The 231,144-nt window shown below is 42.2% G+C and overlaps 2 protein-coding genes and 1 non-coding gene across 18 annotated transcripts; 2 read left to right on the plus strand and 1 right to left on the minus strand.

Moving 5' to 3' along the window:
* Nucleotides 1–20,485: 20,485 nt before the first annotated feature.
* Nucleotides 20,486–182,142, plus strand: NUMB (NUMB endocytic adaptor protein). Of its 15 annotated transcripts, none has more exons than XM_070377575.1 (15): nucleotides 20,486–20,591; nucleotides 66,903–67,034; nucleotides 67,620–67,662; nucleotides 97,878–97,962; nucleotides 125,034–125,174; nucleotides 141,993–142,067; nucleotides 146,420–146,452; nucleotides 147,105–147,203; nucleotides 167,355–167,429; nucleotides 169,488–169,628; nucleotides 172,316–172,520; nucleotides 174,446–174,739; nucleotides 176,313–176,462; nucleotides 179,291–179,437; nucleotides 180,219–182,142. In XM_070377575.1, exons 5-15 carry the CDS (start codon nucleotides 125,049–125,051, stop codon nucleotides 180,932–180,934), a joined length of 2,061 nt encoding a protein of 686 aa, XP_070233676.1. In that variant the 5' UTR covers nucleotides 20,486–20,591; nucleotides 66,903–67,034; nucleotides 67,620–67,662; nucleotides 97,878–97,962; nucleotides 125,034–125,048; the 3' UTR covers nucleotides 180,935–182,142. The 15 variants fall into 15 exon arrangements, with proteins under 15 accessions (XP_070233676.1, XP_070233669.1, XP_070233674.1 ...); XM_070377569.1 differs by lacking the exon at nucleotides 97,878–97,962 and adding an exon at nucleotides 64,268–64,310 and having other exon boundaries at nucleotides 20,511–20,591; XM_070377568.1 differs by lacking the exon at nucleotides 97,878–97,962.
* Nucleotides 133,439–133,568, plus strand: LOC138989625 (small nucleolar RNA SNORA19). The gene has a single exon (XR_011465882.1). It is a non-coding gene; the product is annotated as a small nucleolar RNA SNORA19 (small nucleolar RNA).
* On the minus strand, nucleotides 182,135–225,436 carry PAPLN (papilin, proteoglycan like sulfated glycoprotein). 2 transcript variants are annotated; one of them, XM_070377567.1, is made up of 28 exons: nucleotides 217,944–218,033; nucleotides 216,104–216,171; nucleotides 210,080–210,195; nucleotides 209,122–209,182; nucleotides 208,685–208,787; nucleotides 206,643–206,773; nucleotides 205,720–205,843; nucleotides 205,194–205,274; nucleotides 204,927–205,099; nucleotides 204,696–204,819; nucleotides 204,101–204,227; nucleotides 203,670–203,735; nucleotides 202,922–203,129; nucleotides 202,261–202,443; nucleotides 201,791–201,932; nucleotides 194,386–194,466; nucleotides 193,952–194,210; nucleotides 192,824–192,944; nucleotides 192,361–192,499; nucleotides 190,924–191,386; nucleotides 189,813–189,950; nucleotides 189,547–189,671; nucleotides 189,142–189,277; nucleotides 188,464–188,601; nucleotides 187,669–187,796; nucleotides 187,454–187,562; nucleotides 186,530–186,696; nucleotides 182,135–184,109 (listed from the first exon to the last, which is right to left on the minus strand). In XM_070377567.1, exons 2-28 carry the CDS (start codon nucleotides 216,158–216,160, stop codon nucleotides 183,925–183,927), a joined length of 3,885 nt encoding a protein of 1,294 aa, XP_070233668.1. In that variant the 5' UTR covers nucleotides 216,161–216,171; nucleotides 217,944–218,033; the 3' UTR covers nucleotides 182,135–183,924. The 2 variants fall into 2 exon arrangements, with proteins under 2 accessions (XP_070233668.1, XP_070233667.1); XM_070377566.1 differs by lacking the exons at nucleotides 203,670–203,735; nucleotides 217,944–218,033 and adding an exon at nucleotides 225,308–225,436.
* Between the last annotated feature and the right edge of the window lie 5,708 nt (nucleotides 225,437–231,144).

Below are 231,144 nucleotides of genomic sequence, written 5' to 3' on the forward strand. Positions count from 1 at the left end.
CAGAGACAGCAAGAGCCTTAGAGAGGGGAGAAGACCCTCCAGGCTGGGGAAAGGACAGGAGAAAAGCTGGAGGAAGGAACTTGGCAGGGGTCCTTGAAGGCTCCATTTTCAGCTCCTGTTTCCCAAATCGGTTCACTTGTTACTTCACAGTTAAGAGGCTGGATTCCATCTCCTTACCCTTGTACTTTGTGTACTTTGTGTGTGTTAGTTACTCAGTTGTGTCTGATTCTTTGCGACCCCTTGAGGACTACAGCCCACCAGGCTCCTCTGTCCATGGAATTCTCTAGGCAAGAATACTGGAGTGGGTTGCCATGCCCTTCTCCAGGGGATCTTTCTGACCCAGGGATCGAACCTGGGTCTCCTGCGTTGCAGGCAGATTCTTTACTGTCTGAGCCACCAGGGAAACTGAATCTATTCATATTAATAAAATGTTATGACAAAATACTCCAGAGGTCCCACAAATCCTTGCCTGTCCTTCCAGACTGAGGCTGTTGTAAGAGACTCTCTTCCCACCCAGAATGTCTTGGCTGTCTCCTTTCCATTGCTCCCATTTTCATCTTTCCTCTCCTTTCTTCTGCCACATTCACTAACTCCACAGGTTGAATTAGACAAAGGGCTGCTGCGAATCCTACTATAAAAGCTTCTGATTCTACTGACCAAGCTTCTGCTTGGTCCAGCTTGTTCAAGAAACACCATGCTGGCCTTTTCTCAGCCAAGATCTAGAGAAAATTTCCATTTTTCCATCAAGATTTATGTCTTTACTAGTTTACACATTCCATCTGTTAGCATTCCTAGTGAACTACATCAACATAAATTTCCTGACCAGCAAAAAGGGGTTGGTGACTCAGAAAGAAAACACCTGTGTTAGAATTTATTCTCTCCCCTCCCACAGCCTCCCACTGGTTATCACTTAATCCTCCCACTCCACCCCATCATGACAGTATAGAAGAACTATACTGTCAGCAAATAGTTACCAAATGCATGTATTATTGAGGCATCATGGATATTCCAAGAAGTACAAGACAGTTTTTCTGACTCTGAGAAATTTGTTGTCTTGGTTGATAAAATGGGCTCATTTATTGGAGGCAGCATCAGAGCCTCTCAAAAGTCAAGAGTGAGCTGGATACTCCCACTTTTTTGAGACTTCAGCTATATTTTTAAAAATTAAAGTACCAGAATGATATTTTTAAAAATATGGTAGGTTTTAAAAGTATACACTTAAATTATTGTTTTAACACAAAAATTTACAATGACTAACTTTTGAAACAATGTCAAAAATCTAAATTGACATGAATGCTTTGGCAATACTATTCATAATAGCCAAGAAGTGGAAACAACCCAAATGTCCATCAACTGACAGATGGATAAATAAACTTTGATTTATCCATACAATAAAATATTACTTGTCAATAAAATATAAGGAAGTACTAGTGTGATGACAGATGAATGGATAAAGGAGATTGAGATATATATGTGTATGTACATACATATACATACAATGGAATATTACTCAGCCATAAAAAGAATGAAATGCTCCATTTGCAGCAATATGGATGGACCTAGAGATTATCATACTAAGTGAAGTTAGGAAGACGGAGGAAACAAATATCATATGATATCACTTACATGTGGAACCTAAAAAAAATTATACAAATGAACTTATTTATGAAACAGAAATAGACTAACCAGACATGGAAAACAAACTTATGGTGACCAAAGGGGAAAGGAGGTGGGGAGGAATTAGTTAGGAATCTGGCATTAGCAGATACACACTCCTATATATGAAATGATTCCCTGATAACTCAGTTGATAAAGAATCTGCCTGCAATGCAGGAGACTCTGGTTCAATTCCTGGTCAGGAAGATCCTCTGGAGAAGGGATAGGCTGCACACTCCAGTATTCTGGCCTAGACTATTCATGGACTATATAGTCCAAGGGATCACAAAGAGTCAGACACATCTGAGAAACTTGCCCTCACTCACTCACATCTATAAAATAGATAAACAATAAAAACTTATATAGCACAGGGAACTATATTCAATATCATTAATAACCTATAATGAAAAAGAATCTGAAAAAGAATATCTATATAATTGATTCACTTAAGCTGTACACTTGAAACAAACACAATATTATAAATCAATATACTTCAGTTTTTAAAAAATGACGAAGTACTGATAAATACTAAAACCTGGCTGAACATTATGCTAAGTGAAAGAAGCCAGTTAGAAAAGACCATATATTGTATGATTTCATTTATATGAAATTTTCAAAATAGACAAATTTTTGTGTGTGTGTATTCCTTCTTAAACCAGTTGTCTGCTGAAGGGCACTTGGGTTATTTCCATGTCCTGGCTATTGTAAATTGTGCTGCTATGAACATTGGAGTGCATGTATCTTTTTGAATCAGAGTTTTCAACTGTTCCGTTGCATGCCCAGAGGTGGAATTGCCGCATCATGTGGCTGCTTTATTTTGATCTTTTTTAGGAAACTCCATACTGTTTTCTGGAGCAGCTGCACCAATTTACATTCCCACCAGTAGCGCGGGAGGCTTCCCAGGTGGCGCTAGTGGCACTAATGGTAAAGAACCTGCCTGCCCGTGCTGGACGCGTAAGAGACGAAGGTTCAGTCCCTGGGTTGGGAAGATCCCCTGGAGGAGGGCAAGGCAACCCACTCCAGTACTCTTGCCTGGAGAATCCCATGGACAGAGGAGCCTGGTGAGTTACAGTCTGCAGGTTTACACAGAGTCGGACATGACTGAAGCAACTTAGCACGCATGCGTGTACAATAGTGTAGGGAGAGATCCCCTTTCTCCAACTCTCTCCAGCATTTGTTTTTTTACAGACTTTTTGATGATAGCCATGCTGGTCAGTATGTGGTTTTTATTTGTATTTCTCTCCATGGGGTGGCAAAGATTTGGACACGACTGAGAGACTGTCAATAATTATCAGCGTTGAGCATCTTTTCATGTGCCTGTTGGCCATCTGTATTTCTTCTTTGGAGTAGTGTTTCTTTAGGTCTTCTGCCCATTTTTTGACTGGGTTGTGTATGTGTGTGTTTTTCATGTGTTATATAAGCTGTTTGTAGATAAGGGACTAGATCTGATAGACAGAGTGCCTGATGAACTATGGAATGAGGTTCGTGACTTTGTACAGGAGACAGGGATCAAGACCATCCCCATGGAAAAGAAATGTAAAAATAGCAAAATGGCTGTCTGGGGAGGCCTTACAAATAGCTGTGAAAAGAAGAGAAGTGAAAAGCAAAGGAGAAAAGGAAAGATATAAGCATCTGAATGCAGAGTTCCAAAGAATAGCAAGAAGAGATAAGAAAGCCTTCCTCAGCGATCAATGCAAAGAAAGAGGAAAATAACAGAATGGGAAAGACTAGAGATCTCTTCAAGAAAATTAGAGATACCAAGGAAATATTTCATGCAAAGATGGACTTGATAAAGGACAGAAATGGTAGGGACCTAACAGAAGCAATTAAGAAGAGGTGGCAAGAATACACAGAAAAACTGTACAAAAAAGATCCTCACGACCCAGATAATCACAATGGTGTGATCACTCACCTAGAGCCAGACATCCTGGAATGTGAAGTCAAGTGGGCCTTAGAAAGCATCACTACAAACAAAGCTAGTGGAGGTGATGGAATTCAAGTTGAGCTATTTCAAATCCTGAAAGATGATGCTGTGAAAGTGCTACACTCAATATGCCAGCAAATTAGGAAAACAGCAGTGGCCACAGGACCGGAAAAGGTCAATTTTCATTCCAATCACAAAGAAAGGCAATGCCAAAGAATGCTCAAACTTCCTCACAATTGCACTTATCTCACACACTAGTAAAGTAATGCTCAAAATTCTCCAAGCCAGGCTTCAGCAATACGTGAACCATGAACTTCCAGATGTTCAAGCTGGTTTTAGAAAAGGCAGAGGAACCAGAGATAAATTGCCAACATCCGCTGGATCATGGAAAAAGCAAGAGAGTTGCAGAAAAACATCTATTTCTGCTTTATTGACTATGCCAAAGCCTTTGACTGTGTGGATCACAATAAACTGTGGAAAATTCTGAAAGAGATGGGAACACCAGACCACCTTACCTGCCTCTTGAGAAACCTGTATGCAGGTCAAGAAGCAACAGTTAGAACAGGACATGGAACAACAGACTGGTTTCAAATATGAAAAGGAGTACGTCAAGGCTGTATATTGTCACCGTGCTTATTTAACTTATATGCAGAGTACATTATGAGAAACACCGGGCTGGAAGAAGCACAAGCTGGAATCAAGATTGCCAGGAGAAGTATCAATGACCTCAGATATGCAGATGACACCACCCTTATGGCAGAAAGTGAAGAGGAACTACAGAGCCTCTTGATGAAAGTGAAAGAGGAGACTGAAAAAGTTGGCTTAAAGCTCAACATTCAGAAAACTAAGATCATGGCATCCGGTCCCATCACTTCATGGCAGATAGATGGGGAAACAGTGGAAACAGTGGCAGACTTTATTTTTTTGGGCTCCAAAATCACTGCAGATGGTAATTGCAGCCATGAAATTAAAAGACGCTTACTCCTTGGAAGGAAAATTATGACCAACCTAGATAGCATATTCAAAAGCAGAGACATTACTTTGCCAACAAAGGTCCGTCTAGTTAAGGCTATGGTTTTTCCTGTGGTCATGTATGGATGTGAGAGTTGGACTGTGAAGAAAGCTGAGCGCCGAAGAATTGATACTTTCGAACTGTGGTTCAAAAAGAGTCGAACTCTTGAGAGTCCTTTGGACTGCAAGAAGATCCAACCAGTCCATTCTAAAGGAGATCGGTCCTGGGTGTTCATTGGAAGGATTGATGCTAAAGCTGAAACTCCAGTACTTTGGCCACCTCATGCAAAGTGTTGACTCATTGGAAAAGACTCTGATGCTGGGAGGGATTGGGGGCAGGAGGAGAAGGGGACTACAGAGGATGAGATGGCTGGATGGCATCACCGACTCGATGGACATGAGTTTGAGTGAACTCTGGGAGTTGGTGATGGACAGGGAGGCCAGGTGTGCTGCAATTCATGGGGTTACAAAGAGTCGGACACAACTGAGCAACTGAACTGAATTGAACTGAAGCTGTTTGTGCATTTTGGATGTTAACCTCTTGTCAATTGCATCATTTACAAATATTTTTTTACCAATCCATAGGTTGCCTTGTCATTTCGTCGACAGTTTTCTTTGCTATGCAAAAGCTTATAAGTTTGATTAGGAACCATTTGTTTATTTTTGCTTTTGTTTCCTTTGTCTTAGGAGACAGGTCCAAAAAATATTGCTATGATTTAAGTCAGAGAATGTTTTGCTTATGTTCTCTTCTAGAAGTTTTATAGTATCATGTCTTATATTTAGGTATTTTAACCATTTGAGTTTATTTTTGTATATGGTGAGGGAGTGTTCTAATTTCATTCTTTTACATGTAGCTGTCCAGCTTTCCCAGGACCACTTGCTAAAGAGACTATCTTTTCTCCATTGTATATTCTCCTCTCCTTTGTGGTAGATTACAGAATAAGCAGTTTATAGAAACAGAAAGTAGATTACAGATTATATAGGGCTGGGAGAGGTGGGAATTAGGGAGGGAGGGTTGGAGAGGGGAACAGGAATTGACTATTAATGGGTGTTTTTTAGGAGGAACAAATACATTCTAAAACGACATTGGGATGATGATTGTGCAACCTTCTGAATATACCAAAAAACATTGTACCATACATTTTTTTTTTTGACCACACCTCAAGGCCTGTGGGATCTTAGTTCCCTGACCATGGATCAAATCTGTGCCTCCTGCAGGGGAATCGCATAGAGCCTTAACCACTGGACCACATCATACACTTTAAATGGGTAAATTGTAGTGTGTTAATCGTATCTCAATTAAGCTGTTTTTAAAAGTTTAAACCAAAATGGCTTCATGACTGTGAAAGGCCCACCAATGTAGGATGCTGGGCAGTGTGGAGCAGTTTGAAAGTCGACATGCTACTGCTACTGCTAAGTCACTTCAGTCGTGTCCGACTCTGTGCGACCCCATAGACGGCAGCCTACCAGGCTCTGCCATCCCTGGGATTCTCCAGGCAAGAACACTGGAGTGGGTTGCCATTTCCTTCTCCAATGCATGAAAGTGAAAAGTGAAAGTGAAGTCTCTCAGTCGTGTCCGACTCTTCGAGACCCCATGGACTGCAGCCTACCAGGCTCCTCCATCCATGGGATTTTCCAGGCAAGAGTACTGGAGTGGGGTGCCACTGCCTTCTCCGGAAAGTCAACATGCTTAAGTCCAAATATTTGGCTGCTTATCAATTATGTGACCTTAGGTGAATTACTTAATTCTCTGAGGTTTATTTTATTTATTGTAAAATGGTTGACAATATTTCCTACTTCATAGGGTTTTTTTTTAAAGAAATATAAATTTAAAAAAATATTAAAGAGTTATTCTGTTCCAGGCACTGTTCTAGATTCTGGGATAATAGTTGTGACCAGGACAGTCAAGGCATGAAACTTCTTCAGTGTAAAATATTGGCCATTAACTTAAAAATATTAGAAACCCTGAAAGCTAACACTGTGCCAAACACATTTATGAGCTAAATTTTGCCCCTGGTCTGACAGTTTGTGATCCCTGGTATAAGCTTTTCAGATGGTGAGTTTCTAGACTATTGCCCACTTGGCTGAACCTCAGCACCCTCAGCCTGCTCCCATATGCTTCCAACACCAACCAAAGAAAATAATCCTCATAAAGTCCAGGGAAACCATCCTAGCAAGTAATTGAGCCAGCTCTATAAGATGCCGCAGGCTTCCTCAATGAGCCCATTCATTTTCCAGGCTTGGACTGAGCTGGCATTTTCTACAGGGTAGGTTTGGAAGGGACATGTGCTTCCCATGCCTTTCAAAACCATCTGTCCTCTGAGAACCATCTTTGGGAGGCCAGTTCAGGACACCGTCTCAGATGTTTGGATTTAACCCTTTCATTCTTCTTCACCTGCTGATGCCTAACACCTCGACTGTTTTTGGCCAGATATGATAAGTTGTGCAGTGGCTGCACAGGAGGCTGTTTCCTGGAACTCTATAATGGATGATTAAACTGTTTCAGTTCTCTAACATATCCCAGACCTCAGAAAAGAAAGAAAGCATTAAATGTATCTTGTAGCTTTTCAATTAAGAATCAAGCAACCTCACATTATTCATTTATCCATCAACAGAGAAGAAGAGTTTAAAGCTCTTGAGAAGAGGAATTTTATAGAAAGTATTTGGGAAGTCAGGGCCTTCATTGGGGTCATATTACCCCTTCAACACCAAACTGCTTTTTGGAGTGCTTCACCCCCGTAGGGTCATGGAATTCTACAGGACCTCTGAGTTTGAGTCTTTCATGGGCAGAAGCTAAGTGGAGCACACCAGACTTCCAAAAGCCTCTGCCAAGTCAATGTGGTGTAGAGAAAAATGGTAGACTCGTGTTCAAATTCCCTTCTGCTACACTAGTAACTATGTGACTCTGTGACAATTACTTTATCATTCTGAATTTTACTTTCACATTTGTAAAATGGGAAGAATAATAAGATCTCATGGGTCTTTTGCAGTGGTTCTCAACCTAGTTACATATTAACATTGCTTTTTAAAAATGTGACAGCCTGTCCTACAAATCAAGTCAGAATCTCTGAGGGTGAAATCAATAGCAATATATTATAAAAGGTCCACGGATTATTCTAGCATACAGTCAGGATTGAAAAATCGCTGGTGAGGATTAAATGTTACTTGTATGTAAAAAAAAAAAAAAAGTTACTTGTAAAGCAGTTCTTATTCGTGCCTGCTGCTGCTGCTAAGTCGCTTCAGTCGTGTCCGACTCGGTACGACCCCATAGAGAGCAGCCCACCAGGCTCTGCTGTCAAACAAGCAATTGACTATATTTTTGGTATAGGTTCTAAAACTGTACCACCAGGTGTCAGTCTGACCATACAAGTTGGTCCCTAGAAATTATTTCCCTGTTTTCTCAATAACAGCCATGTACCATCCCCATGAGCATTTGTTGAGTACCTGCCTGTCTTATGCCAGCTACAGTGCTAGTGACCATGTGATTTCAAGTCATATGACAAGTAGTCAGGGTAGTTATTGCCTCAATTATGAGGAATCAGAGGGTCAGAAAGATTCCTTGTACAGGATGTACAATAAGCAGCAGAGCTGAGATTCAAGCTTCATTCATTCATTCACTCATTCAAAAACACTGAATCTTACTAGGCACAAGGTACTGTATGTGGCAATTTGGATCCAAAGGTGAACAAAACATAATTGTTATCTTCTGGAGGTTCATTTTATCCTTTACTTGTAAGTACATTTGGAATAAAGGGGGGCATTTTATTTTATAGTTGTTTTTAACCTCAGGTGAGCTATATCTAGAACTGAAATTCTCTATTCCTAAGAGGGTAAAATTGCCCTCATAGAACTTCCTGGAATGGCTGTTCCACTGTACCCAGCCATTATAATAAAATTTTAAAAGTTGAGAGCTTCTTAGTTACTAATGAAGCTAGAGACCACATTTGTTTTACTACTATCTCGTTAGCTTATTTATATCCTCAGCTTCCCTGGTGGCTCAGATGGTAAAGAATCTGCCTGCAATGTGAGAGACCTGGGTTCTATCCCTGGGTTGGAAAGATCCTCTGGAAGAGGGTATGGCAACCCACTCCAGTATTCATGCCTGGAGAATCCCCACAGACAGAGGAGCCTGGTAGGCTACAGTCCATGGGGTCACAGAGTCAAACACAACTGAGCTACTAAACACACATTAGCTTACTTATATCCTCAGCAGCAAACTATTAGCATAGATTATATATCTTAAGTTTTAGTAAATGGATATTTACTGAATGAATGAACGCCTAGTATTCTAAGCACTGTGCATAAAAAACCACAAGGGAAATGTTTAAAGAAGTCTGCATTGTATAGTGGTAAGCAGATTTGACTATTTCCTTCCAAAGTTTGTTCTAAAAGTCTCCAGTTAATTCATCCCTGAGGTGAGAAATTCTCGAAAATCTTGGAAAAGGTTCTAAATGGGCCAGGGACTAGAGGACTACTATATTACTACATTTGATCTGTGGCTCGAGTCTAACGGCTACTCTGAAGCTTGCTCCACGTCACAAAGACACCAGCTGTTATCCATCTCAGAGTTGTCATTCACTAACCAAGCAGTTTGACAATTAGGACCATAATGATTACCAGGTTGGGTCAGAGCTATAGTCCATTTAATAGTCTCTTACCTTGGATGAAAGGTTATTCAAGTAGTGGTTCTTAAACCTGGTTAGGAATCAGAATCATTGGTGGAGCTTTGCAAAAATAAAGTACACCTACTCCAATCCAATAAAGTAGAATATCTGGAACTAGGAGGGGAACCTGGGGCATTGATATAGGACTGTCTGGTTCACGTGTATATGCTTCTGTACTTCTTAAGTTTGCTCTAATTGTTTCTGTATTCTGACTATATTCCTTCCTTGGATATTGAGTTCCATAAGCTTATTGCCTACAGCTTGAAATAGTCTTTTTCTTTTTATCAGTCCTCATCTTAACCGTACTGAAAGTTTGTCAGTTACATTGTAATCCTAGGATTTGGGGATTTGAGAGCAGAGTTCCTGTTGGTCTTACCCATGCTTCTTGTGATACTATAGACTTAGCTTACCCCCTAAAGCATGCCTAGCAGTCACATGCCCATTCCTGAGATTTTTTGGTTTACAAGCAGCTCTAGCTTTATTAAGTAATCCTTCTGCATGAGTAAGACAACCTTTGTCCACTTAGTGCAATAGCAGAAAAATAATATCTCTTTCTGTGATGATTGTGACCTGGGATTGTTGCTTCTTAGGTCATTCAGGGCAAGGAAAGCACTTGTTGAAGGTTTTGGGTTAAAGTCCTGTTATGAGTCTGCCTGTTAGCGTTGGAGACACCAGGAAGGAGAATATGGTTTCATTTAAGAACTCAATAACTAACATAACCCTTTGGAATGGAGGTAGAGGGGCAGGAGTATTCACAGTAAAGTATACAAGGGAATGAATAGAGAAGTAGAATACCAGGGTCACAGACCAGCCAAATAGAATGAAAGAGGGTCTGGTTTGACCACTTCCTTTAAAAAGTGTGTGTGGGGGTGCTAAATGGTAAGTGGAGAACCACAATTGGTGTGTTCATTTTGGAATCTCTATAAATATTCTTTGATAAGTCAAAGTTTCCAAGTAGCCTTATGCACTTGTTAAAAAGAACAGGAGGAGAAAGAAGCTTAGCAAAGTGACAGGGAGGGAGAAGAGTTCCTACAGCATAGCCTATGCATGCCTCCAGGCAAGTTAGGTCTGGCCAGGATCTGTTTGCCCAGAAAACTTACTGGGGCTTGGTTGGAAATGTGTAACACTCCAATGATGAGATTTTTGGTTGGATTCCTTGTGGACCTCAACAATGAACTTTCTCTCAACTGAAGTTCTTAGAAAACAGATCTCCAGGGACTGCTCCACCCAAGATGAAAATACTGTGGCCTCTGATTCCAATACAGGAGCTCAAAGATGAGGTGGCTCCTCTATGAATCAACACTCAAAATAATAATAGCTTTTCTTGCCATTTCTTTTCATCTAGAGATTTCAAAGCGTCTCATAAATATGTGCCCATTCCCTGGTTAACTGATTAAGCCACATCTCTGATAGTCATCTTTCGCGTGGGATCCTTCCATCAGCTGATGGCTGAGCTGGAAATAGAGTGTGGGCCTCCTGATTCAAGGTCTCATGCTCAACACTCACTCCCTGTCTTCACGACCCAGCCTGCAGCTGTTTGTGGTGCTCCCTTGGGGCACAGTTCTTCATAGGGGCTGGAGTGTCGGATCTGCTCGCTTCTTCGCTGTCATCACCACCCGCTGACTGCATTTCTGGTTCCCTGTGTCCTGGCCACTGGGCTGTGCCTTGGTTATTTGGAATGTGAGAATTGTTGAAGAATCTCTAGGGATTCTTCATGTCTTATAATCCTTCATCCCAAGTCACAGCTCCCTGACAATCTCAGGCCCATCAGAGTGCTGTGTCCTGTGGTATTCTTCCCCCTCTGTCTTCATCCTCACTTCCCCTCTGCAGAACAAGAGGAAGCCACAGACCAAGAGCTTTTGAGGTAGGAAGGAATGAGAAGGAAAAGTCTTGTCCTTCCTTTCAGCTTGTTCTTTTTGTTCCCAAGGAGGGGGCCCAGGCCATGAACCTTGACCCACAATGGGAAGATTAGCAGGATGCGTCCATGTGTCCATCACTCACCCTGAGGGAGATGACTTTTTAATTTTTTTTTATCTGGAGCAGGGATAACTCAGTGCAGACCTTTGATGGGGAAATCCATCTCAGAACCTGAAAGGGAAGTAGCAGAGGGCCACTACTGGCCCAGCATTTTCATTTAATTTTCATACCAGAATGGTTTTGCTCAATCAGAGGAAACTGAGTTCTCCCTCTCCCCACTGTTGGCAACTGAAGGAATGACCCTGTCTCTCTGTGGGGGTCCAATGGAGACAGGAAATGAGATTTCAGATTCATAATGCAGGGAAGGCCCTGTACACACTGGTGGAATGTTTTATTTAGTCATACACCACCACTGTGCTTTTACCTACGAATTACTACTAACGACTAGTGAGCATTACATGATAATTAGCACATGCTTTTTCTTTTTTACAACTCCCATAGCACCACCCCAAAATAAATGATGGTGTAGGGAAGGAAGGCAGCTCCTAGAGACAACTCCTGACTCATTCGTTCACTGAACATTTAGTGAACTACTTTGGGTCAGGCCCTGTGCTAGGAACTGTGAGCAGGATGGATGGGTTCCTGATATCACAGTGCTATAGGAGGATGTGCTCCACACAGATTTACTCATGGGATGTGTGTATCCAAAACGCAAGTGCAATATATATAACAGCCCAACCCAGTGGTGCCTGGGAGAGGAGATGTCAGCAGGCCCCGCTGTAGTAATCACTTTGAAAGTGAGATCTGTAGAATGAGTAGGAGCCAGTAAAGGGAACCTAACTCAGGGTGCGTGTATGCTCAGTGTGCGTGCTCAGTCACACCCGACTCTTCATGACCCCATGGACTGCAGCATGCCAGGCTTCCCCATATATCACCATCTCCCGGAGCTTGCTCAAACTGATGTCCGTCAAGTTGGTGATGCCATCCAGCCATCTCATCCTACTTAGAGTAAACCTATACGATTGCTATAATTTCCCCTGTACATAATATTAACCCCACAAAGTAAATCCCAGTTTCCATCAAATACAGTGCCTCTGATTCTGCTTCTGTATAGTGTGATGCTTACCTTGGGAAAGTGTAAAATTCTACGCAAGTGGAAGATGTAATTATTGTTACACTAGAGAGTATTTCAGGGAGGAAGATGGCATGAGGGAAATGGGTGTGAAAATCATGTTCTTCTATTTCCACAGCCCAGGCTGCACTCTCTGGGCCCTGGGGATGATCTGGGTCTGACTCGGGAAATACGGAAATATGCTTGTCTGCCTTCCCTTGAGCAATAACATCCTTTCCTATCAGCTGCTGCTCTAAGAAGACACTGATGTCCTTTTGCAGGAAACTAACAGGAAAAGAAAGAAAGCCTACTACTAAATACACTTCCTGAGGTCAAAATGAAATGGCTGCTGCTCTGGCTGCCTGGAGGAAAAAGCTGAATAAATAAACATACCATCCCTATTGTGTAGGCAGGTTTCCTGGGGGCAAGTCTTCATCTTCTCAGCCCTTCTTTCCCTTCTAAAATTGGCCATCCTGCAAAACAGCAGACAGAGATCTTCTCTGGCTACTGAGAAGTGTTGAAACTTATAATTCTCCTGTTTCTCAAACCCAGAGGAAACACAGAGTTAGAAGAAGAGGAGACAAGTGACAGGAAGAGGAACTTGGTGTTGCTACATACCTCTCCTTTAACCTTGCAGATCTTTCCCTACAACTTCTGCTTTGAGCTCTTCTGTGCACAAATGTGGAAACACCTAGGAACATGCCCAGAGAAGCAGAGGCCAGGGTTGTGGCATATCAGAAAATCAAGGGACCTGTTTAAATACCCCCTGCACAGGTGTCTTGATTTGGAGGCAGAAGTGTAACTGTTATTATCTGTGAGTATTTATTGAGTGCTAATGGTCTAGCACCACAGAAGAAACTGCTTAAGACAGTGACTTTGGATCAGAAAGCAGCTCCGGTTGAAAAGATCCTAAGGCATTTCCTTGTGAGGATAGTTTTTTTCTTCTGCCTGGAACACTGACAAAAGGAAAGAACCTGTACAAATGTAAAGAGAGTGGAGGGAGGAAGGGGGAGAGAATATTTGAGTAGCCTGAAAAGATGAGATGAGGTAAGCTATGCATTTGGACCTTTGTGTTTCCACAATGTTTTTGGTTTAAAGATCATTTATGCTTTAGGAGTTCTCACCCTGCCCCCAACCCCCCCAGCCACCACCACATTTTTCTTATAATATAATCATGTGTGAGCCCTGAGAAATGACTCAAAGCCAAAATAATGGGGTTTCCTTGATAATAGTTCCTCATTTTCTCTGGCTACAGGCCAGTCCTCAATATCCTCCTTCTTTATAAGGAAGCCACTCAACCCAGCCCTGCTAGTCAATCGAACCTCATAGTGATCGTTCGTTCATGTTGTAAACTGGGCTTTCTGCTTCCAGCTTTCTAATTGCAAAATTGCTCTGTCTTCAGCCTCTTGATTCTGACTGCTCCCAGTCCAGGGATGCAGTCTGCCCCTTGGGTGCCCTCATGCCATCCACAGAGCCTGGTAGGATCCCTCTTTCTCTCATCCTGTTAAGGATTGACAGCAGACTGCAGAGTGACCAATGAAAGGGCCAAAAGTCACACAGCCATGTCCTTGCTCATCCTGGGTACACCCCCCCCTCTCTGGAACTTTAATGGAGCCAGGTTCAGACTTCTGAAAATTGGAGGTGCTACCATAATTACCCAATCTTGCTGGCTTTGAGCATGCTTTGCTTAATATAAGGCAGGCAGGAAATTAGACTGGATCATGGCTTTGTTGCTCATATTTTCTGAGCCCCAGATCTGGAATTATGGTCTGGCAAGTATAGGGTACATGTGGATAAATGAGACAAAATATTTGAAAAGAAGACCATTCTGGATATTGCATATCCGTTCAGTAGCTTGGCAAGGGAACCAGATATCACACACTCATATAATGTTAATAAAAATTAACATTAATAATAATTAATGAGAATTTACCATGCATCAGGTCCTTCCTGAACTATGTAGATTATCTCATTTATTGCTCATAAAAGTTTCCTCCGAGAACCTAGAAGGGAGAGAAAACCAATCATTATATACTCAATAATAAAATTAAAAGAATAGTATTGTATACACTGCTGCTGCTTCTAAGTCGCTTCAGTCGTGTCTGACTCTGTGCGACCCCAGAGACGGCAGCCGACCAGGCTCCCCATCCCTGGGATTCTCCAGGCAAGAACACTGGAGTGGGTTGGTACATAATATATGCCAGGCTTTGAACTGAACACATTCTCTGCTTTAACTTTTAAACAAAACCTGTAAGTAGGTATTATTACTATTATCATATGGTAGGCTGCTTCTAGAGAAGGCAATGGCACCCCACTCCAGTACTCTTGCCTGGAAAATCCCACGGGCGGAGGAGCCTGGTAGGCTGCAGTCCACGGGGTCGCTAAGAGTCGGACACGACTGAGCGACTTCACTTTCACTTTTCACTTTCATGCATTGGAGAAGGAAATGGCAACCCATTCCAGCGTTCTTGCCTGGAGAATCCCAGGGATGGGGGAGCCTGGTGGGCTGCTGTCTATGGGGGTCGCACAGAGTCGGACACGACTGAAGCGACTTAGCAGCAGCAGCAGCAGCTGCTTCTAAAGTGACTCCAATAATCCTCCTCCTGGTATTTGCACCCTTGTGCAATCTCCTTTCCTTGAGTGTGGGCTGGACCCAGTGACTTGCTTTTGACTAACAGAATGTGGCAAGAATATTGGGATGTCACTTCTGTGATTAGATTGCAAAAGACTGACTTTTGTCTTTTTGCAGCCTCTCTCCTTGGCCCTCTCTTTTTCCCTCGTGCTGGCTTGCTGTGATGAAGGAAGCTGCTATGTTTTGAAATGTTCTATGGAGAGATTCACAAGTAAGGCACAGAGAGGTCCTGAGCCAATAGCTCATGCGGATCTGAGGCCTTAGGCTAAAGCTTGTGAGCTAAGGAATCCTGCCAACAATGATATAACTGAGCTAGGATGCAGGTTCATCCTAATTGAGCCTTGAGGTGACCGCACCCTTGTGAGACACCCAGAGCCAGAGGACCCAGTTAAGTTATACCAGGAATTCTGACCCACAGAGACAGAGGTAATAAATGTTGTTTTAAGCTACTAAATTTGGGGATAATTTGTTACCCAGCAAGAGATAGCTAATATACATTCCACTTTGTAGGTGAAGAAACTGAAGTTTAGGTAAATGAATCAACTTTCCCAGAGTCACATGGCTAGAAATAGCAGAGCCAGGATCTGAACACATTTAGTTTCAGGGTCTGAGTTCAAGTCTACTTTCTTATGAGATTCCAAGTGATCAGGAAACTGGAGTTCTAAAATGCATTCTACTCTCTGAAATCCTTGGAGTGTAGCCAGGTTTCCAGGAAACTCTTTGTGTGTGTGTGTAAAACTGGGATGGACAAAAGTTTAAATGGTGCTAAGTGCTTTGAGTGGTCCACTCCCTGTTTCAGAAGAATGGCTGGTCCACCCATAGATCTGATGATAGTAACCAGGGGCACCATTCAATAGCACAATGGCAGAGCTAAGAGCTGCAACCTGTCCATTTTACAAGCACTCAAGCCATCTTACCTATGCTATGCAGGGTGGGTAGAGGGGTATACACACTTTTCTTGAGGATGAAAATGCCTGCATTGAGTAATGAGACGGTATGGTGTGCTATTTAAAAATCACATGAGCCCTAGAATTGGAAATCAAATGGTTCCGCCTGAGAGGACACCCTTTTCCACTGACTTTTTAAATTTTTTTGCTTCTTCCCATCCAAGGAACAGTCTTGAATTTTGAAACCATAGTGCTTTGTTTCAGCATGGAAAGCAACTTGGCACGTCCCTTTGTTGGAAGCTCCCCAGTTTGGGATGGCAAAAACATCTTCTTCCAGAAAATTTCCCTTTGTTTACCTTTTTGTTTCATGCCAGTGGTCACCTTTATGAAATCAAAAGATTCGTTCACTGGCTGACTGCAGGAATCTATCCTTCCTTGTTGGCTTTTCCCTGGTGCCAAAGCAGCAGGCTTTGAGCTCAGGGGTATTTCCAGGTGGCAACAGAGCAACGATGCCATAGGGTAGAGTTCTGGCCCCATTCTCCTTTCAGCCAGTGGCAGAGGCTGTACTTTGTTGGTTCAATTGTGCAACCTGGTGTAAAGTCCATATCTGGGGCGGTTGCGGGTAGCACTCGAAGCTGTCTCAGCACTCTGATTGTGGCCTCTTGACTCTCTCATGTTCATTACCCTCTTCTCCAAGGGCTTTCTTTCTCTCTCAGCTCTCATTCTCTCTGTCTCTGTCTCACTTTTTGACTCTTTCCTCCCTTCCCTCCAATCCCTATATCCCTGTCAACCTCCACTTTCAGGGATCCTAAACTCAGGGAACCATCTCTTATCAAATATTATGACTTTGCCCCTAACTACTAGCAGCAAGCAGCTCTGGCCTTTGTCTGCTCATCTGACTGATTTTCTTTTCCACCGACTGTTTGCTTCTCTAATCCATTTGGATTGTGTGCAGAAACCAGGGAGGCAAAAAAAAATCCCCAAACAAACAAAAAACACCAAATGGAGTTTTCATAGTGAGTGTGTCCTCCTGGACTAAAATAGAAATGTAAAGACACTCGGGTTTTGCTCCCTTGAAAGTGGTATGATCAAAGAGAGGAGCAGCAAAGAAAAGAGCAAAATGCATCAGCACACATGAGAGCCCAAGGCAAACCATACCACTCAGATATTGGGCCATCACTCTGAGTCCATCATTTCCCACTTAATCAGGATTTATAAAGGCTATTTTTGCCTTTAATACACCTGCCATGCTGGTTTTGCTCAAGTGGTTCTGCAGAGATACCATCTGCACCACCTCCACAACCAGCCACGCAACACAGAGTTGCAGACTCCCTGACTCCAGTGTCCTTGCTTTTTAAGAGTGGGCCTTGAGAGTGATGGAGAAGCACCTAACACAGGAAAGAAAAGAGAAGTTGGATGGAATAATTGCATTATAAGATTACTTTGTGGACACAAAATCAAAATGTAGGGTACAAGCAATAACTTTTCCAGTTACTGCATGGGCTTCAATAACAGAATAGCCTTCTCCTGCATCAAAGAATGTTCCTTAAAATCTTCTTTCTTTAAGGTTTTCTCTCTTACTGGGTTGTATGTGTTTATATTACATTTTTCCTCTTAACTGATTTTCACAAGGAATGCGAGTGATAGAAGTGTATATGCACGTATGAGCAAAAACATTTATGAATGCCTTTTTTTCAGTTCAGTTGCTCAGTTATGTCCAACTCTCTGCAACCCCATGGACTGCAGCATGCCAGGCTTTCTTGTCCATCACCAACTCTTGGAGCTTACTCAAACTCATGTCCATCAAGTTGGTGATGCTATCCAGCCATCTCATCCTCTGTCACCCTCTTCTCCTCCTGCCTTCAATCTTTCCCAGCATCAGGGTCTTTTCCAATGAGTCAGTTCTTCACATCAGGTGGCCAAAGTATTGGGGTTTCAGCTTCAGCTTCAGTCCTTCCAAAGAAATCCCAGGGCTGATCTCCTTTAGGATTGACTGTTTGGATCTCCTTGCAGTCCAAGGGACTCTCAAGACTCTTCTCCAACACCACAGATCAAAAGCGTCAATTCTTCGGCGCTCAGCTTTCTTTATAATCCAACTCTTACATCCATACATGACTACTAGAAAAACCATAGCCTTGACTAGACGGAACTTTGTTGGCAAAGTAATGTCCCTGCTTTTTAATATGCTGTCTAGGTTGGTCATAGCTTTTCTTTGAAGGAGCAAGGGTCTTTCAGTTTCAAGGTTGAAGTCACCATCTGCAGTTATTTTGGAGCCCAAGAAAATAAAGTCTGTCCCGTTTCCATTGTTTCCCCATCTATTTGCCATGAAGTGATGGGACCGGATGCCATGATCTTAATTTTCTGAATGCTGAGTTTTAAGCCAACTTTTTCTAGTATATGAAGTAGGGGGTGACTTCCCTGGTGGTCCAGTGGTTAAGACCTCATGCTTCCAGTGTAGTGGGTGCAGGTTCCATTCCTGGTGGAGGAATTAAGATCCCACAGGCTGTGTTGTGTGGTGAAAATAAATAAATAGATACAATGAAATAAAAGGAATAGCTGAACTTTGTGGCAATATTCCTAGTTTTGTGATAGTAATTTTGTTGAGTTCCTGAACTTCCATGACAAATCCTCTTGCTGGCCTAATTCTATGTTCTCTATGGCACATAGTCACTATGACTGTGAAAGAGCCATTATTACCCAGAGTATCATAATAATGGCCATGCCCTCCTATGACGTTATTGTTTTCTATCTGCCAGGACATTAATTGCCTTCTAACTTGCTCTAAAATTGGTAGGTAGGGTACCGCCAAGACTAGAGAGAAGAAAGCTGTTGGTAATAATATTCAAAAGCTTCGGACATACTGCTGCTTCCTTCTCACTGGAGCATCTTCACATTTACATGTTACTTCTTTTGTTATGGGATGTTAGTTAAGGCTTGCCTTATGTCTTGAATGCCATCTTATCATGGTCAATGTTTGATCTTTCCTTCAACTGAATGATTCAGACATTTCTGTGGTTATTTTGGCTTTTCCGCTTTCCTTTCACAGGCTTTTTATGAGTCATTGAATTGAAGAGGAGGTTATTTCTAAATTGGAAGGTGAGGATGAGAGAAGGGGGAGGAAAGTTCTGGGAAAAGACTAGGAAAAGATACCTTACTGTTATGTAGAGTTACTTGAGGAATAATTTCCGCTTAGTTTGGTGATAGAGGTATATACTTTATTTAAATGACTAAAAATATATGTTAGAAAATAGACAATTTTTTCTTTGAGGTGGGGGTGGTGATAATGAACCACACAGTTTTACACTTCTTGTAGCTTGCTGAAATAGGACAGAAGGGTAAACAGAAGAGATATGGAACAAAGACTTAGCAGGAATAAGAAAGGGGCAAGGTCTAGTCTTGGTGCCACCTGAAGTCCCCAATCATAAAGGGGTGCTTAAGGGGAAGTACCCTTGAAATTTCCCAATCCATTCCTGAGTGTATGTTTCATGACCCATGAATTTATGTATGCTGGGTGGAGTTGTGAGGAAGGTACATTTATTTAAATCTGATTTAGAAATTGAAAGAGTAATTAGGCCAGCATTTTGCCATTCAGGAGCAGGAACAGTGGGTGGAAATGAAAAATAAAAGCAAAAAGCTGAAATGAAAAAAAAAAGGATATACATTTCTAGGAGCACAAGTTTTTATAGCAACATCAAATTTCTCGAGTGCCTACTGTGATTTGTACCCAAGTGAATAAAAACGCAATCATTTATTCTTGTGCATTGTGCCAATATGAGAAAAGAACTGCAATTCATTCAACGGTCTTAATTTAGACTGCTAGGAAGAGAGGTTTAGAAAAAAAGATAAATTGTTAAGTATCTGACACACATCTAGTAGGGTTATTTAAGAACTACTGAGCATAAAAATCAAGTTGCAGGGAGCCGAATTTTCTTTTCCAGAGCATCACAAGGGTAAACTGTGGCCCATTTAGTCCAAACTTGCTGTTGGCTGTTTGGTCATTTCGCAGAAGCCAGCCATGAGTGAGTCTGGAAGGGGGAGACCTCACAACACGCCACTTCAACTTATTAACTGCAACCAAAGTGGACTGACTTCTGCTAAATAAACGGCTGTGCTTTGCCCTTTCGTGTGGAGACTTCTGGAAAGAACGTCAAGGAAACTGGGCACCATAGGACCTCAAGGGGAAATTTTCATTTATATAGAGCGTTTCTCTCACTGAGTTGTAATCGATTTTTATACACAATTTCTAATGTTGTTGTCTTGTGTAAGTACTACCCTCTGGGTAAGCTGGCATGATAAGCTTTTCCTTATTGGGAGAAAGTTGGAGAAAGGCACGAGTTTACAGTCACCTCTACCACAAAGAGTTAATCCTTCCCGTCGGATTTGAGCGTCAGTCCCTTCCTTGCTTTCTACTGCGCAACCAAACTGTGCCCAAGCTCGAACCAACCGGAGCCGACCATCCTTTGCCAGTTGACTTAACAGACGCTTGCGGTAGCCTATCAGAACTTTGAACTGTCCAACCATCAACCAATTACAACTAAAGCTTGGTAGGTCGCTCCAGGTCCGGGAGGGGGCTAATACCGGGTCAGGAAAAGGGGCGGTAATGAAGTTTTGACGGACGGGTAAACTAAACCAATAAGAGCAGAGAGCTGCCGCCCCACTATCCAATCGCGAGGTAAGATGTGTGAAAAGGGGTGGGACTGTTGTCATGGGGGAGGTGGAGGCGCTAGGTGGCTACTGGCGCCCGAGGTAGAGAGGCAGGGGCGCTAGAGTTGGTCGGCGGCAGCTGCAGGTGAGTTCCGATAATGAACCCTGCGGGCCTGAGGTCTGGGGGCCGTCGCGGGGGGTGGGGGTGGAAACTCCATCTCTGCGCTCCCGAAGCGGAAGCCAGCGGGAAGGGGGCCTCGACTGCGGGTCCAGCCCGGCCCGGGCCGGGGCCAGGGCGGGGGCGGCGACGGCGGCGAGTTCGCCCTGACTGGGCTGGTGGGAGAGCCGCCCGGCTCCTGCGGCGGAGTTCGTAGTGTGGCAAGGTAGGCTGCGGGGCCGGACCCAAGCGAGTCAGGCCAGCAGGTCCCTCGGGACGCCTAGCTGGTCGGGTCTGGGACACTGACCGGCGACCGGTGCGTGTGAGGGGTAGGTTCCTGGGGGAGACGGGAGCGTCTGTGGTCCCGGAGAAGGGAGTGACCGGTTACGACCTGGTCTGAGGGACGAGGTGACGCGGGTATACTCCGGACACCTTTAGGTGTGAGGAAGAAGGTGGGAACCCGGGAAGTCCGGGAGCGGCCCGAGCGGAGAAAGCTGGGGGGGGGGGGGGAGACGGGAGACTGGGAGTGGCCCGGGTCCGAGGGAGAAGGGAGGCCAAGGGCGGCAGGGGTCCCAGTGAGGATGTCGAGGAAGGAGGCAGGGAGGGGGCGGGGGATTCTCCTGAGAAAGGCGGCCATCCACGAGAGCAGCGCTGTGGGAGCTCTGGCGGGGCTTCGGTTGGTCGGACCGCTGGAGACCTTGAACAGCTTGGGGAGGGACGGCAGCGCCCTGCCCCCCACCGCTGGTCTGCGATGGAAGATCCAAGACTGGACTGGGAACTGGGTGTGAGGATCCCCGGGCGAGCAGAGTTTTGGGAAACAAAAAACAAACAAACAAACAAAAAAACACCAACAAAACCTCGAGGGGGTAGCTCCGGTTTGAGAAGTGGTGAGAGGTTTAGCCGAAGAGTGAAGTCCTCTCAGTTGGGGATTAGTCAAGCAAAATGACTCGGGGGGTAGGCGGGAGAAGTAGTTGTTAGTTTCCTTGTAGGAAGGGAGTAGGAGATAGGGCGTCGTAGGAGGTAGCGAGAAAGTTGTTCAGGAAGAGACTAGTAGTCTCGTGGAAACTGACCAGGATAGTAGGTAACGAGGAATAACATGGGGGCCTTTAATAGGTTCTAATAACTTCAGAAATAGAAGAAACTTCAGCTGCATAATAATACTGACGTGCCTGCCATCTAGGGCCAGAGAATGGGTTCTCAAAGCAAGGTTGTGACTTGCATTCCAGTGCTTTAGGAAAGAAATGTTTAGGACGAGAGCAATCATGTTAGAAAATAAGGACATAGACAAGATGGGGAATTTGAATGGGAAACAGGGAGGAATAGCTGAACTTGATCAGGAAGAGGAGAGGCATGAAGAGGGGTAGGCTTACTTTCTCCAAATTAGAAATAAGTTTGAATTCTGGTTCCACCACCTAGCTTCGATAGCTTAACCTCTCTGTGAAGAAGTTTCATCTATATAATAGGGATACGGATACTTCCTTCTTCTTAGGGTTGTTTTTTTTTTTTTTCATGTGAATTAATATCTGTGGAACTTTGAGAATAGTAACTGGCACAGAATAAGTCCTATATACTGGATTTTTAAAAAATGTGTAGAGGATGAAGAAAGGCTTAGAATTCTTTAATGCGTCATTCTGGAACTTGAACTTGAACCAGAATCACCTGGAGGGCTTGCTAAAATACAGACTGCTGATTCCATCCAGAATTTCTGATACTGTAGGTCTAGGGTGGGGCCTGGAGTTTGAATTTCTCTCAGGTGATGCTTATGTTGGTCAGGGGAACATTTTAAGAACCACTTGCTTTATTGAAAGTAGTAATAATGTAGCAAGGGATTCCTTGGTGGCTGAGTGATAAAGAATCCACCTGCCAATTGACGAAACGCACTTTGGATCCCTGGGTCGGGAAGATCTCCTGGAGAAGGAAATGGCAACCCGTTCCGATATTCTTGCCTGGGAAATCCCATGGACAGAGGAGCCTGGCTGGCTACAGCCCTTGGGGTGGGAAAAGAATCAGACACGACTCAGTGAATAAAACAACAAAATAATGTAGCAGCCTTAAAATACCTGTCTACCTGCTAGACAGGTAGAAGAAAATTGCAAAAACAAACAAAAAAAACCCCTAATACTCTATAAGGGGTACCCTGGGTTTTTTTGTTGTTTAGTTGCTAAGCCGAGTCCAACTCTTTTTGACCCATGGACTGCATGCAGCAAGCCATACTCCTCTGTCCTCCCCTGTCTCCCAGAGTTTGCTCAAATTCATGTCCATTGAGTTGATGATGCTTGCTATCTAACCCTCTCATCCTTTGCTCCCCCCTTCTCCTTTTGCTTACCCTATTTTAAGCCTGTTTTTCTAACTGGATGATACTTTATTAGTAACTATAAAATCAATTTAGTGGGTTACCACCAGCATTACAAATAAATGAAATAGAACAGAATTGACTACTATTGCACATGGCAAGGAAAAATATTGTTTTGGAAAATTTTGCTCATACATGTGTGTTAGTCACTCAGTCGTGTCAGAGTCTTTGTGACCCCATGGACAGTAGCCCGCCAGGCTCCCCTGTCCATGAAATTCTCCAAGCAAGAATACTGGAGTGGGTTGCCATTTCCTTCTCCAGGGGATCTTCCCAAACCAGAGATCGAACCTGGGTCTCCTGCATTGTAGGTGGATTCTTTACCATCTGAGCCACCAGGATGACGTACATGTGTGTACTAGGTTACAATGTAAAATGTATTTCTTACATTAAAAAGAGTTTGTAAAACTGTTTTGAGCTATGGAATGCAGTAAAAGTGATGTTTCAGTAGGGACATCCAGGAACTGGGTTTATTATTTGTTTTTCTTTTTGTGGTATTTCTTTCTCAGGTGGTGATACATTCTGTTAAATTTCTTCAGTTGATGATTTGGTTTCTCCTGTGTTTGCCTTATCATACTGTGTTGTGTTTCTTTTTAGAAATTGAGAATATTTGGCATGAGTACTGAACGGTATTTGAGGCAGAGAGTTGAAATTGAATGGTGTTTCTCAGATGTGGTCCACTTTTGTTTCACTCATGCCCTCCTCTTTAGCTTTTCTTACCAGTATACTGTAGAGCACAGTCTGTAAAAAACCCAAGTCTACACAGACATATTGACAGTAACAACTAATACTGAAAGAGACTGGTTTGAGAAAAGTTCATGTGTAGAAAGTAAGTAAAAACCAAATAAGACATATTTCAAAAGGGAAAAGCAAAAGGGTGTTTCCTTTTTAGAGAGTAAAAGAATTAAAAAAATTTTTATGGCCTTTCGTACAAAATATATAAAAGCATTTTTAAGAGAACCAAATATACTTCTGTATTTTAGATTTCTAGGTTTTTGAAGAAAAATGGTGATAATACTGGACAATTAAATGCACCTGGGAGAGAGTTTTACCTACAAAGTAGTTTATTAAGCAGGAGCTTTTGTTCTGATGGTTTTCTCCCTTCAGAATGATCTTGATGTGGCATATATTTTAAGTTTTAACTTGTTTGAGGGACCTAAATGTAATCTACATACTTATTTAAAGCTATATTGAGAATATTTACGTATATTTTTTACTGTTCTTGATTTTTTTATACGACTAGATGATTTATATTTACAGAGTTAATTTATATCTGTTTTAATGGATGCAAGAACAGAGAAAGCAGTATTAAAAACAAAGAGATTCTTACAGCTCTCTTTAAGATCTTTATTCCAGGAGATATATGTAACCCTTTCATTTATGTTTTATGAAATTGTGAATAAATTTTTGGAGTAGCTTCGCATCAGGAATTTTAGATTTTTCTCTCTCTGAAAAATAATTTTTATTTGTATTTCATTTTTCTTATATTTTATTAAAATTTCAATCTTTGAAAAAAATTTCAGTCTTTGGAAAGCCACAAAATCATGGCATATTTGAGTTGAAACACATAGGCGGTCTTTTCATGAAACAAATTTACTAATTTTTGTGACAAAGGTTGCAAGGATGAAAGCTTTTAAATTCCTTGCATTGAGTTAAATGAAGTATCCCTACCACCAGAATGGTTGTTCTTTAATTATTGTACAGTTGATAGGCACTTTTGTATAGATCATTTGGTTCTTTACTAACTGATGGAAGAATGTAAAATCTTTAATAGAGTGTGGGAAAAATATAAAATTCATTCTTCATAATTGTGCACATTAGTTTGATTACTCGCTTTTTGATAAATGGACTTTATTCAGTTGACTTACTGTTTACCCATAATTTAATCATATTTATCTACAAATAGCTCTCATTGCTCAACCCTTTTTACAGTGAGATTTGTTAATCTGTTGTTGAAAAAAATGGGTGGTTTTTAAATCCCAAAGAAACTGCTTTTGACTGTACAATTTAGTGAGGCTCTTTTTCCCGTTTCAAAGAATATTCATGTAAATTATTTTTACAAGTGGAAGTTCAATTAAAACTAGTTAATTAAGTTCATTTTCTATTTCAGTAAAGTTTTATCTTTTATATGTAGATTCTGATCTCTTTTCTCTGCTTTTTGCTCTCCAAATACTCATACAATAGATCCTAATGGAAGTGTGCTACCTGAAGATCTGGAGTTCTGTGTGTCTTGTTTTTGGTTTGCTGGGAGAATTCCTTTTATCAGAAAAGTTCCCTAGCTAAACTTACTACCTTAAACAGAGGTATTTTAATAGCGTACTTGGAAAGCTACATTTTATTTTGGACTTGTCAAAATACATATGTTGTGTTTAATAAATTTTGATTTGTACGGAATGGATCTTAAATTTTGCCAATTTCTGAATTCTGATATATGTTTCCTTGGTGGGGCTGGGGAGAAAGGATATAGTTGTACTCCTTAAATTAAAAAACTTTTTTTTTTTTTTGCTATCATTTCTTTGTCTTGATATAATGGTAAATCTTTTATTTACAAAGAAATATAATTTTTTGAAAATAAAGACCAATTTATTTGCAAAGAAAATTTATCTTCAGTAATTTAACATATTAGAAATCTCATTAAAGGCAAATTGTGTATAAGGCATTTTAGGCTGTTCAACTATGAAATACAAGTACTAATAAATAGGTTGTCTTTATCTTATTGCCATATATTTTTGAGAATATAAAATATGCATTTGGGAAATCTTAGGGCAAAAGGAGGTTTGAGACTAAGGGAGAATGAGGAGAATACTGACGTGTTTGAGGTGGAGTCTGGCGGATCTGCAGGAAGTATGTCTAGAGGAGTGAGCCATTCTTGGCAGTTTTCCTAGCGTGACATATGTAAAGGAGGTTGATCCTATTTGCAACATTCTTGCATGGGCATATTTTTCGTCCTGCTTGTTAGAACTCTTCCTTTGTTGTGTTCCACTCAGGAAAGCATGTCAGAATACAAATGAACACCATGAGAATTGCTAGTCCTAGGATGGGAATCTGGGCTGGACCATGCGGATTTAGAAGGCAGGATACTCGACTCTGCTCTCTAGCTCTTGGGAATAGGTGCCCAACACTTGTTACTAGGCCATGCCTTCCCATTTGTCCTTTTTAATGGAGTCTGGGACTAGGCAGGAAGAAGACTCCAGTCACCTTAAATGGATGAACCAAGGAGTTGGTTAATAATTGACTTCAGTGGCTTCGCTTTCTCTGCCTACCCAGACTCTTTCTCCCTACTTGCTTGTTGCTACCTTACATTCACTAGCAAAGTCTTGAGTTCTCTGATTAGGTAGCAAAATATTAATTATGGTAACCTGTTTGTATTAAAGTTATATAGTTAATTAGAAAAGTGATTATCAGATTTTTCCAGTTTAGTTAGGGAGGAAAAGGAATTTAAAGCTGTAGAACACTTGCTTGGCTCCTGAATAAAGACAAAGTCAGGGAAGTCAGGAACACAGAAAAAAAGCAAAATTCATATCTTTTAAGATTGACTGTCTTTGACTTTAGAAAAGTAAGTGATGCTTCTGACTTTTTTAATCAGGAATTTTAGCTCCCAGTATTATTTAATAAATTTTTTTCAACCTAGAATCTCAGACTCACAGAATAGCCTGATGATCACAGAAGTACATTTGTAACTACCATATAGAGAAATTGAAAGAAGTATCATTTGTGTTCTGAGGAAGAATGATAGGATAGAAAAAAACCCAAGTTCTGTGATTGTTTGACCATGGTTTTGAACCCTGGCTCTGTCATTTACTAATTGACTAATTAGGCAGTAGGCAGTTTATGAAATCTTTCATAGCCTTAGTTTTGTCATCTATAAAATGGAGCTTCTAATATCCTCCTTAACTGTCCTGATAATGAGAATTAAACAAAAAGCATTTTATGTAGTACCTTGCATATAGTGGGCACTCAGTACACGATGATGTTAATAATTAGTAATTATAGCAATCTTAGCCCTTTCTTTACTTTGGCAACAAAGGTCCGTCTAGTCAAGGCTATGGTTTTTCCTGTGGTCATGTATGGATGTGAGAGTTGGACTGTGAAGAAGGCTGAGCGCCGAAGAATTGATGCTTTTGAACTGTGGTGTTGGAGAAGACTCTTGAGAGTCCCTTGGACTGCAAGGAGATCCAACCAGTCCATTCTAAAGGAGATCAGTCCTGGGTGTTCATTGGAAGGAATGATGCTAAAGCTGAAACGCCAATACTTTGGCCACCTCATGTGAAGAGTTGACTCATTGGAAAAGACTCCGATGCTGGGAGGGATTGGGGGCAGGAGGAAAAGGGGGTGACAGAGGATGAGATGGCTGGATGGCATCACCGACTTGATGGACGTGAGTCTGGGTGAACTCTGGGAGTTGGTGATGGACAGGGAGGCCTGGCGTGCTGCGATTCATGGGGTCGCAAAGAGTCGGACACAACTGAGTGACTGAACTGAACTAGCTCTTTCTTAATATCCCAGATACTGTGATTATAAGCAATGTGGTAGTTAGAAAAACAGGAATTGACTTTATAATTTTACATGTATTTTAAGTATTTACAATCTTTGTTTTTGTGGTTGGTATACATGGGGTAAAAGGCTAATATTTACATGGGGTAATGAGGATTATATTTTTTTATGTGGTCACAGGTTGTATCTCCAAGCATATCATCTGATCCTCTTCTGCCTGAGTTTTGCTAACATTGTTGTTCAGCTGCCCGGTCGGTCTAACTCTTTGCAGCCCCATGGACTGCAGGATGCCAGGCCTCCCTGTCGCTCACCATCTCCCAGAGTTTGTCCAAGTTCATGTTCATTGCATCGGTGATACAGTTCAGCCATCTCATCCTCTGATGCCCTCTTCTTCTTCTGCCCTCAGTCTTTCCCAGCATCAGGGATTTTTCCTAATAGTGGGTGCCATTAACCCTGCTACTGGAAAAAAAAGTTGAATGTTATAGATTTAATGACTTAAAATTTGTTCTAAATGCTAGTTAGAAAGGATCAGTTTATCTTCCCTTATAGTTAATACATTACTCTTCATGATTCAAGTTGAAGTAGATTTTATTTCTTAAGTTAAGCCCCGTACCTTCCTTAGTTAAGGATTTGGTCAAACGTGAAAGAAAAATCTTTTTTCACATGTAGAAAGCTGTTAAAAGCTATATTATCTCTTAAATTGTCTCTGATGAAAGCAGCTGTATAATTTCCATAACATTCATGATGTTATGGGCTTTATTTTAATTTCATCAGTGAACATAATTTTGAATAGTTAACTATTTTAAAGAGTAGATTTATTCTTTTTTTTTTTTTTTTTTTTTTTTTTTTTGCGGGGAGGGCTGCCTCTCGTGGCTTGCGGGATCTTAATTCCCTGGCCAGGGATTGAATCTAGGCCATGGCAGTGAAAGCACTGAGTCCTAGCTCCTGGATAGTCAGGAAATTCCCAGATCCATTCTTATTTTTGAAAATTCTTTATTATTCGTCGTATGAAGGGGTGTTTTCCTATGGTAGCAGAGTCTTTCTTATTCTTGCGGTGATTATAGTAGTAAATACTGTATTGGGTATATTGGCAAGAAAATGAATTGTGAATATCTATTCATATGACTGGTGGGGCTTCCCTGGCAGTCCAGTGGTTAAGATTCTAGACTTCCAGTGCTGGGGGTGTGGGTTTGATGCCTGTTTGGGGAACTAACATGCTGCAGATGCTGCACAGCATGGCCAAAAAAAAAATTTTTTTTTTTATGACTGGTCATCATTTCTAAAAATGTTAACATATTTTATCAAAAGCTGTTGATTTCTTAATGCTCCATTCCTTGATATTCCAGCTTAATTTTAGAAACCATACAGCTTGGTATATTATCCTCATATTGGTGAGGATTTTTTAAAAATTTATTTTGTGGTATTAGATTTAATCTTCATAAAGCTGTAAAGTTTTTGAAGTCACGACTTTATCATTTTTGGTATTCTCTGGGATACAAATGTACTGAGTGAATGATGGGGAGACTCTGACCGCCAGTTGAATTTATAACATCAACTAAATTAACTTTGATTGGCCGAGTTCAAATCCAGCTCTACTTCCTTAGGCAAATTAATTTAGTTTTCTCATCTGTGAAATAAATAGCTTTGAGAATTATGAGATAATTTGTGTAAAGCATTTAACAGTACTTAGCTCATAGTAATGGAGAAGGCAATGGCACCCCACTCCAGTACTCTTGCCTGGAAAATCTCATGGGCAGAGGAGCCTGGTAGGCTATAGTCCATGGGGTCACTAAGAGTCGGACATGACTGAGCGACTTCACTTTCCCTTTTCACTTTCATGCATTGGAGAAGGAAATGGCAACCCACTCCAGTGTTCTTGCCTGGAGAATCCCAGGGACGGTGGAGCCTGGTGGGCTGCCGTCTATGGGGTTGCTTGCTGTTAAGTCGCTTCAGTCGTGTCTGACTCTGTGTGACCCCATACTTAGCAAACCTTGGCTACTGTTGTAAGGATGCAGGATTGCAGGTAGGAGGTAAAGTGAACAAAGCAGATAGGAGGCAAAAGATTTTTCTTTTTTTTTTTTTTTTTGCATGGACTATGGAAGAATCATATATTAAATTGAACTATGAAACTTAAACTTCATTAGACATTAAAAGCAATCTTGAATTCTTCTTGACTCTGTTGTCTTATTTTTGGTTCAGTCAACCTGTGGAAAAATTTGAGTATTTTAAATCAGCTGTATTTTTTGCCATTCAGTCATAGTAAATTCTTAATTATCTATACCCAGATTAGCATTGTTATAATTAATCCCTAAATTCTTTTGGATTATGAAGTATAGCTAAGGAACCAATTAGATACATTTTTCATTAGACTTAAGTTTTATTTAAGGTAATATTTAAATACTGTATCTCCTTGGCATTGAATAGCTTCATTGGCAGTTCTTAATCTGTTGCCTGCAACTCTTTGGATTGAGGGGTAGATATTTTCTGTGGTTAGTAAAGCTCTCTCAAATCCATTTGCTCATCAAATATTATCTGTAGACAAAAGTAATAAGTTCTAAATATCTATACGCATTATACTTACATGTACTGCGTACTGTGTACTAAGTCACTTAAGTCGTGTCTGACTCTTTGCAACCCTATGGACCCTCTGTCCTTGGGATTATCCCAGGCAGGAATACTGGAGTGGGTTACCACCTCCTCCAGGGGATCTTCATGATCCAGGGATCGAAGCCAAGTCTCTTATGTATCCTGCATTGGCAGGCAGGTTCTTTACCACTAGCGCCACCTGGGAAGCCTTACACTTACATATATGTTTAACATTTATTACTTTGTACATCTATACGTATGCATATACGTTTATATTTGTAGAATTGTTGTTCTTCAGTAGCTAAGTCAGACTCTTTGTGACCCCATGGACTGCAGCACACCAGGCTTCCCTGTCCTTCACTATCTCCTGGAGTTTGCTTAAAATCATGTCCATTGTGTCAGTGATGCCATCCAACCATCTCATCCTCTGTCACCCCCTTCTCTTGCCCTCAATCTTTTCCAGCATCAGGGTCTTTTTCAATGAGTCGGCCCTTTGCATCAGGTGGCCAAAGGATTAGAACTTCAGCATTAGTCCTTCCAATGAATATTCAGGGTTGATTTCCTTTACAATTGACTGGTTTGATCTCCTTGCAGTCCAAGGGACTCTCAAGAGTCTTCTCCAGCACCACAATTTGAAAACATCAATTCTTCATCACTCAGATTTCTTTATGGTTCAGCTCTCATATCCGTACATGACTACTGGAAAAACCATAGCTTTGACTATATGAAACTTTGTGGGCAAAGTGATGTCTCTCTGTTTAATACACTGACTAGGTCTGTCATAGCTTTTCTTCCAAGGAGCAAGTGTCTTTCAGTTTCATGGCTGCAGTCACTGTTAGCAGTGATTTGGGAGCCCAAGAAAATAAAATGTGTCACTCTTTCCACTTTTTTCCCTTCTATTTGCTATTAAGTGATGGAACTGGATGCCATAATCTTCATATTTTAAATGTTGAGTTTTAAGCCAGCTTTTTCACTCTTCCTTTATCACTCTCATTTAAGAGACTCTTTAGTTCTTCTTCGCTTTTTTAGAGTGGTATCATCTGCATATCTGAGGTTGTTGATATTTCTCCTGCAATCTTGATTCCAGCTTGTGATTGATCCAGCCTGGCATTTTGCGTGATACACTCTGCATATAAGTTAAATTAGCGTGGTGACAATATACAGCCTTGGCAAACTCCTTTTTCAGTTTTGAAGCAGTCTGTTATTCCATGTCCAGTTCTGACCATTGCTTCTTGACCTTAATACAGGTTTTTCAGGAGACAGGTAAAGTGGTCTAGTGTTTCCATCTCTATAAGAATTTTCCACAGTTTGTTGTGATCCGCATAGTCAAAGGCTATAGCGTAGTCAACGAAGCAGAAGTAGCTGTTTTTCTGGAAACCTCTTGCTTAATTTGTGATCCAACGGATCTTGGCAGTTTGATCTCTGGTTCCTCTGCCTTTTCTAAATCCAGCTTGTACATCTGCACATTTTCGGTTCACGTACTTTCGAAGCCTAGCTTGAAGGATTTTGAGCATTACCTTGCTAGCATGTGAAAATGAGTGCAGTTGTACAATAGTTTGAGTATTCTCTGGCATTGGAATCAAAACTGACCTTTTCCAGTCCTGTGGCCACTGCTAAGTTTTCCAAATTTGCTTGACATACATATTGAGTGCAGCACTTTAACAGCGTCATCTTTTAAGATTTTTAAATAGCTTAGCTGGAATTTTGTCACCTCCACTAGCTTTGTTTGTAATAATGCTTCTAAGGCCCGCTTCATTTCACACTCCAGGTTGTTGGCTTTAGGTGAGTGAACACACCATTGTTGTTATCTGGGTCATTAAGACCTTTTTTGTATTTTTTATGCTATTTTATATATTCTTATGTATATTCTTGCCACCCCTTCTTAATCTCTTCTGCTTCTATTAGGTCCTTGACATTCTGTCCTTTACTGTGCCAATCCTTGTGTGAAATATTCCCTTGATATCTCCAGTTTTCTTGAAGAGCTCTCTAGTCTTTCCCATTCTACTGTTTTCCTCTATTTCTTTGCATTGTTCACATAAAGAAGGCTTTCTTATCTCTCCTTGCTATTCTCTGTAACAACTCTGTATCAGTTGGGTGTATCTTTCCCATCTTTCCCTTTCTCCCTTGCCTTTCGCTTCTCTTCTAAGCTATTTGTAATGCCTCCTCAGACAACCACTTAGCCTTCTTTCATTACTTTTTCTTGGTCACTGCCTCCTGTAGGTACAAGCCTCTGTCCGTAGTTCTTTAGGCACTTTGTCTATCAGATCTAATCCCTTGAATCTGTTTGTCACTTCCACTATATAATCATAAGGGATTTGATTTAGGTCATACCCGAATGGTACAGTGGTTTTCCCTACTTTCTTCAATTTAAGTCTGAATTTTGCAATAAGGAGCTCATGGTCCACAGTCAGCTCCAGGTCTTGTTTTTGCTGACTGTATAAAGCTTTTCCATCTTTGGCTGCAGAAAATAAATCAGTCTGATTACAGTATTGACCATCTGCTGATGTCCATGTGTAGAGTCTGCTCTTGTGTTGTTGAAAGAGGGTGTTTGCTATGACCAGTGGGTTCTCTTGGCAAAACTCTATTAGCCTTTGCCCTGCTTCATTTTGGGCTTCCCTGGTAGCTCAGCTGGTAAAAAATCCACCTGCAATGCAGGAAAATCTGGTTCGATTCCTGGGTTGTGGGAAGATCCCCTGGAGAAGGGATAGGCTACCCACTCCAGTATTCTTGGGCTTCCCTGGTGGCTCAGTTGGTAAAGAATCCACCTGCAATGCGGGAGACCCCAGTTCTATCCCTGGGTTGTGGGAAGATCCCCTGGAGGAAGGCATGGCAACCCACTCCAGTATTCTTGGCTGGAAAATCCCCATGGACAGAGGAGCCTGGCGGGCTACAGTCCATGGAGTTGCAAAGAATTGGACATGACTTCAGTAACTAAGCACAGTGCAGCATTTTGTACTCTGAGGCCAAACTTGCCAGTTACTCCAGATATCTCTTGACTTCCTACTTTTGCATTACGATCCCTTTTGATGAAAAGGACTTCATTTTTGGTGTTAGTTCTAGAACGTCTTCTTGTAGGTCTTCATAGAACTGTTCAACTTCAGCTTCTTTAGCATCAGTGGTTGGGGCATAGACTTGGATACTGTGGTGTTGAATGATTTGCCTTGGAAATGAACCAAGATCATTCAGTCATTTTTGAGATTGCACCCAAGTAGTGTGTTTCAGACTGTTTTGTTGACTATAAGGGCTACTGCATTCTATGGGATTCTTGCCCACAGGAGTAGATGTAATGGTCATCTTAATCCAGTTTCCCACTCCCATCCATTTTAGTTCAGAGTCCTAAAATTACATCCAATTTGAAGAATAGTAGTGAAAGTAGTGTAGTGAAAGTGTTAGTTTCTCAGTCGTGTCTGAGAGTCATATGACACCATGGACTGTATCCCATCAGGCTCCTCTGTCTGTGGAATTCTCCAGGCAGGAATACTGGAGTGGGTAGCCAGCCATTCCCTTGTCTAAGGGATCTTCCCAACCCAGAGATTGAACTTGGGTCTCCTGCATTGCAGGCATATTCTTTATGCCTGAGAATAAGGCATACAGCCTTATGGTCTGAGCCACCAGGGAAGCCCAATTTGAAGAATATGTACATTCAAATAAATGTTGAGATGAATTTTTAAAATTTTCACTTTATAAGGCTAGACTGAATTCATAGGTAGCCTTGGTTATTTTGACTCCTCCATTTTCTGGCTGAAAATTCAGGTATTACCATGTAGGGATTGGTTAATATTTTGTCTTTTAAAAAGCTGCATCATACTAAGAGCTCTCAGCCTACTTTTTCTACCCTTTTCTTACCCAAATGTATCATTTCAGAAACTTCTCTTCCCCCAAAATGGCATATACCTTTTACAAAATTCAGGTGTAATTGATATGTAATGAAATTGCATATATTTAAAGTATACAGTTTCATGAGTTTTTATCTATTTACATACTACAATCAAAATAAGGAATATACCAGTTTAAAAGTTTCCTTATGCCCTTTGGGTAAGGTTTACCCTTTGGTAAACCATCTCTCCCTTTCCACACTCAGAATAACAATCTGCTGTCAGTACAGTTTGCATTTTCTAGTATTTTATGCAAAGAGAATTGCATGGTGTATACTCTTTGAGAGGGAGGTCTGGTGTCTTTCACTTTGTCTTGAGGTTTATCTATGTTATTTTGTGTATCAGTAATGTGTTCCTTTTTATTCCTGAGTAGCCCCACTCAGGGACGGGGGAGCCTGGTGGGCTGCCATCTGTGGGGTCACACACAGTCGGACACGACTGAAGTGACGCAGCAGCAGCAGCAGCAGCAGCCCCGCTCCAGTACTCTTGCCTGGAAAATCCCATGGACAGAGGAGCCTGGTGGGCTACAGTCCATAGGGTCTCTAAGAGTTGGACACGACTGAGCGACTTCACTTTCCCTTTTCACTTTCATGCATTGGAGAAGGAAATGGCAGCCCACTCCAGTGTTCTTGTCTGGAGAATCCCAGGGACGGCGGAGCCTGGTGGGGTGCTGTCTGTGGAGTTGCACAGAGTCGGACACGACTGAAGCGACTTAGCAGTAGCAGCAGCAGTGTTCCAATATGTGTCACAATTTTTAAAATGATTCTGTTGATAAGATATGGGATTGTTTCCAGTTTCTGCCTATTCAAATAAAACTATGAACATTCACGTACAGATTTTTGTTTTAGGAACATGTGTTTTCGTTTCTTTTGGGTGTATACCTAATAGTGGAGTTGCTGGGTATATGTTAAGTCAGTTTCCAAAGCTTCTATAATTTACATTCCCACTGACAGTGGGAATGAACATTCTGACTTCTTCACATCCTCACCAGCACTTGTTATTATCTCTGTCTTTTTTGTAGTCAATCTAGTAGATGTGAAGTAATAATTCATGGTGGTTTTGTTTTGCATTTTCCCGATGGCTGTTGATACTGAGAATTTTTTTGTGGGTTTATTGGACATTTGTATATTATCTTTGAAATATTATCTATTTGGATCTCCTGCACATGTTAAAAAATGGAATTGTTTTTTGTTATTGTGTTTTTAGTTATGGAAAACTTTTATACATGTTCTGGATACAAGTCCCATGTTAGATACATGATTTGCAAATATTTTCTCCCAGTATGGCTCATATTTTCACTTTCTTAGTGGTGGCCATTGAAGTGCAAACCTTTTTCATTTTGATATAGCCCTGTCTTTGTGCTTTTGGTAAAATATCTAAGAAACAATTGCCTTATTCAAGGTCATGAATATTTATGCCTGTGTTTGCTTCTAAGTGTTTATATAAATTTTAGCCCTTACATTTAGTTCCATTTTGGGTTAATTTTTGTGTATGGTATGGGGAAGGGGCCCAACTTAATTTTTTTACTTATGGTTATCCAGTTGCCTCAGCACCCTTTGTTAAGACCATTACCTTTTGTTTATTGGCTTGTTAGAAAAGTTTAATAAAATTTTCTGCTTTGTTACTAATTCTTCAGAATAGCAATTTGTTGACCTTTTGGTCTAGTGGGGCAGAGGGAAGCAGCTTAGAGTTGTAAGAATGGGTTATAAATGAACCCCACTGACTTAAAATATATGATTGTCGATTTCATCCTTTCATTACTTTATTCTTGAGTATTAAATGAAATTCATCTGCCATTTTTCTGCTTACTGGGCAATTTTGTGCACAAAGTTCTATAGAAGCTTCAGTGTTGGACCATTTAATGGAAATCGGGGTTAGGTTTCAAACATGTGACATAAAGGAAGAAAAGCTTCTGTTACACCTTTTCCTTCTTTAACTCTCCTATCCTGTTACCTTTTTTATCTTAAGAAGACTCTTTTGGATTATTAACACATAGCCTTTTTCTGAGGGAAGATCAAGTACTAAGGCTTTTTTTTTTTAAGTTGGAGATCGAAGGAAATGTTCTATAATGACGATTGAAAACATTATAAAGAAATAAGTATCTTTATTAGCCTTGGTAAATTAAAAAATTCAGAGTTAGTATCAGAATCAAAGTTTCCATTTCCACGTAATCCTAGTTGAAGGTTGGAAACATCATGGTATTTTTCTTTCATTTAAAAAAATCATGAAAATACAGTTACTTTACAACTTGTGAGATTACTTAGCATTTTGAAAGAAGTTTATTCTTTATTTGTAGAACATTTGACTCTAAATTGGGTTTTTAAGTTTTTCCCTATGTTTTAAGAGGCATTAATTATTCTCTTTTGGAGGTCTTACAAGCAAAGGGAAAAGTATACATCTTTTACAGAGTGTTTAAATATTACGTGTCTCATCTCTATTTGTAGAGTTCTGTTTCTTTAGAATATGAGGCCAGTACTTTGCCAAGTAAGAGCTAATTTCCTGGGAAATCTGGTTGCTGGCTTGACTTCTTGCTGTGCCTTTCCCTTTTGTTGCTTTATAAAAGAGTGGAGCCCAGTCCTGTGGAAAATCACTAAATCATCGAATTATTTTCCCTAGCTCAAATTAAGCATGATTGATATATATTTGCATTGTATTGAATTCTGTAACTTTTTATTGTTAGAGATGTATTAGCATATCTTGAAGGACTTTGACTTCATTTAATGAGTTGGCTGCTCATATCTGAAATAACGCCTATCAGTGTGTTCCTTTAACGAATGTTCTAATCCTTCTGTTGTTTTTTTTTTTCCTCTCCAGTAGACGTAGTTAGTGAGGGGTAACACTGGTGTTCTTACAATAAAATCCAGACAGTTATGAAATATAATAGTAGTTTCTATGATGTTGGCCTCTAATTATGATTTTTTAATGACATTGTTTCTAATTTTTCCTCATTGCATATTTTACTGTGTACATACATTTGTAAGCTGCTTTCATTAACATACATTTTATTAAAATAATTTGAAACAGTTTAGAACAGCTGAAGAATATTCCAATAATGGATGCATTATTATTTATGCACTCAGTCTCCGTAGTGTTCACGTTTAGCTTGCTTGTTGATTTCCAATTATTACAAACAAAACTTCAGTGAATATTGCTAAACCCAAATCTTTGTCCACATTTCTATATTTTTAAGATAAATACATTTGAATGGAATTATTAGGTCAAGTTATACATTTCTTAGAGCTTTCAGGAGAGCAAAACATTGCATTGTTGCTCTCCAGAAAGGTTGCACCGATTTATATTCCCCTTAGCAGTATGAGACTGAGCTATGTATTAATACCTTTGCGAGCAGTGTTATTATTTTAAAATATTTAAAAGTATTTAAAATGTTAATATAAGGAGAAAATAGTAACTGGTTTCTTAAATTTGTATTTATTTGATCTCCAGTAGACTATTTTTAAATGTGATCATTAGCCTTTAAGTATCTCCTTTAAGTGAAGTTATATTATTGTTCTTTGTCTTCTTTATTTTTTTCATTTTCTGAGTGGGCTCCAGTTTTTACATGGAATCTAGGAATAATATTCAAAGCAGGATAATATTCAAAGCTGTGACTTAATTTATATGAATGATCAGTGAAAGTTGTTTAATGCCCTTTCATTTTAGTTTTACTCTGCAACTACTTTCTGATTTTTGCCTGTTTTTGAATTTCATATAAATGGAATAATACCACATGTACTCTTTTTATCTGGCTTCTTTTGTTTAATGTGTTTTTGAGATTCATTTCATTTTGTACACTTTTATTAAAACCGTAACCAATAGAAAATTACAGCAATGGTATACCCTTTTAAATAAAATGTCATTAAAACATTCTCTAAACCACAGTTTGTTAACTATTTAATTTACCTTAAGTCTAGGTTGTATCTAAGACACCGTTTCCATCACAGTAGCCACTTAAAGCCAGTCTTATTTCTATATGTGGGTAATTTCTGGAGGAGCACTCTACTCAGGATGAACATGCACCAAGAATGCAGAAGAAAAAAATTTATATGTGTAGCTACACTTAAGAGTTTCCATAGGAGTATCACTTAGTAAACCCTGGGATTTATTTGCCTTTTAAAAGCAACCAATGAAAAAATTTCTCAAAAAAGTTTATATTGTGGCAAGAAAACTCAAGTGAGTTATTAAAAAAGTGAGGTTATTTTCAGAATAAAAATTATCTTCAACTAGGGATTGTTTAAAATGCAGTTTGAAATGAAACAGAATTTTAAGAAAATAAAAATAAGACATTCTCTATGCTATAGCTCCCTCAGTCGTGTCTCACTCTTTGCAGTCCCATGGACTGTAGCCCGCCTTTGTCCATGGGACTTCCCAGGCAAGAATACTGGAGTGGGTTGCCATTTCCTACTTAAGGGAATCTTCCCAACCCAGGGATCGAACCCTGGTCTCCTGCATTGGCAGGTGGATTCTTTACCACTGAGCCACTACATACTTTACATGCACTAATTTAATCCTCGTATTAATAATTCCTGCTAGAGTAGGTACTGTTATTATCCTTACTTTCCAGTTGAGGAATCTGAAGCACAGAAGTTAAGCAACTTGCCACAAATCATAGAGCAAGTGGGGGACTCATTCTTAGCCTCAGTGCTAAAGAAATTAAATGCAATGAATTTTGCATTCTTTATGGAATGTTTGGTAGTGGTGGTCAAAATTTAAACGGATTTCTAAGTTTGCAAATAGACTCTTTACCAGACTCTCTTTCTTCACTGTCAGTACTCCTGTCATGTATCCCAGGAGGGTGATTTATGGAAGGAAAGTATTATCTGAATAAACAGATGGTGGACAACCCTAGTAACCTGGGATTGAGTGCTTTCCTGGAGAAGATGCCATTTCTCTCTGTACCTTAAATTGAGTCTTGGAATTGGAGCAGCTATTTTTGGACGGTTCTCAGCAGTGTTTGTTTAACTGGTCTTTGTGAAAATCTCTAAATGTAAATGTTTAACATCCTCTGGAAACAAACCAAGTAAGATATGAGGTTGATAGCACTTGTGCTTGAAAAATGTTGGGCCTAATAACAGTACTATTTAAAATACTTAATATTCATAGATATTTATGATATGTTGACACCAGAATCGCAGTTCTTAAAATTGTTTTCTTTCTTTCTGAACCCCTTGCATACTGACCCATGTAACTTTTCTTTGAATTCTTCTTTGTCATTGGTTTGGGTTTAGACAAGGTTAATCTTTGAGTGGAGGGCTATATTTTTAGCCAGTTTCTTTGAAAGGAGGTTTGGAGATGGAAGAAGATGAAAGAAGTATTGGCTTTTTCCTTCACTACATCTTTTGTGGCTTCTTCCACTTCTGACTTGTGTCTGTTGATATCATGGATAACTTGAAGTTGGGTTAGATGGGAAGCATTTTGTGTGTATTAAATGAGAGAATGTAAATTCTTGAATGAATAAATCATTAGATACAAGTTTTAATTCCTGTGTTACCACGCTCTGATTTGGCTGTGTTTTAATTTTTCTAGGTCTTTGTTTTCTTCTTTAATAAAGTGAAGGCATTGAGGAATTCCCTGGTGGTCCAGTGGTTAAGATGCTGCACTTCCAAAACAAGGTTTAGTCCCTGGTTGGGGAACTAGAATTCCACTAGGGTCCCACATACTGCATCCCACCCCACCGCCCCCCCCAAAAAAAGTGAAGACATTGGACTAGATGCTCTGTAAAGTTTTTTTTTTTTTTTTTTTTGGTGCCGAAATATTTAAATTGTTCTAAAAATTACACCTAAGGACTTCCCTGCTGTTCCAGTGGCTAGGACTCTCTGCTTCCAATGCATGCGACCCGGGTTTGATCCCTTATCAGGGAACTAGATCCCACATGCCCCAACCAAGACCTGGTACAGCCAAATAAATACATAGAAAAATTGCCATTTGAAAATAATAAATAGTATGTTATTATGAGAGAGTAATAGGGGAACCAGTTTTGGTCTTGTTGGTAAAGGCCGCACTTAGGGTTGACATTTAAGTTGATATGAAGAGTTCAGAGGAGCCACCATGAGGAGAGTTGGAGGTAGAGCATTTTGTACATGTGGGAAGACTAAAGCAGGAAGGAACTTGAATTTTTGAGAAACTGAAGTGAGGCTGGAACTTAATGAATGTAAGGAAGAATAGTTTGTAAGATGAAGTTAGACATAAAGAAGCCAGATTGCAGAGTGCCTTGTAGGTTGTTGTAGGAGGGTTTTACTTTGTTCTAAATGAAATGGGATGCCATTGAAGGATTTTAAACAGAAGATAATATAAATATGCTTTACACTTTAAGAAGATCCTTATGGCTACCATCTGATGATTGTAGAGGAAGGGAGCAAGAGGGAACAGAGTGATTAGAATGGTGGTGGAAGTATAGATAGAAGTGGATGGATATAAGATAACATTAGAATTTTTAAGATTTACCAATGGGTTACATGTGAAGGAAAAAAAGGAATAAAAGACTCAAGGGTTATTCCAGATTTCTGGTTTGGTATTTGAGATAGAAGAGGACTGGGAAAACAACTTTTTTTTTTTTCTTGAGGATGAGAATCATTGTTATGGACCTGTAAAATTTCGAGAGACACCTAAATGATAACTTTGGGATATTGGAAACTGGAGTTTAAGGAGAGGCGCTAGTGGAAATTGTCATTGTATAGATGAAATTTAGAGCTGTGAGGAAAGGGTGAGATCAACTGTCTGGTTCTCAGCATGAAGGAACTCCAAATATAGCTATCTGGTGAAGAAGAAAAAGTGATTGTTATGTAGGGGGAAACCAGGATTTGTCATGTCATGGAAACCGAGAGAGGAGAGATTTAGTGCTCATTTGAATTACCAGAATGGAAATGATTGGTGATCTTGTGTTTGTTCTCTGTATGTCCCTCCAGATTCACTCTTGCCCTTTTCTTCCCTGCTTGGTGCCTCAGAAGGCTGCCCTCTATTAATGCGTTACTCAGGCTTCCTTGCCTTCTGATTGCAGGTTGCATTCAACCAGGAGATGACTGTGTTCAGTTTGGCGGAATGTTACAAATTTGATTGTGGAAAGAACAGGAAACTTTCATCTGATAGCTTCCATTTTCTTAATAAAAGTGTCAAAAGAGGTGGAAGGAAATGGAGAGAAAGGGAGAAATGTTTAAAAACTGAGGAAAAAGTGTAAAGCAGCAATTCCAGCGAACTTTCAGTGCAAAATTGAAACTGGACAGGACCCTGTGGGGCCCTGTCAGGTGCAGAGGCCTGTCTGTGTCCCCGTTTCTTTTTTGTAGAAAAAAAGCTTTTAGCCTGCTCAACCTTTCCTGTGTTCCAAAGGGCAGATTCAAACAGTTGCTATTTGGGGGATGAAGAAATGCAGAAAGAAGCCACAGTGCAGCAACAGGGCAGGGTCCTGGTTCCTTCTCAGGAGATGTGCATAGCATTTAGATCCATCTTATGTCTGAGTTCTGCAGGAACTAAGGTCCTCCACCCAGTGGAGTGTGGTAACTTGAGTCAAAGCATAAGCACGTGGACCCCAGACTGATTGGAGCCAGAGGCGATGACTGAGATTTGTGGAACACCACCCTGTTATGTCATCACCAACCAATCAGAAGAAGGTCACATACCTTATAGCCTTTCCTTGTAAATTTTACTTATAAAAATTCTTCCCTGAAAACCATCAGGGAGTTCAGGCCTCTTGGGCGTGAGCCACCCCATTCTCCTTGTTCATTCCTTGCAATAAACCTTTCTTCACTCAAACTCTGATATTTTGGTTTGTTTGACTTTTCTGTTTGTCAGGCACACCAACTTGGTTGAGGTTGTTAAGTGTAAATTTATGACAGTAACCATTCGGCCTGGATATATGATTTTCTTCAATATTCCATTGCTCTGCTGCAGTCATAGAGAAAGTTAGCTGGAGTTTTGCTAGGAGAGTGTGAAGGAAAGAGAGATCTGACGAACACTGAATTGAGTTCAGGGAGTGATTATATTGATGGACTGTGAAATCTAAGCTAGATAAAAAAAAAAGAGGGACTTCCCTGAGGTCTGGTGGTTAAGCCTCCATGCTTCCCTTCTAGAGGGCACGGATTTGTTTCATGGTTGAGGGCGCTAAGTTGCTGCATGCTGCACAGTGTGGCCACACAAAAAATGAGAGCATGAAACCAGGAGATTGATAGGGAGAAAGAAGAGGGTTTTATGAACAGGTTCTCTTATTAAGAATTATTTCCGATGGCCAGTTGAACAAGTTGAATTGGGAAGATCAGATTTTTTTGTTGTGTCTTTCTCATTTACATTCCAAATGACCAGAATCTGTGCAGACTTAATCACTTGGAACCTTTTATTCTCTTTTAAAATATTTACTTATTTATTTGGCTGCACCATGTCGTGGTTGTGGCACACAGGATCTTTGATCTCTCTTGTGGCAGGTGGGATCTTTAGTTGTGGCATGCAGGATCTTTAGTTGTGGCATGCATGATCTAGTTCTCTAATCGGGGTTGAATCCAGGCCCCCTGCATTGAGAGCATCAGGTCTTAGTCACTGGACCATCAGGAAAATCCCTGGAACCTTTCGTTGTAAGTAGACAGTTTAAACCTGCATTCTAGCCAGATTGAAGTACGTGCGCGCACACACACGCACACAGAGTTAATGACCTTTAGAGCTTATGAATGTGATTTCAAACATGACGTGTTTTAAAGTTTTTAAAATATCTTTTTTGTCTGTTTGATAAGTACAGATATTTCTCAATATGAATAATACTTATCAAATTAACTTCCTTTGTTTACTTCTACTTTCTATAAATAGGACATAGGAAAATACTTTTCCTCTGGTAAATATCTGGATCTATTTAGAATCTTTCTATGAAATTTGTGACATAAGATCTAAACTTACTTTTCCTTTAAACCTTTAAAAAACATATTCATTATTGGTATTTGTTTAGATGCTACATTGTGACCAACTCTTTTGTGACCCCATGGATTATAGCCTTCCAGGCTCCTCTGTCCATGGAGTTTCCCAGGCAAGAATACTGGAATTGGTTTTCATTTCCTTCTCCAGGGGACCTTCCTGACCCAGGGATTGAACCCACGTCTCCTGCATTAGCAGGCAGATTCATTACCACTAAGCCACCTGGGAAGCCGTTATTGATACAGATTTTTGAAAAATAGTTTGGCAGGTTCTTGTTGTTCAGGCACTAGGTCATGTCTGACTCTTTGCCACCTCACAGACTGCAGCACACCAGGTTTCCCTGTCCTTCACTATCTTCTGAAGTTTGCTCAGACTCATGTCCATTGAGTCAGTGATGCCATCCAACCATCTCATCCTCTGTCATCCCCTTCTCCTCCTGCCTTTAATCTTTCCCAGTATCAGGGTCTTTTCCACTGAGTCAGCTCTTCACATCAAGTGGCCAAAGTATTGGAGCTTCAGCTTCAGTGTCCGTCTTTCCAATGAATATTTCCTTCAGGATTGACTGGTTTGATCTCCTTGCTGTCCAAGGGATTCTTAAGCATCTTCTCCAGCACCACAATTCAAAAACATCAATTCTTCATCACTCAGCTTTCTTTATGATCCAATTCTTATATCCATACATGACTACTGGAGGTTCTTAATATATAGTTAAACATACACTTACCTTAATGATCCAGTAGTTCTACTCCTAGGTATTTATTCAAGTGAAATAAAAGCTTATAGTCATTGAAACCTATATGTGAATACCCCAAACTAGAAACAAACCCAAATGTACCTCACCTGGTGAATTGATAAATTTTGGTACATTCATAAAAATGAAATACTGTTTGGCAGTGCATACATCAACATGAGTGGGTGTCAGATACATTATGATATTATGCTAAGTGAAAGAAGGCAGGCTCAAAAGGCAAGGTACTGTATGATTCCATTTTAATGATATCTTAGAATAAACATAACTAAAGGAACAGAAAACTGACTATTGGTTGCCAAGGTGTGGGGGCACAGTTTGACTGCAAAGGACAGGAGGGAGTTTTTTGTGGTGGTCTCTGTTGTCTGTTAGTCACTGAGTTGTGTCTGACTCTTAGTGATCCGTGGACTGTAGCACACCAGGCTCCTCTGTCCACTGAACTATCCAGGCAAGAATACTGGAGTGGGTTGCCATTTTCTCCTCCAGAGGATCTTCCAGACCCCTAGACCCAGATCTTCCAGACCTGATTTCCAGGTCTGGAATCAGACCCAGATCTCCTGCATTGCAGGTAGATTCTTTACCAATCTGAGCTACCAGGGAAGTCCACATTGTCTATATCTTGTTTGTGGTGGTGGTTACATGCCTAAGTGTTTTTCAAACTCAGAAGTGCACACTCAAAAGTGAATTTTAGTATATATAAATTATACCTCAGTTAAACTTTTAGCATGTAAAATGTCACCATATTAACATATTTTGGAAAATATCTAAAGAAAATGTAGTTTGTTTTTAAGAGTTTGCTTATAAAAGCAAAAATAAACAAATGGGACCTAATTAAACTTAAAAGCTTCTGCACATCAAAGGAAACTATTAGCAAGGTGAAAAGACAGCCTTCAGAATGGGAGAAAATAATAGCAAATGAAGCAACCGACAAACAACTAATCTCAAAAATATACAAGCAACTCCTCCAGCTCAACTCCAGAAAAATAAATTACCCAATCAAAAAATGGGCCAAAGATCTAAATAGACATTTCTCCAAAGAAGACATACAGATGGCTAACAAACACATGAAAAGATGCTCAACATCACTCATTATCAGAGAAATGCAAATCAAAACCACTATGAGATACCATTTCACACCAGTCAGAATGGCTGCGATCCAAAAGTCTACAAATAATAAATGCTGGAGAGGGTGTGGAGAAAAGGGAACCCTCTTACACTGTTGGTGGGAATGCAAACTAGTACAGCCACTATGGAGAACAGTGTGAGATTCCTTAAAAAACTGGAAATAGAACTGCCTTATGATCCAGCAATCCCACTGCTGGGCATACACACTGAGGAAACCAGAAGGGAAAGAGACACGTGTACCCCAATGTTCATCGCAGCACTGTTTATAATAGCCAGGACATGGAAGCAACCTAGATGTCCATCAGCAGATGAATGGATAAGAAAGCAGTGGTACATATACACAATGGAGTATTACTCAGCCATTAAAAAGAATACATTTGAATCAGTTCTAATGAGGTGGATGAAACTGGAGCCTGTTATACAGAGTGAAGTAAGCCAGAAGGACAAACACCAATACAGTATACTAACGCATATATATGGAATTTAGAAAGATGGTAACGATAACCCTGTATACGAGACAGCAAAAGAGACACTGATGTATAGAACAGGCTTATAGACTCTGTGGGAGAGGGAGAGGGTGGCAAGATTTGGGAGAATGGCATTGAAACATGTGAAATGTCATGTATGAAACGAGATGCCAGTCCAGGTTCAATGCACGATGCTGGATGCTTGGGACTGGTGCACTGGGACGACCCAGAGGGATGGTATGGGGAGGGAGGAGGGAGGAGGGTTCAGGATGGATTTTCTTTTAAAAATTAAAAAAAAAAAAAAAAAAGTTTGCTTATGTAACTTTTTGGGAGTAGAGAGTGGTGGACAGGCATCACTGGTATTTGTAAACTTATTTGAAGCTCTAGGAAACATGTACATGCTGAATTTGCATTTAGCAAACATTCTTATGGTAAGTGTAAAAGAATGAATGTTATAATTAGTAAAGCCTAAGAGACTTAGAGTGTCTTTGCTTTACAGATAAAGAACCTGAAGCCTTGTTTAGGTAGCTAAAGTCACACAGCTGCTTAGTGGCAGAGACAGGTCTAGAATTTGAGTGGTGCATTACTAATTTGATGCTTGTTTTACTAAAACACTTTATATTCTGAGTTATTTTTTCTAGAGACTATTTTAAATTCCCTTTCAGAACCTTTCAATTGTGTCATCTTTGAGCTGGAAACCACTCCCTTCCTAGTGGTAGGAAAATCCTGTGTCTGGTTGATAATAGGAAGGCTAAGTTTGAGAGATACTACATCACTTGAAAGTTGGTGTAGACATAGCAAACAAATTTAGTTATAAAGACACTTTGCTTTAACTGTGGGAAACTGGATGCTAGGTTTTGGGGTTTCAGGTACTACTGTTTAGAAATTGACTTTTGTAACTTCATTACATAAAAAATAATCTTTTAAAATTATTATGATTATTGGTTTGTTGGGAAGTAAGAAAAGGTTTTAGAGTGTTGGTTCCTTCTTGTTACCTTAAGTAATGAAGATTTATAAATACTGAGATGTAGGCGGAAGCCCTGGAGATGATCTTAATAGTTATACATTTAGGAAATGGATAATGGAATATCCTTCAGAATGTAACAGCAGGTTTAGTTGTTTTTTGCTCTTGAGACTCAGCTTACTTACATTGTCTGTCCTGTGTTCACCTCCCTCCTTGTATAGTAGTTTCACGTTTGCCACTGAATCTCAGTTCTAGAACCAGGCTTAGAGTTCCTGCCCCTCAGAGATATTGGTGATATTGTGGATATTGCAGACTCAGTCACAGACCTAGCAGGTGATTTCTTTCTTGATTTTGAAGCTGTGTCTGTATCCTGCAACCTTCCTAGGGATAATTTCCTGCCAGCCATAGCCCCAGGCGGAGTTGGCTGTTGTTTTCTTTACACGGGAGCCCTAACCAGCCTTAGCTCTGACCTAGCTCTGCCAAGTCCTCTTTTTGAAATGGAGTGCTTTTAGACCCTGATCCCCAGGGAAGCCAAACTCCCAGCTGCCTTTGCCTGTTTATAGATCAGGAACCCAGTGGGCCCCTGGCTTCAGCCTCACATCATTTTGCATCTGTGTTCCTTATCACTGCCTGAGACATATTATTTTTTGAGCCAGCTATATATTGTTTTTTATATATTTGATACATTCATATGTTAATTGTTATTTGGATGAATTTACTGTACCATTTTGACTAGAAGCCTTTTACTTGTTGTTCAGTGGCTAAGTTGTGTCTATTTGCCACCCCATGGATGGCAGTATATGAGGCTTCTCTGTCCTCCACTATCTCCTGGAGTTTGCTCGTGTTCATGTCCATTGATTAATGATGCCATACAACTGTCTCATCCTCTGCTGCCCCCTTCTGTTGCCTTCAGTCTTTTCCAGCATCAAGGTCTTTTCCAATGAGTTGGCTCTTTGTATCAGGTGACCAAAGTATTGGAGCTGCAGCTTCAGCAATAGTCCTTCCAGTGAATATTCAGAATTGATTTCCTTTAGGGTTGACTGGTTTGATCTCCTTGCAGTCCCAGGGACTCATCACCACAGTTAAGTATTCATTGTTTGGTGCTCAGGCTTCTTTATGATCCAACTCTCATATCTGTACATAACTGCTGGACAAACCATAGCTTTGACTATATGGATTTTTGTTGACACAGTGATGTCTCTGCTTTTCAACACACTGTTTAGATTTGTCATAGTTTTCCTTCCAAGGAGCAAGCGTCTTTTAATTTAATGGCTGCAGTCACCATCTGCAGTGATCTTGGAGCCCAAGAAAATAAAATAAAAATAAAATGATTCCACTGTTTCCCCTTCTATTTGCCATGAAGTGATGGGACCGGATGCCATGGTCTTAGTTTTTTCAATATTGAGTTTCAAGCCAGCTTTTTCACTCTCCCCTTTCACCCTCATCAAGAGGCTCTTTAGTTCCTCTTCACTTTGTGCCATTAGAGTGGTATCGTCTGTATATCTGAAGTTGTTGATATTTCTCCCAGCAATCTTGATTCCAGCTTGTGATTGATCCAACCTGGCATTTTGCATGATGTACTCTACATATAAATTATGTAAGCAGGGAGACAATATGTAGCGTTTTTGTACTCCTTTCCTAGTTTTGAACCAATCCATTGTTCCATGGTTGATTCTAACTGTTGCTTCTCGACCCATGTATAGGTTTCTGTGTTTCTCAGGAGACAGGCAAGGTGGTCTGGTAGTCTGATCTCTTTAAGAATTTTCCATAGTTTGTTGTGATCCACACAATCAAAGGCTTTAGTATAGTCAGTGAAGCAGAAGTAGATGTTTTCTGGAACTCCCTTGGTTTCTCCATGATCCAGTGAATGCTGGCATTTTGATCTCTGATTCCTCTGCCGTCTTTTTTTTTAGACATACATATTTTATTGAAGCATAGTTGACTTAAAATGTTTCAGGTGCACAGCAAGGTGATTCACTTATACAAATACACATATAATATTTTGAAATTATTTTCCACTATAATTATTAGGAGATATTGACTGTAGTTCCCATGATGTACAGTAAACCTTTGTTGCTTGTTGCATATATATTTTTTAATCAGAAATCTAGCATTTTATTCATACTAAGCAACACAAGTAGAATCAAAATGTCATAATTTTTTTAGTTAGGCAAAAATTCATAAGTTTTCTAACATATATATATATATATAAAATACATATTTATACGTTGTATAGTTGCTAAGTCATGTCGACTCTTTGTGACCCATGGACTGTAGTCAACCAGGCTCCTCTGTCTGTGGGGTTTCCCAGGCAAGAATGCTGGAGTGGGTTCCCATTTCCTTCTTCGGGTATCTTTTGTATACATACGTATTTCTGCTTTTTTGCTTCTGTAGTTTTTGTACTACACTTGATAAAGGCTTGAGAAAGAACATTTAAAAAAAAGAGACGGAGAAATTGTGGAACATAAACTAAATGAATTCTGAGCACTGAATATGAAATAGGAAAAGTGAAACAAGCTAGATAAAAGTAAAAGATCATCATATAGCCCAGTTGTTTTTTTAACATGAATGCTCATTAGAAACTTATTTGGAGCTCTGGAGAAAAAAAGCAATACCTGAGCATTTGTATTTTTCAGAAAGTTTCAAGATCACAATTGTGATACGCATCTGAATTTTAAAAAGTGGTTACAGATTTTTCTATTAGATCCTAGTTTTGGTGATACAGAATTCTCTTATGTTTCTGTTGACCAATCATGATATAGTGGTATTAAGTGAGTAATAGTTACATAATCACAATAGTGAGAGTTGGACCATAAAGAAAGCTGAGCATGGAAGAAGTGATGCTTTTAAACTGTGGTGTTGGAGAAGACTCTTGAGAGTCCTTTGGACAGCAAGGAGATCAAACCAGTCAGTCCTAAAGGAAATCAGTCCTGAATATTCATTGGAAGGACTGATGCTGAAGCTGAAACTCCAATACTTTGGCCACCTGATGCAAAGAACTGACTCATCTGAAAAGACCCTGATGCTGGGCAAGATTGAGGGCAGGAGGAGAAGGGGATGACAGAGGATGGGATGGTTGGATGGCATCACTAACTCGATGGACATGAGTTTGAGCAAGCTCTGGGAGTTGGAGATGTACAGGGAAGTGTGGCATTCTGCAGTCCATGGGGTTGCGAAGAGTCGGACATGACTGAGCAACTGAACTGAACTAAATCAAGATCGTGGAAAGATGTTTATCAGTTTTCACAATCAATAGCCAGACAGTGGGGTCAAGCAGAGTGATGTGGTAAGTCGAAGTGCTTACATGCACATCTTTTCATCCACCTAGCCAGTCTGTGTCTTTGGTTGGTGCATTTAATCCATTTACATTTAAGGTAATGATTGATACGTATGATCCTATTACCGTTTTCTTGTTTTGGGTTTATTTTCTGTAGGTCTTTTCTTTCTCTTGTGTTTCCTGCCTAGGGACGTTTCTTTAGCATTTGTTGTAAAGCTGGTTTGGTGGTGCTGAATTCTCTTAACTTTTGTTTGTCTGGAAAGCTTTTGGTTTTTCCATCAAATCTAAAAGAGAGTCTTGCTGGGTAGAGTATTCTTGGTTTTAAGTTCTTCCCCTTCATCACTTTAAATATATCATGCCTTTCCCTTCTGGCTTGTAGAGTTTCTGCTGAGAAATCAACTGATAGCCTGATGGGAGTTCCCTTGTATGTTATTTGTCATTTTTTCCTTGTTGCTTATAATATTTTATCTCTGTCTTTAATATTTGTCAGTTTGATTATTACGTGTCTCAGTGTGTTCCTTCTTGGGTTTATCCTGCCTGGGACTCTCTGTGCTTCCTGGACTTGGTTGACTATTTACTTTCCCATGTTAAGGAAGTTCTCAGCTGTTATCTCTCAAGAATTTTCTCAGGTCCTTTCTCGCTCTCTTCTCCTTCCAGGACCCCTATACTGCAAATGGTGTATTTAATGTTGTCCCAGAGTTCTCTTAGGCTGTCTTTATTTCTTTTCATTCTTTTTTCTGTATTCTGATCTGTGGCAGTGATTTCCACCATTCTGTCTTCCAGGCTATTTATCTATTCTTCTGCCTCAGTTATTCTGCTATTGATTCCTTCTAGTATATTATTCCTCTCTGTCTGTTTGTTCTTTAGTTCTTGTAGGTCTTTGATAAACATTTCTTGCCTCTTCTCAATCTTTACCTCCATTCTTTTCCCAAGATTCTGGATCATCTTCACTATCATTATTCTGAATTCTTTTTCTGGAAGGTTGCCTGTCTCCATTTAGTTTTTTTTCTGAGGTTTTATCACATCCCTTCATTTGGGACATAACTTTCTGCTTTTTCATCACGATTAACTTTCTGAAATAGGATTTTTGCATTAGCCAGTGTGAGACTGTTCTTCTTCTGTCTGCCTTCTGATGGCTGAGGCTAAGAGGCTTGTGTAAGCTTCTTGATGGGAGGGACTGGCTATGGGAAAAACTGGGTCTTGTTTGGTGGGCAGGGCCTTGTTCAGTAAGGCTTTAATCCTGCCTGGGACTCTCTGTGCTTCCTGGACTTGGTTGACTGTCCAACCATCTGCTGTTGGCTGGGATTGCACTCCCTCCCTGGTAGTTGTTTGGCCTGAGGGGACCCAGCCCTGGGGTCTAAGGGCTCTATGTTAGGGTTAATGGTGAACTCCAGGAGGGTTTATGCCAAGGGGGAGCTTCCAGTGCCCCTGCCCCTGTGGTGAGCCCCTGCCAACCCACACCTCCACAGGTGATCCTCCAGAACTAGCAGCTAGTTTTGAATCCATCTCCTGTGGGGTCACTGCTCCTCTCCTTTGGGTCTTGGTGCGTGCTAAATTTTGTTTGTGCCCTCCAAAACTGGAGTCTCTGTTTCTCCCAGTCCTCTGGAAGACCTTTAATCAAATCCCGCAGGCCCTCAAGGCCAGATTCCCTGGGAATTCCTTGTCCGTTTGTCAGATCCCCAGACTGGGAAGCCTAATGTGGGGGTCAGAATCTTCACAGCAGTGTGGGAGCTTCTTTTGTAATACTGTTGTCCAGGCTGTGGGTCACCCACCTGGTGGATATGGGATTTGGTTTTACTGTGAATGTGCCCCTCCTACCATCCCGCTGTGGCTTCTTCTTTCTTTGGATGTGGATTATCTTTTTTTTTGGTGGGTTCCAGTGTCCTCCTGTCGATGGTTGTTCAACAGCGAGGTGCAGTCTTGGTGCTCTCGCATGATGAGATTCCTCTGCCTTTTCTAAACCTAGCTTGTACATCTGGAATTTCTCAGTTCATGTACTGCTGAAGGCTGTCTTGAAGGATTTTGAGCATAACCTTGCTAGCATGTGAAATGAGCACAGTTGTAGGGTAGTTTCAGTATTGTTTGGCATTGCCCTTCTTTGGGACTGGAATGAAAACTGACTTGAGTTTTCCAAATTTGCTGACATACTGAGTGCAGCACTTTAACAGCATCATCTTTTAGGATATTAAATATCAACTGGAATTCCATCACCTCCGCTAGCTTTGTTTGTAATAATCCTTCCTAAGGCCCACTTCAGGTCACACTCCAGGACATCAGCTCTAGGTTAGTGACCACACCATTGTGGCTAAATTCTTAGAATGATACCTAGCATAAAGTCAGTTCTTTATATATGGCAACTATTGTATTTTCAATGAGTCCTAGAATTTCCTGTTGTTTTCTGTGTTTAGGTAGTATGGATAGATAAATAGATGTATGAGCTTGTGTGTGCTAAGTCACTCCAGTTGTGTCCGACTCTCTGTGGCCCTGTGGACTGCAGCCTGCCAAGCTGCTCTATCCATGGGATTCTCCATGCAAGAATACTGGAGTGGGTTGCCGTGCCTTCCTCAAATAGATGTCTACGTGCGCGCGTGTGTGTGTATTTATATACATGTGCACTATATATATATCCACACTATTTCGATAGATGTCTATTTATAGTGTGCATATATGTATTGTGTGTGTGTGTATGTGTATTTGTGTATCTATATAGTTATCCCAAAACACTTGTCAGTCATTATTTGAAATTTTAGCAAATGTGTCTGGGGGTTATGGCATATATGGAGGCTTTGAGGTGGGACATTATGTTGTTGTTGTTGTTTTCATTTTTTCTTTACTATTATTAGTATTACTGTTATTTTTCTTTTTTTTACAAACCCTTGTGTCGAGGTGGGTGGAACATTTAAATTGAATTTCAATCTATGTCCTGGAAACCTTGAATTGGAAAATTTTCAGGAGAAATTGGAATTTTTTTTCAATATTGTAAAGTGCTGAGGTGCTGTATTCTTTGTGGTATTCCAGTAATTGATAATTCTTTTAAGCTCTATTGCATGTACTTTACATTAGCTACTAATAAAAAAAAATCAGTGCAGTTTGTGTGGATATCATAAGAAATTATGGACATTGTAATGGAGTGGATTTTAAGTCAGGAAAATGGAGTGTTGAAAGTATACATGAGGGGCTCCCTGGTGTCTCAGTGGTGAGGAGTCCACTTGCCAATGCAGGAGACAGGGTTTGTGGGAAGGTCTCTCATGCTGCGGAGCAGCTGAGCCCACGTGCCACAACTGGTGAGCCTGTTCTCTAGAGCCCTGGAGCCGCAACTGGTGAGCCTGTGTGCCACAGCTGCTTGAAGCTGTGTGCCCTGGATCCCGCTCTGCAACAAGGGCAGCCACCACAGTGAGAAGTCCTCGCGCTGCACCTACAGAGGAGCCCCCGACTTGCTGCCACTAGAGAAAAGCCTGCACAGCGACGAAGACCCAGCACAGCCCAAAATTCGTTAAATAAGTAAATATTCTTAAAAAGTGTACATGAGTGGGGAAGAAGGGTGGTTTTGAGGTAGAGGTTTTGGCTTCAACAACCACAGTTATGCTGAGGTAAAAATCTTCTTTGGGAAAGAGGCACAAAAAAGAGGGATAAAGTATTAGACAAACTTCCAGTTTGTATTTTAGTTTTCATATGCTTGTATATTGTGACCCCTAAAGACTTCACTCTAGTCTGTTAAAGTTTACCCATTAATTCAGAAGCGTAAATTAAAATTTTTTTCTTTTAAAATAGAAATGTCAACTATTCTTGGATGTTGGCTTTGAATTAGTGGAGGAATGAGTCTGATAGCTTACCATCTATTACTGTTTTTAAGGGAATCCTGAATCAATTATTCTGCTGTTTAGAGAGATTGCGCTTGGTAATAAATGATCTTACTTTATTTCTTTGACTGAAATAATATTATAGACACACTACTTCCTTTTTGCTCTTACCTCAAGCCCTGAGTATGCCTTTGCTTTTATTTTTATCTTATATTGTAAACTGCGGTGTGTGTCTAGGTGTTTGGAACCATGAAAGTGTATTACCAAGTAAGAAGCATGGCATAAGGCCATTTAGAATTTTAAAGTTAATCTACCAGTCATGAATAATAAGAACTAATTCAATATGTCATCCCATCAGGTAGTCATTTTCAGGTGAACTTTAGATGTTGAGAGAGTACTGATCCATCCATCTAATGACTACATTTGTGCTACTTTACTTAAGTTGATAAGATCTTAATGGTTATGCATTTCTCCCCAAACTGAAAGGAGTTTTTAAAAATACTTTGTTAACTCTTTAATTGTCAGAAGATCAGTCCTGGATGTTCATTGGAAGGACTGATGTTGAAGCTGAAACTCCAATACTTTGGCCACCTCATGTGAAGAGTTGACTCATTGGAAAAGACGCTGATGCTGGGAAGGATTGGGGGCAGGAGGAGAAGGGGACGCCAGAGGATGAGACGGCTGGAAGCCATCACCAACTCGATGGACATGAGTTTGGGTGAACTCCGGGAGTTGGTGATGGACAGGGAGGCCTGGCGTGCTGCGGTTCATGGGGTCTCAAAGAGTCAGATACGACTGAGCGACTGAACTGAACTGTGGCGGGATTCTTAATTTAAGTAGAGGTTTCATTAGTATTCTGATCCAGAATCTTTCCGATGTGAGGAAATAATTAGACACTATTTATCATGATAATTGCTAAAATTTTACTTCTTTATTATTTTTCTTCTTTTTTCAATGTGAGATGAGACTTTTAACATTTTAAAATTATTGAGAAATAACTGATATCTGTAGTATAAATACAACTGTTTGTCATCTATCAAAGTAGGTAGAAGCTTTATATTGAGCCTTTGCTGTTGACATTTTTGTTGTACTGACTGACAAATTTCCTTTGATCTGTATTGCCCTTTATTGGGCCTTTGTAAAGCAGATAGAGTGAGGGAAAGATCACAGTATTTGAAATCAGAGGATTTAAAGTCCTGTCTCTGTCAGTTTACTTGCTTTTTGACTTTCACCTGTTGAGATTATTCTTTTCAAATTACTTTTAAAGAAAACAATGATATCTGTCTCATAGTATTGCTGTCAATATTAAAATTAAATAAAATGCTTTGTGACCTATATCATAACTCTTAAGAGTGTTACAGGGTGTTTTCCCGTTGTGACGCTTGTTGTATTTTAGCAAAATAGCAATGCTGTGTGCTTAGTCGCTCAGTCATGTCTGGCTCTTTGCGACCCCATGGACTGTAGCCCGCCAGGCTCCTCCGTCCATGGAATTCTCCAGGCAAGAAGACTGGAGTGGGTTGCCATGCCCTCCTCCAGGGGATCTTCCAACCCAGGGATTGAACGTAGGTTTCCCTCATTACTGTCTGAGCCACCAGGGAAGCCCGAAACAGCAATACTGTCCTTAAAGATTTCCATTGTATGGGTGGCATACCAACTTTCGATTTGATGTATCAGTTTTAGTATTATTTAGGGTGAATATCCTTTGGTTTTTGTCTGCCTTTATATTTTCCCTGATGGTAAATTTCTTCACTGTGCAAGGATTCTTCCTTTGCCAAAGTTAGAAATTGGTTAGACTTTATCTTTACATTCAGCTTCATGATGTCATGAAAAATAAGGCCTGTCTAGAGTCTAAACTGGGACCCAGCCTTTCTCGAAGTCACTGGTTCTCAGTGGGGTCAGTACCTGCCCATGTTGTGCTTGGATCTTTGAGGGTGCACTTTTGGTTGTCACAGTGATTAAGGTGGGGTAGGTACAGCATTGGCATTCAGTGAGCAGTAGTCACGAATGCCATACATCCCACAAGATACGAGGCAGTTGTGCATGGATTTTGAACATTTCCCCAGACCTTCTTATGGGTGAAAAACCTGTTTGTACTCATCTGATTCTAATTTGGTTTTACACTTAAACACAAAGTGTTTTTTTGCCTGGCTTTAATAGATACTGAGTTTTCCAGGAATGTAACTACTGAGTAAACGAAGGGCAAATTGTATTTTGTTTTGTTCAGAAACAAGAGTTGTTAACTGTTTTGGAAAATCTTATTATCAGTGGCATTGCTGCTTATGGTATTTGATTTCCCAACACAGATCATTTGTGCCAATCTTCATTTGTAACTGTCATGTTCATGGTATTTCTATGTGTGGGAGCAAGTGTCTATTTCCTTATTAATATGAATTCTAGGATGGTTATATTGGAACATTAATGTATTAAAATATTTTTTAAATTACTTTTTCTCCTCTTATTTTACATCAGGCATTATATTAATTTTTCAAAACCAAAGACAGGTAAGTTACCTACTTGCGTTACATTTCAGATTTATGCTTTCAAAACGAAAAACTTTTGTTTTAGTGGAGTTTCAGGATGGAACCTGTATTTAATGGAAGCCTATGTGCCCTTCCAGGGTGAGAGAGGAGGTCCATGTTGGTTTCATTATTGATGTCTGTTCTTCTCTTTCCTTTTCTTCCTTCTCCCTTCCTTTTCTGTTTTCCTTTCCCCTTATGATCCAAAATTACTGCAGCCATGAACTTAAAAGATGCTTACTCCTTGGAAGGAAAGTTATGAGCAACCTAGACAGCATATTGAAAAGCAGAGACATTACTTTGCCAACAAAGGTCTGTCTAGTCAAGGCTATGGTTTTTCCGGTAGTCATGTATGGATGTGAGAGTTGGACTGTGAAGAAGGCTGAGCGCCGAAGAATTGATGCTTTTGAACTGTGGTGTTGGAGAAGACTCTTGAGAGTCCCTTGGACTGCAAGGAGATCCAACCAGTCCATTCTGAAGGAGATCAGCCCTGGGATTTCTTTGGAAGGAATGATGCTAAAGCTGAAACGCCAATACTTTGGCCACCTCATGTGAAGAGTTGACTCATTGGAAAAGACTCTGATGCTGGGAGGGATTGGGGGCAGGAGGAAAAGGGGACGCCAGAGGATGAGATGGCTGGATGGCATCACCGACTCGATGGAGATCAGTTTGGGTGAACTCCGGGAGTTGGTGATGGACAGGGAGGCCTGGCGTGCTGCGATTCATGGGGTTGCAAAGAGTCGGACACGACTGAGCGACTGAACTGAACTATGATCTACTTGATATATAGATAAGAATATGGTGCTGTATATGTAAATAATAAAGCATATAATAAAATCAATACCTGTGAACCCACCACCCAACTTAAGAGAAAGAACATTAACATTATCAGTGCTGTTGGTATATTTCATTTAGTTTTATTTAACTCTAAAAATGGAACCATTCTGTATGTATATTCTTGTTTGCTTTGGCTAATCAACATTATGTTTTTAAAGATTCATTCTTATGGATATGTGTAATTGTGGTTAATTTTCTCAGACATGTGTGTGAATTGTATGACTGTTACCACGGTGTATCTCTTCTCAAGACGGACATTTTTTTTTTTTTTCTTCCATTTTGTTGGCATTACAGATCTATTCCTACTTAGGTCTTCAGGTACAAGTATTCTACAGCAGTGAATTTTAAACATTTTTGATGGTGATCAACCCCTGCCCACCTTCACCCACTATTTAGTTCAGTTCAGTCGCTCAGTTGTGTCTGACTCTTTGCGACCCCATGAACCTCAGCACGCCGGGCCTCCCTGTCCATCACTGACTCCTGGAGTTCACTCAAACTCATGTCCATTGAGTCGGTGATGCCATCCAACCATCTCATCCTCTGTCGTCCCCTTCTCCTCTTGCCCTCAATCTTTCCCAGTGTCAAAGTCTTTTCCAGTGAGTCAGCTTTTCGCATGAGGTGGCCAAAGTATTGGAGTTTCAGCTTCAACATCAGTCCTTCCAATGAATACCCAGGGCTGATCTCCTTTAGGATGGACTGGTTGGATCTCCTTGCTGTCCAAGGGACTCTCAAGAGTCTTCTCCAATACCACAGTTCAAAAGCATCAATTCTTTGGCGCTCAGCTTTCTTCACAGTCCAACTCTCACATCCATACATGACCACTGGAAAAACCATAGCCTTGACTAGATGGACCTTTGTTGGCAAAGTAATGTCTCTGCTTTTTAATATCCTGTCTAGGTTGGTCATAACTTTCCTTCCAAGGAGTAAACGTCTTTTAATTTCATGGCTGCAGTCACCATCTGCAGTGATTTTGGAGCCCCCAAGAATAAAGTCTGACACTGTTTCCACTGTTTCCCCATCTATTTGCCGTGAAATGATCCACCCACTATTACACAGACAGAAAAATGAGAATCAGTATTCACCCATATTACATGTGATGCATTCCTGTTTTTCTCTTTTTTTCTCTTTATGTTCTGACTGTGCCCTAGATGACTTCACAGTTTAGGGTCTTTGACTTGGTTTCCTTTGGAGAACGGGTGTGTTGATCTGGCTTTTCTGTACTGATAGAGTGTTTCAGGGATAGCATTTCATGAGGTGAGAGTGCAGCTGGCTAAGCAGGAGGACTGTTCCACACCTGGAAACATCTGGCTCTTGGGCTCTATAAAGTTTCAGCTAGCACTAAATTTGGATTTAGCCCTTAAGTACCTGCTACTCCTTGATGAAATGAATTCCTTAGGTATGCCTTAACTAAATATTTTGAGTTATTCCAGTGTTAGACCATTCTCTGAGGATGCAAGGAGCTGGGTTGCTTTTGGCTTTCTATTCTTGATATTTACTGTGATGTCAGACTTGGCTCCCCCTATTGCTTATCTTAACCATAAACTGTATATTCTTTAAGGCTCAGATCTTAGTAGTTGATTCTTCAGTTTTCTGGTGGCTTGCTAGTGCATATTCAGATACTTCATGTATTTCCTCTTTCTTAAAGTCTTCATTCTGTTTGCAGACTAAATAGCTAGCATTTTTTTTCACTGAAGAGGAAAAGAGTTAATTTACATGGGAATTTATTTGACTTTAATCTTAAGTAATTATAAAGTTAAGCAGAGAACTACATGTTTTAACTCTGATTTAGTGTTTATAGTTATTTAGAATTATTAGAATTGTAACTTACAGAGCTATGCTTTGAATCTCAGAGGGAGAATATTTGCACTTGGTACTGTTCTTGATGACTCTTAACAGGAGTAACCAAGGTACTGTTGTGTGTATATATATAGTTTTAGCTAGCACTAAAACTGTGTGTATATATAGTTTTAAATCTTGTTTTTATGACTGTAGGACTCAAAAATATTAAATAGGCATTGTATTCATTCCAGTCTAGAAGTTGTGTATGGTTTGCATTATTGTTTTTTGTAGCAAAATATATGTAACATAAAATTTACTTTTTCAACCATTTTTAAATATACAGTTCAGTGGCATTCAGTATATTCACATGATTGTGCAACTATCCCCACCATCCGTCTCCAGAACTTGAACTTTCCAAAATGAAGCTGTGTACCTATTCAGGGTTAACTTTCTTTGCTGCTCTCCCCTCAGCCCATAGCAACCTCCATTTTGCTCTCTGTCTCTAGGAATATGACTACTCTGAGTATCTACTGGCCACCTGGATTGTTTCCATTTTTTGGCTGTTGTGATTAACGCTACTATGTACATTGGTGTACAGATATCTGTGTGAGTCCTGCTTTCAGTTCTTTTAGGTATACGCTCAGTAATGGAATTGCTGGATCGCATGGTAATTCTGTGTTTAATTTTTTGGGGGGAATGAATATACATTTTACTGGTTTTCTTTTGCATCTGTATTATAGATATATTTTTAATAAATAATTACAGGTCTGTTTCTATAATTTTCCAGTGGCTGCATAGGGTTCCAGACTATGGCTATGTCTTGGTTTATTTGTCGATGTTTCTATCATTAACAATTCTTGCTATAATAAACACTATTCTGGTTCATTTATTCATCAGATATTTAGTGAACACCTGCATATGCTCGGCATGTGTAATGACTTTTGTACAGACATATTTGCACACATCCATTTACTTAGGATCAAGTTTTTAGAAATGAGACTGTTGGGTCAAAGGATGGGCATATTTTAAAATATGATTATTTTCCTGAAAGTTTTTATAAACTATTTAAAAATATAGTCCCAAATAATGAATAGGAATGTCAGATTCCCCATGCTTTATGAAATACTGGGTATTATTTATCTTTTTAGTATTTGTTAATCTGAGATGATAGTAATTTGCATCTCTTTGGTCACTACTAGTGAAGTAGAACATCTTGTGCTTACAGTTTTGTTTCTTCTTTTGTCAGTTGTGTATTCATGTATTTCTGCTCCTAGCTTTTTCTTATTAACTTGTTAACTTATTAACTTTTTCTTATTAACTTGTATACTGCTGCTACTGCTGCTAAGTCACTTCAGTCGTGTCCAACTTTGTGTGACCCCATAGATGGCAGCCCACCAAGCTCCCCCGTCCCTGGGACTCGCCAGGCAAGAACACTAGAGTGGGTTGCCATTTCCTTCTCCAATGCAGGAAAGTGAAAGTGAAGTTGCTCAGTCGTATCCGACTCATAGCGACCCTATGGACCGCAGCCTACCAGGCTCCTCCGTCCATGGGATTTTCCAGGCAGGAGTACTGGAGTGGGGTGCCATATATATATTGTTTTATATTATAGGTATTTCCCCCAATTTTTTTTTCTTCATAATTTCTTTTGCAGTGTAGCTGCTTTACTTTTTATAGTAAGTTTTATTAGTCCTTTACAATTTCTGTTTGGTTTCTTTTTTCTGGTGGTCGTGGCCCACCCTGATTTAAGTCTGTGTGTGTGTATGGGTGTGTGTGTGTGTATGTTTGTATGTTTGTAAGGGAGTGATTTATAGAAAAACTTTCTTAAAATAGAAATCTTTGCATGAAGTGATCTGTTTTGAATTAAATCTGACATTGAAAGTAGTTTGGGAAAATGAAATGTAAAAGGCAGGTGATGAATCAAAAGTTTAACTTTTTTTTTTTAAATGAAAATCTTCATAAAGATTGATGAAAACATTTCCAAACCAATACTTACTTGCCATAGAAAACAAGTACATATTGAACCTAATTTACTTTTTATTGATCTCTTAAGGATTCAGGGGATATTTACTTGTTAATTTAGATATGTAGGCTATAGTAGATTGGAGAAATGGTACATTAACTTCAGGAGATATTCCACAGATTTTTACTTGTTCTCAAAATTTCTTTCATTATGTGTCATTAGAGGTTGCTGAAGAGGATGCTGCTTCGGTTGGTATTTTTCTTTGTCTTTGTAACTGCTTTTGCCTATATCTCATTCCTTGAAACCTTTGATTACTTTAATCCTGATCTTTTCTGTATCTTTTTGCTATATCTGGTTCCTGATTGTTTTTAATCTTTTCAATACCTTTATTCTTTTGTTTCTATTCTTGATTTCAACACGAGCTTTATAAGGATTGAAAGAACTTAGTCATACCATGTAGTCTTTAATTTTTATATACAGATTCTTTCCAGCATTGTGTACATTTTAAGCTCCAAGTGCACAACTCTTCTGGACATTTGAGTTTGCTGACTACCTGGATGTTAGTGGAGGATGTATATGTAGAGCAAGTATTACAGTTATTTGACCTATAATATAATAATGAAGAGTGAAATATAATAATGGAGAGTGGAAAAGCTGGCTTAAAACTCAGCATTCACAAAACTAAGATCATGCATCTTGTCCCATCACTTCATGGCAAATGGAAGGGGAAAAAGTAGAATCAGTGACAGATTTTTCTCTTCTTGGGCTCCAAAATCACTGTGGATGGTGACTGCAGCCATGAAATAGAAGATACTTGCTTCTCGGAAGAAAAACAGTGCCAAACCTAGACAGCATAGTAAAAAGCAAAGACATCACTTTGCTGACAAAGGTCTGTATAGTCAAAGCTATGGCTTTTCCAGTAGTCATGTATGGATATGAGAGTTGGACCATAAAAAAGCCTGAGTGCTGAAGAATTGATGCTTTCAAATTGGTGCTAAAGAAGACTCTTGAGAGTCCCTTGGACTTCAAGGAGATCAAACCAGTCAGTCCTAAAGGAAATCAACCCTGAATATTCATTGGAAGGACTTAGGCTAAAGCTGAAGCTCTAATACTTTGACCACCTGATGGGAAGAGCCAACTCGTTGGAAAAGACCCTGATGCTGGGAAATATTGAAGGCAAAAGGAGAAAAGGGCAGCAGAGGATGAGATAGTTAGATAGCATCACCAACTCAATGGACATGAATTTGAGCAAGCTCCAGGTTATAGTGGAGGACAGGGATGTCTAGCTTGCTGCAGTCCATGAGGTCACAAAGAGTTGGATACAACTTAGCCACTGAACAACAACAAATAATAATGAAATAAAATCATACTTAAAATGATTTGATGAAAATGTTGAGCCTTATGAACTTAATCATGAATCTGTCTTGTGACCTTGATCAAATCCTTTAAAGTGGTATAGTTTTCATTTTGCAAATTTGGATGGTTTCTTATTTTAGCTTTCTTTGCCTTAGAGTTTTGCTTGCATAGCAAATGCAAGAGCCAAAGAGTTAAGAGTTCGAGGACTTTAGGGAACATCTGCTGTCTAATTTGTTCTCTCTACAAATATTTACCTGGCACTGTCTTGGTTTTGAGGATACAGTGAAGTCCCTGTCTTCATGGAGTTTACAATCTTTTATGAAACGAAGGTTATACAGAACTCTGTGATCTTATTTAAAGAGTCCTCATTTCATTTTAGTGGGTTTTAACATGCTTAAAAGAAAAAGGATTTGGTCCCTTATATGCCAGATAGGAAATGAGAAACTTGTAAAGCAGGAGGAAGAAATCCTAAAAGAGTGAACAAGGACAGTGCCTCTCAAATTTTTCTGTGTGTATGAATCACATGAGGATCTTGTTAAATTGCAGATTCTGAACCAATAGGTCCAACGTCCTGGGATTTTGCATTTCTAACAAACTTCTGGATGCTGCTCCTGGTACCAGTCTATGAACCACAGTTTGAGTAGCAAGGAATTAGTATTTCATTAAGAGAAAAGAAGAATAATCTGTTAACCTTTTTGAGAGGAGGGATTTGGGGCCATGCAGCATAGGCTTGGAGTTGTGAGCAACACATCACTCAGAACTTGACCTTGGTGAAATGGAATTATAAGAGCTATTAATTTCATATATAAAGAGGGGGTATTGAGGAGGTAGTCAACATCTGTTTTTTTTGGATGGCATCTAGAACTAAGGCTGGATGGTCTTAAAGGGTCTGAAACCTTTGAAAAGATATTAGGAGGTGAAAGACATGAGGATCTTCAGGTATGATAAAAATAACTAGTCAGATAATTTATGAGTGAAGTATTGACTAGGAGGACTTAGTTTGTAATTGGGAAGATTTTCTCTCCTCTTTTACTTATTCTAACTGGCATAGTGATTCTAGTTTTTAAAAAAAGGTAAATGCTGGTTCTTGTTTTTTAATATGTATATGTATTTTTTCCTATAGGCACCTTCTGTGTGGAAAGTATGTCAAATTTCTTTGTTACAGGTCTGAATAAAACTTAAGTGTGCTTGAGTTGCCCTTTTCTGATCTGTTCCTCTAGTATCAGCTACTTGGAACATAAATAACCTAGGAGTTCATTTATCTTCATAGAATTAGCAGAAGACTCTTAATCTTGGAGGTGGTGTAAAATGCTCAGTGGATATCAAACATTTACCCATAGGAAAAAATTTGGCAAGCCAGATCTTTGAACCAGCAGCCTTATATTTAGTTCTGTGAATTCACAATGCTAGTGTTTCCAATTATGTTTTTTACATTTTCCCCCATTCTTGTACTGTTTTAGAAGTAATATATATTCATATATCCTCTTTAATAAACACCTAATTTGTTACAGACTGAAGATGTTGGGAAATTACTGCTAACACCCATAATTTATTATGGCTTCTGTCATTGTAATATTGATTTCCTTTGAAAACAGGTATATATGGCAAGGAGACTTAGTTATTGTTTGTTATATAGGCAGAAAGATGTGAAATGTAATCATGGATTCAGGTCAGTTCATTTCAGTCGCTCCGTCATGTCCGACTCTTTGCGACCCCATGAACTGCAGCATACCAGGCCTCCCTGTCCATCACCAACTCCCGGAGTTCACTCAGACTCATGTCCATCGAGTCAGTGATGCCATCCAGCCATCTCATCCTCTGTCGTCCCCTTCTCCTCCTGCCCCCAATCCCTCCCAGCATCAGAGTCGAATGAGTCAACTCTTTGCATGAGGTGGCCAAAGTATTAGAGTTTCAGCTTTAGCATCATTTTTTCCAAAGAAATCCCAGGGCTGATCTCCTTCAGAATGGACTGGTTGGGTCTCCATGCAGTCCAAGGGACTCTCAAGAGTCTTCTCCAACACCACAGTTCAAAAGCATCAATTCTTGGGCGCTCAGCTTCACAGTCCAACTCTCACATCCATACATGACCACAGAAAAACCATAGCCTTGACTAGACGGACCTTTGTTGGCAAAGTAATGTCTCTGCTTTTGAATATGCTATCTAGGTTGCTCATAACTTTCCTTCCAAGGAGTAAGCGTCTTTTCATTTCATGGCTGCAGTCACCATCTGTAGTGATTTGGGAGCCCAGAAAAATAAAGTCTGACACAGTTTCCACTGTTTTCCCATCTATTTCCCATGAAGTGGCTGAGATAAATCTCCATGTTCCTTTAATTGTATTAGTTCATCATGATCAAATGAACTACATGTAAAGTGTTTTTAGTAGTTACGTACCCAGTCAATTTCTGGCATATTTAAAAAGCATTTGCTGCACCTATTGTTATTTTGGTATTTAGTTCTTTTTTAACATAATTGTTAAAACTGAAAGTAAAACATCAAAAGCATTATAGTCTGTTCTAGAATCAGGCTAAGGAAAAAATGAAGTAAAACACATTGTATGCTAAAAATATATTATGCAACTTACATCTGAAATTGTTTTGTTAGAGCATGTATTGAAAATGAATTTCAACTCTCCTTATTCTGTAGGTTTTTTATAATGTGATTATCTGAAAGTGGATGTCCATATAAAGTAAGTTTCCAATGTCTTCCAATTTTTAACTCAATTTAACTTTAGAACCATACTCTGCTGCTGCTGCTGCTGCTGCTGCTAAGTCGCTTCAGTTGTGTCCGACTCTGTGCAACCCCATAGACAGCAGCCCCCCAGACTCCTCTGTCCCTGGGATTCTCCAGGCAAGAACACTGGAGTGGGTTGCCATTTCCTTCTCCAGTGCATGAAAGTGAAAAGTGAAAGTGAAGTTGCTCAGTCATGTCTGACTCTTCATGACCCCATGGTCTGCAGCCTACCAGGCTCCTCCGTCCATGGGATTTTCCAGGCAAGAGTACTGAAGTGGGTTGCCATTGCCTTCTCTGTTAGAACCATATAAGCCTTTCCTATATATTCTGAAAACTCAATGTAGTAATACCTGGAAATGTAATTGAAATATAAAATAAATGAAAAAATAATGTAAATGTAAAGTAAATGAGAAAGAAATTACAGATAAGCTTAACATTGAAATAATTTAAAAGAAAAAAAGGACATGTCTTGTTAATTTACATTACTGCACTGGTGTATGGGGCTTTTGAGGTCAGGGACTGTGTTATATGTATTTGTGTTTAGCACACATACTAAAGGACTCTTTGTTTAGTGTTTTTTTTTTGTTTTGTTTTGTTTGTGTTTTTAAGAGTCATTAGAGCAAATGTTCCTAGTTCTGCTAAAAATCTGTTTTGTTTTTTCTTTATTTAGTTGAAGAAAAATATGAAAGAGTTGTCTGGGGTCATGCAGCCTATTTTTTTTTTTTAATATCAATCCTGCTTAGTAGTTTTGTGATGTTGAAAGTAACTTCTCTATACCTTAGTTTTTCTAGTTATAAAATTATAATATTAATAGTCCATTTCATAAGCATTGTTATCAGGATTAAGTGAGATAATTCATGGAAAATGTTTTGAAGAGTTTTTGGTAAATAAGTACTTTCAAGAATATTTTTTAAAAAAAGAATATTAATTGCTGCTAGTCTTTTTATTCAGGAACACCACTCTTGGGATTGTCGATGGTGAATTTATTTTGCTTTTCAAAAGAGGCATATGTATCCAGGTTCCAATATCATAGGTTTGGGTGATTAATATACACACTTAAAATTATTTTTGAATAAAAAATCTTAAGAATTTTTACTTTCAAGGTACTATAACTTTAATTCCTATGGGGAAAAAAGAGAGAATTCATGCATTTAATAAGTCATTTTTTCTTTATAAACTATTTGATACCTGTTCTTTACAAGGCATTGTACCATGTGCTAGAAATGTAAAATGGAGCAAACTTGGTATGTCCTTCTGTTGTCTAGAGGCTGGTAGAGAAAGGTACCACTGAGCATAAATCGGTGTTGAAATAATTCCTTTTGTGCCAGATCATTTTATTAAGCCAAACTTTTGGGTGGATTGACTCTTTGCCTTTAATATCATTTGTCATAGGTGCAAAACCTCTATTTGAAGACTTAACTCATTAAATTGTATCTGAAGTTTATGTGTTGATTTCCCTGTTACATTGGGAGATTTTTTTAGGGCAGAGATTAGTCTGAAATATTTCTAGGGCTCCTCAGCCACTGGTAGAGTACTCGTCATATATTAGGTATATAATATTAGTTGAGTAATGAATGAATATTTAGAATGTTAGAAGTAAAAGGAATTTGATTCATGTAAATAATATTAGACACTAGAATTTCTAAAAATTTTAGATCATTTACGTAGGGTTATAACTTTTGATTTTGACTCTAGGGTATTTAAAACACAACTAGTACTGTCTATCACATCATCTTATAAAAGAAGCCATTTTAACACCAAAATAGTAGGAAGGACGGTTTCATAGTAGCACAGTTTGGTAACTTTAAACTCATATTTTGGTCATGGCTGGCACCTATTCAAGAAATGCAGTCCTCTCCTTTTAGAGGTGATGTATCTTAGAGAAGTATCTTAAGTTCTTACAGCAAGGCAGAATGATCAGTGAACTTAAAATCCAGGTCTTCTGACTCTCAGCCCCAAATTTTGATCCTGTCCCCTCAATCTTCATCACATGATGAGATTCAATTCAGTTCAGTTCAGTTACTCAGTCATGTCCGATTCTTTGCAACCCCATGGACTGCAGCATGCCAGGCTTCCCTGTCCATCACCAACTCCCGGAGCTTGCTCAAACTCATGTCCATCAAGTCATTGATGCCGTTGAACCATCTCAACCTTTGATGCCATCGAACCATTTCATCCTCTGTCACCTCCTTCTCCTCCTGCCTTCAATCTTTCCCAGGATCAGGGTCTTTTCCAGTGAGTCAGTTCTTTGCATCAGGTGGCCAAAGTATTGGCCAAAGTATTGGATCTTCAGCTTCTGTATCAGTCCTTCCAATGGATATTCAGGACTGGCACAGACAATTTGTGTCTTCACTAAAATCTTGTAATTGTTAAGAAGCAGAGCCGGATTAAATCCGTATTACCCAAATCCATTTTAGTGAAATCTGTGGATTCACTTCTGTGTAATCTTAACCTCCTCTAACAGCCCCTGTTCAGTTGTAGAGATGGAATTATAAGTGATTTTAAAAAGACATCTATATTTAGCATTTTCTTTGTTTGAAAATTTCAGAATTGGGGCTTAAGCAGCTTCTTTGAAGGAAGAAGGCCAGTGCAGCTGCTGTTATAACCCAAGATCTTGATCCACATCCACAGATTGGAATACTGGTGGGCCAGCAATCCTCAGACACCTCACTCAGGACAGGTAAGTGAAAGAGAGAATCAGGATAAGAAAAGTAGGATGAATGCTAATAGTCTTCCTTCCTATTTCTTATTAGATGCAAGCAACTGACTGCCTTTAAGAATTTAACCCTTTAAGCTGGTTAAAAACAAAGCATTTGAAATCTTATTTGGTTGGGGCAAAGGATTTTCAAGCTTGTAAAATATGTGTCAAATGTTACCTGTGGTGAAATTTAGGATAATTAAAGTTTTTTTTCTTTCTTGTTTTGTACATTTTCCAGGTTGTATTTATGAACTTGTATTATTTATTTATTGTTGTGTAACAAACCACTCAAAACTTAGTGGTTTTAGACCTATCAGTCATTTATTTTGCTTGTGTATCTGTAATTTGGGTAAGGCTCACTTGGTGGGGACAGCTTGTCTGTTAACAAGTGGAATGAGGTGGGGCTGCTGGAGGAAAGGGGGTAGCTCATTCTCCTGAGCTGTAATCATTTGAAGGCTTGCTCACTGTTGTGTCTGGTGGTTAATACAGGCTGTTGGTAGGGGCCTGGGCTGTAGGCCAGAACACCTATGTATGACCTCCGTTTTTCACTTTTTGGTTTCCTTACAGCATGTTGGCTGGGTTCCAAGAGAGAGCATCCCAAAAGAGCAAGGTGAAGTTGTTTGGCATATTTGACTTAGTTTTTGGAAGTCACATACTGTTATTTTGCTCTCTTCTATTGATTGAGGTAGTCATGAAGGTCTCCCCAGGTTCATAGGAGTATAGAACCCTACCACTTGAAGGGAAGAGTATCAGCATAAGATTATAAGAGCATATGGCATGGAATCTGCCATTGTAGCCATTTTTGAACTATGTGATTTGCCACGATTTGCATTACTTTTAAGATAAAGAATATAAACATGGGTGTAATAAATGAAAAAGATGAATATTTGGATGAATGTGCATCCAAAAAAAAGATGAATATTCCTGGAGAAGGAAATGGCAATCTACTCCAGTACTATTGCCTGGAAAATCCTGTGGACAGAGGAGCTTGGTAGGCTATAGTCCATGGGGTCACAAAGAGTCGGACATGACTGAGCGACTTTTTTTTTTTTTTATGGTGTATGAGTCCAATAAGAATTTTGTGTGCTCTCATTTACTGAGATATACTGAAAATAAGATGCCTAAACAGGAAGAAGTAAAATCAATTTTGAGTTTTATTTCATATCAACAAAGCATGTTGCTATAATCAAAAGTAGAGACAAAACTTTATAAACAAGATGAAAAATAAGATTTGTAGTTAGGTTTTTTTGTTTCTAGAAAATGCTAGTTGTTTTTGTTCAAAGTCTACTTGGGTGTTTTTTTTTCTTGTTTATTTTAATAATTTGAGAATTATTTGGGAAACTGGTTTCTAATATAGTAGATGTGAAATGTTTAACAAAAGTATTTAAAATTTGTGGCAGGGAAGTGATTGTCATAGCATAGAATTGACCATATTAATCTTTTTTCTTTTTTTGGTTGCATGTAGTACTTTCGCCTAGAAAATCCCATGGACGGAGGAGCCTGGTAGGCTGCAGTCCATGGGGTCGCTAGAGTCGGACACGACTGAGCGACTTCACTTTCACTTTCATGCATTGGAGAAGGAAATGGCAACCCACTCCAGTGTTCTTGCCTGGAGAATCCCAGGGACGGGGAAGCCTGGTGGGCTGCCGTCTGTGGGGTCGCACAGAGTGGGACATGACTGAAGCGACTTAGTAGTAGTAGTATATGGGATCTTGGTTCGTTGACCAAAGCTTGAACCCTTGCCCTTTTCATTGAAAATATGGAGACTTAACCACTGGACTGCCACAGAAGTGGCATCATTCTTTAAGTGTACAGTTCAGTGGTACTAAATATGTTCACACTATTTTGCCAACAATCTCCTAAATCTTGCAGAACTCTAAATCTTGCAAAATTGAAATTCTACCCAATAAACACCTCCCTATTCCCCTCTCCCTTTAGCCCCTGGCAACCTACATTCTATATTCTGTGTATAAATTTGATCACTCTAGGTACCTCATGTAAATGGAATTGTATACTCTTTATCTTATTGTGACTGGCTTATTTCACTTAGCATGGTGTCCTTGAGGATCGTACATGTAGCATGTATCAGTGTCTTTCATTTTAAGGCTGAATAACATTCCATTGTTTGTATATAGTACATTTTATTTATCCATTCATCCTTTGTTGGACCCTTGGATTGCTTCCACCTTTAGGCTATTGTAAATAATGCTGTTATGAGTATTGGTATACAAATATCTCTTTGAGGCCATGCTTTCAGTTCTTTTGTGTGTATACCCAAAAGTGGAATTGTGTTACTTTGTTTAAATTTTGAGGAGCTGCCATACTACTTCCATAGCTGCTGCACCATTTTACATTTTCACAATGTAAAACAATAGAGAAAGGTTCCAGTTTCTCCACATCCTCACCAACTCTTGTTTGTTTTTCAGTAATGGTCTTTCTAATGGGTCTGAGATGGTATCTCATCATGGCTTTGATTTGTATTTTTCTAATGATTAGTGATATTGAGCCATCTGAGCATCTTTTCACATGCTTGTTGACTTTTACACAAATACAGTTTCTTTGGAGAATATCTGTTCAAGTCCTTCACCTTTTTTCTAATCAAATTGTTTGTTTTTTTGTTGTTGAATTGTTGAAGCTCTAGATGTTAACTGCTTATCACATAAAAAGATTTGCATTCTCACTATCACTGTCTTATATTTAGGTCTCAGTGGTGTCTTTCAACTATCAGATAGGCCCCCAACCAGCCTTTTTTCTTCCAACTTTCTTTTCTAGTCTGTTAGGAAGTTACTTTGCATAGATACCTGCATTACTTTTTACATTACAGTAGATGCTTACCTCATTTTACTGTGCTCTGCAGATACTACATTTTTTACAAATTTAAAGTTTGTGGCAACCCTGCATGGAACAAGTCTGTTTATGCCATTTTTCCAACAGCATTTGCTTACCTCATGTCTCTGTGTCACATTTTGGTAATTCTCACACTATTTTAGACATTTTCATTTTCATTATATTTGTTATGGTGTTCTGTGATCAGTGATCTTTGGTGTTATTGTTGCAAAAGATTATGACTCTGAAGGCTCAGATGGTGATTAATATTATTCTTAAATTAAGGTATGTACATTGTTTTCTTAGACATAATGCTCTAAATATTTAGACTATAGTGTAAGCATGACTTTGCCCCAGTTTTATTGAGACATCATTTAAGTGCTGTACTGTGCTTAGCATGTCCGACTCTTTGCAACCCCATGGACTGTAGCCTACTAGGCTCCTCTGTCCATGGGGATCTTCCAGGCAAGAATACTGGAGTGGGTTGCCATGCACTCCTCCAGGGGATCTTCCCAGCCTAGGGATGGAACTCGGGTCTCCTGCCTTGCAGAATTCTTTACCATCTGAGCCACCAGGAAGTACAGCAGTGTACAAGTTTAAGGTATACAGCATAATGATTTGACTCATACATCACAAAGTGATTATCACAGTAAATTTGTTGTTGTTCAGTCACTGAGTCATATCCGCCTCTTTTCCATCCCATGAATTGCAGCACACCAGGCTTCCCTGCCCTTCACTATCTCCTAGAGCTGCTCAAACTCATTTCCATTGAGTCAGTGATGCCATCTGACCATTTCATCCTCTGTCTCCCCTTTCTCCTCTCAGTGGACAGTGGCTCAGACGGTAAAGTGTCTTCCTACAATGTGGGAGACCCGGGTTCAATCCCTGGGTCGGGAAGATCTCCTGGAGAAGGAAATGGCAACCCACTCCAGTATTCTTGCCTGGAAAATCCCATGGACAGAGGAAACTGGTAGGCTACAGTCCATGGGGTCGCAAAGAGTTGGACACGACTGAGCGACTTCACTTTCTTTCTTTCTCCTCTCAGTGAAACTTATCTGTCATCTCATATTATAACAAAAGGAAAAACTCCAGTCCTCCAGGCTCCTCTGTCCATGGGGATTCTCCAGGCAAGAATACTGGAGTGGGTTGCTATGCCCTCCTCCAGGGGATCTTCCCAGCCCAGGGATCGAACCCAGGCCTCCTGCATTACAGGTGGATTCTTTACCAACTGAACCTCCAGGGAAGCTCATAGTAAAATTAAAAGAAAAAAATTTTTCCTTGTGACAAGAACTCTTAGGATTTACCCTCTTAACTTTCATTTATGACATACAGCCGTATTCATTATATTTATCATGTTGTACATTATATCCCTCGTACATAGTTATAACTGAAAGTTTGTACCTTTTGATTGCCTTCATGTAATTCTCCCCTTCTCCACTCTCCTCCCTCTAGTAAACACAAATTTGATCTTTTTTTCTATAAGTTTTGTTTTTGATGTGTAGTTGACATACAGTCTCCAAAATTCAATTTTAGAATATCTTCATTTCCATTCCCCCCGCCAAATTCCTTGTACATGTTTGCAGTGAATTCTTGTACCAAAAGAATGTCCAGCCTCAGGTAGTCAGTAATCTACTTTGTATTTTAAAAATTTGCTTTTTCTGGAGATTTCACGTAGTTGGAATCATACAATATGTGATCTCGTGTCTGGCCTTTTTCACTTAGCTTAATTTTTTTTTAAACTTTTTTTTTAATGTGGACCATTTTTAAAGTCTTTATTGAATTTGTTACAGTATTATTTCTGTTGTTGATGTTCTGGTTTTTTGGCTGTGGTGAGGCATATGGAATTTAGCTCCTTGATCAGGGATCGAGCTCATACCCCTGCGTTGGAAGATGAAGTCTTAACCACTGGACTGCCAGGGATGTCCCTAGCTTAATGTTTTTGAGGTTCATATTGTAGCATGTATCAGGCAGCATTGTTCCTTTTTATTATTGAATAGTATTCCATTGTATGGCGGTACCACATTAAAAAAATTCACTCATTGTTTGATAGACCTTTGGATTGTTTCTCCTTTTTGACTGTTACTATATTTGTGTTATTATATTTATCATCTCATGCTTTAAACCTTTTTTACTTATGTGATTAATATGTGACTATAGTATTATCCAGATATAGTATAAATGCACACACATTGAAGGATACGCTAAAAATATTTTAGTAATGGGGTACAGGATCAAAAAAATTTGGAGGTCACTGTTCTAGTCCAGAACAGTCAGAAAACAGAAGGTAACCAGAATTATCCTAAGTCACAGGTCTGATTTACCACTCATAATTATACCCTACTGCTTGTGAAATAAATTTCTAAATGTGGTATTTAAGGAGCCCTACCTTATGGGCCTAAACTCTTAACTGTTTTCTAGCTACCACTTCAGTTTTACAGCACACTACTTCCTTTTAGATTATTTTCACCAAATTCCTTGAAGTTCTTTCAATACATTCTGCCTTTGAGCTTTTGCCAGCTATTCCCTTTGCCTAGAATGCTGTTTCCTGCCCACCTTAGCCTCTTGGGAGTACTATGATACATTATTTAAATTCCAGATAAATTGCCTCTTTGAATTGCTCCATGGCTCACCCAAGCCAGTTTAGCCACTTCATCTTCTGTGATACCTCTGTATGTAGTATCTACCTTTATTATAGCAACTCTCAAACTAAATTGCAATTATGTATTAGTATATCTGCATCCTTCACTGGACTGCTGTGTCCTTGAGGACAAGGAATAGGCCTGTTCATCCAATATGTGTTGAATAAATGAATGAGTAGTAGCCTCATGGGGGAGTCCCTTGCATGGTCCTGAAAGTACCTTGTTAAATTCTGTGCTAGGGTACCTCACTTGCCTCATCCTAGTTTAGACGCTATGGTGGTGGTTTAGTCACAAAGTTGTGTCTGACTTTTGTGACCCCATGGACTATAGCCCGCCCGCCAGGCTCCTCTTTTCATGGGATTTCCCAGGCAAGAAAACTAGAGTGGGTTGTCATTTCCTTCTCCAGGGGAATCTCTTTCTGACCCAGGGATCAAACCCAGGTCTCCTGCATTGCAGGCAGATTCTTTACCATCTGAGCCACCAGGGAAGACCTGTTAAGTAGGTTAGGTTAAATTTTTTCTTTTTAAAAATGTGTATTTGGGTACTCTCCCACGCCCTTAATACGATTGTCCTAAATCCAGAGACTATCAAGATTTGGATAATTACTTGTTAGATGCAGAATTTTTTTTCTGTTTTTGGTGGCCCCCTGAGGCTTGTGGAATCTTAGTTCCATGACCAGGGGTTGAACCTATGCCATGCTGTGTTAGTGCCAAGTCGTAACCATTGGACTGCCAGGGAATTCCCATAATTTTCTAATTTTATCATTTTTGGAATCATTTAGAAATCTAGCTTCCCTCCGTATTTTCTAAATTAAGCCTTGTGTTTTTAAAAAAAAAAAAAAAAGTAACACCACACCATCTATCTAGTGGAGATGCAGAGTTTTGCATTTTCAAAAGGGTCATTAATTTAGTTGGAAAGGATAGTAGCAGTTGTTAATGGAAAGGTTTCAGGACAATCAAGGTGATATGTTGAGATTTCTGCCATAAGTAGTGTTTATTTCTTCAAAAGGCCTTCAGATAGTTTGATCTTAAGCACAGAGAAAGAAGGCTCTTGATACTGAATCATTTTAGGAATTAAAGATTTTCATTAGTAAGCAGAGTGAATGATATCAGAATTCCTATGTAGAGCAGGACAACTGTGGTTTGGAGAAGCTGAAAAAGAACTTTTCTCAGTGGTTGTGCCAGTGGTGAAATGATAACAATACCAACTGCTGTTTATATTTATTTGTGTACCGGATGCTATGTTAAGCCATGTATATTTTCTCCTTTAATCTGGATGAGGTAGATGGTTTTACAGTTGAGGAGACTGAAGCCTAGACTGATAAAATGACTTTGAAAGCCAGAAGGAGAATTTAAATCCAGGATTAATTCCAAAGAGTGGATGCTCTTTCCACAGCACATAGTACTGATTTCGGTGTCTTTTACTATCTTATTTTTTAGGCCAAAGGATAGATGTTAAATTGGATACCGGGAAGGTAGAATGGAAAGTTGATTTTATAATCACCTTCTATTCTTGTTTTATAGTATGGCATTGTTGTATATAGATAAGAAATTTGAGGGCCAGCCCACTCCAGTATTCTTGCCTGGAGAATCCCATGGATGGAGGAGCCTGGTGGGCTACAGTCCATGGGGTCGCAAAGAGTCGGACCAGACTGAGCGACTTCGCTTTCACTTTGGGCTTCCCTTGTAGCTCAGTTGGTAAAGAATCTGCCTGCAGTGCAGGAGACCCGGGTTCGATTCCTGGGTTGGGAAGACCCCCTGGAGAAGGAAATGGCGACCCACTCCAGTATCCTTGCCTGGAAAATTTCATGGACTGAGGAGCCTGGTGGCCTGCAGTCCATGGGGTTGCAAAGAGTCGTGCACAACTGAGCTACTAATACTTACTTACAGTAACTGATAGCATTACAGCTGTTTGTTTGAAGTTGAATGTGGTTATTACAATTTCAAGGTAATCCCATTTTAAAGGATCAGTTTTAATTGTTTTATCCTTACAAGTTATAACTAAATTCCCTTGTGTTCTATTTGCCTGACTTTGGGGGAACTGAATTTTAATGTTATTTCTTTTAAAAGAAACTTTTATAAGAGAAGGATTAAGGAAATGTCTCTTTCCATGTTACATGTTTCTTCATTTTTTAAAAACTATAGTATGGTTGATTTACAATACTTTGTTAGTATAGGCAAAGGATTCAGTTATATACATATATATGTATTTTTTTTTCAAATTATCTTCCATTATAGGTTATTGCAAGATATTGAATATAGTTTCCTGTGCTAGACAGTAAATGCTTATTTCTTCATTCTTTTGTATGCAAAAAATTATTTGTCATTCTGTAGATTTTGATTCATAAACTAAACTAAAATACAGAAGCTGAAAGTTTTGATGTAGCTCAAAGTTCTCTCATATATTTTGTTTGAAAGAGCTTTTAATAACTGAAGTTCAATTCAACAAATTTGTACTAATCAGTTCATTGAAGATGTTGAGGTAGGTAAGAAATGGGAGCCAGAATTTCATGGTCTTAAAGGATTTTAAATCTATTAGAAGAAATCTATTAGGAGAGATGGAACTTGTAAATAACCATAAAAAAGAAATTATGTGTCTTACATAGTTGCCAAATTTCAGTGTGCAACTTACAGTACTTCTTGAGTTTATAGGTGAGAAATATTCTTACTTGCTTTCTTACTTGCTTCATGGATATGGCATTTGATCTGTGCCCTGAAGATTGAGTAGTATTTTACCTAAGTTGGAGTCTGAAAAAAGGTCAGTTTACATTGAGAAGTTACTTAAGGACAAGGAAGAAGAGTGGAGTTGCCCCCCTGGTTCATTAAGTGAGGTGTATGGTTTCTGAATCTTTTCATTTCTGTTTAATTTTTTTTTTAGACTGGACATATTTCAGTAGTTTTATTTTTTGGAAAACATTAAATTGGGAGAGAAAGAAAAAGTATATTTTAATTCAAAGGACATTGAAATCTTATTCACAACTTTTGGTTACTTTATTTTTCAGTTCTAAAATTTCTATTTGCTCTTCTTTGTCTTCTGTTGTTTTTTTTTTGCTGGTGATTTCTAACTTAACACTTATTTCAAGAGTGTTTGATATTTATTTGAGCATTTTTACAATAACTGCTTTAAAGTCTTTATGGGATAATTCCAATATCTAAGTTCATCTCTTCATCAATGTTGTATTTTCCCATGTGAGCTGAGATTTTTGTGGTTCTCAGGCTGAGTAATTTTGGTTTGTATCCTGGACATTCAATCTGAGTGTTATAATGAGATTCTAGGTTTTGTTTACTTTCTGTGGAGAATGTTGATGTTTTTGTTTTAGCTTTCTGTGGGTTGTGATTCCAATGTCAGTTCAGTCTTCACAGCTCTGTCAGTGCTTTTCAGATCTGTCCCATGTGCGTTCCTCTCACCGGTCAGTCAGGGATTTGGTTGGAGGTCTGCTCATTTTCTCTGTTTTCAAAGGTTATATTATGTTAATTGGCATCAGATTCATACCTTCACAGGTTGAGAGGGAGCTCAGAGCTCATAAACAACTTTGTGGAGATATTTTCTCGAGAGCAGGGAGAGCAAAGGAAAAAATAATGGAGTTTGGCCTGCCCACTTGGAAGCAGGGTTCTGCTGAACAGAGAGGAATAGTCCCCTCAAGAGTTTTCGCTCCTAGAGGCTTCCTTTCCTAATTGATTTTTCTACTGTTGCTTTGCATCCACCACAGAAGGCCTAGGGACTGCGACATGAAAGTATGGAGAGAAAGGAGAATGAAATAATACCCTAGTGATTTCCCTGCTTTCTTTGCACTTGAGGAGTTCCCTTTAGAGGAGCCATGGGCTACAAAGTTGGACACGACTGAATGACTGAACACTCCTATTTTCTGTCCTTGAGCCAGAGCTAGAGGGTTTCTCCGGTATCTCTCTGCCTCCACCATTGAGTTCACTTCTGGGTTTTGGGCTGTGCTGAGTTCAGGCTGGGGGTACTAGAGGAGGAAAAATGCTAAACTTACAGCAAGTGCGTTGATAAAAAAAAGTTCTGTTGCTTTTCAAAGATCTACCTGTAATGTTTACATTTCAGAGTCTTCACATAGCTGTTCATGCGTTCTAGCCAGGTTTTATAGTGTTTATTACTAAACTGTTGGAAATTCTTCCAACATTTTTGTTTTACCATTTTGTTTTGATGTAATTTTAAATTAATGGGAAGTTGTAAAAAGATGACAGGAAGGTTCTGTGCCCTTTACCCAGTGGTTACATCTTATATAGCTAAAACATAGTATTCAAACAAGGAAATTAACATTAACACCTACTTTTTATCATGGAACTTTCAAATCCATAAGAATGTTGAAAGAATAGTACCGTTACCTAATACCATTATCATACCTAGGAATATTAACAGTGTGAGTTTTTTTGGATAGTAGTCTTAATGTTCCAGGTGTCTGTTTTGATGCTTGAAGGCTTAAGTTATTGTTCACGGAGATGACCTTCCGGATGAATACTCTTATTGATTAATTTGAGTGTCTGGGCTCTTCCAATGTGTGCAATTTAGAGCCTAGAGAGCTTCTTGATTCTATATTCTTATTCTGTCTCATGCTTCCCTCAGCTCAGACTTCTTGCAGTACTCTAAGCAGATACTCATTACAGTAGTCCTTATCAGAAGGTTAGAACTTTGTCAGGCTGATTTATTACTTACATAGAGTTTCTGATATGGTGAAATAAAAGGATTGTAAAAAGTGTAAGTAATTGAAAATCTGACTACAAGGCTTAAACAAAGAGAAGTTTGTTTTCCTTACATAAGCCTGGAAAGGCAGTTGCTCATGTTGCTTCAGTGACTCAACAGTGTTGGGGCCCATATCTTTGTACTTTGCTTTACCTTCATGGTCCTAGGATAACTGCCACAGTTCCCCCGCCCACAGTTACAGAGGACAACAAAAGATCCAGGCCAAGAAAAAGCTTTCCTGGAAGTGACTTGCTCATAAGTGCTGCTAATGTTTCATGGGCCAAAATGGGTTTTATGGACACTTCTAATTGGCCTCTATAGTGAGAGGCAAGAAGGAAGGAAGGATTGGGAGTGGCTTTTTGGGTAGTCAATAAATAGTATCTGTCCCGGTTGTATGATAGCATTCATTTTACTTTAGAAATGCATTCATGTTGTTTCAGTATGATGTTCAACACATAGGTTTATAATTACATAATAGCTTTATAATTACATAATAATGTCTTTCTGGGTACTCTGGGAAACACGGAAACAAAATGAATTTTAAATAGAGATTGTGAGATTTTGGTTATGAAAGGTGAAACTGGCTTGAATTCTGGGACTTGGTATAATGGTTTTGTGCTGGGAATTTCAGTTATTCTTTTTTGCTCAACATTATTTTAAGATTTAAACATAATGTGTAAATCTAGTTAATATCTACTGACTGTTGTATAATATTGCATTTTATGTGCATTTCTACATTTTATTTATTTATCTGATAACAGATTTCTAGGTGTGGCTTAAAAATTACTAACAGAATTGCTGTGAACTTCCTTATACATTATCCCCTGTTGACTTGTACAAAGGCTTCTCTGTAGTCTACACTGAAGAAAGGAATTCCTGATTTATGATCCATACCCATACTTAATTTCACTAAATACTGCCAGATTGTTTTCCAGAATGGTTGCCCAGTTTATGCTCCCACTGGCAGTGTATTGGGGTTCCCATTTCCTTAAATTCTTACCAGCATTTGGTTTTATCCATCTGTTTAGTCTTTTCAGTCTGATGGTAATAAAGTAATATTTTATTTTAATTTACATTTCTGTGATTGTGAGGTTGAGCATCTCTTTACTTAGACATCGTTTGTCTCCCTTGCATATTGACTAAAAAAGTTACCCAAATAATACTTGTTAGTTGTATTTATTTTTGAAACTACAAATAGGCAAATATAAAAAGGTTATTTCTAATACTCTAATACAGAGGTAATTGCTATTAATATGGCTATATCGTTCTGATCTTTAAATGATGCATAAACGTACAAATTCGTATATACACAATTTCATAACTTAAATTTTCACTTGCCAATAATTTATGACCATTTTGTTTTTCTAAATCATCAACTCACCAGAACCAGTAATTAAAGAATTATGCAAGCCCATATTATTGGTAACTTGGTGTTAAATATGGTGGAAGTAGTTAAACTAAAGAAACTGGCAAATGCTACAAATCAGGGCTTCCCCTTCCCTGCTCATTTCCATCCAGAGCCATTTTATCAGCACACTACTGGCTTATATACATTATATCAGTATAGATATACTTCATTTTCAGTGGCTTCATAGAAGTCCATTTCTATGTATCAATGGTTCTCAGTATGGTTCTTGGACCAGCGGTATCAGTGTTAACTGGGAATTTGTTAGAAATGCAAATTCTTGGCCTCTACGCAGGCTTACAAAATCAAAAACTCTTCTGTTGGGTCCCAGCTATGTCTTACAAGCTCTTTAGGTGATTCTGATGCATGCTAAAACTTGAGAGGCACTGTGTGTGCAGAGGTACTGTAAGTTACCTGATTGAGGTAATGATATCTATATGGTAAATTCCTAGATAAGTGTTCATTTAAAAGTCTTGCGTGTGTATTGCCAAATTGAATTCTATAAAGGCTATATTGGTTTCCATTCCCACCTCAAGTCTACATCAACTTCATTTTAGATTCTATTCCATGTAGAGAAAAGTAGCTGTATTAAAGATCTTACTTCTTTTTTAGCTGTGTTTGTATCTTTTTATACATCCTAAAACTCAGCTCACCTGCATTATTGTCAGCAATAAAATACCTTTTGTTATTTATACTTTTAAAAAGAGAACAATTGAGACAGAAAAAACAAAAACCATGCCTTTCCTGCTGCAGAACACATCTAGCATCACATATGGCTATATTGGTGAGTACCTACCTTTAATCCCTGTTGTAAATGGTTAGTTGAGGCTTCTTTCCTTACCTCTGGTACGTTACATCATTCTGAAACACGACTTTAAAATATACGAAGACTTGCTTGCTGTGAAAGTTGCTACTAATGGTGCCAAGCTGTTAAAATGGGGAAAAGATCCCAGCAAGAACTTGTGACTCTTCTTGGCCCATATAGACAATAGGCTGCAAGTACTTTATTTTGAAGGCTTTTATTAGATTTGGAGCCAGTATTGGGAATTTTTTTCTATATAGCCATTGTATATTTTGACATTCAAATTCTAAAATTTTACTCGTTTACTATAAATCTGATTTTATCTATTTTTAACATCTGACATTGGGGAAGAAAATGGCTAGCATTTTGACTGAAACTGCTTTAAGAAAATAAAAAGTCTAGCAGTACATGTATTTCAGTTCTTAAGTAAAGATGAATGCGAGTGAATTTCTGGCTTTTTTCTGGAATTTATATTATATCTGGAATGTTATATATTTCTAAATTTTGTTTCTAACAGTGAGTGAAATATGATAAAGTGAATGTAAATATATTTTACAGCAACATGAATGTTGGCTACAATGCATTATTTTTTCACGTAACTTATTCCTAGTGAGCTTAAATGTGTTCCATAGTCATCAGTGTGATTTAGCTTGCAGGATTTCCACTTTTTTCTTCTAGAATTCGTCAAAATTCTTGAAACTTTCTGGAAAACAAATTCAGTAAATAGAGTGTTTTTGACCTTTCTTTCATTTGAACCATTGTTTTTGTTTTTATTTTTTGGCACTGTGGCTTGTGGGACCCCAGTTTCCTGACCAGGGACTGAACCCAGGCCACAGTAGAGAAAGCCCAGAATCCTAACCACTAGGCTACCAGGGAACTCCCTGAACCACTGTCCGTAATAGGGAATAGTAATCTTGCTTCTGCAGGAACTTTTGGTCTGATATGAAATAAATCAGTTGACTGAATGTGTATCTGTCAGTTTTCGTCTTTAATATTTGATTTACAAATGATTAAAAATGAGTTTTCAGAGCCACAGTAGACAATATTGATTTTTAAAAGAAATAATAATTATGTATAAATCATTTATTCTAATAAGCTTCTACCAAATTTGCTTTCATAGTAGAATCAATAAAATGTTTTAAGTCATTTCTCACTTGAAAAAAAAGTCCTCACAGGAAGTATGTCTTACAAGGGAGAGGTTTTCCATAATTTCCTTTATAGTGATAAGATTTTTTCTATTCAGTTCAGTTCACTCAGTCGTGTCCAGCTTTTTGGAACCCCATGGACTGCAGCATGCCAGGCTTCCCTGTCCATCACCAACTCCTGGAGTTTACTCAAACTCATGTCCATAGGGTCAGTGATGCCATCCAACCATCTCATCCTCTGTCACCCCCTTGTCCTCCTGCCTTTAATCTTTCCCATCATCAGGGTCTTTTCCAATGAGTCAGTTCTTCGCATCAGGTGGCCAAAATATTGGAGCTTCAGCATCAGTCCTTCCAATGAATATTCAGGACTAATTTCCTTTGGGACTGACTAGTTTGATCTTGCTGTCCAAGGGACTCTCAAGAGTCTTCTCAAACACCACAGTTCAAAAGCATCAATTCTTCAGTGCTCAGCTTTCTTTGTAGTCCAACTCTCACATCCATACATGACTACTGGAAAAACCATAGCTTTGACTAGACAGACCTTTGTCAGCAAAGGAATGAATGTCTCTGCTTTTTAATATGCTGTCTAGGTTGGTCATAGCTTTTCTTCCAAGGAGCAAGGGTCTTTTGATTTCATGGCTGCAGTCACCATCTGCAGTGATTTTGGAGCCCCCAAAAATAAAGTCTCTCATTGTTTCCATTGTTTTCCCATCTATTTACCATAAAGTGATGGGATTGGATGCCATGATCTTAGCTTTTTGAATGTTGAGTTTAAGCTGGCTTTTTTGCTCTCTTTCACTTTAATCAAGAGGCTCTTTAGTTCTTCTTCACTTTCTGCCATAAGGGTGGTGTCCTCTGTGTATCTGAGGTTACTGATATTTCTCCTGGCAATCTTAATTCCAGCTTGTGCTTCATCCAGCCCAGTGTTTCTCATGATGTCCTCTGCATTTAAGTTAAATAAGCAGGGTGACCATACACAGCCTTGATGTACTCCTTTCCCAACTTGGAACCAGTCTATTGTTCCATGTCTAGTTCTAACTGTTGCTTCTTGACCTGCATACAGATTTCTCAAGAGGCAGGTCAGTTGGTCTGGTATTCCCATCTCTTTCAGAATTTTCCACAGTTTATTGTGATCAACACAGTCAAAGGCTTTGGCATAATCAATAAAGCAGAAATAGATGTTTTTCTATTAGACTTCTTAAAAAAAAATCTGATTATCATTTATTACCTTTCCTTTGATTTATAATCTCAGTAATTAGAATTGGGCTGATAATATATGTTGTTACTCAGTCGCTCAGTCATGTCTGACTCTGTGACCCCATGGACTGCAGCATGCCAGCCTTCCCTGTCCTTCACCATCTCCCAAAACTTGATCAAACTCATGTTCAGTGAGTCGGTGATGCCATCCAACCGTCTCGTCCTTTGTTGTCCTCTTCTCCTCATGCCCTCAATCTTTCCCAGCATCAGGGTCTTTTCCAGTGAGTCAACTCTTTGCATGAGGTGGCTAAAGTATTGGAGTTTCAGCTTCAGCATCAGTCCTTCCAATGAATATTTAGGACTGATTTCCTTTAGAATTGACTGGTTTAATCTTGCAATCCAAGGGACTCTCAAGAGTCTTCTCCAACACCACAGTTCATATGAGTCTCAACAGAATCTTTGTGGATTGCTAGATACTAAGGGCTTTTAAAGTATTTAGACTTCATTATATAGAACAAATTTTGAATTGAAATTTTCTTTACTTCTGTTTTGTTTTGTTGTCAGAATTTCCTGGTAGTATTCAGTTAAGACTTAGGGATTTTCTTCTAGAGATTAGGCAGCTTTTCTTCCCTTAGGAGAGTTATTCAAAGTCTTTTTTTCCTTGTGGTATGTGCTTACCAGGCAGAGTAGCGACTGTATTCTAATAAGAAAACCTTTTGCCAAAATACCCAATAGAGCAGAAAACTGACCTACTTAATGCTGACAAGTTTAAAAAAATCTATGGAATTGTACCAGTATTGAATCAACTTCTTCCTTCTCTTGTGGTGGATACGGTGGGGTAAAGAAGAGGGTAAAAAAAGGAGACTGAACTGCTGTAGGGGAGTAAATGAATATTTAATTACCTGAAATGATTTGATTAAAAGCTATTCATTTTGTACCATTTGAAGGGGTCTAAAATGTAGCAGTTCTTTATAGATCTCTTTAAACCTTAAAAAAAAAGAGGCCTAGGAAATTGCTAGGGCATTCATGCTAATAATCTAGAAAAGCCCTGTAGTTAAGGTTGTCAGTTAGCATTTCCTGAATAATTGTTTGTTTGTTTTTGCAGGATATGGTAAATTTATTTTAAAATTTCAGTTATAGTTTTATCAGTGTAGTACATTTCAGAATTTATAGATACTGAAGCAACAAAAAAAGAATGTTCAAACTATTTGTAGCAGGTGACTATAGGCATTAACTTTATCAAACTCATTTCAACTGTTATCCAATCTAATTTTAAGTACTCTCAGTATCACTAGCTTTAAATTTTAGAGGTGTGCTGTTTAGTAGAGAAGCCACTAGCTGATGTAGCTATTTAAATGTAAAGTAAATGAATTAAAACCGAATACAGTTTAAAAGTAGTTCCTCCGTCAAAGTAGCCATATTTCAAGTGCCTACTAGCAAATGTGTCTAGTGGCTACTATATTGGGTAGTATATTGCCAAATTCAGACTTAAATTGAAGAAAGTAGGGAAAACCACTAGACTTTTCAGGTATGACCTAAATCAAATCTCTTATGATCATACAGTGGAAGTGAGAAATAGATTTAAGGGACTAGATCTGATAGAGTGCCTGATGAACTATGGACGGAGGTTTGTGACATTGTACAGGAGACAGGGATCAAGACCATCCCCATGGAACAGAAATGCAAAAAAGCAAAATGGCTGTCTGAGGAGGCCTTACAAATAGCTGTGAAAAGAAGAGAAGCGAAAAGCAAAGGAGAAAAGGAAAGATATAAACATCTGAATGCAGAGTTTCCAAGAATAGCAAGAAGAGATAAGAAAGCCTTCCTCAGAGATCAATGCAAAGAAATAGAGGAAAACAACAGAGTGGGAAAGACTAGAGATCTCTTCAAGAAAATTAGAGATACCAAGGGAACATTTCATGCAAAGATGGGCTCGATAAAGGTCAGAAATTGTATGGACCTAACAGAAGCAGAAGATACTAAGAAGAGGTGGCAAGAATACACAGAAGAACTGTACAGAAAAGATCTTCATGACTAAGATAATCATGATGGTGTGATCACTCACCTAGAGCCAGACGTCCTGGAATGTGAAGTCTAGTGGGCCTTAGAAAGCATCACTACGAACAAAGCTAGTGGAGGTGATGGAATTCCAGTTGAGCTATTTCAAATCCTGAAAGATGATGCTGTGAAAGTGCTGCACTCAATATACCAGCAAATTTGGAACACTCAGCAGTGGCCACAGGACTGGAAAAGGTCCGTTTTCATTCCAATCCCAAAGAAAGGGAATGCCGAAGAATGCTCAAACTACCGCACAACTGCACTCATCTCACCCACTAGTAAAGTAATGCTCAAAATTCTCCAAGCCAGGCTTCAGCAATATGTGAACCGTGAACTTCTAGATGTTCAAGCTGGTTTTAGAAAAGGTAGAGGAACCAGAGATAAAATTGCCAACATCTGCTGGATCATTGAACAAGCAAGAGAGTTCCAGAAAAACATCTATTTCTGCTTGATTGACTATGCCAAAGCTTTTGACTGTGTGGATGACAATAAACTGTGGAAAATTCTTCAAGAGATGGGAATACCAGACCACCTGACGTACCTCTTGAGAAATCTGCATGCAGGTCAGGAAGCAACAGTTAGAACTGGACATGGAACAGATTGGTTCCAAATAGGAAAAGGAGTACATCAAGGCTGTATATTGTCTCCCTGCTTATTTAACTTACATGCAGAGAACATCATGAGAAACGCTGGGTTGGAAGAAGCACAAGCTGGAATCAAGATTGGGGAGAAATATCAATAACCTCAGATATGCAGATGACACCACCCTTATGGCAGAAAGTGAAGAGGAACTAAAAAGCCTCTTGATGAAAGTGAAAGAGGAGAGTGAAAAAGTTGGCTTAAAGCTCAACATTCAGAAAACTAAGATCATGGCATCTGGTCCTATCACTTCATGGCAAATAGATGGGGAAACAGTGGAAACAGTATCAGACTTTATTTTTTGGGGCTCCAAAATCACTGCAGATGGTGACTGCAGCTATGAAATTAAAAGACGCTTACTCCTTGGAAGGAAAGTTATGACCAACCTAGATAGCATATTCAAAAGCAGAGACATTACTTTGCCAACAAAGGTCCGTCTAGTCAAGGCTATGGTTTTTCCAGTGGTCATGTATGGATGTGAGAGTTGGACTGTGAAGAAGGCTGAGTGCTGAAGAATTGATGCTTTTGAGCTGTGGTGTTGGAGAAGACTCTTGAGAGTCCCTTGGACTGCAAGGAGATCCAACCAGTCCATTCTGAAGGAGATCAGCCCTGGGATTTCTTTGGAAGGAATGATGCTAAAGCTGAAACTCCAGTACTTTGGCCACCTCATGCGAAGAGTTGACTTATTGGAAAAGACCCTGATGGTAGGAGGGATTGGGGGCAGGAGGAGAAGGGGATGACAGAGGATGAGATGGCTGGATGGCATCACTGACTCGATGGACGTGAGTCTGAGTGAACTCCGGGAGTTGGTGATGGACAGGGAGGCCTGGCGTGCTGCGATTCGTGGGGTCGCAAACAGTTGTACACAACTGAGCGACTGAACTGAACTGAAGTGTGTGTTGGTTGGCAACCTTTTGGCTAGGGTAGGGTTGGGGAGTTTGTTCTTTTTGTGATCTTTTTTAGCAGGCACATTCATTCACTTGATGACTCAAAGTTCTAAGAGAGGCAGAGATTGAAATGTTCAAGCACTTTTCAAGTCTTTGCTGTATCACATTTTTTAATGTCCCATTGGCCAAAGCTCAAATTCAAAAGGTAAAGAAAATCAATTCCTCTTGATGGAAGAGTGGCGTCTTGATAGGAAGAGTAGCAAAGTCATATTGTAAAGGAGTGTGCATAAGGAATGGGAGAAATAACTGGCCATTTTTGTAGACAGTCTACTGCTGTTATTTTCTGGATAATACAAGTACCTACAGCTCTTTATTGGATTTATCATTCTCCTTCTGTTTTTTGTTTCTTTGTTTGGGTTTTTTTACTTTTGTTTTTATTATTGTTTTAAATAATTCAGTTATTTAATTTTACTCACATTTTCTCTTTCTAGTATTCTTGAGTCTTTCCTGTGTTACTGTGCTTTCATCTGAGATGATTTTCTTTCCTCTCAGATAATTTTTAAAAAAAATTTTTAAATTGAAGCATAGTTGATTTACAATATTGTGTTAGTTTCAGGTAGTGAATATTCACTTTTTGTCTGAAAGCACTTTTTATTTTGTCTTCACTTCTAAAGGACATTTTCGTTGGGCACAGAATTGTGGGTTGGTAGTTACTTTCTTTGAGCATTTTGGATATATCATCCCATTACCTTTTGACTCCATTGTTTTTGTTAGAGAAGTAATGTCTTTGGTTTTCATGTTTTTATTAAGGCTTTTAGGTGGTTTTCTTTATATCTAAGGTGCTTGAGTTTCATTTGTACTCTTGAGTCTGTAGCTTGATGTCTTTTGTCAGGTTTGGCATATTTCTTCTGATATTGCTTCTGCCCCACACTCTTGCACTCACTTTATCTAGGGGTCTAAGTATGGACTGGAAGAAACACAAGCTGGAATCAAGATTGCTGGGAGAAATATCAATAACCTCAGATATGCAGATGACACCACCCTTATGGCAGAAAGTGAAGAGGAACTAAAAAGCCTCTTGATGAAAGTGGAAGTGGAGAGAGAAAAAGTTGGCTTAAAGCTCAACATTCAGAAAACGAAGATCATGGCATCCGGTCCCATCACTTCATGGGAAATAGATGGGGAAACAGTGGAAACAGTGTCAGACTTTATTTTTCTGGGCTCCAAAATCACTACAGATGGTGACTGCAGCCATGAAATTAAAAGACGCTTACTCCTTGGAAGGAAAGTTATGACCAACCTAGATAGCATATTCAAAAGCAGAGACATTACTTTGCCAACAGAGGTTCATCTAGTCAAGGCTATGGGTTTTCCAGTGGTCATGTATGGATGTGAGAGTTGGACTTGAAGCAGGCTGAGCGCTGAAGAATTGATGCTTTTGAACTGTGGTGTTGGAGAAGACTCTTGAGAGTCCCTTGGACTGCAAGGAGATCCAACCAGTCCATTCTGAAGGAGATCAGCCCTGGGATTTCTTTGGAAGGAATGATGCTAAAGCTGAAACTCCAGTACTTTGGCCACCTCATGTGAAGAGTTGACTCATTGGAAAAGACTCTGATGCTGGGAGGGATTGGGGGCAGGAGGAAAAGGGAACGACAGAGGATGAGATGGCTGGATGGCATCACTGACTCGATGGACGTGAGTCTGAGTGAACTCCGGGAGTTGGTGATGGACAGGGAGGCCTGGCATGCTGCGATTCATGGGGTCACAAAGAGTTGGACACGACTGAGCGACTGATTTGATCTGATCTGAAGTATGTATATATTGGATCTTTTATAGTTTTTCTTGCCAAGAGAATTGGTCCAATACAATCTACTCTATAATAATTTGTAATGGATGTTAGATCTTTTTTTGCATCATAAATATCTGTCATATGCTGTTCAGTATTTTTCATCTTTTTTTCTCATCTGTTCTTCATCTATGTATTTTCTGTTGACCTGTTTTCTATTTCGTTTAGTGTCCAATCTGTTATAAGGATGTGTTTTATTATTAATTTTATATTATGTATTTTTTAGTTCTAGAATTTTAATTAGTTATTTTTCTCTTGTTGTACATTCCATTTCTGTGGTGAAATTCTCATCTACTTTGCTGAACATATTAAACACAGTTATTTTAAAGTCTGTGTCTAATAATTAGAATTTCTAGATCCCCTTTTGATCTTTTTATCTCGTCTTCTTTTTCTTGTGGCTTTCAGTCATTTGGTCTTGTCTCCTAGGATTGCTAGTAATTTAAAAAATGAATGTCAAACATTAAGTATGAGAAATGATAGAGGCTGTTAATGGTGATATTGTTCACTGGAGAGGATTTAATTTTCTTCTGGTAATAGTTAAAACTAGGAGCAGATGACCTTGATTCAATACAGGCTTGGGATGACTTGAGGCTTTGTTTTAGGCTTCCTAAGGGTTGGTTTAAATCCAGTTTCCCTTTAGTCCTGTCCTTCAGAGGTATCAAATAGAATTCTGCAGTGTTTGCCAGGGCCTCTCCATCTTGGCAGGCTCTGAACTATAAATTTTCTTTTCCTTGTATTGTGAGACTACCAAAAGTTCTACTTACCTTTTTTGCTTTAAAATAGGCACTTTGCTTGGTTTTTGGCCTCTTGCCCCCACACAGGTTAGGATTCAATAAATACCCTGAGGGCAAAAACAGTACAGCATGTTCAGACTTTTCTGTGATTGTCTTTTCTCTGAAATCTTAGCCCCTCAAATCCTGCTTGTCTGATAAGCCCTGAACTCTGATTTCTATGTCTGCAGGTCTGTGAGACTGCTGAACATTCTAGCTTGCAGCTAGTTGCCTCAAGAGGAGAAATCACTGGAGATTGTTAGGCTTAACTATGCATTTCGTTTTTTGCCTGTATTTTGTCTTCTCACATCCTGGCTTTCTTCCTTGTTTACTTTTTGTTTTTAAATTCAATTTTTAGTTTTTCTTGCCAAGAGAATTGGTCTGATACAATCTACTCTATAATTATTTGTAATGGATGTCTCTAGTTGTTATTAAAGCATTTATCAATATTATTAATTTATAATAATAAGGCATTATTATAATCAATTTAAAGCATGTATTAATCATTGCAATCAACTTGATGTATGAGTATCCTGCCTTTATGTACCTTATATTCTTTAGGGAGGAGAGCTACCAAGAACACATTTATTTATATTGTGATAAACAGTAGAGGAGACAAACAAGGTATTATGAGTTTATTGTAGAGTTTTAGTTCTATAGAGTTTATTGTAGAGGTTTAGTTCAGATGATATGGGTGATCAAAGATAGCTACTTTGAGAAAGTGATATTTGAGCAGAGCTCTGAAGTGTGAATGGCAACCCACTCCAGTGTTCTTGCCTGGAGAATCCCAAGGACGGTGGAGCCTGGTGGGCTGCCGTCTATGGGGTCACATAAGAGTCGGACACGACTGAAGTGACTTAGCAGCTGAAGTGTGAATAGAATTATTCAATATCTCTGAACCAGAATTTTCGTATGTGTTAAATACCAATAATAGAAGAATTGAATGAGCTCAACAAATGAATGATAAATTCATAAATGAATGATAAATGAGCTCAGTAAATGATGAACGTGCTCAATAAACGATGGGCTTTTTTTTACTATTATGGGCTTCCCTGATGGCTCAGATGGTGTAGAATCTGCCTGCAATCCAGGTAACCTGGGTTTGGTCCCTGGGTCAGGAAGATTCCCTTGAAGGGAATGGCTACCCAGTCAATGGCTACTCCAGTATTCTTGCCTGGAGAATTCCACGAACAGAGGAGCCTGGCTAGCTACGGTCCATGGAGTTTCAAAGAGTCAGACTGAGCAACGAACACTTTCACTTTTTACTATTTTACAACTATAAACCATGAACTTTGCTCTCAAGGTATCTGAACTCTATGGGACATGATGTACACCAATAATTACAATACATAAACAGTAATAAGGCCTTAAGCAGTGAAAAAAAGTGGTGATCAGAGGGAGCAGATGTTACATTCAGTTTTGGAGATTAGGACTATTTAATGATGAATGTAATATATGTACTAGACTTGAAGCTTGCCATTTCAAAAGCGAATTTAACATATAGCTATCTCATTTGTAAACTTTTACATTTTATCAGGCATAGCAACCAAATTTCTGATTTGTTCCCTTCATCCTACTCCACCTTATATCTTTCTGTGTCTCAGTAAACAACAACTCTGTCCTTGCAGTTGCTCACCCCAGCAACCTTAAGGTCATTTTTCATTCTTCACTTTCTCTCACAATGTTCATTCAATTCATCAGCAAAATCCTGTCACCTCCATTCTTAAGATACATCTTAAGATAACATGTCCTGGAAAATGTTGCGTATTGTGAATTTATTCATTTGGTGAAAGTGTTACAACTGCTTCTCCAGGTGTGGTCTCTTCTGGAGCTAGGGGCACAGATAGTGGATCACATACCTCTCTGACCTATCTTATCTCCACTTCTATCAGTCTGGTCCAAGCCACTATCACCTCTCACCTGGTTTAGTTTCAGTTCAGTCGCTCAGTTGTGTCTGACTCTTTGCAATCCCATGGACTGCAGTACGCCAGGCTTCCCTGTCAATCACCAATTCTCAGAGTTTACTCAAACTCATGTCCATTGAGTCGGTGATGCCATCCAACCATCTCATCCTCTGTCGTCCCCTTCTCCTTCCGCCTTCAATCTTTGCCAGAATCTTTCCCTTCAATCTTTTTCCAGGGTCTTTTCAGATGAGTCAGTTCTTCACATCAGGTGACCAAAGTATTGGAGTTTCAGCTTCAGTCCTTCCAGTGAATATTCAGGACTGATTTCCTTTAGGATGGACTGGTTGGATCTTCTCGCTGTCCAGGGGACTCTCAAGAGTCTTCTCCAACACCACAGTTCAAAAGCATCAATTCTTCAGTGCTCATCTTTCTTTATAGTCCAACTCTCACATCCATACATGGCTACTGGAAAAACCATAGCTTTGACTAGATGGACCTTTGTTGACAGAGTAATGTCTCTGCTTTTGAATATGCTATCTAGGTTGGTCATAACTTTTCTTCCAAGGAGCAAGCGTCTTTTGATTTCTTGGCTGCAGTCACCATCTGCAGTGATTTTGGAGCCCCCCAAAATAAAGTCTGTCACTATTTCCACTGTTTCCCCATCTGTTTGCCTTGACGTGATGGGACCAGATGCCATGATCTTAGTTTTCTGAATGTTGAGTTTTAAGCCAACTTTTTCACTCTTCTCTTTCACCTTCATCAAGAGGCTCTTTAGTTCTTCTTCACTTTCTGCCATAAGGGTGGTGTCATCTGCATATCTGAGGTTATTGATATTTCTCCCGACAATCTTGATTCCAGCTTGTGCTTCATCCAGCCCAGTGTTTCTCATGATTTACGCTGCATATAAGTTAAATAAGCAGGGTGACAATATACAGCTTTGACATACTCCTTTTCCTATTTGGAACCAGTCTGTTGTTCCATGTCCAGTTCTAACTGTTGACCTGCATACATATTTCTCAAGAGGCACATCAGGTGGTCTGGTATTCCCATCTCTTGAATTTTCCACAGTTTGTTGTGATCCACACAGTCAAAGGCTTTGGCGTAGTCAATAAAGCAGAAGTAGATATTTTTCTGGAGCTCTCTTGCTTTTTCAGTGATCCAATGGATGTTGGCAATTTGATCTCTGGTTCCTGTGCCTTTTCTAAAACCAGCTTGAACATCTGAAAGTTGACAGTTCACGTACTGTTGAAGCCTGGCTTGGAGAATTTTGAGCATTACTTTACTAGTGTGCGAGATGAGTGCAATTGTGTGGTAGTTTGAACATTCTTTGGCATTGCCTTTCTTTGGGATTGGAATGGAAACTGCCCTTTTCCAGTCCTGTGGCCACTGCTGAGTGTTCCAAATTTGCTGGCATATTGAGTGCAGTACTTACACAGCATCATCTTTTAGGATATGAAAGAGCTCACCTGGAATTCCATCACCTCCACTTGCTTTGTTTGTGGTAATGCTTCCTAAGGCCCAGTTGACTTTGCATTCCAGGATGTCTGGTTCTAGGTGAATGATCATACCATCATGATTATCTGGGTTGTGAAGTTCTTTTTTGTATTGTTCTTCTGTGTATTCTTGCCACCTCTTAATATCTTCTGCTTCTGCTGGGTCCGTACCATTTCTGTCCTTTATTGTGCCCATCTTTGCATGAAATGTTCCCTTGGTATCTCTAATTTTCTTGAAAAGATCTCTAGTCTTTCCCACTCTATTGTTTTCCTCTATTTCTTTGCATTGCTCACCGAGGAAGGCTTTCTTATCTCTCCTTGCTATTATTTGGAACTCTCCATTCACATGTGTATATTTTTGCTTTTCTCCTTTGCCTTCAGCTTCTCTTCTTTTCTCAGCTATTTGTAAAGCCTCAGCTGAGGAAATTCCTCTCTATTCCTAGTTTGCTGAGAGTTTTTATCAGGAATGAGTGTTGGATTTTGTGAAATGCCTTTTCGATATCTCTTGATAATGATCACATGACTTTTTAACCTCTTAATGTGATGGATTGCATTAAATAGTTTTCAAATGTTGAATCAGCCTTGACTAACCTGAGATTAGTCACTGGGTTGTTGTGTATAATTCTTATTATGCATTGTTGGATTTCATTTGCTACTATTCCTAGTCACATTTTTATTAACTAATAGTTTCATTAGACCCCTTCATGGCATACTGATCAATTGAAGCTTTGAAAAATAGCCATATATATTAGATGATAGCATTGAGGTCAGATTTTTTTCCCTCCATAGACTGAACTGGTTAAATTTAACAGGATGGAATTTAGAACACATTATGAAAGATTTTTTTAGAATCAGTTCAATATGCACAGTTAATGGCACAAACTGTCTTTTTTTAAATTCTGGCTCTGTCACTTAGATGCTGTGAAACCTTGAGCAGGTTATTTCATCTCTCCATTTCTCAGTTTATTCATCTATAAAAGGAGGGTACTGATGGTACTTATCATGTAACGTTTGTAATGTTGTTTTGAAATATAAAGTAATATACATTAATCATTTAAGACAATAGCTGGGACATAGTAAGGGCTGATTAACTGTTACCTGTGGTTATTATAAAGTTCTACACTTGAGGTTCAAACTCAGTTGTTTAGGATTTGAGTGGTATGATTTAGCACAACTGAGAAAGATTAGATATCTTAGTCTTTTGTTGACTGTAAACATAGGGGAGTGATAGTGTATTTGGATATGATAAAAATTAATGTACTTTAAAGTTCTAAGAGTGGTTAACAGGCCCGATTTTACCTCAATTTCCCAATGAAATTGTTTAAAAGAAAAACAAAAGAAAAGGAAAAACAAAAAAGCCCTTTGCCAGAAGCTAGGAGACATTACTTTGCCAACAAAGGTCCGTCTAGTCAAGGCTGTGGTTTTTCCAGTGGTCATGTATGGATGTGAGAGTTGGACTGTGAAGAAAGTTGAGCGCTGAAGAATTGATGCTTTTGAACTGTGGTGTTGGAGAAGACTCTTGAGAGTCCCTTGGACTGCAAGGGGATCAAACCAGTCCATTCTAAAGGAAATCAGTCCTGGGTGTTTATTGGAAGGACTGATGCTGAAGCTGAAACTCCAATACTTTTGGCCACCTCATGCAAAGAGCTGACCCATTGGAAAAGACCCTGATGCTGGGAGGGATTGGGGGCAGGAGGAGAAGGGGACGACAGAGGATGAGGTGGCTGGATGGCATCACCAACTTGATGGAAATGAGTTTGAGTAAACTCCGGGAGTTGGTGATGGACAGGGAGGCCTGGTGTGCTGCAATTCATGGGGTTGCAGAGTCGGACACAACTGAGCGACTAAACTGAACTGAACTGAGGAGAAATATGTAGTTACTTACAAAGTAGAAGATCTGGATTGAGAAAAACCAATCTAAATATTGGCTAAGATTCAATGAAGGAAGGAAAATGTTTCATGACTTTTTTCTCATGTTCTGACCTGAAGACATAGTTTAACACCAACTGAAAAATTGATCTGCACTTCTTTCTTCATGATTTTCAAGCTTAAGAAATTATTCGTATAAAAGTAACCTTTCCTTTCTCAGTGAGACCTAAACTGAACATGCTATCTAATATTGCAAACTATTTTGTTGAATTTTTTCTATAACTTTTATTTTTTAAGTGACTATACAGTTTCCTTAGGTTTATAGTTTATCTCTCCCACAACTAGAATTCTAAGTCTCATGAAGTCTTTTTTCACTGAAGCACCTAGAACAGTATGTAGGACAACATAGTTACTCAGTAAATGTTTGCTGAATTAGTTAGATGAACAAAATCTTAGACTGATTCTCAGTATATTACTGCTGCTGCTGCTAAGTCTCGTCAGTCGTGTCCGACTCTGTGCGACCCCATAGACGGCAGCCCACCAGGCTCCCCCGTCCCTGGGATTCTCCAGGCAAGAGCACTGGAGTGGGTTGTCATTTCCTTCTCCAGTGCATGAAAGTGAAAAGTGAAAGTGAAGTCACTCAGTCATGTCTGACTGTTAGCGACCCCATGGACTGCAGCCTACCAGGCTCCTCTGTCCATGGGATTTTCCAGGCAGGAGTACTGGAGTGGGGTGCCATTGCCTTCTCCAGTATATTACTAGTAAAAGCAATAGGAACTTTAATTCAAGTCAGGGGAGGAGCCTGGAGTTCTGCCTCCAGGTCCTGCCCTTTTCCACCTTGTGGCATCTAAGTAGCATGGTTTGAAAACTGTTTTGCAAGCAATGATCTATGAAGTTGCTGGAGTTGCCCATTTCATTTTATCCTTCTTTCTGTATCTTGAAATAGTAATTCCCAGAAAACATCTGGCCTCAGTGGAATGGTAGTAAATACATGTGATTGGCTACAGAATGGCTCATTTCCTATGGGAAATATACTTTCTAAACTGTAAAGCTCTGTTACAACCACTGGTTGAGAGAACTCCTGGTAACACTGCTACTGCTGCTGCTGCTAAGTCACTTCATTCGTGTCCAATTCTGTTTGACCTCATAGACAGCAGCCCACCAGGCTCCCCCGTCCCTTGGATTCTCTAGGCAAGAACACTGGAGTGGGTTGCCATTTCCTTCTCCAATGCATCAAAGTGAAAAGGGAAAGCAAAGTTGCTTAGTCGTGTCTGACTCTTAGCAACCCCATGGACTGCAGCTCACCAGGCTCCTCCGTCCATGGGAGTTTCCAGGCAAGAGTACTGGAGTGGGGTGCCATCACCTCCTCTGGTAACACTGCATATGACATCAGTTCAGAATATCAGAGGACATTATCATGCTAACCTTTTAGATACTAAACAAAAGAAAAGAAAAAATCAGCAAAGAAAATCAATAAAGTTGGGATAAAACCCTAAAATGTAAATAGAAACAAATCTAAAGTGTTTCAAATTATAGCATAAACACACTGAAAGGGGAAAAATAAGTATAAACACGCTGAAGGGGGAAAAATAAGTAACCCAAGTAACTTTTGAGCATCCTGTACTTTGAAACTCAAAAAGAGCTATAAACAAATAACCCTAATTTATAGGCTATATTTGTGATGGTATGAATTGGCAACTTTGAAACTATTTTCTATCTATATTAGGATTCAACAAATGAATAAGTATATTGAGGATAATGGGAGCCAGGTTTTTCAATTGTTGGAGAAGGTAGTTTTATATATATATATATAGAAGAAAAGACTCCAGTAAATCCTGTGATGTTGGATTTGAATTGGAAATTATGAACTCATGATTTTTAACATTTATTTATATAAAGATAGAAATATACATGTATGCATGTATACACTTATGTATCTTTCTCTTAGGGATGTGTATAATTGTATGTATAGATATATGTATATGCATGTACATACACATATGTGTATATGCGTACACATATATGTGTGTCTATATTCCAGCTTTGTTTGCTAAGAGGCCTTGAAGCAATTGCAGTGAACGTACCTAACTCCCATATGCTGATTTCTAAATCATTCTCCACTTAAAGGAAACCAGAGCTCTTTGGAGAAATGGCTGATCCCAGGAAGAACTGGGTCAGGGAAAGTACAAGAGGAGTCTGGAACATACTGTTGTTTCAGAAAGAAAGGAGGTAGTCAAAGAATGATGGGGATGTGTCAAAAGGAACAAGAACCAGTGTGGAGAAGCATCCACGGGCCAAATGAATGATGATAGTTACAGATTATAAACTATTGAAAAAATAAGAACCATACACATATAAGTAAATGAATAAATGACTTAAGTTGGGAAGAAGGGAAAGTTCTTCATTAAAATGGCTAATAAATATAGAACTGTTGGAATTAGAAAATGGCGTTTGGGAACAATTAAAATAGTACTCTCACCCAAGAATCCCCTGCAGGTACCAAACTATGGAGTAAAGTTTGATGAGGAATATGATATTTACATAGTCTCAAGACAATTCCTAACAATATATTTACTTATTACAGAGAGAAAAGCAGTAACTTCACGGTGCAGAATCTTGGCAGATACTCATTAACCAAGTGATCAAAGTTAGCATCACTGGTAATAGAACCTGTAACCTCTTGCGGCTTCTGATGTGATGCAGTGAGAAGCACCCAACATTACTTGTGACATTCCTACAAAAAATGCATAGCCTGAATTTAAACATGAGAGACCATCAGACAAACCTAAATTGAAGAACATTATACAAAATATTAAATGGTCTGTGTTCTTTAAAAATATCAGTCTTATAGGACACAGACTGAGAAACTGTTCCAGTTGGTTGGATTCTAAAAGAGGCATTACCACTAAATGCAGTGCATGATTCTGAATTGAATTCTGGACTGGGGAAATAGGTAGCTTTAAAAGACATTTTTTTAAGCAGTTAATGATATTTGAATATGGGCTGTAATTATATAGTAGAAATTTTAACATTGACACAATACTGATTTGGTTAGGTATACTAAGTGAATATCTGTATTCCTGGGAAACTATATGAAAAAAAATATTGAGGGCTAAAGTGCTAAGTGTCTGCAACTCACTCTCATGTGGTTCAGAAAAAAAATGTGAGGAGGAAAGAGACTGACAAAGCAAATGGGGTAAAGTATAAATAGTGATATTTGCAAATTTTCTTTAAGTTACATAAAAAATTTACCTAAAAATTCCTGAATTAAAATACTTGAGTTGTGATTGAACTGACTTGATCTTATTAATGATTTGTAGAATTCATGAAAAGGACAAAAAGTTATTCTCATCATTTAGAGAAAGTAGCAAAGCAAATGCTGATCAAGTAGAAAAACTCCAAATTATTAGGATATAGAACAGAAGGATTTTTTTGTTTGGATTTTTGTCATGGCTTAGTAACCTCGGGCATCTCACGTCCTATGTTCATTTCCTTAAACTTTTATGAAATAGGTCATTTAAGGACTTCTTAAACATTTCCTATTTAGCTAATTTTTTTTAAGTGCTTTGTAAAAATTAAATGACCTTTGTTCCAGACAGATCATTTAATAATTTTATTAAGAAAAATTGAGGGCCATTTTGGCCATTATTTGTTAAAAGGGGGTGTTTTGGGGGATAGAAGTTCTTTCTTTATTGAATCTTTGAGCTACAATGAATGCAGTCATTTTAATAATTATCTTTATGTAATATACCATTTTAATAATATAATTTACATTTTAAACTAATAACATTCATAAAAATGCACCTTGGTGATAGTATTGATGAACTCTTTTAACAAAATTATCCTATAGGATTTTTGTATAATTTCTATTTTTTCCTATTTTAAATTGACTTTTGTATTGTATTACTAAAATGACCCCTTCAAAGAAACACCTAACCTTATAACAGATAGATGTATTATTGGCAAATGCAGGTGTTGATAGAAATCTCATTATTCATTGTAAAATTATTTTATTGCGATTCTAAAGACAGCAGTAGTGACAGTTTCAGTTGTTTTGACTAGTGTAAAATTCCAGGTGTAAACCGACACAATTATTCTTCAGTGGTAATGATAGTTCTAACCTATTTCGATGATGTGTCTGCTTCTGTTTTTCTCTTACAAAAATTCCTTTCTACTATTGGTGGGAATCACTCCTTCTTGACACCCCTCTTCCTGTTTTGGGCCCCTTGAATACTACTGGTCTTAGAAAGTGTATGCCTGGAATGGGATTCATGGGAGTTGTTGTCAAGAGACAACAATGTCTTTTCTGTTTGGCTCTTTCTCTGTGTATATATGGTATTTTATATTTCAGAGATTCAGTAGTTTACCTGTAGGCATTTGACTGCTATTCAGAGGAATGATTTATTATTAATTAGAGGAGTTATGGTTCTGTTTGTGTGTGGATCTTACAGTTGCTGTGGTGACTTGAAGTGGTCATCTTCGTTACAACATAATAAAGCTCTGATTCCTGGGGGAAGTTGTGAGCCTCCTCTTTTTATTTCGTGTATCTGTGGTTTTTTTTTGATTTATCATATCCATGTAATGTATCAATAATTATGTTACTAACAACAATTTTGTGAGATGTTTATTATTCTCATTTTACAGATGAGGAAACTGAGGCTTGGTGAAGTTACGAAAGTTGTCCAAAGTCACACAGCTTGTAAAGGGCACATTCAAGATTCAGAGCCAGGTCTGTCCAATTTCAAAACTCTTAATCATGGCCATGAAACTTTGCAAGAGCTGTGAAGTATCAACCTGTGATAAGTTGTATTGATATTAATATTGCTTAACTGTCGTTTAACTCTTATTCATAATTTTTGATGGTTTTTTCATCTATAATAATTTTGTGTGTGTTTTAACTATCGTGAAAAGAAATATGAAATAACAATGTGGGTCTGGGCTCTGGAGACAGCTACCTGGGTATGAATCACTAAGCTGCTCCACTTACTTGTGTGACGCTGAGAAAGTTACTTAACTTTTCTGTACCTCAGTTTTCCTATCTGTAAAATGGTGATCGTAATATAATCTGCCTGATATGGATTGTTGTGAAGATTAAATGATTTAAAGTATGCAAAGCACTTGGGCTTTCCTTGTGACTCATCTGGTAGAGAATCCGCCTGGCCTGTGGGAGACCTGGGTTCGTTCGATCCCTGGGTTGGAAAGATCCCCTGGAGAAGGGAAAGGCTACCTACTTCAGTATTCTGGCCTGGAGAATTCCGTGGACTCTATAGTCCATGGGGTCGCAAAGAGTCAGACACTACTGAGTGACTTTCACTTTCACTTTTCATACAAGGCACTTGTAATGGTGCCTGGCACACAGTAAGCATTCAGTAAATGTAAACTATTAGTATTATCATCTCCTAGCAACCAGTAAGGGAAAAGGCAATGGCACCCCACTCCACTCCTGGAAAATCCCATGGATGGAGGAGCCTGGAAGGCTGCAGTCCATGGGGTTGCTAAGAGTCGGACACACCTGAGTGACTTCCCTTTCACTTTTCACGTTCACACATTGGAGAAGGAAATGGCAACCCACTCCAGTGTTCTTGCCTGGAGAACCCCAGGGACGGGGCAGCCTGGTGGGCTTCCATCTATAAGGTCACACTGAGTCAGAGACGACTGAAGCGATTTAGCAGCAGCAGCAGCAGCAACCAGTAAAACAGATGATCATTATTTCTAATTCTCTGTTAGGAAATTTGGATAAAGCAAAGTTTAAGCAGCACACGATACCTACATAAACCAAAATTAAATTGAATAAGTTAGACCTAAAGAAAATCATTCATTTGATCAAATTCAGATCCATTGTAAAGCCGACTTGGAAACTGCTTCTGGGTCTTACATGTATAAGGACTACATACAGGTCCATAGGAGCTCAATATGACCACTGTATCATGAATGTTTTGTCTGTTTTCCTCTTGTAAGTGGAATTTGTATTCAAAATGTTTACGATTTTAGGTGACTTAAGGAGATTGTGTTTTGGCAGTGTTCACAGATAATTATCAAGAATGAAAACTTTACTTGTTGTGTAAAATGTTGGCAGTGTTTCATCACTTGCAGGAGTGGTTATTAGAACTTCCATTGTGGACACTGTGCACACTGATTGAGCTTTGAACCAGTGGGACCACAGCACATTCAACCAGAACTGAGCCATGTACTTACTGATCACATGCTCTTCACTCTTATTCCTTGTAGCGGCCTCAGAATTCTAAAGTGTAATATCAACTCTTGTTACAATTTAGTAAAGTAAAATACCTATAATTAGTGCCTAGTAAGTTTATACCAATTGCAAAAATATCTATCAAAGGGAGTAATTTGAGTCAAGTTATGTGAAAGTTCAAAAGCTCTTATTAAAAATAGGACTTGGTTTGTATATGGGCCCAAGACGTCAGAGGCTTTAATCTATACATGCATTTAATTTATTCTTTTTATTATATTGAGCCTTCCTCTCCTCAAACATAGTCTCTCTTTCTAGCTATTTAGATATTTTTTATTTATTTATGGCTGTGCTGGTTCTTCATTGCTGCTCACACTTTCTCTAGTTGCAGTGAATGGGAGCTACTCTATTTGCGGCGCACAGACTTCCTACTGTGGTGGCTTCTCTTGTCGCAGAGCATGAGCTCTAGGGTGCGAGGGCTTCAGCAGTTGTGGCATGTGGGCTCAGTATCTGCAGTCCCCAGGCTCTAGAGCACAGGCTCAATAGTTGTGGGGCACGGGCTTAGTTGCTCCAGGGCAGGTGGATCATCTTGGAACAGGGCTAGAACCTGTGTCTCCTGCATTGGCAGGTGGGTTCTTTACCATTGAGCCATTAGGAAAGCCCCTTAGATATTTAAAAATATCTTTCAATAGTTTCTTTTTCTCATAAGTCTCTCAAATCTTCTCTTAAATTTAATTATTATTGTTGTTAAATTTTTAAATAGTTTTTCCTCTTTTTTTTTACATTTTCAATTTACTGATAGAAACTTTTTTGGTATATAGATCTCTGTTCAGCCACCTTAGCTGAAGTATGATGATTGCAATTGTGTCTTTCTTTCCAGTGCTTACAAAGTTTCTTTCTCTTGCCTTGCTATGCTAGTTAGGACTTTGAGTACAGTGTTCAATACAAGTGTTAAAGAGGGCATTCTTACATTGCACTTAGCTTTTAAAAAGAAGCGGTCCGTTAATAATAATGCAACAAAGATCCTGCATACTGCAAGGATGACTGAGTCAGCCAAATAAGTAAATAAACATCTCTAAAAAATAAAAGTACTTGCATTTTAAAAAAAGAAAAAGAAAAGGGATAAGTGAAGATATACAAGGCAAATGGAAATGAAACAATCACAAAAGAAAGTGTTGCTGTGTGACCACTCCTTTCAGTGACTGTTTTTTCTCCCTTTCCTGATTGCAAACTTTAGTAAAGAACTGATAGTCCATATCATTGAGGTGTTTTGAGGAAGACTCAAAAAGATTGATTTTGTGTTAATCATAGAATAGTCATTTTCTTTTTTTTTTCCTTCTCTTCCTCCTTTTTCTTTTTCTTTTCTTCTCCCTTCTTCTCTTTCTTTTTCTTCATTCTTGAATTGGGATGTATCTGTCATATTGGGGTGCGTGTTACTTTTGATATTTCACAGTTCAGTTCAGTCGCTCAGTCATGTCCGACTCTTTGTGACCCCATGAATTGCAGCACGCCAGGCCTTCCTGTCCATCACCATCTCCCAGAGTTCACTCAGACTCACATCCATCGAGTCGGTGATGCCATCCAGCCATCTCATCCTCTGTCATCCCCTTCTCCTCCTGCCCCCCATACCTCCCAGCTAATGAACAATTATTAACAATTTTGGCAGCATTTCTGTTTGGAACATAAAATAATGATATATCTTGCCATCAGTTGATGGCATCTTAGCTTTGATGAAATATACATTTTTACATACATACCATGACTCTGTCCTACCCCATCCTCTACTTGAAATGCTTTGAAATGTTTTGTTTTTGTCTCTCCCATCCTGTGCGTATATTATTCAAGATCTTAATGGAAGAAATAATCCTTATTTTGTCATCCTGGCTCCTCTTCCTGCAGCACTTAGCACAATACTTTGTTGGGCACAAGGTTGTATGTAACAATTACGGGAAGTATGTAGATATACTGAATCATAGCACAGACTGTGACACATGTATATTAGTGACTGGTTTTTTAGCTTCTTGGTGAGAAGAGATTAATACCTACATTAGTTAAGATTATTTTAAATATAAAGAACAGAGCCCAGTGCTTCCTACATTAAGCAAGTTAGAGAGTTTATTGGATGGATGTTTAGTCATCTGATGACGTTCAAGAAAGTTTAACTGATGAAACAAACAAAAAAAGTGATTAAAGGAAATTCCCTGGTGGTCCAGTGGTTAGGACTCCACACTTCCACTGTAGGGGGCATGGGTTCGATCCTTGTTGAGGAACTAAGATCCTTACAAGCCACACAGGGCACAGCAAGAAAAAGAAAGAAAGAAAGACAGTTTAAAAATAGAAAGCACTGTGAAGGAAAATGAAGAGAATAGTAACAGTAAAGAATTACAGGGACTTCCCTGGTGGCCCAGTGGCTAAGACTCCAAGCTCCCAATGCAGGGGCTGATCCCCGGTTGAGGAAATAGATTCCACATGCCACAACTAAAGAGTTCGTGTGCCACAACTAGAAGATCCTGTATACCACAACTAAAGATCCCCCGTGCTTCATCTAAGACCTGACATAGCCAAATAAATAAAAATTAAAAAATAATAAACTATACTGAGATATTTTTTAAAAGGAATTATAAAGGATGGTATTTAGAGAAGAAAAGAAAGCTTCATGAATGAGGTAACATTTAGGTTGAGACTTGAAGTGTGAATGGAAGACAGGCATTCTTGAAGTTTTTGAGAGAAAAATATTTTAGACAGAGGGAAACAGCAGGCCCAGAGAGGGAAAGAGCTTGCAGTTAACTGAAAGAGAATACTGGTTATTTGAGGAGAGTGTCACTCTGAGGTAGGAGAGGCAGGCAAGGGCTGTATCATAACATGGTAGTATCTGCTCTGCATTTGTGAAGTGCTGGCCACTGTTCCAGGCACTTCTCAAGCAGTGTTAGTTGTTATGCCGTATTGACTGTCTGAATGCTAAGAGTTTGGATTTAACTTGAAGATGCATCGGGAAGCCATGGAACTATTATTCAGTGCCCTGATCCATTTTTAAAGATTACACTGAATGCTTTGTTCACAGTTGATCAAAGGGGGACAGCAGAGGAAATTGAAATAAATACTAGTCGATGGTTTATACTAGTTCATGTAGGAGATGCAGTAACCTTGGACCATGGTCCTTTGTGGTAGAGGTGGAGAGCAGTGGACAGATTTAAGATATGTTTACAAGTCTTGTTGATGGCTTGGATAAAGGGAGAGGGTTGTGAGGGGAAGGAAGGAGTCAGATTGGAGAAGGTTAAAGAGTTGAAGAGATGATGTGTGTAGATAATTTGTAGTTACTTAGAACTACAGAAAAGGAGAGCAGAGCTGTTTTTAATCTTCTTATTTCCATCATTTTTTCAGTGCCATTTCTGTCTTTTTTAAATTCTTGGAACCAAATATATTTTTATTCTAGTCTGCCTCTCCAGATTGCAGCACCTTTTTCTCATCCCACACTTGACAGATGCTTAGAGGAGGAAAGTCAGTTAAAAAGTAGGCTAGCATTCTCAGCAGTTCTGCCCTTTTTCATCAAGATGTTCCTTGCTAAATCAGTCCTTGCTATATCAGAGCAAAACCATTTTGTTCTATAAGTAAAGGTTTAATTCTTGAAGGAACAGCATTTTAGGAAGTCAGTCTCTATATGTGTGTTATGGGATTAGGGGTGATGGTCATACATGTTTTTTATCTGTTAAGTCTCAACATACCTTAAAAGATAAAGTTAAGAATAGCTGAATCACCAATTCAGTTCACCAATTGTTTTCTCAATTGAAAGGCAAGTGATAAACTAAAAGATGAAATTGGTTGTGTAACTGAAAAAAACTCTCAGAAGAGATAGCCTTTTTTTTTAATGTTTCTTAAATATATATAGGTTCAGCTTTTGAAACCACCTTTGACTGCAATTTTAAGTAGACAGTCTTTCCTTATTTTTTGAAGCTCTAGTTTTCCATTATTTTTAAGGAGTGAATAAAGAAGCCATGTATCAAAACAAAAGAATTTTGTGGATAAGATGAAAGTTAGTAAGGCAGAAATCTGAAATTAAAGTCAGGTAATAGGTGGGAGGGGGGTTCAGGATGGGGAACACATGTACACCCGTGGCGGATTCTTGTAGATGTATGGCAAAACCAATACAATATTGTAAAGTAATTAGCCTCCAATTAAAATAAATTTAAATTTAAAAAGTCAGGTAATAGATAAGGATCATAGAATGCTGTTTAAATAAGTGTTTCTTAAGTTTTTAGGATTAATAGTTACAGAATCCTTTGAGATTCCAAAGAAAGTTGAAGAATCTGGCCTCAGAAAATGCACAGAAGCATGAGCATTCAGATTTGAACATAATCTTAGGGCATTTCTAAATCTGAAGAGCCTATGGGGGTACAGGCTGCCCTGGTCAAGAACATGTGGTCTGAATCAGGGCTGGGAAGTAGTGGCTAGAGAGCATCAACACTCAAACTGTGACAGTAATCTCTTTTCAAATACTAGCCTTTCAGGCAGCCCAAACTCAATTTGTTGTTATTTTTTAAACTTTTGGTCTGACAGCTGATAACATAATTTTTAGTTTTAGCTGTTGAAAATTATTCTTAAATTTTTTACTTTGAAAATGCTGTAGAAAAGCAGTTACTGTATATGTGTAATCTAGAAAAATGATATAGGTGAACTTATCTGCAAAGCAGAAATAGAGACACAGACATAGAGAACAAACATGATACCATACGTGGTGGCGGGGGTGGTGGGATGAATTGGAAGATTGGGATTGGCATATATACACTACCATGTGTAAAACGTATAACTAATGAGAATCGACTGTACTGCACAGGGAACTCTACCCAATGTTCTGTGGTGACCTAAATGGGAAGGAAATCCAAAAAAGAGGGGATATATCTATATCTATATATACTTATATATAGCTGATCCACTTTGCTGTACAGCAGAAACTAACAAAACATTGTAAAGCAACTATACTTCAATAAAAATTAATTTTATAAAATGTCATAGATGGCAGTGTTTTCTGAAATAAGGCAATACAGTATTCAGGATATGCTAAGAAATGAAACTTACTAATAAAGTCAAGGTGAAATACAAACAAATTTCAAATTTACTGACACCTAAGATTATACAGAAGCTGAATAAATATTTCCTTTTAGAACTAGATTTAAAAAGCAAACAAACCAACTCTTTGTTCTCTCTCCTTTTCCATGAACCTGTTTGTAACATGTTTCTCACAAAACTGACCATGAACTTTTAAAGTGAACTTTTTAGTCCTATAGGTTAAGTATTGGACCTATTTCCTTCACTGTTGGTGATGAAGCTGTACTTTGTTACTTTTCCTTTGGCTCAGGGCCTAAGTGGAAAACTAAGCTAGTGATACAACTTAATAAGTTATAAATTATTTCCTGTTAGGCACATTATGCCAGTTAGACCAATGTTTAATGAAATCCAAAATTCTTAAGATTCATTGATTGAGTAGGGGATTGACTAGATGACCTACCTCTAAGCCTTTAGGCCATGCTATAGGAGTCTAGGATTCCTTACATTTTTTCACTTGATCAAATAAAAGGGTTTTTTCCATCACTCTAAATCTTGAAAGCAAGTTCCACATCATAAGAAAAAGTAGAAATCAAGGAAAGAAAATGCAAAACCAAAATACTTTGTCTGGGGTATAGTGTAGTTGTTTAGTTGCTAAGTCATGTCTGACTCTTTTGTGACCCCATGGACTGTAGCCTGCCAGGCTCCCCTGTGCATGGGATTTCCCAGGCAAGAATAGTGGAGTAGGGTTACCATTTCCTTCTCCAGGGGATCATCCCAACTCAAGAATTGAACCTGTATCTCCTGCATTGACAGGCAAATTCTTTTCTACTGTTCAGTTCAGTCACTCAGTCGTGTCCGACTCTTTGCAGCCCCATGGACTGCAGCATGCCAGGCTTCCCTGTCCATCACCAACTCCCGGAGCTTACTCATACTCATGTCCATTGAGTTGGTGGTGCCATCCAACCATCTCATCCTCTCTCATCCCCTTCTCCTCCTGCCTTCAGTCTTTCCCAGCATCAGGGTCTTTTCCAATGAGTCAGTTCTTACCATCAGGTGGCCAAAATATTAGAGTTTCAGCTTCAGTCCTTCCAATGAATATTCAGGACTGATTTCCTTTAGGAGTGACTGTTTGGATCTCCTTGCAGTCCAAGAGACTCTCAAGAGTCTTCTTCAACACCACAGTTCAAAAGCATCAGTTCTTCGGCACTCAGCTTTCTTATAGTCCAACTCTCACATCCATACATGACTACTAGAAAAACCATAGCTTAGACTGGACAGACATTTGTTGGCAAAATAATGTCTCTGCTTTTTAATATGCTGTCTAGGTTGGTCATGGCTTTTCTTCCAACGAGCAAGCATCTTTTAATTTCATGGCTGCAGTCACCATCTGCAGTGATTTTGGAGCCCCCCAAAATAAAGTCTCTCACTGTTTCCATCTGTTTGCCATGAAGTGATGGGACATGATGCCATGATCTTAGTTTTCTGAATGTTGAGTTTTAAGCTGGCTTTACCACTGAGCCATATAATGTTATACTTTAAATGATCACTTGATTTATGGCATTTTTAGCTTAGAATTTTAGTGATGGAACAAATTATTATTATTAAGATTATTGTTAGCAGGTGTACAGTCAGAACATTTTTTTCTTGTCCCTGATAGCTCAGTTGGTAAAGAATCTGCCGGCAATGCAGGAGACCCTGGTTCAATTCCTGGTTCGGGAAGATCTGCTGGAAAAGGGATAAGCTACCCACTCCAGTATTCTTGGGCTTCCCTTGTAGCTTAGCTGTTAAAGAATCCACCTGCAATGTGGGAGACCTGGGTTCAGTCCCTGGGTTGGAAAGATCCCCTGCAGAAGGGAACAGCTACCCACTCCAGTATTCTGGCCTGGAGAATCCCAGGGACTGTATAGGCCATGGGGTTGCAAAGAGTCAGGTACGACTAAGCGACTTTCACTTTCCTTATAGAATTCCGGAATAGGTGTGTGATGAAAAATACAGTGGAATTGTATATATTTGCATTCAACCATGTTTGTTCAGAGGACAGTAAAATGAAAGAGTTAGAAACAATATAATTAAACCTAGGTTTATATTCTCTTTGCTTGTTCTATCAATGAGTTTCTGCGGTACAGTGTTTTTGTGCCTCCTATACAGTGTGTGAAGAAGGAAAGGGCACCCCACTCCAGTATTCTTGCCAAGAGAATCCCGTAGAAGAGGAGCCTACTGGGCTGCTGTCCATAGGGTTGCACAGAGTCGGACATGACTGAAGTGACTTAGCATGCATGCGTGCATTGGAGAGGGAAATGGCAACCCACTCCAGTGTTCTTGCTTGGAGAATCCCAGGGACAGAGGAGTCTGGTGTGCTGCCGTCTATGGGATCATAAAGAGTTGGACACAACTGAGACATTAGCAGCAGCAGCATATACAGTGTGAGCTTACTGTGTAATTCTAGTTCTGGGTATTAGTACTAACAACAATGAACACTTGGGAAAACACCGCCTGTGTACTGGGCACTGTATGCCATGCAGTTTGCATATAATGATTCGTTTCATTCTCACAGTAGCCCTATCACATAGATTCTATTTTTAATCTCTCTTTCTTGGATAAGGAAACAGGCACTGAAAAGTTCAATAATTTGTCCCAATTACACAGTTAGTAAGTGGCAGATTTGCCTGGTGCTAGAATCTGTGCACTTAGTCCCCTCACACTACTTCTCAAAAATGTGCCACATTAAGCATAATAACATTTAGGCATTAGCATATAATTAGTGGCTTCCCTGGTGACTCAGATGGTCTTGGGTTGGGAAGATCCACTGGAGAAGGGCATGGCAACCCCAAACAAGAAAGAAAACCAAGAGAATGATAAACATAATTAAGTCTAGTGTTACTTCTGGGGGAAAAGAAAAGAGGACATAATCAGCAAAGGTTCATTTGGGGACTTCCCAAGGTTTAGTAATGCTCTAATTCTTAAGCTGAGTAGAAGATACACAAGTTTTCATTTCATTATGTTCTGTAACCTATATATCAATGTTTATATTCTTTTGTATACATCAGCTATTTTACAATTTAATTATGTGGAAAGCAAGTCACCTAAAATCCTTCTGAGGGTAGAGATGGGAACTGTAGAAATATAAACACATACACTTATAATTATGAGTCATCTAATTAAGGGGTAAGAAAAATAAATTACATTTAATTATAAAATTTACATCTCACTTTTTGGTTAACACCAAATGGTCAACACTGAAATCAGATTGATTATATTCTTTGCAGTCAAAGATGGAAAAGCTCTAAACAGTCGGCAGAAACAAGCCTGGAAGCTGACCGTGGCTCAGATCATGAACTCCTTATTGCCAAATTCAGACTTAAATTGAAGAAGGTAGAGAAAACCACTAGATCATTCAAGTATGACCTAAATCAGATCTCTTATGATTATACAGTGGAAGTGACAAACAGATTCAAGGGATTAGATCTGATGGACTACCTGAAGAACTATGAACAGAAGTTGTACAGAAGGCAGTGATCAAGACCATCCCCAAGAAAAAGGAGTGCAGAAAGGGAAAATGGTTGTCTGAGGAGCCTTACAAATAGTTGAGGAAAGAAAGAAGCTAAAGGCAAAGGAGAAAAGGAAAGATATACCCATCTGAATGCAGAGTTCCAAAGAATAGCAAAGAGAGATTAGAAAGCCTTCCTCAGTGATCAGTGCGAAAAAATAGAGGAAAACAATAGAATGGGAAAGACTAGAATCTCTTCAAGAAAATCAGAGATACCAAGGGAACATTTCATGCAAAGATGGGCACAATAAAGAACAGAAATGGTATGAACCTAAGAGAAGCAGAAGATATTAAGAAGAGGTGGCAGGAATACAGAGAAGAACTGTACAAAAAAGATCTTCATAACCCAGGTAACCACGACGGTGGGATTATTTGCCTAGAGTCAGACATCCTGGAGTCCAAAATCATGGGGGCCCTAGGAAGCATCACTGCGAACAAAGCTAGGGGAGGTGATGGAATTCCAGTTGAGCTATTTCAAATCCTGAAAGATGATGCTGTGAAAGTGCTGCACTCAATATGCCAGCAAATTTGGAAAACTCAGCAGTGGCCACAGGACTGGAAAAGGGCAGTTTTCATTCCAATCCCAAAGAATGGCAATGCCAAAGAATGTTCAGACTACCGCACAATTGGACTCATCTCACACACTAGCAAAGTAATGCTTAAAATTCTCCAAGCCAGGCTTCGATAGTACATGAACCAAGAACTTCCAGATGTTCAAGCTGGATTTAGAAAAGGCAGAGGAACCAGAGATCAAATTGCCTACATCCATTGGGCCTTCGGAAAAGGAAGAGAGTTCCAGAAAAACATCTACTTCTGCTTTATTGACTATGCCAAAGCCTTTGACTATGTGGATCACAATAAACTGTGGAATATTCTTAAAGAGATGGAAATACCAGACCACCTTACCTGCCTCCCAGGAAATTTGTATGCAGGTCAAGAAGCAACAGTTAGAACTGAACATTGAACAACTGACTGGTTCCAAATTGGGAAAGGAGTACATCAAGGCTGTATATTGTCACCCTGCTTATTTAACTTATATGCAGAGTACATCATGAGAAATGCTGGGCTAGATGAAGCACAAGCTGGAGTCAAGGTTGCCAGGAGAAATATCAATAACCTCAGATATGCAGCTGACACCACCCTCTGTTTGTTTTATCAAACAGAGCCATTTGATGAAAGTGCAAGAGGAGTGAAAAAGCGGGCGTAAAATTCAACCTTTATAAAACAAAGATCATGGCATCTGGTCCCATCACTTCATGGCAAATAGACGGGGAAACAATGGAGACAGTGACAGACTTTATTTTCTTGGGCTCCAAAATCACTGCAGATGGTGACTGCAGCCATGAAATTAAAAGACATTTGCTCCTTGGAAGAAAAGCTATGACCAACCTAGACAGCATATTAAAAAGCAGAGACATTACTTTGCCAGCAAAGGTCCATCTAGTCAAAGCTATGGTTTTTCCAGTAGTCTTGTATGGATTTGAAAGTTGGACTATAAGGAAAGCTGAACACCAGAGAATTGATGATTTTGAACTGTGGTGCTGGAGAAGACTCATGAGAGTCCCTTGGACTGGAAGGAGATCAAAGTCAATCCTAAAGGACATTAGTCCTAAGTATTCATTGGAAGGGCTGATGCTGAAGCTGAAACTCCAATACTTTGGCCACCTGATGCGAAGAACTGACTCTTTGGAAGAGACCTTGATGCTGGGAGAGATTGAAGGCAGGTGGAAAAGGGGACGACAGAGGATGAGATGGTTGGATGGCATCACCGACTCGATGGACATGAGTTTGAGCAAGCTCAGGGATTTGGTGTTGGACAGGGAAGCCTGGCGTGCTGCAGTCCATGGGATTGCAAAGAGTCAGACACGACTCATCAACTGAACTAAGTCTCACTTTTATTGCAGAGAATAAAGTTATTGAAATTTAGTTTGTCCAACCCGATCCAGAATGAACCACATGTGAATTCCCTGGCAGTCCAGTGGTTAGGACTCCATACTTTCACTGCTGAGTGCGCAGGTTCAGTCCTTCATTGGGAAACTAAGATTCTGCAAGCCGCGCGGCACAGCCAAAAAATAAAATGGACCAAGAAAGAAAGAGAAGGAAAGGAAGGAAGGAAAGAAAGGGAGGAAGAAAAGAAAAAGAAAATAAATTTTAAAAAGAGCAATTTTAAATGAACCAAAGGCTTTTGTAAGGACATTAGAGAGCTACAACTCTTAGGAAAGTGGGGACTTGTCTCTCCAGAGTTTTTTTCATTTCTAAATTATGCTTGTTTGCTTTTCTTTTTTCTCTTGTCACAGTTGCACATCTAATTTTAGGCCCCTCTTGTATGTATATTATAAGGAAGATTGGACAAGACAATGCTTTAGAAAACTCACTGTGACGGAAAAAAATTCACAAACACTATATAGCACAGACATTATATACATAGGATATAGACACATTCAGAAAACTTGACCTTGACACTTAATTATGAGTTTCCCCTTAAGAAAGAAAAAGAAATATCAAAGTTATCAAAAATGGTAAAATTACTGTTACAACAGTATTAGTTGTTCTGAATGTAATAATATATAAACTAAAATCTGAAACCATGGGTACCATTCTGAATAGCTGAAAAAAATTAATAAACTCACAGATTTCCTTAGTTTAGCTAAAGAGTCTTTTTCCAAGAGACTCTAATCTCATTAAAAGCGAAAAATCCCATCAATTCAAAATAACATTGGGAGTACTTTAAATCATCCACAAAGTACAGTAGTATACTATCTTGCAATAAATCCAACAGCCAAAGACATTTTATACTGTGGACAGTTTGCTGTTTTTAGCTGAAATCAGTTGAAATAGCTTGCTTATGTTTAGGAACTATGCTGTGAGAAAAATATCTATTATATTTGTATAAAGAAATCATAAATTGCTTCCCTCCTCCTTCAGCATTACAGGATTCATCCATGTTGATTGTTATAACTGTAGATGATTCACTTTTATGTTTTCTCTTGATTATTTTTTATTTTTAAAAGTGTTTAAATTGAGGTATTATTTTTATTTCTGCATGGTATTCTAATGTGTGACTATTCTGTATTTATTGTTTTGATGGATAGATTCTAGTGTTTGTTATTTTATTGTTAGAAATACTAAACAATGCTGCACAGACACTATCTTGTATACCTTCTTGTAACTTTCCTGCTGCTGCTGCTGCTGCTAAGTCGCTTCAGTCGTGTCCGACTCTGTGCGACCCCAGAGATGGCAGCCCACCAGGCTCCCCCGTCCCTGGGATTCTCCAGGCAAGAACACTGGAGTGGGTTGCCATTTCCTTCTCCAATGCATGAAAGTGAAAAAGTGAAAGTGAAGTCTCTCAGTCGTGTCTGACTCTTAGTGACCCCATGGACTGTAGCCTACCAGGCTCCTCCATCCATGGGATTTCCCAGGCAAGAGTACTGGAGTGGGGTGCCATTGCCTTCTCCAAATAGTAAGCCCTACAATGACTGAATAGGCTGTACATAGATAGCATATTGAAAAGCAGAGACATTACTTTGCCAACAGAGGTTCGTCTAGTCAAGGCTATGGTTTTTCCTGTAGTCACGTATGGATGTGAGAGTTGGACTATGAAGAAGGCTGAGCGCCAAAGAATTGATGCTTTTGAACTGTGGTGTTGGAGAAGACTCTTGAGAGTCCCTTGGACTGCAAGGAGATCCAACCAGTCCATTCTGAAGGAGATCAGCCCTGGGATTTCTTTGGAAGGAATGATGCTAAAGCTGAAACTCCAGTACTTTGGCCACCTCATGCGAAGAGTTGACTCATTGGAAAAGACTCTGATGCTGGGAGGGATTGGGGGCAGGAGGAGAAGGGGACTACAGAGGATGAGATGGCTGGATGGCATCACTGACTCGATGGATGTGAGTCTGAGTGAACTCCGGGAGTTGGTGATGGACAGGGAGGCCTGGCGTGCTGCGATTCATGGGGTTGCAAAGAGTCGGACACGACTGAGTGACTGAACTGAACTGAGGAGATTCTTTTAGGAACTTTAAACTTCTTAGTTAGTGAATGTAACAAATCAGATGATACTTTTTAGAGAGAATTCATTTAGAAAGCTTTGCTTTATTTGGAGTTGTATTTTGCCGTTTTTTGTAGTATTGTGTGTGTATGTGTATATATATATGTAGCATTTAGGAACTGATCCTACAATTAGTTGTGCCTTCCCATACATGTGGGCTTCCTTTGGCTGGGGGCAGTTATTTCTTACAAGTCTGTAGACTCCTGTTAAAGTACCATTCATGGTAAATGCCTAACACTTATTATTCTTGTTCTTTTTTTGTTCTTTCCTCAGTAGAGCAAATTAGAAGCACACCATGTGTGTTTGTAATCCTTCTTACACTCATATACTGAGGCAGTGTCAATAAATGTGTGTCTTGTCAAGAATGAGTTTAATTACCATGAAATTATGATAATTTAGCTGACCTTTTGATTAATATTATAGATAAGATTTTATATTTGAAACAGTTGAGCGAAATACTTTGTTTAAAAACTGTCTTTAATTCCAGCAGTGGAATTTAATACACTTTTCTCCCATTTAAATACTCTAAATCTGATTTCAACAGATATTATATCAGCAAGTAGTGCATTTTCTAGAGCAGGTATGAAAAGATTCAGGAGCATTTCTAGTATTAAGTGTCTGGATCCAGTTTACTATCATTTGCTAGATTATTATAATAGCCTCCTAATTGTCTCTCTGCTTCATTCTTGTTCCCTTCAATCCTTTCTTAAACCAGCTGCCAAATGTAAAATGTAAGTGCTTTCTTTTAGAATCCTCCAGTGATTCCCCATTTCTCTCAGAGGAAAATTGAAGTGTTTGGCCTACAAGGTTCTCTGTTAACTTGTTGTGTGTTACCCATGTGGTCTCATCTCTCCTATTCTCTTGTCTTCATTTTGCACTGAACACATTGACCTCCTTTCTGTTTGTCAGACACTCTGGGCAAGACCTTTAGGACCTTTGCATTGATTATTTTCTTTTTCTGGAACACTTATCCTAGTGTATGACTCACTTTTTTACCTACTTCAATTCTTTACTCAAATAATTTAAAATTTTATCCCTACCTCAGTACTTCTAATCCCCCTCTTAACCCTATTCATGTTTTTCTCTATAGCATTTACCGTCTTCTAATATACCACAGAGCTGGTGGTGTTCAGGTAAATGCTTTACAGTTAGTTTTCCAGATATAATTCCTACATGAATGATGGTTGATATTTTTGCTTGTGTAGTGAGTAAGATGAAAGTGAAGGAATGAAGTTATGTGTCAGAATTTCACTCATTTGTCAATGACATGAGAGGCTTCTTTGCTGAATTGGATAATAGTTTTCAAATAGTAGAAGAATATTTCCTCAAAACTTTTGTGCTATTCATAAGGTAGTGCTTTAGACACCGCACACTTTTAAGTTCAGTCTGCATTGTAGCATTTTCTCCATCAGTTTCTTAGATCTGGACAAGCACAAAACAATAAATCAAGCAGTAATTGATAGTTTTTGCCAAATTTCACAGTGTAAATATTTCCACTGTGGCCGATTTCAGGTTACCAACATGAAGTCACTATGCGATATTTGGAAGAGATGTACAGTAGCCCAGCATTAGGCAATATTTCTACCATACAGATACAAAATCATCAGTAGCACCAAGAGCAGAGATGATAGTAAAATGTAATGTAAAAATAGGACGTAAGATTTTAGTATTTATCTTTGTTTTAAAATAACTATGTTTATATAGTTTAATTTATAACAAAGGTTATGTTTTACACCAAGTTCACAAACTTGCTGAAAATTTAACAGTTGGATCTTGTCAGTCAGCACATCGCTGTGAATAATCTGGCTATTTATTTTCTGTCTATCTCCTTCATAGAGGCAGAGGTTTTGCTCTGTATTGTTTGCTGCAGGCTGGAATGGTAGGCAGTCAATGAATACTTGCTAAGTGAATTTTAATTAAAATAAATGTACTAGATGCTGAGCAAAAAATAAATTTTGTCTTCAAATAAATTGAAACCTTTTTCATCTTTTAATATGAAATTTTGATTATAACAATAGCATAATATTCTTACCTCTCTGAATTATTGACCTAGATTATAAATAAAAGCATGTTACTCTGAAAGGGATAGAAGATTTTTAAATTTTCCTTGCTGAAAGAAAGATAATCATGTGGTCTCTCTTTTATAAAAAGAAAAATATGAAGCATTTATGCAAAGGAAAAAACTCTGAAGTGTTGATGGAGGTTATTTCTGTTTGGGATTACAGGTCATTTGTATTTCATTCTTCAGATTTTTCTGTTTTTCGTGTTCTTTACAAGTCACATCTATTATATAATAAAACTATTTTTAAATCAGCTTCTTTATCATACTCTGGTATATAGTATTTTAGTTGAAAGAGGAGGAAAGTAAAATATTACAAGTAGAATATATAGGGTAAAAGAGAGAGACGGAAGTGAGAAAGCCATTGCATATTTGAAAGGCCTGATCTTGTTATGCAGGGAAGTACTGGGAGATAAGGCGACAATGTTGGGTTCAAATTGTAGAGGCTTCTGAATGCCAGACTCGGACATCAAACTTTAGAATCTTCAACGGATTTTGAAGATAGTCAAGGAAGAATTCTAGGAATTTAATCTGGCACAACTCTGTAGGAAGATTAGAGGAAAGAGGGCTTGGAGTCCAGAGGTTGTTGCAGAGGTCATGGATGAGTGATTTTTCTACCAGGGCAATTACGAATAGAAGTGCTGAATGGCTGAATATCAGAGATAACTGATACCTGTTCCCATCCAGTAGCGTCTGTTGATGAACTTTGTATGGAAGAATTGTGGGAAAGTGTCAGAGATGAACCTGAGAGTATGCTGTTGGCATTTCAAAGCTTTGCTGGGTATAAAGGTGTTATGAAGAAATACGAAAGTCAGGAAGAAGAATTTGTTTGAAAGGAAGAAGATAAATGGATTTGGAGATATTTGGAGTTGGAAATATAAGACTAGAATTCACAAAGAAGTCAGGACTAGATATGAGCTCTTTATGGGAGATAGAGAAAGAAGAAATGTATGTTTATAATTAGTTGAATTTTTACCCATTAAAAAAAAACAACTGAGTTCAGTATGTAATCTGTTCGTGAATTCAAAGGAGAAGTACAATTTGTCATGAGCTATAAACTTACATATTGACAGAGACATTTTTAGTTTACTAATAAGATGACTTAACAATTCATTTTCAAATGTTAGCTAACCCTGCATTTATTAGAAAAGTTCCATGTGGTCATGATACATTTTTAATATATTGTTTGGTTTGATTTGCGAAATTTTTGTTTAGAATTTATGTATGTATGTTCATGAGAAATATTGGTCTATCTATTTAAAAATCATAAATAGTGTCTTTGGTTTTGGTATCAGGTAATATTAGCCTGATAGAATGCTTTAGGAAATGTTCCCTCCTCTTCAGTTTTTTGGGAAGAGTTTGTAGAATTGGTATGATTTCTTCCTTAAATGTTAGGCAGAATTCACCAGTGAATCCATTTAGCCCAGGAGTTGTATTTGTGGAAATATTTTAAACTATAAACTGAATTTCATTAATAGGTATAGAACTTTTGTGCTGTGCTGTGCTTAGTTGCTCAGTCGTGTCCGACTCTTTGGAACCCCATGAATTGCAGCCTGCCAGGTTCCTTTGTCCATGGGGATTCTCCAAGCAAGAATACTGGAGTGGGTTGCTGTTCCCATCCAGGGGATCTTCCCACCCCAGGGATCAAACCCAGGTCTCCTACATTGCAGGCAGATTTTTTACCAACTGAGCCACCAGGGAAGCCCAAGAATATTGAAGTGGGTAGCCTGTCTCTTCTCCAGAGGATCTTCCTGACCCAGGAATTGAACCAGGGTCTCCTGCACTGCAGGCAGATTCTTTACCAGCTGAGCTACCAGAGAAGTCCATAGGACTGTTCAGTTCAGTTCAGTTCAGTCGCTCAGTCGTGTGCAACTCCTTGCTACCCCATGAACCACAGCATGCCAAGCCTCCCTGTCCATCACCAACACTCGGAGTCCACCCAAACCCATGTCCATTGAGTCAGTGATGCCATCCAACCATCTCATCCTCTGTCGTCTCCTTCTCCTCCTGCCCTCAATCTTTCCCAGCATCAGGGTTTTTTCAAATGAGTCAGCTCTTCGTATCAGGTGGCTAAAGTATTGGAGTTGCAGCTTCAAAGGGTTATCTATTTCTTCTTGAATAAGCTATGAAAATTTCTACCTTGAAAGGAATTTTTCCATTTCATCTGAGTTGAATTTATTGGCATAAACTTGTTCATAATATGCCCTTATTATTTTTAATATCTATAGACTCTTATAGAGATAACACCTCTGTCATTCTTTTTATTTGTTTATTTTTGGCTGCACTGAGTCTTCACTGCTGCCCTTGGGCTTTCTCTAGTTGCAGCGAGTGGGGGCTACTCTCGAGTTGTGGTGCATGGGCTTCTCATTGCAGTGGTGTTGCAGAGCATGGGCTCTAGAGTTGATGGGCTCGGTAGACATGGCACCCACTTTTAGTTGCCCCTCAGCATGTGGAATCTTCCAGGATGATGGATTGAACTTGTGTCCTCTGCATTGGCAGGAGGTTCTTAACCACTGGACTATCAGAGAAATCCTCTCATTCTTGACATTGGTAATTTGTATCATTTTTTTCCCCCTGAATAGTCTGGCTATAGGTTTATCAGTTTTTCTTCAATCTTCTCCAAGAGCTAGCTTCTGGTTTCCTTTTTTCTGTATTTATATTTTCCTACTTTACTGCTTTCTGCTTTGATTCCTACTGTTTACTTTTTTCTCCTTACTTTGCATTTCTTTGTCCTTTAGTTTCTATAGGTAGAAGCTAAGGTCATGGTTTTAAGTTAAGACCTTTCTTATTTTCTAATATAGATGTGTAGTGCAGGGTCTTTCAATAGTGCACTATTGGCATTCTAAGCTGGACAATTCTTTCTTTTCAGGGCCTGGCCTGTGTGTTATAGGATGCTTAGCAGTATCTCTGGGCACTATCCATGAGATACCAGTAGCATCTCCCCTAGTGACAACCAAAAATGTCTTCTCCAGGTATTGTCAAATGTAGAGGATTCCTCCCCACATCTGGTTGAGAACCACTGGTTTAGTGCTATAAGTTTCTAAGTTCTGCTTTTGTGACATCCCATAAATTTTGATATATTGTGTTTTCATTCAGTTCAAAATACTTTCTGAATTCCTTTTTGATTTCTACTTTGACCCATGGGCTATTTTGAAATGCATTATCTAGTTTCCAAATATTTGGTGATTTAATTCCTTTGTGGTCAGAGATCATACTTTGCATGACTTGGAACCTTCTAAATTTAAGACTTGTTCTATGGCCCAGAATATGGTCTGTGTTGGTAAATGTTCCATATGCACTTGAGAAGAATGTGTACTCTCTTGTCATTGGGTAGAATGTTCTATAAATGTCAGTCAGATCTTGTTGATTGATACTGTGGCTCAAGTCTTGCTGTACATCTCCTTTTTTATTTTCTTCCTTATTCTGTTAATTATTGTGATGGGAGTATATAGCCACTCCAACTTTCTTTTGATGTGTATTAATATGGTATATTGTTTTCTGTCATTATACTTTTAACCTTTTTGTGTCTTTATATTTTAAGTAGGTTTATTACAGGCAACATATTGTCGGGTCTTGCTTTTTTATCCAGTCTAATGAGCTAGTTAGTCTCTTTGACTACTGGGGCAGCTAGTGTCACTGATAAAGGTGCTGTCTTCCCTAACAAGTCTATTCCAGATCTCACTGGGGGAACATTGTGGCAATGGAGCCAGCCTGCAGGACCGTGGTGGACAGGGTGGAGGGCTGGTTAGTGTGGTAATACCATCCTTCCTGTGCCTATCTAGGACCAGGCAGAGGCACATGAAGGCAGACCAACCCTCTGGGGACCCTAGAGGAAGCCAGCAACTGTGCCTGAGAGAGATGGAACTTTTGGAATCTGACTTGCATTGTTACTGACCGATCAGAATGTTCACCTGCCTTCAGTTCAGTTCAGTTGCTCAGTCGTGTCTGACTCTTTGTGACCCATGGACTGCAGCACGCCAGGCCTCCCTGTCCGTCACCAACTCCCTCCCGGAGTTTACTCAAACTCATCTCCATTGAGTCAGTGATGCCCTCCAGCCATCTCATCCTCTGTCATCCCCTTCTCCTCTTGCCTTCAATCTTTCCCTGCATCAGGGTCTTTTCCAATGAGTCAGCTCTTCGCATCAGGTGGCCAAAGTATTGGAGTTTCAGCTTCAGCATCAGTCCTTCCAGTGAATATTCAGCACTGATTTCCTTTAGGATTGACAGGTTGGATCTCCTTGCAGTCTTGCAGGGACTTGCAGAGACTCTCCTGAGTCTTCTCTAACACCACAGTTCAAGAGCATCAATTCTTTGGTGTTCAGCTTTATGGTCTAACTCTCACATCCATACAAGACTACTGGAAAAACCATAGCCTTGACTAGACAGACCTTTGTTGGCAAAGTAATGTCTCTGCATTTTAATATGCTATCTAGGTTGGTCATAACTTTTCTTCCAAGGAGCAAGCGTCTTTTGATTTCATGGCTGCAATCACCATCTGCAGTGATTTTGGAGCCCCCCAAAAATTAAGTCTGCTACTGTTTCCACTCTTTCTCCATCTATTTGCCATGAAGTGGTGGGACCGGATGCCATGATCTTTGTTTTCTGAATGTTGAGCTTTAAGCCAACTTTTTCACCCTCCCCTTTCACTTTCATCAAGTGAAGTTCCTCTTTACTTTCTGCCATAAGGGTGGTGTCATTTGCATATGTGAGGTTATTTATATTTCTCCTAGCAGTCTTGATTCCAGCTTGTGCTTCTTCCAGCCCAGCATTTCTCATGGTGTACTCTGCATATAAGTTAAATAAGCAGGGTGACAATATATAGCCTTGACTTACTCCTTTTCCTATTTGGAACCAGTCTGTTGTTCCATGTCCAGTTCTAACTGTTGATTCTTGACCTGCATACAGGTTTCTCGAGAGGCACGTCAGGTGGTCTGGTATTCCCATCTCTTGAAGAATTTTCCAGTTTGTTGTGATCCACACAAAGGCTTTGGCATAGTCAATAAAGCAGAAATAGATGTTTTTCTGGAACTCTCTTGCTTTTTCAATGATCCAGCGGATGTTGGCAATTTGATCTCTGGTTCCTCTTCCTTTTCTAAAACCAGCTTAAACATCTGGAAATTCTCGATTCAGGTTCTGTTGAAACCTGGCTTGGAGAATTTCGAGCATTACTTTACTAGCGTGTAAGGTGAGTGCAGTTGTGCAGTAGTTTAAACATTCTTTGGCATTGCCTTTCTTTGGGATTGGAATGAAAACTGACCTTTTCCAGTCCTGTGGCCACTGCTGAGTTTTCCAAATTTGCTGGCATATTGAGTGCAGCACTTTCACAGCATCATCTTTCAGGATTTGAAATAGCTCAACTGGAATTCCATCACCTCCACTAGCTTTGTTCCCAGTGATGCTTCCTAGGGCCCCCATGACTTTGGACTCCAGGATGTCTGGCTCTAGGTGAGTGATCACGCCATCGTGATTATCTGCGTCGTGAAGATCTTTTTTGTACAGTTCTTCTGTGTATTCTTGCCACTTCTTAATATCTTCTGCTTCTGTTAGGTCCATACCATTTCTGTCCTTTATTGTGCCCATACCATTTCTGTCCTTTATTGTGCCCATCTTTGCATGAAATGTTCCCTTGGTATCTCTAATTGTCTTAAAGAGATCTCTAGTCTTTCCCATTCTATTGTGTTCCCCTATTTCTTTGCACTGATCACTGGCCTTACTACTTTGTTAAACCAGTTGTTGCATTGTGGGAGGTCAACGGAATGGATCCTGGGCAAGGGACTCAGCACAGTGAATGTTTACTATCTAGAATGTAAGCATCGCAACAACTTATCACTGGTATGGCTATATCAAGTCATACTGGCCAATTATATGGTGTGTATTTCTCTATTCACATTGAGTGTGCTGGGTTTAATTCTGTTTATTATATACTAACACCTATTAGAAAAAATTAGGAAAATAATGAGATCATCACAAGAAAAGTTTCACCTATCCTAACTGCTTATGGTTGCCCTGGTCTTTTCCCTGATCTTCAGGCTTATACACATCTCCACCTGGCAGCCTGATAAACAGACCCCTCAAATTCAACAGTTCGGTTCACTGAATTCTTCTATCCAGCTTACTGAGGCCTAAAACTTAGGAGTCATATTTTGATTTCTTTCTCTTCCTCACCTTTTATAATTAATTCCTGCTTTTGACTTTCTGCACAAAGAGAATTCTGTTGATCAACCAAAACTGAGTTTATTAAACTTACTGCAGCAAGGGAGAGCACCACTATGAAAGAGTCTTGGTAGTTAGGGGAAGTTAGGAAAGGTTATTTCTGGGGTTTTGAGATCTGGACTCCGCTGGTTTAAGGCAGGTCCTTCAAAGTGGGGAACTGGTTTAGATGGGCAAAGTTTGTGACACAATATTTAAAATTAATGGACATAGCAAGAAGAGCAGTCTGTTATCATGTGAGGAGAACTGTTTGCCCTGATGTATGAATTGTTTGCCCAGATAGGTTAGTTTGTTAAACTTGCCTGACAAAGTGTAGCTAATTCTTGGCTTACAGTCTTATCATCTTGGGCAGAGTGCTTTCCTGAAGCACAATTACATCATGTTGACTCAGTTAATTCATAGATTTCCTGAATCTATGTTTTGTTGATGATGTTACCTCTACCTGAAATAATCTTTTCCCTCCTACTTCCCACAGTATGTGACTATTTTTTGTTCTTTTAAAACTTAACTCAGGCAGTGTCTCCTATAGGAAATGTTTCCTGAACCTAGACTGCTTCTAGGTGATACTGTATATAGTGCTATTATTACATTCTCCACGTTGTGCAGAAATGAACCTTTTATAAAGGGAGAGAGCCATCTAAAGGCTGGTTGTCTTATTAATTTCTGTATCCACTAGCATTCATAACAGGGCCCACCACATGGTAAGTTTTCAGTTTTTACTAACCCAAACAAATTGGGTCAGAGGAGGAAGAGCAGAGGAATAGGAGATAAGAGGTGAGGATTTAACTTTAAATTAATGCAATTGAGGCAGTATCAGTGCACCCAAATATAGAAATTTAAGTAAGAGAGGAAGAGTTAAGAGTACAATTAGAAAATGCTCCTAATTGGGGTAATAGTTTGTGTTGATTATTTCCCCAAGAGTGATAATGCAAAGAGAACACCAATGGAGAATTATTTGAGGAATATCTACAGTGGGTGGGAGAAAGTAGAGGAAGCCCTCAAAGGCATCGGTAGAAACAGAGATGAGGAGGATAAACCAGAGGATTTGCTGATTTGGGCAGTTAAGTTGTACGCAGTGACCTCTTAAAATCTAGTAGAATGGGGATATCATTTTTTTTTTAATTTAGTTTGTAGGACAAAATAAGTTTGTTCTCAGGTTTTATACTTAGAAAAACATATTCTTTGTATTCTTCAACCAGGACTTCCACGGGGGGTATGATTTTCTTTATTTGGGAGTCAAGTTTAACCTTATTGAGGGCCAGTAGTAAACATTACTTTGAATTAACATTTTCTATTTTTCCTTTTTTTTTTTTTTTTGGTAAGCAAAATCATTATACATAGATTACCCAAAAATAGAATGTTTGGTTTCTCCCTTATATTAATTATTATCTTAATTGCTAGATTATTTTGTAGGCCAGTGGTAGTTACACATTAAGAAGTAGCAAGCAAGTTATTATGATTATTTTCTTTTTACCAAGTTTATTTTAGAACAGTTACAGATACATCACTAATTTCTAAAAAATTTCCAGCTCTGAAACCCTTTCCTTAAACTTTAACATGGAGCCCCAACATGTAAGTCAGAGAAGGAGAAGCTGGTCTGTTGGAAGCTGTGACAGGGACTGAAAGCCCTCCTGAGAGTTGTGTCAGTCTTCTAACCTCCTCCTCTTTCCTTCCAAACACCTGTGGTACCCGGAACTCCTCTGTGGAAATTCTAGGGCCGCCTAAAGCATAGTTCAAAAATCACTGATATGTAATTCTCTTTGTAGAAATGTTGATGTCAAGCCATTTAAATACTGAAAGTGACATGATATTTAGACCCCCAAATCAGATGATACTTCCAGTCTGTTATCTTTATTGGTCAGTAGAATGGTACAACAACAAAGAGCAAATAAATTTGTACTGGTGCTATTTAGACAGGCTGGATATCAGGGCTTCCCTGATAGCTCAGTTGGTAGAGAATCTACCTGCAGTGCAGGAGACCCTAGTTCGATTCCTAGGTTGGGAAGATGCGCTGGAGAAGGAATAGGCTACCCACTACAGTATTCTTGGGCTTCCCTTGTGGATCAGCTGGTAAAGAATCTGCTTGCAATGTGGGAGACCTGGGTTTGATCCCTGGGTTGGGAAGATCTCCTGGAGAAGGGAAGGGTTACCCACTCCAGTATTCTGGCCTGGAGAATTCCATGGACTACAGTCCATGGTCTCACAAAGAGTCGGACATGACTGAGTGACTTTAACTTCACTTCACTGGATGTCTTCCTTTCAGGGAAGTTGTCCAAGTAGTTCCTTTGTTAGTGGGAGGTTGGCCTACTATTAAATGCAGTCTCTTTCAACATCGATGATTCTCTGATCTTACTGTCCACATTTATCCTACCTTGTAAATACCATCTAATAGGATGGGCTCTATTGTATTTTTCATTTCTTCAACTTTATAGTGTGCTGTATATATGACAGGCACTGTATTAGGACGCAAGGGTACTATTCAAACAAGTAAATGTAAACAAATAAGATACAACCTTCCATAAAGAAAATAGAAAATTGCTATAAGGTTTGAGGAGTAGTTATAGAGGTAAGCAGAGGGTATTCATGGGACTCATATGAAATGAAAGGACCCAGACCAGATAGGGGCTTTTCAGAAAAAATGCTAGCTTCTATGAAGACTGAGCTGACTCTGAAAATGAGTAAACTTGAACCAGAAGCAAATAGAGAAAGGTCTTTCTAAGCAGAGGAAGGAACATGTACAGAGGCTCTGAAAGATAACCTGCCTTGTTTAAAGTAGTTTGGGTAGTTGAGTATGCCTGGAGCTTAGCATGTGAATGGAGCTGGTGGGTGAAGCCAGATGAAAAAAGACTGTTTGCACCATGCTTGGGAATTTGGACTTTACCTTAAAAGTGATGTGAAGCAATTAAAGGATTTTAAGCAGAGTAATTAATGATCAGATTTGTGTTTTAGAAAGCGCTCTGTCTGGCATTAGTCAGGAGAACAGATTGAAGTAGACCTCTCTTGGAAGCAGAGAGACCATTAAGTTGTTAAGCTTTTGCAATGATATAAGCAAAAATAAGGATAGTAAAACTCACATGATGGGTGGGGAAATTAATTCAGGATATACTAAGGAAATAAATCCATAGTTATTGGTCCGAGAAAGAATAAAAGTAGAGGTGACTTTCAGGTGTTTGACTTGACCAGCTGGGTAAGTGTATAGTCTTTTTTTGCTAAGAGAAAGAAATTAAAAAGAAAGGCATCATACGGACTTTTGTCTCAAGATTCTTAGAGTGCCACCTTGAGCAAGGATATGGATGTTTTTTATTTTCTTATATTTGTATTTGTATATATTTTTGAAATGTGATATGAAAGTATATAACAGGATATATTATCAAGGAAGGTTAAGGAATTCTTTTTGGAAGTCTATTAGATTAAGATAGACTCTCATTTAAAGTAGTTTAGAAATAAGTGATCTACTTAAAAGCAAAGGAATGGATTACCTTTTGTCCATCCAGTCCTTTGATTATTTAATATCCACCTTACCTACTCTATAAATCAACTTTTAATTGAGAAATAATAAATTCATTTTTAGAAAATCCAGAGATTTTATCATTCATCTCTCAGAATTTTTACCTTTTAAGAAAATATGTGGTAAGAATGGCCTGTCTCTGTGAATTAGCTAATTTGGTAATAGTTCTGCTGTGGCATTATGCACTGTAAAATACAAAATGATTTTCCTCTGAATGCAGGCTTTGATTTTCAAGTCTTTCATTGGTGTTATGTAGGAATTAATGTTCCATCCCTTGTTATTTAACATTCCTGGCAGAGACGTTTCCTTTATATAGCTTTGTCACATCATTTTCTCAAGTTAAGATCTCCTTTTAGGCTGGTTGAGGTGCTTAAATCCCTCATGGAAAGAATGAGCAATGCTCCTAAACAGAAAACTGAAGGTATTGGTTTCAGATTTTGAGATTTGCTCTATAAAGGGATACATTCATTATGTTTATTCATTGACTCTTAAATGCTCTGTTGTTTCTTATTAGATAAGTCTTCCTTCTCTGTAGTTTTGTGATTTCTTCTGTACCTTTGAAAGCATTAGAGAAGTGCCTCTTCCAGTAACAAAACAAAAACACTGTAGTTTAAACCAAAAAGATTCCCAAATTTCAGTGTTTCAGAATGATTTTTTCCTGATAAAGATAAAAGCTTTCAGAATATTTTCAGAAATTGTTAGCAGTTTATAATTTGGCCTACATGTACAAATTTCTTTATTCAGTAGTTAAAATGGATTTGAGAGGTAGATTAGTAGAAATAGTCATTGGTTTATTACAATTAAAGTGCTTGAAAGTTCTTAGAATAACATCTCTTCAGATCCTACAAGAGGTTATTGTTGTTTTACTAGAACTAGTATTATAATTGTCTTTGAAAAAAGTGAAATGATTTGCTTGTTTGAACTTAGGGTTACTCTAAAAGGAAGTATGTTAATTGCTCATTTCCCCCTAAAACAAAACCTTTGATTTGGGATAATAGTTTTTTATTAGTATCGTAATCTGAACTTTTAAATATGTGAGAAGTTTCAGTTCAGTTCAGTTCAGTCGCTCAGTCGTGTCCGACTCTTTGTGACCCCATGAATCCCGGCATGCCAGGCCTCCCTGTCCATCACCAACTCCCGGAGTTCACCCAAACTCATGTAAGAAGGTAGTAACTTCCTTTTCATATTTCTTTTACAGCTTGTAAAAATTAAAATGAATAAACTACGGCAGAGTTTTAGGAGAAAGAAAGATGTTTATGTTCCAGAGGCCAGTCGTCCACATCAGTGGCAGACAGATGAAGAAGGAGTTCGTTCTGGAAAATGTAGCTTCCCAGTCAAGGTAAGACCTCATGTTTCTATAAATCTCGATGTGGGAAAAAACTGACAGTTTATTGTATGTGAATTCCATTAATTAGGACAGTTAAAAGAAAACACTTCAAAAGCTAATCTCTTTATATTCTGCTTCAATGATAGAATTCGAAGAAAATAGATTATAATTAATGATTTTTCTCCTTATATTTATTATTTTTTTAATATATATGCTTTATTGACTTACATTGTTTCAGGTGCACAGCAAGGTGGTTCAGTTATACAAATATGCATATATTATTTTTTAAACTATTTTCCACCATAAGTTATTACAAGATACTGACTATAGTTCCTTATGATATACAGTAAACCTTTGTTGCTTGTTGCATATCTATTTTTTAATTAGAAATCTAGCATTCTATTTATACTAAGTCAAACAAGTGGAATCAAAAGTGTCATAATTTTTTAATTAGGCAAAAATTCATGTTCTCTAAAATACATATATTATACATATTTATATATATGTATATAAAAGCTTTTCTACTACACTTGATAAAAGCTTGAGAAAGAACAGTCAACAAGAAGAGAAGAGATGGAAGAAATCAGAGAACATAAACTAAAGGAAATGTGGGCACTGAATATGAAATAGAAAAAGTGAAACAAACTAGGTAAAAGTAAAAGATCATCATATAGTCCAGTTGATTTTAAACGCATCTGCTCGTTAGAAACATATCTGGAGCTCTGGAGAAAAAAAGCAATACAAAGCATTTGTAGTTCTCAGAAGATTTCAAGATACTTCTCATATGCATCTAGGTTTTAAAAAGTGATTTTAAAAGGTTTCTCTAATAGATCCTAGTTTTGGTGACACAGAATTCTATTATTTTTCTCTTGACGAATCATGATACAGTAGTATTAAGTGAGTAGTAGTGACATAATCACAGTAGTAAAAGATTTGTTTATTGGTTTTCACAATCAGTTCAGTTTGGTCACTCAGTTGTGTCCAACTCTTTGCTACCCCATGGACTGCAGCATGCTAGGCCTCCCTGTCCCTCACCAACTCCTGGAGCTTACTCAAACTCATCTCCATTGAGTCGGTGATGCCATCCAACCGTCTCATCCTCTGTCATCCCCTTCTCCTCCTGCCCTCAATCTTTCCCAGCGTCAGGATCTTTTCAAATGAGTCAGCTCTTCACACAGGTGGCCAAAATATTGGAGTTTCAACTTCAGCATCAGTCCTTCCAATGAATACTCAGGACTGATTTCCTTTAGGACGGACTGGTTGGATCTCCTTGCAGTCCAAGGGACTCTTGAGAGTCTTCTCCAACACCATAGTTCAAAAGCATCACTTCTTCAGTGCTCAGCTTTCTTTATAGTCAGACTCTCACATCCATGCCTGACTACTGGAAAAACCATAGCTTTGACTAGATGGACCTGTGTCAGCAAAATAATGTCTCTGCTTTTTAATATACTGTCTAGGTTGGTCATAACTTTCCTTCCAAGGAGTAAGCGTCTTTTAATTTCATGGTTGCAGTCACCACCTTCAGTGATTTTGTGAGCCCGAAAGATAAAGTCTCTCACTGTTCCCATTGTTTCCCCCATCTGTTTGCCATGAAGTGATGGGACCACATGCCATGATCTTTGTATTTTTAATGTTGAGTTTTAAGCCAGCTGTTTCACTCTCCTTTTTCACTTTCCTCAAGAGGCTCTTCTGGCATAATGGTGGTGTCATCTGCGTATCTGAGATTATTGATTTTTCTCCTGGCAACCTTGATTTCAGCTTGTGCTTCATCCAGCCCAGCATTTCTCATGATGTATTCTGCATATAAGTTAAATAAGCAGGGTGACAATATACAGCCTTGATGTACTCCTTTCCCAATTTGGAACCAGTTGTTCTTTTGAACTGCATTCAAAAGGGTATATCTTTCCTTTTCTCCTTTGCCTTTAGCTTCTCTTCTTTTCTCAGCTCTTTGTAAGGCCTCCTCAGACAAACATTTTGCCTTTTTGCATTTCTTTTTCTTGGGGATGGTCTTGATCACTGCCTCCTGTACAGTGTCATGAACCTTAGTCCATAGTTCTTCCGTCAGTCTGTCTATCAGATCTAATCCCTTGAATTTGTTTGTGACTTCCATTGTATAATCGTAAGGGATTTGATTTAGGTCATACCTGAATGGTCTAATGGTTTTCCCTACTTTCCTCAATTTAAGTCTGAATTTTGCAAGAAGGAGTTCATGATCTGAGCCACAGTTAGCTTCCAGTCTTGTTTTTGTTGACTGTAAAAATAAGTCCTGTAATCAAGGAAATCCTATAATCAAATCCAGATCAGATCAGATCAGTCGCTCAGTTGTGTCCCACTCTTTGCGACCCCATGAATCACAGCACCCCAGGCCTCCCTGTCCATCACCAACTCCCGGAGTTGACTCAGACTCATGTCCATTGAGTCAGTGATGCCATCCAGCCATCTCATCCTTTGTCGTCCCCTTCTCCTCCTGCCCCCAATCCCTTTCAGCATCAGAGTCTTTTCTGCCCTCAAGACCAGATTACCTGGGGATTCCCAGTCTCTTTGTCAGATCCCCAGGCTGTAAAGCCTTAAGTGGGGTTTACAACCTTCACAGTGGTGGGAGAATTTCTTGGAATTATTGTTCTGTAGTCTGTGGGTCACCCACCCATAGGGTGTGGGATTTGATTTTATTGTGATTGTGCCCCTCCTACCATCTTTCTGTGGCTGCTTCTTTGTCTTTGGATATAGATTATCTTTTTTTAGTATCTTTTTACAGTGTCCTCCTGCTGATGGTTGTTCAACAGCTAGTTGCAATTTTGGTGCTCTCACAGGAGAAGATGAGCACGCATCCTTCTACTCTATCATCTTGCACCGGAAGCCTTCTCATTATATTTAAATAAGAATTTCTGGTATATAATTTGAAATCACTACAAATAAGACCACTTCTAATGAAAATACTAATCCTGAAATACCTAAAAATTCTGAATTATCAAGAATCAAGTTTTTTTCAACAGAACATGCTTACTAATTGTGGAACAAAGGAAGTGAGTATCTGCTTTCTTAAATACAGGCCTGGTATGTTCTATAAAATCTTAAATCAGAAGAGTTAAAAAGGATTTTATCCTTAATCTTTTTTTTTTCTATTTGAATAGATATTTTTATTTATTTATTTTTAATTGGAGGCTAATTACTTTACAGTATTGTAGTGGTATCCTTAATCTTGTAACTTTTAATTGAGTTCATTTAAACTAATGCTTTCATTTGTCACATCAGAAAATGGAAGCTTTAAGAGTTTAAGAACATAGTGAAGATCTAGAGAAGGGGATGCCTTGTAGGTGCTTTTTGTTACTGCTACTTGAGACTGAAGAAGAATCATCTGTATTTAAGGTCATAGAAGAAATAAATGTGCGTGCTACACTGTTTAGTGAGAAGAAGCAATTAATAGTTATATATGCTATGAGATGTGTGAGGAGGAAAAAATAGAAGGAACTACACCAAAATGTTAATATCTTGAAGAAGAAACTTTAATTTGAAGTGTTAGCATTTTTCTCTATTTTTTGTATATTCTTATGTATGAATATTTTTATTGTGATTTTTCTCCTTTTTTACTGCCTTGGTATTATGCATGAAACATGGACCAAAGCCTCAGAAAGAAAAAAAGTCATTATGATTGGAAAAGTGATTTTGAGAATCTCTGGGAACTTAATACATGACTCTTAAAATACACAAATTTTCCACAGTCCATCAGTGATGAAGCATTTTCCTAATCACTTAGCTTTGTCTGTGCAACTTACTTGCTGAAACTTCTTTTATAGGAATAATAAACTTAATGTTTAATTTTAAGTGGTTAGTATGATATTAAGATTAAAAAAAAAACAACCCCACCTCTCTTACATAAAACCTAACACTCTTCTTTAGTGCCTCACATCCAGCCAAACAGTGGATTCATTTTGATTATACAAATCAAGTATTAAGTATTGGGTTCCTTAACGTCTTACAGAAAAAAACCAAATGAACTTTTTGGCCAACCTGATATGTTGAAGTGGATCCTCTTACACATTGCTGATTGCTTGGAGGATACTTTGCAACCTCATGGGAGGGCAATTTGGAAAATATCAGTTAAAATTTTCAATGCACTTTTCATTTGACTAGCAATTTTACATTTGAGAATTACATCTATAGATATATACCGGCATGAGTGGTCATTCTAGCAATTTGTTTATAATAGTAAAAATGTGGAAACTCAGTTAAACATCATTCTGAGACTAAAGAAATGACATCTGTTGAGGGGAATCCTTTGACACTTAAAAAAAGAATAAGGTAGATCTATCTTCACATATTTATAAATTTTTTTGAACTGCTATGTGCCAGACAGATGTTAAGTGGTAAGCAAATAAGACACAGTTCTCGCTCTGTGGCGTTTATAGTCTCCTTATGGGGGAGAGACTTTTAATTTGATATCTGTGTTACTAATACATGATTACAGACTGAGATAAGTGCTTTTTATTTACTTTTTTTCTCTTTTCAAAAAGTTTTTTTGAAATATACCTGATATACAATGTTATGTTGGTTTCAAGTGTACATCTAAGTGATTCAGCTATGCATTCTTTGTTTACATTCTCTTCTATTATAGGTTATTACAAGATGCTGAATATAGTTCCTTGTGCTATATATACAGTAGGTCCTTGTTGTTATGTATTTTATATATAGTAGTGTACGTATTTTTATTCCAAACTCCTAACTCTCCCCGCCTTCCCCTTTCCCCTTTGGTAACGCTGTTATGGCTGAGTAATATTCCATATTGTGTATATATCACATCTTCTTTATCCATTCACCTATCGATGGACACTTGGGTTATTTCTGTGTCTTGGCTATTGTAAATAGTGCTGCTATGAACATTAAGGTGTGTGTATCTTTTTGAATTATAGTTTTCTCCTTATATATGCCTAGGAGTGGAATTGCAGGATCACGTGGTAGCTCTGATTCTAGTTTTTTAAGAAACCTCCATACTGTTCTCCTTAGTGGCTGCACCAGTTTACATTCCCAGTAACAGTGTAAGGTGGTTCCTTTTTCTTGGTGCCCTTTCCAGCATTTATTATTTGTAGACTTTTTGACATGGCTATTAAACAGATTTAGAAAAGGCAGAGGAACCAGAGATCAAATTGCCAACATCCAGTGGATCATCGAAAAAGCAGGAGAGTTCCAGAAAAACGTCTACTTCTGCTTTATTGATTACTCCAAAGCCTTTGTGTGAATCACAACTGGAAAATTCTTCAACCGATGGGAATATCAAACCACCTTACCTGCCTCCTGAGAAATCTGTATGCAAGTCAAGAAGTAACAGTTAGAACTGGATGTGAAACAACAGACTGGTTCCAAAGCAGAAAAGGAATACATCAAGGATGTATATTGTCACCCTGCTTATTTAACTTATATGCAGAATATATCATGTGAAATGCAGGGCTGGATGAGGCACAAGCTAGAATCAAGTTTGCCGGGAGAAATATCAATAGGCAGATGATACCACCCTTATGGCAGAAAGTGAAGAAGAACTAAAGAGCCTCTTGATGAAAGTGAAAGAGGAGAGTGAAAAAGTTGGCTTAAAACTCAACATTCAGGGAACAAAAATCATGGCATCCCATCACTTCATGGCAAATAGATGGGGAAACAGTGAGAGACTTTATTTTGGGGGCTCCAAAATCACTGCAGATGGTGACTGCAGCCATAAAATTAAAAGATGCTTGCTCCTTGGAAGGAAATACTGAAAGAAAGTTCTCTGCATGTGCTTATGCAGAATATTTTAGGGTATCATTAAGTGATAAAGGCAAGGTACAGAACAGTTTATATGGAATGATTCTATTTATAGTTAAACAGAAAAAAAATTAAAACTTCTTGGTGGTCCAGTGGTTAAGAATCCACCTTCCAATGCGGGGGATGTGGGTTGGATCACTGGTTGAGTAACGAGGATCCCACATGCCGTGGGGTAACTAAGACCATTTGCCACAACTAGAGAACCCACGTGCTGCAACTAAAACCCAGTGCAGCCAAAAATAAATAAATAATTAATTTTAAGAAAAGAAAATATGTATATGCTCACATATATGTAAGAAATATCTGTAAGAAGACAACACAGGTAATTCCGAACTCTGATAGTAAAGAATTGGTGATTTGTTCACTTTTGAATATATGTCCTTTGGAATTAGTGGCATTTTTTTTATCATGAATATGTATCATATTTATAATTAGCACATATATATATATATATTTAAACCTCATTCATAGGATTCTGAGAGGTTAAAATAATTATAGTAAAGTTAATTGAAGCACTTTTAATTGGCTACAAAATACATTAGCTTTAAAGTATTTTATGTAGGATAAATAGGCTCAGTATCTTTCTGTGTAGTTCTCATTTGTGGTAAGAAATTGCTGGTTGGGATGTATTTTAGAGGTAAGCACAGAAGATATAAAATTTATATCTTAGAAGGACTTCCCAAGTGGTGCTAGTGGTAAATAACCTGACTGCCAGTGCAGGAGACATAAGAGACGTGGGTTCAATCCTTGGGTTGGGAAGACCCCCTGGAGGAGGAAATGCCAACCCTCTCCAGTATTCTTGCCTGGGAAATCCCATGGACAGAGGAGCCTGGCAGGTTACGGTCCTTAAGGTCACAGAGAGTCTTACACGACTGAAGCAACTTAACATGCATACACAATATCTAGGGCAGCTTATTTAGAGTGTTTTTGTTTGGTCTTTTCCAAATGGTCTTTTGAAATCCTTTCAAGATGTTCATCTTCTCTGCTGTGTGTGCCTCCCTTACCTGCCTTCCTTCCAACGCATCTCATCCCACCCTATCCCACACACTTACATGCAGGTGACCTAGGGTAGAATCAAAACCTGAAATTTTTTCCCCTATAACCTAGAGATAGATGCATTTTCTCAGTCATACTGGGCAAATGATATCTGGGCTTGCCTTAGAAACCATGAATTCTAAACTAGTATTGGATTGGTATGAAAAGTTTCCCATGTAGGCAGCTAGTAGGGTGGTGGGCATGCTCACTGAGGGAGACCATATTTGGGGATAGAGATGAGTTGCTTTTGAGGTACATATGAGAGTTGCACGTGCATATCCCCGCTGACCAAAAGCACCATGAGCTTTGATTTTGAGGTTACAAATTTTAGTGAGTAGGTGAGTTTGGAAATATGGAATCCTCAAATAATATATATATAGCTATATATAAATCATCATTAGAATCATGTGTCAGTGAGATTGCCTAAGTGAGAAGAGAAGGTGGCCTGGGACAAATATAGAAAGGACAGGCAGTATAAATGAGTATCTTCAAAGGAAAATAAGAATGAATAGCCAGAGAGACAAGAAACCAGGATAATGTAGTCTCAGACACCAAGATTTTCAAGGAAGAAAAATGCTGTAAAGAAATCAAGTAAGAAATGAAACTTCATTAGATTAAATGTTTGAAGGTGTTGGTGATTTAGAGTGGAGTCATGGGGATGGAATCTATGTTGAGTGGACGGATGCAAAATAAGGAGATAACAAATCTAGAGATTACTAATCCCAGAAGTTTGTCAGACAAGTTTATGTGATGGGAGAAGGGTTAAAGGGGGGGAAGTATTGCAAGAGGTAGAAGAAAACTTTTGGTGATAATGGCTGATTATGATGATGGTTTCTCAGTTATATATTTGATTAAAAAACTCAGCAGATTGTGTACTTTAAAAGTGTGTATTTTGTTGTATGTCAGTTATACCTCAGTAAGGCAGTTAAATTTTGTTTTTCAGGAAATGTGTCTTCAAAGGAGACTAGAAAGGCAGAGTAACAAAAGGAGTGTGAAGTTGAAAAACTATGTGTATATTTTGTTTTGATTTTTTAAAAACAGATTTATTAGATATAATTTGCATAAAGTGAAGTTTACTGATTTAAAGTGTGTAAATCACCAGTGGCTTGATTTCGTGTTGAATTTTGTTTTTAAAATAGTAGAGACCTGAGCATAAAGGTCTCCACAAAGAAGCATGGAGAGAGTGGATTAGTTCTAGAGTGGAGGAAGGATGCTGCTTCTATAATAGTAGCAAAGGTGGAAAACAGGGCAAATGCACTTTAATTTATGGTGTTGGTGGCCCGAAATTGATGAGATTCTATTCTAAAGATATATTTTCTCAAAGAAATAAAAAGTGAAGGCATGTGTAGAAGAGCGGAGAGAGAGATTATAGAATTAGATTTTGAAGACTGGCATAGCTACTCTAGAGAACAAGCAATACAGACTATGCAATTACTCGAAATAGAAATGCAGTGCACATGTCATTGACCTGCTTTCTCTCTTGTATGTGAGCAGTGTTATTTCTTCTGTGCTATACAAATAATTGAAGGCTAATTAGCAGTATAACTAAATAGTAATACTGCCAGTCTCCTTCAGACAAACAGTAAAAAAAGTAAAAAACTAAAAAAAAGTAAAAAAAAAAAAAGAAATGCAGTTACTAGACATTAGTCAAATGAAGCTCCAGCTGGTTTGATCTCTGCCATGTGTTTTTAAATATACTAGTGCCTATGAAAGTGTAATAATATTAGAACAGTAATTAAAGTAGGTTTCAAAGCTTGTCTTACAACTCTATCTGCTAATTAAAAAAAGATACTGTTAATAAACAGAATTATGTCCTCGCTCATTATTATCAAACGGTAAAGACCAAGGGAACAAATGCATTTTGTATCAGAATGGGACGGCTCTTTACAGACAGATACATGGAGACTTCCCATTACTTTCCATTGGCTAAGATGGAATCAAGTCAAATCTATAGTTGAAAGTCAAGAAAACAAATATTTGGTATTTTCAGCCTGTACCAAGGAGGCAAGCTCTTCTTGCAGGGAAACCAGTTGAAAGGATGACTGTCATGTAAGCAGCTAACAATGTCAGCCACAGTCACTATATCGTATATGATCTTCACTGTCCTCTCATTTTGTGTTATTTTTTCCTGCTGCCACTGCTTTAATCAAGTCCTCATCTTTGTTTTCTCCCTCAGACCATTATAAGAGCTCTTGACCTTTTTTTTTTTGCTTTTGATCTTGTTTTCCTTCCAAACTATTGTCTTAGTGCATAGTAGGGACGGGGGAGCCTGGTGGGCTGCCGTCTATGGGGTCGCACAGAGTCGGACACGACTGAAGCGACTTAGCAGCAGCAGTAGTGATCTTTCTAAATTGTAAATATAGTTATGTCACTTTCCTGCTTCCTGTGCTTCAGTGGCTCTGTTATAAAATCCTGGAGAGGCATCTAGGCTTTTGTAAAAGTGTACATTTTTAAGCCAAACTACCTGAATTTGTGTTTGATCTATGCCAGTTATTATTAATTGTGTGATCTCTCTTAAAAATTACTTACCCTTTGATGAATAGATAAAGAAGATGTGGTATGTATATACAATGGAATATTAGCCATAAAAAAGAATGAAATAGGGACTTCCCTGGTTGGCCCATTGGCTAAGACTCCACATTCCCAATGCAAGGGGCCTAGGTTTGATCCCTTGTCAAGGAACTAGATCCCACGTGCCACAAATAAGAGTTCATGTGCTGCAAGTAAGACCTGGTGCAGCCAAATTAAAAAGAAAGAAAGAGAAATTACCTGTTGACATAATGGATAAGAATCCGCCTGCCAGTGTAGGAGGCACAGGTTCAATCCCTGATCCAGGAAGAGCCCAAATGCCTTGGAGCAACTCAGCCTGTATGCCACCACTTCTGAAGCCTATGTGCTGTAACATCTGAAGCCTGCAAGCATGGAGCCTGTGTTCCTCAGCAAGAGAAGCCACTGCGATGAGAAGCCCTTGCACTTCAGTGAAGAGTAGCACCCACTCACTGCAACTGAAGAAAGCCCGTGCACAGCAATGAAGACCCAGCACAGCCATAAATAAATAAAGAATGAAATAAAGCCATTGGCAGCAACATGGATGGACCTGGAGATTATCACACTAAGTAAGCCAGAAAGAAAAAGACAAATAACATTATATTGCTTATATATGGAATCTTTAAAAACAAATTTTTTTTTTAATGAACTTATGTATCAAACAGAAGTAGAAGCACAGATATAGGTAACAAATTTACAGTTACCAAAGGGGAAAGTGGGTCCAGGATAAATTAGGAGTTTGGGATTGACATATATACACTACTATATATTAATATAAAAAAGTTAACCAACAAGGACCTGCTGTATAGCACAGAGAACTATGCTAAGTATTTTGTAATAACCTATGAGGGAGAAGAATCTGAAAAAGAGTCTATGTGTGTGTGATGTGTATGCGTGCACGTGCACGCACTAAGTCATTTCAGTTGTGTCCGACTCTGTGTGACCCCATGGACTGCAGCCCGCCAGGCTCTATGGGCTTCTCCAGGCAAGAATACTAGAGTGGGTTGCCATGCCCTCTTCCTGGGGATCATGCTGACCCAGGGATCAAACCGGCATCTCTTACATCTAACCTGTATTGGCAGGCAGATTCTTTACCATTAGTGGCACCTGGGAAGCTGGGAGGCCAGGAAACCCCCATATGTATGTGTGTGCGTGTGTGTGTGTGTGTGTGTAAATTGAATCACTTTGTACTGCACCTGAAACAGTTTAAATCAACTATATGTCAATAAAAAAATTTAAAAAGAAATTACTTAACCTCTCTGTGCCTCAGTTTTTTCATCTATAAAATGAGAACTTGAATTAGTATAGGTTATGAAAATTAAGTTAGGGCTTCCCAGGTAGTGCTCGTGGTAAAGAACCCGCCTGCCAATGCAGGAGATGTAAGAGACGTGGGTTCAATCCCTGGGTCGGGAAGATCCCCTGAAGGAGGTCACAGCAATCCACTCCGGTATTCTTGCCGGAGAATCCCACGGACAGAGGAACCTGATGGGATACAGTCCATGGGGTAGTAAAGAGTCGGACAGGACTGAAGTGACTTAGCACACGTGAAAATTAAATGAGTAGATACATTATATGAAAAACACACCACTAGCACATAGTGCTGCTGCTGCTGCTAAGTCGCTTCAGTCGTGTCCGACTCTGTGCGACCCCATAGAGGGCAGTCCACCAGGCTTCCCGTCCCAGGGATTCTCCAGGCAAGAACACTGGAATGGGTTGCCATTTCCTTCTCCAATGCATGAAAGTGAAAAGTGAAAGTGAAGTCGCTCAGTCGTGTCCGACTCTTAGCGACCCCATGGACTGCAGCCTACCAGGCTCCTCCGTCCATGGGATTTTCTAGGCAAGAGTACTGGAGTGGGGTGCCATCGCCTTCTCCGAGCACATAGTGAGTACACAATAAATATTTGCTGCTGCTCTTGGTGTTATTGGTTAGATAACAACTGAATGTTGAAGTTTTTAATCTGAATTTCTTGGGTGTTTTCCTTAACTAATTTTTCTTTGAAACACTGCAAGTTAAATATCTTCTCTTGAAAAGGAGTCAAGTTTTTGATAGATGTTTGGTGCCTGAGGACTTATGTATTGGTCATACCAACTTCTCTTAGCTGTAAAAATTCTATTTATCCCAGGAGATGAAATATTTTCTGTTGCTTACAATTTTACAGCTTGAGTGTGACAGTCTTCTGCATACTCAGTGTTTCATTTCAAAGCTGCTTCACACTGTAAAACTTAATGTTCAATCATTTTAATCTATTTTAAGCTTTAAATTTAAGTGATTAGATTTAACCCATATGCTTAGTTTAGTTTTTTTTTTTTTGGTTGTGCTGAGTGACTTGTAGGATCTTAGTTCTGCGACTGGGGATTGAACCCCAGCTCAGCAGTAAAAGCATGGAGTCCTAACCACTGGTATGCTGGGGAGTTCCCATATATACTTTGTTTAGATCAATTGTTCAAATGTAATTGTGCTCCAAATTTATACATAAAAAATAGTCCATTTTAATTTAGCTACTTCTTTTTGATTAAAGCCCCTGAACAAGGTTTGATGTATGTTGTGCACATCTGCATCCTTTATTTGCCTATAACATAGGCTATGTGTATGTGATAATGTGCCTTATAGCTTCTTATAAATTAATGACTGTCACTGTTTGTTAATGTTGAGAACTGCTGACTATGTAGTCTCTCACATCAGAGCTCTGCAATTCTCATGGATAACAGTATGAAAGCAGAGGGATAATTTACTTTTAAATTTTTTTTTTTTTCAAGAAAACGAAAAATGACGTAATTCATCCAAGAATGAAATTCTACACGCTAGTTTTTCTAAGCTACATTTTTGTGAATAAAAGTCCCTGACTCAGAGGGAGTTTGGAAAAGGCATACAGACAAAGAAGTCGCAGTGTCAAATATTTTAGCCATTAAAGCATAAATCAGCTGCAGTTCTTCGGTGAGGTAGTGTCTCAGAGAGGAAAAGAGACATTTTTAATAATGCTTTTTTCAATTGGCATGTTTTTCTAATAGACAGAAGGCTGATTTCCATCTCCACATTTCTAAAATACATTATGTGACTGAGTCAGTCCATGTGAGATACTTGTATTTTCTTCTTTTTACCAAGTCTTTTCATCAAGTCTTCCCTCCTTTCCCCCTCTCCCCGCCCCCTTGTCATAAATACCTGTATGTGACCAGTTGAGTTGATAAAGATGATAGAATAAAATCTTTTGGAAACACTTTGAAATTCTCTATTCATTTTTCCAAATTGGAAGGGAAGAGGTTAATAGTCATCATATGCAGATGACATGATGCTTTATATAGAAAACCCTAAAAAGTCCACACAGAACCTTTTAGAACTGATAAATGAGTTCAGCAAGGTGCAGGATGCAATATTAACATACAGAAATCTGTTCCATTTCTTTACACTAACAGTGAAATAGCAGAAAGAACAAGTTAAAAAAAAAAAAAAAATCCTGCTTAAAATTGCATCAAAAAAGATAAAATACCTGGGAGTAAACCTGACCAAAGAGGTGAAAGACTTACATGCTGAGAACAGTAAAACATTGATAAAGGAAATTGAAGACAGTTCCAAGAAATAAAATGATATCCCATGCTCTTGGGTTGGAAGAATTAATATTGTTAAAATGGTCATACTACCCAAAGCAGTCTACGAATTTTGATGCAATTCCTATCAAATTACCTATGACATTTTAACAGAAGTGGAACACATACTCCTAAAACTTATGTGGAACCAGAGAAGACCCAGAATTGCCAAGGCAATCCTGAGGAAAAAGAACAAAGCTGGAGGCATTAACCATGACCCCCCTCCCAACTTCAGACAGTACTACAAAGCTACAGTAGTAATAGTTGTTTAACAGTAGTTAAAACAACATGGTATTGGCATAAAATCAGACATATGGATCAGTGGAACAGAATAGAGAGCCCAGAAATAAATGCGTACACCTATGGTCAATTAATCTTTGACAAAGGAGGCAAGAATATACATTGGAGAAAAGACAGTCTTTTCAGGAAGTGGTGTTAGGAAAGCTGGACAGCCACATATAAATCAGTGAAGTTAAAACACTCCCTCACACCACACACAAAAATAACTCAAACTCAAAATGTCCTAAAGACTTAAATATTAGACATGAGAACCATAAAACTCCTAGAAGAGAACATAAACAAGACATTCTCTGACATAAATCCTAGCGATATTCTCTTAGATCAGTCTCCCAGTGCAAAAGAAATAAAAACAAAAGTAAACAAATGGGACTTAATCAAACTTAGAAACTTTGGTACAGCTAAGGAGGCCAAAGACAAAAGACAACCTGTGGACTGGCAGAAAATACTTGGAAATGATATGACCAATGGGGGCTTAATTTCCACAATATATAAGCATTTCATACAGTGTAATATCAAAAAACAAACAACCCAGTCAGAGGGTGACTAGAAGACCTAAATAGACATTACTTCAAAGAAGACATACAGATGGCCAACAGGCACATTAAAAGATGCTCAACATTGCTGATTATTAGAGAAATGCAAATCAGAATTACACAGAGGTATCCCTTCACAGCAGTCAGAAGGGCCATTATCAAAAAGCCTACAAATAATAAATGCTGACAAGGGTTTGGAGAAAAGGGAACCCTCCTACACTATTGGTGGTATTATAAATTGGTACAGCCACAATGGAAGTATGGTATTTCCTTAAATATGGAAGGAAGTATGGAGTTTCCTTAAAAAAAAAAAAAAAAAAACTAAAAATAAAATTACCATATGATCCAGCGATCACACTCCTGGGCTTATATCTGAGGAAAATTATAATTCCAGAAGATATATGCATGTACCTCTATGGCAGTCCAGCAGTTAAGACTGCACGCTTCCACTTAGTTCCATCCCTGGTTGAGGAACAAAGATCCCACAAGCTGTGTGGTGCAGCCAAAACATAAACATGCACACACATACACATAAAAGATACATGCACCAGCGTTCATAGCAGCTCTGTTTACAATAGTCAAGACATGGAAGCAACCTAAGTATCCATCAACAGATGAGTGGATAAAGGAGATGTGGTATATATACACACACACAATGGAATATCACTCAGCCATAAGAAAGAATGAAATAATGTCATTTGCAGCAACATGAGTGGACCTAGAGATTATTATACTAAGTGAAGAAGTCAGAGTAGGGAAAGACAAATGTATGATGTCTCTTATATGTGGAATCTAAAAAAGATGATACAAATGAACTTGCAAAACAGAAACAAACTCAACAGACGTAAAAAATGTACTTACAGTTACTAAATGGGAAAGGGGAAGGAAGGGATAAATCAGGAGTTGGACTAACAGATGCACACTACTGTATATAAAATAGATACCAATAAGGACCTACTTATAGCACAGGGAGCTATATTCAATATCTTGTAATAACCTATAATAAAAAAGAATGAGGATGAATATATAAAATATATATAACTGAATATATTATTTGATTCACTTAAAAGTGAATCTTGCTGTTTTACGTTTATTCAAAATTACAGCAGTTACAATTATTTAGATATTTAAGTATTTTGCCTTTAGTTTATGATCTTTATGATTGATACCTCAGGTATTTTGTTACCTAAAGTCTAGCAGTTTCCTAAATTGATTTTAATTATGTAGGTTTTATGCATTCAGTCAGTATTGGAAAGATGGGAGTAAAAATGAAAAATTCAATATATGAGCATTGTAAGACTATTGTGGGTCAGGCTGCTTGGGTTTGAGCATTCACTGGCTGAATGGTTTTGAGCAAGTTACTTAAACTCTCTATGCATGTGTTCCCTAGGGCACTAGTTATTGTGCCCATGAATTGCTACTGTTTCACCTTCATCCAGGGCCAGATGGTGGGAGATTCAGGGAGAGGGTAAGAAAGCAGAAGTCGGGATTGGGGGTGTTGACGCCACCTTTCTGGAATCACAGTCTGTGAGAGGTGCGTGGCTCTTGCAGGTTTCCCTTGCTGCTCCCACTGACACCACCACAGGGTTTCCTGGGGATTGGGGTGTGAAAGAACAAAAATAAATAAATAAAGGGATGGGGATCCCTATACTTTTTGAGGATAAGGTATTCACATACCTGGTCCTTGAGCCAGAGATAGAGTGCTTTTCCCAGAGTTCTGACTGTGCCATAGCACTCCCTTTTGGATATCTGGCTGTGTTAAGTTCAAGCTGGAGGGACCAAAGGAGGGGGGAGGGGCATGGAAGGTAAACTCTCTGCCAATTCAGAAATACCTTGAATTCTGATGTTCTCTGATTTATCTTACACTCTTTACAGAGATCTCAGATAGGTGCTCCGTGCATTCTATTCTGGTTTTATGATTTCATTCAGAGCGTTGGACAGGATGCCGTGCTCTGCTAAGTCACTTCAGTCATGTCCAACTCTGTGCAGCCCTATAGACTGTAGCCCACCAGGCTCCTCTATCCGTGGGATTCTCCAGGCAAGAATACTGGAGTGGGCTTCCATTTCCTTCTCCAGGGGATCTTCCCAACTCAGGGATTGACAGTGAAGTCTCTCCTTCATTGACAGAGGGTTCTTTACCACTAGTGCCACCTGGGAAGCCAGGACAGGGTAAGACATGTCTACTCCCATCTTACCAGAACCAGACTCTAAATCTCCTTTTAAAAGAGCACTTGTGATATTGCCATCATCCATTGTACTTTTTAACCCAAGACTATTCCCATACTAAGATATAATTTGAATAATAATACTACCTTGCATAAAAAAGGCGCTTTTTTAGCTCTCCATTGTCTCGGGGGTTCAGTACAGACTCATTTCAGTATTCAAGTTTCATAGCTGCATATACCTCATATTCTTGCCAGATGAGGAATACTTGCTGATGTAATTATTATTCTATTCCACACCTATAGCTTTTGTTTAATTCTCCCTGCCTAAAATAGTTTTCCAGCCTTTCCCATATGGCTTCTTCAAGTTCTATACATATTTTAAAGCTCAAATGTACTGTCTTAAACTTTTAGTTTTCAGCCCTCTTATTATGTGCTTCCCATAAAAAGAGTGTGTGATCTCTTCAGGCCTTGAATAGCTGTTGTTTTCCTTTGTACCTTTTCAGTATATACACACACACATGCTTTGTTTTAGGATTATTTTTTATGTCTAGAGATAAACAGTGTCTAGCACAAGCTTTTATGCCTCAGATTCACTAGATTCAGGTAACATTTACCTGAATGTTTACCTGACATTTACCTTTCCTTATCATGTTCTTTTTCACCTACTCCCCTTCAACAACTCTTTGAGACCTTTATTCTAAATCTCATTCATATGAGGACACGAGGATAAGTAAAGTCACGTTATCTTAACTATTGTGTAATGCTATGAGTTTCTTGAGTGGAATTTTAGTATTCAATTTTCTACCACATAATGCCTACCATATAGTAGCTACTTAGTAAACACAGCAATATCCCTAACTCTTATCTTCTTTCTACAGTACCTTGGGCATGTAGAAGTTGATGAATCAAGAGGAATGCACATCTGTGAAGATGCTGTAAAAAGACTGAAAGCTGTATGTATTTGATGGTTGCCAGTGTTGATCTGTATGCTATAAACACTTTCTCAAAAGATTTTGCTCAGTAAATTTCAGGGATTCATTGTCCAGTAAGAACAGTGTTTCTTCTAAGGCAAAAGATGTGTGCTCATTAATAAAGAGCATTTCACGTTGTCCATCCAAAGATGTAAGTTTTAATGACCAGCTGCTTCAATGTAGGCCAGACATTATCTAAAAGATAGTTTTAATTCAGAACCCATGTTAAACTAGTGGTATGAACTCTTATAGATAACTAATATTCTAAAACCAGGGTAAAACTATTTCAGTCACTTAACCTAACTGTGATAACTGGGTTATAAATTAGTAATTTTAAATCTGTAGCAAACAGCTTTCCAGGAAAAAAAAAAAAAAGTATAAAATAGAGATATCTGTTAATGGCCGGTGAGGTTTATTTTGGGGAGACTTCCTATCATTACTGCTATCCCCCAGTTTCCTTCTCTGTACTCCTCTAACATTAAGTATTTCCCTGCCTTTTGCACAAACTTCAGCATATTTGAAGTGGAGAGTCCTTTTCAAGGATCAATAATGTCTATTTTGCCTGTTACGCCATAGAATACATCCCAGGCATATGCCTGTGTGTTTAATAAAAGGAGTTCAGAGTTCATAAAGGTTCAGATTAAGGTGTTAATAGTTTTGAAGTTTGGATAGGTTTGAAGAATGTTTTTTGGATTCTGACAGCCCTTTTTACAACCTTCCTTTTCTCCAATGTGTGGCCTTTTCTGCCTTTGCTGTGAAAGCTTTAAGCATTACTTCTGCATGCCCTTGCCCCAGCAGCATTAAATACTTGTTGCTTTGGGTTTGCTGATATGCTAGGCTGCCACAAATTTGGCTACTAATGAATGAGTGCTTTTTTTTCCCCCTCAATTTGCTTAATCAAAACTTTTCCGCTTCTTGGTGTATTTTATATGACCTCTTATACATAATTGCTCAGTATAAAAGATATGAAATCAAGGAAGCAACCAACTCATCGAAGTGGATTGTGTTTTCCAGCAAATGTCTAAATCTATTATAGAAAGGAAAGGAGGAGAAAAATAACTGATTATGGTATGCAAAAAACATAAAAAAAAATAACCCAGAACAATATACAGATATACATACCCTTTACCTCAGATTTTGGTTATTTAAATTCTTAAATGTTTGAATACCTTCTTAGTCTTATCTGTGCTATTCATTTAATCATCATTAATGGAACTTCATAGTTTTATAGACTTGCCATGTCCACCTAAATATGGTCCCGAGTTAAATGCAGCCACAGATAATACAGTTTTCAAAGAAACTTAAATTCAGTCTCTTATTTAACAAAATAATTCTAAGTTCACTAAGAGAATAAGATTAAGAACACTTTTAAAGATTTTTAATTGAAGGATGATTGCTTTACAAAGTTGTGTTGGTTTCTTCTGTATAGGAACGTGAATCAGCCATAAATATATATATATCCCCTCTTCCTTGAACGCTCTAGGTTGTCACAGAGCACCAGGCTGAGCTCTCTGTGTCAGTTTCCCATTTGTTAATACTCAGTGAAACTTCCCCTTCTACTAATACCCTTTCTAATGCTATATGGAAACGGTTGCAGAAAGTTGGAAGTCTTCAGATGTTGTTCATCCTCAGATCATATCATGTTAGTCTGCAAAAATACATGATTTTTGTCTTTTCATATTTTTACTACACAAATTTCTAGATGCCTTTTTTCCTCCTTTTACCAAACATTTATCTAACAAACATCTGTAATCTACTGTGCCAGATGCTTATATTGTGCCAAAAGCTGTGTCTGGGAGATGTGTTTATTTTCATAGATGATAAATACTCCTCTTAGAGTTTCAAATAAATGGAAGCAAACATAAAAATGTACAAATCTACAGACTGAAGAAGAAATAGCATATCTGGAACAAGTTTGAATGCCAAAAAGTTTTAAAATATAAAGAATTATGTAGCTCAAATGTACCAGTTAAATAGGAAAACAAACATCTTAAACCTATCACTCAAATGATTGTTGAACTAAAAATGTAATGTTCTAGTGTTTTTTAAATTTGTGGGAGATTGAAGTAGCAGGATAATTTGCAAGTACAGTTTTTTTATTTTCCTTCCAAGTGATTTGTTAAAATTTAGGATTACTTTAACTTCAATTAGAAGTTATCAACATACTTTATATTCTCAAAGGAAAAGATATAATTAAACAAATACTTCTCAGAGACTAGATATGTTTAATTTTTTTTTACATTATATTCATAAAGTTAGGTTCAGTGTTTTCAATTCATTTACTTTGTGGCATAATTTACTTAGCCACTTAGGGGTGTAGATTGTATAAGATAAATGAAAGAAAGGACTGTTGCCCATTTTCAGTGCCTTGATGACATAGTTGCAGAGTGAGGAGTACCAATTTTATAAAAAGCGTTTTGGGCCTTTGGTTATCTTGCTTGATACTGGTGCAAGAGGACCTTTTAAAATGTCTTTTCTTCCCATTGTCTCTGTAAATGTCTTTCGCACTCTGTCTTGGTTTTAGACTAGTTTCATTATACTACCAGTTTCTAATATGTTGGTTTTTTGTTCACTATTTGATATATTTGTTTTAATATATGTTCTTGTTTTAGCAGGTAAAAGAATCATAATTGTTTTTTAAATTAGTTTTATTCTCTAATCTAATAACTGTCTTGATGCATTTTGCACGTCATCTTTTTTCATTAACATCTGAGGTCTTTTATAAAAAGAAGGCAAACTCCATGTTTAACAGGAGCTTTTCTGGGAGCTAAATTAAATATTAATGAATCTTCTTCTGGTACCTTCCTGTCCTTAAAGAATGGTGAATCTTTTAACATCGCCTGTACCTTTTAAAAGCTGGTGGTTACCTAAAAGTCTAACAAAGCTAGAGTCACCAAACTTGGCAGCAGAAATAAGCTTAGTCTTACTATGTAACTACCCACTTTCCTTATTATATTTCTAGCTTAAATTGAAAACATTTTGTGGAAATGTTTGATGCTGTTTGTGTTTTTCAAAACCTAGAGAAAAAAACTATTTAGTGTTTGAGAATATTGAATGAATTTATAAATTATCTGTTGTTGTTCAGTCGCGTCCGGCTCTTTGTGACCCTGTGGACTGCAGCATACCAGGCACCTCTGTCTTCCACGATCTCCCGAGTTTGCTTAGATTCATGTCCATTGAGTTGGTAATGCTATCTAGCCATACCATCCTCTTAGATAAATTATCTAAGAGAGTCAAATTTCTGTATAGTTGTCTTTTTCTAGGCATTTGTTCACTGTTAATAACAGTTTATAAAAGGCAAAGGCTTAAAGTATAGTTCAGCCAAAACTAAGAAATGTTAACATTAAGCTAGCTTGGGTGAACTAGAACTCATCTACTTTGCATAAATTCTTCAGACTTTACATGGTGGCCAGTTTGCAAAATTTGTATATGCTTAAAAAATTGTGCTGGGATCACAGACACTTGTCTCTTTTTTACCTACATATACTTAAAACTGTCACTGCAAATTTCTTTATTCTAAAATAGAATTTTAAAAGAAAATACGACCATACTCCTCAGATTTCAGCTGTGGCTCACAGATGTGGTTTGGTTCTCAAATATATTCATTTTCTCAACTCCAATGAAAGCATTGGCCTTGTGTTCTTTATAGATGATTTATTCCGTGTTTGAAATCGAAAATATCTGTTAATTCCCTATGATTGCTGTGGAATTGATCAGCACATACATACATATAAATCAATCCTAATGCATTAGTAAGAATTCTCTAAGTGACATCTTTAACTCAAAAAGAAAAAGTCTTAACAAGGATCCTCGCTGCACACTTATAATTTAAGTGTAGCATTTTTTAATGTTACTGTGTGATCATTTGAGTGTGGACTGGTTTTTTAATTGGTGACTTCCACATATTCGACCACTGATTTTAAATTGAAAAATGTGCATCTACCAATATATTTACCACTTACTATTATGAAAGTTTTAATGCAAATCTCACCAAATCTGTATGTCATAATCTTTTTCTCTGCTGCCAAATTTGAATAATCTGTTTTAAACGTCAAAAGAGAATGCTAAAGTAACTAGTTGCTCTGCATGAATACAGGTTCTGATATCTTCTCTTTCTGTGGATTCTTAGGCGGTACAGTATGTTTCCCTGCATTTTCATGCACCCTTCCTTTTTCCCTGTCACTCCTGGTATGGATAACTCTTTAAAACTCTCACTTCCTCCCCTTCTCCTACTTTGCCCTTCACCTACCCTCTGTGTGTGCTTATTGCTGTGAAACCCTGGGACATTAAGCCCATACAATAATAGCGCTCGACTTGTCCCCCTGTTCCTCCAGGAAAGGAAGTTCTTCAAAGGCTTCTTTGGAAAAGTAAGTTTGATGCCACATTCGTGCCTTGCTTTATAAGGAGTTACACCCCTAGTATAGCATTCATGTATTTTTTAAAAAGAAGTACAGCTTTGGTTTCTTTATAATACAGGAATTGATTTGATGGAATATGGAAATTAATGAATCTGGAAGCTGCTGTCTATGATATTACCTGTGTGTTTGTTGATACTAAATCTGATAATTCCTAGGAAAGTCCAATAAATAAATCAAGTAGGTTAAAAAATAATTGCTTCCTCAAAACTAGGTGTTTAAATAAATTTGATTTAGCAAAGTTGTTCGTATTAGAATATTTTTGAACAAGTAGGCTTTACTTAGTGCTCAATATTGACAGAGAAGTAGGAAGAAATACTAAATTCAAGTGAAAATTAAATGTATCCTAAATTTTACATTTATTGCTATTACTTTTTTTCAATTTAAGTTAAATTTCAGGTGAAGTAAGTAAAGTATGTGAACTTATCTTTGGGAATCTTGTGGTTTTTAACCTGGGATGGTAACTTAAGAAAAACTATCTTAATTAGTAGTCTATCAAATGTATGTCATATGTGTAATGTTCTTTATGTAGGTGCTTTTTAGTTTTGTTTTTGTTTTTGTTTTTTAATTTTTTTTCTATTTTTTTCTTTTTGGCTGCACCCAGCAGTATGTGGGAACTTCATTCCCTGGGCAGGGATTGAACCTGGGCCCTCTGCAGTGGAAACATAGAGGCTTAACCACTGGGCCGCGGGGGAAGTCCCATGTAGGTGCTTTTTAAAGAATGATTGTTCAGTGTTCAGATTTCCTTATAATGTGTAGGGTGACAATACAAAAATAGATAAATACATTTCTAACATTTTTGTGTCTAAGCTTATTGTTTAGTTTTTTTTTAATTTAAATTAATTTATTTTAATTGGAGGCTAATTACTTTACAATATTGTATTGGTTTTGCCATATATCAAACATGAATCCGCCATGGGTGTACACGTGTTCCCCATCCTGAACCCCTCTCCCACCTCCCTCCCTGTACCATCCCTCTGGGTCATCCCAGTGCACCAGCCCCAAGCATCCTATATCCTGCATCAAACCTGTATTGTTTAGTTTTGAGTTAAGTGCCACAAAATAGCATCCTGTATCCTGCATCGAACCTGTATTGTTTAGTTTTGAGTAAGTGCCACAAAATAATAATTCAGACTGAGACAGTATAAAAAAACTACTGTCATTTTTATAACTCAGTGTACATTACTAAAAGTTTATGTGTTTATGTGATATAAAATATAAAAATCCCATCACAGTTAATTTTTCACTGGGTGGTTTTGTTACTTTAAAGAATTTTTTTTTTTTCTTTTTGGCCACACCACATGGCATGCCGCACTTAGTTCCCTGACCAGGGATCAAACCTGTGCCCCCTACAGTGGTAGCTTGGAGTCTTAACTGCTGGCTTGCCAGGGAAGTCCCTAAGAAGGCCAGTTTTTTAAAATGATTAGTTTCCATTTCCTTCTCAGTTAAGTATTTTAGTTGTAACTCTTTTTATCCCCTCCACATGTTCCGGTTTAAGTTGGGCTTCCCTGGTGGCTCAGATGGTAAAGAATCTGCCTCCAGTGCAGGAGACCTGGGTTAGATCCCTGGGTCAGGCAGATCCCTGGAGAAGGGAATGGCTAACCACTCCAGTATTCTTGCCTGGAGAATTCCATGGACAGAGGAGCCTGGCATGCTCCATGAGGTCACCAAAAGTTGGACACAACTGAGCAACACTTCCACTTCACTTCTGGTTTAAGCTACCATTATACTAAAGTAAACAAGTTTGAAGGATTTTAGATTGAATGGTTTATTCAGTAACTGCTGTCAGTCTGAAATACAAAGTCATGTAGTGTATCCACACATGTCACAGTAAAACTTTAGTAGATATTTTGAGCCTGAATCAGATTAACAGGTCCATAGAATGAGAATCACATTAACAGGTCCATAGACAGTGGGATCTATAACTAGAAAGAATTAATCCTGTAGACACTTGGACACTTATAAATAGGCATCCTGATTGTTAAGCAAATTTTTTGATGGAGAATTTTTTCTTTTCCAAATATAATTTCTCAAAGCAATTTCACATGAACCCAATTAAAATATAATTTTAAGTATTTTCTAAGTGATCAGTTTTTAATGTATCTACTGTGGTAAAGCAGTCTTATCTATGAATGCTGCTGCTGCCAAGTTGCTTCAGTCGTGTCCGACTCTGTGCAACCCCATAGACGGCAGCCTACCGGGCTCCCCCGTCCCTGGGATTCTCCAGGCAAGAACACTGGAGTGGGTTGCCATTTCCTTCTCCAATGCATGAAAGTGAAAAGTGAAAGTGAAGTCGCTCAGTCATGTCCAACTCTTAGCGACCCCATGGACTGCAGCCCACCAGGCTCCTCCGTCCATGGGATTTTCCATGCAAGAATACTGGAGTGGGGTGCCATTGCTTTCTCTGTATGAATGCTAGGATGTAGAAAATATTAATATGGTTTATAAAAAAATATGTTAAAGTGTGTTTTTTTAGAAGGTTATAGCATCATATTAAAGAACAAAAATAGCTATCACGTGAGAATCAGTTCCCAGGTGACAATATTCATTGCTGTGTATAATGAGGTCATTGTGCATTTAATGTCACTGAACTGGGTCACACCATGCTTCTTAGCTATTTTCACTGCATTTTGCTACATCGCAAATTTAATATGGTATGAGAAAGAAAACTATGAATTATCTCACTTAATCCTTACAGTAACCCTGAAATTATTATTTTCTCCTGTCTTACAGTGAGAAAACTGAAGTCTACAGAGGGTTAAATGACCTGCCTGAATTCACAGATACAATAAGTGGTAGAGTCTAGATTTGAACCCAGATAATCTGATTTCAGAGTCTATATTGTTAAATCACTTTGCTCTACAATCACTCTATTTCTAGATTATTTACAAGCAAAGTTTAAGAGATTTAACCTTATAAAGATGTTAGTAAATAAAGAGCATCCTAAAACTCATTTTATTTTCTACCTTTCTTCTTTAAAGGTAGCAATTTAATTTTGGATTTTTGTCTCTGGTCAATTTACTTTATTATTAAAGCTTTGAAGAATCTTTTCCAGTGGTTCAAATAGCATTTTATTTATCTAGAGATGTTTAAATCATACTAGTGAGATTTTCTTAAAAGATACTAATCTGTCCCATAATGTGAACAAATATGACCCTTAGAATTCTTTTTTTTCTTTTTTAAAAATTTTACTTATTTTTTAATTGAAGGATAACTGCTTTACAGAATTTTGTTGTTTCCTGTCAAACTGACCCTTAGAATTCTTTTTATTTTTCAGCTTTATTGAGATATAATCGACATACAGCAATGTATGTTTAAGGTGTACAGCATAATGATTCGAGTTCGTATGTCATGAAATAGTTACTAAGATAAGTTTAGTGATCCTCTCCATCTCATAGAGATACAATGCAGAATTCTTACGTTACTGTGGGGAGAATTATTTTTATGGCCAGCCAGTTCATTCTTTTTTTTTTCCCAGGCAGTTCAGTCTTACACACAATTTTTTTTTTAGTTACAGTTAACTCATTCAAAGAGTTTGGAAGCCAAGGTGGGGGAAAGCATCACCCATAATCTTTCCAGAAATTTATGTGTAAATGAAAATTTTTCTTGAATTTGGAGCCTTTTATACTTTTCAAGTTGCCATCATTTAACTCACTTTCAACACTAATCTACAAGTTGTCTGGTGAAAGGGATTTGGTTTGTTGAGTTTGCTCAGTCATTTGTGTTTTGATGAAAGCTAAAAATGAAGAATCTCATAGAACAGTATGTTAGGGAGTTTTTATCTAGTGCAACTCCTCATAAATTTTGATACTTTCTTAGCCTTCATGTTATGTATGTTTTAATGGTCCAACAGTTATCAAGAGTTTCCACCAAACATATTTGCATAACAGTAGATGGGTGAACGGAGAAGGCAATGGCACCCCACTCCAGTACTCTTGCCTGGGAAATCCCATGGACGGAGGAGCCTAGTGGGCTGCAGTCCATGGGCTCACTAAGAGTTGGACACGACTGAGTGACTTCACTTTCACTTTTCACTTTCACGCATTGGAGAAGGAAATGGCAACCCACTCCAGGGTTCTTGCCTGGAGAATCCCAGGGACTTGGGAGCTTGGTGGGCTGCCATCTGTGGGGTCGCATAGAGTCGGACACGACTGAAGCGACTTAGCAGCAGCAGATGGGTGAAAGAATTATTAGCCCTGATGAATTATTAGTTCTCCTGATGACGAGGAGAACTGCTGCTGCTTTTCCCTTAGTTGTCCTGGACCTGAATACTCTGCCCTGTTCCTGTCAGGGGCCTGACCTCCCTGTTCCTCCATCTAATGGAAGCAGTACTTTCAGAAGCTTTATTAATGAGTAACAGATAAACCTGGGTGTCTTACAGGTCTGTGTTATTAACCCATTGTAAGATTACATACATCTTAAAACGGGGAAAAAAAACCTAAGACTCTGAAATATCTTTTTCTAAACTTAGCTACGTTAAATTGCTCATTATTTTAAGAAAGCCAAGAATATTCTCAACTTTTTAGAAAGTACTATATACAGCTCCTAGTGTATTTGGCTGTACTCGGCAAATGTTTTATTAATATTAGTAAGCAATTACATGGCCCTTAACATTTGAAAAGGATCTTAAATTTTAATGTATTTGAGGAAACTCATGAGCTAAATAAATCTGTATTACCATTTTACGAGGAACTCACTGAACATAAAGATATAAAATGTTTTTAGGCCACCCTGTTAGGTCTCTTTTTAAAGCCATTGTATTAGAAAAACTCAGTTCAATCTGCCTCCTGTTAGTCTTTGTCCTGTGTATCTGTTTACTGCTGACACAAAACACTTTACTTTTAGTCACTGAATGTATAGAGATTTTTTTTTCCCCCTACACCAAGCAATTATCTGTGACACCAGCTGAGACACTACAGTTTAACTCAGTTCTAATCCTGTCTACTTGGAGATAGTGTCAGACAGATTTAAGGATTCAATCTCATAAGACTGGTCCCACCTACTTCAGATGCCAATTGCAGGTAGTCGGTCCCCAGGTTACTTGTAATAACCTCTGTCTCTGACTACAAATTGGAGGTTCCCATGACCTCCTCCTCAGGTTTCATTAATTTGCTAGAACAGCTCACAGAACTCAAGGAAAGAGTTACATTTACCAGTTTATTAAAGGACATGGTAAAGGATACTGACGAAGAGCCAGATGGAGACATACGTACGGCAAAGCCTGGGAGTGCCCCAAGGGCAAGAGCTTCTGTCCCTGTGAAATCGGAGTATGTCACCTTCTCATGTGCATGTGTTTGCCAACCTGGAAGCTCTCGGAACCTTGCATTATTAGGATTTTGTGGTGGCTTCCTCGTGTAGACATGATAGATTATTAATTCAAATTCCATCTCCTCTTCCTTTTTAGAGGATGGAGGAATAAGACTGAAAATCCTAAGCTTCTCATCATGACTTGGTGGTTCTGGTGACAAGTTCTTACCAGGAGCCCACCCAGGATTGTATCATTGAACAAAAGATACTCCTAGTGTTCTTAGCACTTAGGAATTTACAAGGGTTTTAGGAGCCTTGTGTCAGGGATGGGATCAGAGAACAAATGTCAGGACAAGAGATGCTCTTTGTGTTCTTGTTGCTTGGGGAATTTCAAGAGCTCTGTGCCAGGAACCAGGGGCAAATACCAGTGTATATTTTCTAGTATCTCACAGCCATCTACTTGTATTTATAGAGAGCTTTATACTTAGTGATGTGTTTTGACCTACTTTCTAACTTGCTACTCAAAACAGTTCAGTGAATTAGACATGATAGTTGATGAAACTACATTTTACAAATGAATAAACAAGCTCAAAGAGGTTACCCAGCTAGTAGTAAATGGTAGCGCCTACCCTGAAACCAAGGTTTTCTGAAACGTAGTGCCGCATGCCTTCTGCCCAGTGTTGGTCTCTGCTTTCCTCAAGAGGCTTTCATTACAGTGAATGGAAAAATGTCAGATGCAGGGGACACTAGACTGCTCAAGGGCCTGAATGCTTCCCACAAATGTACATTGTATGGCCTGCACACAGTTCATAAATTTAAATTAGTTGCCAGTATTTCAAACATTGAAAGCTTTCAGATTGAAACTATTATATCTATTTTAGGAATGGCAGATCTGGCAAAACAGCTAACTTTGTATGCGGAGCTGAGTAGCTGTTATGCCCTTTGGTTGCCTGTTGCCACATCCCTGTAGCCCCCTGTTGTCCTCACTGTCTGCTTCACTCATTTTGTTACCTGCTTTTAACCCTGTGGGGATTTGAGTCTGTGAACTCCTCCCTAGGCTATTATTTAATTTGGGGGAGGGGGTTAACCACTTCTAACTGTATAAAAATCACCAAAAATATTGTAGTATCTGTTATAACAGATATTGTTAATGTACTGCCAGATATATATTTTTTCAAGTTTTTATGCTGTTACAATTGTTAAATGGCATCATTAGAAATGGTTATGTTTTAGAGAATACATAGTTGAAAAGTAGCACATGGTTATATTGGTTGCAACTAATTCGCAAGAGTAAAACATTTAAATGGTATTCATGACCACATTAAGTCAGTGTGTTCACATCTACATTCTATTTAGATTTCCTGTATTTTTTCCTTAATGGCAGATTGTACTTAGACCACTCTGGGTCCTTTCCTCTACAAGTGAGGGAGTATCTACTGCCTCTTTCCTTTTCTTCCTTTCTGCTTTTTAAATTCCCATGCCCTTTCTTCTATAAAATTTACCCTCTCTCATATCTTATTAAATGCACCTTTTAGGGTTTGTTTTTGAAGTGCAATATAACACATTTCTAAAGAAGGAAAAATAAAAAGACAATCCCAGGAGTCATTAGAATATTTCCATTGATCCTTGGTTTCAGTATTTCCTGTAACATGATCAACTAATATGTCAAATGGCCTGGCCACTGATCTTTTCTAGACTGAAAAAAAAAACCCAACTCATTAACCTTTGAAGTTGTTTTTTTTAATTTGTATTCATAAGTAGTCAGTGGTTCTCAAGTCCAAAGTCACAGTTAGTGTCTAAAACATACTAGGAACTGTTCTAGGCTACCCAGATCAACGATGAGCAAGATGGTCTCCATTTATTTAGTCCAGTTTATTCTCACTTTCAGATGACTATTTGGCTATGCTTTCCTTTTCCTTAAATCTCCAGAATTTCTTACTCTGTTCTCTCTTTCAGTTGATGACCTTGCTTCCTACCTCACTGAACAGATAGAATCAGCTGGAAGAGAACTCTCAGACACAACACCATATCTTCTCACCTACATGCATCTGTGCACATATATTCTATTTTCCCTCCTATTCAAGGGATAAGCTGTCTGTGTTCCTAGCTGAGGCCAGCTCCTCCACAAAATTCTTACTCCAGCTCTTCAGTATCGCTATCCCTCATCGTCCATAATCAGTTTTTCTTTCTCTAGTGGATTGTCCATTAGCATGAAAATAAACCTTCTTTTTAAACGGAGGTTTCTTCTTGGTGCCTTCAGTTTCTTCTCTCCTTTCCTCTCTTGAACACTCTATCAGACTTTTACCCTCACCACTTGTCAAGTCATCTGTATTATTATTCCAGTGGTTCTATTTACTCAACCTATCAACAGCATTTGACATAGCCCATCCCTCCCACTCCTTGAAACACTATTCGTTTGGAGTTAAGGAGTCATACTGTCTTCATTTTCCCTTATATTGCTGCCTACTTCTCAGTCTGTGGACTCCACCTATGCTTGTCCCTTGATGATCTCATCCAGTGTCATGGATTTAAATACCATCTCTATGCTGATGATTTTGAAGTTTCTATCTCCAGACATCTCCAATAAATTCCAGAGTGGTATTTCCATCTTAGAAACAGTATAGCATAGGGGTCAAGGACAGACTGGGGATCTGGATTCAGTTCAGTTCAGTTGCTCAGTTGTGTCTGACTCTTTGCGACCCCATGAACTGCAGCACGCCAGGCCTCCCTGTCCATCACCAACTCCCTGAGTTCACTCAAACTCCTGTCCATCGAGTCGGTGATACCATCCAGCCATCTCATCCTCTGTCATCCCCTTCTCCTCCTGCCCCCAATCCCTCCCACCATCAGTCTTTTCCAATGAGTCAACTCTTCGCATGAGGTGGCCAAAATACTGGAGTTTCAGCTTTAGCATCAGTCCTTCCAGTGAACACCCAGGACTGATCTCCTTTAGAATGGACTGGTTGGATCTCCTTGCAGTCCAAGGGACTCTCAAGAGTCTTCTCCAACACCACAGTTCAAAAGCATCAATTCTTCGGTGCTCAGCTTTCTTCACAGTCCAACTCTCACATCCATACATGACCACTGGAAAAACCTTAGCCCTGACTAGATGGACCTTTGTTGGCAAAGTAATGTCTCTGCTTTTGAATATGCTGTCTAGGTTGGTCATAACTTTCCTTCCAAGGAGTAAGCATCTTTTAATTTCATGGCTGCAATCACCATCTGCAATGATTTTGGAGCCCCCAAAAATAAAGTCTGACACTGTTTACCCATCTATTTCCCGTGAAGTGATGGGACCAGATACCATGATCTTCGTTTTCTGAATGTTGAACTTTAAGCCAACTTTTTCACTCTCCTCTTTCACTTTCATCAAGAGGCTTTTTAGTTCCTCTTCACTTTTTGCCATAAGGGTGGTGTCATCTGCATATCTGAGGTTATTGATATTTCTCCTGGCAGTCTTGATTCCAGCTTGTGCTTCCTCCAGCCCAGCGTTTCTCATGTACTCTGCATATAAGTTAAATAAACAGGGTGGCAGTATTCAGCCTTGACGTACTCCTTTTCATATTTGGAACCAGTCTGTTCTTCCATGTCCAGTTCTAACTGTTGCTTCCTGACCTGCATACAGGTTTCTCAAGAGGCAGGTCAGGTGGTCTGGTATTCCCATCTCTTGAAGAACTTTCCACAGTTTACTGTGATCCACACAGTCAAAGGCTTTGGCATAGTTAATCAAGCAGAAATAGATGTTTTTCTCGAACTCTTTTGCTGGTGGGAGGGATTGGGGGCAGGAGGAGATGGGGATGACAGAGGATGAGATGGCTGGATGGCATCACCGACTCGATGATCCAGCAGATGTTGGCAATTGATCTCTGGTTCCTCTTCCTTTTCTAAAACCAGCTTGAACATCTGGAAGTTCACGGTTCACGTATTGCTGAAGCCTGGCTTGGAGAATTTTGAGCATTACTTTAGTAGCATGTGAGATGAGTGCAATTGTGCAGTAGTTTGAGCATTCTTTGGCATTGCCTTTCTTTGGGATTAGAATGAAAACTGCCCTTTTCCAGTCCTGTGGCCACTGCTGAGTTTTCCAAATTTGCTGGCATATTGAGTGTAGCACTTTCACAGCATCATCTTTCAGGATTTGAAATAGCTCCACTGGAATTCTGTCACCTCCCCTAGCTTTGTTCATAGTGATGCTTTCTAAGGCCTACTAGACTTCACATTCCAGGATGTCTGGCTCAAGGTGAGTGATCACGCCATCATGATTATCTGGGTCGTGAAGACCTTTTTTGTACAGTTCTTCTGTGTATTCTTGCCGTCTCTTCTTAATATCTTCTGCTTCTATTAGGTCCATACCATTTCTGACCTTTATCGAGCCCATCTTTGCATGAAATGTTCCCTTGGTATCTCTATTTTTCTTGAAGAGATCTCTAGTCTTTCCCATTCTGTTGTTTTCCTCTATTTCTTTGCCTTGATTGCTGAGGAAGGCTTTCTTATCTCTCCTTGCTATTCTTTGGAACTCTGCATTCAGATGTGTATATCTTTCCTTTTCTCCTTTGCTTTTCGCTTCTCTTCTCTTCATAGCTATTTGTAAGGCCTCCTCAGACAGCCATTTTGCTTTTTTGCATTTCTTTTCCATGGGGATGGTCTTGATTCCTGTCTCCTGTACAATGTCACAAACCTCCGTCCATAGTTCATCAGGCACTCTATCTATCAGATCTAGTCCCTTAAATCTATTTCTTACTTCCACTGTATAATCATAAGGGATTTGATTTAGGTCATACCTGAATGGTCTAGTGGTTTTCCCTACTTACTTCAATTTAAGTCTGAATTTGGCAACAAGGAGTTCATTATCTGAGTCACAGTCAGCTCCTGGTCTTGTTTTTGCTGACTGTATAGAGCTTCTCCATCTTTGGCTGCAAAGAATATAATCAATCTGATTTCGGTGTTGACCATCTGGTGATGTCCATGTGTGTATTTAATCCTGGCTCAGCTGCTTATTAGTTTTATGACCTTGGGAGATGTTTTTAACCATTTTGTACCTCAGCTTCCCCATCTATTACCAAAAAAAGAGGGGGGGGATAATACTAATTCTAACTTCATGTGATTGTTCTGAAGATTAAATTAGTAAATACAAGCCAAGTGTACAGAATAGCTTGCTATATGAACAAGTGTCAGTATCATTAGCATCAAACATTTCACCCTAAGGCATTTCATATTAATGTGTCACAAACCAAATTCTAAACTCTTCCACAGACTGCTCTTCCCTAGTCTTTCCCATCCCAGTCCCTCTGCTTTAGCAACAAATCCTGGATCTGATCTTGACTTCTTCCTCTTTTACCTTATATCATCCTGTCAGCAGTTCCTGTCTGACTACGTCCACCACAACCCTGGTCCATGCCAGCTCCTCTGCTTACCTGAATCATTGCATTAATGTTCTACTCAGTCTGCTTTCATCATTATTCCTCTGTCATCTGTTCTCAAGATATCAGTCTGAGTGATCTTTTTAAGAGATCTGATTGTTTCCCTACAGCAGTTGGTCCTCCAGTAGCTTTCTGACCTACCCAGAGTAAAAACCAAAGTCTTCTGGGCCTAGTGGGCCAGTACATGAATTCCCTCTGTCCCTTTTCCTATCTTCTCCTATTCTTGCTTCCTCTGTTTCAGCCGTACTAGCCTCCCTGCTCTTCCTTGAGTATACCAGGTATGCTTCCACTTCAGGACCTTTGCACTTGCCATAACCTCTAATCTGGAACACTCATCATCCAGATATGTGTGTGGCTCACTTCCTCATCTCTTCCCATTCTTTACTTAAAAGCCCCATTTTCACTGAGGCAGTCACTGAGAGAACCTTATTTTAAATTTCAAATACCACCTTCTTCCATATATAAACACTCACTGTTCCCCTTCCTAGTTTTATTTTCCTCTGATAGAAGTTATCACCATCTTTCGTAGCATCAGTTCAGTTCAGTTGCTCAGTCGTGTCGACTCTTTGTGACCCCATGGACTACAGCACACCAGCCTTCCCTGTCCATCACCAACTCCCAGAGCTTACTCAAACTCATGCATTTTACTAATTTGGTTTTTAAGTTCTTCCTCACTAAAACATAAGCTTTCTGTGGACAGACCTGTTTTGTTCCTGGCTGAGTCTTTAATGCCTAGAATAGTATGTGGTCCATGATGGCTACTCCAACGTGTCTGAGTGAGTGAATGTCAGATGCACCGCTTGCAAGTTCACCCTGTAGTAAAACCAGACAGGTTTAAAAAAAAGTTAGCAAATTGTGTAACAATAACAAGTACTGCTGGAGCAGAGAGGGAGAATGAATGCAAGAGATTGTGTTCAAGGCTTCTGAGAGGGGATGATACTTAAGGTTGAGACTTAAGACTATGAGTTCCAGTTACACTAAGAGGAGAAAGGCATAGAAGGAGCAGCATTAACAGCCACTGGGGTGAGGAGATCATTCATTCATTCACCCTAGGTATATATGAAAGGAGACAGAAGGTAAGACCTAAGTCTATGGTAAAGATGACCACGGTGGTGGGGGGTCTTTCACTGTGAGAAGAGGTGTAATGAATTTGGTTTCAGACAGGTTGAATTTTAGGTCCCTGTGGAATTTCCACTTTTTCTATTATATACGTTTGAAATATGAACTTAATATTAGAATAATTTCTGTTCTAGGTTCCTTCTTCCCCTCAAAAAGTGATTTGGCATACTGGAAGAGCTCAATTGCCTCAAAAAATCTGTTTTGTTGTTTGGTTCATGACATTGTATCATCCTTATTTTTTCCTGAAAGCCTTTAAAGGCCCTTCTCACTTAAGAAAGTGCAAGATAAAAGTTACTGTATTTTTAATAAAGCAGCCATTGGAGATAGTACCAGTCTCAAATTCTATAGAAAGTTGTGTTTTTCTTTACTGCTCTTTCCTTTGAAGATACGTACTGTATCTTGGAATTTTAAGACAAAATTTGTTCATTACACAGTCTGTTCAGAAATTAAATGTCATCTAATAGATTTGAAGGCCCTTCTCAGATTTTTTTTTAAAAAGAAGTTGTCTTGTTCACTCATTACAAGGCACTCTGTGCCATGGTTGCCTGCTAATATGTTATTACACCATAATGACTGGGTTATCTCTGTGTGTAGGTATGGCAGAAAGACTGACCAGAGATTCTTTACATACTGGGTACCCTTGAAGACCTCTTTGGTGTGTAGCAGAAAGAGCTCTGCACAGTAGAATGGCATATCACTGTTGCTCAGAAAGAGTGACTTGCTGTAATCTTCCTGCCCAAATTGGCCTTGTTTGCTGCTGTTGCTTCTTAACATTTCATAGCTAAGCCAAATTACGCTTCTGTGTGTCTTTATAGCATTCCTTTGCTTTGGCTTACATTAGAACACCTTTTGCTCTTATCGTATTCTCAGCACAATTGTTTTGCCCCCAATATTACTTCTATTTATGTTGATTAATTGCATGTTCTTATCTCAGTGTTGGCCTTGGGAATCACAGAACTTTAGAGTTGGACTGCACCTGAGTTCAGGTCTCAGTTAATGTAATAATTTATATATATAATATTATATATTATACTATAATAAACTAGTGGGATATAAGGATATTTGTTTTAAAAAATAGAAAAGAAAAAGAATTCAGGAGCAATTCCAAACAGATCTAATATTTCAATATAATGAATTGTCCTTCCAAAACCCTTTTATAAAGTTGTATTGTTACAAATCCATGTCCATTTGTTTACATATTGTCTGGCTGCTTTTGTGCAGCAAGGCAGACTTGAGTAGATGACACAGACTATATGGCCTGCAAAGCTGTAGTTATTTGGTATCTGGTCCTTCACAGAAAGTTTCCTAATCTGTGATTTAAACAGTTTAGAAACTTAATTTTCCAACTGGAAATCTGAAGTATTTCCCCAAATAACAACAATATGTATAACAAAAGAGTGACTGTAAGAACCTGTCAACATCCTGAGAACCCTACCAACTTATGATCTCCATCCTTGAAAAAAACTTTCTGAAGTGGTATTTACTTAAAAAAAACAGCAGGCAGCTGGACATAAGTAGGTAGATGGCAGTTCTTTATTGTAATTAGTTATTTCATTGCTTTTTATTATGAGTAGCTTTGATATTTAGGAGAAAATGATCTTACAGTGTACTGAGCTTATTTAGTTACTATTTCCATATCATTTTTGCAACCAGTTTGTGTTTCTTCACTAGTAATTTCATGTTAAGATTACTTGTACATTTCTCTTACTTGCAAGTTCAAGTTTCCTGACTTAGTAATTTGTAATCAATTGATTTCCTGCTGTCCTTTTCTCCAATGTCAGAGTCTGCTTAATTTCTGTACTGGTTTGTATCTACCTGTAATAAAAGATGTTTAAGGGAAATGTTAGTTTTAAAATTCTGAATTGGATATTTAGAGAGTTGAGTGGTTACTTGAAATTATTCTTAATTTGACATTTTTCACTCATAGGATAGCCTGATCCTTCTTAGATTTCACCAATTTAAATTCTCAGTTACTGAAGTTCTGTTCATATTAGACCCATTTTCTCTGCTTGAATAATAAACAGGTTTCTCTTTTCTATAAAATTGTATTTTTTTATGCACTGACACTAGTCAGTGTGAATTCTACCTATTACCTTGAAATTATCATTAAAATAGAAAGCACTGGAACCATGGTGATAAAATAATTCTTAATTGTCATATATACATTACCCCTATCACATTTTTACTAGTGTCTGAAGTATTATGTAGTCTTTTTACAGGTTGTGTATGTAACTAAGATGTATGCGTATTCTACATTTCGTACTTACTCTGGGTTATCTCTTTTTTCAGTCCTGTGGTTAGCTAATTTTAACCTTATCTCCTAAGGTAATTTGCTTAAGTAGACAGTTTCAGGGCAAACAAAAGGAAAACTTTCATTTTCTCTCTGTGACTTTCATCATTTTCTAAAAAGTGATTAGGAATCTTAGTTTATATTACCAGAATGAAAAACTCTAAAAAGTTGACGGATAGTTTAGAAGCACTGCTACTATAGAGTTTGTGAGAGGAAGTTTGGACTTAATTTCAGCTGCAGGTGTGTCTTTGAGTATTAATATCTCAGTCCCTTATTGAAGTAATCATAATGTGGCAAACTGTACTGGCATCCAAGAACTGGCACTTAGATGTATGAACAAGTGGAAAAATTCATATTATCTGTTTTCATCCCGTTTAGAGTAGTCAGAAACTATGAAATATGACAAATACAGTGCTTCACTGATGCATTTAGTACAACACTGTAAAGATTAAAGACACCTCAAAAAGCAGAGATATTTTCATAGAAGTCTAATTGGGCCAAGAAAATATTTCCTTGTGTGTGATAAGGAGACTAAATAGGGAGCAGTCCTGTTCTAAAATGATCTTTTAGTTTTCCCACCTTCAGTCTCCCAACTTTGAAGTAGTTCTGTCTCTTGCATCAGATGCTGCACACTGTAGGCTACTGTTGCACAATGAACATATTGATAAAATTGAAGATTCAGATTTCTTGCACAGGATTCTCAGTACCGTTTGGCAGCCTTATATATCACTGATTTAACTGTCTCCTCTTTCCTATAGCAGATATTTAGCAAATTTATCCCTTCAACAAATATTTCTTAAACCCCTGCTCTGTACCATGCATTGTTCTAAGCTCTAAAGATACAGCAGTGAACAATAAGTATGAAAAAAAACCTTGCCTTCATGGAGCTTACCTTCCAGCAAAATAGTAAATACTACCCAGTTCAGTTCAGTCGCTCAGTCATGTCCGACTCTTTGCAACCCCATGAATCGCAGCACGCCAGGCCTCCCTGTCCATCACCAACTCCTGGAGTTCACTCAAACTCATGTCCCTCGAGTCGGTGATGCCATCCAACCATCTCATCCTCTGTCATCCCCTTCTCCTCCTGCCCCCAATCCCTCCCGCATCAGTCTTTTCCAGTGAGTCAACTCTTCACATGAGGTGGCCAAAGTACTGGGGTTTCAGCTTCAGCATCATTCCTTCCAATGAACACCCAGGATTGATCTCCTTTAGAATGGACTGGTTGGATCTCCTTGCAGTCCAAGGGACTGTCAAGAGTCTTCTCCAACACCACAGTTCAAAAGCATCAGTTCTTCGGTGCTCAGCTTTCTTCACAGTCCAACTCTCACATCCATACATGACTACCGGAAAAACCATAGCCTTGACTAGATGGACCTTTGTTGGCAAAGTAATGTCTCTGCTTTTGAATATGCTATCTAGGTTGGTCATAACTTTCCTTCCAAGGAGTAAGCGTCTTTTTTAATTTCATAGCTGCAGTCACCATCTGCAGTGGTTTTGGAGCCCCCAAAAATAAAGTCTGACACTGTTTCCACTGTTTCCCCATCTATTTGCCATGAAGTGATGGGACCAGATGCCATGATCTTAGTTTTCTGAATGTTGAGCTTTAAGCCAGCTTTTTCACTCTCCTCTTTCACTTTCATCAAGAGGCTTTTTAGTTCCTCTTCACTTTCTGCCATAAGGGTGGTATCATCTGCATATCTGAGGTTATTGATATTTCTCTCAGCAATCTTGATTCTAGCTTGTGCTTCCTCCAGCCCAGCGTTTCTCATGATGTACTCTGCATATAAGTTTAAATAAGCAGGGTGGCAGTATTCAGCCTTGACGTACTCTTTTTCCTATTTGGAACCAGTCGGTTGTTCCATGTACAGTTCTAACTGTTGCTTCCTGACCTGCATACAGGTTTCTCAAGAGGCAGGTCAGGTAGTCTGGTATTCCCATCTCTTGAAAAATTTCCCACAGTTATTGTGATCCACACAGTCAAAGGCTTTGGCATAGTCAATCAAGCAGAAATAGATGTTTTTCTGGAACTCTTGCTTTTTCGATGGTCCAGTGGATGTTGGCAATTTGATCTCTGGTTCCTCTTCCTTTTCTAAAACCAGCTTGAACATCTGGAAGTTCACGGTTCACGTATTGCTGAAGCCTGGCTTGGAGAATTTTGAGCATTACTTTAGTAGCGTGTGAGATGAGTGCAGTTGTGCAATAGTTTGAGCATTCTTTGGCATTGCCTTTCTTTGGGATTAGAATGAAAACTGCCCTTTTCCAGTCCTGTGGCCACTGCTGAGTTTTCCAAATTTGCTGGCATATTGAGTGTAGCACTTTCACAGCATCATCTTTCAGGATTTGAAATAGCTCCACTGGAATTCTGTCACCTCCCCTAGCTTTGTTCATAGTGATGCTTTCTAAGGCCCACTAGACTTCACATTCCAGGATGTCTGGCTGTAGGTGAGTGATCACACCATTGTGATTATCTGGGTCGTGAAGATCTTTTTTGTACAGTTCTTCTGTGTATTCTTGCCGTCTCTTCTTAATATCTTCTGCTTCTATTAGGTCCATACCATTTCTGACCTTTATCGAGCCCATCTTTGCATGAAATGTTCTCTTCGTATCTCTAATTTTCTTGAAGAGATCTCTAGTCTTTCCCATTTTGTTGTTTTCCACTATTTCTTTGCCTTGATCGCTGAGGAAGGCTTTCTTATCTCTCCTTGCTATTCTAATACTACCTAAGCATTGGTTAAATACGGGCAGTTATAGTTGTTGATGGGTATGTCTGTTTATTGAATCCTCATCATAATCCCATGAGGTATGTGACATTATTAACATCGTTATGCAGAAGTGGAATCGGAAGCATAGAGAGGTCAAGTAATTTGCCTTTGATCATACTAATAAATGGCAGAACCAGAATTCACACTCAGACAACAGCCTGGTTCCAGAGTTTGTGTAGTCGCTGTACTATACTGCCCCAATACTGCTGTTTAAGTCTTTACGCTCTTAAATCTGCCTACCTTTTTCTCCCTAGCAAAGTAGATCATCTCATCTCCTGATCAGATGAATTTGTGGCTCTTTGAAGTAAACTTCCTCAACTTGTCACTCACTCCTTTACTAATCTGTCTTCATTTGTACTCGGCTTCACTCCATCCCTCTGTTTCAAGGAAGGGACATTTCCTTTCCCATCTAAAATTTGTATTCTGGCTTCATCCTATTTCGCCTCCTTGACGACTTTGTTCTCTACATTACTCTTTTGGGGCTTTAGTCTCCATCTTTCCACAGGCTTTTGTCATTCAGCAGATAAGCATTATCTGTTGTCATTGGTGAAAGTGTGTCTTACTCTTTCAAGAAGCTTTGTTGTTGGGAGAAATTTTTAAGTTTATTAATGTAACAATAAATGAACACTAATTGTTTATTGCCCTCTTTAAATTCCAGGTGCTTATATAACTCTGGTCCTTTTACCAACCCCACAGATCCTTTACAGATGAGGAAGTAGAAACTCAGAGGACTCTGTAACTTCCTTAGCTTATGAATAGTGGCATTGAATTCAGACTTGTATCTGTCTTACTCCAAAATCCATTCTATTTCTAGTATAGCACGTTAGTTTACCACAATTTTTAAAGGACCTCCCTTGATCCTCTGCCTGTCCCCTGTTGCAGTACAGCTCTTTTTTGTAGGAAAGCTTTTTTAAAGAAAGTATTTAATATATGTAGACTCTTCTTGCCTTTCATTTACTTCTCAACCCATTCTAGTCTGACTTCCACTTTTTTAGATCCTCCAGAGAAACTGAACCACAGTCTGTTTCTCTGTCTCCCTCCCTCCTCTGTCTGTCTGTCTTTCTCTCTATGTGTATACAGATACAGACCAGTAGGCTGGAAATTCAGGCAGAATTTCTTCTCAGGGAAACCTCAGTTTTACCCTTAAGGCCTTCAACTGGCTGGATGAGGCCCACCCATATTATCAAAGGTAGGGTTATCTCCTTTACCTAAAGTTGCTGCTGCCCTTCAGTCACTAGGGAAAGGGAAAGTGAAGTCGCTCAGTCATGTCTGACTCTTTGCGACCCCATAGACTGTAGCCTACCAGGCCTCTCTGTCCATGAGATTTTCCAGGCAATAGTACTGGAGTCGATTTCCATTTCCTTCTCCAAGGGATCTTCCTGACCAAGGGGTCAAACCTTAACCACTGAGCCACCTGGGAAATCCTTACCTAAAGTTAGTTGATTGTAAATGTTAATCACATCTGCAAAATACCTCTATAGCAACATGTAGGCTAGTGTTCGATCAAACAACTAGGCAACCATAACCTAGCCAATCTAAAAATATAAATAACCAGCCACCTCAACCGCTGTCACTCTGTGGTGCCTTACTCATCGCTACATCCAATGGACACGTTTCACATCTTTCCTTACTTGGTCATTTTACAACATTTGACATTTTGGACCACAAATTACTTCTTGAAACTCCTCTCCATTGGTCTCAGTGATGCTAATCTCTCTACATTCTCCTCACTATTCCTTTTCTGATATTTCATTTCTTGTCTCCCAATTCCTTAATTATTGATATTCTCTCCTGTCCTTGGCCCTCATATTGCTCCCACGATTGATGTTTCCCAAAACTAAAATTCCATCTTAAGAGTTCTCTACTGAATTTAGATCTGTATATCCAATTGCCTGGATGTTACACACACATCTCAAACATTGCTTGTCTAAAACTGGAATCCTAGTCTCCCCCTCTCAAACTTGCTTCTGCATCTCTTCTGTTTTCTTAGTTTGTGGTACCCTCTCCACCCAGTTACCCAAGCCAGGAACAGAGAGGGGTCTTCAACATTTCTCTTATATTCACCATTTCAGACTTCTCATCTCCAGCCCTGTATCTCACTCAAGAGAACACAACCCTCATTTTCTCTCACCTGGAATCTTGTTGTGGTATTTCTACCTCCTATCAGTCTCTTTCCAACTCCTCTACAGTGCTGCCAAAGTGATATTTAAAAAATGCAAATCTGTTTAATCATGTCCAAAATACTTTTAGAAGCTCCTAATTGCTCATAGAATTAAGATAGAATTCTTTAGCAGGCATACACAGTCCTCCATGTCTAGGTCTTTCCCGCTCTTTATATCCCACTGTGCCTCCCCACTTTGAGGCCGCACTGAAGTATTTATAGGGCCCAGATTTGCTCTGTTGTTTGCTTCCATATCCTGTACTGCTGTTTCTTCTGCCTGGGATGTCTACTACCTCTATTACTTCCCTGCATTCCTATTCCTACCTGGGGCATCTAGAAAAATTATTTTAGTACCCAATTCACTCTTCAGTTTTAAAAAGCCTTCCCCTAATTCCACAAATAGATTTGACCGTGCCTTGTTTCTGACATTGTTACAAACTGTTTTCAGCTCTACTAAAGCACTTGAAAGCATTAATCACTCAGTCGTGTCTGACTCTTAGTGGCCTCATGGACTGTAGCCCACCAGGCTCCTTTGTCCTTGGGATTTCCCAGGCAAGAATACCGGAGTGGGTAGCCATTCACTTCTCGAGGGCATCTTTCCAACCCAGGGACTGAGCCCAGGTCTTCTGCATTGCAGACAGATTTTCTACTGTCTGAGCCACCAGGGAAGCTATAGCATTTACTACTGTATTATTTATTTTTTATCTGAGTGTCGCCTTTCAGTGGACTGTGAACTCAAGTATTTCTATTGCCCGGTATGTAATAGGCTCTCATCAGATTTGAGGTGATGGTGGAGTTGGAGCCAGAGTGGATTACACATTTCACTTAAATAAGGCCGTGCTTTATTGAGGAGTGCTGGGCTTGGACATGTAAAGTGGAGAATGGTAGGCATTTCTTTATCCTCCTTTGTCCCTCCCAGAGTAGTACCAGATTTCTTTTGATCTATACTTTCTTATGATGTTTTGATACCTATTCTGAGCCTTCACTTTGCTTTTATTTTGTTTGTATCCTTGGAGCAAGTAAAAAGAAAGGAAGCTGCTAAATTGCTATTAGAAACTCCCCTGTCCCATTTTCATTCCATCACAGGAGAAATCATTCATCAGCTTGTTCTCATGTGACTTGTGCCAAAGCTTTTTCTCAGCCAGCAAAAGGAATTTATATTATAATGACAATATTTTTCCAGGTTTTTTAATCCTCCTATGTCCCCAAAATGTCTGTCTGCATTTAATGTCAAATTAAAAACTAAAGCAGTTCTGTGTTAATCCTGGGAGAATAAGTAATGCTTTTTAAAGATTGCTAAAGGAATCATGAAGATTTCTTGGGTTTTTAATATGAAAATTTCAGGTGACCAAGGGCACAGCCATACACATTGGGGTTAAAGTATAGTAGAATGGTCAGCATCTCAATTTAGACTTACCTATTACTTTCTACTCTGAATACACTCGTAGAAGCTACTTGTGGTGTAACTCCTTATGTATTTAATATTTATCTAACTCTTGGTTTTCGTGGTTGAGTTTTGAAATGGGTGAAGAATCTACTTATTCTTTGCCCTTTACGGAATGTGATATCTTGGTTTTTATTCCATTTATCCTCCTTACCCTTTACTTAATTTTACCTTATTGTTTTGCTTTGTGTTTCTAAAATAATGGCTTTGGCTTGTTTTTTCTTGAATGTTTCTGCAGTTTGATTTGAGTATCTGGCTTTGGGCACCCCTCCTGAACCTTGGACTCCATCTGTACTTGTGACTTATGGAAGGCAGAAGTCAGTGTTTTCTATGGAATATGACCTTTTTTTTTTTAATATTATATATGTGTGTGTCTCTCCCCCCACCCTCTTCTTTTTTGGTTTCTCTTAAAAGACTGGAAAGAAAGCTGTTAAGGCAGTCCTGTGGGTATCGGCAGATGGACTCAGAGTTGTGGATGAAAAAACTAAGGTAAAACTTTCATAAGCTTAAATGTTACTATTCATATGTTTTTTTATCCCTGTGATCAAACATAATGCCATTAAGATGTTGTAGTCACTCTATATCCTTCCACTTTGTCCAAAGTACGATCTTCTGAGAGACTGGTTAATGTTCAGAAAATCAATTTAGTTACTCATTTACCTTATGAAGAATAGAATTCTCTGAGCATTTTGTTCTACATGATACAGCATGTTTAGCTTACAGTGTATTTGCATTTAATGTTAAGATCTGAGTTCTATTTTTGTTCTGACACATTAAAAAAAAGTTTACCCCCACAAATTTGATGTAAAATACTATAGGCATTTTGCCACTGTTTAAAAAAAAAGAATAGACCACATCTAAAGTTTCTTCTTGTTCCTTAATAAAACACTATTTTTAGTAAGTTATATTTGAACTCATTAACCTACTATTTAACTGAAGACTCAATTTAAGTGAAATCTTAAGGACTAGTAAATTGCTCATATGAGTTAACATTTATTTAAGAGTCCACACAATATCTTAAATGTACATAGCACTTTGCATTAGAAAAAAATGATCCGGGACTTCTCTGCTGGTCCAGTGGTTAACACTTCACCTTCCAATGCAGAGGGTGCAGGTTCGATCCCTGGTCTGGGAGCTAAGATCCCATATGCCCTATGGCCAAGAAACCAGGACATAAACAACATAAGCAATATTGTAACAAATTCAATAAAGACTTAATTTAAAAAAAAAGAAAAAGAAAAAAATGATCCTAAGTACCTAAATAAGAATAGACATAGACTCTGCCCTTAGAGAGCATAAGGTGTTACTTATACACATACATTTAATCATTAATTAAAACTTCCTAAGAGACCTAAAATCTGGAGAAATTTTAACAGAAGGCAGTTTAAAAAAAACAAAAACTCAGATGTCACCTGAAGGAGAAGAAAGCCTAGCAGGCAAAGAACAGTTTTCATGCGTAGCTTACCTATTATACTTTAAATGATTTAATTTAGTTACTTTTTAATTCTTTTGACTGTTTTTTTTAAGAGAACTGGTGGTCTTAAATGTACATTATAGTTGGAAACAACTATTTTAATTAGCTTATTTTTAAGAACTTGTATAGTTTTCATTCGTGCATTGGATGAAATTTGTTGTATGTGGAGGCTATATCTTTAATTGCTGTACACAATCGTTATTACTAGAAAGTGATGTTGCCCCCTGGTGGTTACTTATAGCACTGGAATTAATTAATTCTCCCCACAGTGAATAATAGGAATGGATGACTTGTTACCGTGGTACCCATCATGCGCAGAGAAGAAATGTTGCAAAAATGCGAATGATCGATAAAGGGCTCCCGCTTAAACTGTATCAGTAACTCCTGCATAGCAAGAGATACTGAAGAGGAAATGCATAGTAATCAAGGTTATGCAAAATAAAATTAGAATGAGCCAACAGAATTGCAGAACTTTTAAACGATTGGCAAGTTTGTTTGTGGAGCAACAGGAATGCTTTATAAAAGTCATTTTGTTTGTGTGCTTCAGCACTTCCAGCCACCACCTCAGCATCTAGGGATTTTAGGCCATTGGAACATCACACAGAAGCACCAAAGAGCCTCAGTATTTAAAAAAAAACATTTTGTGTGATGTTTACATTATATATATACTGTGCCATTCAGTGGTATTCAAAATTAAATAAGTTAATAAACACATAAAATTGTTCTGGAAATTATGTTATTGAGTATAATTTATATGGGGATTGGATTATTATTTGACATATACTGTAAAATTGAACATGGAATTTACCATCGTAAAACTAGAATCAGCAAGCATGTGTATTATAGAACATGAAGATGAGGTGAGGGAAAGAAACATCTGTGGAGAGTGCCTCTGGGGATCTCTTCTAGGTCAGATCCTTAGTATTTCAACTTCTGGCTCAGATAAGCTTTTCCGCAGCCCTGATGCATTAGCTGTAGGGATTCTGTGTTGTGAAATGAACATCCCGTGTTTCTTCTGAGAAACTTGATTGACCTCTCAAGTCCACTGTTCCTTTGTGTTTCCCTTTTTCTAGGACCTCATAGTTGACCAGACAATAGAAAAAGTTTCTTTCTGTGCCCCAGATAGGAACTTTGATAGGGCCTTCTCTTATATATGTCGTGATGGCACAACTCGGCGCTGGATCTGTCACTGCTTCATGGCCGTCAAGGACACGGTGAGTCCAGTAGCCTGAATTGCATCATGACTAGCCACAGTCATCAAGCTTCTTCCCGGTTGGCTCAGCCAGTTTCCACTGCATTTTTAACAAGTATATGCTGTTACAGAACTTGTAAGCGCCTAAACGAGCCCGCTTTCACCCCTTTTATTCAAGCAGTTCACACTCTTGATGTAATCCCACCACTCACAGAACAAGATGGTTGGCTGAGATCCAAGATTATTAAAGGAAAGTAAAAGTGCTCTGGGGATGGTGGCTGCTAAGCTTTATAGAAAACTGTTCATGATTAGAACTGTTTTCAAGATCCTTACATGTATTTGCTAATTTGTCTGGGTAGAAGATATTGGTATTTGAAAGGTGCTTACGAATTCATTTGCAAAAAGACTCTACCACAAGAACTGAGTTTGGAGTATATTTTTAATTAAAAAAATAGAAATACTAAATTATGGTACAGTGAGCTGTGCTAGAAATTGTTACATGGTAGAAGTTTTTGGTTTTGTTTAGAAGTAGAGAATAATCAAATTTGTCATCTTTCATCTAAATTACCCAGAATTCTGATATGAAAAACGAGTCTCTTAGGTGATGATGATCTTAATTATTTAATTATAGGATAGCATTGAGTATGTGATTTCTGAGTTTTTAAAAGTCCAGACAGAGTAAGGCAGGGTAGCTATTCATAAAGGCTACAACTCAGTGAATTCTTGCCAAGGTTTAACCTGGAAAGGAAGTCGTGGTCATATTCTAATATTGACCAGAAGCTTTTTTAAAAAGCAGTTGTAAAAATAAGTATTAGAGACTCAGGCTCCGAATCAGATATGGGTTCCAGTCCTGTTTCTAGTTTTTACTAGCCATGGGATTTGAGCAGGTTATGTAACATTTTCTAAGTCTTGGTATCCACTTGTATAAGATGGAGATAACAGCTGTGAAGACTAAATTAGGTAACAGGTGTAAGCACTCTTAGCATAGGACCTGGCTCATGCTAACTGCTCCAAAATGGTGTCTGATATTGTTAAAACTGCTCCTCCTCGATTTGACACAAGTGCTTTGAAAATGGGTTGAAGTAACTAAACTACACTTTCTTCCTCTCTCATACCGTAAGTCACAAAGCAGTGTATTTTGCTATTGCTACACTTGTAAAATCCAGAGTTTTGCTATATTTTAAAACCATTCTGTTGTCAAATCATAGTCCTCAGGCTGTTTGGTATCAAACAGTGGTTCTTCTGTATCAGAATCAGCTGGAGAGCTCATTAAATTAGATGACTGGGCCCCACCCCAGAGTTTTTTACTCAGTGAGTCTGGGATGGAGCTTGAGGGCAAGTCTGTCTTCAGGAACTTCTGCCATAAGGCTGAGCAGAAATAGTAAGCTTCTTTGGCCTATAGCTCTGTCCTTGTACTAGAGCTGTGCTCAAATGCAGATGGGTTCTAAAATTCTTTCTGCTCTCTCTCCTATTGCATGCTTCCATGCCTACCCATTTATCATCCTGCTAAGTAGTTACATGAAACTCATGTGGATTCACAAAGAATGAGTCTGTCAGTCTGTAAATGAGACTTTACAGTTTACCATCATGTGAAATCCTAGGGACAGAAGTGTCTCAGACGTTTACCTCTCCTTATGGTATCTGATATTGGCATATAAAATGCAGTGAAATTACTTACTCGGAGCCATATGTAGGAGCAGCTGCTTACATGGTATGATCTTGGAAACTCCACAAAAGGTTCCCTGTTCTCAGATATCTCTCCTCACTGTTAAAAGATGCCAGCAGTTATTGTATCACCTCTAACCCTTTTATTCCACAGTTAGGGATAGTGTTTAAAATACAGAAAACCCTGATTAAAAAAAAAAAGAATCCATTGAATTTATTAAATTTACTCTAGATAATCCAGTGTATCTTTAAAACAATATTTAGTTTCACAAACCGTCCTCTCCTTCCACACACCAAAAATTCAGGCTTATCTGTTTAATTCCTGTACAAGTAGAAAATGTAGCTGAAAACATGGTTTTATTTTTGCCTCTGTGTGGTTGGGAAGTAGAGTTGGGGTTTGAGAGAGCTGAAAAAAAATAGGGGTGGTATGGGAGAGAGCCTGTAAGCACTGAGGGCCCAAACAGGGCAAGAGAAGAGCATTCAGAAAGGGAGACTGAGAAGGCTCAGCTTTCCTGTACCTGATTCCTTCTTATCGCTGGAGTTGTATTTATCTGAAGTTTTAAGTCTGTGCCTTTTGTTCCTAGACATGTTGGCAGAAAATTTAAGCTCTGAAAAATGCCCTCTTTCCAGTTGTTGCTTAGAAATGCGTGGTAAATATTCCTATTATTCCCCTGCATGGCAAGTAGAGGTTTGGGCGTCAATACTTAGGGCCTGGAACTTTGAGCAGTGTCTTCTCAGCTGATGGCCAGAGCCGACACAAGTGACAGAGGAACCTATGACTAATAAGAAAGTGTTGGTGGCTGCTGACAGGGCCCAGGCTACCAATGGCCACTTTACCCGGTGCCTACTGCAGTAGAGGGTCATAGCATGATGTAAGGTATTATTCATTTAGATTAATTTGGCGTATTAATACACTAAAATCTAATAAGCTGGAGTTACTAACATTTTGCCTGTGTGAAAACAGACTTATTTGTGGTCCAGCTAATTTGTAGTTGTTGACACCATAACTGTAAAAACGTTTTTTAAACCTTCTGTTATGTACAGGGTGAAAGACTGAGCCATGCTGTAGGCTGTGCCTTTGCAGCCTGTTTAGAACGTAAGCAGAAGCGGGAGAAGGAATGTGGAGTGACTGCTACTTTCGATGCCAGTCGAACCACTTTCACGAGAGAAGGATCATTCCGTGTCACCACAGCCACTGAGCAAGCAGAAAGAGAGGAGATTATGAAACAAATCCAAGATGCCAAGAAAGGTACAATTTGTTCTACTACAATGTATGTTTATTTAAAACAGCTTTTCCCAACAGGTTAATATTTGGAAGCTGTCAGGGGCATAGAGAACTCAGCAACATATGAAGACCTTAAGAACAAAGCTGAAAATCTAAACAGAGTGGCTTCAAAGTATTGACTCTGTCCATTAATTTTAACTACCTGGGGAAGCTGAGAGTGCAGTTGAACAAGTTGCAAAGACATTTAAAAGCAAAATTGGGAAAACCTGTATCCTGGAACAGATTTTTTTTTTTTTTAATTCTGATGCATCTGATCTCTATGAAAAGCAAATCCTATCAAGGACCTACATCTTGAAGGAAGTGCAAGTCCCAGGTTTAGGCTGCAAAGGACCCACAGATGGTGATACCAGGTGGAAATGCAGGCAGAGACATCTCAGTGATACTCTATTAGCTTATGACTGTTTAGTACTTTCATGAAAAAAGGCCACAGATTTTTGAGAAGCTGGCCCCTCACTATTTTCCCATAACCCCATTAACTTTAGTGTGTGGTTTTGCAGAATGTGAGTTTTTTTAAGGTACACTTGGCAGCATAGCAAAAATGCCTGTCCAAATATTCAAGTCACTCAGGAGGCTGTTGTCTGAAGTTGAGGCCAGTGTATTTTAGAACTGAGTGATAGGGCTTAGGGAAAAAATGCTTTGCATTCTTGTGTATAACTTGGGCTGAAACCCAAAACAAGGAGTATTTTTAAATTAAAAAGTTTGGTTTAAATATACATTAATATAATTTCGCTAATTTTTTACTATATTCTTTTAATTCTAAACCTGCCATTTTAGGTAACATCAGCTTCCCAGGTGGCACTAGTGGTAAAGAACCCGCCTCCCAATGCAGGAGCTTTAAGAGACTTGGGTTCAATCCCTGGGTCTGGAAGATCCCCTGGAGGAGGGCATGGCAACCCACTCCAGTATTCTTGCCTGGAGAATCCCATGGACAGAAGAGCTCGGCGGGCTACAGTCCATGGGGTCACAAAGAGTCGGACATGACTGAAGCGACTTAGCACGCACTCATTAATCTAATACCCAAACAGCTTTTAATTTTTAAGCCAAAAAAAGAATATATGTTTTTATTTGAAATTAAAGTATTGATTATGATTTTTTCATTTCTTATCAACATTTGTGCCAGGATACCAAAGAATTAAAAAAACACAGTGCTATTTTAATTAGACAAATGAATGTGTATAGCTGTTATTTAATGTGCTTCAGTGATTTTCAGACTGGAAGCATATTCTTTGATACCACCAAATAATACTTTTTGCTACTACAGCAACTGCCAAAATGCTTGAGTCCTAGCATCTGCAGAGGATTGTGGGGAGTGAGGGGGAAGTAGAGATTGACCACAATAAGAGTGTGTTACAGCAGGTATTCACATGGAAACAGTCTTGTATTTGTTTGCTCCAATTTAAAATTTACTTTTGTATGCTTTTATTCAAGAGAGCCTGTTGTCCGTGCCTGCTTTATGACTTAACATCTAATCAAACTTAAGTTTGTTTAGACCCTTCTGACTCTGCCACTTCTAAAGTCCTCTGTCCCCCCCACCGGCCAGAAAGCAAGCAGACATTGCAAACAGTGCACCATTGTTCTTTAAAAGACCTTACATTAAGAGTTCATAGTTTTGTTTTTTGTTTTGTTTTTTTTGTTTTGTTTAGTTTTGTTCAGTGTTTTAATTACTACATGGGAATAGTAGATATACCATGAGACATGTAGTAGATTATTAAACCTTTTATTTATCTGAAAAACAGGAGATCTGAGCCCTGCTTCTAACCTGTCTTTTGAGATACATAGGGAAGTAGATGGGTAAAATGACCTAGGAGGTTTTTGGGGTTCCTCAGTGGTGTGAGCTCAAATCATTTGAAGACATTGCCCTAAGGTCCTCGTTCTCCTACTTTCTTGAGCTGATACAGATAAGACAGCTGTTGGTTCGTCAGTGGCCCCTGGCAACATTGCCACCTCCCCATCCTCTCCCACCTCTCCCACTCTGGATGCCACTGCCTCTCTGGAGATGAACAATCCTCACGCCATCCCACGCCGGCATGCACCAATTGAACAGCTTGCTCGCCAAGGCTCTTTCCGAGGATTTCCTGCTCTTAGCCAGAAGATGTCACCCTTTAAACGCCAACTGTCCCTGCGCATCAATGAGTTGCCTTCCACTATGCAGAGGAAGACTGATTTCCCCATAAAACACACAGGTAACACGGCATCCCCAACTTCAGGTACTGAAGTGTCACGTCACCTCCAGTGGAGTCCCTGATCCCATCAAACTATCTACCCCTCTTCTGAGGCTGTTTGGTGGCTGTGTATATCTTGTATCATTTCCCATTGGCAGAAAATGGAGGTTCATGGAGAGAGATGGGAGTTGTTCTTTTCTTTTCAGCAATAGGTTAACAGAGCCATGATGGGAATTCCTAGTCCGAGTTACACGGTTTGTGATTTGTCCTGATGAAAGTGTACCTGCTTTCAGACATCAAGGGTCTCAAGTTTCCCTTCTTATTCTGCCATTTGGGACCCAGCACGGAATTAATTTAAAAGGCTTTGGAAACACATCCAGTTAAATAGCACCACTGTCAGATGTACCAGAAGAAATAGATAAGTTCTCTTTGTCCTTGTGGCTGGTTGGCTCCCTAGGGAGGAAACTCTAAACGGGTCTCCTGTATAAATCTAAGATCTGTTGTTCATCAGAGACAGTGGGATTGCTCACACATACTCATTACCTTTCAGAGCTGTCACACAGGCCTTTGTGTGGCCTCTGTACAGCTGAGACAACCCCACTAGCTCTATCCTCATCATAAGATCCGGAGCTAAAGTGTCAGATCCGGTCAGTGCTTTTATTGGGCCCTATTTTACTTTGCTCTCAGACATGTTGAGCCAGTGCTATAACAGAATCTGAGGAAGCTGTGTTTCAGTAGGGCACTGTCACTGCTGGTGGCACAAAAGCACAGAGATTTAAGTTCTTTGATGGATAAAACTCGACCTAAAGAACAGTTAAACTAGATCATTACTGAGGGTCTTACCCACCTCTCAACTCCTATAAAAACCAAAACTCCAGATGCTTCAAGTACCTCATTTTCAATTTCCCTCTGGAGCAGGCGGGAAACAAAACCATTATTCTCTTTTCACATTTGAGCAGACAGAGCTTCAACACATATAATTAGCTTCCTCTGTGACACAGAAGTATTCCAGAGTCAATATTAAGAACAAAGCCTCTAGAGTCCTAGACCTCAGTTCACGTTTTCATGTTAACACTTTGGAGAAAAATGACAGTGATCACACTGTCGTAGTTTATGACAGAGAAAAGGACTGAGTGCCCACTGGTGCCCCTGACTTTAACCCATTTTTCTCAAAAGAGTCACTGGGGGCCTCTAGAACTTAACTCACATCACCAGCTTGGGACCTGGTTGGAAGACAAACAGGTTGCATGTGTCTTCTAGAAAAATCTCACTGGCAACAAAAGTCTTGGCACAAAAAGAGAACAGCGTGTTTTCAACAGTGTCACACAGGAGAGGAAATACAGAAATCTGGGGATTTGCAAGGGAGGAAGGTAGACCTTACTGCAGGAATTGTTAGCATTCTGTACCTTCTCATGTAAAAAGCCAGTGAATAGTGGTAAGTTTCTTGAAGTTGCTTTTATAGCCCCACCTGACAGTTGAGTCTTTTTCTTCCACAAATAACAGAGGCAGTGTAAAATGCCATCTCACGTGACACCATTCTGTTCCAGACTTGTTCCGTTTTTCTGTCTGGAGCCATCTTCTGTCTGTCTTACAGTGCCAGAGGTAGACGGCGAAGCAGAGAGCATCAGCTCCCTGTGCTCACAGATCACCAGTGCCTTCAGCACACCCTCTGAGGATCCCTTCTCATCCGCCCCAATGACCAAACCAGTGACGGTGGTGGCACCACAGTCTCCCGCCTTTCAAGGTTGGTGCTCACTTAGCCTGCGATTTTCTTTGAAACTAATACTTTCACGACACTGATCGCTAGTGTAAGTTGGCATCCTGAGCTTCCCAAGACCTGGTCAGACCCACTGCGTTTCCCTGTTTGATACTGACTCAGGTTCGTTACATTTCCCTGTGCGACAGTGTCTTTGTGCTTTGTTCCCTCCTGTTTCCTGAGATTGTCTGCATTTTGCATGTGCCTGCCCTCCTTTCACTCCATCCTGTCAGGAGCATCAGTAGTCCCAACCCACTGCTTTATTTGCTACTTAACTGTTAAGAGACAAAGCACCCAACCAGTTCTCCAGAAACAGCAGTCATCAGAGTTGGTTCTAGCTTCATGCTTTCTTTACCACAGTAAAGAAAGCTGGGGTGATTTTGCCCCCTTGGGAAAAATTTAGCATCCATTGTCTGGAGATGTTTGGGTTTTGTGGTGTGGCAGGGGGTGGTTACTACTGACATCCCAGTGGAGGCCAGGGAGGCCCGTAAACATCCTTCCATGTACACAGTAGCCATCTCACAACAGAGAACAGTCAGGCCCCAAATAACAATGGTGCCAAGACTGGACTCACCTAGTCTTTGCCCTTTCACAAGAGTCCCATAAAGAAAAAGGCACTTCTCTTGGCTCTTCAGTTCATTTCATCTTCTATAACAAGTATCCTAAAACTAGTCTTTGTAGCATTGAAGAATTAGTAAAAGTTGTTTTCAGAGATACTGAATTAATAGTATTGACTCAAAAATCACTGCAGATGGTGATTGCAGCCATGAAATTAAAAGACGCTTACTCCTTGGAAGGAAAGTTATGACCAACCTAGATAGCATATTCAAAAGCAGAGACATTACTTTGCCAACAAGGGTCCACCTAGTCAAGGCTATGGTTTTTCCAGTGGTCTTGTATGGACGTGAGAGTTGGACTGTGAAGAAAGCTGAGCACCGAAGAATTGATGCTTTTGAACTGTGGTGTTGGAGAAGACTCTTGAGAGTCCTTTGGACTGCAAGGAAGTCCACAGTCCATCCTAAAGGAGATCAGTCCTGGGTGTTCATTGGAAGGATTGATGCTAAAGCTGAAACTCGAATACTTTGGCCACCTCATGCGAAGAGTTGACTCATTCGAAAAGACTCTGATGCTGGGAGGGATTGGGGGCAGGAGGACAAGGGGACGACAGAGGATGAGATGGCTGGATGGCATCACTGACTCGATGGACATGAGTTTGAGTGAACTCCGGGAGTTGGTGATGGACAGGGAGGCCTGGTGTGCTGCGATTCATGGGGTCGCAATGAGTCAGACACGACTAAGCGACTGAACTGACTGACTCAAAGGTCAACAAAGAGCCTATATAACTTAAATTACAGATGTTAGAATTTGAGCTTATATAATTGATCTTTCTTCATTTCTTTTGGGAGAGAGCTCAGAAGAAGTTTTGCTGTGCAGACTTTTTTTGCCTGCACCTGTTGAAAAGCTGTAACATGCTTGTCCTCTAGGAGGGAGTCTCTTTAAAAACAAAACAAAACCTTAATATTCATATGCATCAGGTGGCTTTTCATTTCATCTAACAGATACTTATACTGCCAACAGTAATAGGTACTATTTATGGGGCACTTAGCAGCATGTCTGCCATGTACATCATGGTAAGGACTCATGCATTTTCCTCATCTCATTTAATCCTCACAATAGTCCTTTGAGATAGGCATCACAGATAAGGAAAATTAGGCTCAGAAAGATTAAGTAAATTGCCCAAATCACACAGCCAGGATGTAAACCCAAGTCTTTCTGAATATAGTTCCTGTTACATTCAGCTGACTTTGTGCCTATTTACAGGGTAGTGGGTATACAAAACTATAAATAGAATATAGTCCTTTTCCTGCCTTTAGAGGACTCGCAGTTTTTGGATAAGCTAGTCTTTTAGGCAAGCCCTGGGTCAATAGCACCAATGCCATAAGCATAGTTGCCAAGTCCTAAAGAGAGAATGATTATGGTGTAAGGCAGAAGGTGCCTGCTTGTCTGCTCTATACCAAGTATAGAGAGCTGGGCGAAGGAGTAGAAGCTGATGGGATAGCCATTTGGAGTAAAGGAGCAAGGACTGGATTTTATTAAAGGGAGACAAGAAAAAACAGTAAGTGCCTTGACATTACAAACATTACTGAAGGGGGAAAAAATCTTGTAAAAAGATTAAATTAATTCTGTAGCAAATTATAAATTAAGCAAATGAAAACACGTACCAAGTTTGATTTCTTAACTGTAATATGGGGTTTTTGAGAGAATTTATTGAGATGATCAGAGAAGGCAATGGCAACCCACTCCAGTACTCTTGCCTGGAAAATCCCATGGATGGAGTAGCTTGAGATGATGCGCACTAAAGCACTATTAGAGTAGTGCCTCACACATAATAAGGATGATTGTATTAACCATTGTTGGCATAATCTGATCTTTTGAAATTGTGATAGATGATACTTTATCATTATGCCAAAGGCTAAGCTATGTCTAGAATAGATTTTTGCTACTTGTAATACAAAGCAGTTCTTTTTAACTTAATTTGAAATTGTTTTTTAGTCTTTATTACCTCTTTCCCCATAAACATGTTTTTCTAAAAGTCATTTAACTTTATCAGTACACCCATTTTAATTACAGCCTCTGATTCCGTCTTTGCCAGAACGTTTGTGTATTCATTGCAGATGGCATGGTTATCCCACACCAACTTTTCTGTCTTATATTTCCACCAGTATTGCATATTGGCCTGACTGACCCAGCTCCAAGGGGTCACCTGTACACCCTGCATGAATTAACTCCATCAATGTTGTCTGCTCCCATTGTAGCTAATGGCACTGACTCAGCCTTCCATGTGCTTGCTGCTAAGCCAGCCCCTACTGCTCTAGCACCCGTAGCAATGCCTGTGCGTGAAACCAACCCTTGGGCCTATGCCCCTGATGCTGCTAACAAGGGAATTGCAGCCACACATTCGGGTAAGGTGACCACACATGGTGGTGAGGATTCTGGGATCAGATAAGTGACCTTGGTGTGAAAATCAGCCATTTACCTTAGTGGGAACCAGGAAGGAGTCCTTTTAGGAAAAGTGGGATCCCTTTTGGAAATAAACTATTAAGGAAGGATGGTGTCAGAGAGGAGCTCTTAGAGGTAAGATTGATAGTTCTTAGGACCCTAGAGCTACCCACAGAGCTTTCATAAGACACAGATCCCCAGGCCCTCCCTTGAAAGAGCCTGTGTCTGGATCTAGATCTGTGGATATGCCTGCCTCCTACAACAGCAGGCCTACAAAAAAGGCTACAAAAAGGCAGTTCACCAGGAAGACATGTGTCTGAAAGGCCGGCAGCAAGTCCCTGGTTATTTTCTTCTCATTCTGTTAGAGCAGAAGGTGAATCACCTCAGCTCTTTAGAGTGTGTGCAAGCTGGTTTCTGGACCATAGATGAGCCACAGCAGTGGGGCCAGGGTTCTGAGGCCAGCCAGCAGCTTCAGTTTTGTGCAGTTGAGCCATCTCTGGCAGCTTCCCGACACGGCTGAGGTAGACCACAGACACACGGCTGAGGTCTCCTGGGTTCTCCCTGTCCTGCCAGGAAACCTCCTCAGCTGGTAATAGACTTTCCTCCCACCTACCAAAACCACAGACTATCCCCCTGGGGGGGCTTGTTCCACATTACGATCATTCAAATAACCGAGATTATCAGGTGAAGAAAAAAGCCCCTGAAGATCCTGATTCTTCCCTCTCTTCCTCTTGTTGCTTCCAGGGACCGAGTGGGGTCAGTCTTCCGGTGCTGTCTCTCCAGGTCTCTTCCAGGCTGGTCACAGACGCACTCCCTCCGAGGCCGACCGCTGGTTGGAGGAGGTGTCCAAGAGCGTCCGGGCTCAGCAGCCCCAGGCCTCAGCTGTCCCTCCGCAGCCGGTTCTCCAGCCGCCCCCACCCACTGCCATCTCCCAGCCAGTGCCACCTTTCCAAGGAAATGCATTCCTCACCTCTCAGCCCGTGCCAGTGGGCGTGGTCCCACCCCTGCAGCCAGCCTTTGTCGCTGCCCAGTCCTATCCTGTGGCTAACGGGATGACCTATCCAGCCTCTAACGTGCCCGTGGTGGGCATCACTCCCTCCCAGATGGTCGCCAACATGTTTGGTACCGCAGGCCACCCACAGGCTGCCCAGCCCCATCAGTCTCCCAGCCTGGTCAAGCAGCAGACATTCCCACAGTACGAGACAAGCAGTGCTACTGCCAGTCCCTTCTTTAAGCCTCCTGCTCAGCACCTCAACGGTTCTGCAGCTCTCAATGGCGTAGACGACAGCAGGTTGGCCTCAGGAGACAAGCAGACTGAGGCTCCTGCAGGCACCTGCACAGTGGATCCCTTCGAGGCCCAGTGGGCAGCCTTGGAAAGCAAGTCCAAGCAGCGTACTAACCCCTCCCCCACCAATCCTTTCTCCAGTGATTTACAGAAGACTTTTGAAATCGAACTTTAAGCAGTCCTTATGGCTTATGTATTTGGTCTGTACTTAGGCCCGGGCAGGGGGGGTGGAGGTCAGAGGAGCAAAGGGGACTTTGCATTCCCAACCAATATGCTTTTCACTAACCCCAAAGGTCCCCAAGGGCATGTCCAGGCATAGCATGTGGATGGGGTGACTGAGAAAGTGGAGAGACCCATTCCTAGGGAAGAGCTGTTTTGCAGCTAGACTAAGAGAGTCAAGGAGCTGTCATCCTCTGCCCCGCCTCCCTCAGCCACTTACCAGTCTCTGGCAACAGAGAGGCAGAAGTATCTGAACAGGAATCTGTATTCAAAGCACATTTACTGGAATATACAACACAACGGGAAGCGAAACGATCTCCCTTAGTTTTTCAGGCCTTTCATCTACCTGCTCTCAGCACTGGCCTTCTTAAAGATCAAGAACAGGGTGGCCTGTGCCGGGACTTGGGACGAGAGGCAGGCTGTGCTGCTGGAATTCCCAGCAGGGCCCGTCAGGAGCTGCCCAGCAGAGCTGTATCTTAGGGGTAAAGTTGAGCTTCCATTTTGAGTAAGAATAAATATTATAAATATATATCAAAAAGCCAAAATCTTTATTTTTATGCATTTAGAATATTTTAAATAGTGCTCACTATTAAAAAGTTGTATGAGTTGTAAGTAATCTTGCCAAAGGTAAAAGGGTTAGCTGTAAGAAATTGTACATAAGATTGATTTATCATTGATGCCTATTGAAGTAAAAAAGAGGAAGGGCTGGAAGTTGCAGGTGGGATCCCTAGCTCACTTGGTATCATTTACTGTAAGTAGCACACTGCAACAACAATCACGCTTATGACCAGTACCGTCAGCTAGGTAGTAGTTTTAAATAAAGAGCAAGCAGTATTGTCCTGGTTTTACACCTCTAATGAAAAATTCTAATGTCATTATGTTAATGGGTTCAATCTAAATAGAGAATGTCTTTTCTTTTCTATACTGCTGCAGTTTCCTTATGTTAATCCTTTAACACTAAGGTGACAATGATGTAATCATATCCATGAGACGGGAACGCAGGTTACCGTGTTGGTTTGTCATGTAGGTCTTGGTGGGTTTTGTCTTGTCCTTTTAAGTTTTGTTCCGAGTTTTGTGGGAATGGAGGGCCCAGTCTTGTTAGCACTGCGTGTGTGTGTTATGTGTGCGTGCGTGCGTGCATCCCTCCCTCTTGTGAGCCGAACATCCTGTTTTCAGTTGTAGCCACTTGACCTCTGGTAACCACGTAAGATCCCTTCTCATTTTTACTTTCGAATGTTGGCCTTACAATCAGATGTAAGTTATATATATATTTGTACTGATGAGAATTTACAATCTGCTTTAACAAAAATAAATGTTCGTGGTAGAAGCTTTTGCCATGAAGAGCTGTTCTTTGCGCTTTTCTCTATTAGCGAATGAGTTTTAGTTCCTTGTGGTCTTGTCCTCTCTGCATTCTACTGCTGCCGCAGATCTCTAGTTTGATGGCTAGAAAAATCTTTCACTGGGGCTAGTATTCTCTTAAAGTTCCTATCTGTATTCATACTCGAGCCTCCGGTCGTTCCTAAGCACATCTCTGATGTCAGATTCTTGCTGCTCCAAGTGCAGACTTGAACCTGGCAGTTGTGTAGAGACACAGAACTTCTGCCCTAGCCCAGACCTAGTTGTCAGAATTTGCATTTTAACAAGACTCACATTCTGAGAATTTGGGCTGCAGCAGTGACTCTGAACCGTGGATATATATGAGAGTCATCTGGGAGCTTTTAAAAATCCTCATATCCAGCCCATACTCCAGACCAATTAAAATCTCCGGGCAGTAGACCCCCATCTTCATTTCTTGAAAAAGCTCCCAGTGTGAGAACCACTGGTCTAGACTGAGTTTTACTCTCACCATACCCCACCGCTCTGTGACTGGTTCCAAGAGCTAGCTAAGGTCTGGAGTATGCCACCAATTTGACAAATAGTGATTTAACTAGAGAACAGTGGAGTCCAAGAAAGTAGTCCTTACCTTCCAATTTCTATAGCCAAACCAGCCATGGTACACGGAAGGGGATGCACCTCAATGGTTTTTAAAACTGGAAAGAAAAAAAGACCTCTGTCCTGGCCCATGTTTCTGTTGCTGAATGAGAGGTAGACCGAGAAGTATCACTCACCCGTGAAGCAATTGTTTCTTTTCCAGCTAGAGTGTTGGTAATAGAAATCACCTGTCCCGGTAATGCTGGTTTTTCCTGTGCCCCAGAAAGACCTCTGTTACTAGGCCCAGCCCGTCCTCTGGGGGATTGGGAGAAGGTTAAAGTGGAAAGGGACGTGGAAGCTCATTGAAACCAGGCCTCTTGTCTTAGCATCAAGGCCTTAAGAGGCTGAGAGGAAGAATGACCTAACTCTGAAACCACTTCCCTCTTCCCTTTCTTAACGTCACCCTCCCTTCCACTGGTCCCCCTATCCTGTTGGTACTGTGTTTTACAATAGCCTGGTTTTTAGTTTTCATTATCTCCCACTTTGCTGAGGGCTTTCACCAACTTTGTGCTACTATAGCAACCAGCTAAAGCTGGTTGCCATATTCCCTAGGAAGGGCTAGAGAGACTGGAGCGATGAACCATATCTGGACCCCAGATGAGACCTAGTTCTAGCAAAGAATGTTTCCCTAACATACACACCAGGAGTTAGTTACCTTCCCCAGATAGGACACACCTCCCCACCCAGCTTTCAGCAAAGTGAGAACCCTGGTAGCTGGCTTTAAGAACACAGTGAGCTGATCCTGTATAACAAATTATAGAGAGAAACTGTCAAGTGAAAGATGTCCTTATTGCAAACAAGTGGCCGCTTCTTGACATCCCAGCAGGCACCGGTGAAGCCAGAGAAGCCGACACCGCTGAGACCGCTGCTGCTGGCACTCCACGGCAGGGGGCGGCTCTGACCAAGCCGGTGGCTGCGGAGGAGAACTCCCTCCTCAGCCAGAGAGGGGAGACCGAGAGCCTCCTCCTCCCAGTGCTATGAGCTGTGTCCCTGCTGCCAGACGGGCTGCGCTGGCGGCTGGACACGGGAGCAGCTGGCACAGCAAAAGCTGGAGTAGTACTCGTTGCCGCAGAGCCGGGCCTGCAGGATCAGGTCACAGTTGGCCAGCTCCGGCTGGTCGACACAGTCCCTGCTGGGGTCCCGGGGCTGGGCGGCCAGCACTGTGAGACACCGGGGGGGAGAGGGTGGTGAGAAAGTTCCGTGTGGCTGGAAACTCACCTGCCCTGTCATTTCCCTAAAGGAGAGCAGCGCTGTAACCGCCAGGTTCCCAGAGATGCCGGTCACTGTATCCCGGTAACACCTGTGTGTCCAGCTGAGGGCACACGGTCTGCACTGCCCTGGGCCCCGCTTCGGCATGCAGTGGGCCTCCTTTTATCCTTTTATAGCTCTCCCCCACCCCCACCGCTCGCCCCAGTGCACAGCCCATCGCAGACCCCCAGATATTGACTCTCCAGCTGATTAAACATCTCTGGAAGTTAACCCCCTGCTCTGACTGAGACCTGAAGAGCCGCAGAATATATGGCCGTGGCCTCTGGACAAGGAGAGCGGGGTCAGCCCCAAGCACAGTTTTGAGTTGGCAAGAGTGGTCTGTCTCTCACTGCTGGTTTCCTCCCACTTAAGCGTTCTGTGCCTTCAGTGGCCCCAGCTCAGTCACTTAGCTCCCCAGCTTTCCAGTTCCCACTTCCCCCAGAGACAGCAGAGCCCGTCAGGCCAGTGACGGGAGGACAGGCTATGAGCAGTGGCGCTGATGCGACACTGAGCGCCAAGCGCTGGGCGCCTCCCCTCTGAACCTGCTCGTCACGTCCATAACTTATAAATTACCGTGCGACTTTCATTCTGCTGTCTGTCTTCGGACTGAAGTCTATTTGTCTAGTTAACCTCCCTTTTCTTTCTGGGAGGGGCTCTCAGGGCTCAGCCTTGGCTTAGGCCTGACAGCAGCTCCCCAAAGTCACCTCACGGGGCTGCAGAAGGCCCCCCTCCACACCTCCCCCCATATACAACTAGTAGATAACACCTGAGCAGCCAACGGCTTTGTGAAGGCTGGCTCGTCAGTGTAACAAGAGTGCGGACCACCTACATTTACATAAAGGACAAGCTGTTTATGCTTGTTTTTAACAATCGCCACTTTCGTTACCAACTTAATCTCAGCTGTCGTAGCTCCTGGACTCATCACAGGCAGAGGTGAGCAGGTGCTGGGCGTGATGGTGCAGGCTGGGCACCATCGTGGCTCTCCCCTTCCAGCCAGGGGACTTGGGGCAAACGGTTACATAAGCTCTCTGTGTCTGCTCTCTCATTTGGAGTTAATGAGATAGCAACTGAAGCACATAGTAACCATGGCTAGAATAACCAGCACGTAATGGGCATTCCCATTCCGAAGAGTGAGCCCCACTCCCCATGTTTTAACCTTACAGTATTTTCTGTTTCTCACCTTAAACCTTTAAGTAAAAAGCTTGAGAGCACTTTGTTGTACAGCAGAAACTAGCACAACATTGCAAAGCAATTATACTCCAATAAAGAAAAAAAGAGAAAGCAAGCTTGGAAGCTGTCCCCAGAGTGGGACCAGCTCAAGGCCCCTCCCCCTTACTAACACTGCAGTTCCAGCATGCCACCAGACCATGAACAGGGCAGTGAGGCAGCCTCAAGCAGTGAAATGCCACAAAAAGCTTAAATGGGTGATGGCAGACACATACAGCTTAACTGACGGAACCAACACAGTTAGAGAGGAAGATAGCTTCTCCTTAAGAAGTGCCCTCCTCCCCCAAAGAAAGTGTCTCAGATTACCAACACTCATCTAACGGGGCAGAAGACAGACAGCCGGACTGAGGCCATAAGTGTGCTGTCCCGGAGGCAGTCCCATCACACCATTTCATCTTGGTGACCATGCATCATTAGGAGCACCACCAAACTTCAGCATCAATTGAGTTTCTGGTTCTAGTTTGGCTTCCTATGCAGACACATCTCTACCTAGTCACAGACATGCCCATGTGGGGGCCCCCTGACAGCAATCTCTCTCACTTAAATCTGCACTCTGGCCTGTCTCAAGTCTTGTAAGTTTGGTAAGTATGTGGACAAGAGATCTATCTGCTGGGCACGACTGAGGTGAAAAGCGGCCCCTGCAGGATGGTGCCTTCACCAAGGTACCACCTTCACACACACAAACACTCAGCCTGAGCACCCGGTGATGCCGGGCCCTGGCTGGGTTCCAGTCCCTGTCTTCATAAACTGGAAGCCCACCGTCAGTCCTGCTCACTAAGCAACATTTCTACCAGACTGCAACCTCTAACCTGGCCAGTTCTGGGCTCAGCCTGGCAGATAGGAGGCAGCCAGGCCTGACGCCCTGCATAGTCCTGGTGAGGTGCTACGGCCCCGACAGCCGTGACCGTCCAGGCCAACCAGCACAGCTGGGTCCTGGCGGTTCCCTCCCAGGGCTGTTTCAGGCCACGTGACGACTGGCCCGCCCCAAGTCACACAACCAGGAACTGGCAGAGCCCCTCCGACTGCAGAGCCCGTGCCCTCCGCATCCGGCTGCACACGGCCAGCTCCCGAAGACAAGCAGCTGCCTGGGGTGGCCCTTCCTTACCCGGTGGGACCACCTTCACCTCAGTGCTGCGGCTGACGGCCTGGCTTCCACGGTAGGCGCTGCACGTGTAGGAGCCCTCGTCCCTGGCCCGCAGGTTGTGGATCAGCAGCGTGCCGTCCGGGGACTGGTGCACACGGTGGCCGTCGGCCCGCACCGGCAGCCCGTTCCTGGAGGGGAAAGGATGCTGGGAGAACCTCCAGGCCCTGGCGGGTGCTGAGCTGGTTCTCCCTGGGCCGGGGAGGAGGCCGTCTAAGGCTCCCTCCAGAGCCACCCACTGATCCAGACACACTCAGGGCAAACCTCCTCCGAGCCTGGGGGATACTGGGCTATTTCCCACCTGGAGTGTCAGGGGGGCTCAGATTACACCAGGATCCCCAGTGCCTAGCGTCGTCCTGACATACTGCAAGGAGGAAGGGGGCATCAAACTGTTTGCTGAATGAATAAAAGCCCAGCAGACTTGGGGTAAAAGACCACCCAAAGCCCCCAGAGCTGAGTGGAGCCCAGTGTTTCTCAGCCTAGCAGAGCATCCGCCACCCAGGGGACATCTGGCAACACCTGGAGACTTTCTGTGGCCATGACATGGGAGGGAGTACTACAGGCACCCCGAGGCTGGACACGGCCAAACATCCCCCAATGCACCCCGACAACTAAAACCATCAGCCCAAAAGGTCGACAGTGCCGAGCCTGAGAAGCTCTGGTGTGTAGCCCGACCAGCAGAGGAGAGAGTGGTCCTGGCGGGGCTTCCCCATTAAGGGAGGCGGGCGCTGTAGCCCCTTCCCCTGGCACCAGGCCAGGAGCCGGGAGCAGACGTGAGGGGGAGGGGTGCGGGTGGCAGCAACGTTCTGCACAAAGGTGGGCCCCCCGGCCCTGGTTTGGGCTGTGGAGCTCAGGGTGAGGGCCTGAGGGCCAGGGACAGAGCCTCACCTGGACCATCGGATGTTCACGCTTTCTCCTGCCACCACACACAGCAGCCTGGCCGTGTCCCCTTCCGGCACCTCCATTGTGGAGGGCAGCCCTGTGATAGTCAGCTCCCCTGGGCCCAAGGAGGGGGCACTGTCAGCCACGGCATGCCCGTGGTGCCCCTCCTGACCCCAGAGGCCACTGGCCACATGCACCCGCCCACTCAGGCTGCGCCTCACCCAGCACTCGGAGCTGGACCCAGCGCTGGTCCCGGTCATGCCCATTGAACGCGACACACGTGTAGAAGCCTCCATCCTCCACAGCCACGCGGCTGATGACCAGGGAGCCGTCGGACTGCAGCTGGTGTCTGGGGAGGCCAAGCACAGTCAGGTGGCGCCATCCCAAGGCTCCCAGTGGGTGGGAGCGGGGTCAGGGTCTCCCATCCCCTGGTGAGAGGCTGAGTGGGCCCTGCCAGTCAGCAGGGTCTGACCACCCTCCAGCTGCTGGCACTCTCGTTTACTTAAGGACGCCTGACTTTAAAACCTGGCAACAAGCAAATCATTGCAAGTTTTCGGATACAAAATAATTCTGGTTTGGGTTTCGAGGTTTTTTTCCTACACTCGTTTATTAGGCTCGGTCCTAGTTCAGTCACTTAGGAGCTGGGTGGTGTTAAGCTTCTGTGCGTCACACGCGGATAAAACAGCACCACTTTAGCTCTTCTGCACGTCACGTGAAAGAGATTAAGCCTCAGCACAGGGCCCATATATGTTAGCTCTTATGATTACAGCCAGAAGGGTGTCTGCCTCCACTTCCTCCCAACAGGCCGTCACCTGTTGGCTGGCTTCTTACAATTGTCCGCTAGCCACACTCTGGAAAGGCCCAGAGATCCCAGCGTGGTCTGCCCAAGGAGCCCTTCGCCCAGCAACCCCGTCCTTCAAGAGGCCCTGGGGTCGCGCTCAGGTCTGACCAGGGGATGGCATCTGCCCAGACGGGGCGGGGCCGGAGGCAGGACAGGGGAGGGGAGCTGAACAAACCTGGGGGAGGAGAGAGGCTGCCCGTCTCTCTGCCACTCGATAGTCGGGGGCGGGAAGCCCTCAGCACGACAGGTCAGCCGGACCCGCTGGCCCGGCTGGGCGTCCAGCACCCCGGGCTGGCTCCGGTCCAGACGCACCCTGCAGAGCAAGCATCACTCAGCTGTGAGGGGGCTCCTCGCCGCTGTCTCCTCCCGACCATGCCAGGGGACAGGCTCCTCGCCACTGCCTCCTCCCGACCATGCCTGGGGATGGGACCCCTACCCGGCCTCGTGGGCCCCTTCTCCCCACAACCCTGACCAGATTCCGCTCTCCAGCCTCAGCTCTTTGTTCTGGTTGGGAGATATCGACAAGTATCTGGGACCCAGGCTCAAATCCAGCTCCGGCTTTCTCACCTCAGCCACCCAGAATTTCTGCGTCCTGCCCACCCTGCACCAGGTCCCTGACGTGGGCCCCTCCAGCCCTCTGCACCCGCTCTGTAAACTCCCTTCTTCAAGGCCGGCTCAGCCCTCTAGCTCCTGAGGCCGGGGGCCAGGATGGGCTCTGCTCCCCAGTGCTCGCGGTGGTGGGCAGGACTCCCCATCCCTGCTTCAGAGGTCGGGCTCAGGGAGCCACATTTGCCCTCCCCTCCCCTCCCAGAGCCCTGAGCAGGCGGCCGGCAAGCAGTGCTGAACACCGCACCTGGTCAGGGGCCACGGGTGTGAGGCGGCGGCGGGGCCCCCGCGGCTGGGGTCCCGAGGACTGTGGTCCTGGGCTGGGTCCCTGGTCTCGGGGAAGTGCCTCGGTTCAGCCTCAGAAGGCATGGCCACGTCACCCCCTATTGTGAGGCCAGAAGCAAGGGGTGAGCTGTGGGGAGAAGCGGGTGGAAGAACGGTGCCCGTGAGGCTGGCGGGGGACCGACGAGAAGTGAGGGCCACACGGGGCAAGACGTCCGCCCCAGGCAACCTGCAGCGCCGGGGCCCAGCCGCCAGGATGCCGCGGCCCGCTTCCCGCCCTAGTCCCCCAGTGTGGGGGCACCCTGGCTGGGACCCCCACCCTGGGGCCCAGAAGAACCCAAGGGTGGGTTAGGTGGGGTGGGGATGAGACCTGTGACGTGGAGCTGGACCTGCTGAGAGTGACGGTCTGGCCCGGGGCCACCACAGCTGTAGGTGCCCGCGTCCTCCGCCCTCAGGGGGCTGATGACCAGGGAGCCATCGGACTGCAGCTGGTGCCTAAGGGCGGGGAGGGGGCTTGAGCGCTGTGTCCTGAGGCAACAGTGAGCCTGGCTCCCACTGGAGGGGCTGCCCCCTGCTCTCTCACCCTCCCATCCCCGGGAATCGGAGGGGCTGGGCAGGGGAGCGGGCTGCACCCACCTGTCAGAGGAGACGGGCCGCCCGTCTTTCTGCCACCTTGAGTGGGGGTCCGGAGAGCCGTCCTCCGGGCAGAAAAGCTGCACCAACTGCCCCAGGGCTGCCTGCACCACAGAGGGCTCTGAGCCTGCCAGAGTGATCCTGGGAAGGTGGGACAGAGAGTCACATGAGGGCCAGCATCAGGGACTATCCCTTCATCAGTGCGTCCCCACAGCAAGCATGGTACCCCGTCATGGGTACCAGAGGTACCCCCAGGGTACCCATGGAAGTACCAGAGGTACTTCTCATGGAAGCCACTCTCCAGATGTCTGGGGAATCAAGAATCTCCCCTCCCCACCCCCAAAATACCCACAGGCATTGTGCCCTCAACTTGTTCCCGTAAGAGCACAGAACACGGACCTCCCTGGGGGTCCTGTGGCTAGGAAGCGCCTCCCAGTGCAGGAGACACAGGCTCAATCCCTGATCTGAGAAACCCACATGCCAAAGGGGAACTAAGTCCATGAGCCACAGCTACTGAAGCCCGCACGCCCGGAGCCCGTGACCCAGAACCAGAGAGGAAACCCTGCTCACCACAGGGAGAGAAAACCCCGCACAAGCACAGGCAAAAAAAAATGGGCACAGATTAGGCCCAGGGCCCCAGGACGGACAGCGTGGGAGAGAAGCAGCTGGGCAACCAAACGCATGCCGGATCCCTCGGGAATTCAGTTTTGTTTTTAATCTTCCCAGTTCTCATTAATATGACACAGAGAGTGACGACGACCGGGATCCACACTAAACCTGTGAGATCATATCACTGAGGCTCCGGGAAGCTGGATGACTTGCCAGAGGTCATGAAGCTCTGAAGCTTCAACTAGACAGGCCCTGGACCACACCCGCAAGATCTGCTGGAGAATTCAGGCACCACCATCCACCTGACCCTGGGCAAGCCTCATGTCTCCAAAGCCTGAGGTTCCCCACCTGTGGAATGATGGTAGCAAAGCCCTCCAGCCGGAAGACTCCAGGTGAAAGGTGGAAGGAGGCCCAGCTGATCTCAGGGTTTTAGCCCTAAAAGGCTCAGCCTCTGGCCTGCCTGCATCCCTATCCCCATCCCACCTGGGGAAGTGGGGGGCCTCACCTGTAGGAGGAGCCACGGGAAGGAGGCGCTGGTCGTCCTGCGTCTCCGCTCAGTCCAGGGGGACTGGGCCCAGTCTCCTGGCCCCAGGGCCCCTCTCCAAAGGCCTGTCTGTGGTCCGTCACCCCCGGCCCAGGCTCTTGGTCTTGCCACCGGAGGCCACCAGAAGGCAAGGGTCCTCTCTGGACCATGGGCCCCGGCCCATGCTGGCTAGCCTCCTGCTGGCCCCCAGGACCGCTGCTGCCACCATCTCCATGGGTGCTCTGGCCAGAGGCCCCCGCCCCGGGCTGGGGTCCCCGGCAGGCACTCACACACTCCTCTTCTGAGGCAAAGTTGTTGGCGTTGCCATGGCAGCCGCCATACCAGAAGCGGTTACACTGGCCCACGGAGGGGACGAAGTACCAGCGGGCAGCCCAGTCGGTGCAGGAGCCGTGGGCGCTGGGCAGCAGGCACCGCACGGGGTACGCTGAGGGGGGCAGGAAGCACGCAGGTCACCGGGACTCAGTAGGGAAGCTGCGAACGCAGCCCGGGACTCAGGAGCGAGGCCCTCCCCAGCTTCAGCGCACATCCACACTACTGCCAGGGGCTTGACTGACTCCAGGGACAGACTCTGCTCACTGTCCCGGGACCCCAGCAGAACCAGCCTGTTCTGCACCCCCGGAGCTGAAGCCCTGCAGAGGATCAGGGCTGTGACCTCCCTGGACGGGCTCCCTCGTGCTCCTCCCCACCCAACCCAGGCCCCCAGCACACACAGAGCAGCCCCAGGGCCAACCTTTGACGTGCTTCGCCCAGAAGGAATACCCCCAGCCCTGAGCCCCCACAGGCTGCCAAGATGCCCAGGGAGGGGGTCCACCCTTGTTCCTGGGGCCCCTTAGCAGCTCAGAACCTTCTCCAGCCCCCAGCCTAGCCATCCTTCTCCACACTCAGATGTGACCCTCCAGACCCCCCACTTAAAGCCCCCCCACCCAGCTCCCTGCAGACTCTGCCCCCTGGCTTCCGGCATCCCCGGGATGGTCCTTAGCAGCTCCACGTGGGCATGTGCTCCCACCTCACGGTCCTTCCTCCAAGACGCATCTCAGGCAGGGTGGCCACCCCATCCATCCCAGTCTTGACCACCCCCCCACTGCCTCTGGAGGGGGCTGAGCCCCAAGGGGCAGCACAGGTCTTCCTTCTCCGTGGACTCCCCACTGACCACGCTCCCGGCTCCCACAGGCAGCCAGGCGGCCACAAGTGCAAACTCAGGGGCAAGGATGACCTGTCGGGCAGGATAATCCAGCACCGTTCTCCAGCCCAGGACCTGGCAGGTGCCAGGAATATTGGTGGAAGAAACAAGTGATAAGCCAGCCAGGAGGAAGTCGGGGGGCTCTGGGGGGCGGGGCAGTGAGCAGAGTGGGACGAGAGCCTTCCCACCAATAAGGACAAGGAGGATCAGCCACTCACCAGAGCTGGGCTGGCCCACACAGCCTTCCCCCAGAGGACCTGCCGCAGAGGCCATGTGGTCATAGCAGCAGCCGAACTGGGAGCCCCGGCACTCGCTGGGCTCATTCTGCTGGGCCTGGGGCCGGTGGGCATTGGGGACCTGGGGAGAGAGCCCAGGATTGGGAAGTTAGATGGAGGTCTGGCTCTTGGTAGGAGGACTCCAGGCTGCTGGGGGGAGGATGGCAGGAAGAGAGAGGGACAGAACTATGACCCCATTGAGCAGAACCCCAGTCCTGGAGATCACATCCCGGAGAAGGTCAGACAGGGCCCGTCACGGAAACCTGTGCCTTCGAGAGGACAAGCCAGGCCAGCAAGCTTCAGGGACCTCCCTCCTCAAGGTCAAAGCTGCCACGAGCCCGCGTCACAGCAGCACTGAGCAGGCTTCCGGGCTGGACTCGTGGCCCTGGGGTGAGCAGACACTCACTGTGGAGGCCGCTGCTCTTGATCCTGGCCTGCCCCCGGTGTTGTCGCGTCCATAAGAGCTCATGCAGCCCGCCTGATGAGGCCCCTTGGCCGCGGTCACCCCATCAGGGCAGCACCCGAACCTGGAAAGACATCACAGCCCTGACCCCTCCCCCACCAGGGACCCTGAGTGCCAGCACCCCAGGATCCAGGCTCTGAGGCTCCCTGAGCCAGGGGGCTTGATCAGGTGAGGATCCAAGTCGGGACATAGGGGGCCCTTGCGTGCAGGGCGAACCATGTGGCGAACCCCAGTCTCCGCCACGTCCACTCACCACGTAGGGGCTCCCAGGGAGGGCAACATGAAGACAATAAGCAGAGCTAAACTCTTAATAATCAACAGATCCTCAACTCACACATCCCACCACAATACCAAGAAGGTGGAAAATCACCTGAGCTCCCCAGACACCAGGTTCCCAGGGAGGTTTTACAGAATGGAGGCAGCTGGGAGGTGGGGCAGCAGAAGGGGTCAAAGGAGCCCAGGGCTTACTTTCCCTCCACCAACCAGCAGGTGGGAAGGAAGGCAAAGGAAGGAATGTATTGAAGCACCTGTGGGCCAGGCACCACGTGATTTGGTCCATCCTCACAGTGGCCCCAGTCAGTGGCTGTCACTGTTCCCCATTCTCAGCAGAGAAAGCCAGGATCAGAGAGGTTAAGTAACTTGCCCCAAGTCATACAGCTGTGTTGCTGGCTGAGTTGAGACTCACCCCCAAGCTGCTGACTCCAGAATCATGGCCCTTAGCACCCCAACCCGAGAGAGCAGGAGCCTGATTTGGATCACAGAACTAGAATTCATACCCTACTTGCCTTCTCCAAGCCTCAGGCTATATCTCAACAGGCTGACCTCTGCAGAAAGAGTGGGGGGCTTTTTTCCCTAACCCAGCAGGTTAGGGAGATCAGCGGGAAGAAGCCAAGTCCCCAGTTCTGCCCAGACTGGGCAGCTCAGACACAACAGCCCTAGAGTTCCCACTCCTGAGCTCTGCTAACCCACCCTACCTGCTCTGAGCAAAGACACTGCCCTGCCCGCCCATCAGACACCCCGCAGAAGACACACGTTCCCTCTCTGACCTGGGGAAGGGTGAGAGGCACCCACCTGCTCTGCTGACACGAGGAGGCCCCAGGGCAGCCTTGCCACTGGGGCCCAAGGGACATGGTGTGGCCGTCGGGGCAGCACCCGTGGGAGCTCAGTCTGCAGTCGCGGGGCCCCGAGCCCGGCCGCAGAGGCTGCTGGTATGAGGAGAGCTGCAGAGACAGGGCGGGGCCCGGGGCTGACAGGAGTGGGCTCTGGTCTCCTCTGGGGTTACCCCATGCTGAGGGCTGCTCCTGGGGTGCCCACCACTGGTCTCTGAAACCTAGAAAGAGGAGGAAATAAAAGATCCATGATGTCTCTGTTTGACTCCTCACCCTCTGTCTTCGTCCATGTCAGACCCTCCTCCACATCCCTTCCCCCCACAACCACTTGTCCCCCCACCCTCAACATCCATCCCAAGGGCCCCCAGGGTTGGGGGCTTCCACCAAGCTTCTCACCTGAGGCAGAGGCCTCCCGTGGGCCCAAAGACATCCGAGGGTCCCTGGGGCTGGTGTGCACTTCCGGCATGCTGGGGACCTCTGCAGGAGCGGGGGCGTCAGGGCACAGGGGGATGGCCACCCCCAACATCTGCTCCCACCCCACCACTCAGGCAGGACCCGGGAAACCCAGGAGAGCAGAAGTGAAGAGCAGCAGGCTTGAGTTCTTGTCAACACCCTTCCCAGGTTTCAAAAGAGTCTCTCGTCACATAGAAAACGCCCGTGTCAAATGTTCAGCAAAGAGAAAAGCCGCGTGTAAAGAGAGCATTTACGTTTGATCCCAACAACATAAAAAATGGTAACACAAAAATTTTTAATTGGATTGAGGAAAACATAATCCAATTTTTAAATGGGCAAAGAACTTGAATATAAGACTTTTCCAAAGAAGACACAGGGATGGCCGATAAGCACATGAAAAGATGCCCAACACCATCAGCCATTAAGGAAACGCAAACCGGAGCCGCAAGGAGACGCCCCTTCGCAGGTACTAGCGTGGTTCTAACCAGAAAGACCGAGATCACAAGGGTCGGCGAGGATGAGGATGAGGATGGAGGAGTTCCCACGCAACTGCTGGTGGGAATAAAGAATGGTGGAGACACTGGGGAACCAGCCTGGCAGTCCCTCAAAACAGTTACACGGTTACCATACAGCCCAGAAACTCCACTTCTAAGTATAAACCCAAGAGAACTGAACACAGACACCCACACAGAAACTTCTACATGAATATTCATAGCATCATTATTCACTAAAGCCAAAAGGTGGAAACAACCCAAATATCCATCCACAGACACGCGGATAAACAAACTGGGAACATCCATACAACTGACTGCAATTTAGCCATAAAAAGCAGTGAAGTCCTGATGTATGCCACAACTTAGACGAACCTCAAAAACATTCTGCTCGGTGAAAGCAGCCAGATGCAAGAGGCACGCTATTCCTTTCACCTGATGTACCTAGCACTGGCAAATCCAGAGAGACACAGCGATCCGGCTACCAGCGAAGAGGCTCAGGGTTAATGGCACAGAGACACAGCGATCCGGCTACCAGCGAAGAGGATCAGGGTTAATGGGGAGTGATTACTGGACGGGCACAGAGCACTTTTATGGGGTGGTGAGAATTTTTGAAACTAGAAAGATTGAGGGCAGGTGGAGAAGGGGACGACAGAGGATGAGATGGTTGGACGGCATCACCGACTCAATGGACATGAGTTTGAGGAAGCTCTGGGAGTTGGTGATGGACAGGCAGGCCTGGCGTGCTGCAGTCCATGGGGTCGCAAAGAGTCAGACACGACTGAGTGACTGAACTGAACTGAGAGAGCTGGTGGTCATACAACCTTGAGAACAAATAAGAGCACATTGTACACATTAAAGTGGTTAACTGTGTGTGATTGAATTTCACCTCAATAAAAAATTCCATATTAAAAACAACTGAATTGATAAATGAAGAGACAGAGAATAGATGATAAAAGTGTAATTACAACAAAATAGTTATTGTAGAACTTGATGGTGGGCACATGACTGCTTGCCACACAGCTCTTCATCTTTCCTGTGTGATTAAAGTTTCTCCGCGTCTCTTGTCCAAATTGGCAAACTTACTCAATATCACGAACTGTACCGTTAGAATAGGTGAATTTTATGGTGTATGATAATTAACCTCAATAAGGTTTTTAAAAAGATTTTTCATCACAAAATGTTACAGAAAAAATGCAAAAGGCTGTAGAGAAAATGAAGACAACAGGCATTTTAAAAAATGATGCCCAAAATAATACTAGCACGATATGGCTAAAATGCTCACAGTGATTACGAAACAGACTCACCACCACAGAGAACAGAGCTATGGTTGCCAAGGGGAGGGTGGGAGTGCGGGGTTGGCAGATGCCAACCACTACATAGAGAATGGATAAACAACACGGGCCTACTGCATCCCACAGGGAGCTGTATGCAGTATCCTGCGATGGACCACGTGTGCTAAGTCGCCTCAGTCACGTCCAACTCTGTGTGACCCCCTGGACTAGAGTCCGCCAGGCTCCTCTGTCCATGGGATTCTCCAGGCAAGAAGACTGGAGCCATGCCCTTCTCCAGGGGATTGAACCCGTGTCTCCTGCAACTCCTGTATTGCAGGAGGTTCTTTACCGCTGAGCCACCAGAGAAGCAAAAGAGAAAAGAATACAAAAAAGAATGAGTGTCTGTGTATGTGTGTATATTAAAAAACTGAATCACTTTGCTGTACAGCAGAAACTAACACTGTATTGTCATTCAACTCTACTCGAATAAAATAAATAAAAACCCCGAAATGCTCACAGTGAAAGGCTCTGCATGCTCTGTGTGTGTGTTCTGCCAGGGGGCTGGGTGAGGGGGGTGCTTCCTTCTATTTGTTAGTGTTTTTCAAATTTTCCACAATAAACATATTACTACATAGTGGAACAAAGTTACAAAAAAAAATAAGTGAAAAGTCCATCTCCACAGGGACTACATCTCGCCAGTCCCAGGGAACTTTTAAAAATAATAGAGTTGGAAGATTCTGGTAGATATGTGGTCAAATCTTTGTTTTCCATGTATTGCCCATCCCACCTGGGCCAAAAGCTCAGACAAGGTTGATTCAAATTGTCTCCCTGGTTCTGGTCTCCTGTCGACATTTGGCCGAGGGTTCATGGTCCCCAGCCAGCCTGGGAATTCCGGCTGTCCCTCCGTGGCTGGGAAGGCAACTTTCCGCCAAGCCCATCCTGCCTCTGTCGCACGTGAGGACTCCTATGACTCTCTTCTGCCATCATCTCAGGCTTTAACTCAGAGTCTGGGGTCCCTTCCCACACGCCAGGGGCTTCAGGCTGTGCTGGCCAGCGCCCACCCCTCCATTCCTCAAACTCTGAGCATCTGCAGCCTGCTCCCACTCTCCCCACTTCAGCCTGACCCTCAAGGCAGGCACCAAATGTCCTAATGACCATGGTGTCACTTCAAGCCCCTAAACTTTCAACGGCTCCCCTGAGCCTATCAGACAAATGTGAGGCATAGCCAGAGGCCCTCAGCATCCTCCTGGCCTTAAGAGCACCCCCCTGAAAAGACCTGTCACAACCCCCCACCCCACCCTGGGCCAGTGCCAGTCCTGGCTCCTGACTGGTCTCACAGTTACTGAGCGCTGGAGATGGGGCCAGAGTGACCGAGAAACTGAATTTCAAATTTTGTTGAATCAGAATTAAATTTACAGTTTAAACACTGACACTTAATTCATTTATCAGAAGATGCTTCAGTATGTCTGGGACAAGTTGGGTAGGTGAGTCTGCTTTTTCAACTGGATATCTCATGACCTCTAAATTGAGACCGACTACACCAGTGGGATTCCAGCGTCTGAACTGAGATGTGCTGTAAGTGTAAACTATACAGTGGACTTCGAAGATTAAAAAAAAAAAAAATCTTGTGAAAAAAAGAATATAAAATATCCTACAATTTTTATATTGATTCCAGGCTAAAAATATTTTATTGGGTTAAATAAAACATATTATAAACGCAGATTCACTTCTTTTTACTTTCTAAAATGTGGCTCTTAGAAAATTTTTAATGACATGTGGGCTTGTTTATTTCTACTGGCGTGTGCTGTTCTAGAAAGGGGGAAGCAGAACTGTCCAGCGTGTCGGCTCTCAGACACCCACCCCTCAAGGGGAGCCCTCTTTGGACACTCAGCCCCTCCTCCAGGGCACTTGCCAGTAAGCACTATAGCACTGAAGTATCCAAAACAGTAGGAACCACACAAATTCTAAATTCTCACCCACAAGTGGACTTCTGTGGAGCCCCTAGAAATCACAGGATGAAAATGTTCATACACCAAATGTCACTGGGGTTGGGGGGGGAAGCAGATACAGAAATCACAGATACATTACAAGGAAACACACTAAAGATTTATCCAGTAACCACTGGGATCAAGGCCAATTTAAGTTTCTCTATATATACTATGTTTCTAATTTCTCCAAACGTTCCACAACCAACACACATTATTTCTATAATTATGAAAATAGCAATGCAGGTTTCTTTCTTTCACAACTCACCCTGGCCTGAAGCTCTCCTTCCATTTCCTTCCTTTCTGAGTGAATGCCTCTTTGGGGCAGGCTTCGGGCCACCTCTCCCGGGAAGGTGTCCAGGGTCCCGGGACACCGAGTGGCTCGAGGGAGCTGGACTTGTAAGGGCTGAGGAACCTCCTGCACGTGCAGCCCGAAGGCCAGGCCCAGGAGCCCAGCCCAGGCCCCACAGGGCCTCACCACGACTGCTACCCACACTCCATACGGATGTGAGAGCGGGACCATAAAGGAAGCTGAGCGCCCAAGAATTGACGCTTTTCAACTGTGGTGTCGAAGAAGACTCTTGAGAGTCCCTTGGACTGCAAGGAGATCAACTAGTTAATCCCAAAGGAAACCAACCCTGAATATTCATTGGAATGATTGATGCTGAGGCTGAATACTTTGGCCACCTGATGCAAAGAGCCGACTCATTGGAAAAGACCCTGATGCTGGGAAAGACTGAGAGCAGGAGGAGAAGGGGATAACAGAGGACGAGATGGTTGGATAACTTCACCAACTCAATGGACATGAGTTTGAGCAAACTATGGGAGATGATGAAGGACAGGGAAGGCTGGCACGCTGCAGTCCATGAAGTTGCAAACGGTAGTCCGTGACTGAACAAGAACTTCATTTATGGAGTATTGTGTGTGCGACCGCTATGCCAAGAGATCACCACAAGCCTGGAAAGTCAGTCTCCTTAACCCCACTGCACAGCTGGGCCAGCGGAGGATCAGAAAGGAGAGACCCTTGCCTAGGGTCACACGCCTGGTCAGCAATAGAGGGGAGATTTGAACCCCTCCATTAGTTAGCCGTTGACTCTGGGCCACTGGTTCTTGGCCACCTTGCCACGTGCCTCCACTGGCATCCTACCATTTCCCCGTCATTGGCACGTCAGGGCCAAATACACCTCTTTGCAGTCTCAGAAGGCCACTCCCCCAGCCACCCCTGCACAGCCCCAGCCCACACCTTCCCCCAATAACACTTCCTCAAACCAAATAACCTGATGGCCTGTGTGCCCCTTGTCCTACAGCTCCTCACGATGGGGACACCTTCTTTCCCAGTGAGGATGGGGGGCGAAGGGGGTCAGGAAGGCAGAGGCAATGTGAAGGAGACTGTCTCCTTCTCTGCATTCAGCCCTTCAACAAACATTTACTGAGGACCAGCCACGTGCCAGCTAGGTTCTGTGGGGGTATAAACAGGAAGAAAGAACAGCAAGAATAGTTTCAAAGAATAGCAAGGAGAGATAAGAAAGACTTCCTCAGTGATCAATGCAAAGAAATGGAGAAAAACAATAGAATGGGAAAGACTAGAGATCTCTTCAAGAAAATTAGAGATACCAAGGGAACATTTCATGCAAAGATGGGCTCAATAAAGGACAGAAATGGTATGAACCTAACAGAAGCAGAAGATATTAAGAAGAGGTGGCAAGAATACAAAGAACTATACAAACAAAAAGATCTTCATGACCCAGATAACCATGATGGTGTGGTCACTCACCTAGAGCCAGAATGTGAAGTCAAGTGGGCCTTAGAAAGCATCACTATGAACAAAGCTAGTGGAGGTGATGCAATTCTAGTTGAGCTCTTTCAAATCCTAAAAGATGATGCTGTGAAAGTGCTGCACTCAATATGCCAGCAAATTTGGAAAACTCAGCAGTGGTCACAGAACTGGAAAAGGTCAGTTTTCATTCCAATCCCAAAGAAAAGCAATGCCAAACAATGTTCAAATTACTGCACAATTGCACTCATTTCACATGCTAGCAAGGTAACACTCAAAATCCAAGCTAGGCTTCAACAGTATGTGAACCAAGAACTTCCAGATGTACAAGGTGGATTTAGAAAAGACAGAGGAACCTAGATTAAAATGCCAACATCTGCTAGATCACAGAGAAAGCAAGAGGATTCCAGAAAAACATCTACTTCTGCTTCATTGACTATGCTAAAGCTTCTGACTGTGTGGATCACAACAAACTGTGGAAAATTCTTCAAGAGATGGGAATATCAGGCCACCTTCCCTCACTCCTGAGAAACTTGTACACAGGTCAAGAAGCAACAGTTAGAACCAGACATGGAACAACAGACTAGCTCAAAATTGGGAAAGGAGCACATCAAGGCTGTTTAACTTACATGCAGAGTGCATCAGGCTAAATGCCGGGCTGGATGAAGCACAATCTGGAATCAAGATTGCCGGGAGAAATATCAATAACCTCAGATATGCAGATGACACCACCCTAATAGCTGAAAGCAAAGAGGAACTAAAGAGCCTCTTGATAAAGGTAAAAGAGGAGAGTAAAAAATGGCTTAAACTTTAACATTCAAAAAACGAAGATCATGGCATCCAGTCCCTTCACTTCATGGTAAATAGATGTGGAAACAATGGAAATTGTGACAGACTTTATTTTCTTGGGCTCCAAAAGCACTGTGGACAGTGACTACACCCATGAAATTAAAAGACACTTGCTCCTTGGAAGAAAAGTTATGACCAACCTAGACAGCATATTAAAAAGCAAAGACATCCCTTTGCCGACAAAAGTCTGTATAGTCAAAGCTATGGTTTTTCCAGTAGTCATGTACAGATATGAGAGTTGGACCATAAAGAAGGCTGAGTGCTGAAGAATTGATGCTTTTGAACTGTGGTGCTGGAGAAGACTCTTGAAAGTCCCTTGGACTGCAAGGAGATTAAACCGGTCAGTCCTAAAAGAAATCAGTCCTGAATACTCATTAGAGGAACTGATGCTGAGACTGAAGCTCCAATACTTTGGCCACCTGATGGGAAGAGCTGACTCGTTAGAAAAGACCCTGATGCTGGGAAAGATTGAAGGCAGGAGGAGAAGGGGACGACAGAGGGCAAGGTGGTTGGATGGCATCACTGACTCAATGGAGATGAGTTTGAGCAAGCTCCGGGAGATGGTGAAAGACAGGGAAGACTGGTGTGCTGCAGTCCACAGGGTCACAAAGAGTCAGACACGACTGAGGAAATGAACGACGTAACAGGAAGAAGGAAGCGGGCCTGGCCCTCAAGCAGCTTGTAGCTAGTAGGCCTAACAAGCCACGCACAACCATTGCAGCGCCCAAGTGTGCCAGCAGTCACAGAGAGCTCTGGGGGTGACGGAGAGGTGCTGCCTCCCAGGGGGCCACACGGCTGCCCGGTGAGGCTGCCAAGAACTGGCCTTTGCGGACGGCAAAGGCCTCACACACGGAGACCTGAGAGGAGGATGGTCCAGGGGGCTGAGGGCACAGGCGCAGGGGCAGGAGGTGCTGGCCAGGCTGCCGGCAGGGCTAGAGGCTGGGCCAGGCTCCAGCTGCCCCTCCCCGTGCTTACCTGGAGGGAGATCGCAGGGCTGCGTGTTGCAGGCCTCCACGGCCGGGGGCTTGGATGGCTGCAGGCTCCCACAGCGGCCAGGGGGCCCAAGGGCACAGACCACCTGGCGCCTCCGAGTGCCCGAGCTGCAGCTCTTGGAGCACTGAGGACCCCAGGAAGGGAGTGAGAGAGAGAACACACCGCATGGGGGGAGAGACCCTAAGGCTGGGGGGTGCCCATAAGGCAGGGGGAAGGGGAGATGCCTGAGTCCTATAGTCAGACCCAGGGTCCAGGACTAGACAGTGGTGAAGGGGAGGAGGGGAGGAGGGGAGGGGGAAGGAAGAGGGGGGAGGGGGAAGGAAGAGGGAGGGAGGGGGAAGGAAGAGGGAGGGAGGGGGAAGGAAGAGGGGATGATGCCCAGGGATCAGGACTCAACAGTGGGAGAGGGGAGAGGGGGGAGGGGGGGAGGGGAGGGGAGGGGCAGTACTCACTAGACCCCAGGCGCCCACGTGCCAGGCCTGGTCACTGAGGGGGGGACAGTCGCCATGCACACAGGGCTCAGTGAGAGGCGGACGGTCCTCCGAGGAGCAGGCCGTGGCGTGGAGCAGAGAGCCCTCGTCACCCCGGCAGGTGACACTCCGCCTCCGGACCCCCGCACCACAGCTGACAGAGCACTGTGAGGACCGGGCTGTCAGCGAGAGCTGGTCCTCGCCCAGCTGGGGGCCCACCAGCCTGGCATGGAGGGCAGACAGCGCTCCGTGGCCCCAGGCCCAGAGAGGCCGAGTCACCCTCCTGAGGTCACACAGCCTGAACAACGGTGGCGGACACCGGGCTGAAGTGTGTTTTCCTTTATTTGCAACTGCTATACACATAACTGGCCAGAAGCAGTGACCAGCAGCCCCAGCCCCTCCCTCGCCCCCAAACAACATGCCCGGCTCCTTTCCCACCCGCCCTGGACCCTCGAAAAGGAGGAACAGCGCTGGAGCAGGGATCCAAGCCCCTGCTCCTAGCCCCAGCCTTGACCACAGCCTCCGGGACCACCTGGCAGGTCCCTTCTCTCCCAGGAGCCACTTCCCCTGAGGATGACAAGTCTTTCAGAGTTGCCGGCGGCCACCCAGGCCCACCACCCCGTCCCAGAGGGGCCGGGCTCACCTCGCTCCAGGGCTCCACGCTCCAGCCTGCGCAGTGCTGCAGGTTGCAGGCCCGTGTGCCCGGGGGCTTCTCAGGCAGACCCTCGCACTCAGCATCCTCAGCAGCCTCCTGGGCACTGGCCCCATCAGACAAGACACAGTAGACGGAGCGGGACTGGGAGCCGCCCCCACAGGAGGCCGAGCAGAGCGTCCAGGGCCCCGTCTTCCAGCTGGTGGGAAGCAGGAGCGCACTGAGGTGGGCCCTGCAGCTGGGTCTGAGGTCCAGGCCCAGGGGGGCGGCACCCAGGAGCGGAGTGGGGACCCCCCTCCCCAGCCCATCCTCCGAGCATCGGGCTGTCCAGGTGAGGGGCAGAGAACCCTGCCCAAAGGCCTAGGTCCAGCCCTGCTCACCATTCCCACCACTGTGCCCGGGTCCCTATAAACACGGAGCCTGGCTGCCTCCCTCCCAGGGCTCCTGTCCTCACATGGACCCCTTTCTCCTTCTCACCAGGTCACCATCACCCCAGCCAGACTCCACTCCCTCCAGATCTGACCTTAGTGGAGGGGGGCATCTCCCTGAGGGGACATGCTCACCCATATGTGCAGCGGCCCTTCCCGGCCCTGGGCCCCAGGACCTGGACGATAGGACCATCCCCACCGCATATGCAAAGCCAAGCCTACCACCATCCCAAGAGACCAGCTGCCTGCCACCAAGGCCACCGGGTGGAAGACGGCACAGCCCTGCAGGGAGCCGGCGGCCCGAGGATTACCTGCTCCTGCACACACGCTGGGCCCCAGCAAGGTGCCACGCTCTGGGCCGGTGCAGGTAAGAGGTCCTTGGTGCACAAACAAAGGCATCGCCAATGCCCTCAGGCCCCTGGGCCCAAGCCCTGGTCCACTCCTTGGCATCCGCCAATTTCCTGCCAGCTCACACCAATGGGGCCTCTGGTACCCACACCACCGTCCACCCCCCCGCCATTAGCCTGGACATTCTGGGCACTGTGTGGGCTCACAAGGGTGGACAGAACCACTCAGGGTCTCACACTCAGGCCCCCCACTGCCTCCTCCCCACCCAGTTGCAGCTATCAGGAGCCCCCCAGCCTCCTGCTTTTCCCAACACCTAAAACAGCTCAGGGCCTCCACCCCCCTCCCACCGAAGAGCTTGGGCCCTGCCTGGGCAGAGGGGCGGGCAGGGCCTCACCGCTTGGTGTGTGGGCAGGGCTGCAGGCTGCAGGGGCGGCGGTCAGCTGGCCGTGACTGGGGCTGGCACAGGTGCTCAGGGTAGACCTCATTATCCATGGTGCAGAACACCCGGCGAGTCTGCTGACCTGCAGAGGCCCAGCCACAGCAGGCAGCTGGTCAGTCCACATTCACCCAATGCATTCTCTGGGCCAGGCTCCCTTCTAGACACATCCTGAGTGTCACCTTGTTCGAGGCTCAGTGACCTCCCTGGGTAGGTGGCCATCACCACGTCTGAGCTCAGAGAGCTTTCTCTGTGGGTGACGGAGCCCCTCTCTGACACCTGGTCACTGGCTCCAGGCCCACCCTCCACCACCAAAGGAATACCATGTCCTAGGAAATGCCACTGCCTCCAGGAAGCCCTCTGGTTCGCTTAGCTAAGGTAGGGGCCCTTTGTCGAGTCCCCCCACTCCTGGGTTTCCCCAAGGGGGCCCCCCGTGACATGCAGATGTTGCATCTACTTGTCCACCTCCCTCCCATGGCTGGAGCGCCTGCAGAAGAGAGCTGAGCCCTGCACACAGCCACGCACCACCCCCGACCCAGGCCACTGCCCTCACCTCCACCACATTCAGCGCTGCAGTCGCCCCACGAGCCGTGGCTCCAGCTGAAGCCGGGCTGCGGGGCACCCAAGGGCAGGTGGTACTCGAAGTGCACGCCTGGGTTGGGCTCCTGGCTGATGAGCTGTGCAGGAGGGTCCCCATTGAGGCTGGATGCCAGGGGGCCACCCCTGCTCACCCCGAAGCCCTCCTGCCAGCCTCTTGGGGGCCAAATGCTCACCCCCCACTCACCTCAATGACCAGGGGCTCCGAGGTGGGGCCGCGGGCGTGGAGCCGCTCGGGCGCCAGGTCCCCTTCAGCTCCCCGCTCATAGTGCAGGAGGGTGCTGGCCACGGGCAGGGCGCGGGCACCCTCGATGGTCCAGTGTCCATTGAGGTAGTATTCGCCATGGATGCTCTTCACCGCTGCACCGGGGGAGCACCCCAGTCAGCTGCCAAGGCAGCACCCACCTCCCTGCCACGGCGACAGCCCCGCCTCGGACCCCAAAACTGTCCTCACCCAGGAAATTCCTGCTGGCTGCCGCTTCCTCGATGCGGATGCTGGTGGCCCCCATGGGGACGATGAGGATCTGGTTGTAGCCTGAAGGGAAGACACATTCTGGGACCACCAGCCACAAGGAGGAGTTGGCCCTGAGGCTGCCCAGTGCCTGGCCCCACAGGTGGGGTCGCCAAGTGGGACACAGCAGGGCCGGGGGCTTGGGAAAGTGTTTCTGAAGGAGGAAATGCCTGCACAGAGGATGGACGGGTCCAGCACCCAAACTGATGGGAGGGGAGGGGAATGGAGGGGACAGATGGGGATGATGGGGGGAAGGGGAGGACATGCCCAGGCATCACTGGATAAGTGGGTGGAGATCCTAGCATGAGCCCACAGGCTCCTGGGCAAGGGTTTGGCCTCCACCCTGAGGTCTTCACGACCTGAGCACCAGATCACACCATCTCGGTGTTGTGCCAGCGAGCAAGATGCCAGGAAGGGGCATGCGACAGATCCCGGTCTGAACTGTCTGCAGACCCCACAAGGATCGCACCTCTGCTGAGGTCATTGGCCTCAAAGACGCCCGTGACAGGGTAGCAGGTCGTGCCGTCACCCCCGCACCGCAGACACTTGTCCTCCTCCTTCAACGAGTCCAGGTGGTGGTCACAGCCAACGACCTGCCAGGCGGAGGTGAGAGGAGATGCGAGAGACCCAGGGGGGGTCACGGTCACACCCGGACTGGAACCCTGGCTGCCCGGCCAGTCCCAGGAGGTGCAGTAACCATTCGCTGGCCAGGGGCGCCGAGTTAGCCTTGAACCTGGCCGGTAGCTGATCATCCACCTCTCCTGCCTGCACGGCGCCCGCGTCCCCTTCTCCGGCAACAGCACCTCGTTTTCCTTCGGAAGCCACCTCTCTCCCACAGCGTGTGGACATGGCTTCCGGGCAGTAGTGTCGGGCCGGTCAGCAGGCTGTGCGCTTTGCTCAAGGCGTTCGGGGGAGCCCCAGGTGAGGGCAAGCCAGAGGCAACCCCGCGTTGCTGGCACTTCTGGGAACAGCGCCCCTGCCCCAGGGAGCGGCCAGGCTGTGACAACGGAAGCCTGGGGCCACCGGGCCATCTTCACAGCTCACCAGAAGAACTCGCCAACCCTCAGCGGACCCAGAGGAGAAGAAAGCCAAGCGAGGAGAGATTTTCCAGAGCATCAGCCAGGCCCCTGCAGCCAGCCAGCCCTTCCCTCAATGGCTTTTTTTCCCCCTTAAGTCACTTTTACTTTTACTAACTTGCCACCCAGAAGCTTCCTCTTATTGTTGAGTTTTCAAAGGGCAAAGGTAAGAGGGCCACAGGACATCGGAGATGCAAGGCACCTTAGAAGCTAGTCTTGAGAAGGCATCATGGTCAGGAGAGCCTCTGGTGGGGGGCAGGTGGACATCCTGTAATGAGCCCCAAACCTGCTGGTGGGGGTGGCGGGGACAACTCACCCTGCAGCTGCCATCCACACAGATGTCCCGTCTGCCAGGTTCACAGGGTGTCCCGTCTACAACGGCCTCCTTGTGCTTGTAGTAAAAGCTCTCCCCCTTGGGGATGCAGTTCAGCTCACATTTGTTGGGGGCTGCGGTAAGCAAGAGGGGCAAGTTGAGATGCTAAGTGAGGTTGAAGGCCTGTGCGAGCAACAGCGAATTGTGGGCAGGGGCCGGAAACAGGCACACACGTGTGTGCACATACACACAGGGAGAGGAAGCCCTACGCCATCACACCCCCAGTGGCTCAAAATCCCACCACCGTCACAGAGGGAAAGGATCTTCTCCATGAAGTGGATACATCTCTGGGAATTAAGTCGAGGAAAAATCCTAGAATTAGGAAAAAGCTAGACACTTGAAGAGGTCTATCTCAGCATTACTATTTATAATATTCTGACTGTCAGCTACTCTTTAATTACTATAACTAGATTATTACACCTGTGGACTGTGCTATTAAGAACTGTGATTATGAAGACCAACCAGTAATGCGGGGAGATGTTTATAATAGAATGCAAAGTGATACCATGTAACAATCACAAATACATAAACAGAGAGAGAAAGTAATGTGAAAGGAGCTAGAAAGAAAGGCTAGCAGCAATCCTATGAAAAAGGTGGGTTAATTTTCTTGTTTCAGTTTTTATATTTATCTGTTTGAATACCCAGGAGTGCTAACAGGATTGTAATCACCTCCACCACAAAGAAGGCATCCCTCGGCAACCCTTTTTAAACTTTCCTCTAGTTTTTCTGTAATATTTTGCTGTTGTTCAGTTGCTAAGTTGTGTCCAACTCTGCCATGCCACAGACTGCAACACTCCAGGCTTGTGATGCCATGGACTGCAACACTCCAGGCTTCCCAGTCCTTCACCATCTCCTGGAGTTTGCCCAAACTCATGTCCACTGAGTTGGTGATGCCATCCAACATTTCGTCCTCTGTCGCCCCCTTCTCCTGCCCTCACTCTTTCCCAGCATCAGTTTTTTCCAATGAGTCGGTTCTTAGCAAATTATCTTCAACATACCCTCACCTTAGGATCCAGGAGGAGCAATGAATGCAAACTACCCCACTGGGGCCTCCACCTCTAGCCAAGACCCCTCCCCCAGCCCACAGCACACACAAGACACAAAATGTTCACTGATTTGGAATCCAGAGTGCCAGAGTTTCCAGGAGTCATCTACAGTGAGCAGTGAAAACTCATACTGGGAAGGATTAGCCTACAGCATATCTGACTCATTGAAAATGTTTTAATTACACCATGTTAGTGACTTTTGTTTTTTCTTGAACTGTATCACTCTAAAAATTAATGACCTACACCCTCCTCAGTTACCCAGAGCATGGCCTCCAGCCCCAGAGATTCTGAGCAAATGAGCTCTTGCCACACCAAGCCCCCAGGCAGCCCAGCCTGCAGTTTGCCCAAATTTGGGCACAGGTCTCAACCCCACCCCACCCCCACCCCCTCAGCCCACCCGGAGACTCCTGCCAGTGAGGAAGGCTTCAGGGAGCAGGCCAAACAAAAGAAGGCTCAAAACTGCCCAGAACCGGCCAAGGCTTGGCCTGAAACACTGAATACCCAGGGGGAAGGATGGAAAAACCTCAAAATGGTCACCACCGTTGTGCCCTGCTGGGAGTACTGGAGGTTTTTTTTAAATGTATTTGAAAACGCGTCTAGAATATGGTGAGGGCTTCCCAGGTGGCTCGGCAGTAAAGAATCTGCCTGCCATGCAGAAGACGCAAGAGAGATCGGTTGGATCCCTGGGTCGGGAAGATTCCCTGGAATAGGAGGAAATAGCAGCCCACTCCAGTATTCTTGCCTCGAAAAGTTCCATGGGCAGAGCAGTCCATGGGGCCGCAAAGAATGGGACAGGACTGAAAGATTGAGCACCATAATATGGTAGTGAGAATTGCGAAACGCAAAGTCAATGTAGCAAAGAGATTCCCCAAAGAAGGGGCCCAGCGTAGGACAACGCAGGGTGGGGCAGCAGGGGCGCCCGAAGGACGGCGCACTTACCCCCGTAGTAGGGCAGCCACTTGTAGCGCCGCCCCTGGAACTCGTGGCTGTCAAACTCCGCGCACTGCTCCGCCCTGAAGTCGCGGGAGCCATCGGGACAGCTCTGTGGAGAGGAGGGGGCAAGGGAGGGGGCTTGTGGGTCCACCATTGGGGTCCACCGTCCCGCTGGACCCCGGGGAGGCCGGGCCCTGTTCCCCCAACCCCTGCTGCAGCTTCGGGGAGGCGGGGTTGCCCCCCCACCTGCCCCGCCCAGGGCTCCCGTGTGCCCCCCTCCAGGGGGCTTGGGGTAAGGAGGCGAAGGTATCCTTTCAGGCGGCGGGGTGAGGAAGTGACTGCCATGCACCCACGTGCGGGGGTGGGGGGCTTCCCAAGGCCAGTATGTCAGCTACGGAGGGGGTCCGGGGAGCTGTCCTCCACCCCCAGGGGCTGTACCTTACCTCCGTGCGGCAAGAGCGGTGGCTCCGGGTGGGACCCACGCAGCTGGAGCCCCCATCTCTCCTGCAGGGTGAGAGCACTGGAAAGGGCCAAACCCCCAGGACCCAGCACCTCGCCCCCTCATGGGTCTCTCCCACAGGGCCCCCCCACCCCGACCCCCAGCTGCGGTGGAGCTACCCGGTGAGCACTGCTGGGCCAGAGGGGTGGCAGGAGAGGAGGGGGCTCCCAAATCCCCTTAGGCAGGTATAGTGAGCCCTGTGTTCAGACCTGGGAGAAGCCCCACCCAGAAGGCTAACTAGCCTAGAGCTTGGCTAACTAGGGGCCACTCTACCTCTTAAAGCATATTCCCAGAGAAGACTCAAATTCTGTCCTTGGAGATGCAATATATACCCACTTGGTAAAGTTATTCTGCCATTTAAGAGGAGTAAATGTGGGTAAGACACTTAGAATAGTATCTTCTCTCTGCCTCTTCAGGCAAAGTTTTCAGGAACCGTTAAACCCCCGATAGGCAGAGCATCACCACCCCTTCTTTTGCGCCCTATGGTACTCGTCAGAGTGCAGGGCACGCAGCAGCAGCTTAATAAGTCACTTAGAGTGAGAAACATCTATACTTGAAGAAGGGGCTGACGGCAGAGAAACTGCACACATTAGGAATTTTTGAGGATTATTCGTTAATTCAACAAGAATTCATTACACCTGCCGGCACTGCTGGAGAAGCTAGGGACTCAGGGGTGGATGAAGCAGGAATGGCACCAGCTCCCTGAAATAAGGCTGTCGTTGCAATCAGAGTGTCAGTATGCGGAAATGACTCAATTTCAAGTTCTCCACTGATGCTGCTCCCAGAACAAATCTGTCGTGTGGTAGGTTTTGCCCTTGTGGCCCTGGCACTGGCCCAGGACACCCAGCCGCTCCCCCGCGCCTGCTCTCTCTTAACAAGCTGGCCCATCCCCGCCTTCCTACCTCTGGGTGTAGCAAGGACGCTCCCGGAAGCTGACGCCCCCTCCACAGGTCCGGCTGCAGGGGCTCCAGTTACCCCAGGAGCCCCAGGTGTCACTCTGCCGCCTCACCTGGGGAGCCTGGAGGAGGACACGCTCAGCAGTGGGAGTCAGCGCTTGGAGCCCCCACAGGAGTGCTCAGGGCTGCCCTGACACCCCCAGCCTTGGAGCATTGCCCTCCCCTGCAAGGAGGCTGAGACGGTGTCTCCTAGAGCTGAGCCTTCAGGACTGCACCTCCCCCAGGCACCCCAACATCCTCATTTGTGGAATAAGCCAGCTTTCACCATAAGGAGCTGGGAGCCAACCCAGCCTCCCCATCCGTCAATGCCGCCTCCACCAGCAGCCCCTATGTGCCCAGTACAGCAGGCAAGCTGCGGGCAGAGAGCTCTTCCCTGATCGTGTCTGACCATGACGTCCCCTGGCTGGGCAGAGTTTGGTCTGAGAACCAGGATGTCTAGCATACTCTTGAATGGAACCCCCGGAGCAGCAAAGCATGCCCTCCCAGGAGGAAGACATAAAAGCGCAGGAGGAACGGCATGTCATCAGGTAGGATGGGCTCCAGGTGTGCGGGGAATGCCGTCCACCTGAAGCGCCATGTTTTTGTAGCTCTGGCCTAGTCAGAACTTAATCTAATCATGTGCATGTGTGCGTGTTAGGATGGGGTGGTGATTCCTTCCTGCCAAGCTGTGGCAGGGGCCCCCAGGAGTCCCCCAGTGTCTATCCTCCCCTTCTCCCACTAAGAGAACCCTTGACTCCTAGCTGGATAGCTGGCTGCCCTCCCACCCAAGTTCGTTTCCCAGGTTTCCCGCAGCCAGCCACAGCTATGTCACTAAATTCTTGTCAGTGAGATGTACGTGAAAGGTGCTGGGTGGCAGCCTTCCTTGTGGCTCAGCTAGTAAAGAATCTGCCCCCAATGCGGGAGACCTGGGTTCAATCCCTGGGTTGGGAAGATCCCTTGGAGAAGGGAAAGGCTACTCACTCCAGTATTCTGGCCTGGAGAATTCCATGCATTGCATAAACAGTCCATGGGGTCACAAAGAGTCAGACACGACTGAGCGAGATTTTCTTTCCTAGCAGTCTCCAGTACAGGCATATTTCAGAGATATTGTAGGCTTGGTTCCACCAAAATAGAGCAAATATTGTGATAAAGCAGATCACACAGCTTTGGGGATTTCCCAGTACATGTGAAAGTTCTTTGTACTATACTAGAATCTGTTAAGTGTGCAATAGCATTAAAAATAATGTATGTACCTCAATTAAAAAGTACTTTATTGCTAAACAAATGATAGCCATCACCCAAACTTTCAGCAAGTTGTAATCTTTTCACAGTGGTAGCATCAGAGATCATTAATCAAACATCCCCATAACAAACATAATAATGATTTAAAAGTTTAAATATTTTGAGAGTTTCAAAAATGTGACAAAGTGAGCAAATGCTATTGGAAAAATGACATTGATAGACTTTCTCAACACAGCATTACTACAAACCTTCAGTTTGTTTAAAAAAAAAATGCACTAGCTGCAAAGCACAGTAAAGCCTAATAAAACAGAGTGCCTGTAATCTCCTTAAGGGATAGCTTGCGTGTTCATTTGTCCTTTTTCTTAGTCCTCCTATACGCCTTCCTGCTGGTTGGAAATCAGATGTGATGGCTGGAATTGGAGCAGCCTTTGAAACTCTGTGGTAATTTAGGAACAGAAGTTTTGAACACTGAAGCAAAGGTACAAGAATCCTGGAGCCCTTGGTGAGACAGAACATCCCTAGGTTTCTGACCATGCATGTCTATGAGAGAGAGGAATCAGGTCTTTTTTTGTTGAAGGACTGTCATTTGGGACTCTAACAGGAAAATAATCCTAATGGATACAGGTTCCCACCAGAAGGATCTGGAACCCTGCAGCTGACTTCAGAAGTCCACATGCTACCCCCATATTCTCTCATTTACTCCACAGAACAACCTGACCATCCTGGTGCATGCAAAAGAGGTGCAGAAAGAGAGGGAGCCACAGGAACAAGTGGACACAACAGCAGCTTGGCTTCACTCCAGGCCTCTGCTCTTGTACCAGGTTCCCACCAACCTCACCTGGGGAACCAAGGGGGACACTGGATGAGGCTTGAGGAGTTGGACGGGTGTTAGACTTGCTTTCTTGCTGGGAGGCAAAATGTGGATTGGAAGTATGTCCTGTTTGTTTGAAGGGGACTTTATCTTAGGGCGTCACAACATAATAATCTCTAGAGGAAAAAATCCCTGCCATTTTCCCTAGAAGAACTCAAGTTCTCATGCGGAAAAGCAAACTGTTCCTCACGTAGTGAGCCTCCTGCCACCACCCAGGATCTCGGGTGAGGATGGAGGTTTGCGCATGCGCAGATTACGCCCAGCGCTCTTCTAGCGCCCCGGTGGCAAACATCTAGTTATCCTTGGTTTATAACAAAACCATGAACCCTGAATCAGAACAACTCACACACGTTTGCTGAACCACATACAAAACCAAGAAGGAAGGGCCAACTAGATCAAAGTCTGAGCTTTCACTCTTCAAATCATTTACCCTTCATTTCTAAGTGGGCCAGATCTCCGAGCTTCTAAAAACCAGGACATACAAGTGTTCCATGAAATTTAAACTGAAATTTACTTGATCAGCTCCTATTTTAAAGGGGAAGGTATTGAGTGTTGGGGGTAGAGGGTGACTTTCCAGGGATGATAAGCACCTCCCCCCAGACTCATCACTGTGAAAAGTGAAAGTGTTGGTCGCTCAGTCCTGTCTGACTCAGTGCGATCCCATAGACTGTAGCCCACCAGGCTCCCCTGTCCATGGGATTCTCCAGGCAAGAATACTGGAGTGGGGAGTATTCAGCACGTTCAGCCAGGAGCAGCACAGACGCATCTCATTTCTCTGTAATTACCCAAACCACAAGCGGCATGATGGTGTGAAGCCAGAATGAGCTGGGCTGGTCCACCCTCACCTGGGCCTGTCCTCACCTGCCTCCTGCCGCCCTCCGCACCCCACCAGCTCCTCCTCCAACCCCTACCTGGGCAACTCAGGAAGCCCCCTTTCCTGTCGCACTGTTCCCCTGGGATCACCTGCCCAACGTGCTGGGGTGGGAGTGGGAACAGAGCAGAAGCAAGGAGACTGGAAGACCCCTTGTGAAACCTCCCCTGACCAACATGGGGCAGGGGGCAGTGAGAGGTGTGATGCGTTATTCCTCCTTAATCGACTATTCATTCTGCTCAAGCTGACCCCTGTCAGCACTGAGAATGATCCTGTGAAAGGTTGGGGATGGTGGGGAGGGGGTCCCGCCACAGCTAGAATCAGCCTGGGTCATGGAGGGGGAGTCCTGCCCCCAGTTACAACCAGTCTGGGCTATGGAGTGGGGGTGGGTCTCACCCCCAGCTACAACCAGCCTGGGCTATGGGGGGGTCCCAGCCCCAGTTACGACCAGGCTGGGCTATGGGGGAGTAGGTATTGCACCCAGCCAGAACCAGCCTGGGCCATGGGGCAGTCCCACCCCCAGCTATAACCTGCCTGGGCCATGGAGGAGGGTATTGCACTCAGCTAGAACCAGCCTGCCGGAGAAGGCAATGGCACCCCACTCCAGTACTCTTGCCTGGAAAATCCCATGGACGGAGGAGCCTGGTAGGCTGCAGTCCATGGGGTCGCTAAGTCAAAGACTGAGCGACTTCACTTTCACTTTTCACTTTCATACATTGGAGAAGGAAATGGCAACCCACTCCAGTGTTCTTGCCTGGAGAATCCCAGGGAAGGTTGAGCCTGATGGGCTGTCGTCTTTGGGGTCGCACAGAGTCGGACACGACTGAATCGAGTTGGCAGCAGCAGCAGAACCAGCCTGGGCCACACCCTCCTCCAGACAGTGGAGTGGATAAGGGGAGGTCCCAGCCCCACGTACCCAGGTGTTTCTAAGGGAGAAAGCGCCTAACAGACCCCAGGTTACTTCAGATCCCTCATTTCCCTGCATGGAACCTGTGTGTGGGCGTCATTACTCTCCAATTTAAAGGGATCTAAGATCTGATGATCTGCTTAGCGACACACAGCTGCTAGGTGGTGGCTCTGAGTTTCATCTCAGTGTCCTGACTGTCACCACGCCCCCCAACCTGAGCTGCGACCTCAGTGCCGCCTGTGGCAAGGCCCTCAGGGTGTGGCACTGAGGAGGCAAGGGCCATGGGGTAGCAGAGGTGAGCTGGGGACACCGGAAGGTGGTGGAGAGAACGTGAGGAAGGGGGCTCTAGCCCACTCTGTGCTCTGACTGAGGCCCATGCTAAACCCGCTCCCCCCTGCTGACTCCCACCCCGGCCTTCCCGCTGGCTGGAGGAGGACTTCTCAGGTTTCACTCACATTTCCACAGAGACAGCATCACCCTGCCCCTCTCCCAAAGCAGTGAACAGTGTGGGTCCGTTCTCAGGGGCCCTCCTGCGGGGCTCAGGAGGCAGGGCTGTGAGCCTCCCCAGTGGAGCCCTCTCCAGGGGTGGATGGAATCTGTGCCCTCCATCCTGCTGGGCAGGAGCAGCTCCAGGAACACGCCCCGCTTGGCACACAGTCCCCTCCCCCAAGGTGGGGCCTGTGATCTAGAAGATTCCCTGTACCTCCTTGGAACCCAGGTAGGTTCTCCAGGAAGCCTTGTCCCTCAGGCCCCTGGTAATGAAACAGTTACTGTGATCACCAGTTGCCTTCCTGTATCCACTCTCTGAATTTTCACTAATATGGTAGCCACTAACCACATGAGGCTGTTTAAATTCATGTTCATTAAAATCAAATAAGGGCTTCCCTGGTGGTCCAGTGGTTAAGGATCTGCCTGCCCAATGCAGGGGACACTGTCTCAATCCCTGATCTGGGAAGATTCCACATGCCGCAGCTGAGCCCGAGTGCCACAGCTACTGAAGCCTGTGCGCCCTGGAGCCCGTGCTCAGCAATGAAAGACACCGCAATGAGAAGCTCATGCATGGCAAGTAGAGAGTAGCATGCACGTAGCAACAAAGACTCAGCCCAGTTAAAAATAATTTTAAAAATCAAATAAGATTCAGTTCCTCGGAGAAGGCAATGGCACCCCACTCCAGTACTCTTGCCTGGAAAATCCCATGGACGGAGGAGCCTGGTAGGCTGCAGTCCATGGGGTCGCAAAGAGTCAGACACGACTGAGCAACTTCACTTTCACTTTTCACTTTCATGCATTGGAGAAGGAAATGGCAACCCACTCCAGTGTTCTTGCCTGGAGAATCCCAGGGACGGCGGAGCCTGGTGGGCTGCCGTCTATGGGGTCGCACAGAGTTGGACACGACTGAAGCGACTTAGCAGCAGCAGCAGCAACAACAAAGACTCAGCCCAGTTAAAAATAATTTTAAAAATCAAATAAGATTCAGTTCCTCAGTTGTACTGACCACATGTCATGTGCTCAGTAACCACATGAACCCAGTGGCTATCTTACTGGACAGCACAGATGCAGAGCATTTCCATCATCTCAGACGGTTCTATTGGACAGCCCCGCTCTAGATGCTAACCCCAGGGGCAGTGGAGGATGGGCCTGGCAGCCCAAACCTCTAGGTCCGAATAGCCCCCATTGAGAGGCAGCAGAGTTTGGTCAATAGGCAGGTGGCAGACATCTGGTAGGATGGCCATTTGGCCCTGCTCCTTGGCTGGTGCCAGTAGGGACCCCTCTTCCTTCCAGTGATAGACCATCCCTCCCGACCTCCGCAGCATTAGCAGCGCGCCCAGAACCTTCTGAAGGAGGGGTGGGGCTGCTGGGAAATTGCCAATTCTGCGAACTGTGCCCCAAAGCCAGACAGGAAGTTCTGGGCACCAGAGGTTGCAAGGTCCCACCCGTCTTTGAAGGCTGAGAGGGTTCGCCTCTTCCCGCCCCACCATCCAGACAGTGGCTTTCTCTTGGGGATGGCGCCGCAGCCACTGGCTCCAGCCGTCGGGGGCTCCGACCCGCGGCGACCCTGGGCGGGGGTCGGGGGGGAGCGGGAGGAAGGGTCGCACTCACCGAGGACCCAGGCGCGGGGGGCAGCAGCAGGGGCAGCAGCAGCAGCAGCAGCCGCATCTCGGCCTGGCCTGCGGGAGAGGCGGGGATTGGAGCGGGCGGGGCAGGGACGAGGCGCCGCCCCACCCATCTAAGCCCCGCGCTCCCCGCCGGCTCCCGGGCCAGCACGGATGTGGCGGTCCATCCCTCCCCCGCAGGGTGCCCACAGGTGACCCGGACACCCGCAGAGGGACTGGAGGGGACGCCGCGGAGCGGAGGCGGCGCAGCGGAGGCTCCTATACAGTGAGGGAGGGCAGGCCCGTCTACAACTGGCTTCTAAAAGTTCAAGAGTAACTTCTTTCAGGGTTTCAGAGGGAAGAAAGGAGAGCAATTAAAAACACTGGTTAAAAGTCGAGAGTTCAGATTCAAAACCATCAGACTCACTGTTTTCATTCACCAAGAGATCCTTTTTTAAAAGCCATTACATCACTTGTTTTAAAACTCGTAAATAAAGACGTTTTTTAAAAGTCTCTGCAGGTACTTAAAAACGTAAATACTTTGAAAATGCTGATTGTATCTTACTTTAAACCCAAGGCAGCATTTCTCTGCTCCGGAGAAGCTCCACAAGCAGCCTCCCTAAGCCGGTGCGTGGGGGTGTGGGTGTGTAAAGTGAGTGCAGTATGTGCATGTGTGCAGTGTCCTGTTTGTGTGTACAAAATGCCTGTGTGGTGTGGCGTGTGCGAGTGCAGTATGCACTGAGAGTGCAGTCTGGTGCGTGTGCGCAGTATGTGTGCAAGTGTGTACATGCCACCCTGCTGGAGAATGACATACACAATGTGCCCCTTTCAGGAGAAAAGATTAAGCAAGTACTGACTTGTATGCTTAAGTTTTAAAATCTGTAACTCCACCATGGTTCTCTTTAATTTTTCCTAAGCATAAAATGACTTCAGTTTACAAGAATAAAACAGAGCGTACTAAGCCAAGTTCAGCCAAATATAAACTGGCACATCTATGCTGCGTTAATTTAGTATTAAGAGTGATTCACATAGGCATCATTTTCACTGCAAACCAGGGGTCCCCGGGGCTGGCGGGGTGAGGGGTGGCGGCCCGGCCTGGGCTTGCGACCCCTCGTGGAAAAGCCGCGCGCACGAGGGGAAGCCCGGGTGCCTGGGGAGCCTCGTGCTAGGGCTAACGACGGAGATGCTGCTTCTCTGAAATAGAAGTCCTTCGCGGGGCGGGGACGAACGCAGCTAAAGGAGAGACAGCAGGGAGGACAGGAGAAAAAACAGTCTCAAGGAGAAAAGTTGCTACTGGGAGCGCCGGATGTCTAGGGTCCCCGCGCGCCCTTCCCGGTCCCCACGCGAGGATGTCCCCTGCGCCCGCCCCGCGGGGGAACCGGCCCGCTGCAGCCCCCGAGGCGGAGAGAGGCGGCTTCCGACGTGAGGAGCCGGGCCAGCACTCGGCTCGGGCGCTCCAGGGCCACAGCCTAGGCAGCACCAAGGAAGAGGAGCGCGCGGTCTCCGGGACCCTGTGCTCCGGAACGGCTTTCGACGGAGGGAAGGGCAGAGGAGGCGGGAGGGTTGGCGTGGGCCGCCCGGGGTTGCGTCTGTTTCAGCCCGGCCCTCTGCCCTCTGAGGCTCCGAGGTTTCCTTTTCGCTTGCGACCTCCCCCATCCCGGCCCTCGGGCCCTCGGCGCGGAGCGGTGACCCGGCTCCGCTCCAGCGAAGAGCGGGAGGCAGGTCTCCTCCCAGGACCCCCACTTCCTCCGACACTGCTCTCCCAGGGAGCCGGGGCGGGCAAATTCCTGCTGCAGCCCAGAGGTGAGCCGCCCCGGGCCCTCGGGTCCTGTTCCTCCGCCTCCTACCTGTCTCCAGGAGCCTCGGGCGCGAAGGGCCCGCGGGACCGCTCCGTCGGTGCCCGCCCCGCCCAGTTGGGAGGTCGGCCCGGTTGCCTGGAACGCCGGCGGAGGCTGGGCTTCCTCCCCGCCCATCTCCTCCTCATCCAGCTCTGCTGTCGTCCATCCCCGGTGACCTGCGATGCCCAGGGTCTCCGCCCCTTTGGGTCTGTGCCAAGGCTTGGTTTGCCCTTCATATTTGGTGCTGGCACCAGTCCCATTTCCCCTGCACCCAAGTCTTCCGGTCTGTGCCATCCTTCCTCTGCACCCACCTTAAACAACACAGCTCTCTGTGCAGCTGCCTGCTTGTCTTCTACCCCTGAATTCTATGCTTCCGCAGGACTCAGTTTCTCCACACACAAGCCGCTGCTTCCTACCTCTCAGCCACCATTTCCCACTGCCTCTGACCTGGCAAACTCCTACTCATCCCTCAAGATCCGCCTAACATCATCCTCTCTAGAAGCTTCCCCACACCACCTCAGGCAGCTGGTGGCCCCCTGCTTCCGCAATCTCCACCTCCGTCTGCTGCAGTTCTCTAACACCCTGCAGGCTCGGACTCTTCCTAAGTCATCTCTGAGGTCCCTGACGGTAGAGCGTGCATGCATCCCTGTCACCTGTGTTCACAGCACTAGTTGGGATCAAGGTAGGAGCTAATTTTCCTTCCTAGTTGTCTTTCTTAACCAAGGCACTCTGTCTTGTCTGCCATCTCTGTCTCGGAAACTGGAAATCACCTATCCTCAGAAAACTAGCCCTTATCCTGGGACACGCTGGAGGTGAGGCGATCACGAGGTTGGCTCCTTTCCCCTCATCCTCTTCTGCCTGCAGCCCCTTTCCTAGCCCAGCTGTTGGTCATTTCCCCCCCGGCCTCCTGAGGAGCAGGGAAAAATCACCAGTGGGGAGCTTACCCCCTCTTCAGACCTGCAGCTCCGGCAACTCATCTCCCTGGACCATCACGGATGCTCAGACAAAATGCTTAGTAAAACATAAGCATGCTAAATTTGGCCCATTACTTACCTATCACTGAAGAGAGGAGATGCAGCAGCTGTGCCACTGGGGCCCCCTGGGGACTTGTGTGAATTCTTACACAAAGCTTGGCAGAGAAAAGGAAGTGGGATTACCCCCAAATCTCTCTAGAAAAGGAAAAATCGTTTCTCTTATTCAAAAAGCCCCACTCCCTGCCTGCCTCAGCCAGGAATTTTCTGAGCTTGGTCAAAGGTCCCTGTAAAGTGAGAGGCAGCTGCTTCTCTTCTGTGGGGGGTGGGCAGTCAAAGCACCTTCCTGATGTGTTTCTGGTTTTCCTCTCTGATCCCTTCTTCTCAGAAGCCCAAGTTTCTTACCCCACACCTCAGCTGCAAAGGAGACCCTTTGCTGGGGAGGTAGGTCCCTGGACCCACCAGCGGGGCTCTGGCTGTTACTGGTTAGGGCAAGTACTTGCCTTTAAGCCTCATGTTCTACCACCGCAGAGGGACTTGGTGACCACAGGGCCCAGCACACACAGTCCTCGTTCAATAAAAAGAACTGTGTGCACAAAAACGTGGTGGTTTAGAAAGAAGATTCCAGAAAAAAAGTGTAAGGCCTCTCCCCTAGTAACCACCCCCACCCCCACCCTGATCCTGTGTCATCCCCTGGGTTGCAGCCTGGGGTGGCAGAAGGAGGTCTGCCTCTCACTGTGGGTGAACTCAGGCAAGTCATGTCACCTCCTTAAGTCTCAATTGCTCACTTGAGCCTCACGTGGAGGGTGGCAGAGAAGGGAAGTAACTGGCTTCTATAAAGCTGCTACTAGGTACTCAGTACGGAGAAGGCAATGGCACCCCACTCCAGTACTCTTGCCTGGAAAATCCCATGGACGGAGGAGCCTGGTAGGCTGCAGTCCATGGGGTCGCTAAGAGTCGGACACGACTGAGCGACTTCACTTTCCCTTTTCACTTTCATGCATTGGAGAAGGAAATGGCAACCCACTCCAGTGTTCTTGCCTGGAGAATCCCAGGGACGGGGGAGCCTGATGGGCTGCTGTTTATGGGGTCGCACAGAGTCGGACACGACTGAAGTGACTTAGCAGCAGCAGCAGGTGCTCAGTAAGAGGGTGTTCCTTCTGCCCCTGCTCCCTCCACCTCTATCCTGGATTCCCTACATCTTGGTCATTCTTGTAGATTGCAGATCCAGGGACACAACCCAGAAATGAATGGCCAGACCTCTCTGTGAGGCTGGGTTGGGATCGCAAGCAGGAGAGGAGGGAGATGGCAAAACCCCAAGAGCTCCTGGGATGCACCTCCTCCAGGAAGCCTTCCTTCCACCCACCTGCACTCCCATGATGCAGGGTTGGCCTTAGCACTGTGAACAACTGCAGTGACATATCTGTCTCTCCTCGTCCCTCTAAGCTGTGAACTTTGCAAGGGCAGGGGTCTGTGTTTTTCATCTTTGGACCCTGCACCAGGGCTCCGTAGTGCTCATTCAGAGAGTGGTGCAGGAACCACGGTTGACTGACCACCTCCTGCTGCCATACCTCAGGTCTACACCACTCTCTGAAGGCTCTCTTTGCCCCGTCCCTTTCTGTTTATCTTTGCTGCATTTCTCCCAGTAGATGTCTTGTGCATCTCACCTGACCTGACACACAGGGCTCTTGATTACAAACCACAGAAAAGGACATAGCTAACTGGAAAAAGTTCTTCAGAGGAAAGACACTGGGAGCTCATAGACTTGACAAGAAGCTGGAGAATCAGCACAGAAATGGGTTGGAATCACAGAAGTGGTCACAGATCATGGTTAGGACATCCCACTGGACACTTGACTGCTGCCACCGCCACTTTTAGGCAACACAGACCCTCGTTGCCCCCAGAAAAAGCCCCGAATGGTCCTTGCAGACTCTAGCCCCAACAGGAGCATGCCAGCACCCCGACTTCCAGAACCTGGAAAACAAGACTTGGCAGGTCCCCCAGATGGGAGTTCAGGCGCTGGGTTAGCCCAGAGAACAAATGTGGCACCAGCGCTCGGTTAACCTGAACTTAGAACAATGCTTCTCTCCTTTCTGCTCTTTTGGGTGGTGGTTTATTAATTTACTCATTCCTTGAATGCCTGAGTGCCTACTCTGCTGGAAGCTGGGGAGAATGAACATCTAGTGTTGATAAACATTTAACCACCAGCTCCCTGGAGGACAAAAAGCACTGCTTTGTAGCCTTGATCTGTTTCCATGGTGTGAACACCCCATGGCTATTTTCAAGCTACTGAGGCAGTGTCGCTAAACATAGGGTTGCAGTGTCAACTCTCCCAAGCCACGGGCGCCAACACACAGACTGTCCAGCCCTTGGGGAGTTCACCTTCCAGTGAAAGTGAGCGTGTCCAACTCTTTGGGACCCCATGGACTATAGAGTCCATGGAATTCTCCAGGCCAGAATACTGGAGTGGGTAGCCTTTCCCTTCTCCCAACCCAGGGATCAAACCCAGGTCTCCCGCATTGTGGGAGGATTCTTTACCAGCTGAGCCACAAGGGAAGCCCTACCTTCTAGTAGGGCACTGCCTTCTACCCTTGTGTGTTACCTTACAATAAAACAAATCTTACAACTTGAATATTCAAATATTTCCACTATAAAAGTCACAACCAGACTTCCCTGGTGGTCCAGTGGTTAAAAATCTGACTACCAATGCAAGAAACATGGGTTTGATCCCTGGTCCAGGAAGATCCCAGATGCCACAGGGCAACTAAGCCTGTGCACCACAACTCCTGAAGCCTGAGCCCTCTAGAGCCCACAAGCCACAATGAGAAAAGCCACCACAATGAGAAGCCTGTGCGCTGCAACTAGAGTAGCCCTACTCACTACGACTAGAGAAAGCCCACACTCAGCAGTGAAGACCCATCACAGCCAAAACAAAACACAGCACAACCTATGCTACAGCCCACCCGGAATCCAAAAGGAGAAAAGAACACTTCACATTTGAGGATTTTTCTGTCTCGACTTCTCCCTACCCTCCAACACATGTATCCATTTCCCTTGCTAGAGTCATTCAAAGTTGGGGGGTGGGAAGGAGAATGTTCAAACCCTTAAGTGCCAGTCTGCACCCACTCCACCCCCCAAGCCCACCCCACCCTGGTCCGTGGGAGTGAGATGTGAGACGGACAACGCTTACTGTGGCTGACAGGGGCTGATACACAGCCTGGCCTTGGAAGGGAGTTGTATCCTCAGAGCAGGGACAGAATTACTGGTTCCCCGACCCTTCCACTAACCCAAGGGCCATCCAGAGACAAAGAGCTGAATTCCTGGGACGTCCTTCCGTGCCCTGGAGCCTGAATCCAGGTCCTGGGACATGGACCCAGGGGGAGGTTGAGGCCTTATGAAGACTCTGGGGTGTGGGCAGGACACTGCCCGGGGTGGAAGAGACCCGAGAGCAACAAAAAGGAGGAAGAGAAGTTTTCCAGAAAATTTGTTCTGACTGGCTCCCACACAGCTGCTCTGTTCTCAAGATCTCATCCTCTTCCTTCCACATGGACACACACACACTGCAAGAATCTGGGCTACAGTCACCTCCAGAGAAGCCACTTGCCTGAACTTCTGGAGAAGTGCAGGGAGCTGGTGTGAGGAGACCCCCTCGCCCACCGTCTGCTTCCTGAGGGGGAGGGGCTCTGGCCCCGGCCCCTAAAAAGCCAATGTGGGCTTCGGTGTGGGGCCAGGCCCCAGGGCACAGGCCTGGAGGGTCCCTCCAGCCTCTTATAGGTGGCCCGGCCTCTGGAGCACAGCTGGTGTCTCGTGGCTGAGCAGGGTGGCCTCGGTGCCTTAGTCGTTGCAGAGAGAGGGCGAGGGGTATCATTCTCTGGGTGTGGTCCCGATGTGGGCTGGGCCTTCCCTGCTCTGTGCCTGCTGTCCCTGTGGGCTGCCAGGGAGGGGTCCTGAATTGGGACCCCCAGAGGCCAGCAGCTAAGACTCCTGAAATCCTCTCCCCTTGGTCACTCTCCACTTCTCTCCCAGGGCACTTCTCACCTCCTCTGCTGCTTCAGCTGCTGTATTTGGATGATTCTCACCCAGAAACTGAGTGATGTCCGTGCCTTGTGCCAAAGTCAGAGAAGCAGCGCCCTGCAATTCAGAAACAGCCTTTCTAACACTCAACTTATCGAAGGGAAAGTAATAACTTTTATCTTCTTGCTGTGCTTCTCTAACCAGTACATTTCAGACCTGTTACCCTGGACTCCTCTTTCAGAGTATAATGCTATTTAAAGATAAGGGGTAGTGTGGTTACTTATGTATTAAAATAGGCACACAGACATACACGTGGATTAAGCTTGAGAATATGATGCTAAGTGAAATAAGCCAGAAACAAAAAGATAAACATCATGTGATTCCACTTCTATGAGTTACCTAGAGAAGGCACAGAGAAGGCAATGGCACCCCACTCCAGCACTCTTGCCTGGAAAATCCCATGGATGGAGGAGCCTGGTGGGCTGCAGTCCATGGGGTCGCTGAGTCGGACACGACTGAGCGACTTCACTTTCCCTTTTCACTTTCATGCATTGGAGAAGGAAATGGCAACCCACTCCAGTGTTCTTGCCTGGAGAATCCCAGGGACGGGGGAGCCTGATGGGCTGCCGTCTATGGGGTTGCACAGAGTCTGCACACGACTGAAGCGACTTAGCAGCAGCAGCTGCAGAGAAGGCAACTTCCCAGGTGGCGCTAGTGGCAAAGCAGCAGCCTGCCAAAGCAGGAGACTTAAGACACACGGGTTCCATCCCTGGGTCGGGAAGATTTCCCTGGAGACGGGCATGGCAACCCATTCCAGTATTCTTGCCTGGAGAAGCCAATGGACAGAGGAGCTTGGCGGGCTACAGTCCTTGGGGGTTACAGAGAGTCAGACACAACTGAAGCGACTGAGCACGCACACAGAGAAGGCAACTCATGGAGACAGGAAGTGGAATCGTGGTCACCAGGGGCTGGGGGGAGGAGTGGGGGAGGAATACGGAGTTAGTGCCTAACAGATACAGTTTCAGTTTAGCAAGATGAAGAGTCCTGGAGATGGATGGTGGTGATGGTTGCACAACATTTTGAGTATAAATTTTGAATTTAAATACCACTGAAGGGACTTGCAGGGGGCTTGGGTTCAACTCCTGGGCAGAAAACTAGATCCCACATACTGCAACGAAGAGTTCGACTGCTGCAACTAACCCCCAGCACAGCCAAACAAACAAATATTTTTTTAAGAAAAGATGAAAGGAGTTCCCTGGTGGCCTAGTGGTTAGGATTCTGGGCTTTCATTGCTGTGGGCCGGGTTCAATCTCTGGTTAGGGAACTGAGATCCTATAAGCCAAATAGGATTTTTGCAGCTCGGCCAAAAAAAAAAAAAATTAAGATGGTAAATTTTATGTCATGGGTGTTTTACCAGAATAAAACAACAAAATGCATCGGGAAATAAAACTAAAACTTTGATTTTCTTAAAACTCTGGAGACATTGCTGCCTGTGGCTGCCACTCTGGGCTGTGCCCTAGACCTGCAGGTCCCTCAAGATCCTCTGTTGCTTGAGCAACTTTAGTTAGAAAATTTGAGAAAACTTGCCTGCATTTTACAGGAGAGAAACCAGAGGCGCAGAGCGGTGCTCCAATTTACAGTGCCCTCGTTTTGGAGGTAAGCAGCACAGGCCTTGGCACCAGAACTGCCAGGGCAGGGGCAGCCTCTCCCACTTTCTGGCCGTGTGTGTTTGTGACCGTTATTCATCTTTTCGAAGTTTCCATTCTCTCACCTGTGAAATGCGGATAGCCCTACTCACCGGTGAGATGAGGAGGCCCGAGACAATGCTTGTCATGGGCCCTGCGGAGGGTCTGGGCACGTCAATAGTAAATGCTCCATGGACATTGGTTTTATGGGGCAAGTACGTTTCTCTGGGGCTTTTTGTGTGTGTTGAATGAGGGATAAGAAGTATCAAGAACCACACTGTGCTTTACTCCTCCTGCATTCAATGTGGTGACACTGACCGAGGACAAACCCATACATTTCTCAAGATGTCACAAATGTGCCCTGGGGGAGGAATCCTGTTTGGATTCAACCCCGACCACCTATTTATAAATACTGGGTCTTTTAAGCGGATGAGGCCAGCTGACCTCAGGCTTCAGAATCTCCAGCACAGCCTTATAAACAAAGGCAAAAGTGGTTCATGTTTCTTCTTACTTAAAACACATTTCCACACATGTGTCTTGTTTATGTATCATCCTGCATGGAAATCCCCTCCTGTGGACCCCTAATCCACCCATTACCTCACTTATTCAGCAAACGTTTACTGAGTCACTTCTAGGAGCCCCAGATGGGTGGGTGAATGCATGCACTCAGCTCCCTCTTACGTCGGCCAGCTCATCCCCTTACCTGGGGCGTGGGAGGGTTTGAGCAGCTGGAAGGCACACCTCTGTGGTCCAAGTGAAGGTGCCCACATTGGTTTGCTCAGAGGCATCAGGAGTGCATGAGACAGTTTCCTCTGCTGGCTTCCCTGTCCCAGAGCCGGTCTGCAGACAAAGGCTGTCTGCTCTGAGAATAACAAAGGAGGGTGTTTGGGAGACTGGGGTGGGCCACAGGAACGTCAGCCCTCAGGGAGATGGAAGGAAGGAGCAGGTCCTGGCCCCTCACCAGCCAGAGACAGAATCCTGGAGCAACACAGTCTGGGAGCAAGGGGTTTGTCTTGTGAGAAACTGGCTGGGCAGAGGCGCAGGGAGGGGCTGCGGGAAACAGCTGGGTTGGCTGAGCTCCCAGTGGGGAGACGAGGCCAGACTTGTCTCCAGTCCCGGGGGGGCAGGGGCTGGGGCCCTCTGAGGAGGCGGCCAGGCCTCTCCTGCCAGAAGGCTGGAGAGTGGCCAGGAAGATAGGCAGTGCCTTCCAAACACTCAGGGGCCAATGGGGAGGGGGTCCAGATGGCCGCTGGCCACTCCACTTGGCCGTCAGCTTGGCAGAGCCAGCTCCTAGGCCTGGTCCCTGGTAAGCTCCAACTGCAACAGGGCCACTCTGGGCCAGATCACCTGCCTTCCTTCACGGAAACGTTCGCCAGTGCATTTGACTTGAAACAAAAATCAATTTATGCAGCAATTAACAAATGCTTGGTTTGCCTTGGTGAATCATTTCTTTTAATGACAAAAGTTGCATAATCACTTGTAACAAGTCTATGACTTTATTATTTACTGGTTTAAGTCATGACTCTATTGCACAAGCAAGGAAAAAGGGAATTCTAATCCTTGTTGGTTAGAAAGAATTCTCCAAAGAAAGGAAAGGGGGAATTCTAATCCTTGTTGGTTAGAAAGAATTCTCCAAAGAATGATGGGACAGTGAGAGGAACCGGGTCCCTGTCGCTCCTGAGGGTGGGCCGCCACTCTGGGCTCACTGCCATGTATCCATCAGACACCAAAGGGGTGTCCTGGCTTAGAGGGCAGGATCCTACATCACCAGAGTCAAAGGGGTGAGGCCACCGAGAGCATGTTAACCCGTAGGACGGCTGGCTACACCATGAAAGTGAAAAGTGAAAATGTTAGTCACTCAGTTGTGTCCGACTCTTTGATCCCATGGACTGTAGCCCCTCAGGCTCCTCTGTCCATGGAATTTTCCAAGGCAAGAATACTAGAGTGGGTAGCCAGTCCCTTCTCCAATGGGATCTTCCCAACCCAGGGATCAAACCCGGGTCTCTTGCACTGTGGGCAGATTCTTTACTTTCTGAGCCACCAGAGGTTCCCACCAAGGCTGAAGGCCTTAATAAACTGCCATGGAACCCAGCTCCAAATGCCAGGGAAGTAACCCAAGAAGGCAGAGTAGCCACATTAATAAAAGTGAAGCCTAGCCCAGCTCTCCCAGTCCTGCCTTAGAGAGAGCACAGGCATGGAGGAAATCAGTGTGAAAGCAGACACCCTCCTGAAGTCTTCAGACCTTGCCCTCAGACCCCCGTGCAGGTTACCCAGGATAAAAATGCCCTCTCTCTCCCGCTGGAATGTTACTCAAGCCTGATGACCTTTTCACACTGGATGACCTTCTTGTTGGACTATTCCAGAGAGGACCCCGGAACTGGGAGGGAAAGGGGCAGGGAGGCTGGGTTAGGGGGTCTCAGAAACAAGACTTCCCAAAGAGATACCACGATGGCAGAAGGTGGCATGGAGGTCATTTTTAACATCTCAGAAAATCCGAAGGAATCACACATTCACATCTATCTGGCTCAAACAAGTTAAAACTCGGTCATCTCATTAAATATTTACCATATCTTATGGCAGATGTACGTAGATCCAGTGAGTAGACAGAAAAACAAATTATTTCCTAATGAGTTATTCAGTTCTTGATGGACAAAAATCTCTGAAAATCTAAGTGAAAGATAAAAGTTCAAAAAAAAATCTCTCTTCAGTTTCCTTGACAGATACGTGATAACCACATCGGGAGAGGAGGTACCAACCCTTAAAACACTCACTCAAATTCAGGTATTTAGGTATAGTATAAATACATTTATCTAGCTGCTAGTGTTGTTTCCACTTTTAAATCATCCCTGTATGTATATCTTGGAATTTAGTGGCTCTTGACTAGCTCTGCTACACAAGAAAACAAATGTAATCAGAATTTTACCCTCAGTTCACCTTGTGGTGTTCTATGGTAAAAGGGCAACAAAATCCTTTCCTTTTGCAAAAGGTTACTACAGAATGAAAACAGTTTTAGAAGGAAAAAAAAAAAAAGACAAACTGAGGCAGCAAGAGTACTTCACCTTCTCGCCTCAGAATTAAAGCCTCCTACAAACCTGGTTTCTGAGGCTTTTCTGTCTCCCGCCTTTCGAGGACACAGCGTAGCAGGCACGGAAGGGCCAGCCCACGTAAGAGAATCAGTTTCTGTCAAGAACAAGAGGCTCTGTTGTTGAAAGGTCCCTGTGGTAGGTCAGTCATCATCCTCCACAGTTTCTACAAGTCATTTAATGAAGGAGGTAGAGTTTAAGTAAATACGGAAACAGATTTAGTTAGCAAATTAGGTTTCCCTCTGGGAAACCAACACCTGAATTCAAAATCCAATTATCCTCGGGTATCTCCCACGTTCTTCCTGATTTTGTTTTTCGTGTATGCTCTTAGTCTTCTTGCCAATTCGGATTCTTCCCAAACTCAGTTCAAATGTTATGTTGCTAGAGAAAACTCTGCCCTTAACCCCTGTCTTTCGTGGATCCTTCCTTTACCCTGCATTCCCATTCAGACCACGTAGTAAATATTGTATTTGCTTGTACTCAAGCATGCTGCTGCTGCTGCTGCTAAGTCACTTCAGTCGTGTCCGACTCTTTGCAACCCCATGGACTGCAGCCCACCAGGCTCCTCCGTCCATGGGATTTTCCAGGCAAGAGTACTGGAGTGGGGTGCCATCGCTTTCTCCGCAAGCATGCTACCATTTCACTTTTAACCAGATCCTAAGTACTGGTGGGCAGGGTCTCCCCTGACTTTGGCACACAGAATTCCCAGGGAGAGGGGTTGGGCCACAAAAAGCTGTGGTACTTACCTAGTGATGCAGGAAAACCAGCCTCATTACTCCTGCTTCTTAATCTGCTTGAGTCATTCTTCCTTTTCAGCAAGAGCACCATTGTCAGGGGCCCTAAGAATCAGATACCTCTCAGCTGATGAGGACAAATCGTGACGCTTCTATGGCAGGCTCTAGTGACACTGCCTACAAGATTCAGAAAACCAAGTGACGCTTGATTCCCATAGGAGGGTAAGAACACCTTCTTTGCTCTTTGATGCCCTTGGCCAATGTACCCAGGAACTCATCCACTCCTTCTCTGCTTCTTAAGACAATAGGCTCTTTTTTTCTGCCACAGACTTATTTTTGACCAGTAATTCCCAACATTCTGTAAGGAATTCTCTGTGTAGAAACAAAAAGCTTTGTAGAGTGATTGGACAACATATGCTATACCAGGTCAATAAAAGTAATGTTGCTTTTTTCCATCATGTGACCTAGGTAATAATTTTTTAAAGATAATCCTCTGGCTTATAAAATCTCTGCACTGTACAACATACATCCTGTAAGTTATCTTGACAGTCTTTACAGTGAGTTAGATGTTTTTCTAGAAAAAATATTTTTCAGAAATGTATTAAAAATAATTAAGACTTCTCATAAATAGATTTAATATAGTACCCTTCCAAGGTATGACCTGCTAAAGTCCGTATGACTGAATTTATGAGTAAAGGGTGGAAACAATGCATGTGCGCTTCTGTTTTCTGATAATGGCTGAAGAGTTCTCACAGTTACACGTGAGAGTACTTTCATGTAAGGAGACGAGCACACCTGGAGTCATGCAGTCTTTATTAATTTGATAAATAACAGGAAAATCTGCAATCATCTATCAAAATTATATCTTACCAAGAATTTGAAAGGTACTCTGAAAAGATGTATTCTCAGTCCGTCTGAATCGTGTACAAAGCAGTGTCTGGAGAAGCAGCAGCCAGGCAATGAGCACGTGAGGGTCAGTGATCCCACAGAAACTCACACCCGGCACCTGGGCTTCGTGGTGAACACAGCAGTCCTATATGCACTGCTCTACACAGTTGACTAGGAAGCTGTCTTGTTGCAATGCTTACTTGTTTTTAAAGGAAAACTGCCTCCTGGGAAGTCTTTTCTGTTACACAGGCCAGGCTGAAGTGCTAACACCAGATTCCAGGGTCCATCGTGGACCCAACTACTTCCTCAGGGAGATGCTGAAGCTGTCAGAGGTCCCGGGAAACGGCTTTGACATTCAAGAGGGGAGTTCACTTCTGCACCAGGCCGATAACCTTCAATGCACAGATCTGACATGCACCACCCAGATGATCTGGAATGTGAGTGCTACAGTGGTCTTGTTGGGACAACTTGCTCTGTAACTTCAACGAGGGTTGTGAAGAGCTGAAACCACTGTTTTTAAGTCTCCTGTGTCTGGGGACTTTTAAAATCAAGTCTCTTCCCAAACTCCTACATTCAGGACACCCTTGGTGTTGAAAACGACAGATCAGATGGTTTTTTATACTATCCAAAAGCAAATTTAGAGAAAAAGGAATACTTTACTGAAAGGACTGGTTTCTGGAAGAATCAGGTCACCTCTGCAACATACATTTTTAAGCCCTCAATTATAGTAATCATGAATAAGGGTTTTGACAAGTAGTATTTTAGAGAAGCTAAAATGGTATTCACCAGAAAACAAGAGACTGCAGCTACAGTGAGGATACATTTGAGTCATTTTTGCTTCCTTAGACTCCAGCACCATGCCAGGAACAGGGAAGACATTGAACAAAACCTTTCTGAGTGGTTTCTGAGCTAATTTTCTTTAGGGCTAGATCATAAACAGGCGAATACAAAAGGCCAGGCCCTGGGGGTCAGGATCAGAGGTTTCCTTGAGATGTCTGACCCTGCGAGACCTTACATGGTGGTTTAACTTCTGTCTTACCTTCTACAAATTATGATTAAAACTAGATATATAAAGTCTGCTGAGGCCAAGTAAAAGTCAAGGACTAAACATATTATCTGTTTGTAACATAAGGAAGGTTTTTAAAACCAAGGAACACTTGAAAAAATGGAGATCCAGGAATTTAAAAGTTAAAAACACCACCTCATCAGTTGTTGCTTCTGTAGTGCAATCAATAAATTGTTCACTTGTGATTTTCTTCCACATTGCTCGGAAAGATTCTTTTTCTGATCAAAGTTTAGTCATTTATAATGAGTTCTGTGATCCAAGGACTACACACTCACCTGGTGAGAATCAGAAACAGAGCAGCAAGCACTTCTTGGAAAAAATGCTCTACAAATCCTCCAAATATGGTTGGAATTTCCACAGGCTGGCTTATGGCAACATTCTGTATGTAAACACTCTGTAGGCCAGTCAGACGCAGACATCAGTGGGCGTCATTCCTCCTACTCCCTTCCCCCTCTTATAAAGCAGGTCAGCTGGGCTGGGCATGCTTTGTCAATGGTTCTGGCTCCACGGCCACCCCTCGCCCCCGTATGAGGGCACATCCTCAGTGCAATTGCTGTTTTCTCTGGTGACAATCTATTTTTCATGGTGGAAGACTAGCATTCTGATATTGCAGAAACAACTGACTTGACTTTAAGAAGGTTCAAAGGAAAAGTTCTGCATCTAAGACTGGCAATTGGAAGAAATAAGATGTTCTTCTCTCTATGCGGAGATGTGGCTTTGTCTTGCAGAAAGTGACAGGTCCACTGCAATCTTTCTACATAGGCCAGTA

This window comes from Bos mutus, chromosome 10 (genome assembly GCF_027580195.1).
Source record: "Bos mutus isolate GX-2022 chromosome 10, NWIPB_WYAK_1.1, whole genome shotgun sequence".
NCBI classification, from domain to species: Eukaryota; Metazoa; Chordata; class Mammalia; order Artiodactyla; family Bovidae; genus Bos; species Bos mutus.

Coding starts and splice junctions, on each gene's coding strand:
- NUMB (XM_070377568.1), top strand. CDS start 67,621: ATGTTGGCTGGGTTCCAAGAGAGAGCATCCCAAAAGAGCAAG. Junction 167,430..169,487: donor TTGTGGATGAAAAAACTAAG/GTAAAACTTTCA, acceptor CCCTTTTTCTAG/GACCTCATAGTTGACCAGAC. Junction 172,521..174,445: donor AATCCAAGATGCCAAGAAAG/GTACAATTTGTT, acceptor TACTTTCTTGAG/CTGATACAGATAAGACAGCT.
- PAPLN (XM_070377566.1), bottom strand. CDS start 225,392: ATGCCTCTGAGCAAACCAATGTGGGCACCTTCACTTGGACCACAGAGG. Junction 202,444..202,921: donor GCGTGGAGCCCTGGAGCGAG/GTGAGCCCGGCC, acceptor CGGTCCTCACAG/TGCTCTGTCAGCTGTGGTGC. Junction 192,945..193,951: donor TCCTCGTGTCAGCAGAGCAG/GTGGGTGCCTCT, acceptor ATGTCTTTCCAG/GTTCGGGTGCTGCCCTGATG.